Genomic DNA, 288,358 nt, shown 5'->3' on the forward strand with positions numbered 1-288,358 from the left:
TGATACCATTATGTGAAAATAAAAAATGCTAGGCATACTATGCATAATTATTTGAGGATATCATTGTAAAATCTATAAGGAGAGAGGAAATAACTGAAACAGGATGGTAAAATTAAATTTGATTAAAAGAATTTTTTGAACTTCTATAACATTTTTCTATTTCTTTTTTAATAAAACTAGTTTCATTGATTTAAGGTTTAGTATCAAAATTAGCATAGAACACATAGATATTTCTTTTGCCTTTTAGAATGCTTTCTGTTTTATCTCATTTTATTGCCAAAACATCCCAATGCAAATAGGCATTTTCTCTCCCACGTTAATGATAGGACAGTTACAGCCAAGAAAAAGTGAGCAAGTTGCTTGATGTAAACTAGCAGATGAATGGCAACCCTACACTAGAACCCTAGGCTTGCAAGCTCCCGTCTAAAGTCTCTGGCCTATAAAAGCACATTGATTCTCTCACAGAGAGGGCTGCAAAGCCCTGCTTAGACAATACAAACTGCCATTATTAAGACCCCAAACCATAACAGACAAACAGAGAGCCAAATCATGAGTGAACTCCCATTCACGATTGCTTCAAATAGAATAAAATACCTAGGACTCCAACTTACAAGGGATGTGAAGGACCTCTTCAAGGAGAACTACAAACCACTACTCAATAAATAAGAGAGGACACAAACAAATGGAAGAACATTCCATGCTCATGGATGGGAAGAATCAATATCATGAAAATGGCCCTACCGCCCAAAGTAATTTATACATTCAATGCCATCCCCATTAAGCTACCAATGACTTTCTTCATAGAATTGGAAAAAAATACTTTAAAGTTCATATGGAACCAAAAAACAGCCCGCATTGCCAAGACAATCTTAAGCCAAAAGAACAAAGCTGGAGGCATCACGCTACCTGACTTCAAACTACACTACAAGGCTACAGTAACTAAAACAGCATGGTACTGGTACCAAAACAGAGATATAGACCAATGAAACAGAACAGAGCCCTCAGAAATAATACCACACATCTACAACCATCTGATCTTTGATAAAAACAAGAAATGGGGAAAGGATTCCCTATTTAATAAATGGTGCTGGGAAAACTGGCTAACCATATGTAGAAAGCTGAAACTGGATCCCTTCCTTACGCCTTATACAAAAATTAATTCAAGATGGATTATGGACTTAAATGTTAGACCTAAAACAATAAAAACTCTAGAAGAAAACCTAGGTAATACCACTCAGGACATAGGCATGGGCAAGGAATTCATGTCTAAAACACCAAAAGCAATGGCAACAAAAGCCAAAATTGAAAAATGGGATCTAATTAAACTAAAGAGCTTCTGCACAGCAAAAGAAACTACCATCAGAGTGAACAGGCAACCTACAGAATGGGAAAAAAATTTTGCAATCTACTCATCTGACAAAGGGCTAATATCCAGAACCTACAAAGAACTCAAACAAATTTTCAAGGAAAAAAAACAACCCCATCAAAAATTGGGCAAAGGATATGAACAGACACTTCTCAAAAGAAGACATTTATGCAGCCAACAGACACATGAAAAAATGCTCATCATCACTTGCCATCAGAGAAATGCAAATCAAAACCACAATGAGATACCATCTCACACTAGTTAGAATGGCAATCATTAAAAAGTCAGGAGAAGCAACAGGTGCTGGAGAGGATGTGGAGAAATAGGAAAACTTTTACACTGTTGATGGGACTGCAAACTTGTTCAACCATTGTGGAAGACAGTGTGGCGATTCCTTAAGGATCTAGCACTGGAAATACCATTTGACCCAGCCATCCCATTATTGGGTATATACCAAAGGATTATAAATCATGCTGCTATAAAGACACATGCACACGTATGTTTATTGTGGCACTATTCACAATAGCAAAGACTTGGAACCAACCCAAATGTCCATCAATGACAGACTGAATTAAGAAAATGTGGCACATATACACCATGGAATACTATGCAGCCATAAAAAAGGATGAGTTCTTGTCCTTTGTAGGGACATGGATGCAGCTGGAAACCATCATTCTGAGCAAACTATCACAAGGACAGAAAACCAAACACTGCATGTTCTCACTCATAGGTGGGAATTGAACAATGAGAACACTTGGACACAGGAAGGGGAACATCACACACTGGGGCCTGTCATAGGGTGGGGGGAGGAGGGAGAGATAACATTAGGAGATACACCTAATGTAAATGACAAGTTAATGGGTACAGCACACGAACATGGCACATGTATACATATGTAACAAACCTGCAGGTTGTGCACATGTACCCTAGAACTTAAAGTGTAATAAAAAATAAAGAAATAAAAAATAAAGAAAAGCTATAATCATAAAAAAAAAAAAGACCCCAAACCCAAGATCCAAGTGTAGCTTCTCTCTAGAGGGTAAGCCTGGAGGCAGGAAACATGCCTATTAATGCTCTTTGTCTTCAGAGTGGGAAGTCAAAGGCGTAAAGCATTCTCCTGCACTCTCCATACTCATCCACACACCCACTTCCCCCCAACCGTACACACGCAGCCACCCTTGCCCCCAAAAGCAGTCTCCCTGGGAACATGCTCTGCCCTTGGATGGAGAGAGAGGCCAGTAGATTTGTAGTTTATCCTCTTCTTGCAGTTTAAGGCACAACCTTGCCCACAACCCCTGTAAGAGAAGCAAGGATCCCCGAGGCCAGAATGTGCCAAAGACCAGTTGCAAACCAGGCTGGTATCAATGAAATAAACCTGGAAAGAGAGATGAGAAGAGGTCAAGGATCAGTGACAGCTGGTGAAGCCAGCACTGGGGTGGGGATTGGGGGCATGGAGAGCCCCAGGAAAGTTGCTTATGGGCTCCTGGTCCCTCACTTAATAGAGATGTGACTTGCCAGGGTCACACAACAGCTAGAGAAAACGGAGAGTGAGTCCAATCTAAAGCTCAAAGGAATCCATCAAAGACAGGGCCACAATTCCACAAAGCCAGGCTCTATTCATTCATTCAACATATACCCAGTACCCTTCTTGCTTACCATATCTTTCTGATTTTTATGGGGCCAGAGCCAGTACCCTAGCCCTCACCCTACTCCCCAGTCCCTTGGTGGGGCTGGTGAACCTCATGGCTCAAAGTGGGAAAAATCTGGGAAGTCACAGGTAAAGGGGTGGTCATCTCTCCAGGGCAACAAACCCAAACTCCAAAGAACATGAAACAAACCAGTGGGCTGAGAGTCCAAGAGATGTCCGAGTCTGAGGATTCCACAGCACAGTGGGAACGTTTCTGGAAGGTAGAAGGAGGCAGGAAGAGGTGCCTCTCAACTCAAGTAGTCCAGACATTTAAGCATACTTTAAAGAACTAAGAGAAAACAGAAAGGTATGGAGGTGTGGTAATGGCACAAAAATTTAGAAGGGGGAGCTAAGCCTAGGTTTAGCAGTCCTGCTGGCAGATGAGCATCCCCAGTAAGGAGAAAGGGAGGTGACAGTGTGTGGATCAGGTGATGCTTCCTCAGCTGGCCTGAAGGATTTCTGTAAATAGTATGTGTGTTTGTTCCTGCCTTGGGGTGGGATTATCATAATGTTAGTCATTTCTGCTACTAAAGACATAGGTGAAGCAAATGGTACTCTTTGCGAGGAAAAGGGATATCATTGGCCCCAAAGGCTATTTACAGGGGGCTTTCCAGAAAAAAAAGTTTGAAGTGTGCATTGGTCGGAGCTGGCTGACGACAGGGCGTTGGCTTTCCTACTTCTGTGGAGTTGTTGAGAGTTATTTTGAGCAAGGAAGGGGAGAGACAAGTGCAAGAATCGGCACGCCATAAAATGAGGCCGTGCCCCTTCCATACATACTTTGGAGCTCCCAGTGGCTTCCCACTCTAGTTAGGATAAATCCAAATTCCTTAAATGCCACCCACAAGACCCACAAAAGCCCTATCCTTTCTCTTTCTCCTCCACACACAGTGAAGCCCCATTGGTCTCCTTCCTGCTCCTTACACCAGCAGAGCTGTTTTCGCCTTGATGCCCCTATGGTTCAAGTGTTGCTATGGTCTGCATGTCGATGTCCCCCTAAAATTCATATGTTGACACTTAATCCCCAATGTGATAGTGTCAAGAAGTGGGGCCTCTGGGAGGTGATTTAGACCAGGAGGGCTCTGCTCCTCATGAATGAGATTAGGTGCCTTGATCTTGGACTTCCCAGCCTCCAGACTGTGAGCAATGAATTTGTCTTGTTTATAAATTGCCCAGTCTAAGGTATTTTCTTATAACAGCCCAAACAATCCAAGACAGATATGACGCGCTTGCCGTTCCCTCTGCTTAGAATGAATGCCCTTTCTATCTCCCCAGTTCCCTCCTCCCCTTCTTCTGTTTTTGTGGCTGGCTCCTTCCCTTCCTTTAGGTGCAAGGTAGATTTAGGAAGAGGCCTTCCTTGAGCCGGGGTCATGGAAGGCCATGCTGCCCATAATCCTTTACTTTTCATTAACACTTAAACCAATCCCAAGTCATCGCCTGCTGACTTGTTTAGGGTTTACCTGACCCCTCCCACTGTACCTACCCCGCCCCATTTCATTCACATTAGAATGTTCCTTTGTGAAGGCTGGGCCTTAACTGTCTTGTTCATTGCAAGGGATGCAGTGCCTGGCAGAGTGCCTGACACTTGGTAACTACTCAATAAATATTTGTCAAATGAATGAATGAATAAGAGGTCTACTGATTTGAATTTAACTGAATGAAAACCCAGGGTTCAATTTCCAAACAAGCAAAGAAAAAAATCTTCAAACCCTCCCTATTGTTCTCCTTCTACCAGTTGAACCCCAACCCATTTTGTTTCTACTCCCTCCCCTCTGCTTCCTTCCCTCTCTCCCTTCCTTTCTTTCTTCCTTCCAGTCTTTCCCTGGGCCCCTCAAGTCACATCCCTTGTGTAGTCACCCACAGGCACCCCTTCTCTGTGGGCCTTCATTTTCACTGAGCCCTGAGGTCACAATACCCTGGGAAGGAGAAATGAAGGATTTTCCAAGGACCCAGCTGTGGCCATGCACTTTCTGTCCTCTCTGTCCTGCTGGAAGCCAAAGTTCTTAAGCTTCTGTACAGCAAGTTTTTTGTAAAATGAATGATGACAACTTAGTCTTTTCAGGCTTTCTGTTTGCAGTCCCAGGAGGCTTCTTAGCTGGTGATGACCCTGGACTACTTCCTGGCTTCTTCTGGGCTTTGGATTCAGACAAACATTTGGCTCTCAAGATCCCTTCATGCTCTAAACCTTCTGTAATCTCCAGGACATGAATCCACTCAGGTTTGGTAGGAACTAGGGTGAGTCAAACATCACCCTCTAAAGGCTCATTTTCCAGAGATGAAAGCATGTGCTGGGTGCCCTCACTCCAAGGATGTGCTGGAGGGTGTGGAGAACCGGGCTCAGGGCCTATCTGGACTGATCCCCTTTTGCTGCATCCACAGCGGGAAGCAGAGTAACTCAACTCCCAATGAAAGGAGTTAAGAAAAGAAACTTTATCTGAGGAATACAAGTCCTTTTAATGATCAGGCCCAGAGAGACACTAAAACGAGACAGCAATCATGTCCAACTGCCCCGCTCTGAACAATGTGTTTGTCTCTTGAAGCTGCTTGCTATCACCACAGTAGCTATAGATCAACCTAATAATGCCCTACCAGGCACTATAACCCACGCTCTATAGCTTAACAATGTACAGCCAATCAAATCAATGTTATTTATGTAAACCAATGAGATTTCCCGACAAACAACTTTACATCAACCCATGCCCTATGTTCTGCTTTTGCCTTTAAAAATCTGCTTGTAACTTCAGCTAATCAGAGTATATATTTAGGGCAACTTGAATCTATGCTCACAGGTTGCAATCCTCAAACTTGACCCAAATAAACTCTCTACTTATATTAATTTTGTCTCTGCTTCTACCTTTTAGGTTGACATATTGCTGTTCTGTAAGGCAAGACCACCGGGTGAGCTGTGTGATTGTGCAGGAAAGCAGGGGGTGCCAGGAAAGGTGAGGGTTAATCGTGCTTTAGGACTGCGCATAGGAAGGTGTGGGTGGGAGGTGAGACTAGAGTCCTTTCCCAGTGCCGTCAGTACCAGGTGTGATTTCAGAGATGAACTCGTTAATTGGAAGAGGTGTCTGGGTGGACTGGGGAGAGCATAGGATGGGGGCAAAGACTTGAGCAATGTCCCTGGGGAGCCCAGGAAGGGGCTGCAGTTGCTCCCTAGAGGTGGTGGGGGGTGTGTGTGGTTGGGCCCAGAGCTGATCTGCGGACCCACTTCCAGGGCCCCTATGAGCCCAGGGTCAGAGATGAAGCCCTGCAGCATTTTCTGTTGGTTCCACTGCCTTCTCTGAGGTCCTGCCACACAGTCAAAGCATCCCTTCCATCCCTGGCTCTCCAGGCAGCTCAGGATCAGAACCAAATCCACACTCTCCCTTCACCAAGTTACTCTGCCTACCATCCTCAGGAGGCAGCTGGCCTCCTAGCATGTGGGGCAGGGCCTCCTTGCTGTGTGTTCAGTTCCTCCAGCTCTTCCCCAGCAGGGAGTGAGTCTACAGCAGTCCCATCACCACAAGCAAAGCCTCTGCATCAGTAGCAGACAGCTTCTGTTGCGCCTGGGAAGGAAGTGTTAATGAGGAGAGGTGTGGGGAAGGGTTGTGCCTGCCTGCCATTTTAACAGTTTGCTCCTTTTGGCTCACGGGACCAAGGAGCTTACACAAGGAACATGCCTTCTAGAGGGGAGGATGTTAATGCCAATAAAGGATGCATATTAGTTTGTACCATTCACTCAACTAAGAGAATGCACCCAGTGCAAACCTTTCTAAGGTAAAGACCTCTACAGGGCCATAGTTGTCGGAGCTCAACAGGATAGTGACAGGCAGCCCACCCCAAAGGTCAAGTCTAGCCTTGATGACCACATAGACATGAAGGCTAAGATGTGCCTCTCCCACGGCTGAGGCCTCCATGGAGGACACAGACCAGGCCCAGTCCCTCCAGAACCTCCTGCCTCTGCACCCGGGTCCAAAGCAAAGCCCCTTCCATCTGTTTCCCATGGAGGGATGGGACTCAATAAACCCTCAGGCAAGCCCAGGAGTAACCAATCACTGGACTGAAGTGAGGCAGGGGGCACATCCTGCCTGAGTTTCAGGATGTTCCCATCCACAGTCTTTCCCTGGGACCAATAGGGTATTTTCTTGTCCAGAAAGATCCTTGGAATACAATGCACCACCTTTCCCCTGACCACCATCTCACATCCTTGCCCTTTTTTTTATGGCCAAATCTATGGACTAGGAGAGGAGAGAGGCTCTGGAGTCCTCCATCCATAACCCAGAGCTAGGCCTGGAGAGAAGAATGTAACAATGATCAACACTTGTTCAGAACCTACTGTGTTAGGCACTGAAGTAACGCAGTAGCAGGGGATGCAAAAAAGAGAAAAGACACAGTCTCTGTCCATAAGAAGGTGTGTCTAAAAAGATGAGACACAGTAGATAAAGTTGCTGACAGTAAAGAAAAGCAGTGTGTGAAAAGTCCTCAATGAGAGACACAGTCCCTACATCCAGAGACTGCGGGAGGCCAAGGTTTTTGTGTTGCTGAGGGGACATGGTGAGGAAAAGGCTGGAACCCATGGGGTTGAGGGAGAATGCTGGGGGAGAAAGAGCTAATGTGTGGCAGCTCCAGCAGAGAGAAAAGCTGGAAAACATAGAGATGCTTAATTAAATGCGACTTAGGGGAAAGTTTGTCCCATAGGTACGATGCAATGCTCTCCTCAACTTCCCACAAAACCTTTCATAAAACCTACGACTGCCCATTTTTGGGGGAGGTGAATTGATGTTGGGGGCAGCTAACAGATTGAGGGTGGCTCAGGGGGCCAGAGCTAGGATAGGCCGAGTGGGTTCAGACACTCCAGGGTTACAGCAGGAAGTGGGGGCTGACTTCCCGGAAGGGGAGGGGCTGGGGGCTTGATGAGCTGGGAAGTGGGTGCTTTGCTGGGCCTGGAATGATGGTGAGGAGAGAGTGGGGAAAGCTCAGAGGGTAGGGAGACTCTCATAAGAAAAAACTGTAAGATGATATGAAACTGTAATAAAGCCTCAGCCTGGACAAGTGAAAAAAATTTATTGGGGTGGGGGAAGGGAGGAGGCATAAGACAGAAGTCACTGATTCTAATCTCTTCCACCTTTGTATCATGAAGTTCACCTGCCTCACGAAAGAGCGGGTAAGGTTATTTATCACCTCTCAGGCTGATAAATAGCCCCCGTGCTCTCATGAGGAGCCCCCTGCCTCCAGTCTCTCCCCTGCATTAATGTGTCCTCCACCCACAGCGACACTGGAATAATCTTTCTGAAAGTCCTGCTCTCATTGTTTCATTCACTCTTAAAGTCCCTCAATGACCTCCTTATCACTCACCCACCAGAATTAAGTCAAAACTCCTGAGCAGGCCAGGTGTAGTGGCTCGCGCCTGTAATTCTAACACTTTGGGAGGCCAAGGCAGGAGGATTGCCTGAGCCTAGGAGGTCAAGACCAGCCTGGCCAACAGAGTGAGACCTGTCTCTACAAAGAATAAAAAAAATTGGCCAGGTGCGGTGGTGCATGCCTCTAGTCCCAGCTACTCAGGGCTGGGGACCAAGCCCCCAGTCTATCCCCTTCTGGAAATTTGGCTCCCACTTCCTGCTGTAACCTGCTGAGGTGGGAGGAGCACTTGAGCCTAGGAGCTTGAGGTTGCAGTGAGCCAAGATCACACCACTGCACTTCAGTCTGGGTAACAGCAAGACCTTGTCTCAAAAACAAAACAAAACAAACACACACACAGAAACAAAAACAAACAAACAAAAAACCCCACCAACCTCCAGAGCAACACCCTGTAATGAGGCCCATCTTTCCACCTTCATCCATGGTCTCTTCCTCCTCACCCCTCACATTCCATCACCCCGAACTACACAAAGCTCCTCTAATGCACCCTGCATTTTCACACCTCAGGGCCTTGGCACATGCTTTCCTTCCTTTGCCTGGAGGGATTTCCCCAGCTCAACTGCCAGCGCCCAGGAACCCTTCTGTTACCCTCCCTTCCTGCCACCGTCTTCCCACAGGGTTTCACATCAGCACTAGGCTGGCACTTGCCACATTGTATCATTATCATGATCATTATCTGTTTATGTGTCTATGACTCCTTAAAGAACAGAACCAGATCATATTCTTCTTTGCAGCCCAGCACCCAGCACAGTGCCTGGCTCATCACTGGCATTTAGAAAATGTTCACTGAGGCTGGGTGCAGTGGCTTGCATCTGTAATCCCAGCACTTTGGGAGGCCGAGGCGGACAGATCATGAGGTCACGAGTTCGAGACCAGCCTGACCAATATGGTAAAACCCCATCTCTACTAAAAATACAAAAATTAGCCAGGTGTGGTGGCACACGCCTGCAGTCCCAGCTACTTGGGAGGCTGAGGCAGAAGAATCGCTTAAACCCAGAAGGCAGAGGTTGCAGTGAGCCAGGATTGCGGCATTACACTACAGCCTGGGCGACAGAGCTAGACTCCATCTCAAAAAAAAAAAAAAAAAAAAAAAAAATTCTCATTGAATGACTAAATTTGAAACTCAAAAGGGCCCACATAGAAGACACCCTGTGGGGAGTCTGTCCAGCTGACAAAGACCCTTCTCTCTGGGAACTGCCCCAGACACCAACTGGACCATAGATAGACACCTGACCCCAGTTTGGCCAAATAGATTCCCTCTGGGAAAGTGGAATGGACTTCAAGAGAAGCAAGTTTGTTTCTGGAACTATAACATGTCAACTTTGGAATTGTGGGGCATGCATACTCTACCATTTAAACTGGGCAACAGAGAAAGTCACTCCTTAAAGAAAGAAAAATGACCACATAAAGGATTTCAGATGGCTTTCTGAGTCCCAATTCCAGCCCTCTCCTGAGATCATGAAGGATTCCTGTTCTGGGTTCTGTGAGACACCCCCACGTACTAGTAGCCTGTCCCTTACTTTGTGTTTGAGTTTCATGAAGTTTCTGTTCCTTACAGAGTCCTAACCACACAGGCCAACCTTTGCCCTCAGCAGAGCATCTTGGGATTTTTTTTCTTCAAAAAAATTCTATTTTAACAAATAAAGCAACATCAGGTATGGACTAGACCTTAAATCACACATATGTGTGCAGAACCCGCTATGTAATCTGCAGAGCCCAGTGCAAAATGAAAATGTGAGATCTGGCCAGGCACGGTGGCTTACGCCTGTAATTCCACACTTTGGGAGGCTGAGGCGGGTGGATCACCTGAGGTCAGGAGTTTGAGACCAGCCTGGCCAATATAGTGAAACCCCGTGTCTATTGAAAATACAAAATTAGCCGGGTATAGTGGCATGAGCCTATAAGGCTGAGGCAGGAGAATCACTTGAACCCGGGAGGCGGAGTTTGCAGTGAGCCACTATTGTGCCATTGCACTCTAGCCTGGGCAACAGGAGAGAAACTCCATCTCAAAAAAGAAGAAGAAGAAGGAGAAAGAGAAGGAGAAGGAGAAGGAGAAGGAGACAGAAGAAGAAAGGAAGAAAGAAGAAGAAGAAGAAAGAAGGAAGAAGGAAAAAGGAAGAAGGAAGAAGAAAGAAGGAAGAAGGAAAAAGGAAGAAGGAAGAAGAAAGAAGAAAGAAAAGGTGAGATTCTTTGTTCAAAAAGCAGGAAAGAAGTGCCATGAACGGCACTAAAGTATAAAGCTTTTTTCTTTCTTCTGTAGTCTCTTCTTGACTTTTCATAGTGTTTATTTGCTATTTAATGTCTTTTTAAGTGAAGAAAATTTAAATTATTAGCATGAATTCTACCATTTCAAGTTTAAATTATGAGCATGAATTCTACCATTTACTTTTCTATTGTGCAATGCCTACATGCCAAGTCACAAAAATTATATAATCTGTATTTCTTGGCTACTCCCAGAAAGTGCCTCACACTGGCCAGAAAAGATGCATCCAAGTTCCCCCAGGCACTGAACTGTCCAAGGGAGGACGCTGCCAGGCACAGGGATACTTTGCAGGCCAAGTGCAGACATTTACAAGCTCCTGAGGGTCCTGCCCTAAGACTCTGGTGCGGCAAGTTTGGCAGTTGTTGGCTCCCCCTTCCCACTAGCCACAAGTGTGGGCCTGGGCCAGGATCAGGGAAGCTGAGCTGGCATCTCTCCTTCCAGTGGGCAGGCTGCCCTATAGCGGACAGTAACTCCTAGGGCCTTTAAACCTCTACACCAGGACAGGCTCAGTATCTGGTGGGTAAGAGACTCACCCCTTCCCCCAAGTTGTCTACTGAATATGCCACGGAGCTGCCAGCCTTGGGCAGGGATTTCTAGCCCTGAAACTCCACAGAGCATGAAATCCCACTCTGACCCTCCCTGCATGTACACCAGGCCCCCGCCAGGGGCAGAGGGAAGCAATGCTCACTGGGTGAGGTGGAGGAAGGCTGGGCCTCAGGGCACCAGAGGACTGGGAAATGGTTAGCCAACAACCCATCCAAAGAAGGTAGGTAGACTTTGGGAGTCAGTACCATGCGTGAGCCAAGGCTCCAAACCCCTGGCACATGCCCCAATGTTCCATCAATGTCACTTACAAAATACACATTCAAAGATGAAATTAGGAATTTCAGGGCAGCAAATACAGTTCACGAAACCCCAGGTGCTGGGCCCTTCAGAGCATGGGTCCCTGTGTGACTGTGCTGGTTGGATGCCCATTAAGTTGATTCTGGACATGTGAGGAAAACCTCTAGACCTCATTAAATAACATCAGTTTGGGTACTGAAGCTGAAACAAAGGAAGAAAAACACACTTCATATGCATATTAAACTAGAGCACCCAGATCCACAGGTCAAGAACACTATTCACATCTCACACATTCACCACCTGAGGCCAAGCTGAAGAGCAGATGTCATCACTCCCCACATCCCAGACTGCAGAATGAACCAGAAGCTGTGGCATGTATGGATGAATTGGAATTTGAATTCTGAGCATTAATTTGGGCTTTATTTCAAAGTTAACACTTTAGCCATCCAAGGGGTATTTCATGAAGAAAAACAGAACAATATCAGAGCATCAAAGAGGAGGAAATACTACTAGTTTCCTTTCCCCCCAAAACTTAAACTTTCATGGTTTAGTGGTTCAACACTAGCTTCACTTCCCAGAGGCTTATATAAAGAACTTTCTGTTGGCGTTAGCACCAAACAAGGCCATTCGTATTTCTGGCATCTTTTCCTTGGCTGAGAGATCCAGTCGGCTTTCCAAGGTATTTGAAACCTTTATTCTCTGATTGCCACTGTAGACCTCCACACCTCCAGCTGCATTCACAGCCAGGTATGCCTCTTGATCAATATGGACCTCCACATGTTTTTGGGAAATTGTCATATATTCGGGGATGGCTTTTTGCACAGCAGCCTCCACCAGGAGGAGGTCCTGTGGCCGGCAGCGCACAATCATCACAGGTTCCAGCAGTCGGAGCAGACCCTGGAGCACCAGTTTATCCAGAAGCCCCTGGTAGACCTCTGGGTTCTCCACAATCCGGCTGAGTCTCAGCTTCGCCTCACTGAGCAAATCTGAGATGAGGTCATCTCGGGCTCTCAGGACTTTCAGCCTTGCCTGATTCCTCATGGTGGACATCTGGATTTTCTTCTGCTGCTCTATCTGCTTCTCCTTTTTCTCATAATACTCCATAATCTTCAGTCGTTGGGTTTGCACAAGGCGTCCTTTCTCAATGTTAAACTCTTCCTCAGCCTTGGCATCGATTTCCTCTGCTTTCTCATTGGCTTCCTGCTCAATGAAAGCCATCATGTGCTTAATCTGCTTTTTCACATCGACATCACTCAGGGCCATGGCTGCTCTCAGAGGCGATGGCAGAGAGGGAGGTGGCACACTGTTCGGCTCCTTTAACTTAGGACAATTTCAGGAGTGTCTCTGGAATTCCACTTTCTCAGCTATACCAGTGAACAAGAGGACGAAAGAGAAAGTCAGAGGCTTTAGAGGAGGATTGCAGAGACTGTATATATACTCCTCACTTCACAGATGAGGAAACTGAGGTTCAGAGAGGGGACACAATTTATCCAAGTTTATACTCTAGAAGAACAGAGACTTGAACCTGGGTCTCCAGAATCCCATCCCTGCTACACTCACTATCATTGTCATCAAATAATAATGAGGCAGTTAGGGCAGACCTAATCCAGAAGCTCTCTACGGAGCAGTGGCCTGAGACTCAGATAGCAAGCCAACAGAATGGAAACACCAAATTAATACATAAATGGAAAGCATATCCACATTTTGGGGTCAGAAGGGTTGGGGAAAGTCTTCAGAAACTCGTGGTCAGCCAGGATTTAATCCAGAAAGGCTGCCTGGAGGTAGGAGGATTGTAAGAACCTTCAAATGATACAGAGAAAAGGAATACTACTAAGCAGAAAATGGCATCTTGGAGAGATGAGATTTGCTTTGTAACCTAGCATGAGATCCATCCTAAAGAATGTTGCATGTGCACTTGAGGAGAATGTGTATTGTGTTGCCGTTGGGTGGAATGTTCTACATATATGTCTGTAAGGTCCATTTGGTCTATAGTGTTGTTCAAGTTCTCTGTTTCTTTACTGATTTTCTGTCTGCATATTCTATCCATTATCTATTCACTTCCCAGAAGCTTATATTTAAAAACTTTATGGCTGGGCACAGTGGCTCATGCCTGTGATCCCAGCACTTTGGGAGGCCAAGGCAGGTGGATCATGAGGTCAGGAGATAGAGACCATCCTGGCCAACATGGTGAAACCCCATCTCTACTAAAATACAAAAAAATTAGCCAGGCATGGTGGCACGTGCCTGTAGTCCCAGCTACTCAGGAGGCTGAGGGAGGGGAATTGCTTGAACTCAGGAGGCAGAGGTTGCAGTGAGCTGAGATCGCACCACTGCACTCCAGCCTAGTGACAGAGAAAGACTCCGTTTCAAAAAACAAAACAAAACAAAACAAAACTTTATATACTTTATATAAGTCTAGACCTCCCCACTTCCCTAGAGCTCATATAAGGGAAGGGGGAGGGATTGAAGGTGGTCTTTTTACTGGAAGTGATTTCCAAACCTGGATGTATATCTGAACCACTTGGAGGATCTTTAAGAAACATAGCTTTTAGCGTGGTGACTCACACCTGTAATCCCAGCACTTTGGGAGGCCGAGCTGGGTGGATCACCTGAGGCCAATAGTTCAAGACCAACCTGGCCAACATGGTGAAATCCCATCTCTAATAAAAATACAAAAATTAGCTGGGCGTGGTGATGGCTGCCTGTAATCCCAGCTACTCAGGGAGCTGAGGCAGGAGAATCACTTGAACCTGGGAGGTGGAAGTTCCAGTGAGCTGAGCTTGCGCTATTGCAGTCCAGCCTGGGCGACAAGACTGAGATTCTGTCTCAATAAATGAATAAATAAATAAAAAGATAAAGAAAATATAGCTTTTAAGGCCCCAATACTATACCTACTGAATGAGAATCTCTGCCAGTAAGGTCTGGGAATCCATATCTTTGAAAGGCTCCTGGGATGTTCAACAAGCCCAAGAAAAGGATGTATGAACAAAATGAGAATATCAAAAAAGATATAGAAAATATGAAAAAGAACCAAACAAATTTTGGAGCTGAAGAATACAATAACTGAACTGAAAAAACTCACTAGAGGAGTTCAACAGGAAAAGATCAGTGAGCTTGAAGATACAACATTTGAAATTATCCAGTCAAAGGAGAAAAAAAAAAAAAAGAATGAGAGAGAGTAAAGAAAGCCTAACAGACTTATGGGACACCATCAAGCAGACCAATATATGCATTATGGGAGTCTCAAAAGAAGGCTGGGAAAAAAGGATAGAAAGTTTTTAAAGAAATAATGGCCAAAAACTTCTCAAATGTAGGGAGGGAAATGTCTATCCACATTCAAGAAGTCTAATGGACTTGAACTAAGATAAACCCAAAAAAGTCCTTATCAAGACACATTATAATCAAATTGTCAAAAGTCAAAGACAGAGATAATTTTGAAAGCAGAAAGAGAAAAGAGTCTCATCACATATAAGGGAGCTTCCATAGACTACCAGTAGATTTCTCAGTAGATATCTTGTAGTACAGGAAAGAGTAAGATGATATATTCAAAGGGCTGGAAAAAAAAACCCCTGCTAATCAAGAACACTGTATTTGGAAAAACTGTCCTTCGAAAATGAAAGAAAACTAAAGATTTTGCTAGATAAACAAAAGCTGAGGAAGTTCATCACCACTAGACCCACCTTACAAGATATACTAAAGGGAACCCTTCTATTTGAAATGAAAGGCCACTAGACAGCATATGAAAGTATAAAGCTCACTAGTAAAGATAAAGATATTGGCAAATACGGAACACTGTAATACTGTAATGGTGGTATGTAAATCACTTTTAATTCCGGTATAGAAGTTAAAAGGTGGGGGGGCACCCAAGATGGCCGAATAGGAACAGCTCCAGCCTCCAGCTCCCAGTGTGAGTGACACAGAAGACGGGCGATTTCTGCATTTTCAACTGAGGTACTGGGTTCATCTCACTGGGGTGTGTCGGACAGTCGGTGCTAGTCAATGGGTGCAGCCCAACCAGCGAGAGCTGAAGCAGGGCGAAGCATTGCCTCACCTGGGAAGCACAACGGGGAAGGGAGTTCCTTTTCCTAGCCAAGGGAAACTGAGACACACAACATCTGGAAAATCGGGTAACTCCCACCCTAATACTGTGCTTTACCAAGGGTCTTAGCAAATGGCACACCAGGAGATTATATCCCACGCCTGGCCCGGAGGGTCCCATGCCCACGGAGCCTCCCTCATTGCTATCACAGCAGTCTGAGATCTAACTGCAAGGTGGCAGCAAGGCTGGGGGAGGGGCACCTGCCATTGCTGAGGCTTAAGTAGGTAAACAAAACCACTGGGAAGCTCGAATTGGGTGGAGCCCACCACAGCTCAAGGAGGCCTGCCTGCCTCTGTAGACTCCACCTCTGGGGACAGGGCATAGCTAAACAAAAAGCAGCAGAAACCTCTTTAGATGTAAATGTCCCTGTCTGACAGCTTTGAAGAGAGCAGTGGTTCTCCCAGCACAGAGATTTAGATCTGAGAAAGGACAGACTGCCTGCTCAAGTGGGTCCCTGACCCCTGAGTAGCCTAACTGGGAGACATCCCCCACTAGGTGCAGACTGACACCTCACACCTCACATGGCTGGGTACTCCTCTAAGACAAAGCTTCCAGAGCAAGAATCAGACAGCAGCACTTGCTGTTCAGCAATATTCTATCTTCTGAAGCCTCTGCTGCTGATACCCAGGCAAACAGGGTCTGGAGTGGACCTCAAGCAAACTCCAACAGACCTGCACCTGAGGGTCCTGACTGTTAGAAGGAAAACTAACAAAGAGAAAGGACACCCACACCAAAACCCCATCAGTAAGTCACCATCATCAAAGACCAAAGGCAGATAAAACCACAAAGATGGGGAAAAAGCAATGCAGAAAAGCTGGAAATTCAAAAAACGAGAGCGCATCTCCCCCTCCAAAGGAACACAGCTCATCGCCAGCAACAGAACAAAGCTAGACGCAAAATGACTTTGACAAGCTGAGCAAAGAAGGCTTCAGTCGATCAAACTTCTCAGAGCTAAAGGAAGAACTACGTACCCAGTGCAAAGAAACTAAAAACCTTGAAAAAAGAATGGAAGAATGGATAACAAGAATAACCAATGCAGAAAAGTCCATAAACGAACTGATAGAGATGAAAACCATGACACAAGAACTACGTGACAAATGCACAAGCTTCAGTAACCAACTCGATCAACTGGAAGAAAGAGTATCAATGACTGAAGATCAAATGAATGAAATGAAGTGAGAAGTTTAGAGAAAAAAGAGTAAAAAGAAATGAACAAAGCCTCCAAGAAATATGGGATTATGTGAAAAGACCAAATCTACGTCTGATTGGTGTGCCTGAAAGTGACAGGGAGAATGGAACCAAGTTGGAAAACACTCTGCAGGATATTATGCAGGAGAACTTCCCCAACCTAGCAAGGCAGGCCAACATTCAAATTCAGGAAATACGGAGAACACCACAAATATACTCCTCGAGAAGAGCAACTCCAAGACACATAATTGTCAGATTCACCAAAGTTGAAATGAAGGAAAAAATGTTAAGGGCAGTCAGAGAGAAAGGTCGGGTTACCCACAAAGGGAAGCCCTTCACACTAACAGCAGATCTCTCAGCAGAAACTCTACAAGCCAGAAGAGAGTGGTGGCCAATATTCAACATTCTTAAAGAAGAGAATTTTCAGCCCAGAATAGCATATCCAGCCAAACTAAGTTTCATAAGTGAAGGAGAAATAAAATTCTTTACAGACAAGCAAATGCTGAGAGATTTTGTCACCAACAGGCCTGCCCTACAAGAGATCCTGAAGGAAGCATGGAAAGGAACAACCGGTACCAGTCATTGCGAAAATATGCCAAAATGGAAAGGAACAACTGGTACCAGCCATTGCAAAAATATGCCAAAATGTAAAGACCATCAATGCTAGGAAGAAACTGCATCAACTAACAAGCAAAACAACAAGCTAATATCATAATGACAGGATCAAATTCACACATAACAATATTAACAATATGGACTAAATGGTCCAATTAAAAGACAAAGACTGACAAACTGGATAAAGAGTCAAGACCCGGAGTCTCCAACTCCCAGCGCGAGCGACACAGAAGACCGGTGATTTCTGCATTTTCAACTGAGGTACTGGGTTCATCTCACTGGGGCGTGCCAGATGATCGGTGCTGGTCAGCTGCTGCAGCCCGACCAGCGAGAGCTGAAGCAGGGCGAGGCATTGCCTCACCTGGAAAGCGCAAGGGGGAAGGGAATCCCTTTTCCTAGCCAGAGGAACTGAGACACACAACACCTGGAAAATCGGGTAACTCCCACCCCAAAACTGCGCTTTAAGCAAACAGGAACACCAGGAGATCATATCCCACACCTGGCCGGGAGTGTCCCACACCCACGGAGCCTCCCTCATTGCTAGCACAGCAGTCTGTGATCTAGCGGCAAGGCAGCAGCGAGGCTGGGGGAGGGGCGCCCGCCATTGCTGAGGCTTAAGTAGGTAAACAAAGCTGCTGGGAAGCTCGAACTGGGTGGAGCTCACAGCAGCTCAAGGAAACCTGCCTGTCTCTGTAGACTCCACCTCTGGGGACAGGGCACAGTAAATAATAACAAACGCAGCAGCTCTGCAGACACAAACGACTCTGTCTGACAGCTTTGAAGAGAGCAGTGGATCTCCCAACACGGAGGTTGAGATCTGAGAAGGGACAGACTCCCTGCTCAAGTGGGTCCCTGACCCCTGAGTAGCCTAACTGGGAGACATCCCCCACTAGGGGCAGTCTGACACCCCACACCTCACAGGGTGGAGTACACCCCTGAGAGGAAGCTTCCAAAGCAAGAATCAGACAGGTACACTCGCTGTTCAGAAATATTCTATCTTCTGCAGCCTCTGCTGCTGATACCCAGGCAAACAGGGTCTGGAGTGGACCTCAAGCAATCTCCTACAGCTACAACGTACAGCTGAGGATCCTGACTGTTAGAAGGAAAGCTATCAAACAGGAAGGACACCTACACCAAAACCCCATCAGTACATCACCATCATCAAAGACCAGAGGCAGATAAAACCACAAAGATGGGGAAAAAGCAGGGCAGAAAAGCTGGGAATTCAAAAAATAAGAGCGCATCTCCCCCGGCAAAGGAGCGCAGCTCATCGCCAGCAACGGATCAAAGCTGGACGGAGAATGACTTCAACGAGATGAGAGAAGAAGGCTTCAGTCCATCAAATTTCTCAGAGCTAAAGGAGGAATTACGTACCCAGCGCAAAGAAACTAAAAATCTTGAAAAAAAAGTGGAAGAATTGATGGCTAGAGTAATTAATGCAGAGAAGCTCACAAACGAAATGAAAGAGACGAAAACCATGGCACGAGAAATACGTGACAAATGCACAAGCTTCAGTAACCGACTCGATCAACTGGAAGAAAGAATGTCAGCGATGGAGGATCAAATGAATGAAATGAAGCGAGAAGAGAAACCAAAAGAAAAAAGAAGGAAAAGAAATGAACAAAGCCTGCAAGAAGTATGGGATTATGTAAAAAGACCAAATCTACGTCTGATTGGGGTGCCTGAAAGTGAGGGGGAAAATGGAACCACGTTGGAAAACACTCTTCAGGATATCATCCAGGAGAACTTCCCCAACCTAGTAGGGCAGGCCAACATTCAAATCCAGGAAATACAGAGAACGCCACAAAGATACTCCTCGAGAAGAGCAACTCCAAGACACATAATTGCCAGATTCACCAAAGTTAAAATGAAGGAAAAAATCTTAAGGGCAGCCAGAGAGAAAGGTCGGGTTACCCACAAAGGGAAGCCCATCAGACTAACAGCAGATCTCTCGGCAGAAACTCTTCAAGCCAGAAGAGAGTGGGGGCCAATATTCAACATTCTTAAAGAAAAGAATTTTAAACCCAGGATTTTATATCCAGCCAAACTAAGTTTCATAAGTGAAGGAGAAATAAAATCCTTTACAGATAAGCAAATGCTTAGGGATTTTGTCACCACTAGGCCTGCCTTACAAGAGACCCTGAAGGAAGCACTAAACATGGAAAGGAACAACTGGTACCAGCCATTGCAAAAACATGCCAAAATGTAAAGACCATCAAGGCTAGGAAGAAACTACATCAACTAACGAGCAAAATAACCAGTTAATATCATAATGGCAGGATCAAGTTCACACATAACAATCTTAACCTTAAATGTAAATGGACTAAATGCTCCAATTAAAAGACACAGACTGGCAAACTGGATAAAGAGTCAAGACCCATCAGTCTGCTGTATTCAGGAGACCCATCTCACGCGCAGAGACATACATAGGCTCAAAATAAAGGGATGGAGGAAGATTTACCAAGCAAATGGAGAACAAAAAAAAGCGGGGGTTGCAATACTAGTCTCTGATAAAACAGACTTTAAACCATCAAAGATCAAAAGAGACAAAGAAGGCCATTACATAATGGTAAAGGGATCAATTCAACAGGAAGAGCTAACTATCCTAAATATATATGCACCCAATACAGGAGCACCCAGATTCATAAAGCAAGTCCTTAGAGACTTACAAAGAGACTTAGACTCCCATACAATAATAATGGGAGACTTCAACACTCCACTGTCAACATTAGACAGATCAACGAGACAGAAAGTTAACAAGGATATCCAGGAATTGAACTCATCTCTGCAGCAAGCAGACCTAATAGACATCTATAGAACTCTCCACCCCAAATCAACAGAATATACATTCTTCTCAGCACCACATCGTACTTACTCCAAAATTGACCACGTAATTGGAAGTAAAGCACTCCTCAGCAAATGTACAAGAACAGAAATTATAACAAACTGTCTCTCAGACCACAGTGCAATCAAATTAGAACTCAGGACTAAGAAACTCAATCAAAACCGCTCAACTACATGGAAACTGAACAACCTGCTCCTGAATGACTACTGGGTACATAACGAAATGAAGGCAGAAATAAAGATGTTCTTTGAAACCAATGAGAACAAAGATACAACATACCAGAATCTCTGGGACACATTTAAAGCAGTGTGTAGAGGGAAATTTATAGCACTAAATGCCCACAAGAGAAAGCAGGAAAGATCTAAAATTGACACTCTAACATCGCAATTAAAAGAACTAGAGAAGCAAGAGCAAACACATTCGAAAGCTAGCAGAAGGCAAGAAATAACTAAGATCAGAGCAGAACTGAAGGAGATAGAGACACAAAAAACCCTCCAAAAAATCAATGAATCCAGGAGTTGGTTTTTTGAAAAGATCAACAAAATTGACAGACCACTAGCAAGACTAATAAAGAAGAAAAGAGAGAAGAATCAAATCGACGCAATTACAAATGATAAAGGGGATATCACCACCGACCCCACAGAAATACAAACTACCATCAGAGAATACTATAAACACCTCTACGCAAATAAACTGGAAAATCTAGAAGAAATGGATAATTTCCTGGACACTTACACTCTTCCAAGACTAAACCAGGAAGAAGTTGAATCCCTGAATAGACCAATAGTAGGCTCTGAAATTGAGGCAATAATTAATAGCCTACCAACCAAAAAAAGTCCAGGACCAGATGGATTCACAGCTGAATTCTACCAGAGGTACAAGGAGGAGCTGGTACCATTCCTTCTGAAACTATTCCAATCAATCGAAAAAGAGGGAATCCTCCCTAACTCATTTTATGAGGCCAACATCATCCTGATACCAAAGCCTGGCAGAGACACAACAAAAAAAGAGAATTTTAGACCAATATCCCTGATGAACATCGATGCAAAAATCCTCAATAAAATACTGGCAAACCGGATTCAGCAGCACATCAAAAAGCTTATCCACCATGATCAAGTGGGCTTCATCCCTGGGATGCAAGGCTGGTTCAACATTCGCAAATCAATAAACATAATCCAGCATATAAACAGAACCAAAGACAAGAACCACATCATTATCTCAATAGATGCAGAAAAGGCTTTTGACAAAATTCAACAGCCCTTCATGCTAAAAACGCTCAATAAATTCGGTATTGATGGAACGTACCTCAAAATCATAAGAGCTATTTATGACAAACCCACAGCCAATATCATACTGAATGGGCAAAAACTGGAAAAATTCCCTTTGAAAACTGGCACAAGACAGGGATGCCCTCTCTCACCACTCCTATTCAACATAGTGTTGGAAGTTCTGGCTAGGGCAATCAGGCAAGAGAAAGAAATCAAGGGGATTCAGTTAGGAAAAGAAGAAGTCAAATTGTCCCTGTTTGCAGATGACATGATTGTATATTTAGAAAACCCCATTGTCTCAGCCCAAAATCTCCTTAAGCTGATAAGCAACTTCAGCAAAGTCTCAGGATACAAAATTAATGTGCAAAAATCACAAGCATTCTTATACACCAGTGACAGTCAAACAGAGAGCCAAATCAGGAATGAACTTCCATTCACAATTGCTTCAAAGAGAATAAAATACCTAGGAATCCAACTTACAAGGGATGTAAAGGACCTCTTCAAGGAGAACTACAAACCACTGCTCAGTGAAATCAAAGAGGACACAAACAAATGGAAGAACATACCATGCTCATGGATAGGAAGAATCAATATCGTGAAAATGGCCATACTGCCCAAGGTAATTTATAGATTCAATGCCATCCCCATCAAGCAACCAATGAGCTTCTTCACAGAATTGGAAAAAACTGCTTTAAAGTTCATATGGAACCAAAAAAGAGCCCGCATCTCCAAGACAATCCTAAGTCAAAAGAACAAAGCTGGAGGCATCACGCTACCTGACTTCAAACTATACTACAAGGCTACAGTAACCAAAACAGCATGGTACTGGTACCAAAACAGAGATATAGACCAATGGAACAGAACAGAGTCCTCAGAAATAATACCACACATCTATAGCCATCTGATCTTTGACAAACCTGAGAGAAACAAGAAATGGGGAAAGGATTCCCTATTTAATAAATGGTGCTGGGAAAATTGGCTAGCCATAAGTAGAAAGCTGAAACTGGATCCTTTCCTTACTCCTTATACGAAAATTAATTCAAGATGGATTAGAGACTTAAATGTTAGACCTAATACCATAAAAATCCTAGAGGAAAACCTAGGTAGTACCATTCAGGACATAGGCATGGGCAAAGACTTCATGTCTAAAACACCAAAAGCAACGGCAGCAAAAGCCAAAATTGACAAATGGGATCTCATTAAACTAAAGAGCTTCTGCACAGCAAAAGAAACTACCATCAGAGTGAACAGGCAACCTACAGAATGGGAGAAAATTTTTGCAATCTACTCATCTGACAAAGGGCTAATATCCAGAACCTACAAAGAACTCAAACAAATTTACAAGAAAAAAACAAACAACCCCATCAAAAAGTGGGCAAAGGATATGAACAGACATTTCTCAAAAGAAGACATTCATACAGCCAACAGACACATGAAAAAATGCTCATCATCACTGGCCATCAGAGAAATGCAAATCAAAACCACAATGAGATACCATCTCACACCAGTTAGAATGGCGATCATTCAAAAGTCAGGAAACAACAGGTGCTGGAGAGGATGTGGAGAAATAGGAACACTTTTACACTGTTGGTGGGATTGTAAACTAGTTCAACCATTATGGAAAACAGTATGGCGATTCCTCAAGGATCTAGAACTAGATGTACCATATGACCCAGCCATCCCATTACTAGGTATATACCCAAAGGATTATAAATTATGCTGCTATAAAGACACATGCACACGTATGTTTATTGCAGCACTATTCACAATAGCAAAGACTTGGAATCAACCCAAATGTCCATCAGTGACAGATTGGATTAAGAAAATGTGGCACATATACACCATGGAATACTATGCAGCCATAAAAAAGGATGAGTTTGTGTCCTTTGTAGGGACATGGATGCAGCTGGAAACCATCATTCTTAGCAAACTATCACAAGAACAGAAAACCAAACACCGCATGTTCTCACTCATAGGTGGGAACTGAACAATGAGATCACTTGGACTCGGGAAGGGGAACCTCACACACCGGGGCCTATCATGGGGAGGGGGGAGGGGGGAGGGATTGCATTGGGAGTTATACCTTATGTAAATGACGGGTTGATGGGTGCAGCACACCAACATGGCACAAGTATACATATGTAAAAAACCTGCACATTGTGCACATGTACCCTACAACTTGAAGTTTAATAATAATAAATAAATTAAAAAAAAAAAAAAAAAAAGAGTCAAGACCCATCAGTTTGCTGTATTCAGGAGACCCATCTCACGTGCAGAGACACACATAGGCTCAAAATAAAGGGATGGAGGAAGATCTACCAAGCAAATGGAAAACAAAAAAATGCAGGGGTTGCAATCCTAGTCTCTGATAAAACAGACTTTAAACCAACAAAGATCAAAAGAGACAAAGAAGGCCATTACATAATGGTAAAGGGATCAATTCAACAAGAAGAGCTAACTATCCTAAATATATATGCACCCAATACAGGAGCACCCAGATTCATAAAGCAAGTCCTTAGAGACTTACAAAGAGACTTAGACTCCCATACAATAATAACGGGAAACTTTAACACTCCACTGTCAACATTAGAAAGAACAATGAGACAGAAAGTTAACAAGGATATCCAGGAATTGAACTCAACTCTGTACCAAGTGGACCTATTCGACATCTACAGAACTCTCCACCTCAAATCAACAGAATATACATTATTCTCAGCACCACATCGCACTTATTCCAAAATTGACCACATAGTTGGAAGTAAAGCAAAAGCAAAAGAACATAAATTAGCAAGAACATAAATTATAACAAACTGTCTCTCAGACCACAGTGCAATCAAACTAGAACTCAGGACTAAGAAACTCAGTCAAAACCACTCAACTACATGGAAACTGAACAACCTGCTCCTGAATGACTACTGGGTACATAACAAAATGAAGGCAGAAATAAAGATGTTCTTTGAAACCAATGAGAACAAAGATACAACATACCAGAATCTCTGGGACACATTTAAAGCAGCGTGTAGAGGGAAATTTATAGAACTAAATGCCCACAAGAGAAAGCAGGAAAGATCTAAAATTGACACCCTAACATCACAATTAAAAGAACTAGAGAAGCAAGAGCAAACGCATTCAAAAGCTAGCAGAAGGCAAGAAATAACTAATATCAGAGCAGATCTGAAGGAGATAGACACATAAAAAACCCTTCAAAAAATTAATGAATCCAGGAGCTGGTTTTTTTAAAAGATCAACAAAATTGGTAGACCACTAGCAAGACTAATAAAGAAGAAAAGAGAGAGGAATCAAATAGACACAATAAAAAATGATAAAGGGAATATCACCACTGACCCCACAGAAATACAAACTACCATCAGAGAAAACTATAAACACCTCTATGCAAATAAACTAGAAAACCTAGAAGAAATGGATAAATTCCTGGACATATACACTCTCCCAAGACTAAACCAGGAAGAAGTTGAATCCCTGAATAGACCAATAGCAGGCTCTGAAATTGAGGCAATAATCAATAGCCTACCAACCAAAAAAAGCCCAGGACCAGAGAGATTGACAGTCGAATTCTACCAGAGGTACAAGAAGGAGCTGGTACCATTCCTTCTAAAACTATTCCAATCAATAGAAAAAGAGGGAATCCTCCCTAACTCATTTTATGAGGCCAACATCATCCCGATACCAAAGCCTGGCAGAGACACAACAAAAAAAGAGAATTTTAGACCAACATCCCTGATGAACATTGATGCAAAAATCCTCAATAAAATACTGGCAAACCAAATCCAGCAGAACATCAAAAAGCTTATCCACCATGATCAAGTGGGCTTCATCCCTGGGATGCAAGGCTGGTTCAACATATACAAATCAATAAACGTAATCCAGCATATAAACAGAACCAAAGACAAAAACGACATGATTATATCAATAGATCCAGAAAAGGCCATTGACAAAATTCAACAGCTCTTCATGCTAAAAACTCTCAATAAATTTGGTATTGATGGAACGTATCTCAAAATAATAAGAGCCATTTATGACAAACCCACAGCCAACATCATACTGAATGGGAAAAAACTAGAAGCATTCCCTTTGAAAACTGGCACAAGACAGGGATGCCCTCTCTCACCACTCCTATTCAACATAGATAGTGTTGGAAGTTCTGGCTAGGGCGTATTCAGTTAGGAAAAGAAGAAGTCAAATTGTCCCTATTTGCAGATGACATGATTGTATATTTAGAAAACCTCATCATCTCAGCCCAAAATCTCCTTAAGCTGATAAGCAACTTCAGCAAAGTCTCAGGATACAAAATCAATGTGCAAAAATCACAAGCATTCTTATACACCAATTACAGACAGAGAGCCAAATCATGAGTGAAATCCCATTCACAATTGCTTCAAAGATAATAAAATACCTAGGAATCCAACTTACAAGGGATGAGAAGGACCTCTTCAAGGAGAACTACAAAGGACTGCTCAGTGAAATAAAAGAGGACACAAACAAATGGAAGAACATACCATGCTCATGGATAGGAAGAATCAATATTGTGAAAATGGCCATACTGCCCAAGGTAATTTATAGATTCAATGCCATCCCCATCAAGCTACCAATGAGTTTCTTCACAGAATTGGAAAAAACTGCTTTAAAGTTCATATGGAACCAAAAAAGAGCCTGCATTGCCAAGACAATACTAAGCCAAAAGAACAAAGCTGGAGGCATCATGCTACCTGACTTCAAACTATATGACAAGGCTATAGTAACCAAAACAGCATGGTACTGGTACCAAAACAGAGATATAGACCAATGGAACAGCACAGAGCCCTCAGAAATAATACCACACATCTACAACCATCTGATCTTTGACAAACCTGACAAAAACAAGAAATGGGGAAAGGATTCCCTATTTAATAAATGGTACTGGGAAAATTGGCTAGCCATAAGTAGAAAGCTGAAACTGGATCTTTTCCTTACTCCTCATACGAAAATTAATTCAAGATGGATTAAAGACTTAAATGTTAGACCTAAAACCATAAAAACCCTAGAAGAAAACCTAGGTAATACCATTCAGGACATAGGCATGGGCAAGGACTTCATGTCTAAAACACCAAAAGCAATGGCAACAAAAGCCAAAATTGACAAATGGGATCTAATTAAACTAAAGAGCTTCTGCACAGCAAAAGAAACTACCATCAGAGTGAACAGGCGACCTACAGAATGGGAGAAAATTTTTGCAATCTAGTCATCTGACAAAGGGCTAATATCCAGAACCTACAAAGAACTCAAACAAATTTACAAGAAAAAAACAACCCCATCAAAAATTGGGCAAAGGATATGAACAGACACTTCTCAAAAGAAGACATTTATACAGCCAACAGACACATGAAAAAATGCTCATCATCACTCGCCATCAGAGAAATGCAAATCAAAACCACAATGAGATACCATCTCACACCAGTTAGAATGGCAATCATTAAAAAGTCAGGAAACAACAGGTGCTGGAGAGGATGTGGAGAAATAGGAACACTTTTACACTGTTGGTGGGACTGTAAACTAGTTCAACCATTGTGCAAAACAGTGTGGCGATTCCTCGAGGATCTAGAACTAGAAATACCATTTGACCCAGCCATCCCATTACTGGTTATATACCAAAGGATTATAAATCATGCTGCTATAAGGACACATGCACACATATGTTTATTGTGGCACTATTCACAATAGCAAAGACTTGGAATCAACCCAAATGTCCATCAGTGACAGACTGGATTAAGAAAATGTGGCACATATACACCATGGAATACTATGCAGCCATAAAAAGATGAGTTCATGTCCTTTGTAGGACATGGATGTAGCTGGAAACCATCATTCTCAGCAAACTATCGCAAGAAAACCAAACACCGCATGTTCTCACTCATAGGTGGGAATTGAACAATGAGATCACTTGGACACAGGAAGGGGAACATCACACACCGGGGCCTGTTGTGGGGAAGGGGGAGGAGGGAGGGTTAGCATTAGGAGATATACCTAATGTAAATGACAAGTTAATGGGTGCAGCACACCAACATGGCACCTGTATACATATGTAACAAACCTGCATATTGTGCACATGTACTCTAGAACTTAAAGTATAGTAATAAAAAAAAAGAATGCTGTTTTCTTAGCTTGTGCTAAAGTTGTATCAAACAGCTATTCATAATTAATTTTTTTGTAAAATAGATATAGGCCTTTCATGTGACTCATATTAAATGTAAAATGCTCTTATTAGATAGCTATAGCACTGGCAACAGTTACCATTCATAAAAATAAAATTTTAAAAAGGCAAAATTAATTAATTAATTAATACTTTTTTGTTAAAAAAAGTTAAAAGGCAAAACTATAAAAAGTAACTATAACTATAAAAATTTGTTAGTGGATACATAATATAAAAAGATGTAATTTGTGATATCAATAACAATGTTGGGGGGTAAAAAAAGAGTTTTTGCTTGTGATTGAAGTTAATTCATCAGCTTAAAATAGACGGTTAAAATTATAACATGTTTCATGTTAGCCCACAGCTACCACAAAGAAAATACTTATGGAAGTTACACAAAATAAAATGTGAAAAGAATTGAAGCATGTTACCACCGGGGGTTGGGGGCAGGTGTGGGAGAGTCAAACACAAGGAAGATAGCAAGAGAGGAAAAGAGAGTCAAAAAGCCATGAGACAAAAAAACAGTTAACAAATGGCAACAGTCAGTCTTTCTCTATCAGTAATTACTTTAAATATAAATGGATTAAATGTCCCAATCAAAAGATATAGAGTGGCTGAATGGATTAACAAAATAAACAAGAGCTTACTATTTGCTGTCTACACGAGACTAATTTTAGAAATTAAGGACACACAGACCGGGCGTGGTGGCTCATGCCTGTAATCCCAGCACTTTGGGAGGCCAAGGTGGGCAGATCATGAGGTCAGGAGATTGAGACCATCCTGACTAACACTAAAAATACAGAAAAATTAGCCAGGCATGGTGGTGGGTACCTGTAGTCCCAGCTATTCAGGAGGCTGAGGCAGGAGAATGGTGTGAACCGGGGAGGCAGAGCTTGCAGTGAGCCAAGATCGTGCCACTGCACTCCAGCCTGGGCGACAGAGTGAGACTCCATCTCAAGAAAAAAAAAGAAATTAAGGACACATACAGGCTGAAGGTGAAAGATGGAAAAATATATTCCATGCAAAAGTAACAAGAGAGGGCAGGGGTGGCCATACTTAGGTCAGACAAAATAGACTTTAAGTCAAGAACTGTCAAAAGAGACAAAGACATTATATAATGATAAAAGGGTCAATTTACCTGGAAGATAGAACATTTATATATGTATCCAACATCAGAGCACCCAAATATATGAAGCAAGCATTGCCAGAACCAAAGGAAGAAATAGACAGCAATACAATAATAGTAGGATATTTCAATACCCTACTGTCAAAATGGAGAGAATATCCAGACAGAAAATCAGTAAAGAAACAGAGAACTTGAACAACACCATAGACCAAATGGACCTTAAAGACATATATACAGAGCATTCCACCCAACAGAAGCACAATACACATTCTTCTCAAGTGCACATGGAACAGTCTTTAGGACGGATCATGTTAGGTTATAAAACAAATCTCAATAAATTTAAGAAGATTGAAATCACACCAGGTATCTTTTCCAACTGTATGGAATGAAACTGGAAATCAATAGCCAAAGGAAAATTAGAAAACTCCCACATATGTGGAAATCAAACAACACATTTTTGAACAACCAAGGGTTAAAGAATAAGTCAGACCACGTGCAGTGGCTCATGCCTATAATCCCAACACTTTGGGAGGCTGAGGCAGGAATCGCTTGAACCTGGGAGTGCGAGGCTGTAATAAGCTAATGAAGTGCCACTGCACTCCAGTCTGGGCAACAGAATGAGACCCTGTCTCTAAAAAAATTTTTTTTAAAAGAATAAGTCAAAAAGAAAACTAGAACATATCTTGAGAACAAATGAAAATGAAAATACAACATACCAAAGCTTGTGAGATGCAGCAAAAGCAATTCTAAGAGGAATGTTTATAGTAGTAACATCTATATTAAAAAAAAAAAAAAACTCTCAAATAAGTTACCTAACTTCACACCTCAAGGAACTAGAATACTTGTTTACTGAAAACTATAAAACATTGCTTAAAGAAGTTAAAAACACAAATAAATGGAAAGACATCCCATGTTCATATGTTGGAAGAATTAATATTGTTAAAATGTCCATACTAATCAAAATGATCTACAGATTCTGTGCAATCCCTATCAAAATCCTGATGGTATTTGTTGCAGAAATAGGGTGGGAGAATTCTAAAATTCATACGGAATCACAAAGGACCCCAAATAGCCAAAAACAATCTTGAGAAAGAACAACAAAGCTAGAGGTCTCACACTTCCTGACTTCAAAATATACTACAAAGTTAAAGTAATTAAAACAGTATGGTACTGGCATAAAGCTAGATATATAGACCAATGGAAAAGAATGAAGAGCCCAGAAATAAACCCCACATTTACAATCAAATGATCATCAATAAGGGTGCCAAGACTACATAATGGGGGAAGGATAGTCTCTTCAATAAATGATGTTGGGAAAACTAGATGTCCATATGCAAAAGAATGAAATGGGACCCTTATTTTAAGCATACACAAAAATCAACTAAAAACTGATTGAAGACTTAAACATAAGGCCTGAAACAGTAAAATTCCTAGAAAGAAACATGCGGGAAAAGCTTCATAACATTGGTCTTGATGATGATTTCTTACATATGACACAGCACAGACAACAAAAGCAAAAATAGACAAATGAGATTGTGTAACATTTAAAAGTGTCTGTGCAGCAAATCAAACAATCCACAGAGTGAAAAGGTAACCAATGGAATGGGAAAAATATTTGCAAACCGTACATCTCATAAGAAGTTAATATCCAGAATACATAAGGAACTCTTACAACTCAAAGCAAAAGCAACAACAACAAACTTGATTTTAAAATGGGCAAAACACCTGAGTAGACATTTCTCCAAAGAAGACATACAAAGGCCAACAGGCATAGGAAAACACATGCTCAACATCAATCATCAAGGAAATGCCAAGCAAAAGCACAATGAGATATAACTTTACTCCTGATAGGATGGTCATTATTTTTTGAAAAAGAAGAAAAAGAAAATAACAAGTGTTGGCAAGGATGTGCAGAAACTGGAACTCCTGTGCACTGGGTTGGTGGGAATGTAAAATGATGCAGCTGCTATGGAACACAGTATAGTGGTTATTCAACAAGTTAAAAATAGAATTACCATATAATCCAGCAATCCCACTTCTGGGTATTTATTCAAAAGAACTGAAAATAGAATCTTGAAGAAATGTTTGCACACCAATGTTCAGGGAAGCATTATACAAAATAACCAAGAGTGGAAACAATCTACATGCTTATTGATGGATGGATAAAGAAAATGTGGTATACACATAAAGTGGAATATTATAAAGCCTTAAAAAGGAAGAAAATCCTGTCACATGTCACAACATAGATGGACTTTGAGGACATAATTCTAAGTAAAATAAACCCATCATAGAAGATTAAATGCTGCATGATTCCACTTATGGGATATTTAAAGTAGTCAAACTCATGGAAACAGGAAATATTAATTGAATGACAGTTTCCAGGGGTGGGGGTAGGGGAAATGGGGTTCTGTTCAATGGATGTAGTTTTTGTGATGCAAGATGAAAAAGTTCTAGAAACCTGCTGTATGGTAATGTGCATACAGTTAACAGTACTGTACCATACTCTTAAACATTTGTTATACAAACACACACACACACACACACACACACACACACGTTATCCCAGAAAGCTGTACCACTTACCGAGCTTGGTGGAAAAACCACCCAGTGTTTGTGACAAAGACCGAGCCCTTGGGTTCAACCTTACAAAACGTTATTGGAAGTCAGAAAGAAAATTTATTGAGCCCATCCACTCCATTCATTACTTTAGGATTCACTTTTTAAAAACAAAAACCCTGCATTTTTGTAACTGTAGCAAAAGTATTTTCTGTGCCTAAATAAGACAAGTCAATTGTGTGTGTGTGTGTGTGTGTGTGTGTGTGTGTGTGTTTTAAGGCTCCCTGGGTAACCCTGATGCTGACCAGCTTTAGGAACCACTGTCAATGAAAGCAGAGAGAGTACAAGGCCCAGGAAGCCCCAAGTTACGTGTATATAGGAAGAAATACACTAGGTGAAGCCTTACAAGTCTCCTGCCAGGGGCCTGCCTTTGCTCTGGCGCTGGGAGTCTGCACACAGAATGTGGAACTTGGAATGCACACTGGAACCTGGCACTGTTGATTCCTTCTTCACACAGATGACCCTTGCAGTCTGACCAGGCAGCTTGAATCCAAACAGCCAGGCTGTCACTGGGGAAGGCTGGCCAAGTTTGCTAAGAGGAGGCTAAAAGGGATTTCCTTGGCACCCGGGGCTATGACTGGGGTTATCCTTGCACACTCAGAATCTCAGTTAAGTTGGCACATGGTAGCCTTTAGCTCTGGGGTGGGCTCACCTTAACAGGTACGCATGGGGACCCAGGCAGCCAGTTTGCTAATTTACTCATGAAAAATACAGCTGTCATGTTGGTGGATCATGGCCTCCTTTCCTTCTATGTGAGTTGCACGTGAAGCCAAATCTGAGGGTTGTTGAATAAGAAACCAGCGCAAGCAAAATTCACCAGATGGTCTTTAAGAGAGCCACACCCACAACAGGGGATGCTGTGTTCCAGCTCATGAGGGAGGACATCCTCTTCATGCCCAGATAGGGCCTAATGGGCATCGCCAACTTCCACAGCGTCAGCGTGGCCTCTGCAGTCAGACTGCCAGAATTCAGATCCTGATTCTGCACTTGCCATTTGTATGACTTTGGCAAAGCAGTATACCCCTCAAGGCCTCAGTTTCCTCATCTGTATAATAAAAATAATAGCAGCCACATCATTGGATTATTGTAAGGATTAAATGAAAGAAGCGAGATGTTTAGCACAATGCTAGGCATGGTTAATCTTCATGTCTGGTAGTTATTATTATCATCATGACCACTACTACTACTATTATTGTCCTCGTCTCCTCTGATTTAGGCCTCACTCTTCATCACAGTTGTTCTGTGTGTACAGGAGACTTATGAATGATTAGGTTTCCACCCACTAAAGTGGAAACATATTCTAGTCTTGCCTCTTTGTAACAAACTTAGCAGCCCTGCCTGGAGTTACTGACCCTCCTCTCCACAACACTTCATGGTACCTTTGCCCACAGTCTCAGGTGGCCAGCCATATCCTTTGTGATGGTGGGGGAAGTTCCTGAATTCCAGGGGATGAGGTGGAAGTCATCTCACAGTCTGTCACACATCTTTGCGCCTGAATCTGCAGTCCTGAGTTCTTGTGTCCCCTCCCTGCACCCCCACTTCTAAACAGCTCATTAGTGCTGGGACTTGAAGGCAGCTGCAGGGTGGGGCAGAGTTAAAAAGCAGGGATTGAGCAAGTGCCTCTGCAGGAACACGTGTGCCCATGTAATGTGTCTGGCAGATGTAACTTCCGGTCTGTCTGGGATAGAGATGATGAGCCCACATGGGCCTGTGACTTAAGCAAAACAACAAAACAAACCAAGAAATGTGAAACACACATGTCTGTTCTTGCACGAGGGCTCAGACACTTCTACACCGCTGAAGCAGGCGGATACTGTAAGTGGCACCCACTCTGCCTGTGCTGGGGACAGCAGAAAGGGCCCTGCAAGCCACACTTGGCTCTCGTGAACCCTCCACTACTGGGGCCTCCCCCTAAACACAGCCTCAGTCCCACTTAACAGCTTTGGCTTATGCTGCTGTCTTGGCTATGTTTCCCTCCACTTAATAAATCCTATCCATATATGCAGGCCCGGTTTAAGCCCCACCACTCCTTGATCTCTGGACTCCTCCAAGTGACAGCATGGTCTGTTCTCCAGATACAATTCAGAGCTGGATTCAGTGTTTGTTTTGCCAGTTATTTTTGCTTCCTTTAGGAAACTTCTTTGAAAATGAGAATCTCCTTCCCTAGCAGGGACTGAGTGCAGATACATGCTCCTTTAACATGGATTGATTGGATTAAAGGCTTGGGGATGGGAGGATTTTTTTTTTTTTTTCCTGCCTTTTTAAAAATTGCGAAATACAAAATGCAGTCAGACAAGTACATAAAACAGCAATGTCTGGCTTAATGAGTATTACGAGGCAAATATCCTTTAACCGCCATCCAGATCAAGAGAACATTGCCAGCATCCCAGAAGCCTCTCCATATGACCTTTGGGAAGCAGACATTTCCAAACTGGTGATTGCATATTCGTGGGCGTGGGAAAGGTCTTTATTTCATTTTTAGAAATGGGTCTCACCATTATGCTGAGGCTGATATCAAATTCTTGGGCTCAAGCAATCCTCCCACCTCGGCCTCCCAAAGTGCTAAGATTATGGCCATGGGCTACCTTGCCTGGCCTCGGAAGGATCTTTAGAGGAAGTGTGAGCTGGGAACTCTCTTCTCAGGCCCATGCCTGCATAAGCTTGTGAGCATCTTGGGGAAGTGCCAAATCCACAGTACCATGAGATGGAGGCGGCAACTGCAGGGAGTGTCAACCTGGAGCCCTGCTCAGACCCTGAAGCAACTGCTCTTCATTCCAGCTGGGATTTGTAAGCAAATCTGAGGTCAGATGTGACTGGGTTGTGCTTCCTACCCCTAGGCAAAAGGGAAGCAGGACCAAACGTGGGCCTCCAGACACTTAGAGATTGCAGACTGAGGAAGGAGGAGAAGGGGCTTTCCAGAGCTTGGAGCACAGGGCAACTTACAGGGCCCAGGAAGTGGGTGAGAAAATGTAGAGGAGTAATGACTCCTTTGGGGAGATTTTAAATATTAAGTATGTGGGAAGTGGGGCATCCCCTCTTCTGTCTTTCTTTCTTTTATTATTTATTTATTTATTTATTTATTTATTTATTTATTTACTTACTTACTTATTTTTGAGAGAGTCTCACTCTGTCGCCCAGACTGGAGTGCAGTGGTGCGATCCTGGCTCACTGCAACCTCCGCCTCCTGGGTTCAAGCAATTCTCTTGCCTCAGCCTCCCAAGTATCTGGGACTCCAGGCGCGTACCACCACGCCTGGCTAATTTTTTGTAGTTTTAGTAGAGGCGGAGTTTCACTGTGCTAGCCAGGATGATTCGATCTCCTGACCTCGTGATCCACCCGCCTCGGCCTCCCCAAGTGCTGGGATTACAGGTGTGAGCCACTGTGCCCAGCCCTGTCTTTCAAAAAGTATTTTTTGGCCGAGTGAGGTGACTCATGCCTGTAATTCCAACACTTTGGGAGGCAGAGGTAGAGGACTGCTTGAGCTCAGGAGTTCAAAACCAGCCTGGGCATCATAGTGGGCCCCCATCTCTACAATTTTTTTTTTGTTTTTTTTTTTTTTAATTAGCCAGGAATGATGATGTGTGCCTAGCTACTTAGGAGGCTGTCCTAGCTACTTGGGAGGCTGAAGTGGGAGGATTGCTTGAGAGGTCGAGGCTGCAGTGAGCTGGGATTGTGCCTACTGCACTCCAACCTGGGCAACAGAGTGAGATCCTGTCTCAAAAAAAAAAAAAGTACTTACTGAATACCTACTATGTGTCAAGCACTGGGCAGACACCAGAGAGAGAGCAGAGAACACGACAGACACCAGCTCTGCCTCCCAAGCCCATGAGGAATGGGGGACGGGAACCGTGGGCAGGTAATCACACTAAAGTAGGGTGTTTAGGAACTGACATTTCCAAGAAAGCCGAGAATGAAGGAATCCCATTCCTAAGCCTTCCTTCCAAGCTCATCATGGGCTCTTTTTTTTTTTTTTTTTTTTTTTTTTTCTTTACTTCTGCTAAAAACAAAAACAAAAACAGGGCCAGGCACAGAGGCTCATGCCTATAATCCTAGCACTTTGGGAGGCCGAGGCAGGTGGATCAGGAGTGACCTCAGATTTGAGGTCAGGAGTTCAAGACCAGCCTGACCATCATGGCAAAACCCCATCTCTACTAAAAATACAAAAATTAGCTGAGCATGGTGGTGGGCAGCTGTAGTCCCAGCTACTTAGGAGGCTGAGGTAGGAGAATGTCTTGAACTCGGGAAGCGGAGGTTGCAGTGCACCAAGATTGCACCATTGCACTCCAGCCTGGGTGACAGACCGAGACTCTAACTCAAATAAATAAATAAATAAATAAATAAATAAATAAATAAATAAATAACAGGATAATGGCAGAACGTGCAGGTTTGTTACATAGGATATGTGTGCCATGGTGGTCTGCTGCACTTATTGACCCATCCTCTAAGTTTCCTCCCCTCACCCCCAACCCCCAAAAGGCCCTGGTGTGTGATGTTCCCCTTCCTGTGTCCATGTGTTCTCAATGTTCAACTCCCACTTATGAGTGAGAACATGCAGTGTTTGGTTTTCTATTTCTGCATTACTATGCTGAAGATGATGGCTTCCAGCTTCATCCATGTCCCTGCAAAGGACATGATCTCATTCCTTTTTATGGCTGCAGAGTATTCCATGGTGTGTATGTACTACATTTTCTTTATCCAATCTATCATTGATGGGCATTTGGATTGGTTCCAAGTCTTTGCTTTATAAATAGTGCTGCAATAAACATGCTTGTGCATGTGTCTTTATAGTAGAATGATTTATAATATTTTGGGTATATACCTAGTAATTGGATTGCTGGGTCAAATGCTATTTCTGATTCTAGATCCTTGAGGAATTGCCACACTGTCTTCTTACAATGGTTGAACTAATTGACATTCCCACCAACAGCGTAAAAGTGTTCCTATTTCTCTATGGCCTCACCAGCATCTATTGTTTCCTGACTTTTTAATAATTGCCATTCTGACTGGCATGAGATGGTATCTCATTGTGGTTTTGATTTGCACTTCTTTGAAGATCAGTGATATTGAGCTTTATTTATATGTTCGTTGGCCACGTAAATGTCTTCTTTTGAGAAATGTCTGTTCATATCTTTTCCCCACTTTTTGATGGTTTTTTTTTATTATTGTAAATATGTTTAAGTTCCTCGTAAATTCTGGATATTAGGCATTTGTCAGATGAGTAGATTGCAAAAATTTTCTCCCATTCTGTAGGTTGCCTGTTCACTCTGATGATAGTTTCTTTGCTGTGCAGAAGCTCTTTAGTTTAGATCCCATTCGTGAATTTTGGCTTTTGTTGTAATTGCTTTTGGCATTTTTCTCATGAAGTCTTTGCCCATTCCTATGTCCTAAATTGTATTGCCTAGGTTTCTTCTAGGGTTTTTATGGTTTGGGGTTTTACATTTAAGTCTTTAATCCATCTCAAGTTAATTTTTACATAAGGTGTAAGGAAAGGGTTCAGTTTCAGTTTTCTGCATATGGCTAGTCAGTTTTCCCAGTATCACTTACTGAATAGGAGATCCTTTCCCCATTGCTTGTTTTTGTCAGGTTTTTCAAAGATCAGATAGTTGTAGATGTGTGATGTTATTTCTGAGGTCTCTGCTCCATTGCCCTATATGTCTGTTTTGGTACCAGTACCATGCTGTTTTGGTTACTGTAGCCTTGTAGTATAGTTTGAAGTCAGGTAGCGTGATGCCTCCAGCTTGGTTCTTTTTGTTTAGGATTGTCTTGGCTATATGGGGTCTTCTTTGATTCCATATGAAATTTAAAGTAGGGTTTTTTTTTTAATTCTGTGAAGAATGTCAATGGTAGTTTAATGGGAATGCATTGAATCTATAAATTACTTTGGGCAGTATGGCTATTTTCATGATATTGGTTCTTCCTATCCATGAGGATGGAATGTTTTTCCATTTGTTTGTGTCCTCTCTTATTTCCTTGAGCAGTGGTTTGTAGTTCTCCTTGAAGAGGTCCTTCACATCCCTTGTTAGCTGTGTTCCTAGGTATTTTATTCTCTTTGTAGCAATTGTTCATTCATGATTTGGCTCTCTGCTTGCCTATTGTTGGTGTAAAGGAATCCTTGTGATTTTTGCACATTGATTTTGTGTCCTGAGACTCTGCTGAAGTTGCTTATCAGTTCAAGAAGATTTTGGGCTGAGATGATGGAGTTTTGTAAATATAAAATCATGTCATCTGCAAACAGAGGCAACTTGACTTCCTCTCTTCCTATGTGAATACCCTTTATAATGTATAGTTGACCTGAAGATGTTTAAACAAGGTAGGGGATGGTTTGAGACCTTCCATGGGTAACAACAGAACACCAATAGGGAGGGAAGGAGATGAAGATAAATGAAAGAACATAAGCCAATTTAGGAAAACTCAGACAAGAAAATGAGGTTTCAGGGCACATCAACGTAGTGCCTTAACTTGGAGGCAAGTCACCTGGAAAATGTAGAAAGTTGTATTATTTATTAAGGAGAATTTATCCAAATAAATAAAAATCTATCACATCTTTATGGAGACCCAACTTCAAGCAATGCCTTGTGGTTTCAGAGAGGGCCCTGGTTTAAAACAGCATAAAAATATCTGGCACTCAAAATGGGATGGGATAAGGGGCAGGAAAGGACACAGCCAGAGTGACTGCAGACTACAGCTGAGGGAGCAGCCCTGTGGGCAAGGCGCCAGTCAGGGAGGGAGTAGTAATGATGGGTACTGAGAGATGGACTGTCATCATAAGCAGAAAGAAAGTAAGACATTCTGGATGGGGAGAACACTGCGGGCAAAGGCCTGCTGGTGGAAAGGGGTCTGAGGTCTGGGTGTGGAGAGCAGATGGGTTTGGCAGTAGCCAAGAGACTTGCAGAGGACAATGTCTAGAAAGACACTGGGGTGCGGCTGGGGAAGGGTGGAAATGTCCACCTGAGAGTTGGGGCATTATGCAAAAGAGCCCATCAAAGGCTTCTTAGCATGGCTGTACCTTCACCAAACCTGGGCTCAGGAAGATCAGCCTGGGGGTGGTGGGGGCAGGAGTCTTGGACTCTATGCCAAAAGCCAGAGGGAGCCTGTACACAGTGAGGGCCAGGACACAAGACAAGGCATCGCGAGTAGAAGGAAGAGATATGGCCCATGGGCTGTTGGGTGTCAGGTCTGAGGATTCGGCCTCTGGCCACACAGAACAGAGCAGCTCAGCTTGAGGTGAGGGTGTGAGAAAGCAGGGACAGGCACTCTGCTCCCTCGCGAGCAAGCTTGGGAGAGAAGGCAAGCGCGAGAGAGTTCATTTGCTCTGGAAGTAACAGGAGACACCTGGAGAGGAAATCAGAAGGGCCTGAAAAGCTTCATCTCTGCTTCAGTTGCTGACAAGTAAGGGGCCACATAGAGTTTTGTTCCAAGAACTCCACTCACACTGGCAAAGCAGGCTTTGGTCAGGACTGGAGAAAGCTAATGCCTACAGGCAGGGGAAGAAACCTTTCTCCCAAAATAATTTACGTGAAGAATTCACAGCCGAATTTCTCCTTCTAAAACATCTGCAGGCAGGTTACTTCAAAGCAGACAGGTTCTCCCCAAGAGTCATTTGCTTCAAAGCTGCATATCTAGAAGTTTCCAGTGGCAGTTTCTCCAAAAAGAAAAGCCCTTCATTTCCAACCCCGTCTAAAGGGGCAAGTACTTCCCTGGTCTGCTGCCTTAGAAAATGTGGACTAGGATGTCATAAGATCTGATTTTTTAGAGAAGTTGGAAATCCTATTTTAAAAGTGAAACCTATCTTTTTTGTTCTATTGTGGTAAAATGTACATAACAAATTTTGCCATTTAACCATTTTTAAGTGTACATTATTTATTATTATTATTATTTTGAGACAGAGTTTCACTCTTGTTGCCCAGGCTGGAGTGCGGTGGTGCGATCTCGGCTCACTACAACCTCCGCCTCCTGGGTTCAAGTAATTCTTGTGCCTCAACCTTCCGAGTAGCTGGGACTACAGGCGTGCATCACCACGCCTGCCTAATTATGTATTTTTAGTAGAGACGGGTTTTCACCATGTTGGCCAGACTGGTCTCGAACTCCTGACCACCAGTGATCCACCTGGCTCAGCCTCCCAAAGTGCTGAGATTACAGGTGCGAGCCACCACACTCTGCCTTTTTAAGTGTACATTTATGTAGCATTAAGAATATTCACATGGTTTTGCAACTATCACCACCATCCATCTCCAGAACCTTTTCATCTTCCCAAATTTAAACTGTGTATCCATTAAACACTAACCCCACATACTCTTCCCCAAGTAACTGTTGGCAACCACCATTCTACTTCCTGTCTCTATGAATTTGACTACTCCAGGTACCTCCTATAAATAGAATCATAATATTTGTCCTTCCTTGGCTGACTTGTTTCACATAGTATGATGTCTTCAGGATTCCCCATATTGTAGCACCAGTCAGAATTTCCTTCCTTTTTGTGGCTGAATATTTTCACTGTGTGTATATACCACATTTTGTCTACTCATCCATTCACAGAGACTTGGGTTGCTCTCCCTTCTCGGCCATTGTGAATAATGCTGCTATGAACATGGGTATATAAATATCTGTTCAAAGACCTGCTTTCTCTTCTTTGGGGTATATGCCTAGAAGTGGAATTGCTGGATCACATAGTAGTTCTAAGCTCAGTGTTTTGAGGAATGTCCACACCCTTTTCCCCAGCAGCGGCACTATTTTACAGTTCACAGCAATGCACATGGGTTCCAATGTTTCCACAACTTTGCCAATACTTGCTATTTTCTGGTTTTGTTTTTGTTTTTTTATTTCTTTTGTGTCTTGGCTCTGTTGCCCAGGTTGGAGTGTAGTGGCATGATCACAGCTCACTGCAGCCTCAAACTCCTGGCTCAAGCAATCTTCCCACTTCAGCCTCCTGAGTAGCTGGGACTACAGGTGCACACCACCATGTCCAACTAATTTTTTTTTTTTTGAGACGGAGTCTCGCTTTGTCGCCCAGGCTGGAGTGCAGTGGCGCGATCTCGGCTCACTGCAAGCTCCGCCTCCCAGATTCACACCATTCTCCTGCCTCAGCCTCCCGAGTAGCTGGGACTACAGGCGCCTGCCACCATGCCCAGCTAATTTTTTGTATTTTTAGTAGAGACATGGTTTCACCGTGTTAGCCAGGATGGTCGTGATCTCCTGACCTTGTGATCCACCCGCCTTGGCCTCCCAAAGTGCTGGGATTACAAGCGTGAGCCACTGTGCCCAGCCAGTCCAACTAATTTTTAAATTATTTTGTAGAGGAAGGAGTCTCACTTTGTTGCCCAGGCTGGTCTTGAACTCTTGGCCTCAAGTGATCCTCCCCCTTAGCCTCCCGAAGTGCTGGGATTATAGGTGTGAGCCACCATGTCTGGTCCTGGGTTTGTTGTTGTTGTTGTTGTTGTTGTTTTAAATAACAGCCATCCTAATGGATATGAAATTACCCATTGTGGTATCATTGTGGTTTTGATTTGCATTTCCCTAATGACAAGTGATATTAAGCATCTTTTCATGTGCTTTTGGCCATTTGCTTATTTTCTTTGGAAACTGTCTACTCAAGTTCTTTGCCCATTTTTAAAATCAGGTTGTTTGTTTTTTTGTTGTTGTTAAGTTATAGAGGTTCCATCCCTCTGTGGTCCTGAGCACTCACCTCCAGCCACAAGCCAGTGCACTCAGCCAGCATAGACCTGCATTGGAGTGTCTCCAGGTGTGGACTGTGACCCTCTGGTGGACTGTGAAATCATTTAGTAGGTCATCACTGAATTAAAAAAAATGAAACCAAATGGAATAAAAAATCCAGAATTCATTACAGGTGGTAAGGTTAAGTATTGTTATATCAAACCTTTTGTTATATATGTAGATACATGTGCACACACACAAACATAATATATGTATGTGAATGTATTCCAGTTCACAATGAAAAATGTATTTGTTACTGCAATTTGCAGGACAAGATTTTTGAGAAACACTGCACTACAAGTTAAATAAATTCACCCTTCTTAGAAAGCAGTGAAGCAATTATCTGTTGTTACTTAAGACGATCTTGGAAGGTCTCATGTACCCATTCAATCCACTTGTCAAAGTATTTATCCCCTGAAATAGCCCTCTTTGAAGGTGGGAACGGGCTGGTGGCAGTGATCTGACAGTCTGGCTGCATGGCATATAAGTAGTCTATATGGCTAATAGTGGGCATGCCCCACGTGCTGTGTAGACACGGGGCATCATAGGATGGTGACTCCTCCGGGGCAAGACTCCCTTCTCCCACTTCATGAGGGTGGAAACCAGGCTGACCCTGGAACAGGAGGTCTCCCTCTGCCTTGGAGGCTCCATGGGCAGCATCTTGGTGTCAGAAGATGCATCCAGGACTGGGCATCAGAGGTTCAGACCCCAGTCCTGATGCCACTCACAGGCTGGGCAATCTGGATAAAGGCTGACAATCTGCTTGAATTCACCCAGAGACACAAAACTACTTCTGTAAAACCAGGATGTTGATGAGGAGTCCTGTTGCCCTCACGGTGGAGCTGAGAAGGCCAAATAGTGGAAGAAGCAAACAAGCTTTGTAAAGTGAGGGAGAAATATCAGATGCTGTCATTTACAAATCACCACTTCCCTGCCCATGGGCTCCCAGAGCTCCTCATTCTGCCCTTCCTTGAACCATACTTCTAGAGCTGCCTATGGAGAAGTTGACCCAGGCTGGAGGTCAGAGCCCTAGGAAGCCTCCAGAGGGGCCGAGGGTAGGTATGAAGTCAGCAAGGAACCCTGGGAAATAGCCCTTCAAAGGCAGCTGGCTGCCCAGGCCTCTAACCTGGAAGCTGTGGGTAGGGACAGCCCCAAGAGGGAGGGCAGGAACATCAGAAGCAGTTTCTACTAGTCCTCAGCCTCGAGTTACACATTCAGATGCCCAACACTGCTTTGATACTGACTTGATTCTCACCATGACAAGTCCTGGCTAGCCTCACGATTGCTGTTAGACACAGCTCAACCTAATGCAGGGAAGGTACTGGTTTGCAAGGAAGAGACTGTACCCATTCAGTGCTGTCCCTCACGATGCCTGGGGCTTCCTCAGTGATCTTCTTGGGAAGAGGACTATTTCTGACCCACTCTGCACTCATCTCAACACTGCCCACAGAGTCTAGTACATAGCAGTAGCTTAATAATAATGATTTGACTGGGTGTGGTGGCTCATGCCTATGATCCCAGTGCTTTGGAAGGCCAAGGCAAGAGGACTGCTTGAGGCCAGGAGTTTGAGACCAGCCTGGGAAACATAGTAAGACCCTATCTCTACAAAAAATTTTTAAAATGAGCTAGGGGGTGGTGTGCACCTATGGTCTCAGCTACTCAGGAGGCTGAGGCGGGAGGGTCACTAGAGCCCAGGTGTTTGAGGCTGCAGTGAGCCGTGATTGTGCCACTGCACTCCAGCCTGGGCAACAGAGTGACACCTGTCTTTAATAATGATGATGATAATAATAATAATTTATTGAACCCACGGATGAATGGGTGGGTGGTGAGGAATCAGTCTCCCCAATAGACTCTCAACAATCTTAGGAATTTGCAACCTTCTTTGAGTTGAAGGAGAGAGGGGTACAAAGATGATGAACATGAGGGTGATGCAGTGGCCTGATCAGGGCTCTCAGGGAGCTCAGGGCAGGAAATGTTTTTAAACCAGAAAGAAATTATTTCAATATATTTATAACCTGTCCTGTTATATTGTTGCAAAGGGGGTTGGAAGATATCCCTGACTGTATGGCATCTGCTGGAAATTCCCACCTTTAACTGAAGGTCTCAGGATCACTCAGTTCAGGCCACAGCTGCACCTCTCCAGAATGCAGCTCGGTCTCCTACCACCTACATACAGAGCCCTCTCCTCTTCCAGCCCCAGGATTCCCTGGTCCCTACAGCATGTGAGAGATCAGGGTGGCTCCAGGAGAGAAGCACTGGGCTGAACAGAAGCCAAGAAGAGGTTCAGGCCTGTGCACAGTAAAGGGATGGTGCTGGTGGGTGGGGTGGTTATGCCCCCAACTCTGCCACTATCTCAGGGTGGGTCAGGCAATCCAACTTTCAGGAACCAAGAACCATCACCCTCCTCCTTTCTCTAATACTCATTTCAGAGGTCAAACAGTTTGTCATTTACGTCTTCAAACACAAAGATTCTCATTATTACCTGCTTTCCCTGGCCACCTTCCCTGCACTCTCCCCAAGTGTTATTATATATGATATAATTATCAGTATGGTTGGATTTAAGTCTTTTATCTTGCTGTTTATTTTCCATTTTAAACAGCTATTCTTTCTTCCTTTTTTCCTCTTTTCCTGATGTATCAGTTTGTTCTCACATTGCTAATAAAGACATACCCAGGACTGGGTAATATATAAAGGAAAAACTCACAGTTCAGCATGCCTGGGGAGGCCTTACAATCATGGCAGAAAGCAAAGGGGAAGCAAGACACGTCTTACATGGCAGCAGGCAAGAGAAAGCTTGTACAGGGAACTCCCCATTGTAAAACCATCAGATTTCATGAGAATTATTCACTAGCACAAGAACAGCACAGGAAAGACCCGAGCCCATGATTCAATTACTTCCTACCGGGCCCCTCCCATGGCACGTGGGAACTATGGGAGCTACAATTCAAGATGAGATTTGGGTGAGGACACAGCCAAACCATATTCCTTTTTTTTTCTCTTGGTTGGTGGATACATATTTTTTAATTGAGGTGAATTTAAAGTGAATATTTCAGTAGCATTTATTACATTCATAAAGTTGTACAACTATTGCCTCTATCTAGTTTCAAAACACTTTTATCACTCCAGAAAGAAACCTCATACACATTAAGCAGTTGCTCCTCATTTTCCCTTCAAACCCTACCATCCCCAGCCCATAGCAACCACCAACCTACATTCTGTCTATGAATTTACCTGTTCTGGATATTTCACGTAAATGGAAACATACAACATATAGCGTTTTGTGTCTGGCTACTTTCACTTAGCATAATGTTTTTGAGGTTCATCCACATTGTAGCAGGTATCAGCACTTCATTACTTTTTATGGCTTAATAATATTCCACTGTATCAATACACCACAATTTATCCATTCACCAATTGATAAACATTTGAGCTGTCTTCACCTTTTGGCTACTGGGAATAGTGCCACTGTGAACATGGTATGCACATGTATTTATTTGAGGACCTGTTTTCAATTCTTTTGGATATATACCTAGCTCTAGAATTGCTGGGTCTTATTGTAATTCTATAATTAACTTTTTCAAGAACTTTTGAACTGTTTTCCAGAGGTTGAACCATTTTACGTTCCCACTAGCAATGAACAGGGTTCCAATTTCTTCACATCTTCACCAACACTTATTTTCCTTCCCCTACCCCTAATTATAGCCATCCTAGTGGGTGTAAAGGGGTACCTCATTGAGGTTTTTATTTACATTTACCTAATGACTAACTACTAATGATGTTGCATACCTTTTCATGTGCTTGTTGGTGATTTATATCTTGTTTGGAGAAATGTCTGTTCAAGTCTTTGGCCCCTTTAAAAAATAAATTATTTGTCATTTTATTGTTGAATGATAAGATAACTTTATACATTCTGGATGCTAGAGTCTTATGAGGTATTTGATTTTTAAGTATTTTCTCTCATTATGTATGTTGTCTTTTTACTTTCTTGATAATGTCCTTTGATGCAGAAAAGTTTTGTTAATTTTTATGAAGTCCAGTTTTGGTTTTGCTTTTGTTGTTATGCTTTTGACATCATATATAAGAAACTGTTGATCTATCCCTAGGTTTTCTCCTAAAAGTTTATGGTCTTAGCTCATATCTTTTGGTTGTCAATTCATTTTGAGTAAATGTTTGTATATGTTGAGAGGGAAGGATCCAGATTCATTCTTTTGCATGTGGATATCTAGTTTGTCTAATCACCATTTATTGAAGAGACTAGTCTTTTCCTAAGACCATTGAATGATCTTGGCATCCTCCTGACTTTGTTTTTGATTTTTTTTTTTTGGGGGGGTATTCCACTTTGTCTTTACTGTTGGCTTATTAGAAATACCTCTTTGTTTTATTTATTTATTTATTTATTTATTTATTTATTGGGATTACTCTAGGTTTTACGACATGCATCTTTAATTTTTCTTAGTCTACCTTTGTTATAGTTTGAATGTATGTATCCTTCCAAAATTTATGTTGGAACTTAAACCCCAAGGTGATGGTATTAAGAGGCGGAAACTTTGGGAGGTAATTTGGAAGTGGAGAGCCCTCATGGATGGGATTAGTGCCCTTGTAAAAGGGCCTAAGAGAGTTTTTTGTTGTTTGTTTTAACCCCCTTTTCCCTTCTACCACGTGAGGTCATAGTGTTTGTTCCTTTCCCTCTGGAGCATGCGGCAACAAAATGCCATCTTGGAAGCAGAGAGTGAGCCCTCACCAGATGCCAAATCTGCTGACTCCTTGATCTTAGGCTTCCCAGCCTCTAGAACTATGAGAAATGAATTTTTATTATTTATGAATGACCCAGTCTATGGTAGATTGCTATGACAGCAGGAAGAGACTAAGACAAACTTCAGATGATACTCTACCACTTAATGTGCAATGTAAGGATTTTATATTTCTGTTTTTCTATCCCTTTTGTTATTATTTTTATAGGTTTTATTTCTACATGTTATAAACCATGTAAATACTGCTATTAGTTTTGCTTTAGATGGTCAATTGTGTTTTTTATTTTTAATTATATATATCTCTAATGTTATATATGTAACATTATAGATCTAATGTCATATATCTAACATATTATATATCTAACATTATATATAATGTTATATCATATATATAGTATGTGTGTATATATATGCATATATACATATAAAAAATAGTTTGGGTTTTGTTCTTTTTTTTTTTTGAGACATGGTCTGGCTCTGTCACCCCGACTGGTGTGCAGTGGCATGATCTCAGCTCATGCAGCCTTGACCTTCTGGGCTCAAGTGATCATTCCACCTCAGCCACCTGAGTAGCTGGGACACACCCAGCTATATTTTTGTATTTTTTGTAGAGATAGGGTTTTGCCATGTTGCCTAGGCTGGTCTTAAACTCTCGGGCTCAAGCAATATACCTGCCTCAGCCTCCAGAAGCGCTGGGATTACAGGTGTGAGCCATCATACCCGGCCAAGATCAATTATGTTTTAAAGGCATTTTTTAACAGAGAAAGAAATGTCTCATATTTACCCATATATTTACCATTTCTTGTGCTCTTCATTTCTTTGTGTAGGCCAGTGGTTTCATCTGGTACCATGTTCTTTCTGCCTCAGGAACTTTATTTCGTATTTCTTGTATTGAAGATCTTCTGGTTTAAAAAAGAACTTTAAGCCTTTTATTGTCTGACAAACATTTATCTTACCTTCAATTTTAAAGAATATTTCTGGTGGATATAGAATTCTAGATTGACAGTGCTTTCTTTTTCTTTTATCGCTTTAAAGACGCGATTTCATTAAGTTCTAGTTTGCATTATTTCTGAAGAGAAGTCTGCAATTATATCTGTCTTTGTTCCCTGTATAAAATGTGTCTTTTTTTCTCTCTGCTGTTAATTTTTTCCTACTTATTACTGGTCTTCAGTGATTTAATTACGAAGTGCCTCGCTTGATATGGTTTGCTTTGTTCTTATCCTACTTCGGATTTGTTGAGCTTCTTGGATCTATATGTTTAGAGTTTCCATTAAATTTGGGACTTTTTGGCCGTATGTCTTCAAATCACCACCCTTAATCCCTTTCGAGGACTCCAGTTATGCGTGTACATTAAATCATTTAATATCATCTTAAGGTGATTGAGGCTCTGTGTTTCCATGTTTCTTTTGTTTCCTTGTTCTCTGCTTTAGTTTGGATAGTTTCTACTGCTATGTCTTCAGTGTCACAGATACTTCATTCCACAATGTCTAATCTACTGTTAAGCTCAGCCACTGAATTATTCATTACAAGTGTTGTATTTTTTAGCTCCACAAGTTCCATTTGGTTATTTTCTATATCTTCCAGGTTTTTCTTCACTATGTTCATGTTCTCCTTTAAATCGTTGTGTTTATTTTAATTTTTAAAGTCCTTGTCTGCTAACGTTATTATCTCTGTCATTTTGGGGTTTGTTTCTATTACATGATTTTTCTCCTGATTTGGGGTTCTATTTCCCTACTTATTTGCATAAATAGTATTTTTAACATTCTGAATTTAATGTTGTTAAATGTCTGTATTTTGTTGTGGCTTTAAAAATGGTAAAATTTGTTTTGGCTGGCAGTTATGGTAGTAGTGGATGAACTTCCTCTTTTTGAGGCTGCTTTCTAAACCTTATTGGAGGGTCTAGAGTTACCTCTACTTTTCGGCTTAGTTAGCCCTTCTACTAATGCCTTCCCCTTTCGGGATTTCTACTGAATTCCCTGGACAGTCAGCAAGGTTTGTTCACATTGGCGAGTTGAAACTCAAACATTGCCCAGTGAGGTCTGGGAACCAATCAGCTCACAGCTCCGTGGTAGTTCTTTGCCTAGCACTGTGAAGTTTCACCTTACGCATATGCAGCTTAGTATTCAGCAACGGATTCAAAGGGATCCCAGGAGACTTTTTGGCTGTTATATTCTCTCCTCTCTGATACTCTGCCTTGAAAAGTTTGCTCAACTATCTCCTCAACTTGGCAAGACCACTATGCTCTGTTTGGGCTCCCCCTCATTGTGCTACAATCCAGAGAGCAAATCCAGAGAGAAAGTTAGAGTGATAGTAGGGTTTGCCCCATTTGTTCGCTACTTTCAGGAATCACAGTCCTGTGCTACATGCTGTTCAATGTTTGAAAAGAGAGGTTTCATATATTCTGTTCAATTTTAAAGTTGCTCACATTAGAAAGGTACGTCTAGTACCAGCTATTTGGGTATGGTGGAGGTGGAAATCTCTACTCTCTCTACCTGAAGCACATCAATAAAGTGATCTGCTTCTCCAGTCCCTTCTCAGGAGCCTGGGTTGCAAGCAACAGAAGCTGTTTGTGGCCGATGAAACAGAAAAGAAATCTTAAAAGGATCACAGGCAGGTCACAGGATTGTAGAAAGGCTAGAGAAGCTGCTCAAGATAGAAACAGTGTCCAACACATGACTCAGGAACTAATTTGATGAGAAAACCACTTTCAATACCATTGCTTTCACCAAACCCTAGACATCCTATGTGTACAGTTGTCACTTCTGAACCAGGAACTCAATTATACCACAACCAACATCACTGCCTGCCCTAATGTGCCACTTCCTGGGTCAGGAACTGAATTGTGTACCCACCACTAAAGCTGCAGTCTCCAGAGACAATGTGCCCTGTATTTAACTCCAGCTACACTAGCTTTTAAGTCTGACAAGGAAAGCAAGAGTCTGTAATTTCAGCTTCTATAAGGAAGGGATATTCTTTTCTTCCCACCAAGGCTCACCATGTAGAAGATTCTTCAAACTCAAAATGTGGTTCTGATGTCCAGTGGCCAAAACATCCACTATGAGGAACAACCCTATGTGAGTCTTGGGATGGTTTTCTGGCACTCTCGATACTGAAACACAAAATAAAATCATTAATTTCATTTTTGGAGGAGGGATCTGTGATCTAGCCTCCTTTGGAGCCTATGAGAGGAGACCACTCATAAATCATATGAGTATTCCATACCAGCAACCTGTAAGGAAATGTCCTTTGCTATAGTTCAGCAATGGGTGGTGATGCCATCAGTAATAATGACTAGTCTCCTGAACTTAGGTTTTGGCAGGAAACAGTTAGAAATGAAAATGGCAAAACATTAACAGTGCTTGAGCCGAAGTTCTCAGAGGCTGGGCCATACTTCTGAGTTTCTGGTATATAATGAACTAGAAAAAGAGATCTATGTACATTCTAACTGGGAATGAAAACCAGGCAAACCAATCCTACTGGGTTTATTTATCAGCCCGATCATTAGGAACCAGTGACCTTTAAGAAATTGCTGTGGTGTTTAAGTCATTAATACCTTAGCTCAGAATATTGTGCAGTGTACATACACTGGAGCACTAAAAGAAGAGGGTGCCAATGGGAGGTTTTAGTGGCAGGGAGAAAAATAGGGATAGGGATAGGTAGGGCATGTGGCAGCATGCTGTAGGGAAGGCCAATAGGCACCCTGGGGAGTGAAGAGGCTGCATTGTGAGGATTCTGGGCATTGTGGTGGGAAGAAGTGTTAAAGAATGACCATCATTTTATCTCCTTACCAGTGACTTCTAAGAAGATGGTTCAGAGAGGAAGAAGAATACAGGCCAAAATTAGGGATTCAGAGTCAGTATGGATTCCTGTATTGACAATCCACCTGAAATTTGGAACAAATCACAGATTTTATTTGGAGCCTTCTCACCTTCCTCTCCTCTTAACATTTGCCTCTCTCCTAAACTTTTTTTTTTTTTTTTTTTTTTTTTTTTTTTTGAGACAGAGTCTTGCTCTGGCTCCCAGGCTGGCATGCAGTGGCACCATCTCAGCCCATTGCAACCTCTGTCTCCCATTTCAAGCCTCCCGAGTAGCTGGGATTACAGGCGCCCGCCACCACGCCTGGCTAATGTTTCTATTTTTAGTGGAGACGGGGTTTCACCATGTTGCCCAGGCTGGTCTTGAACTCCTGACCTCAACTGATCCTCCCACCTCGGCCTTCCAAAGTGCTGGGATTACAGGTATAAGCCACTGTGCCTGGCCTCTCCTAAAATTCTTTATTTCCAGTGTAGCCAGGGGAAGGCCTAGGAACTTTGACCCTTAAGCAACAATGTAGATGTATATTGCTGGTTGCCTTCTCAGCATGCATTCCCCCAAACTTGTCACCCACTGTGCAGAAACCATAGAACCTGGGTAGGTGTGAAACCCCAGCCCCTGTGGGGGCAGGGCTGATAGGCCCAATTAGGATAGTCCCAACTCCTTGCCACAGTGATGGTTTTAGGGATGGACAGTAGCCCAGGCCTAAGGCAACAGTCACCTGACAGTTTACTATGCACCATGATTGGTTTAGGGATGAACTAAGTTGAGCTAATCAGAAGAAGTCCAAGACTTTGTTTAATGAGTGGGTCAAGAGAAACTCTCTTTCCTTCTGGGAAACATGGTATGTGGATGGTGATGCCTGGACTTGGTGCAACCATTTTGCTTCCAGGAAAGAAGGTATGCTAAGTAGAAAGTTGACCCATAGAGAAGAAGAAAAACTGAGAGACGTGCAGGAAAAAAAAAGAGAGAGAGTTCTGATCAATTCATTCCTGAAGGTTGGACTACTTATGGATTTTTCCATAACAGAAGTCCATATATTTCCCTCGTTGCTGAAGCTGGTTCGAGTTGAATTTTCTATGACTTGCAACCTAAAGCATCCTAGCCACAACACCAAATGATCCCTTGGAGTCCATTTTTCCATTTCCTAAGCAGACATGAGGGAACACACAAAATGATGCAAATGAATGTGTTTTAGAACATACTGTCCTCTAGAGTTCTAATCTCAGCTTGATTTAGACAGTCAGTTGCGTGGTTAGGAAACAATTGGAGATGGAAAGGCTTAAAAAATGAGGAAGAAGTCCAAAGAAGAAGTGGGAAGATAACAACAGAGGACATTAAAAAGAAAAAAAAAAAAAAGAAAGTAGATGAAATCATAATGTAGATGCCTCAGAGTTATCGTAAAAACCTTGTTCTCTCTCGCCTCCTCTGTCATCCCCACACTGCTAACAAGCCCTGTGATTCCATCATCCGAATCTCGCTGAAACCCACTGCCTCCTCTTCATGTTTACTCCCATGCTTGGGTCAGGCTGTTGTGATCTGTCTCCTCCTGGCTCTTTCTACCTTCACCCTTATCCTTTCCAAATCCACTTTCTATGAGTCCCAGAGTGACCTTCTCAAATGATAAGTCTAAGCTTGTCATATTTTTACTCAAAAACGTTTGATACCTTGTCAATATGAAATATGGCAAACGCATGAGCTCTGAAGACAGATGATTTTGAAACCTAGCTCTGCCACTTACCAGCTGTGTGATTTGGGGCAAGCTTCTTAATCTCATCATCTATCTGAACTATAGTTATAATATTGTAATAGGATTCCTTTGGTTACCAGTTACAGAAAACTAACCCCTACTCACTGGGTAAAAAAAAGGGGAAGATTTATTAACTCAACTGACCAACTGGAGAACAGTTGTGCAACAGGATCTCGGGGATAATACAAATCAGTCACTCACACATGGCCTGTTTCCTCTCTGCCCTTTTTGATGGGGGAGTAGTGGTGGTGGTGATGGTAATGGTGGTGGTGTTCTCTCTCTATCTTTGCTTCTCTCTGCACTTTAGCTACATCTCCTTGTATTGACTACTTTGTGAATGGCTGAAACATGAATGGCCTACAGCTTCCAGCCTCACATTGCCCAGTTCAGTTAGCAAAAGAGGAGAAACTCCTGCTGTGAATCCCAAATTCAAAATTCTCAGGCAAGGCGTGGTGGCTCATGCCTATGATCCCAACTTCTTGGGAGGCTGAGGTGAGAGGACTGCTTGAACCTGGAAGGTTGATGCTACAGTGAGCCAAGACTGCATCGCTGCATTCTAGCCTGGGAGACAGAGTGAGACTCTGTCTCAAAAAAAAAAAAAAAAAAAAAAAAAAAAAAAAAAAAAATTCAGGAAACAGTTCTAATTTCTAATTGTCCCATCTTGAATCAGGTGTCCACCTAGGGCTCAACAGGTACCAGGGTCAGGATGTATAAGAAGATGGCAGCTTCCATTTAAACCACATGATTACAGAGATTACATTATAAAAACATTTAGCAGAAGCAAATGGTGCTGTTCTGGATAGACAAACCAATAGATGCTCTCTACAAAGTTTACAAGGTTGTTTGGGAGATGAAATAAGATGTCCTATATCAATGAGCACCAAATACCTGGGACCGTAAGTGGATAAAGTATACAGCAGATGCTCTAGAAATTTGTGTTTATTCCCTTCATTACATCCTTGCTCCCAGAACCACTGCTTGCCTAGACAGTGCCTTCATCTTTTGCTACACAGACCAAGGTTCCCCTCTGAGTGGATACACCCCTATGGGCACAGGGTTTGACAAACAGAAGTCATATTTGTGACAAGAAAAAAGTGCCCTTCTTGCAATGAACACAGCTTTGAGCTGGGGCCATGCCTTTGTAGTAAGCGTGTCGACCATATTTCTTCCTCAGTGGCCCCGTTGGTCCTGGCCTTTGGACAGTGGAGACTGCCCAACCCATGCCAGACCCTGCATTCTTCTTCATATGTCTTTTCAGAAGCTCATGGACTGCCTGCATTATATGGTTCCCAATTAAATACAAACCAGTTCCCCAGCACCACTAATCATGCACTCTGTCCACCTTACACGCGTCACCATTCCCAGAAAGTTGTGTACTGTTCCTTCTTGCTTTGATGCAGGGCTCTTGGCCTTTCCCAGGCATTCTTACCTCACTCCCATTAGACTCTTAAGTCCCAGGTCAATGACATCACTTCTGCAAATCCTTGCTCAGCACACCCGGAGCTGTGTACTAACTGCCTCCTCTGCACCTCCAGAAGCCTATTCTCTATTCTCTAGCACAGCACTGCTCACACTATTATATAGAGTGCTTGCCTGTTTGCTAATAAGTTCCTTGAATGCTTTAGCTAGAAGTGACTGTGGCTTTCCAGCTCTTTGTCCCCTGCCCAGGAATAAAATCTGGCATCTAACAGACCTCAATAAATGCTTGTTAATTGAAATATGGAATGAATTAAGTAGGGGAGGAAGGAGGGAGTAAAGGAAAAAGAGTAAGAGAAGGCTAATTAGGAATTTCACTGTTCTCAGCCAGGTGCAGTGACCTGTAAGCCCAGAACTTTGGGAGGCTGAGGCAGGCGGATCACCTTGAGCTCAGGAGCTCGAGACTAGCCTGAGCAACATGGCGAAACCCCGCTCTACAAAAAAATACAAAAATTAGCCGAGCGTGGTGGCACATGCCTGTAATCCCAGTTACTTGGAGGCTGAGGCTGGAGAATCACTTGAACCAGGGAGGCAGAGGTTGCAGTGAGCCAAGATCAAGCCTTTGCACTCCAGACTCCAGCCTGAGCAACAGAGCGAGACCCTGTCTCAAAAAAAAAAAAAAAAAAAAAAGAAAAAAAAAAAGAAGAAGAAGAAAAAAAGAAAGAAAAAAGAAATTTCGCTGTTCTCACACAGACCTGTGTCTGTTTCAACATTTGCACAAATAAAAGGAGAGAAGCAAGCAGACAGCCTATGGGACATTCAGAAACAAAGTGCTTTCTGTCTCCAATCCCTGAAATTTGAGAGCTTTTTCTTTAACCTCTTTTTTATTTTTTATTATTTATTTATTTATTTATTTATTTATTTATTTTTTACCACTTGGACATTATCTTCTTTGCTCATGGGAAAATGAGGTTTCTGTTGAGGTCTGATTGGTGCTTCCAGCTAAGGCATTCATGGGCTGACAGGGGAGCATTCTGGATAGCCCCCCTCCCCATCCCACATACACACCAAGTGGGATCAGCCCCAGAGCTCTAAGTATTCCTGGCAGTCAGTTTCGGCATCTCTGTGGGCCAAAAGAATGAGGTCACTGTCACCAATGAAGTCACCACTGCATGATTCATCGGACATCAGTTCCCCACTTGGAGTGCTATGACATTCCCAGAGCTTCTCCTACTCTTAGTTCACATTTATAGATGAGAAAACGGAGGCCCAGAGAAAGGAAGTGACATGCTCAAGGTAACACTGCTAACCAGGGTCAGAGCTGGGACCAAACTCACCTCTCCTGGCTGAGTGCTCTCCTTCTCAAGCTCCTGGATAGACCTTCCTTTCGGAATACGAGTCCCTGCAAATGCTGTCTGAACAAATGGTCCTGCAAGTGAAGAACGGGGCAGGCCCTGCTCTCTTTACCTCTAAGAGCAAGTGGCAGAGGCCGGTCTTGAACCAGGAACTGACCTGAAGGCACTGTTCTGCCTTCCTCAACCTGTTATTCAGTCCATACAAAATATCTTCCAGGTTCATTGCATCGAAAGTAGCTAGCAATGCGCATTCCTACTCGCAGACACACAGGGCCAAAGGGTGGGGACTGGGGAGAGGCTCAGTGAAAATCTGCAAGGAACTTTCCGTTATTTCCGTAGCCCTCCTGGGAGAGTGGAAATCAGATTTGGAGTTTGAGAGTTCAGGCCTCCTGAAAAGTGAGGAATGGGAATACAACAGTGAGAATCTCCCCAAGTGTGCTCCAAGTCCTTGAGTACTGGGAGCAGCTGGAAGCCTTTGGGACAACTGCTTCATCTTTCTAGGTCTCAGTTTTCTTTCCTGCAACCTAAGGATGATGGTCCAGTTGACCTCCGCGCTGCCTCTCAACGCTGCATTTTTCTAACGCTGTGAATCGATGAAAGGAAGCGATTATCCCTGGTCAGCAAGTTAAGGGGTGGAGTGTGGTGTCAGCGTGGAGTGCACCCCTGCCCCAGTGCCCCATGTTCAATGCTACACTCTTGGCCAGTGAACGGGACCTGGCCAGACGGGTGTGTTCAAGCGTCGCCAGGCAGAGGGGCAGGGGTTTCCGCCTCGAGCACAGGCCAAGTTTCAGAGCACTAGGGTGTATCAGTTCTCCGGGATTACAACGGAATACCTGAGGGACACTGGGGACCGAAAGGGGACCTCGGAGAATGTGGCCTCCAGGGGGAGCCCAGGTACATTTGCCAGGTTCAGAGCCGACGGGGTATCCCTTTTCTGGCTGGTGTGTGTGGGGGGGGCGTGCTTCAGTGGTTCAACACGCTGTATCTCCCTTAGTCACCGGTTTCATAGTAAATGATTCAAGCTCGTGCTACGGAAAGCGTGGGGGGGGTGGTGGTGGTGGTGGTGGTGAGGGAACCACGCAATAAGCCAGGGTCTCTGCTTTCCAGCTCAAGGACCCCCACCACCCCAAGCGCCTTAAATTTTTTTTTTTTTTTTTTACCCTTTTGGTCTCTCTTCCTTGATTTCTAGTTCCGTTGTGCACTTAGAGGCGGAGAGGATGGCTCTGGCCTGCCGGGTGGAGGTGAAATACACATGTATAATTTGGCATGACTATTGCGTCATCGTGGAAGTGGTCCTGGTTCCCCGAGAGGCCTCCACATCTTCTCCCAGCATCGGGGCCTGTGGACGCTTCCGGGCGCTGCGGGCACTTGCGCGAGGAGCCCTCGGCTTCCCAGCGCGGCTCCCCTACTCCCCTCCTCCCCTCCGCGGTCCTCGGCTCCTCCTCCTCCTGCGCGCCCCTCCGCGCGGCCCTCGCGGGGAGTGAGGCTCGGGTGCGCCGGCTGGGCCGCCCGGAGGTGGCGGGCGGGGGCGCGGGGCGAGGGCCGCGCTCCGGGAGGCGCCTGGGCCCGCCCTCCTCCGGGGCGCCGCGGGAGGGGCCCGGGCCGGCGCGGGGCGGAGAGAGCCTCCTGGCCCCTCCCCTCCGCCGCCCTCCCCAAAGTTGCCGTCTCCCCCGGGGCCGGCCGGTCTTATGATCCGGCGGATCCTCCTGGGGAGACCGGGCCGGGGAGAGGGCGCGGGCGCCGAGTGGCGGGGGCAGCGGGCGGGCGCGGCGACAGGGGCCGGGGCGGGGATCCGGGCGGCGACCGCGGCGGCGGCAGCGCCCCGGGCCCGCCGCCGCCTCCCCTCCGGCAAGGGGAGCCGCTGCATGGGGCCGGGGGGGCGGCCCTGCGGCGCCGAGCGGCGGCGACGGCGGCGGACCCCCCAGGCGGGCTGGGGCTGAGCCCGGGGCCGGGGTGGGGGCTCCGGGGGGATCATGCCCGGAGGGCGGCCGGCCGCAGCATGGCTCACGGGCCCGGCGCGCTGATGCTCAAGTGCGTGGTGGTCGGCGACGGGGCGGTGGGCAAGACGTGCCTACTCATGAGCTATGCCAACGACGCCTTCCCGGAGGAGTACGTGCCCACCGTCTTCGACCACTACGCAGGTAAGCCTCGGAACTGCTGACTAAGGGGCCGCTCCCCGGGCCGGGAACTTTGGAGCAACTTTGGCGGAGCCCCCTCGCCGCCTCCCCCGAGCGCGCTCCTCTCCCCTCCCCCGCCGCACCCTCTGCCAGGCGGCCGGCCCCACCCCCGAAGCTTCGCTCCTGGCAACCCCTCGCCCGCTGATCCACCCCCTCTCCCACCCGCCCCCCAAGCGGCCCCTGCTTCCCGCACTTCCTACCCCTCGGCGCCCCGGGCCGTCCTCCTTGACCTTCCCACATCCCCTTTCTTACTGCCCGGAGGCCCCAGGGGAAATATTCGAGGGGACCGGGCGAGACGTGTCTACGGGACTTGGGAGAAGGGGTGGACGCCTGGGGACCACATCACACCCCGGCCCCTTGCCGGTTCTCAGTGAGCCGGGCGCACGGAAAAAGGGGGTGACATCTCGCGGGGAGCGCCCCCACGCCTCTAGCTGGGTTGGGAGAGGAGGGTCCGGGTGGGGAGCGAAATTGCCCCAGAGCCCAGGTCATTGTGAGCTTCTCTCCCCGCCCCCACTTCTGTCCTTGCAGTCAGCGTCACCGTGGGGGGCAAGCAGTACCTCCTAGGACTCTATGACACGGCCGGACAGGTGAGTGTCTTGGCCTCTGGCCGACGCCCCCATCCTGTTCCCCAGTTCTTTGTAGCTGCGAAGGGCCTTTGGAAACCGAGGTGTCTAGGTGGGAGGGTGTGTCTGCGAGGGGCTCCCCCTGAATTAGGTCTTTATTTATTGTATCAAGTCAGCAAATTAGGAAAACAAACAAAACAAACAGACCCGGATCAGCCCACCCATGTGAGCCCCTGGGCTGTGAAAGTTTTTGCCTGTGTGGGTCGTTCTGTGTGGCGCCTGGTGTGTGGGTCCCAACTCCTGTTGCAAAGTGGCAGCAGCCAATCATGAAGCGCCCTTATTTTTAGTTGCAGATGACCAGGTCTCCCCCCCACAGCCTCTGTCTGGTCCCTCATTGGTGAGTGGTCTGCCTGCCCAAGGAGCCTGATTGGTGGGAAATGGCATCATCTAATATGATGGGAAGGCATTTGGTCCTGGTTATGTTTATTACAACATCATTGCACTCTGGGACTCCAGTCCCTGAAAACGTAATTTGTGGTGTTACCGAAGGACCACAGGGAAAAAAGAAAAGAAACAACAGCCATCTAGCCACTCCCTGGGGCGGGGACGAAGGGATAGTTCAGTGTGAATCTTGGAGGAGGAGGGGTTCCCCCCGGCCCTACTTCAGAAGGGCCAGGTGACTTTGTCTGGGTTTTCTTTGGGAGAGATTAATTGTGTAGAAAGAAGATGCACACTTTGCCCTGCAGCCTCTGGCCAGTGTTTGCAAATCAGAGGTGGCCAGGCTGTGCTTCTCTAAAGGACTAAGGTCTTCTCTCTCTCTCCCTGTCCCAGCTTCAGCCTCTTCTCAAACCCACTTTTGCTCTGGGGCTAAGCTGATTGTGTGTGATGAATTTTGTAGAATCCAGCACTATCATTAGAGTTGAAGACTCTGGCAGAAGTTTCCACATGTCATACAGACTTACGTCCTTGAGAACATAGGAGCAGCTGAAAGTCTTAGAGAATGTCTTTGGGGGAAGTCCAGTAGTAGAATTTCCTTATCTGCAAAATGGGGTTAAAAAAGTAAGATGATCCCCTTGTGCAGCTATTGTATGGCAGATGTTTAGCATTGAACCTGGCACACACTGTGTGCTCAATAGTGCTGTTCTTTGAAGCTTGTCTAGATTTGGATTTCAGAACTGTAATTAGAGTTTGGGTTAGATTCTGAAACATGCCTTGTTGAGGGGAGTGCCTTCATGTGACCTCTCATTTCTAAACTGTTAGAGGAAGGTCTGAAGATAGAGAACTGCTGGCAGTTCAAGGTGCCTGAGGCCACCCCCTTTCACCAAAATGGCCCAGGTCAGTACAGCCAGTTCTCAGCTCTCCTGGGCCCCCTTTGGTTGCCTGCCCTGTAGTCGTTATTCCTTCTACCTTCATTGAAGGATGTGGAGGGCAAGGGGCAGAGCTTGCTCAATCAACTAAGACTGACTTTTAAGTCGTGTTATTGATAAACAAGCGGTTGACTTTATTGGTTGAAAAGAGGAAGGTTTTTTAAAAATCGCCTCTAATTTGAACTTCTCACTACCTTCCTTTCTCTTATCTCCTTTACTTGTGACCATGATAATTTTTGACCGCACTCCCTGTTCAACAGGATGTGTGTAGTTAGAGCTGTTCTAAGCACATTTAAACCCTACTAGTATTTCCTGAGTTTTTTCCTACATAACGGGCCAGGGGCAGCCACATGCAAATATTACTTTATTTAGTCTATAAAACAGCCCCATGAGATAGGTGGTATTCCATTTTTGCGGTGAGGAGACAGGCTCAGAGAAGGTAGGTTGCTTGCCTGAGGTCACACAGCTACTGAGGGGTGTTGCTAGGATTGGGAAGGGGTCTGAATCTGCTCCAATTTGAAGTAGTTATACACACAGGACACCATGGGAATGCTGAGATGCCACAGGGTTGATTGGGTTGTTTGCGCATCCATAGATGTGGTACCTGTAATCTTCACAGCCATTCTCTGAGTGGGTGATGGATGGCACCTCTATAGAGGAGAAAACTTAGATCCAGAGTCACTTGAAGTTGACCCCACTTACAAAACCAGGGCTTTCCATATATTGCCATAATTACTCTTTCCAGTGGAGGATCATAAGATATAGACCAAACAGGATGAACGTATTAGTAAGGCTCAAATACTACTGTTTTCACCCAGTGGTGGGACACCTACTCTGTTGGCCAAGATGTGTGTTAGGCCCCATTGGTGTTTCTCCCAGTGTCTAGACTTTTGTTTTTGCATCAAAGCTAGTAATATTTCATCTCCCAGCATTTGAGGGTTTATTACTAAGAAGCAACTTAGCAATGATGAGACCACATGGCAAGTGCCTGCTGTGTACCTGGTACTATGTCCAGGTACTTTTGCACCTGAGGAGTTCAAAGGAATGAATTTAAAATGGGGATCTACCACGGCTGATGTCAGCATAGGGAGAAATGTCTGTCTCAGGTCTCTGTTCATGTGTTAGGTAGGAGATTTCTACATTGTACTTGGCCATTAAGACCTCAGGCTTCTAGGAATGCATATCAGATTCATCTTACAATAATAATAATAAATAAACATATAAATAAAAAATAAAAACATTAAGGATTTGTATATATATGTATCCATATATATATATACACAAATTCTTAAGCCTAGTGAGCAGCAGAAAAAGGTCCATGGGCTTTGGAACAAAACAGGCTTGGGCTCAGATCTCCACCTTAGCTAGTCATGTGATTCTAGCTAAATTATTTACCTTTGTGATCTAGTAAAAACGTGGATAATTAGAATCTGCATTGCAAGGTTATAGGCTGGCTTTAACTCTTTAACATATTTAAAAGCAACTGATACTTTGTACATAGTGGGTGAGTGACAAATAGTACAGGAAATTATTGTATTCTACTATGGCAGTTTTGTGGGGTAAATGTTCACAGAATGGAAGAGAACAGTGTATTGTGCCTGGAGTTGATAGAAATTCCACTAGAATGCCAGATCCTAGAACCTTTTCAACAGAGGTGTGGAACAGCTTTGCACGTTATCACTCCTATAGTCCCTATTATGGGATCCATGGTTCCAAGCCCAGTGCTCCCTGCCATAGATGCCCTGTTGTATCAGATGGTTTTCTATCTTAAGCAGAGCCCGTATCCCCATTGATGGAAGAGAAATAGCTTAGAGTTCTGTGCAGAATTTGACAAACAAGTAGGGTATGTAGCCTTCAGCTGGTTCTACTTTCAGAGAGTTAAGATGGAATGAGGCAGCTCATGGCACTACAGGTCAGTTGCCTTCTCTCCAAAATGTTCACTCATGCATGTGGGCACTCATTGTATTTGAATAACAGCAACAGTGCCTCCCTCAGTTTGGAACCTCTAGTCCACTTGCTCACTCATGGTCCCTGCCTTAACCCCAGTCAAGTTCAAATCAAGCATCATTTGCCCGATTGACATATTAGGGAATCTACCAGTCAAAGGGTGATTGTTGTAGATGACCTTTGGCCTTCTAGAGCAGGCTGCTTTCCACTTGACCTCTGCTGCTATTAGCAGACAGAGAGAGAGAACGGGAGAGAGAGTGTATTGGACTTCAGTCCCCATCATGTGCTCTGCCTGGGGACATCTCAGCACACTCAGAGCATCACTGCCAAAGGGAAGGTTTCCCTTCTGTTGGCCAAGCCCATGGGTGGTCTAGGAGCAGCTGTGACATTTTGACTGCCAAGCATTTTGGAGTGGAAGTTGACCGAGGCATTTTCCTTCTCACTGGGGGCCTTGCGTGTGTGTTGGGGGTGAGGGGTTGGCTTCCTGCCTGGACCTCTGTGGAGCTTCTCCTTTCCTGACCAGCCTTCAGGACTTCAGTGTAGGCTCTGTAGCAACCCCAGTGTCTGCTCAGGGAGGGACTGGAGAGATGGGATTTTCCCTCCTGCCAGTGCACTGTTTGGAGCAATGGGAAGTGGAAGGAGCTCTCGCTCTCTGTCCAGACAGGCCAGTGGGGAGTGCCTGGCAAGCTGCTCTGTAGCTGTGGGCTCCAGGCTGATCTCTTAATCCTTGGCAGGAAGTCAGAACTTGATACTCTGGAGAGGGAAGGACTGAAGCCCAGTTTATTCAGGTCCCAGAATATCCACACCCAGGAGGATGTGTGTTGAGGGTGAGTTTGGGATCCCTAGAGTTCCAGATTTAGCCACTGTCTCAGTGTGTGGAAGTCCATTTGTGTGCTTTGGGATGTATTGTTTCTATGTCTGTTAACTTCAACACACAAGTTCAGGGATGTGTCCATGACAGCTATAAATATCTTTTACTCTGTGTCCCCTGGTGTTGCTTTTTCAATGACAAGTGAGATTTGTTTTCACTTGACATAACCCAGCAGCTGTGACTGCCCTGCATGCCCTCTGGGTGCCCACAAGGCACTTCCCCTACAGAAGGGAATCTCCACCGGAGGCAGGCTTGGCATGCCCCACCTTCTGCATTTCAGCAGAAGGGCCTGGCATGATGAGAAAGGGGAAGGAGAAACGGCCATGGGATCACCACTCACCAGGCTCCTCCTACTTCCAGGCAGGGCATCCTCACAACACCCTTCAAGGTAGACTTCTGCCAGGTGAGGAAACTGGGAACAAGTGGGCTTATGGGAAGCAGACAGAGATGTGATTAGGAAAAAGGTTTTCCTACTTTGGAGAAGGCCTGCAGGGAACATGAGTAGGGTTTAGGAAATGCCACTCACAACACCAGACTCTGGGTCCTTGTAGCCCCGTGTTCCATCCTTGCTCAGCCCGGTGAGCAGAGCCTGGGTGGAACCCCAGGGTTCCTTCCAGGCATCAGCTGCAACAGGTGAGATGCTGGCACTGAGCATCCTGGTTTCCCTTAGTAACCTACTGTAGATTTGTCATCTGTGCATTTTGCTAACCTTTTTAGAAGCTATTTATAGCTCCAGCCCGCACCGCATCACATGGGAGTGCTGGCTTCCTCCTCTGCGTTGGGAAGGTGGATAGCCTTTGTTGACTCCAAAGCCTTTGCCGTTTCTGAATGCCCTGTGTTCCCCTCCTTGGGACTCTGATGTGGGTTTGGGTTATGCCAGCTTAGACTGTGGGCTGGCAGGCAAGGACCTTAGGGTGGGGGCAGACCCCACCAGCTCTGGTTGGTCTCCGATTATGCCTCATAATCGGGCACATAATCTGTGCCCTATCCCCATGCTGGACCTTTGATCTGTTTGGCTCTATCATGATTCTCCTGAGGTTTGGTGACTTTCCCACGCTTTAAACGAAAGCTTCCCCGCAGGTATCTCAGGCATGAGTGTTACAGGTGTGCTGAGATGCCAAGCTCTCATCTTTGAGGGGCCGGGGGAGTGACAGCCTAAGGGGGTTGAGCATGTATTGTCAGTTGCTGTGGGTGCTGTGATGTGAAAAAGGTGGGAAGCATTGCTTTAAGCCCCTCAGGGTCAGAGACCTCATGGAGAATTGGGCTTTTGCGATTTTGTTGTGGAATTTGGGGTTTCAAGAGATGAGATGTAATGGTATGAAAACAAAGCCAACAAAGCAGCTCTCCATGGGGTGTCGGTTTCCAGAAAGGGCACATGTATTGGCAGCTGTGGGTGCTCCAGAGGCCTCAGACACAACAGCAATGCTTCAGGAGGAGAGGGACGCAGTTCCAAAGAAACAAGATGGAAGACCACGTGTGGCTCTTAGAAATTAAAATTCCTGACTCTCAGCTGAATTTCCTTTCTCTCTGACAGACTTGGCTTTGCCCTAATTTGGCACACTTGGGTCAGAGAGCGGCTTTCCTTGCCCTCAGCAATTTGCCATTCCTCTTTTAGTTTCTGACCACAGCTGCTTTGCATGTACAGAGGCCGGGCTGTCTGAGCTCTCAGGAGTCCCCCAGCTCCCTGGGTAGAACCCTCTCCGGCCCGCTGCCTGCCAGGACCTCCTGGATGCGTTCTTGGTCTCTTCAAGGACAGTGTCTTTCTCTACCACGTTGCAGTGCTCAGCCCGGTGCCTGGTACTTTGTAGGCATGCAACAAATACATCTTAAAATAAGGCGATTCTTGGCCAGGCAGGGTGGCATGTTCTTGTCTGTAATCTCAGTACTTTGGGAGGCCAAGGTGGGAGGATCATTTGAGGTCAGGAGTTCAAGACCAGCCTGGACAACACAGCAAGACTCCCACCTCTACTAATTTTTTTTTTTTTTTTTAAATTAACCAGATGTAGTGGTGCTTGCCTCTGTAGTCCCAGCTACTTAGGAGGCTGAGGTGGGAGGATCACTTGAGTGCGGGAATTCAAAGCTGCAGTGAGCTACGATACAAAGCTCCATTGCACTCCAGCCTAGGCAACAGAGCGAGACTGTGTTTATTAAAAAAAAAAAAAAAAAGAAGAAGAATTGATTCTCATTTGACTGTCAGCTTGTTCCTGCTAAAAGGTTAACCAAGGACTAAAGTCGTACCTGCTAAATAATAGCATCAGCACAACCACTTTCCTAGGAAAGCTTTGCTAATACAGTAGAAGTCTCCAAGGTTCAAAGGAGAAACAGGCACGTAGGTATGGGACAGGCCACCAGTTTTGTCTTTCCACAGGCCCCGGGGCCTTAGTGATCACCAGTAGGGCTGTCTGTCCTCCAGCACTTTCTCAGACTGCAGCCTTTGCATATTTCCTGAGACGTCTTGCTCCCAGATCCCCTGAGGAGGAGACAGGTTGGCAGTGGAAAGAGTGTGGGTTTTGGAGCCTCCAGATGAACTTCGAATCCTAGCTCTACCTCTTTGTAGCTGTGAGACCGTTGGCTAGCCGGCTCGCTTCTGTGAGCCTCTCTTCCTTCTGTGTGAAGTGAGGAGATAATTTCTACCCTGCAGCATAACTGTAAGGATTAGAAATGATGTATGTAGTTACCCCACAGGGCTTGGTGCTGAGAGTGCGGGCCCAGCTAGCTTTGGGGGCTCCACACTGGCTCAGTTCGGTTGATGTTGATTCAGTGCCTGGTGTGTGCTCCCACCTTCCATGGGAGAAGGTGGGGGATCGGGCCACAGAAAGGTCCACTACACAGCTGGGCAAGTTCATCGTGTGAAATTGAGTGCTGCAGGCTCCCACACAGGAAGAGGTGACAGGGAGGAGCTTTTTGGAAGATCTAGGCTTATAGGAAGAGATGAAGGCCAGTAGAGTACTGGTTGCCCATGTGGACCCCCACATCGGAGTGCCAGGACCAACTTCAGCTCTGCCGCTTCCCAGCAAGGGGCTTAACCTTCGGAAACCTGTTTCCTTATCTGTAAAATGGAGATTATAATAGTACCTCCTTGTGGGATTGTTAGATATGTCGGAGCTTCCCAGCTCCCAGATAAGGGATTTCCTCAGCCCTCAGGGCAGCTGGGTAGGGCCTGGGACAAGCCAGGGCTCAGGTTGTCCTACCTTGAGCAGTCTCACCTCAGGCACGCAGCAGTGGCTCTCCTACCCCACCCGATGTGTGCTGAACACATCATCTCATTTTCTCTGTGTGCCATGAAGTGAAGATTTGGGAAACATTGACCTAAATGAGTTCCAGCAGGCAGAGGGGTGTGGAGAGCTCATATTCTGAGTGGGAAGAGCAGTGCAGGGAGGAACAGCAGAGGGGGTGACCCTAACGCGTCTTTTTATGGACCCCAGATCCCTGCTATCAGTGTCAACATGTGGAGCAGAGTTGATAACTAAATTATGGTTTTTCACCTGGTGACTGACAACTTGGTAATTAAAGAGATACTAATCTGGTGCTGTGTTGCTTGTTGATTTTAATAGAAAGAAAAGAAAGTGGGGGAAGGGGTCTTTATTGCTGTCACTGTTCCTTTTTGAGTGAATGGTGGGAGCACTGAAGCAGCCCCCTCTCCAGATCCCTAGATTTTCGTGCTCTACCCAGGCTCAGGGTAGACTGAATGGCTTAAAAGTGGCAGACTCATCATCAAATGACATTTTTACAGCACATAAAGCATGTTGCACCTGGTACCACCTTGAGTTCCCTCACCTGCTCTGTGAGTAAAGGAAGCCAGTGGTGGCTGTCTCACTTTGCAGGTTTGGGGAGGTTAAATGACTCGCTCCAGGCCACACAGTTGGTAAAAGGCAAAGCCAAGATCACCAAGCAGGCTATCGGACTTTAAGCCCTAGGTTCTTGATGTTAAGTTACTCTCCCTAATCATCTGGCCCACGTTAAAGGCCTCTTTTTTAATCACATGCTCTCTGTTGTTCGGCGTTTCATGTAAAAGGTACATTCCAAGCATATCGCTTTTCTAGATAGAAGAGTTGGTGGAACATTGTGTATAGATGGAACACGTAAGGATTGCTGCTAAAACGGCTCCTACAAAAACTTCTGCCCCATGTGATGTTACGGGTGTTTAGTCAGTTTGTCCCTAAACCACCATGCTTCCTCAAAAAGGAGCAGGCCTGAGGTGGCGTCAATGGCCCCACTGCTGATGCATGTGTGGAAGAAGCTCATGCCATTTGCCTAAAGCTGTGGCCCCTTCCCAGAAGAGAGGAACAGGGGAATGCTGTCTGGGGGGCTGTCAGGAGGCCAGCTTTAGCCTGCAAATGACAGGTGTCATTTCTGTCCCATGGGGGCTACCTCAGGCCTTTCTTTTCTCCCTTCAAGGATTTCCTTATTCAGGGGAAGCCTACCTCTTCAAATCTGTTTGTCCCTCTTTTATCTGAATAGTCTCTGAATATGGCACAAAACTTCCTCTGCCACCTGCTGCTCATATTGTTTGCCCTCTTGGGCCATCCCCATTGCCACCACCTCTGCATGGGCTCCCAGATCCTGCCTGGCTGTTTCCTGTGGTGGCTGGCAAGCCTAAAAGAGAACGTTCATCCAGTCAGTCAACATATATTTACTAAGCACCAAATCTGGGCCAGGGGCAGGTGTTAGAAGATCCGTCAGGCACAGGCCCAGCCCCCAGAGGCACAGTGCTTTGAAGGGTAGGTCAACCATGAGTGATGGGAGGGCAGTGGGGCCTATTTACTGGGGGCACAGAGGAGCAAGGCTTATCCTTCCAAGAAGGTGCAATGCTAGTAAGAGTTAAGTTGAGTAAGGTTGTTTCCACGAAAGTTGTTTTTTAGCTGGAGAACGTGATCAGTTTGGATTCTTACATGTACTAGATGGCCTTGAATGGTGGCACTGGTTCTCAAAGTGTGATCCTCAAACCAACATGGATTTCCTGGGAACTTGTTAGACATCCAAATTCTTAGGCTTTACCCCAAACCCTCTGACTGAAAAACTCTAAGAAATCTCTTTTTTAAAAGCCCTGCAGGTGATTCTTATGCAGGCTAAAATGTCAGAGCCACTGAATTAATGACTGTACGCTTCTGTACCTGCTCTTTGCAACCGCCTCCACCCCCTGCCCCCTGCCCTCCGTACCACATCCACCCCTGTCTTACATACACACTGTCCCTGGAGTGCAGGGAACGTGAGTTATTTTATTCTTTTTTTTTATTTTTTCAATTTTTAAAAAAATGTTGTGGGTGTATAGTAAGTGTACACATTTGTGGGCCACGTGAGATGTTTTGATACCGGCATGCAATGGGAAATCAGCACCTCCTGCAGAATGGGGGATCCATCCCCTCAAGCAGTTATCCTTTGTGCTACAAACAATCCAATTACACTCTTTGAGTTATTTTTTAAATGTACAATTGCGTTATTATTGACTATAGACACCCTGTTATGCCATCAAATAGTGTCATGTTTTTTTCTAACTTTTTTTTTTTTTTTTTTTTGAGATGGAGTCTTGTTCTGTCACCCAGGCTGGAGTGCAGTGGCATGGTCTTGGATCACTGCAACCTGCACCTCCTGGGTTCAAGCAATTCTCCTGCCTCAGCCTTCCAAATAGCTGGGACTACAGGTGCCTGCTGCCATGCCCAGCTAATTTTGGTATTTTTGGTAGAGACAGGGTTTCACCATATTGGTCAGGCTGTTGCCGAACTTCTGACCTTGTGATCTGCCCACCTCAGCCTCCCAAAGTGCTGGGATTACAGGCGTGAGCCACCATGCCTGGCCCTACCTATTTTTTTGTACCCATTAACCATCCCCACCTCCCACCAAGCCCCCAGCTTCACATCCCAGCCTCTGTACCCATCCTTCTACTCCCTATGTCCATGAGTTCAATTGTTTTGATTTTTAAGATCCTACAAATAAGTGAGAACACGCGATGTTTGTCTTTCTGTTGCTGGCTTGTTTTACTTAACAAAATGATCTCCAGTTCTATCCATGTTATTGCAAATGACAGGCTCTCATTGTGTTTTTTTTTTTAATTTATGAATTTTTAAACCCCCACCCCCACAAAACACACCCTGATACACCCTCATTTCTAGTTCTTTACACATGGTTGAGATTCTCCGTAGTTACTGGAATGAATTGAATGATTCAGCCATGGGTGCTGCCTCCCCAGTTCACCTGGTGGAGAAGGGCCGCAGTGCTATCAGGAGAAAAAAAAAATGGAAGCAGAATTTTGTGGGGTACCTTGGCTCCATTAGTGTGCTGTGTGGCCTAGGGGTGTGTGCCCAGTAGGCTCTGCAGGTATTTCTTGATGAGGTCTAAACACCAAGCTATTTCTCTCCCGCATATTAAGGGACTCGATAGACAGGACGCCTGGACAGGGCTCTGTTCATTGTGGCTGAGGTTAGCACTCCTCTGGGTGGTGACAGACCCTGTCCCTTAGAAGGATGGCAGCTTGGTCTGTGCTAAATTAGTTCCAAAGCATCAGATGGGCAATGACGTCCTTTTTGTGTTAACACTCCCCAGGCGGGTCACAAGGAGTGGCTGGAGGGAGAGGAAGGGCTGTGTTACTCAAACACCCATCTTGCCAGTAATTACTTCTTTCCTGGCTGACCTCTGCTTTCTGTGCAAGTGTCCTCCCCTCCCGTTATTCTCCTGCTCCCCTCTTTCACATTTTTTTCCTTCCTTCCTTCCTTCCTTCCTGCCTGCCTGCCTGCCTTCTTTCTTTTCTTTTCTTTTCTTTTCTTTTCTTTTCTTTTCTTTTCTTTTCTTTTCTTTTCTTTCTTTTCCAATTTGTTCCGATCTAGAAAACCCATCCTCTTTCAAATGACATAATGATTGGGATTATAAATGACTTGGCTCAAAGTGTGCCCCCTCTAGGAGCTGCCACTGAGAGAGCATTTCATTTTGAGCGTCCAGTTCAATTAAAATTCCATTTGATCCAGCTTACTTTTCACAGGGTTGTCTTCCCCAGTGAGCTGATTACCCGGAGGTGTTTCTAGCAGCCTCCTCAGCCCTGGAGGAATGGGGAAGGGACTGGACACAAGGAGGGACAGAGCAGGGAAATGGGGGCTCTGCTTCCTTCGGACAGGGACTTCGTCCAACAGGCGAGAGCTTTGGTTATTCATCCACTGCGGAAAGTGAGAAGTCCAACTGAGGCTGAGGCACCCTGTGACCTCCTCACCTCTGACTCCAGCCCTCTAGAGGTGAGTCCCTCCTTAGAATTTCTACTAAGTGAATTGTCTCCAGGCTGCACTCTAGCATTTGGTTTTATTCATGTGTAAATCTTTGCTCCCCATGCAGATTGTAAACTCTTCCCCTTCCCCCCTGCAGGACTGCATGTAGCACATAGCACTTTGCACAAGTGTTGGGGGCCCCAGTAAGAACTAGGTGTGTGTTAAATTTAGGGGGGGTCTGGTGGTAAGATTATATGGAAAGAACCTTTTCCATGACTTTATATCATCTCCATATGGGCTTTCCTATCAGCTCATTTGAGAGGGGGTTCTGACCTGTCCGGACATTACTCAGTGGCTTTAAAGCAGGTTATAGGTGGCGATTTGAATGCATTGACCATTTAAGGAAAGCGGGACTCATTTCTGGACTCACAAAGCTCATTAGCAGACAGGCTGCCAGGTCTGTTTGGATGAAGTACTGGCCATGGGCATGTACTGTTCTCCAGCAAGTCCAGACCTGTAGGAGTCCTTCACTGGGTTTTATGTCAGGTGTGCTTCCACAGTGGCCTGTGGCCCTCTGTGACAAGTTGGAGGAGGGGGACACGGTGAGGATGCTGACCTGCTCACTTGTGTCTTGACCGGAAGGGAGACCCAGATGCCTCCTGTTGTCTGAACAAGGTAGTATGGAAGTATCAGCATCTAAGCAAGCTGGTATTAAAAAGAAAGTAATTACTCAGAGAAATTGCTCTTGTATCAAACTGCTTCATATGTAAGCTTCCTCCTCTTTCCTTTGTTTTATTTTTTGAGACACAATTCAGAGAACACTTTCAATACCCTAGAACAAAACCCCATACCCATCGACAGTCGCTCCCCACTATTCCTCCTCCCCCATCTCCTGGCAACCACTAATCTGTCTTTCTGTTTCTATGGATTTACCTATTCTGGACATTTCATATTAATGGAATCCTGCAATGTTTGCCCTTTGTGTCTGACTTCTTTCACTTAGCATAACGTTTTCTAAGGTTCCTCCATGTTGTAGAAGGTATCAACATTCCATTCCTTTTTATGGCTCTTTGATCCTTCTCTTTACATTTTGTTCCTTTTTTCAGTCGTTCTTCCATGGCCATTCTTTCCCAGGCTGTGGGGACTATTTTCAGGGTTTCAAGGTAAAAAGTGAAGTTCTGCTAGTTGTGCACTTGTGGTGCTGCCTTCGCCCCTAGGCTCAGGTAGAGGCAAGGGCTGATCTCTTCTCTACCCTTGTGATATTCTTTTTCTTAAAAATTTTTTTTTAATTTACTTTTTTGTTCCTTTTAATGCTTGGGTCTGGAGCTTCCGGTGTTCTTGTTTTCTCTGTGCCTCTGTTCATATTCTCTCCCACCCCAACCACACCCTAATAGCTTTACTTATCAAATATATGAGTATCCATTAAACGTAAGAGTGAGGTGAGGAACACAAAATTCCATCAGATCGGGTTCTTCCCCCGTAGGAGTTTACAGTCCAGTTGGAAGAGAAGATGAATAGAGCTGGCCAGAATGCAAGTAGCAAATGGGACGTGCATATAAATCATGAAATGTGAGTGAGGAGTGTTAGAAAGGTGCCTGACTACCGGGCTGTTTGACCTGAGCCTCCCAGAAAGGCAAGGTTTCTGTGGGGCCATTTAGATTCAGAAACGATTTTATTGGGGCTTTCAAGGATCATCAGGTACCTGGGTCTGATTTATGTTAACTCATAAGAGATCAGCGTATAAATGAGGTTGCCAAAGAGTTAATCTACCATGTATCCCCAGCGGAGAAATGGACAAGACATAAACCAATAGCTCACAAGAGAAGAAAAACAAATAGCCAATGAAAATACACTTTTAAAGACATGTGAATAAAAACTTTGTTTTTCAACCTATCAAGTTGAAAAGGAGAAAGGAAAGTAAATACTCTCTGCCCCATTTTTTGGGAATGAAAACTGAAACAACCAGTTTGGAAGTTAATTTGCCAAAGACTCTTTAATTTGCAGTGATCTGATTTTATGAATTTATGCCTAGAAAACATTCAGCATACCCAGAGAGTTACATAAAATGATATTCTTCACAGAGTTATTTATAATAATGATAAATTATAAACACATTGATGCGTAGTAAAAAGGGAGTTGCTAAATCACAGAATGATTTATATTGGAATAATCACAGCCATTAAAAACTGCCTTCAACAGACATTTAAAGAAATGTGAAAAGGCTAATGATGTGTTAAGTGTGAAAAAGCAGGAATCAAAACCATATATAAATATATTATAGTATGATTAAAGAAAATGCACATGTATAATATGCAGAGGAAAAATCAGAACAAAATCGTCAAAATGTTAAAGTGATTGGTTCTAGGTGGTGATAATGAATAATTTTAGAAATTTACTTCTTTATACTTTATTGTGTTCCCCAATTTTTTAAAAAAAGTCATTTTATTTTTATCAAACTTATATATGCAGATGGTTTAAAGAGTCAGCAGTTCTGGAAGGACTTATTACGAAGAAATAAAATATTCCTTTTTACTTCTCCTACGGAAAAGACATTTCCCACTACCCTGAGACAACCACTTTCAACTCTCTACTGTTTATTTTGATAACCATTATTCTCTATTGAATTCACATGATGACCGATGAGGCCTTAGCTCCCTTTCACACGTATCTTCCACTTCTTATCCACCTTTCTCCAGGAGCTATATTGTAATTTCAGTTTGACTACTGATCAATGTTTATATTTTTATGACTAGTCACAGCTGAGCCATGTAGTGTACTATGACTATATTTTTCTTCTTGTACCACTTTCTGTTTCTCAAGTGAACAATTATCTTGTCGCTTCCCTTACTTGGTTTTCACTGTATGTCTCAGCTATTTCATGCAAAACTCACCCTCCCATGCAGTCAGATATATCAAGTTTTCTGTCAGTTTCTTCTTTTGCAGCCATTCCTCCTGAGTCTTCTAACCTGCTCTAGCTGGGCTGGTGCCTCTTGCCTGCTGCACAGCTGTTATCCTGGGATTTCCCTTCATGTTTATTAGGATTCTCTTTGCTTCTATCTCTTGTATTAGATCCCTGTTTCCAGGATCTTAGGTCTTAGTGGTTTATTTCCTCACTTTGGTGGAATGTATATTTTATTAGTTTCCTGAGAAAAGAGTCATTGTAGGCAACTTTTGGGATACCAGTATGTTTGAAAATATTTTTATTTCCTTTATACCTGATTGATACTTTGAAAATAGACTATATATTTTTTCCCTCTTTGGAATTTTTAAGGCATTGTTCCATTGTCTTTCAGCTTCTATTTAAGTTGTTTAGAAGTCCCATGCCAACCTGATCCCTGATCCATTGTCAGGAACCCATTTTTCCTTTCTGAAAGTTAGGATGTGCCATTTTAACCTCCTGAAATTTCACAATCATAGGCTTTGAGGTAGGGCCTGACTGGCTACCCACAATCTAGAAACTCATATCTTCCAGTTCTAACAAATTTTCTTGGATTATTTCTTTGGTTTCTTCAGTTTCAGTCAGTCTCCTCTGTTACCCTGGGATTTCTACTATTTAGATGCTGGAGTTGCAGGAATGATCCTCTAATTGTCTTATGTTTCCTTTCTGTCTTTTTTCTTTATTTTGGGGAGAAATAGAAACTTCCTCATCTACCCCTTCTATTGTGTTTTTGAAATGTGATTCTATTTTTAATTTTAAAGTGCCTTTTCCTGTTCTCTGGATGTTCTTCTTTTTTCCTTTAGCATCTTCTAAGTGGTTTGGGGTTGTTGTTGTTGTTGTTGTGTGTGTGTGTGTGTGTGTGTGTGTTTGACAGGCTGTCACTCTATTGCCCAGGCTGGAATGCAGTGGTATGATCTCGGCTTATTGCAACCTCTGCCTCCCAGGTTCAAGTGATCCTCCCACCTCAGCCTCCTGAGTAGCTGGGACTACAGGTGCATGCCACCACTTCTGGCTAGTTTTTTGTTTGTTTCTTTTTTTTTTTTTTTTTTTTTTATGGTAGAGAGGAAGTTTTGGCATGTTGTCCAAGCTGGTCTTGAACTCCTGTGCTCAAGTGATCCACCTGCCTTGGCCTCTCAAAGTTTTGGAATTACAGGCATGAGCCACTGCGCCTGGCTAGTTTGTTTTTGATGGTATATCATCTTTAATTTATCTGAGGATATTAATGATAGTATTTCAAAGTTTTTGTCTCTCTGTGTAGTCTCTAATTTTGATCTCTTTCAGGTAGTTCTCAAATGTCTATTTGTGTTTACAAGAGTGGCACTGAGCACATGAGAAACCATTTACGGGCAGGGCTGGTTGACTCTGAGCTTCCCTGTAGGTCAGGGTTTCTCAGCTTCAGTACTGTTGACATTGGGGGCTGGATTGTTTGTTGTGGGGGGCTGTCTTGTGCACTGTGTGTTGTTTAGCAGCATCCCCAGCCTCTTCCCCCTACATGCCAGCAGCATCCCTCCTCCATTGATGGCAATCAGAAATGTCTCCAGATATTGCCAAATGTTCTCCTGGGGCAACACCAGTCCTCACTCACCCCACCCCCAGTTGAGAACCACTGTTGTAGGGTGATCTGTTGGGGCCTTTTATTGGGGAACGTATAGTGTTAGCAGGTGTTGGTCTTCCCCCTTGGGCTAGTCATATAAACCAGGAAAGAATCTTCTACTCTTCTGCCTGAGGGGTTCATCCTGGGAGGCAAGTGAAAGAAGCAGGGTGTTGGAGGGGGGTCTCAATTTTCTTTGTGTACCACCATGGCCTTGTGTGCTTCACCTGGGCTTTGTATCTTCCATTCGGGGAGCCCTAGTTCTGCCCTTACCAGAGGATAAGTATCATCTGCCTTTCACCAGGGTTTGGGAGCATTTACCATGACAGGGAAGGGGATAAGGTATTAAAAAGCAAACTTGTTCTACCCTCTTGCTTGTGGCTCCGCGTTCAGTCAAGCTGCAGAAGCAGGCGCTCTTCCAGTTCCCATACCTTCAGACCCTCAGGGAGGTCTGCCGTGCAGTCCGGTGTTTCTTAACTGGCATCTCATTGCTGGCTCCAAATTTGGCTCCCTGGACCCGTTAAGTCAGTTCCACTTGTTGTTGTTGTTTTTTTTTTTTTTTTTTTTTTTTTTTGCCTTTTAGCTTCTAAATTTTGTTGCTGTTATTTCTTTTCCTATTTGTTTTGTCCTTGTGGCTTTATGTTTTTTAAAATAATTACTGTACATGTTAAAGGATTTTAGAGAGCGATCCAAGATAAATGCATGTGTTTAGTTGGCTGGGATTTAACTGAAGTCTTCTCTTTTTTTATAGTTAGAAACATAAATATGAAGAACAAAGTTACAGTGGTGGATATTCTGTTCAGGGCCAGGCTCCTGATGAATTCATAAAGAAGTTGCTTGGCCTACAGGCTTTGGAGCAAAACGAGTTGTATTTCTGGGAGGAGATTTCTGTTTCATCCAGGTCCAGGGGCCATGTGATCACGTTTTCTTTCCACACGAGAGCATGACTTTCTAGCGGCCAGGATCTGTTGTGTCCACTAGCTCCAGCATCTGCTATCTTACTGTTGGACAGAGGTGGATGGACACTAATATTATCATTATGCAATTTCTACTTTGCTAGACTCTGTGTAGAGTCTGTATAGACCATGGCTTTTCAGTTAACATATTTTTCAGATAGGCCAAAACATACTCTATTAGATTATAGCTTTCTTTAGTTACATTGCAGTCACCTTGATTAGATTTGGGTGTTTTCAAGTGTCTCAGTCATCTGAATATAAACCATATTACAGATGACTAATAACTATTACAAATTGATTTTCATTAACTTACTTTTCAAAATGTAGCCCTATCTCAAATGAGTAGAGTGTCCTACTATAGACCCCATACACACACACAGACACACACAAAAAAACCCTATATATATATCTAATATATAATATGTATTATTATAGATATATTAGATATATATATGTATATACAGCTATGTGTGTGCGCACACATTTATATGTATGTGTATATATATACATATGTGTGTGTATATATACACCTTTGATATGTGTGTGTATATATATGTGTATATGTACATATGTATATATACCTTTGATACAGGTATCAAAGACATTGAACAGGCAGGAAAGAGTACGTCCAGCTCTGGGGATGGTGGGGGAGGGTCTAGACAGTTTTCCTAAGTGAATAGCTGGTATGTGTGTATGTTTTGGGGTGGGAAGGGGACCCAGGCAAGACAGAGTATTCGAGGCCAAGAAAAGAGCACAGAAAGCGGCACGTGGGAGAGGCTGGGGTGGACTGGGAGGTGCGGGAGCAGCCTATGTTCATTCCGGCTACAGATTAGTCGTTCATTGGAGAAGCTATTAAATCTAAGGTGGGAAGAGGAGTTTGATGACTGCATGGCCAGTCTTGAACTCTGAGCTAAATAGTTTGAACTTCTAAAGGGCATAGTCTTCTGAAGATGGGTGCCTTGTTGGAGAGATTAACAGAGAATATCCAGTAATACCTATTTCTCCATGTAGCCTTTTCTGTTAGTCAAGGGCAGATGTATTCTCTCCACTCTGAATCCCTGTGGCACTTAGCATCAATGGCTCTTGGCTCTTGTATTCATCTGTGCCTACATTTGAGGCTTCCTTGGACCCATTTATCCTATTTGACCGTAACAATGACATTAAAGAGGTAGGTCATACTGTCTACTCCTCCCTCTGCACCCCCCTTTTTTAGTGGATGAGGAAATAGGGTCAGAGACAGGGAAATGACTTGAACGAGATTACATACATGACCAGTGAGAGGCCGCCCTGGACCTCGGGCCAGGCCCTCTGACTCCAGATCTGCATTCTGCTGTTCTCGTGACATCCCCTTGCTGCCAGCGTTTCACTGGTTGCTTAACTAAGCCAGTGACTCTTTGAAGGGAGACTCACACGATTTGATTTTCCAGGCAGCACATAACACATGCCCAAGCAATGGAGCACAGGCTCTGACAAGACTCACTTACTGGCCACACAGGGTAGGGATAAGAAGAGGGACCTAGCAGGTTCCTGTTGCAATTTCACCAGACTGTAGGGTCCACACCTCTTACGTTTGAAACTCCCTGACTCCCACCGCTGCCAGCCCAACTGCTCCAGTGATAGTTCCCACCACTTCACCTAGAGCCTGGGCTCAGCTGCTGCCCTCACTGCCCTGGAGAAAGAGAGAAATGATACCACCTGTCGCATTGCTGACTCTAAGGCTTTTATGAGAATACACAAAGGAGAATAGATACTTGAAACCACTGAATGATAGTTTATCTGGTGATTTTCTTATAAAGTTTTATTGTTGCTCGTTTCCTCCTCTATCTGTACTGTTGCTTCTCTTTGATTTTGTCTCACTGGCTCTTGCTTTGCTTCAGAAATGGCACACTTCCCTAGCTGGGTCCTTTAGAGTAGGAAATCAAGAAGTTGAGCTGCTAGATTGTCTGAACTTCTTGAAACCCAGAGGATGCTAGTGTAGACATGTGTGCATTATTGTACAGGGAGCCACTGAAACCTGCCTGCTGTGTGCAAAATGGGCTGAGAGGACTCCATGGCCACATCAAAGTCCATGTGCGTTTGACTCTTTTCCCTTCCCAGGTCTTAGTAGCCATTGATTTTTTTTGAAAAACGTATTTGAGATATATCAGTTGAGCTATTTTCTCAGTATTTTCATAAAATATCCAACTTTAGTCCTTGCCTGCCATGTAAACATACACATTTATTTAAACCAGCAAAACTTCTCAGTGTGTTTGTTCTGAAGTTAATTTCACATTCAGTTCTCATTTTCTGCCTGTTTATTACTCTGCCCCAAATCTGCTGAAACTGAACGGAAAAGGAACACTACTCGGTGGACATGGTTATAAATTAGCAGCCAGCACATGTATTAAGTGCCTTTCATACCTTAGCTCATTTCTTTTCCCAGCATTTAAGAGAAGGCTCCATTAGTAGTCCATTTTATAGATAAAAGAAACAGAAAAGGAAAGTAACTTGCCCAGGGCCAGACAGCGAGGAAGCCTGACTCAGAGACTCCGGAGGTCTGTGTCTGAAACCCATGATAGACTACCTGGTTGAAACAAAGAGGGGGTGTGTGGGAGAGGGTCCTACACTCGTTGTTAGGAGAATTGCATTCCCGCTTCATTCCTACCCCCCTCTCTGTGTGACTCTGGACGGGTGGTGAGCTTCTTTGATCCTATTTCCTCATCAGTGTGGTGGCAGCTGACCTATCTCCTGGGCTGGCGGTGAAGACCCAGTGGGTAGCCTGGGTTGCTGTGAAAGCATGAGCAGGCAGTCTTCTGGGCTGGGAAGTTACATAGGCTGTAGTAATGTGGTGAGGCTATTTGTTTTGTGATAGGCTGGGAAGAGCTCCACGGGGAACCGTCTGTAGTATAAAAGGGCCAGAGCTAGTGGGAAGAAGATAAAGGGAAGTAATACAGAACAGGCAGGGGGAGGGGAGGGCATCAAACCCGTGCAAGGAGGATAAGCTGTGCTCAGTGGTGATGAATGCATATTGTGAAGAGTTGATGTCAACACATCAACTCTTGGCCTCCAGGGACTTCTTGCAGGGTAATTCTGCAAGAATTTTCTGAATTTTCAAAGAAATCTAGGTGAGTGTATATGTGTGCATACACACGCATGTGTGTGTGGGTACCTGCAAGGCAAGATCATATCGTTGCACACTTGTGGACCTGTGTGTATTTCTTTCCTCTTGTTTTTCTCTTTTTCTTAATAGAGACAGGGTCTCCCTATGTTGCCCAGGCTGGTCTCACACTCCTGGGCTCAAGGAATCCTCCTGCCTTGGCTTCCCAAAGTGCTAGGATTGTAGGCGTTAGCCGCCGCACCCAGCCCCTGTGTGGATGTTTTTAAAATTGAGGTGAAATTTACACAACATAAATTTAACCATTTTTAAGTATATAATCAGGCTGGATGTGGTAGCTCATGCCTATAATCCTAGCACTTTGAGAGGCCAAGGCAGGAGGATTGCTTAAGCTCAGGAGTTCAAGACCAGCCTAGGCAACACAGTGAGACACCCATCTCTACAAAAAATAAACAATTGGCCAGATGTGGTGGCACGTACCTGTAGTCCCAGCTACTTGGAAGACTGAGACAGGAAGATTGCCTAAGCCCAGAAGTTTGACGCGGTAGTGAGCCATGATTGCACCACTGCACTCCAGCCTGGGTGACAGAGTGAGATCCTGTCTCCTGTGTCTAAAGAAACGTTAAAAAATAAAGTATACAGTCCAGGGGCATTTAGTACATTCACAGTGTTGTACAACCACCCGCTCTGCCAGTTCCGAAACATTTTCATCTACGCCTCAGAAAGCGTGTGTGGTTTTGCAAGGGCCTGTTCTGTTCATGCGTGTCTGGGAGGGCATCCTGATTTCTCCTGCTGAGAAGCCATCCTCGTCCTCAGATGGCAGATTGCACTGTATGCGTTTCTTTGGCCAGCAGAGTGGGGCTCACGTATTCACATTCCACATGGGTTTGCTGGTCACGGCTTAACTCCTCTGTGCACTCTGGCTGCCTCATCTGGACAGGGGAAAGCAGCACTGCAGCCTTCATCTGAGTGTAGTTACCGGGGTCTTCTCTTTGCTGCTTGGCTGCTTGTCGCCTTTGTCTATTAAAAGAATGTGTGCAAGTATGTATGTCAGCGGGGGACTTCAGCCTCTGTAGGCCAAGTGTTGAAAAGGGTGAGAGGGCCGCACTGGTAGAGGTGTCAGACCTGGGATGTCTGTACGCCTCCCTCTCCATAGCTAGTCCTGGAGATAAGTAAGTGGGGTTCTGGGACTGAGCTGTCGCATAAACCCTGGTGGTGATAACAGAAAACACGGTAATGGCCTGTGTAGAGGGGGCCCTGAATAATCTCCATGAGCTGTAGAGATACGGCCAGTGAGTGGTAAATCCTTTTACACTGTGGGCGAGAGGAGGTGGGGAGCAGCTGCAGAAGCAGAAGGCAGGGCAGGAGCTACGTTGGACAAGCCAGTGAATACTTTGCTCTGATTGGACAACCCAGGTCATGTGCCCTCCAAAACCCAGTACTTAGTGGGAGGGGCAGGAGTGGGAAATGAAACTCAATGATTGGCTTAATCCAACCAGGGACTCTCGATATGGCTAAGTATGGGGCCAGGGTCCCCAGGGGCATGTGTCTGAGTGGAGAAGGGATGGGGGGGTCCTGAACTGAATCAGAGTTTTGGAAAGAAGGAGGAAGTAGAAGAATGCTGGATAGACAGTCAGCTGTATTCTCCATACCTAGATAAGACAAATGTCGAGACAATGCAGAAAAAGTTGTGGTGAAAAGCAGCAGCAGGAACTAAAATGCTTAAAGCATCACTCAGACTAAGGCTCTTCTATTAAGAGCTCACATTATTCAGGGAGGTGGATTGGACCCATTGGTGTGCCACAGAAAAATGGCCCTGCTCACGGGAGGCAATTTGATATCTGGCCGAAACTGACGTCAGCAGCCAGATAAATTAATCTGTTACTGGAGAGAGTTCAGGTATTTGATCCACTTTCTCAAGCTTTGTAGCTGGTGAAGGAGGTGCAGCTAGCACTGTGCAAGCTACCTGCACCATGACTGCAGCTGACTTTTCTCACTTCACCTTCCCATGAGTTACCATCATTCATTCAGCAGGAATGTAATAAGCTGCTACCTTAAGCCAGGTCTTGAGCAATAGTCCCCTGCCCTCAGGGAGTCCTGATGCAGAAGGGGAAGATGCAGATCAGAAAAGAGGCAATTGTATTACAGTGTAAACAAACAGGATGACAGGAGAAGCTCCTGGTGCCACAGAAGTGTGGAGCGTGGGGATGCTTAAGCTGAATTGGGGGTTCAGAGAAGATCTGCTGGACGAAGTGATTTCCAGACTCAAGCCTAGAAGACGAGTAGGAACTCCCAGGTGAAGAAATACGGAGAGAGAAGAAACAGGGAGACTCGCTGGGCAGGTGACTGCTTTGGTGTGTGTGTTTGTGTTAGGGATTGATCCTGAGAACTTTCAGGTTTGTGGCTTGTGCACCCTGATTGAGTGGTGATATCTTTTAGTGAGATGGTGAACACAGGAGGAGTTGCAGTTTTGACTGGTAAGAAGTGAATTTAGTTCAGAAATGTTGAATTTGAGATGCTTCTGGTTCAGCTAAAAGGAGGTACATAATCATAAGCTAGTTCTGGAACTCAGAGGCAGAGACCTCCTCCGACCACCTGCTTGACATCTCAAGCTTAACACATCCCAAACTGTCCCCTTGAGTTCTCCCCCTATGGTGCTTCTCTACCCTCAGTCTTCCTCGTCCCTCTAAAAGATGCCACATCATCCAGATATATCCAGAATATATCTAGAATCCACCATTTCTCCAGCCGTCAACTGCTATCCCTTAGTCTAAGCTTCCATCTTCTCTCAGCTGAATTACTATAATAATCTCTCCCCTTGTAAGCCTGCCTGCCTCCAATTCATTCTCCTTGAAGTAGCCTGGATTGTCTTTTTCAAATTTTGTGACTTTTTTGCAGGGGTTGCAGGGGAGATTGGGGGGGACTCACCTTTTAATGACTTTCCATTGCAGGTGGGCCCTGGTGGTCCAAGCTGACTCCCTCTCTCCAGCCCCACCTGTCACCCCGGCCTTTCCCTGTGGTCCTCGGTATGTCAGGGCTTTTCTGCCTTGGGACGTTTGCATACACTGTCTTGTTGTCTGTCTCCTTAAGCGGTCCCTCAGGTCTCAGGTTCAGTGTCACCCCTGCAGAGAGGTCTTTCTTGCCTGCCCAGACTGAAACTCATCTTCCTGGTTATTCTCTCTCCCAGAACCTGGCTCTCTTCCTTCATAGCACCTGCCCCAATTTGCATTTATAGTCATTTTTGTCTCAGTTTGTTAAATGTCTGATTTGATACCTCAATTTTATCAGATCCATCTCCCATTTTTATAACAAATACTTCCTTTTTACTTATCCTCAAAGGAAATCTGTAGATAATATAACCTCCCTATACATGTAATTTTAAATCAGTATAACGTCCTGGCAGTGATATGGAGGAGAACTAAAAAGGAAAGTAATTCATCATAAAACTATTTATTTCAGTATTAAATTCCTAAACTCCCAAGGCTGACTACTCCAGACATCATAATGAAGTAATCAGGCCTGCACCTATTAGGTAAAATGACCATGAATGCAACAGTTAAAAATATTGGCTGACGTAGTTAGGTTTTATTGGTGACTCAGATGCTAAGAGCAATGTTGCCAGTGGCATGTGATTTTCTGTGATGGTAAGTAACTCCTGTGATGTTTGTTTTTTCTTTTTCTTCTTCTTCTTCTTTTTTTTTTTTCTTTGAGACAGGGTCTTATTCCATCACCCAGGCTGGAGTGCAGTGGCATGATCTCAGCTCACTGCAACCTCGGTGTCCCAGGCTCAAGTGATCCTCCCACCTCAGCCTGCCAAGTAGCTAGGACTATAGGCACACACCACCACACCTGGCTCATGTTTGTATTTTTGTAGAGATGGGGTTTTGCCATGTTGCCCACACTGGTCTTGAACTCCTGGACTCAAGCCATCCACCTGTCTCAGCCTCCCAGAGTGCTGTGATTACAGGTATAAGCCGCTGCACCCAGCCTCCTGTGATGTTTCAAATAAAATAAAGTACAATCTTTCTCCTTCAATGTGGACTGAAATTACCTTCCTAGAAAATTCATTAAAGTCTGAGGGCCATGGCTCATGCCTGTAATCCCAACATTTTAGGGGGCTGAGGCAGGATAATTGCTTGAGCCCAGGAGTTCGATACTAGCCCAGGCAACAGAGCAAGACCCCAGTCTTTACAAAAAAATAAAAAACAAAAAATATTTCTGACTAGCTGGGCATGGTGGCACACGCCTGTAGTATCGACTACTCAGGAGGCTTAGGTGGAGGCTAGAGCCCAGGAGGTCAAGGCTGTAGCAATCTGTGATCACGCCGCTGCACTCTAGCCTGGGTGACAGAGTAAAACCCTCCCCCCCCCCAAAAAAAAAAGAAAAGAAAAAGTTTAAAAAATGCACTAAAGTTATGCCAAAAAACTTTATTTTTATATCTGCAGCAGAATCAGGTCGTAGATTCATGCAATTATAAAAGGTGTTTCATGGCGAGCAGGTCTACGCAAACCTGCCTTCAAAGGCCGAGGGAGCTGAGAGGCTGAAGAAAGAGGCTGACAAATCCAGTTTCTCAGAAAGAAATATTTGATACAGACTTAGAAACAGAAATGATGTCTAGGTAGGCCAAGAGATGGTGGATTCTCACAACCAACCTCTAGAAAGTATCCTTTATATACTATGCTTTTAGGGTAAAGACACAGGAAGCTCATCATCCCTCAGACTTCCTTTAGACACTCATGACCACTGGGGAGGCTATGAGGGCTTATCTATGCTACTGGAACACCTTGAATTGTAGGCATCAAACATTGATCATCATGGCAGTTTTACTTCAAGATGGCCTCACTCTTGCTATGCAACAGGCTGTTTTCCCACAAAGGAGTTTTTCATATTTATGAATGTCTAGCAGTACACTCACCACTCATGCGGGCCTGGGGCTGGTTTTCCTCATACAGGTCATGTAGCACCACGGCTCCCACCCTTAAATGCTAGCAGAGCTTCCTCATTCATTTTGACAATTGGCAGCGCCTCCCAAATGTCCGAAATGCCCCCCCGCCAGACATAGGGTGGTACTGCCCTAGCTGAGAGCCCTGTGCCTACTCCTCTGCCGTACTCTACACGGCATGAGGGCAGGGTCTGTGTTGTGTTCATTCGTCTATACACAGCACTCAGCACCTACTTGCCAGATATTTGTGGAGTGAATGAATGAATATTCTATCAACATGAAATGTGTGCCAAAAAGTTAGGAAAGGAGTATACCACATGGAAATGTGACCAGACATTTACCTTCTTTCTGCATGCTTTAGGCCAGCTGACCTCTGTTTTAGTGCAAGAGACTTGTAATTATAGCTCCAGACAATATGGAATTTCAGCTCTAAATCCTCTACAACTGGGGAAGTCACCTCACCATGCACAGAAGAAATAGCACTGGCTCCGAAGTTGTGGTTTGTCTTTTTTTGGAAAGTCAGGCTTGTCTGCCGAAGAGCTCGAAACACTTGACCGGCTCTCTCATTTATCTTAACATGTGTATGCTATATTTATTCTCCCTTCACAGATGGGGAAGTGAAGCTTGCCTGAGGGCCATATTTAGCTTAAGTCTTGATCCTCTGCCTTGTGGTGGTCAGCTTAGATAAAATGGAATCCTAAAACTTGATTTTTATCCCGTAGTGTGAACCTCCTCCCACATTAAATCTGCTACTAGGGCTGCTCACAAGGGTAAGAAGTGTTCAGTTGGAGTGTTTTTTTTTTCATCATGTGACGTGGCGATCTGCTAGTTCAGTGCCCCGCTTTTAGAGATGAGGAAGTGCCATTTCATCACAACACAGTTAGATAATGACAAGGCCAGTCCTCTAGCTGGTTTCTTTCTGCCCCACCAGATGTAAATTTTCTCTCCGTTTCCTCCAGCCAACCTGAACAGGAGTTACGATCAGTCAGGTGGCCAAAAGGAAAGCACAATGGAAAAGAAGCCCAAGATCTGGTTCCCTAGCTTCTAAATAATTGGTACATTAATTAGGAGGCTGACTTAGTATAAATCAAAATATATGAAGATGACAGTAGCTAAAAGTAAAAAGCTAAACCTTTAATTTCAAGGATTCTTTTAGTAAGTGCTAATCAGGCCAGTGACATATAAATACCATTTCACAACTGAACCGAAAATTAAAAAAGAAAACACCAAATGTTTGCAAAGTTTTTGAAAAACAGTGACCTCTTAAGAATTTATAGCACCTAAAAAAAACCTTTCTCTTCCCCAAATTTTCTTTAGTCCAAGAGTGCTGGGAGGTAGTAGGAAGCAGTAGGCAAATTCAGTAAACTCATCACTGGTAAGTTTTGAACCAAACTTACCAAAGTGTTTTCAAAAGGGACCCAACCCAGCTTCCTTGAAAAACAGAGTTATTTTTAAGGAGGTAAAAACTGATATTTTCATTTCACAAAGTTAAAATGAACTCAAAAGTATCAAAATGACTACACAATAGAAATGAGGTTTCAGGCCAGGCGCGGTGGCTCATGCCTGTAATCCCAGCACTTTGGGAGGCCGAGGTGGGCGGATCACGCAGTCAGGAGATTGAGACCATCCTGGCTAACACAGTGAACACCCATCTCTACTAAAAGTACAAAAAATTAGCCGGGCGTGGTAGCAGGCACCTGTAATCCCAGCTACTCAGGAGGCTGAAGCAGGAGAATTGCTTGAACCCAGGAGGTGGAGGTTGCAGTGAGCCAAGATTGTGCCATTGCACTCCAGCCTGGGCTACAAGAGTGAGACTCCGTCTCTCAAAAAAAAAAAAAAAAAGACAAGAAAAGAAATGAGGTTTCATAGGCTACTCTGACCAAGCATTACCATAGACACATGATATATAAGTTAAATAGAGGAGAAAACAGTTTGCATTCTCAGAAGCTGGCTTCATGACATGTGTCCTCTGGGCTTCTGTGTAGCACCCTTTGAAGGGTTGAGGGTTTCAAGAGCCCGATGCCTGTTTTGGACTTCTTGCTAGAAACAGATGTTGTATATGAAGATTACTACTGTGTGCCTTGGAAGTGACACAGAGAATTGCTACTGCACGGACCACAAAGCCACCACTTTTCAGGGATGTTCTTACTTAGTTGTCATACGTTTTATATCTTTCTTCAAGTAGTTAGAAGCTGCTTTAGATTTTGGAAGGCTGGGACTTACCATTCTAGGTTGTTTCTCATTCTAGGTTGTTACAGAGGAAAACTCTAGTAGGTTTTGATAAATGACTATTCCCTACATCACAGTACTATCCTGCATTATTTGGGATTGTAATACATTCCTATAGTACTTTATGGTCTTCAAAGCATTTGTCGCTGACAGTCTCCCATTTTTCAGACAGAGAAACTAAGGCCCTAAGGAATAAGGGACTGGGCCAAAGTCGCATTGCTAGCACATTGGATACGTTCAAGTTCTCTCTCTTCTGTAAGGACCAACTCAAGTACCTCTTCCAAGAAGTCTTTAGTGTCCTCTCATTACTATTCTAACTTGTACTATCATGTTCATATACATCTTGTCTACCTTACCATGACCTTCCTAAGAGCGAAAGCCGTTATGCGTTTGTGTGTATCTCCTCACCTATCAGAATTATTCCTCTTGGGTGCTAACCTGACGCATGTTGCCACACCAGCCTACAGTTTCCTTTTCTGGGCTGTGGCTTTGAGGTCTGCAAGGCGCTGGAGTGGTGTCCAGGCACATTGTGGGCACTGCTGCACATTCGAGTGCATCGCCTTATTTTTAACATACAGATACTTAATGAGAGAGCTTTGTAAATGTGTATAAGGTGTTTTGCAAATAGATGTTATTTGAATCTCGTCCTTCCCTCCTTTATTTATTGCAGTTAGCACTGTTCTGGGCACATAGTAGGTGCTTAGTAATGTTTCTTAAATTAAGCATTTCTATATTCACTTGCTCCAGCTTACATTTTTATTCCGTCCTATTGTTGTATATGGCTGTCTTTTTATATGTTTATGTCTTGAATTCCCAACTAAACTGTAAGCTCCAGAGGGCTAGAGTCTCAGTTGCTTTTAAATGACACATGATAGCATTCTAGCTAACAAAGCATGACACCAGGTAAATCATCCAATGTGAGTGTTTTTATTTAAAATATGTTTTGGATATGTATTTTAAAATAGACATACCCATCCTAAAAGCATGCATTTTAAACAGAGATCACTAAGGTAGGAGGGAACACCCAGGTCCACATGAAGGGGACAAAGAACGGTGCAGAAGTGAGAGGCTCATGGGCACTGCTGGCTGAGCTGCACACAGAAAGGGGTCTCCAGCTGATGGTCGTTGGCTACATTTCTCTGTGGCATTGGAAGAGCTTTTGTTTCCTCTCAGAACACATTTCTTTCGTTTTTTGTTTGCAGATTCCTGTCAGGTGGTAAGTGTGTGATTTCTTTTCTTTTCTTTTTTTTTTTTTTGAGACAGGGTCTCACTGTGTCACCCAGGCATGTTCATGGCTCACTGCAGGCCCAACCTCTTGAGCTCAAGTGATCCACCCACCTCAGCTTCCTGAGTAGTTGGGACTAGAGGCATGTGCCACCATGCCCAGCTAATTTTTGTATTTTTAGTAGAGACAGGATTTCACCACATTGGGAAGACTGGTCTCAAACTCCTGAACTCAAGCAATCTTCTCACCTCAGCCTCCCAAAGTTTGCTGGGATTACAGGTGTGAGCCACTGCGCCTGGCCGTGTGTGATATTTTTGAAGTAAGGTTGTCATTATCACATATCGAGGACTCTTCAGTGAGGGAGAGCCTGATCACTAAACTGCCAGAACACACTTAAAAACTTGATACTTCTGGTACTTAGCCAGTTGGTAAGAAGCTAAAGAGTCTGCCATGTAGTCCAACAGCCATGTTGACTAAACTCACCAGTTCTTTCACTGTTTTGATGTTGAACAGTTGTCTTCAATACACTTTTCTCTACTCCTGAGAATGTTCTAGTTACCATGCTGAAATGTTTAAATACCTACATTTTAAAATTAGAACTAAAATATAATTGGTTTGTTAATTAGGAAGACACTGGAGAGTTGGCTGTGAGAAGTTGTGACTTTGATAAGTTGATCTTTTAAAAGTAAGGGCAGTTGCTCTACATTTGACTTCTTTGTGTTCTCAAATATAAAATACATGGCTTGAGATGAAAGATTCTGCACACTTCCACTTATTCATTCCCAAATCCCACATTTCATATTAAATTCACTCAGGATACTGTGTGATGGATATAAACCATTTTATATGATGCAGGGTACAGTATGCACAGGGGATCATTTATTTTCTAAATTTGCTATCTATTATTAGACTTCTAATTACTCAGCTGGATAGAAGTAGAAAGGTCTCATTCTTGTATTAACTGCCTTTTTTTTTTTTTTTTTTTGAGATGGTGTCTAGCTCTGTTGCCCATGCTGTAGTGCAGTGGCACAATCTGTGCTCACTGCAACCTCTGCCTCCTGGGTTCAAGTGATTCTCCTGCCTCAGCCTCCCGAACAGCTGGGATTACAGGTGTGCACCACCATGCCCAGATAATTTTTGTATTTTTAGTAAAGATGGTGTTTCACCATATTGGCCAGGCTGGTCTCAGACTTCTGACCTCAAGAGTCCCACCTTGGCCTCCCAAAGTGCTAGGATTACAGGCACGAGCCACCACGCCCAGCCACTAACTGCCAATTATTTAGCCAGAGATGACAGGCAGAAGAAATTCATTTTAGATAGTTCAGACTTAAGAAGTAAATTTCTCTCCGAGGAGGTCTAAACATACGTGTGTGTTTTATTTTGTAATAGCCCCAGTTTTTCACATTTTAATTATTCAAACGAAACCTGCAATTTAAGAAATATCTAGAAATGATTGGTCGAATTGTCCTCCTTTGTGCCCACATGTCTCTCACGGAGGAAAGTCAGGATTCACTGTGGTTATGAAAGGAATCTGTACAATATGTTTACCCTCTGTAAAATACTTGGATTAATATTGTGAAGCATCTCTAGAGAACATGGCATTCAATTAGTTTTTATTTCTTGTCATCTCTCACTAGAGAAAGAGTGCACACTTCTGTTTCCCTGAGGAGGTAAACTTGCTTGAAAAGTACAATTTCCATTAAAATCTCTAATTTGGCTTTCTTAAATATAAATCCATTTTTGTTACATTTTAAATAGTCTTAAGGCTAAGTGACTAATTAGTATAGTAATAATATATCATTCTCTTTTATTCATCTGAAAATTATACTATCTCAAGAGACCTGAGTTTTGTGTGTTTTGATTTTATTTCTTACTAAAAGACTTCTTTGTGATTGGAGGGAGCTGCAAAGCTGAGGCAAGTGGGGCACTCAGGGGACCCTGCGTGGATTTGCAGAGGAATAAGAGACTCGGTTTCCCATGGGATAAAGAACTTATGTTTAAGCATTGAAAGAGTTCTTTGATGTGCCAGGTGCTATGCGGAGTGCTTTAGTTGCATTATTTCATTTATTCCTTATGATCCTATGGGATCGTTTCCCCATTCCTATGTCTGTGAAAATTGGAAATCTAAATATGGATGAGGAGTGCTTTTTAATGAGAACACCCCATTACCCGGCCATGCCAACTGCAGGTTTGCTCCGAAGTGTGGAGTTGCTGGGTGGGATGCTAAGATGAAATACTGCTTCTTTCTTTTTTTTTTTTTTTCTTTTATGGACTTGCAGTTTGAAACAGGCAGTAGAGCCCAGAAACTTCATATAAGGCACCCAGTTGTACTGTTTAACACAAACTGATTTTAAACACGTTAAAATTTCAAGAAGTCTTCCTCTAGTGACTGTCTGGGGGTGTAACATGTTTCACACCCGCCCTATTTGATTTCTTCGTTGTGAATTTCTTAACGCCAGAGCACGGCTTTAATCAAAACCATTTAGAGGCATCCACTTTAAAAAATAAAAGTTGCAGAAGACTGGGGGTGGCGTTTCCCCTCTCATCCTGTGATAGCCAACACCTGAGCAATCTTTTCATGCCCACAGCTCCAGATTATAGGTGTGCTCTCCAAAAGCATCCCAAAAAAACAAAAGGGTTACCCACCAGTCAAGGGTTTGAGACATTAACATACTTGAGTTGAAAGTTATATTATGAAAAATGTCAGAAAATTGCATGAAAGGAAAATTGTTCCACGAGGAAATACTACTGCTGAAACTGCAAGTGGAAGATGATGTTTTTAATATTCCCTTAGTTCCACATTTGTGTAGTTCTGTAGTGAAGCGAGTCATTTAAGAGGGGAGGTGGCCCAGGCTAAAAATAAAGTTTCTTTGAAACCAGATGAGAGTCTAGCTGTGCCAAAAATGGAATCCGGACTCTGTTCACTCTCGAGAATGTAAATAAGTAGAATTTTGTGTCACATAAAATAGTCTATGCAAAAAAGGATATTCACTGCCTTTTGTGATAGAGACTAAAATAACCATCAGGAGTATAGCTGTTCTGGGGACTCTGAAGCAACAGTGTAAAATGATATGGTAGTCTAACGTATTCTAATTTAGAAAGATGTCCAACACAAAGAAAGTGCAGAACAACAAGTACTACATGATTTCATTTTATATACAGACGTACGAATATGTACAGTTATTGGTATACTCATGCATAGAAAATGAATTGGAAGAATAAACATGAAAATATTAGGTAGAGGGAATGGAAGTTGGAGAGTAAAGGAGGATTTTGGTGGATTTACTGTATATGTTTCTCTTTTAAGTTTTCTCTCACACACACACACACACAAAATTAATAAAACTATAGAAACAAGGAAAGCAAAGCTTGAAGGTCTCAGTGAAGCTGTATAGTGGTTAAGAGTATAGACTCTGGAGTAAACACTGGCAAGATTTACATCTCAGCTCCTTGACTTACTGGCTGTACATCCTTATACAAGTAATTTAACTTCTGTGCTTCAGTTTACTCAAATGAAAGTCAGGATTAAGGGTACTTGTGTCATATTGTTGTTATAAGGATTAAATAAGTAATCCATGAGAGAGCATATAGACTAGTGCCTGACACATAGTAAATATTCAGCATGTATTAGTTATTATAAATTATAATACTTAGGCAATGTCTAGCTATATTCAATTCTTTGTGCAAACTTTTTAGTTCAAAATGTTTTTAGTGACAGCATTAGTGATCATAATGTATTTTTCCAAAGTTTTCATTGTCATTGTTAATGATACTGTCTTTTTTTTTTTTTTTACCTCATGGGTGTTCAGAACTTCACAAGGAAGAATAACAAAAACAGAGTTATCTGATTTTACATAGACTGCCATACATTCCACTAGTGGAGTAGTCCTGAATTTGCATCTTTGACCATGTAATCTAATATACATATTATTAGTAAACAACAGAAATGTAAATACATAATGAGGCTTTTCTTTGTTCCTTAGGAAGACTATGACCGTCTGAGGCCTTTATCTTACCCAATGACCGATGTCTTCCTTATATGCTTCTCGGTGGTAAATCCAGCCTCATTTCAAAATGTGAAAGAGGAGTGGGTACCGGAACTTAAGGAATACGCACCAAATGTACCCTTTTTATTAATAGGAACTCAGGTATGTCTAGTTTGATTTTCCTCATTTTAGGATAAGCTCTTTGGCCTGTCTTAGAGGTTGCTCTCAGATAAACAGTCCCAAAGCTGAGCAAATGATATAAGTGTTTAATCTCAACTGCAAGTTAATGAGTTCTATCATATTTTTGGAAAAAATTGTGCCAAAAGAAAGCAATTCTATTCCCGGATTTTAAAAATTAAGTTATTTTATTTTATCTTTTTTTGGTATGTGGGGATTAAGTGGGATTACATGCTTTGATTTTTCTTTAAAGATTTGTAATATTATCGGACATTATTGACCTTTCTTAATTAGATTGATCTCCGAGATGACCCCAAAACTTTAGCAAGACTGAATGATATGAAAGAAAAACCTATATGTGTGGAACAAGGACAGAAACTAGCAAAAGAGGTAATGGAACACTTACAGAATTTAAGCATGAATGTAAAAGACGCTAAGATAACAATAGAAGCTAACATTTATTGTGCATTTACTGTATGCCAGGCACTCTGCTGAGTGCTTTACATGCATTATCTCATTTAATCCTTGCATGAACTCAGTGAGGTAGGTCTGTTTCCCCTGTTATACAGAAGAGAGAGTGGAGGCTTGGAGATGTCAGATAATTAGCCCAAGATCCTGCAGGTAATGAATGGCAGAGTTGGGTTTCAGTCCAAAGCCTGACTCCTGGGCTGAGGCTCTTACACCTGTACTACATTGCCAGTGATATTTTCCTAAAACGTCACATATGGAAAAAAGCATCGGAAATACATGTCTCTACTTTCAGTCCTTCTTCATTACTTAAACATTTGCACTGTGCCAAATCAGCTCTGTCTTAAGACTCATTGAGTTAGACAGTGGAGCCACCTAGGATGACAGTTTAAATTTGTGGTTAAAACCAAAAAGGTGATGACTAGGTTTGCAAAGAAATGTGTTGAAATTTCTCCAATCCTTTTATGAAAAAAGGATAGAAATACGAAAGTTCTAAAAGTATATATAAAACAGTGATGCATGTAGTACCTTGTAGCTTATCTTCCTTTGTGCCCCAAAGCTAGGTTTACTTTTTCCCCTTTTTTCCCATTTGGCCTTAACATTATTGGATTCTATTTTTTACATGTTGTGATTTCAGTAGGACTTTTGTGGAACCAGAATCCATATATGGTCTTTTTTGTTTGTTTGTTTGTTTGAGACGAAGTCTCGCTGTGTCGCCCAGGCTGGCATGTAGTGGCCGGATGTCAGCTCACTGCAAGTTCCGCCTCCCGTGTTCACGCCATTCTCCTGCCTCAGCCTCCCGAGTAGCTGGGACTACAGGCACCCGCCACCACGCCCAGCTAATTTTTTTTTTTTGTTTCATTTTTAGTAGAGACGGGGTTTCACCGTGTTAGCCAGGATGGTCTCCATCTCCTGACCTCATGATCCGCCTGCCTCGTCCTCCCAAAGTGTTGGGATTACAGGTGTGAGCCACCGTGCCCAGCCCATAGATAGTCTTTTAAAATGTAATATCAGGACACAAAAGAAAGCGAGAAAACTTTTGGAGGACAGTTTTTCCTAAAGCAAAAAATAAATGGCTTTACTAACAAATCACTTCAGAAATTCCATGTATTCAATTTTGTAATCTTGGGGAGAGAAGGAATTTCTAAATGTTATAAAGATAAAAGTCATAAATGAAAATATTAATGATTTAACTGCATAAAAACTTAATACCACATCAAATGCCAGAAATAAAATGAAAAGTCATATAAACTGAGATGGATGGCAGAAAAATGGGTTAACATCGTTAGTATACAGGAACCTCTTGCATATGAGTTAATCAGAAGACACAGATTCCAATAGAAAAATGGGCTAACAATGAAAAATTTACCCCCCAAAATGCAGATTGCCATTGAAGATAGAAAATATGTTCAAACTTATTAGCAGTCAAATGTAAGCTCAATTTGCACCTATAAAATTGGCAAAAAATGAGAAATTAATTATAATACCTGCTATTCCAAGGGTGTAGTAAAATGGACACTCTGTTGTACTGGTCGTTGAATCAAAGCAGTCTTGACAATATGCAAAATCCTTAAAATCATGGACACTTTTGATCAAGCAATTCCATATGTAAGAGTTTATCCTAAGCAAATCATTAGGATGTTGGTCAAAGGGTACAGTGTTAGACAGGAGGAATATGTCTTTTTTGAGATACACTGCATAGCATGCTAACTATAGTTAATAATGGTGGTGCTGGGTGCAGTGGCTCACACCTGTAATCCCAGCACTTTGGAAGGCCAAGGTGGGTGGATCATTTGAACCCAGGAATTGGAGACCTGCCTGGACAACATGGTGAAACCCCATCTCCACCAAAAAAAAAAAAAAAGCCGGGCATGGTGGCGCATGCCTGTAGTCCCAGCTACTTGGGGGCTGAGGCAGGAGGATCACTTGAGCCCAGGGGGTGGAGGTTGCAATGAGCCAAGATAGTGCCATTGCACTCCAGCCTGGATGACAGAGTGAGACCCTTTCTCAAAAAAAAAAAAAAAAAAAAGGGGGGACTGCATATTTCAAAATTGCTAAAAGAGTAAATTTTAAATGTTCTCACCACACAAAATGGTATTTAAGGTGATAGATGTTAATTATGTTGATTTAATCATTTCACTTGTGTGTGTGTGTATATGTATATATAGAGAAGATATTGCTTTGTACCTCATATATAAAATTATAATTTGCCCATTTATATTTAATAATAAAAGTAAATTATTAGGGGTGTGCTTAAAGAGAGCTACAAAGATGCTGAATTGTTTATAATGGCAGAAATTCCAATCCATTAAAACTTCATACTAAAATATCTGTTAAGATTTCATATTTGTTATATAGTTAAAGGGAAAAAAGTAGTTGCAAGACAATATGATCTCATTTTTAGACTCATCAGCATTTGGCACAGTTGCATCCTTCTTGAAACTTTCTTCACTTGGCCTCTCTTGGTTTTTCTCCCCTCTCATTGGACTCTGCTCCATCTCTTTACCTCCTTAGTCCCTGGTTGGAGGGCCCCAGGGATGAGCACTCAGCTTTGTGGATGTCTTCTTCTATAGCTACACTCCCTAGGCCTAAATGGGCTGCTGTCAGTCTTGTGGCTCGCACAGTCTACAACCAAAGATTCCTAGACTTCCATCTCCAGCCTGGACCTCTTTCCTAAATTCTCAATTTGGTTATCCAGCTGTTTACTCACCAAGTCCATCTAGGTGGTTGAGTATCTCAAAATTAACATGTCTAAGATATGATTCTTCTTTCTCCGAGGCTGTCCTCCCAGTTACTCGGGTCAAAAGCCCTCAGCTGGGCGCGGTGGCTCACGCCTGTAATCCCCAGCACTTTGGGAGCCTGAGGTGGGCAGATCACCTGAGGTTGGGAGTTGGAGACTAGCCTGACCAACATGGAAAAACGCCATCTCTACTAATACAAAATTAGCTGGGCGTGGTGGCGCATGCCTAATAATTCCAGCTAGTCGGGAAGCTGAGGCAGGAGAATCGCTTGAACCTAGAAGGTGAAGGTTGTGGTGAGCCGGTATCAAACCATTGTGCTCCAGCCTGGGCAACAAGAGTGAAACTGTCTCAAAAAAAAGAAAAAAGGCCTGAGGTCATACTTGCCCTTGCTCTTTCTCTCATACCACACATCTAGCCTTTAGCACAACATATCTTCAGAACATATCCAGAATCCAGACACTTTTTTCTATCTCTTCCCTGTATCACTTGGTTCAGGCCTCCTCCATCTCTGGCCTGCTTTACTGGAATAGCTTCCAACTCACCTTTCTGCTTCTGCCTATGCCCCATGGTCATCTGTTCTCAACACAGCAGCCAGGGTAAGTCTTAAAAATGTAAGCCCAATCATGTCACCGCTGTGCTCAGAATCCTCCGGTCCCCAGCTCAGATTAAACGCCAAAGTTCGCACTGTGGCCTACAAGCCTCTGTTCCCTCTCTGCCTTACTCATTGTTCCCCAGGCCTCCTGGTCTCCTTGCTGTTCCCTCAAAGTTCTGAGAACCTTTGTACTTTTGCTGCTCCCTCTGCCTGGAATGTTCTTCCCTATGGATATGATTCATTCTTTCACTCTTTTCAGGTCTCTGCTCAAATACCACTTTCTCAGTGTGATCCTGTTCCTTGACTACTCCAGGCATGCTCCTGCATCAGGATCTATCTGCCTGGAGCTCTTCCCCTAGGTATCCCTCACTGCTCAAACTTCCCCATTGAGAAGCCTCCCCCGACCCCCACTACCACTGTCCTCAGCACTCCCTGCCTCCCTCACTCTGCTTTTTCCCCACAGCATTTGCCACCATCTGCTCTGTATTCCCTCCCGTGTGCCTCTCACCCAGCAGATGTCAGCACATGTGGACGCCACACAGCAGGGACTCTGCTCTTTCGTTCAGTTCACTGACATATCCCCAGGACCTAAACAGTGCTTGACATATAGTAGATACCCAGTAAATATGTGGTGAATGAAATAATTTTTCATAGAAAGTCTGGAAGGACATATACTAGTATTTTAAAATCCCCTCTCGGGGGTTATGAACATGGACGATGAATGTATTCTTTTTGCATAGCTGTATAACTTTCTTTATAATGATGTGTTTATGTCATGCCAATTGTATAAACATGATTTTATATATTTGTGATTTTTTTCTCCCTCCCAGATAGGAGCATGCTGCTATGTGGAATGTTCAGCTTTAACCCAGAAGGGATTGAAGACTGTTTTTGATGAGGCTATCATAGCCATTTTAACTCCAAAGAAACACACTGTAAAAAAAAGAATAGGATCAAGATGTATAAACTGTTGTTTAATTACGTGAGAAACATCTTCAGTGGCCAAGGAAATTGTCCATTTCTCTCAGAAAGCAAATGAAATGCTACAGCTATACCCAGACCTTTTATAGGTAATGAAGCAGTTCAAAACTTGAAAGAAAACAAAACCTGTCCTCAGAATTCTATAAAGGTTATTAAGAATGTTCCTTAAAGGTTTAAGAAGCAGTAAGCAGCATCTGAAGCCACAATCTATTATAAATACTTTATTTCAACTAGAAGGTACAATCTCTCAGGGGTTTCATAGTTTAAAAAGCTACAATCACATCATGTTGTAACTACATAAAAAACAGTGCTGTAAATGGAACTGCTTGGCTTTGACCATACACATTTCTGCACAGCCCTTACAGAATCTGCACAAAGAAGTATCTCCCTTTGCTCCAGTTAATTGTTCTTGTATGTAAGTTGCTTTCTATTCCAGTATATCCAGAGTGGTGAAATAACAAGGCCAGCCACGTAGCCAAAGGTCGCTCCAAGCGTACAGGAGATGGGCCATACCTGAGGAGAGAATGTATGAGATCAAAAAAGAACAAATGTTTTTATTATTACTTGAGCACAAGTGTAACCTAAATATTTCTATATTAAAGCTTAATGTGCTTTCTTAAAGAATGCCAAAAGTGTAATAAGGTCATAATTGCATTTATCATGAACACTAAAAATGTACACATTTTAGTTAATGTGCATTAAACTGTAACAAGGCTCTGGCAATTGTAGATTTAGTTTGACGCTCCCCAAAGTGCATGAGACACATGCTAAAATTACAAATTAAAATTTTGGGTCAGACTTTGCCATAATGCTGGACTCAATTTAGCTCTCTGAACTAGTTGGTAATTTTTTTTTTGTAATTCCCACTTTGGCTGTGTACATCAAATGAAATGAGAATTGTGTATGTTGACCAAACCACAAGAAACTTTAAGTTGTGTTAAAGAGGGAAGACCTAGAATCCAAGCATGTTACGTGAAAATTGTAACAGAACAGCTGCTTCCACCTTTCAGATATAGATGTTGGAACCACAGCAGAAGTTATAGAATGACAACTACATCTAGAATGTAAGTTAAACAAAATACTGGCTTCCAGAGACCCATTTTCTCCAGCCATATTACATTAGGCTAGAAGTAATTTTGAATTATTTAATCTACAAGCAGTGCATGTGTTGGTCCCTAAGTGAAAGGCTCTGCTTAAAAAAAAAAAAAAGTTGGAGAAAAATTTTCATGTTCTTCTGTGAAGCTTATTTGGTACACTGGAGCCATTTCTAATCTTTCTCTGGGGGGAACAGGCCACAGAACTGTGTTAGAGGTGAACCATCTTAATTACTAGTTCTATTACCTAATTCAGCTTCCTTGTTTGGTCTGCTGTGGATCTGCCTTATTGCATATGCCATGCATCAGATAATGGTGTTAGACAAAGCTTCATTGTGAACAACCTAATGCATTTTAGAGAAACAATCTCATCTACACATTTTTTTTCTAGCCTTTCCTACATTTAAACTTGCTGTTGCCTAAATTATAATTTTTTAAATGTCTTTGGTGGGCTTCTGTTAATTCACATGACTTAAGCTTATAGCTATGTCTACTGCACAGATTGGGTAATGGAACACTAAACTTTTATACTTGAAAATGACAGCCTTAAATGCTCATATCAGTCACAAATCTAGGATGTACTGTCTTGTTGTATGTGAGCTTTGTAGAGATTTTTAAAAATATAAGCATCACCTTTCCATTGAAGAGTGGAGAGAGTCTACTGGATGACTGGCCAGGAACTTTCTCTCTGCATCAGACATTTGGATGTCTTCTTTCTTCCAAGAAATGGTGGTTCACATTAAGTATCATGGCCTTATGTATGCTCAAATGGAATCTTATGTAACTTTCTTATTTAATTTTGGTCTGCTATTTTTAGATAAAATTGAAAGGAATTGTATAAATCAATTAACATATTAGCTAAGTTGTCCAACACATGGTATAAAGGAATTACAACAGTAAACTATTATACATTTCGAACTTGCCTTTGGGGATTTATGAGGATTTTTTTGGGGGGGCTCCAATTCATATCTCTGAAACCCTTCACACTTGGTTTACTAGCCATTCAAAGTTAAAAGTCTAGAATTTGTCCTCCCCTAACAGAAACAGATTAGGAATTTGTCGACACAAACTGGTGTCACCTGTTTCGTGACTGGGCTTTGGTTTCCTCATTATAAATATGGGAGGTAGAACAGAGGTCTCCAACGTCTCTCCCATTTATCACAATAATTTTCTTATTCACAGTAATCATTGTTGGACGTTACTTTTTCAGTTTCATATTCTCGAGATGGTAAAAATCATGTATATAGATTATCAGAACTCTAAGCAAAGATGACTGTCGCATCTGAAGCTGAGGTGCCTTAGGTACTCTACTGACCTTGATGGGTTTGGAGTTCCCTACTGCTTATCAAGAGCTTTTTAATTGCTTTGGTTCCTTAGTCTTTTTGCAAAAATCCTTCCTGTCACTTCAACTAAAAACCAAAGATTTTTTTTCTATTAATAAGCAGACTAGAGAAAAACTGCCTTATTTTCAGATGCATGTCTTCATTAAAAGCTTAGGTTTCAATAGAAAATCAGATTAATCACTGAAATGACTATTTTAAACTAGTGAAATATCTGGGAAATAAACTGCCTCAAAAATATTTTATTGACATGAATTTTGCTAGTGAATACAAACACACTGCCTCAAACAAGGCCATGTATGAATGCACTTATAAGAAATTTGAGTTAATCAGTGTTTGCATACAGAGAATCAGTTCTAAAGTTCTTAAAAATAAATTTAGGGGCTCCCTGAAATCTTATTTAATACTTTGCTAACTTACACTCTTGTTTTATCTCCACAGGTACATTTTAGGTTAGCTCATGGTGAATTCTATTTACAATAAGTAGAGCTTGGATTAATGGGTTTTGTTATGAATTATCTTAGTTACTTTAGACAGTGTTTCCATTTGATTTTTAACTATTTAAAATACCAAATTAAATACTAGTTTGTTGGTTGTTACTTTTAAATGATTGTTGCTTTAACAGTGTCCCTTCTTAACACATGGGGTTACAAATAAAATACTATGCATAGTTTACTATCTACGTAAAGCACTGAACTTTTTACCTTAGTAGTTTTCATTTACTACCCTATGTAAACATTTGGGATAATATTCTTTCCTCTGTTTACGCTGAGAGTCTACTAGTCATTGGCAAAGTATGAGTCCCTATACTCTGTTAAAACAGCTACCTGTTAAAGTATGGGGAGAATAGTAATCCCTCATGAATCCCAGCTAGATTCCAATTTGGGTTACTAAATTGTACTTTAATCATTTTGTAATTTCAGTATGGCTCTTTGTTCTCAAACACATACATACCACCACACGCATTCTTTAAACAGCTGCCACACTTCACCGCCAACAGAATGCCAAAAATGAAATGTTAAAAAATTTTGTCTAATGAAGGGTTACAGCTTGGTACGCTTGGTTATTCATGTTATGTAAATCAAGAAATGCATGCCATCAGCAAACTAAAATGTGGACTGGCTTTGAGGACTGGTAATTTCTTAATTTTAACACTGTCATTTTTTAAAAGAGAATTTCTGGGGGCTGGGTGTGGTGGCTCATGCCTGTAATCCCAGCACTTTGGGAGGCCGAGGCAGGTGGATCACGAGGTCAGATCAAGACCATCCTGGCTAACACAGTGAAACCCCATCTCTACTAAAAGTACAAAAAATTAGCCGGGTGTAGTGGCGGGCGCCTGTCGTCCCAGCTACTTGGGAGGCTGAGGCAGAAGAATGGCCTGAACCCAGGAGGCGGAGCTTGCAGTGAACAGAGATCATGCCACTGCACTCCAGCCTGGGCGACAGAGAGAGACTCCGACTCAAGAATTTCTTTAAGGGCAGTTTTCATGATTTTTGAAAATCAAAACAGATTATCAAAATAGGGAACAGCAAAAGGAGGGAGGCTGCCCACTAAGAACTATTCCTCAAGCAATTTCTTACTGATTTTCTTATAATTATTCTAAAAATTTTAAAACTACACTATGGCAACAGAATTCATTTGTAAATCCTAGCTTAATCATGTATTTTCATAATTAGATCCTAAGGTTTTCCTTTAAAACTATTTCCTTGGCCGGGCGCGGTGGCTCAAGCCTGTAATCCCAGCACTTTGGGAGGCCGAGACGGGTGGATCACGAGGTCAGGAGATCGAGACCATCCTGGCTAACACGATGAAACCCCGTCTCTACTAAAAAATACAAAAAACTAGCCGGGCGATGTGGCGGACGCCTGTAGTCCCAGCTACTCGGGAGGCTGAGGCGGGAGAATGGCGCGAACCCGGGAGGCGGAGCTTGCAGTGAGCTGAGATCCGGCCACTGCACTCCAGCCTGGGCGACAGAGCGAGACTCCGTCTCAAAAAAAAAAAAAAAAAAAAAAAACTATTTCCTTATCTCACATATAGAAATGTTTCTATTCAACGTTCTTCATGCCACAAACAGGATTTTTTTAAAAAGTGGTATCTATTAAACACATAATTCAGCTGCACTGCTATAAAGATTTCTCTAAATTATGGTAATCTGAGATGGCTTTATACAATTATTTTGTTTCAAGAAAATAGAAAACTTAGAACAAAGGCATTCATGTAAAGGAAGTCATTCACAAGTGTTTGCCACCAAAATGACAAGGGCCCAAGCACTGGAGGCCAGCCTGGGCAATATAGTGAGAGTTTTTTATAAATTTAAATTTTTTTTAGCCAGTAAATAGAAGAAACAACCTATGGTGTATAATCAAATATATTACAACTCAAGTGGGTAAAATTATTAAAATTACCACGAAGAAGAAAAATCTATTTAAAAAATAAGTGGTACGTCAGATGTTAAGTGACCTTGGTCAGCTTATTTTAACATCTGAGCCTCCATTTCCCAATCTGCAAAACAAGGACAGAAGTACCTACTATACTTAAAATGCAAGGCTGAAGTAATCTCTTAAAATTTGTCATGAAAGCTATAAAGTACCATGTATCAGTATTCTGTATATTACATGTTTTAACTTGAAAAAATTAAACTTACACGAACAGTATTTCTTCGGTCACTGTCACTACTATGTAATAAGTAGAATTGGCAGTTTAGAACAAATAGTTCATGAGTAATATGTTATACTGTGTGGTAGGAAGTGGTAGGAACTATTCCCTTACCCTTATAAAGCAATCATCTTTTTTTTTTTTTTTTTTTGAGACGGAGTCTCACTCTGTCACCCAGGCTGGAGCGCAGTGGCACAATCTTGGCTCACTGCAAGCTCCACCTCCCGGATTCATGCCATTCTCCTGCCTCAGCCTCCCGAGTAGCTGGGACTGCAGGTGCCTGTCACCACGCCTGGCTAATTTTTTTATATTTTTAGTAGAGACAGGGTTTCAATGTGTTAGCTAGGATGGTCTCAATGTCCTGACCTTGTGATCCACCTGCCTCGGACTCCCAAAGTGCTGGGATTACAGGCGTGAGCCACCACGCCCAGCCGTAAAGCAATCATCTTTAATACATGCTGCTCTTCATGTGAAATGTCTGTTACAAGAGCAAATTCAGGAGCTATACAACATACTGGCATTATGTTAACCATCTGTAGCCTCACCTCAGGAGGAGGAATGATTCCCTGCTGCTAGCTGTCATTTTTCATAAATTTCAAGAAACAAAATAAGTACAGACAGTGGTTTTAAACTCATCATTGGTAGGCATTTGTGTTAATTTCTAAAGGCTCATATGAATGACTCCATTCATTCAAAACTATTTATTGAGCTCCTACCTTAACCCAGCTCCTACCTTTAATTTGGGATACATTTTAGTATAAATTCTTAAAAATGTGTTCCAATATAATAAATATTACTTATAATTTTGGGGGAGATTTACATTGTCACAGATAACATGGAGAAACTGACCTATCTGCAAATCAGAACACCTACAGACATTTAGAACAACTCACGACTGTTAGGATTACTGTCTCTCTCTCCAGATAAAAAAGAAGATAAAATCCAGTTCTCAATCTCTCATGAGCTACTTTTCAATGTTTTGTTGATTGTGCTTATCACAAATTTGCATTTGCATGACTGAGAGAGTTCATCTTTCGAAGCCAGCTGACCTACTGGTTATAAATAATCATTTATATTCTCCTCCAAAATTGGTCTTGAACGGTATGTTGTTCCAGGTATTCCTAAAGTAAATGTCATTGATACAGGAATACATGCACAAATGAATCTACTCATCATGATACATTTCTCTAGTTAAAAACCTGCACTCATCCATGTACACACTCTTCTGTAACTAAGAATACTACTTTAGGAAGAGTTATTTGCAAAGGGGTGTGTAGTTCCTGGTCTGGAATTCTTGTTAAAATGACACTAAAAGGTCCTGGTCACAACTCATGCAAACGAGTTAACTTGGCCAGCATTATTCTCTCACATGAAAGTCCTGTTAGCAGAGCATTATCAACATGATTACCCTACAATGAACATGCCTTTTAAATCCAAAATCATTTCATGCCAGTTAAGTGTTAACACATTTTTCTCATGCTTGAAATATAAACCACATTCATATAAATGAGTATTTTATTTTGGTCTAAAACACAGTATCATCCCTTTGGTAATGGAAATACCAATTAATGTAAAAACCTGCAGCTCTTCAAGCAATCAAATCCATAATCTTAGTTTTAATCTACCTCCAGCATTTTGCAGTAATTCATGTAGTTATAATCCTATGATTTCTAGTTTCAACTTATGAAAGAATTATCTGTGGCATCTGTGACTTTAGGAAATGAATATACATGTTTCACAAATATTAAATTTCTAACCTGGTAAAACTGAAAAAAAAAAAAAAAAACACCCCAAAATTGTTAAATACAACAATTCCTCATTTATCTGGTATCTGATGGGAATAAGTAAAAATATTTTAGAACAACTTTAAATTGTTTCAAAGACAATCTCAGGTGTCTAAAATTCAAAATCTCCAAATTCAGTTATTTAAAATACTTTATATCAATTTTCCTTTTTACCTTCATAAGAAATAAGCATCCTAGAAGAGACTTGATTATTTAGTTCAAATCTTTTTAAAGATTGTAGCACTGAAGTCCATAGTTTAAAGGCATGTGTGGATTTGTTAGGGACAAAAGCATTGCATATTAGCTTTAAATATTCTCCTACAAATAAATTATGGCCTAAAATACAGACACCACCACAATGGTCAAGGCATTTAATTAAAACAATGTGGGGAAAGAAATGAAATATAACTACTTTAGCTATTCCAAAGAGACCTAAGCTATGACCATTTTTTAAAAAGAAAAGCTATGTTTTAGTCTCCAGCAAAGAAAAGAACATGGTGCCGTGGGGCTCTCACGTGAATCTGAAGTCTTCCTCTTCCCACCTGAGTAATGCTAAGCAAGATATGTATTCCTCCCCCTCACACTTTGACTTTCTAGTGTATAAAATGGGAGTGAAGCCTACCTTGCACTATGGCTGTGAGGATTAAGTTACTCGTATGACAGTGCCAAGCCCCATGCAGGGTACATGGAGAGATCTACAAATGCTACATTTTCTTTCTACTGTCATCTGAAATGTCAGACAGGATTGAAAATTATGTGAAATCCAAATACCCTAAATTGGTATAACGAAATACCAGAGAAACAGATAAATTAATAGTCCACTCCACCAACTGAAAGACTGCTGGACAGAAAAAATAAAACAAACTGAGACAATTAGCATATTCTCTAATATATGAGAACTCAAATAAATAATGGAATTTGCACTATTGAAGGCTAAAAATATAGTCATTAAACTATTTCTTTATAGTCACTAAACTATTTCTTTTCTAATGTTACAGGCTCACAAATGCCTGTAACATTAATTAAGTAATAACCACATGTCAGGTGCTGAGCTAGATATTTTAGAGGGATTTTATTATTTCATCCTCACTAGCAAGTGACAGAGCCAGGATTTCAACCCAGTAATCTGATGTCAGAACTCCTAATCATCATGTTACCTGTCTACCCATTAATAAAACATGTGAGTTTAAAAACCTCATGGTCAATTTCCTGTGCTCAGAATAACTAACAATATTTGTTAACCTTCCACTAATTTTTTTAAAACATGAAATACTAGCTATGTTTTGATAAGACGTTTTCCAGATAAAAACCTCATAGCTATATATTCTATGAAATATTTACAGTGTATTAAATCTAAATCGCAGTCCAAATCTAAATTATTAAATAATTAAATTCCAGTCCTGGGTGTATTTAAGTGTCTGTTGTACTTACTCACACAGAACATATGCCTTGCATACAGTAATAACAACGAATACTTACTGATTACCTATTTAGTTACAGCAGATAAAGAATCAAATTATAAAATACAAAGGTTTTCTGTAGTCCAAATATTTATTTTGTCAGCAACTATAAGCTTTCTCCAGAAGTTGAAAAAGGCTATCTGGATTATGGGAAATTCAAATATTTGTTTTCTTGCTGAGATTTTAAGGCAAATAATTAAGGGAGAGGCAAGAAGGTACTGTCAAATATTAAAACAACAACAAAGATGACCAACAGTATAATGGGTAGCTACCCTACCATATTCTCTTTAACCATATCCCCTTGGTGCCTTCTACAGAAGAAAGGCTTCCTCCAACTATAAAGATGCCTAATCTTTCATCACTTGCCATTATTTAAAATCATGTAAGATTTATATTAAGTTAAAAAACTTTTTCATTGAGATCACATATTGTCAGTGGGCCTTTCCCATCATTTAATTAAGAAATTATTTTAAACATAAAAATATGCTTGAAACAGCTCATTACAGAATCCACATCACTGTAATCTTATGGTTGGCCTCACGAATGTTATACAATGATTTGAGTTCAAAGTAAAGAAAACTGAAGTAAAACATGTAGTAGATTTTGTGGGGTTTTGTGTGTGTGTGCATGTGTGCGTTTTTAAAGGTATAATTGCTTAACCAGACATTCCTGTTTCGCTGACTGGAATATAAATAAAACCAGAACACAATCCAGAAAAGCTTGCTTTACCACAAACAGATCAAATCTGTATTGGGCTACAAGGAACACAGAACAAGAATCTCTTCTTAATACATGTTCTATTTTAGATAATAAAGTGTATTACTGTATTGTCTTCTCATGAAATTTTGCTCTAACAACATCTCCACTTTTAGGAAATGCCATATTCCCTTATCTGATTTATTGCTTCTCTGGGAGTTTCTGTTCTGTGAGGTTAGAATTATTAAAAAATAACAATAACAAAAAACAAGCAACCTTGTTTGCTGGAAATAAAAAGTGAAAAAAAAAAGAAACCTCATTTCTTTAGTTTATTAGTAAATAACTGCAAAAAGGGCAAGGGGCAGATGAGTGCTATGTGAATAAAAGATTTTTAATTATACATCAATTCTATCATTCCCTTAACAATACATTTCATAATTTAAAAGGTTTACAGTGAATATGTGGGTCATTAACTTGGAATATTCTAAAAACCATCCAGTAGTAAAGATAATTACACAGCCAGTAATATTCCAGCTGAATGAAACGCTCTTAATGGAAACCAACACTTGTTATGTATTTAAATTAGTTTTAAAATTAAATTAGATTTCCAGCTAGCTAGAAAATCTTTTTAAAAAGTCAGTAATTCAAATGGAAACTTTATATTAATTTAAAAAGTAATACCATCAATTTGGATCTAGTTCATCCTTATTGTTAACAAGCACTGAGGCAGAAAAATGAGTCATCAGCTAAAAGTCTGAACAATCCCAAAATGGGTGATTGAACTGTAAATAACTAAGATATATATTTTCTAAGCAAACCTAAACACATATTTTATAAAGCATACATATTCCCCTTAGTTCAGTTTCTACTTCTGCACTGTCTTGTAAACAGAAAAGACTTAAATTACCGGTAATATATCAAACCTTTACACTCTAAAGTATTGCATCTATATACAAAATGATACATTTATTACATATTATCTTACCAACTCATTAAAGCTGATGTCCCATAGTGCTTTATCAATATTTTCTATTTAGATTTAATTGCATTACTTGAAAGGAATCTACCCACTTTCAAACAATTTTCTGTGTATACGTTTCAATGATTTTGATTGTCCTCCAATTTAGAAATCACTGACACTCTGTTGAATGATATTAAGTATGGATGACTTCTACAAGATGTCAACAACTTAAGAAACCTTTACTAGCACCAAAAACTTGGGATAAGTATCTGTGATGATACACACCCCAAACCTCCAAGGATTTCTCTAATACAGTGATGAAGAGTTAAAACAGGCAAGGGCAAACCTACCAGACTTACTAAACATGAAAGAACAATTTGACTTTCAGGGAGACACACATCTAACTGAAAGCACAAAGAATGGAGTTAAGGTAGGCAGTTATGTGCAAGGCACACAATCTGGATCCCACATTTGGCAAATGAGGTATGTATCAAAGATTTACTTCATCAATTCATTACCTAGGACTTTACACTACAGAGAAAATTGGACAAATATTCAAAGATGTATGTTTAATATGATAACCATATTTGATAAAATATTAATAATAATGAAATAGGAAATAACCTAAATGTTCTTTAATTAAAAACTGGTACAGTATTTTACACAAATAATCGAATATTACATATATGTAAGTTTTCATTGACATAGAATGAGCTCCATAATATACTGCTGAGGGGAAAAAGCAGATTAAAAATAACATGAATATTATAGTTACAGGCATGGACAGAGACAGCTGCAAAAATTATCACCAAAAGCAAATGGAGGTTTCCTCTGGGTGGTTGGGGAGGAAAGTAATTTTTACTTTCTTCCTTAGAATTACTAATATTGCTTAAATTTTCTAAATAAATATACATTATCTTTGTGATCAGAAAAAAATTCTCTTCATGTTGGAAAAAGAAAGCACATTTATTTTTTAACACCATAATTCTTTTTGGGAGTAATTACTCTATGGAAATAATTAGAAAAATTCATGAAGCTATAGATTCAAAGATTTTATCACAGCAGTGTTTATTATCATAAAATACTGGCAATAATCTAAATGATCAATAGTGTATTTGTTAAATAAGTTATAAAGTAACTATATAATGGCATACTACAAGTTCATTAATATTAAGATAAGGATACAGTCATCACTGTAAGTTCAGTGACCTTGGGAATGTTACATACCCTCTAGGTGTCAGTTTCCTCATCTGTAAAATGGGTATAAAAAGAGCGCTTACCTTACAGTGCTTTACCTAGCATATCAGCTTTATCTTATTGTGATACAAGATGAAAAATTTGATGTTTGTGAGCTGTCTTGATAACATAGGCCGCTGCTGCAAAAATTACCTTGTTATCTGCTTCTAAAAATTTCAAGATGAACATTCAATTTGGCCATCGAAAATGTGAATATAAGACCACAAGGGCAATAAATACCAAAGTTGAAAATAGGACATTTCTGCAACTATTAACCTAATTTTTAAAAATTCCTATACTGGCTGGGCTCAGTGGCACACACCTGTAGTCCCAGCCACTTGGGAGGCTGAGGCAGGAGGCTCGTTTAGGCCCAAGCACTGGAGGCCAGCCTGGGCAAGAGAGTGAGAACCTGTTTATTTTTAAAAACAATAAACTGTCTATATACAATCACAAAATAAGCTTGTTTATTCATCTATACATGTGCAAAAAATAGTGCTAGAAGATAAAACCAGGGCTACCTAGACGCCTTTGGCACTGGGACATTTCCCTATTAAGAAGTTGCCCAGATTACGATGACTGATAGAATTGGTATCCCTACTTAATTGAACAACAGAACAATTTACATATACATACTAGTTTGCTTCATCAGTTTTACTATCATTGTACAAACATTTATTTTGTTGCTTTAAGTAACTGAAACCAACCTGCCATGGTCTTTCCCAATCCAGCGGAATAGGAAGTGCTCCAAGCCATGCTCCTACAAAACTAGAAATTGTAGTCATCTGGAGACTATTCTCCCATATGGATGAAACTCTGTGAAGCACAAATTGGTATATCATTGATGGTACATACATTAGCTGCTGCAGAATCCAACAAGCACTAGCACACATTATCAGTATACATATATTTTCTGTAATTTAAAATGAAAATCTCAAACTGACATATAAATATTTACCATGAACTATTAATAGTTAATTGGTAAGAAGATATAAATGTTTTCCATCGTAAAGGTAATATACAGATCTGTAGTAGGAGTCAAACCATGCTAAAGAGCATTTGTAGAAACAGCTAAGTCCTCCACCCCTATCAACTCCTGGTTCCTTTCCCTACAGGCAACTGCTATTACCAAATTATTACATATTCTTCCAGAAATATTTTATACATGCACAAATACACACATAATTTTGTTTTGAAGGATATATGTATATTTGCATAAATACACATGTACATATGTATATTTCTTCAAAACAAAACTCAGATGCATCATGTTACAAACCGAATTTTGCTTGTTTTTCCTTGGTAACAGTTGTAATAGTATTCCATTGTATGGATGGTGCATCATTTATTCAACCAGTCTTTCTTTTTTTTTTTTTTTTGAGATGGAATCTCTGTTGCCCAGGCTGGAGTGTAATGGAGTGATCTCAGCTCACTGCAACCTCCGCCTCCCGGGTTCAAGCAATTCTCCTGCCTCAGACTCCTGAGTAGCTGGGATTACAGGTGTGCACCACCACGCCCGGCTAATTTTTGTATTTTTGGTAGAGATGGGGATTCATTATGTTGGTCAGGCTGGTCTCGAACTCCTAACTTTGTGATCCGCCCACCTCAGCCTCCCAAAGTGTTGGGATTACAGGCATGAGCCACTGCACCCGGCCTCAGCTAGTCTTTCTTACATCACATTTCATTTATACAAACCAATTCAATTTACTTGGCAAGAAACAGGCAGAGAACAAGAACAAAATATTTCAAAAGATCTGGTGATTTTGCCTACCATTCCTATATACTAAGTGCACATCGGAGAGTGTAAAGGTGGAAAGACTTAATTCTGCCATTCTCTTAGTAGGTGTTAGTTTCAGGCTGGCCCTCATAGTGTGAACACTTCATTGTAGAACAGGAGTCTGGTTACAGTCAGGTAAAAGCCCACTGCAATGCAATAAGTAGGGTCCAAATATTCAATTGTTTAAATTGCAAGGTGAAGCTACTGTGAAGTTAATGAAAAGTAGCCTCTTCTAGATAGTATGGGGGAAAACATTTGTTTTGTTAGATGATTTATTTAATTAGAAACAGGCCAATTATTACACGCAAAATGTACACTGAATTTTAAAAGTCACAAATGATGACAAGTCAGTTCACAAACCAATCCCTCTACCATCCATCCATCTCATACTCCCCAACTACACAAGATAAGAACCCTAGCTTGTTTCCATTGAAGCAGGGCTAAGAACAGGCTGGAGCCAATCACATATATCCAGATTTGTACTATTTTTAGGGCTTTATTGTTCTTTTTTATTTCATATAACACCTGTAAGTCAGCTTTTTCAACTAGCATTCAACAGAACAGAGATCTGTTCCAATGTTGGAAGGAAAAACTGGCCAAGTTCCATGTAAAGAGAACTGTACTGTTCAAGCAATTTAAAGGATTTTCAAAGGCAATTTTTGACTACATGTGGCTGACAATGTTGACTAAGCTCCAACTTAACACACACCTCCTCTATACTGTAATACATAAAGTGGAGACACAAGGTGTGGTAGAGGTTAAGAGCAGAGATTACTTTCTGTTGGGAAGAATTCACTTTTTCTATTTTATGGAACAGGAGGAAGTTAAGCTGGATTGGAAAGAATAGGTAGCGTTAGGTCTTAAACTGGAAGACTGGAGAAGGAGCTGCACTGCAGACAAAAGAACATAAATCAGATTGCTAGAGGCCAAGAGAAGTACGAGAAATAAGGCTGGAAAAGTAGGGCAGAGTTAGGATTTTTTGTTTGTTTTTTGTTGTTGTTGTTGTTGTTTTGAGACGGAGTTTCGCTCTTGTTGCCCTGGCTGGAGTGCAATGGAGTGATCTCGGCTCACCGCAACCTCCACCTCCCGGGTTCAGGCCATTCTCCTGCCTCAGACTCCTGAGTAGCTGGGATTACAGGTGTGCACCACCACGCCTGGCTGATTTTTGTAGTTTTAGTAGAGACCGGGTTTCATCCATGTTGTAGCATGTATCAATATTTCAGTCCTTTTTATGGCTCAATCATATTCCTTTCTATTGATATTCCACATTTTATCTATTCAACAGCTGATGGATATTTGGGTTGCTTCTGCTTTTTGGTTATTATGAATAATGTTGCTATGAACATTTATGCACAAGTTTCTGTGTGAGCGTATGTTTTCATCTCTCTTGGGATTACACTTAGGAGTGGAATTGTTGGGTCATATGGAAACTCTATGTTTAATCACTTGAGGAACTACCAGACTCTTCCAAAGTGGCTGAACCATTTTATATTCCTACCAGCAGTGTTTGAGGATTCCAATTTTTGCACACCCTCCATCATGACACTTGTCATTATCTTTTTTTTATTACAGTCATCGTAATTGGTGTGAAATGGTATCATGGTGATAGATTTAGGGTTAGGATTTTAGAAAATTCTTAAATGTCAAACTAGGGAACCATGAAGGTTTTTAATCAAGACAACTATATGATCAGAGATAATTCAGTAAGATTTATGTGGCTGGGCGCAGTGGTTCACGCCTGTAATCCCAGCACTTTGGGAGGCCGACGCAGGCGGACCACAAGGTCAGGAGTTCGAGACCAGCCTGGCCAACATGGTGAAACCCCATCTCTACTAAAAATGCAAAAAATTAGCTGGGCACGGTGGCAGGCGCCTGTAATCCCAGCTACTCAGGAGGCTGAGACCGGAGAATCGCTTGAACCTGGGAGGCGAAGGTTGCCGTGAGCCAAGACCGCGCCATTATACTCCAGCCTGGCGACAGAGTGAGACCCTGTCTCAAAAAAAAAAAAAAAAGAAAAGATTTGTGTATGTATCTTTCTAACCTCTAAGCTCTAAGTTCCTTGGGCTAAGAGGTGAGATCCATGCCTTCACATTTTTCATGGTTCCAGCACACTTGTGGCCATCTTACGTTTATTAAAATAAAAAGTATGATCATCCGAGAGGTTGCCCTCTATTTTGCTGTAGCCAAGTGTTTATGATCCTACATATAATAAATGTAGAAAAAAGGGAACCAAGACCTATTGTTAAAAATAGAAAAACTCTGTGCCCTGTCTTTTTAAAGTAAAAATTATATATTTATCAAAATAATATATGTGACATCTTTAAAGTAAAGGAGTACAATTAAACTATTATTAAAATAGTAGTCTCCTCTTCCATCCCTCCCCACTCCTGATGTTTGCTCCAAGGCAGATCTTTTTTTTTTTTTTTTTTTGAGACGGAGTTTCACTCGTGTTTCCCAGGCTGGAGTGCAAAGGCACAATCTCAGCCCACTGCAACCTCCGCCTCCCAGGTTCAAGCAATTCTCCTGCCTCAGCGTCCCGAGTAGCTGGGATTATAGGCATGCACCACCACGCCCGGCTAATTTTGTATTTTTAGTAGAGACAGGGTTTCTCCATGTTGAGGCTGGTCTCGAACTCCTGACTCAGGTGATCCGCCTGCCTCAGCCTCCCAAAGTGCTGGGATTACAGGCGTGAGCCACCGCGCCCAGCCTTGAGGCAGATTTTTTCAGCCTTTTTGCTATTTCTTCTATTTACCTCAAATGAAAAAAAAAAAAAAAGAAAAAAAGAAAAAAAAAAAACCCACACACATTAAGTATAGATTTTTCAAGATTAACTTACTTTCTGCCTTCTTCTATGGGAGAAGAGGATTCAGCACCTTTTACCTACAAGCTGCCTACCTCCACATACACATTTCTCCCTGACTCATGTCCCTTCTACAATGGTAACATCTCCTCCTTTCAACCGAATCAATAGGAATGTTCTACACTATGATGATTATAAAACTGCTAATCACAGTGAACCACACAGTAAACCACAATCATACATTTCTTTTCTCACAGTAAATATAATCTTTAATTGTCCATGGATGTTAAGAACTGCCTCTTTTTCACCCCTCAGTTTGCTTATGTACCTGTCATTAAATAATCTTCAAATATTCCAAAGAAGCTAAGTAGCACCTCCAAATGCTTGATCTCTTCTCCCTGCTCCTTCCATCTTTTTGGAGCCACCTAGGACTGCTGCACAACTGCTGTGTTTGCGAATTCCCTTTGCCTCTTTTAGTTCTTTTGGATCTGCTCTTTCCTAAATTCCAAGACTTCCTCCATCTATGTTCCTTTTTCTTTTCTTTTCTTTTCTTTTTAAGCACCTCCTTCAATAGATTCCTGAGAAAGGAATTTTCTTTTTCAGCACCTCCTTCCATAGATTCCTGAGAAAGGGTACACGGAAAATAGATTCTTAGAGATGTTTGAAGGCTGAAAATGAATTTACTGTAATTTTTGGGAATCATTCTGCCTCGGGATTTGTAGGGGGAGGGTTGTTAATTTTTGGTTTGTTTTTTGAGATGGAGTCTCACTCTGTTGTCCAGGCTGGAGTGCAGTGGTACAATCTTGGCTTACTGCAACGTCCGCCTCCTGGGCTCAAGTGATTCTCCTGCCTCAGCCTGCGGAGTAGCTGGGATTACAGGCGCCCACCACCATGCCCAGCTAATTTTTGTATTTTTAGTAGAGACAGGGTTTCACCTTGTTGGCCAGGCTGGTCTCGAACTCCTGACCTCAAGTGATCCGCCCACCTCGGCCTCCCAAAGTGCTGGAATTATAGGCGTGAGCCACAGCGCCTGGCCCTGCCTCAGAATTTGGAAGGCATTGCTCCAGTTTTCTGATTCCCACTTGAAAAGTTCAGTGCCATTCTGGTTTCCCGTCCTCTGTAGGTATCACGTTTCTCTCATTCTCTAGAAACTTTTATAATAATCAATCTCTTTATTCCTGGTTATCAAAAATTTCCCGAAAATGTGTTTTAAAGTGTTTTTTCATCCACTGTGCTGAAAATATATGGGCCTTCTTAATCTAAAAGCTCAGGTCTTCTGGTTCTTAAAATTGTCTTCTATTTAAAGACCTTGTTTATCAGATCACTTAAGAATTTTTTCCTTACTCTTCTGCTAGGAATATTATTATTTTGAACTAATTTCTGCTTTTCTTATCTTTTAACTCATTTTGCAATCTTTGCCTTTTTGTTTGACTTGGGAATCTTTTCAACTTTTGTCTCTACTTCTGCTGAGTTTAATAGTGTGCTTATTTCCCAAAAGTTTTCTTGTTCTCTGAATATTCATTTTGACTGCCTCCTGTTCACCTTTTATGGTAAAGTTTTAAAAAAGTAAATTTTTAAGTTATCTTCTGTCTTTGTATATTGCCTCTATTTCCCCTGAGTTTCTTTTTTGTTTTTTTCATTTCTGGATTTTATGTGAGGATTCCTCAAATATCTGATGATTCTTTACTTCTCATTCTACTTAAAACATGATGTATGAAATGTCTAGACGAGGCAAATCTACAGAGATAGGAAATATATTAGTGTAAGCTTGTCTAACCCATGGCCCATGGGCCACATGGCAGCCCAGGATGGCTTTGAATGTGGCCCAACACGAATTCATAAACCTTCTTAAAACATTATGAGATTTTTTAAAAATTATTTATTTATTTATTTATTTATTTTTTAGCTCATCAGTTATACCGTGAGTGTTAATGTATTGCATGTGTGGCTCAAGACAATTCTTATCCTTCCAATGTGGCCCAGAGAAGCCAAAAGACTGGACACTCCTGTAGTGGTTGCCTGGGCCATGGAGAGAGGAGTGGCAATAGGGGAAGACTGCTAATAGTCATAGTTTCTTTTTAATGTGGTGAAATGTCCCAAAATTAGATTGTGGCAATGGCTGTACAACTGTGCCTATACTAAAAACCACTGAATTATACACTTTATGAGTGAATTCTGTGGTATGCAGTTATATTTCAATAACACTAACAACAGCAACAACAAAGTGAAACATTAAATAGTTGACTGGATGTTTACAATGCATAAGTCAGATAATTCAAGCAGGGGGATGCACAGAACTAGGGACTGGGTAGGAACCCTGACTTTCCCTTAGAGAATCCCAAAATGTCAATATCTGTAAGTTTTTCTTTTGTACCATTTTCCCTCGAAAGAAATATTTCAATATTCTGCCTAGATGGTATAAGCCTGGCTCCCAGTACTTTGGGCCAACCAGGGAAAAGGGGCTAGCTGTAACGTGGGGACTCATGGTTTGAGATGTAGGATTTCATTTAAAACTTATTCCTTGAAGAGGTTGTACCAAACAGGCTCAGTATCTGGGGACAGCCAGAATAGCTGGGGATATGACGGGTACAATTATATTTTCTTCACTGCTCCTCCCTGTACTGTTTAACTTCCATTGCTTGTATTAGTTTTTATTTATATTGTTCTGCAACTCTAATTCAGTTATTTTCTTGATATAGTGAGTCCTTTTAATGTACAAATTGGAGAATCCCCTCATTTGTGGAAACTGTCTTCTATCATATCTTTGAATCATTTTTTATTGGGTAATTTAGAGACACTAACTAGTCTTACGTTTGCATCTCTTTTGTTTCTCCTCTATATTTATCACATCTTCTCTAAATGCTTTATTCTTCCCAACCCCCCCAACCCCTCATTCATTTTGATTAACTCAAACCTTTCTTCCATGCTAAAACCTGACTTTCTAATTTGTCGGTTTCTTGATATTTCTAACTTATGACCTGTAATAGTGACCTTTGCATTCTCAATTTATTTCACTAATTCTGCAGTCTTCTTCTCCACGTCATTTTGTTTCATGATCTCCTCTTTGCTCTTAATTTATTCAATTCATATCCTTAGTACTATTTTTCACGATAAACTGCGTGGAGGCTTTTTTGTTTGTTTTTGCTTCTAGGGTAGCATTTTCTTTCAGGCCAGATTCTTCATCTTCTGCATGCCCTTTTTCCTTCTTCTATAGTGCATTTTTAGGGTTGTCATGCTGTTTCTTTTCTCTTGCTTACACTTCACATGGGCACACTTCCTATCTTAACTAGCCCCAATTCTCCCTGTGTTGAAGCTGCCTTTTGAGGATTGGATGTTATTTTCTACTGAGTTTTCTGTAACATGAGTCAGGAAAGAGAATGGAGGCAGGGAGGCTGGGTAAGATAAAAGTTCTCTCTGTGATTCAGTTAGTAATATTCCACTGAAATTTAGTAAATGGTGGTTCTATAAATCAGACTTAAAAATTCATGGCCAAGGCTTATGCCTCCTCTTAGAAATCAGATGAAGCTACTATAGTGCACAGTCTGCCCCCTTTGGCAGACCCCTGTAGGTAGCAGCCCTGGTAGATTGGTAAGAGGTAAAGAGCCCTGATGGGGAGTCAGGGAAACCTACACTCTATTGGTAGGAATATGTATGCGGGTATACACATATTCTTCAAATTAGAACTTTAGTTTGACAGTGTCTGTCAACTTCCTTTGATCTAGGAAAGTTACTCCAGTAATCTAGTCTACAAAAACCTTTGCACAAGAATAAAAAGTTATATGGTACAAAGATATACCTAACAACATTATTTATAATCATGAAAATTTGATAATAAACCTTAATAGGAAATTAGTTAAATAAATCATGGTACATGGAATACTTGTAATGATGATTAATTGCTGAACATTCATCTCAACCCTGATGATTAGACTAATTAATTAAATACTGATAATCCCATTCTGTCTCCCAATGATTAGGAAAACTCAAGGAAGAGAAGCTGCTGCCATCCCACTACCAGCCTGAGGATAATAACAAGGAGAATCAGTAAGAAGCACAGCCATACCATAACTATCTGTATCTAGAACCATCCAACCTCCGTTATGTGACATAATCAGTTTTCTTATTATTCAATCCAGTATAAGCTGGTTTTATGTTACTTACAGAGATATACTAGCTAAGAATGCCATGCAAGAAGAGGTAGATTACATACACACACAGATAAGGATGTTCATAATACATTAGTGGGAAAAAAGTTATAAAGCCATGACTAGTTTAACTATTTTGTTTTAAAATTTTGTATATATATAAAAAATACAAAATTCGAAGAACATATAAAATCTGCTAGCAGTTGTTCATTACTTCTTTGATAGCATCACTAGGATCTTTAACTTTCTATGTTTTTCTATTTGAATTTTTACTACAAACATATATATACATTATTTTGTAATAAATAAGATAAAAAGAATAAAATAGGTAAATTCCTTTCTATTAACTAATTTCTAGCATCACTGACATTGATGTACTCTCATTTTATAAGTTTCCATAATAAAGCTATTTGAATTCTACGGTTATTGGCTAACTTTTTCAAAGTTAAGGAATATATGCACAGTCAACAGGGCTCAGAATAAATAAATGGCCCCCCTGTGAATGAACTTTAAAAAGTGACTAAAGCAATGTTACAGACCAATCTTCATGACACTGTGCTCCAAGTACTTGTCCAAAAATTTGACTCCACTGGAATTCATTACATCAAATATTAATTGAAGTAAACAGGCCATTTTGAGTGCCTACTACATGCCAGACACTGTATCAGGCACCTGGGGGTAGTTCATAGTAAACACTCATGATTTAAATATCCTGTCATCAGAATAGTATTTGTTTAAATAGATTTAATTTTTTGAACTGCTAGTCTCTTCAACTAAAAAAGAGACACTATACAACTCCTCCTAGTGGCTAAAGGTATTTTATAAAATTCTAATATAAATGTTTTCCTTCCCCACTGAATATTAAAACAAATGCCTCTTTACCACTAAATTTTTTGCCCACATTTATACTAAATTACCTAATTTTTATGTGAATAAATCTTTGGTCACTCACTATATTTTCACTCTTAGTGTCCACAGTGGTTGCTTCAATATAAAATCTATTTCAATACGAAGATGACAAAAAGAGGCCTGTTGTCTTTGTCTACACAAACAGGTCTTATTGAATGTTTTCACCTTGGCAAGATCACCACTCTTGGCAAGATTTTTGTTTAGTACTATTCAGGAATCTATTTAGTTCACCAAAAGTGATCAGATTCTAACTTAAACATTCAAATAATAGCATAAAAGAACTGATAAGTCAAAAAGCAAGTTTCAATGAACTATACAGGTGTATAGTAGTCAGATTATTACTTTCCTTTATAAGGAAGTCTGCAAATGAAAAAAAATAATTTTAATGCCAATGCAATAACTGAATTAAATTGGTACAAACTGAGTATATTATTTAATAAGTATACCAATAAGAAGTTGGCAGAATATTTTAAGAAACCAAATGACTTTTCTACTTCCAAGTTTCTTTATAATAGCATTCTTTTGTTTTGTTTTCCCGGGGTAACTTAACATTTACTGTAAGGAGAAATCCTGTTAAAATGGTGTCTTTTAGTTATGTATAAAATCCCAATAATATCAGAATTGATCCTTAACTCGTAGGATGTAGTTCCTACACAGTTCACAGGCTCAAAGCTTTGGTGTTCTCTGTCTTCACATGATTATCATCTGTTCAACATAAGTTTTCTATAGACATGCAAATAAATACATTAAAAACTAGTATATAAAGTTATTTCACTTAAAAATATTATAAAACATTTATATTGATTCAACACTAATTGAGATATCATGCCAACTCAAAATTAGCCTGTTCACACTGAACATCTGAATTATTCGTATTTCAGTAATACTAAAAGGGCTGTCTTTAAGTTAAAAAAATACACACAAAACTCTACTATGTTTTACATATTAAAACACAGGATGAATGATAAAAATATTTAAAGCTTTAAAATCTTCAGTTGATACTTCAAGGTATTTTAAATCCTTTTTATTAATTAGAACTACAGCATAAGAACTTCAAGCTGAAATTTTAATTTGTGTTCTAAATTATTATTAAGTAGGAAAAAGCATGTATTAGTCATGTATTTTGTACAACCTCCTTAAATAATTAAATACAGTTCTTTGAAATTAAAGTAGTGACTCAGGAAGTCCTAGCTAGAGCAATCAGATGAGAGAAAAAAAATAAAGGGCATCCAAATTGGAAAGGAAGAAGTCAAATTATCCTCGTTTGCAGATGATATAATCGTATATTTGGAAAAACCTAAAAACTACCAAGAACTATTAGAACTGATAAACAAATTGAGTAAAGTTGCAGGATACAAAGCCAACATACAAAAATCAGTAGCATTTCTGTATGCCAACAACAAATAATCTGAAAAAGAAATACAAAAGTAGTCCCATTTGAAACAGCTACAAATAAAATTAAATATCTATGAATTAACTTCACCAAAGAAGTGAAAGATATCTACAATGAAAACTATAAAACACTGATGAAAGAAATTGAAGAGGACACAAAAAAATAGAAAAATATTTTGTGTTCATGAATTGGAAGAATCAATATTGTTAAAATGTCCATACTACCCAAAGCAATCTACAGATTGCAATCCCTCTCAAAATACCAATAATAATCTTCACATAAATAGAAGAAACAATCCTAAAATTTATATGGAACCACAAAGACCCAGAATAGCCAAAGCTATCCTGAGCAAAAAGAACAAAACTGCAGGAATCACATTACTTGACTCAAATTATACTACAGAGCTATTGTAACCAAAACAGCATAGTACTGGCATAAAAACAGACACATAGACCAAGAGAACAAATAGAGAACCCAGAAGTAAAACCATACATCTACAGTGAGCTCATTTCATCAGAGATGCCAAGAACATACAATGGGGAAAAAGCAGTCTCTTCCATAAGTGGTGGCAGAAAAACTGGATATCCATATGCAGAAGAATGAAACTAGACCCCTAACTCTTGCCATATACAAAAATCAAACCAAGATGGATTAAAGACTTAAATTTAAGACCACAAACTATGAAACTACTAAAAGAAAACACTGGAGAAACTTTCCAGGACACTGGATTGGGCTAAGATTTCTTGAATAACACCCCACAAGCACAGGCAAACAAAGCAAAAATGGACAAATGGAATCACATCAAGTTAAAAAGCTTCTGCACAGCAAGAGAAACAATCAAGAAAGTGAAGAAACCCACAAAATGGAAGAAAATATTTCCTATCTATCTATCTAATAAAGGGTTAATAACCAGACTATATAGGGAGCTCAAACTACAGGGGAAAAAAAAATCTAATAATCCAATTTAAAAAATGGGCAAAATATCTGAATAGACATTTCTCAAAAAAAGACATACAAGTGGTAAACAGGTATATGAAAAGGTGTTCAATATCACTGGTCATCAGAGAAATGCAAATCAATACCACAATGAGGTATCATCTTACCCCAGTTAAAATGGCTTTTATCCAAAAGGCAGGCAATAACAAATGCTGTCGAGGATGTGGAGAAAGGGAACTCTCATATACTGTTGGTGGGAATGTAAATTAGTACAGCCATTATGGAGATCAGTTCTCAAAAAAACAAAAACAGATCTACCATATGATCCAGCAATCACATTGCTAGGTATATACCCAAAAGAAAGGAAATCAGTATATTGAAGAGATAGCTGGACTCCCATGTTTATCGCATCACTAATCACAATGGCCAACATTTGGAAGCAACCTAAGTGTCCATCAACAGACTAATGGATTTTTTAAAATGTGGTACATACATGCAGTACTACTTGGCTATTAAAAATAATGAGATCCTGCCATTTGCAACAATGTGGACAGAACTGGAGGTCATTATGTTAAATTAAATAAGCCAGGCACAGAAAGGCAAACTTTGCATGTCTCACTTATTTGTGGCAGCTAAAAATTAAAACAATTGAACTCCTCGAGATAGAGAGTAGAAGGATGGTTGTTACCACAGGCTGGAAAGGGTCGTAGTGGGGATAGAGGATGAAGAGAATGTGATTAATGGGCACAAAAAAAGTTAGAATGAATAAGATCTAGTATTTGATAGCAAAGCAGAGTGACTATAGTCAATAATAATTTAACTGTACATTTAAAAATCAGTAAGAGTATAATTGGATTGCTTGTACAACCATACATACAAAAGATAATGCTTGATGTGAATACCTTGATGTGATTATTATGCATTGTGTGTATCAAAATAGCTCATATACTCCAGAAATGTACATATCTACTATGTACACACAAAAATTAAAATTAAAAAATAAAGTTGTGATTCGATATAAATAATGCTAACTATATATTGGAGCAATTTCAGTATAACCAGTAATTTTTTGTGAATATTTCATATTATCACTGCAAAACTATCAGATCTTTAAATTTTTAAATATTTTTGCTTAAAAGTGAACATTTAAGAAGGCAAACTCTAATGTTCAACAAGTCAATCTATCCAATTATTTCCTAGCTTATTCAAAATTTGACATCCTTTCCATAGTAAAATTTGGAAGTATAATAAAAGTACTAAGAAGAAAGTGAACTAACTCTAGTGTATGGTGGAAACATACAGACTTAGATTCTTCTTTTATGTCAAAGTTCAAATTAACTTCACATTATATTAAATGAGAAACCAGCCCTCCTCCATAGTTATCTACGCACTGCGCTCCTTGGTCTGTCACCTAAACGAGGAAGAAATACTGAGACAAACTGCAGTAAGGATTGAAAATATGATATATAAAATGTTCCCTGACATTTTTTAATCCATTCAACAAAGATTTCTTGAGCACCTACTATTTGATTTCATTCATTTCACTCAGTTCTGATATAGCCCTGCGAAGTACATATTACTTTTATTCTAATCATATTACATATAAGGATATGTGAAGTTAAGTAGCTTGTCTAAGATCACTCGGCCACTAAGTAGTAAAAACAGGGCAAGAACCTGTTTTCTGATCCTCAATTACTGGAGTCATCTAATTTCTATACCATCTAATGATCTAGATTCCAATCCCAGCTCTACTACTTCCTGGCTACAGAACTTGGGCAAATCACTTAACCTGTCAGCCTTCTAGGTTCTTCAACTAGAAAATGGTGAAAGTGAGTATCTCACTAGATTGCTCTGAGAAATGCTATAACAAAAATGCTTTAAAAGTTATTAAAATACTTTTGCATTACTATTTCATATCATGTGCTATGTGATATTATATAAAATGTTTTATATTACAAATTGATAATTTTTAGCCATAGTCCTCTGGCGACTAGGCTGTTCTCCAGTACGTTGGAGATTTTAGCACAACTTTTGCAGTCTACTGAAGTTTAGGTGACATCAGAGAAATCTAGCAACTTCCTGATATAGGCCTACTTTCCATAAGCAAGAAGTTAAGTACTGGCAAAATCTAACTCATTATAACTTTTATTTTGACTAGGTAGTATATTAATGTGGTTCAAATTTCAAAAGATAGCAAAGGATATTCAGTGGAAAGTCTCCTTACTTTGTCCTCTAGCTTCTCAGATCCCCTTGCAAGAGACAACCTGTTTTATCAGTTTCTCATGTGTCCTTCCAGAAATATACGTGTATCTATGCCCTCTGACAACTTTTGACATAAATGGTAGCATCCTGTACACATTTCTTCACCTTGCTTTTTTCCACTAGTATATCAGTAAATAAAGAGTTTTGTTTTGGGTTTTTTTCCTGTTTTTATGTGTTTAGTTTTTACAAATGCATAGTACTTCACAGGGTGGGTTAAGTTTATCCTAACCCTATCCCTTACTAAAGGATATTTAGGTAATTTTCAATGCTGAAATGAGTAATCTTATATATTTAACATTTTGTAAGTGTGCAAGTATATCTACTGGATAAAGTCCAAAAAGTAGAATTGCTGGGTCGAAGAAGTGTACTTGTAATTTTTACAGATACTACTAAACTGTGCTTTATAGAGTTTGAACACTGGAGCTTGCTTCTCAAACCCTTAACACTACCATGTGACCCAGCAATCCCACTCCTAGGCATACCCAAGAGAAATAAACACATATGTCCATAAAAAACCTATACACAAATGTTTGATGCAGCTTATTCACAACAGCCCAAATGTGGAAAGAACCTAGATGTCCATCAACTGATAAATGGGTAAACAAAATTTGATACATATCCATACAATGGAATATTATTCAGCCACAAAAAGGAACGAAGTACTGAAGCATGCTACAACATAGATAAACCTTCAAAACATTATGCTAAGTAAAAGAAGGCAGTCACAAAAGATCACATATTATCAGACCCAATTTATAACAAATTTCCAGGATAGGCAAATCTATAGAGATAGTAAGTAGATTAGTGGTTGCAAAAAACCACTGAATTGTATATTTTAAATAGGTGATGTGTACCGTATGTGAATTATATCTCAATACCGTTTTAACAAATACCCACCTCCCAGCTACCCCAGTTTACTATATGTCATGAGCCACACACACCCACATCTGGTGTTAATTTTCCCTCAGATTTCCAACAACCATCTCACCACTTCGCAATAACTCACAATAGGCAACCCTTCTCACGTCTACTTCCAGAAGCAAACCTTTACCAAGGAAACCTTTTCCAAGGAAAAGTGCCATGTTTATTGTAATATTTGGGTGCAGGCACACCTTGTAGATACTGCAGATTTGGTTCCAGACCACCAGAATAAAGCAAATTATACAATAAAGTGAGTCATATGAATTTTCTGGTTTCCCAGTGTATATAAAAGTTATATTTCTACTATATCATAGTCTATTAAGTGGGCAATAGCATTATGTTTTTTAAATGCACGTAATTTAAAAATACTTTATTACTAAATAATGTTAATAATTATCTGAGCCTTCAGCAAGTTGTAATCTTTTTGCTGGTGGAAGGTGTGGTCTTCAAGTTGATGGCTGCTGACTGATTAGGTTGATGTTTGGGGAGGCTGTGGAGATTTCTTTTTTTTTTTTAAGGCTGAGTCTTGCTCTATTGCCCAGGCAGGAGTGCAGTGGCGCAATCTCAACTCACTGCAACCTCTGCCTCCTGGCTTCAAGCAATTCTTGTGCCTCAGCCTCCCAAGTAGCTGGGATTACAGGCACCTACCAGCACGCCCAGCTAATTTTTCTTGTATTTTTAGTAGAGACAGAGTTTCACCATGTTGGCCAGGCTGGTCTCAAACTCCTGACCTCAAGTGATCTGCCTGCCTCAGCCTCCCAAAGTGCTGAGATTCATGAGCCACCGCGCCCAGCCAGCAATTTCTTAAAATGAAATTTTAATCATGCAGTTGGTTGCATCAATTGACTCTTCCTTCCAGAAAAGATTTATCTGTAGCATGCCATGCTGTTTGATAGCATTTTACCCACAATAGACCTTCTTTCAAAATTGGAGTCAACCCTCTCAAACCCTGCCATTGTTTTATTAACTAAGTTTATGCAATATCATAAATCCTTTTTTGTCATTTCAACAATATTCATGGCATCTTCACTAGTAGATTCCATCTCAGGAGACCATTTTCTTTCTCATCCAGAAGTAATTCCTCATCTGTTCAAGTTTTATCATAATGTTGCAGCAATTCAGTCACATCTTCAGGATACTGTTCTAATTCTAGTTCTCTGGCTATTTCCACCACATCTGTGGTGGTTTCCTCCACTGAAGTCCTGAACCTCTCAACATCATTCATGAGGAATAGAATCAGCTTCTCGTCAATGTTGATATTTTTATCTCCTCCCATGAATCACAAATGTCCTCAATAGCATCCATCTACAATGGTGAATCCTTTCCAGAAGGTTTTCAATTTACTTTTCCCAAATCCATCAGAGGAATCATTACCTATGGCAGCTATAGCCTTACAAAATGCGTTTCTTAAGTAATAAGACTTGAAAATCAAAATTATTCCTTGATCCATGGGTTACAGAATGGATCTTGTGTTGTAGGCATGAAAAAAACATTAATATTCTTGTACATCTCCAACAGAGCTGACTAGGTACATTGTCAATGAGCAGCAATATTTTGAAAGTGTATATATATATATATATATTTTTTTTTTTTCCCCCGAGCACTAGGTCTCAAAAGTGAGCGTAAAATATTCAGTAAACCATGCTATAAACAGATGTGTTGTCATCCAGACTTTGTTGTTCCATTGACAGTATACAGGCAAACTAGATTTAGCATAATTCTTAAGGGCCTTAGGATTTGCAAAATGGTAAATTAGCACTGACTTCAACTTAAATTCTCTAGCTGCACCGGCCCCTAACAAGACAGTCAGCCTGTCAAGCATTGAAAGTGGCCACTGACTTCTCCTCTCTAACTTTAAAAGTCCCAGATGGCATCTTCTTTCAATAGAAGGCTGTTTGGTCTACATTAAAAATCTGTTATTTAGCCACTTTCACCAATGAGCTTGGCTAGATCTTCTGGATAACTTGCTCCAGCTTCTACATCAGCACTTGTTGCTTTACTTTGCACTTTTATGTGATGGCGATGGCTTCTTTCCTTAAGCCTCAAGAATCAACCACTGCTAGTTTCAAACTTTTCTTCTGTAACTTTCTCACCTCTCTCAGCCTTCACAGAATTGAAGAGAATTAGAGCCTTATTCTGGATTAGGATTTGGCTTAGAATGTTGTACCTGGTTTGACCTTCTGTCCAGACCATAAAACTTTCTCCCCATTAGCAATAAGGCTGTTCCACTTCCTTGTCACTCACGTGTTCACTAGAGTAGACTTTAAATTTCCTTTAAGAACTTTTCCTTTGCATTCACAACTTGGCTATTTGGCACAAGGGGCTTCACTTTTAGTCTATCTCAGTTCTTGACAACCTAACTTTTTCATTAAGCTTAATCACTTCTGGCTTTTGATTTAAAGTGAGAGACATGTAAACTTTTTCCTTTCACTTGAACACTTGAGAGGCCATAGTAGGGCTATTAACTGACCTAAATTTGATATTTTTGTATCTCAGGGAACAGGGAGGGGAGAGAGAGGGAGGGTGAGAGAGACAGAGAGAGAGAGAGTGAGAGAGAGAGAGAGAGAACGTCGGTAGGTGAAGCAGTCAGAATACATACAACAATTATTAAGATCGCCATCTTATATGGGCATGAGCCATGGTCCTGCAAAACAATTACAAAAAGTAACAGCAAAGATCACAGATTACCATAAAAGATATAATAACAATGAAAAAGCTTGAAATATTGTGAGAGTTTCCAATGAAGAGAACACCTGCTGTTGGAAAAATGGCGCTGATACATTTGCTTGATGCAGGGTTGCCACAAACCTTCAATTTATAAAAAACAGTATTCGAGCAATATCTGAGAAGTCCAATAAAGTGAGGAACAATAAAATCAGGTATGCCTGTATTTCGTAACCATTTTACATGTGTAAAACTGTGCTACCATTTTTATTAAGGTCCCATCTTCTCTTTACATGTTGCTGAGGAATTGTTTTAGAGTTACGCCCTAACTCCACCTTTCCCATAAGCTCTGTGGTTTTTATTGCCCATTTTGTACAATGTAGTGATTTTTAGGAACACACAGGCCACATTACAGCAGAACTAACTGTAAAATCACATGACAGTATCTCCCCCAGATACACTCATTATTAGACATATATTTGAAAACTGGAGAAATCACTAATCCAAAGTAATTAGATTTCAATCCAATTTCACTATTTAAAAATTTCAAACTAAAAGGTTAAAAGTAATTAATACCATTTGGGATATTATGATAATAATGTAGAAAATGCTTTTCACTTCTGTTTTCTAGAGACTTTATGAATATTAGAAGACGGTTCCAAGGGAAAACAAACAGTACTAATTCCTTTTTTTTTTTTTTGAGACAGAGTCTCACTATGTTGCCCAGGCTGGGTGCAGTGGTACGATCTCGGCTCACTGCAACCCCTCCGCCTCTGGGTTCAAGGAATTCTCCGGCCTCAGCTTCCCAAGCAGCTGGGGCTACAGGCGCCCACCACCACGCCCAGCTAATTTTAGTATTTTTAGTAAAGATGGGGTTTCACCATGTTGGCCAGGCTGGCCTTGAACTCCTGACCTCAGGTGATCCATCCACCTTGGCCTCCCAAGGTGCTGAGATTACAGGCGTGAGCCACCACACCTGTCCCAAACAGTACTGATTTCAAAGGGAGTAAGTCGGTAATTTATGAAGCCAAGCTATTCAGCATGCATCTTTTGCTCTCATTGGGCTGTAACCTTTCAAATCACACAAAAATACCCTGTTAATTTCAGTTTCAATGCTTTTATCCATTCTCCTTGCACGAGGTGGCTTTCTCTTTCTTCTTGGTCTCACCAAATCATACACTCTTGACTTAAGTCCATCATAGATCATTCCCATCTCCCCCTCCATTCTTTACTGATGCTCTGTCCCTCTGAGTTCCTACAACACTTATTGCTGGATTTCCACATTTGTAATCTTACGTTATTTGCTCATTTCATTTTTGCCCCTTGAACACATAAGCTCCTTAGCAAAAGAAACCTCCTAATAAGGCCGGGTGCGGTGGCTCACACCTGTAATCCCAGCACTTTGGGAGGCAAGGGGGCGGATCATGAGGTCAAGATCAAGATCATCCTGGCCAAAGTGGTGAAACCCCCCATCTCTACTAAAAATACAAAAATTAGCTGGGCGTGGTAGCGTGCGCCTGCAGTCCCAGCTACTTGGGAGGCTGAGGCAGGAGAATCACTTGAACCTGGGAGGTGGAGGTTGCAGTGAACCAAAATCACGCCACTGCACTCCAGCCTGGGGACACAGCGAGGTTCCGTCTCTAAAAAAAAAAAAAAAAAAAAAAGAATCCTCCTAATACTTCAGAATCCACACAGCCTAGCATAACACAGAGCACAGAGTCAGTGCTTAAGAAGTTTTTGCTGCTGGGTGATAAATAGGACAGAATCAAATAACCGTCTGGCTTTATTAGCTAGATCTCCACTATTTCTGGTGCATATCAGTTCAATGACTTTCAAGAAGCTAAAATTTTAACTTAGTCATGCTGAAGATATATACGGCCGCCAAGGAAATGAAATCCCATAAAACTTGCGCTCTGGTATCTTATCACGAAAAAGGCTAAACAAGAAATCATCACTGTTACACAACACATTTTTAGATTGTGGACCCCATTTCTACCTTATAAAATGTATGTAAGCAATTTTATTTACAGCAGTTTTATCACAGTGCCAAATGATCCCAGAACCACGGTTTGAAAGCTTTCTTTTAATATTTCTTCTTCTTCTTTTTAAACAAACAAAAGGCTAGGTGGAATTCTACCATATAGAAAAAAGCACAGCTGATCTTGCTAATGTGGAGGGAGGGGCTTGTAGTTCTGCCTGCCCTGTCCCCAGTCCCCAGTTGCAAGTGACCCCTTAAGGCATCTCTGAGCACCATCAGCAATGAGAAGCACTCAGAAAAATCAGCAAACTGCCATGAACAGAAAAATACTTCATTACTTTTTTAAAAATTTCAGTATCATTGTAATATAAAATTAAAACTTACCCATTTCTACTGAAAACCCTTAGCCATGCTTTGAGGTTTGGTCCTAACAAACACAAGCAAGGCACAGTAGTAAAAGTAGACAAAATAACTGCAAATAAAAATGTTTCCAATGCCAACCTGGAAAAAAAAAAGATGAATTTTTTAAAAAGTATTAAAGGTACACATACACATACATAATCATTATTATATAAATAAAATATAAAATATCTTCCTCTGCTTTACTTTGAAAGGTAACATAAGTGCCACCAAAATGATGACTATAAATCATTTTACTACCAACATGCAGCTTTAAAAAAACAATCTAGCAAATATTTCACTTTAATGATAGATTTCAGAACTGTTAAAGACCCTAGGATCCATGCTGAGACTTTCATTGCAAAAACAAACAAAAAACAGAATCCATTTCTAGATAGTTAGTTTTCTCCTCAATAGTCTCTGGAACTTTCTCTACAACTAATGGTTCAATGTTAACATCTATTGGAACCACCTGGAGAGCTGGATAAACTAAAGATTGGGGGGGGGCTCTACCCCTAGAGTTCCTGACTGAAGCTTGAGTATCTGTATTTTGATAAAATGCTAATGCTGCTGGTTTGAAAACCACATGTTGAGAACCACTGTGCCAGACACATTCATTCTACTTTAAAATGGATTAGACAGGAATCACCATTTCCCATTACAAAGGTCTTGTTCTCTCCCATCTAGAAAAGAATAACCTGTCGGTTTAGTGTGTGTATGTAAAACTATGTATAAACATATATATATATATATATATATATATATATATAAAAAACGGTATACTTAGCAACACATATATGTGTGTATATGTATATGCATCTCATCACTTATTTCACCATGATCATTAATCACTGCTAAACTGAAGCTTCTCAAACTGTGATAAACATTTTGTAAGAAACATTCATGAATTTAGTTTTTAAGAATTTGAAATTTGTCAGTTCAGAAAAAGTGTTAAACTTTATCTTTAAACTATAAACACCACCACCAGTTTATTTTGTATACACTTAATATACAAAAATATTAAGTATTTGAATACAGGAATCTATTGACTTTTGTTAAGAAAAACTCCATTCAAGTACTTTAGAATCACATTCATAAGAACTGATATGCTAATTGTAACTAACTTACACATATAATCACAGTAAGTTCTCTCAGAGGTTCTAAGGGCCAAATATTTATTGGTATAGTATAGTTTCTCTACTCTCCCTTCTCCCAACATGTAATTGGATAATAGAAGGCTAGGTAACAAGAGTATTTAATAAATTAAGTTATTCTGCTGTTTTTTAAAAAAGAATAACACTGCTAATGATGTTGGTGCCCTTACTTGATCCATTAATGATGCACATCATGGTTTTTCTAGTTGCTAAGAATGAGCACAGTTTGGTAAATGAATGTTTTAAAATATAAATTTAGGGTAAAAGTTTCAAACTTACTCTATTAGTGGTGCTCCATATAGAACAAAAATTACATGAAAGGAGAAACAAGACATAAGAAAGTAGATACAGCATTTCAAAAATCTGGTTACCTAAAAGAGAAATGAATAACCTGAAGACTCAAGATAATGCCTAAAGGAAAATAAATTCTTCCATTTTATCTACAAACACAACTTGTTTCCATAATATGTAAAACAGTTCAAATGTTCTTGGGTATACTCAAATCAGATCACATGTCCTGTACCCAGTCACATACACAGCCCTCAATACAGACTAAAAAAGCCTAAAAGGCAAATATCACCCCCAGCCCGTATTCCACCCATCCGACCTACATGAGTCTAAAAGAGGTTCTGTTTCCATGATAACATACAGAGCTATATCATTAATCAGTATTCATTATTGATTGATATCAGAGCTAGTATACAAAAAATACAGTATTATGTGATGACAGAGGAAATATCTGCAGAAAATAACAGTTTTTTTCATTTTAAAACAAAATTCCTGGGAAAATTGCACTAAAAAACCAAAATACTAAATAATTCTTGAAATTACACTCATATTACACGACCCATATGAAAAAAGACCTGAACATCTACAAAGAAACATGAGACCTTCTTGATTTGGAGCTTAAGAATATATAAACATAACACATACATTCAGCTTTTCCAATCATAGGCAGTAAATGACCTAACAGACCTTACAACACAGTAGAAAATAATGTTAAGTATGGACACTATTAGTAATAGCCAAGTGAATATCTACTGCAGTGAATATTCTGGAAAATTGATTCTAACATCTGAAAATTATTTAGTCAAGGAAGGCCATGTTGGAAACAAGCATTACCACAGGCTTATATTGCAGTTTCTGAAAAACCCATTAAGTGGCTTTCAAAAATGCAAAAATAAATAAACTACAATGTCTTATTGAATAAGGTTTAAAGACAGACTGTCACATGTATTTATTTTCAATGGTGACATAAAACAATGACTATACAGGCTCACAATATTATCATAAGCTCTGAAGAAGTCATAATTCCACAATTAATGCAAGGCAGGGATTAATCAAACATTATGGGCAGCCTTCCAGCAAGTAACAGGCTACCAATTTGGTGGGAAAAAATCAGGTTCCCTTTACTCACTGTAAATAACCTAATGAAGACTTGACGAATACTTTATTCTTCCATTAAAAGAAGCACTAGCTCCATCCAAAAACCAGTTATTGAGACATAAGCCTTACCTTGTGTGATAATGAACTTCTTTTAGAGGATGTATTTGGTTTCACTGCTAAATATAGTACTAGATTGACAGCAGTTACAAAACCAGAACAGATGCACAACCATGTCAAGTGTGTTTCCAATATTGAGAAGTTCTCCAAGAAGAGTGATGGAATGAAGACACTTAGGATAATCGAAAATATGCATAAAAGATGGGTATACAGTAGTCTCTTGATATCGGTGTCTTTCATGGTGTTTTCTCGGGTGGCTAGCTAACGAAAAACAAGAAAGGAAGAGCATATGCAATAATGACTTTTTCCATTGTCTTAAATGTTTCAACCCCTAAAAATAAGTCATAAAGTCAATTTGCTATGAGCAATGTATTTGTTTCAAAACACAGAAGATGCAGATGTGTAGATGCACATATGGACTTTTTATTCTACCTTTGATTTTCTTAATATGGTACAAACATCTCTCAGAGTCTTAAAAAAACAAATTTACTAATTTCTTAAATATTGTGATTGGTTTCTGCAAAAGGGTCATGTCCTAGGACCAATAAAACAATTCATTTAAACTTTTTTGGCCAATATCACAGAGATGAAATCAACTGTGTGGATTAAATTATCTACTGCCTGTTGGAATTATAACCAAAGTTTATTTATGAGGTTTCCAGAATGCATAGGTTATAATTCCAACAACCCCAAATATATACTTAGGCTAAATTGCTGGGTTTTTTTTTACTCTTGTCTAACATTACAGTAGTTCACATCTTCTAGCAAATGCCAAATGACACCAAGGGCACACTCGAATACTCAAATGGTGGCCAGTGGAATCAAGAGTTCAAAGAGCACCACACTAAACTAAGGGATCCCGATGCTTCAGAAATACCAAGATGACAACGTCTGTTACAGGTGTTAAATTCCAACCAAAAGTAGAGCACGAATGGAAGGAGGGAAAACAAATTACTCATCTCTAAAATACACGTATTTAAATTACCTGAGAGTTAATTGTACTGTTAAACAAGGACTTTATTAATTTAAAGTAACAGTCAATATGTTACACTATGGAGAATATTCCAGAAAATAGAAATATCTCAGAAAAAAAATACTATACATACACACACACACACATCCACGCGAGCGCGCGGAGGGGCGCCCACTAGTGCGAAAAGCAGAAGGGCGAACCTGGGCCTTATCCTAATAGCTCTCATTTAATTCACCCAGTGCTTTTCAAAGGCAGATATTTTACTGATAAGGAAACAAGCCAAACAGGTGAGGTGGTCCAAGGTCCCACACGCTACAGCTATCTCTCTGGTATAAGGAAATACACTAGGCATGAAGAAGCAAACGGATGGCAAGAAGGGACAAAGGTAAACTTTCCCATAGATTCTCTTAAGCTGATTGAGGGAGGGCAAGGGGATCAGGAATCCATTCTCTCAACAGATAGCCCTTCAGCCATTTTTCTGAGCCACCCTCAGAATCGCAGCTGCCATCAGATGTGAATGTAATACAGTGAGCAGGTACCAAACTCAACCGTTTGCTGAATGAATGAAGGAACCAGAGTAGGCAAAGTGGGAAACCAACTCTCCTGGGAAACCAGCACCGTGTTAGGCCCTGGTGTGCCTCCAGGGCGCCTGCAGGGGTGCCACGGGCATGACGCGGCCCACCTCGCCAGGCACCGCAGCGGAGAGAAGGCTCTTCAGAGCGGCCCGCAGAGGAGCCTTCAACGGGCATCGCCGCACCTCCACCGGCAGCTCCACCCCAACCCTGGTCGCTGGGAATTCTGCCCGACCCTAGGCCGGCGCGAGCGTGGGCAGCGAGGAACCAGCTGAGAAGCAGGATCAAAGAGCTCGGGAGTTGGAGACAGAAAAACTGGGGGACAGAGGCAAAAACTCGGATCCGAAAGGGGGTCTGTCCATCAGCGCACGCCGGAAGAGTGGCGCTCGAGCTGACGGCGAGAGCGGGCGGGCCGGGGCGCCGAGGCTCAGGGCTGCTTCGGCAATTCGCGGGGGTGGCTTGAACCCCAGGAGGCGAGAGCGCCTGGGAAGTCCAGCGGGGCTTACCTAACTCTCCCGCCCGCGGAAGGGAAGCGGGGAACTACTGCCTCCCACCATCAGGTACGACAGGCGGCCCAGGCCCACGCGCAGACGCAGGGTTGTGGGGCGGAGACCCACTGCCGAACAGCCAGTCGCAGAAAGGGAGGGGCGGGCAAATGGGGCAGCCCCACCTAGTCGCTCGCGTCCATTCCTCCCGCGGCTTTCCAGGTTTGGGGTAGGCGGGAGCGGTGGGCTTAGAAGCCGGAAGTGGGTTGTCGTAGCCCGGAAGGGGAATACTTCCCAGTTACAGTGTTGATGTTTTCAGGCTGCTGCTGCTGCTGTTGCGGCTAGGGGAACTGTCGTGGGGAAGGATGGTGTGCGAAAAATGTGAGTTAAGGGGCCGCTTCTGCGGGAGGAGGAGGCTGGGATAATCTAACTGAGCTCTCCCGGGAACTTTGCCTTCTCTTTGTTTTCATCGCCCACAGGTCTCTGATTCTAGCCGCTGTCTTTCTACCCTACCCTTTGACCATTTTTGCACCTCCCCAACGACCATACAGTCCTATGTATTTTGTACTCAGAGTGGTCTCAGTTCTGCACCTCCCTCTCTATTTCCATTGCCTTCCCCCAGCCCCAGATCTCATCGGCTCCCCTCCCATATAAAAATGTTCAGTCAAACCCCAGCGACACCTTTCCCCCTTGGCAATTCCTGACCTTTCCTTTTTATTCGTGTAACAAGTATTGTACTCCTGCCAAATGTTAGACACTGGAACCAAAGACTTAGGACTTTGCCTTATTCATTCTCATTAGTCATTATGCCAGGATATGGCTTAGAGTAAACCCAGAGATGTTTGAATTGAACGTCAACGTAAGTGCAAATTATTATTTCCCTAATTTAAATCCTTTAATAAACTCTCAGTGTGCAGAGAATAATTTGGGGATTCTATATTTGGAGCCTGGCGTTCAGTACCCTTCACACTAAGGCGCCAACTTATTTTTCCAGCTTCATTTTCACTGACCCTCATCCTCTTCACACTTTGACCAAACAAAATACTCTTTGTGCCCATGTGTACTCTAAGCTTTCTATGCCTTTCCTCAGAATGTGCCCTTTATCTAGTTTGCCTTCACCCTCTTTACTCCTTTTTGTTCACAGTCCTGTTGCCACATATTCAAATCCTCTCTCTTGCCTTCTCTCCAAACTTTCTTTTCTTGGATTTCCTTAGCCAGGGTTATTTTTTCCTGCCTGGAATTTCTCCTAGTACTTTAGTTCTCAATTATTATATCTTTTATTTTTTAGCTTACATTTTGGTTGAATGGTTCTTTTTTGGGGGACGGTCTCTGATCCCTGTGAGAATCTGATGAAAACTGTAGACTCTTGCCAGGAAAAAAAACCTGAAAATATAAAAGGTTTGTGTACAACTCCACCTTATTCACATACCTCTTAAGATCCACCTGGGGAACCCAGGTTACAGATTGCCGTTAAAGAAATTAGTATACTATAATCTCATTAAAATTTTGTCTGATTCATCACTTTTTCTCAGCACTTTGTATAGTTTATACATCACAGATGCTTAGTAAGTATTTATGGAACAAATAGACTTACCGGATTTGTATAAAGTATAAACAAACAGTGAAAACTTGTTATAAGCCTTCTTGTTATCCTACGAATTTTACTGACGGTCAGTCATTCATTGCCCACAGTTAATATGAGTCTCAGTTGACTGGCTGCTTTCCCAGCATTAACAGGCTCCTACGGTAATAGCATTGATAGTCGATACCATTGTGAGCCTTAGGCACAATGTAATGCACTTATGAAATAGTAAATTTTAATTTTCCTTTTACTATCTTGTTCTAACAGGTGAAAAGAAACTTGGTACTGTTATCACTCCAGATACGTGGAAAGATGGCGCTCGGAATACCACAGGTATTTCTTCTTTTAGAAAATAGGAATTTAACCAAATACTTACTGTGAATAATATTTTAGCTTTTTCATTATTTGTACAATGAAATGTTGTATGTTCAAAGTATTTTATCTATTAAATATTAAAGAATACTGGGTCCCCAAATGATTTAATATCTTCTATTTAGTTCTCAGTTACTTGTACAGGTTCTTAATATCAGGAGATAGCAAAATTATTAAATGATTGTCAAGTGGTGACAATATCACGGTATTTGATTATCACAGTATTTTATTTGATTCAGCTTATTTAGAGTCTGCATTTAATTTCCCCACTCTTCTGAGGAGAAATTTTTTTAAATCTTCTGATTTTTATATTCTTGAATAAATAAATGCTTTAACCCATTTTACCTTCATTATCATTAAATCTTTATAATGAAGTATTTACCTTCATTATTATTAAATACATATAGTAAAGTATGTTTTCAAAGCGTAGACAAATAAACATTTTCATTATATTCAAGATTTATGACACTGAAGTAGTGGCTTCTAGATTTTACACTATATAGAGTAAATATAGACCCATTCCTAAAGTACTCCCTTGAGTCTGAGAAATAAAATGATTGTATTTTATACAAATTTTTACTGTTTCCCTAATAAATGTTTTCTTTTTAAGCAGTGTCTTAATAGCTTATTAAATGAGGATTTAAAAATTAGATATAGGCTGCTATTTTGGTAGAAAGTCAAAGAATGAACTTCTTAATGTTTTATGTTAAATGTACAGAAATAACCCACTAAAATATCTTTTATTCTGATACAGAAAGTGGTGGGAGAAAGCTGAATGAAAATAAAGCTTTGACTTCAAAAAAAGCAAGGTGGGTAAGAGCATTCATAGACGGATCTTATAAATTTCCTTTCTTTTAGTATTAAGTCTGCTGGAGTGAATTTGATGTGCATCATTCCATTTGCAATAAAACATAAAGGTAGGTGGTTCCTAGCACTCAGAACCAAGCTATCTGTTATAATCCTGCTGGTTTTACCTTATTCCTCCTTGCTGTATCAATATATGAAGATATTAGTGTTATTCTCTTACAGTTTCACCAGAAAACATGACTTGTATTTTATCTCCTTCTTAATTATCCTATGAATCAGAGACAGCAGGGAAATGTGGAAAGATGGTAAGCTTTGGAGTCAGACCTGAATTTGAGTCTAGACCCACTGTCTAGCCTTATGACCTTAAGCAAGTTAAGCAAGTTTCTTGACCTTTCTAAACTTTACTTTTTCCTGAGAATTGGGGTAAAAATTCTCCCATCTTAAAAACAAGTTTTTGATACCACACTTTATTAGATCCAGCCTTAAAAATTCTGCTGGGTATGGTGACTCACACTTGTAATCTCAGCACTTTGGGAAGCCAAGGCAGAAAGATTACTTGAGCCCAGGAGTTTGAGACCAGCCTGGGCAACATGGTGAAACCCTGTCCTTACAAAAAATGGAAAAATTAGGTGGGTGTGGCAGCACGCGCTTGTAGTCCCAGCTACTCAGGAGGCTGACATGGGAGGATCACTTGAGCCCAGGGAGGTGGAGGCTGCACTGAGCCAGGATCACACTACTGATCTCCAGCCTGGATGACAGAGCGAGACTCTTTCAGAAAAAAATTCCGTGAACTCTTTCATCTGCCATCCGATTTCTTTGCTCCCCTTCACGTCAGAGGTTTTCCAAAATCTTATCTAGACACTTTCTCAGTGTCCTTAAGTTCCTTTCCCTCTTTTAGCCCCTCCAGTCATATGTTATCCCCACAAAAGCCCTGAAACTGTTCTTGTTGAGATCACAAACAACCTTTAAAACTGATTCTGTTCTTTTTTAGCCTCTTCATAATTCTCTCATGTTTTTCTCTTGGCTCCTGGGACACCACACTCTCCTGGTTTTCCTCCCAACTCACTAGCTATTCCTTCTCAATTGAGAACTTCAGGACTCAGTCCTAGGCTTTAAAAACTATTATAAATGCATAAACTCTCCTAAAGTGACTTTAATCTACTGGCTTTAAATTCAAGCTATATGTTTATACACACACACACACAATATTATTATATATATAAAATAGCTCCCAAATTTATACCTCTGGCCTGAGTTCTCTGAGCTCCAAACATGTATCTAGCAGCTTATCTGACATAGCTCATTTAATGTCTTAACAGGCCACTTCTTTTTCCTTCCATCTTCTCATCATAGTAGCACCACTGTCTAATCCAGTTGTTCAAGGCTAAAAGCTACAATTCCTCACTGAGTCCTCCCTTTCCCCTGCTTCCCCTATCCATCAACAAGTTCTTTGGATCTACCTCCAAAATGTAAAATGTAACCTGAAACCACCTGCTTCTGTCCGTCTTGCTGCTATTATCCTGTTCCAAACTACTGTTATTTCTTACTTGGAACTGTAATAACTATTGAACTATCTTCCTGCTTCTCTAGTTTCCCCCAGTTGTCTCATAGTAACAAGAGCGATCCTTTACAAAGTTCCTTTGCTTAAAACCCGCCACTGGTTTTCTTTTTCACATAGCATAAAATCTAAGCCCCCTACCATATTCTTACAAGGTCCTCCTTGATAGAACCCCTCGCACCTCTCTGGCTTCGTATTGTACTACACTGCTCCTCACTCATCATACGCCATCCTCATTAGTTCCGCCAAGGCCACTCCCATCCAAAGAGATTTCTACTTGCTGCTGTCCCCTAGGAGTCTTCTGTTAGAGCTTATGTGTCTGGCTCCTTCTTGTTGTTTGGGTCTCAGCTGATGGGTCACTTCCTCAGAGAAGGTTCCCTAATCAGAATCTAAACTAATCTCTTTCCTTTTCCTCATCTCTGCCTTAGTATCCTGTTAGAATTTTCTCTATAATGCTACTATTTGACAAGCTTGCTTGTTTTATTAGATTCTCTGTTTCCTTACTTACTGTTTACCTCTTCTCACTAGAATATCATCTGATGAGGGCAAGGGCTTTGCCTATCATGTTCATCTTTGGTATTTAGAACAGTACTTGGTACTTAATAAGCACTCAGTATATATTTGCTGAATGAATAAATACCTGTTTTATGATGTCATCCTGAGGATTAGAAATAGCAACAATAAAGCCTTAACTACATACAGTGCCTGGCACATAATGGGATCTTTAATGCAGAGTCACACTATATGTTGTTGACTGACTTATTGATGTCTTTGAGGACCATTCAGATTTTATTGACTGAGCTATTATTTGTACAGATTTTATAGTTTTATATACTTCCAGTTCCTTTATGCTCTCAAACTTACTCTGATGTCATTAAAAAGTAGCTGTTACTCTTGGGTACTGTCTCACTTTGGAAAATGTACTACAGTATTGCTTTGAATCTATGGTACTGTTATTTATAAGATGCATTGTTACTTTAAAAAAAAACTCTGCCAGTTTTGAGATTTCCAAGGTTAAAATGTGTGTTTTTAAATAATAAAATATGGTTTTAAGAAAAAATAGCCTCTAGAAATACGTGTCCAAGCAAATTGAACTTATTGAAAGGAAGAAGAGTACCTATCTTCATTTGTGGGGAATAAAGTGATATTCTCAGCCGGGTGCGATGGCTCACACCCTGTAATCCCAGCACTTTGGGAGGCCAACGCAGGCGGATCACCTGAGGTCAGGAGTTTGAGACCAGCCTGCCCAACATGGAGAAACCCCGTCTCTACTAAAAATACAAAATTAGCTGGGCGTGTTGGTGCATGCCTGTAATGCCAGCTACTTGGGAGGCCGAGACAGGAGAATCGCTTGCACCCAGGAGGCAGAGGTTGCGGTGAACCAAGATCACGCCATTGCCCTGCAGCCTGGGTGATAGAGTGAGATTCTGTCTCAAAAAAAAAAAAAAAAAAAGTGATATTCTCTGTGGTTTGGAAAAATCTTTGTAAATGGGCTGTTATGCTATACCCAAGAGGAGACACTAGGTCTAGGACAGTGTTTCGTATCTGGTATATGAGGATCCTTACAAAAACTCATTTTGTAGTTAGGGAAGCACAGTTAAAGCAGAGTATTATTGCCATTTTAGGGGGAAGTATTTCTTTTTTTCACTCCAGTTACTGTAAGATGGCATTTTTATATAGTAGAAGCCCTTTTATCTAAAAGGATTGAGTCAGTTAATTAAAAATGTCAGCTAATGTAAGCAGTCATTAAAAGATACACATACCTTATTTTAAATTAAAGCATATAACTGTAGATGTATTAATCATATGGTATTGAAACAAAGCCTTTTGAGCATAAATCAACTGATGAGTGCTCTACATGATTGTCGTCACAAAAATCACAATCAGAATATGTTCAGTATCTTTAAAGTGGAGCAAAAATTGATGCTTGAGGTATGGAGTCCTTTCCTAGTGATTTTCCCCCTGTTGTCAACAGTTGTCTTACCCATACCTAATTCAATAGCAATTCCGATTATTCCTAGTCGTCCTAAAGTAGTCACTTAGGTTTTATGGAATCAGTCACTCTTTTTGCACCCACATTTCATCAGTTTCCATAATATTTTTGTCACACAAATAGAATGACAGATACAATTGATACAAACACGTCAAGAATAAATACTGTACAACTGACTATAAGTATATATCTCACATGGACGGAGCAGAGCAGAGATGTACAGGCATATCAGACAGTAGTCATCTGGAATAGGCTAAACCCATCAATTGTAGAGGTTGATGGAGGGATGAAGAGCATGGATTAATCCTGTGTGTTGCGTAAGTGGGGTTATTTAAGAGTGTGTTTCTAGTGTAATATACAATTTTCTCTCATTAAAAAAAATTTCTAGATTTGATCCATATGGAAAGAATAAGTTCTCCACTTGCAGAATTTGTAAAAGTTCTGTGCACCAACCAGGTTCTCATTACTGCCAGGGCTGTGCCTACAAAAAAGGTAAGTTTCTTTTAATACCTTTTTTCTCTTCATAAAACCTACTTCATTTGCTGCTAATTTGGTTAACAGAAACGATGTAGCCTGTCATAAATTCTGTTAACCAAACACTCTTTATCCTAAGGCAAAATGGAACCTAAAACCTGTTTATAATTAAAAGTATATATATATATTTTTTTTTCTTTTCTTTTCTTTTCTGATGCTGTTAAATTATATTTTAAGCTTCAGGATTGACTTAAACCAAACAGTTGGTATTATGATTTGATTGATCACGTATCTTCTTTTGTTTCAGGCATCTGTGCGATGTGTGGAAAAAAGGTTTTGGATACCAAAAACTACAAGCAAACATCTGTCTAGATGTATTGATGGAATTTCTGACTTTCTAAATGATTTTACTTTCTGCCTTGAATTTTCAAGGCATAGATGTCAACTTACAGAATAACGTGTTTTAAGACAATTACGTTTAAACCAGAGAATTTGATTGTTATTCATTGTGCTCTCATGCTCTAAACAGCAACAGTGTAACTAGTCTTTTGCCGTAAATGGTTTTTCCTTATGAGCATTTTATTGAACTAAGTGGCAAATTCCATGAAAAATTTCTCAGTTCTGTATGCACTTTTAACATTGTTCATGTAATTCTCCCCCCCGACACACTTTATTTATAGATACTGCAAAAGTGAGAAGGAGATAATAGATATTTTGCTCTGAATTTGGCATCCAGAGTTAACAGTTCTCCCCTAACTCCCTTACTCGTGTCATAGTTATTAGGATCAGCAGCCTCTTAACTAATTGCAGTTTCATAGGATATATAAATGTTTCAAGCCATTATTGCTGAATGGTTCTTTAGTTATTAACCTAGACCCAAATCAAAGACCAGTTTTTATTTGTTCTTGCTGCCAAAGTGCCAGTTCCTTTAATATGTGACCAGGAACACAAGGAATATCCATATGTCCAAATAAACACACTGAATTTTAGAAAAACTTATTACTTTGAATTCAAATTGTCATGAAAACCAGAACAGTGTTTGTCCATGTTGCATGTAATGAACATAAATCCCCGCTCTTTGAGAAAAGCTCTTTGAAGCAAAAACCAAACTTTTTTTTTTTTTACCTCCTGTCTCGCTCCCTAAAAGAAATAAATAAAGCAAACATCTTGATTCTCCCTTTTTAAAATTTGTTTGTTGGTTTGTTTGATACAGGATCTCACTCTGTTGACCAGGCTGGAGTGCAGAGGTATCATCAAGCTCTCTGCAGCCTCCATCTGCTGGGCTCAAGCAATCCTTCCACCTTACCCTCCTAAGTAGCTGGGGCCTACAGGTGTGTGCCACTGTGCTCAGCTAGTTTTTATTTTTAGTAGAGACGAGGACTCGCTATGTTGCCCAAGCTGTTCTCGAACTCCTGATCTCAAGCAATCCTCTGGCCTCAGCCTTCCAAAGTGCTGGGATACAGGTGTGAGCCACAGCACTCGGCCTCTCGCGCTCTCTTTTTTTTTTTTTTTTTTTTTTTGATACTACAGGTTTCAAATGAGTACTTTTCTTATGTTGCCTTCAGAGGTTCAGGACTTCTGCTTTTAAAATCTGCAGGCTACCATGGGAGACCAAAAAAGCATTCCCCATTTCCAACTGCAGTATGTATAAATACGTATCACTATAAAATGTGTAGAATAGATAGTGTGATAAGATATATGAATGGCATTTGTGTTGGTCATAAAATTTTGATGAAAAGCATTTAAAGTTCTAACTTTATAAGGCTTTTCAAAATGTGTTTTTCTGAGATACCTTGTTATTTATTCATATCCACAAAAATTACAAGGATAATGCAAAATATAATAAATAATTTCTCTGAGAGCAGGAAGTATCCTCTCATGCTTGATCAGTTTGAGGTTTTTAATTAAAATTATAACACAGGGAACTCATAACAGGACCTGGTCAGAGAGTATCCCAGAGCCATTAAAGATTGGATTTGTTGACTTGAAGAAAAGTACATTTCTCAGGGATCAACTGGAATCTGGACTTGCCTAACTCCCATTTGATTTTTTTTTTTTAATAATTTCAGTTTTTATTTTAGATGTAGGGAGTACATGTGCAGGTTAGTTATATGGGTATATTTTGTGATGCTGAGGTTTGGCGTACAAATGATCCCGTCACCCAGGTAGTGAACATAGTGTCCAACAGTTGGTTTTTCACCCCTTCCCTCCCCTCTTGCCTCCGGTAGTCCCCAGCGTCTGTTCTCATCTTTATGTCCGTGTGTACCCATTGCTTAGTTCCCACTGATAAGTGAGAACATGCGGTCTTTGGTTTTCTATTCCTGTGTTTATTCACTTATGATAATGACTTCCAGCTGCATCCATGTTGCTGCAAAAGACATGATTTTCATTCTTTTTTATGGCTGCATAGTATTCTATGGTATATATGTACCAGACTTTCTTTATCCAGTCCACTATTGATGGGCATCTAGGTTGATTCTGTGTCTTTGCTGTTGTGAATAGTGCTGTGATGAAAGTGTAAGTGTATGTGTCTTTTTGGTAGAAAAGACACCCAGTCATGGGATTGCTGGTTCGAATGGTAGTTCTGTTTTAACTTCTTTGAGAAATCTCCAAACTGCTTTCACAGTGACTGAACTAATTTGCATTTCCATCAGTGTAGGCGCATTCTACATTGCACTGGCTTCTACAGTGTAGAAGCATTCCCCTTTTCCCACAGCCTCACCAGCATCTGTTATTTTTTTGACTTTTTGATAATAGCCATTCTGACTGGCGTGAGATGGTAAGTCATTGTGGTTTTGATTTGCATTTATCTAATTAATAATGAGCATTTTTTCATGTTTGTTAACCAGTTGTATGTCGTCTTTTGAGAAGTGTCTGTTCATATCTTTTGGCATTTTTTAATGGTTTTTTGTTTGTGTGTGTGTATTTTTGTTTTTGTTTTTGTTTTGAGATGGAGTTTCGCTGTTGTCACCCAGGCTAGAGTGCAATGGCACCACTTCAGCTCACTGCAGCGTCCACTTCCCGGGTTCAAGCGATTCTCCTGCCCCAGCCTCCTGAGTAGCTGGGATTACAGGTGCCTGCCACCATGTGCGGCTAATTTTTGTACTTTTAGTAGAGACAAGGTTTCACCATGTTGGCCAGACTGGTCTGGAATTCCTGACCTTAGGTGATCCACCCATCTCAGCCTCCCAAAGTGCTGGGATTACAGGAGTGAGCCACCATACCTGGCCATGAGTTACTTGGTTTTTGTTTTCTGAATTGTTTTAGTTCCTTACAGATTGTGGACATTAGACCTTTTTCAGATGCACAGTTTGTGAATATTTTCTCCCATTCTGTAGGTTGTCTGTTTACTGTATTGATAGTTCCTTTTGTGGTGCAGAAGCTCTTTAGTTTAATTAGGTTCCACTTGTCAATTTTTGTTTTTGTTGCAATTGCTTTTGAGGACTTAGCCATAGGTCTTTCCCATAGCTGATATCCAGATGTTATTTCATAGGTTTTCTTCTAGGACTCTTATAGCTTGAAGTCTTACATTTAAATCTTTTATTTTTATTTTATTTTTTTAGACAGAGTCTCCCTCTGTTGCCCAGGCTAGAGTACAGTAGTGCAATCTTGGCTCACCACAACCTCCATCTCCTGGGCTCAAGCGATTCTCATGCCTCAGCCTCCTGAGTAGCTGGGTTACAGGTGCCCACCAACTATGCCTGGCTAATTTATGTAATTTTAGTAGAGATGGGGTTTCATCATCTTAGGCAGGCTGGTGTTGAACTCCTGACCTTGTGATCCACCCACCTCAGCCTCCCAAAGTGCTGGGATTACAGGCATGAGCTACTGGGCCCGGCCGGATTTTTCTAATTCTGTGAAAAATGAATTAGAAATTATAGTTTGATAGGAATAGCATTGAATCTGTAGATTGCTTTGGGCAGTATGGTCATTTTAATAATATCGATTCTTCTAGCTCATGAGCTTGGAATGTTTTTCCATTTGTTTGTGTCATCTCTGATTTCTTTCATTGTGTTTTGTAGTTCTTGTCCAGCTCACATTTTATCTTCATACTTTGAGTAGCCTCCTTCCATGAATGGATCATCCAGTGGCCACACTTAGGTTCTCCTATGGAGATTTTTGTTGTGTTGTGCCTCAGAACCATCTCCATATTCTCTAAATAATAATAATGATGGTCATAAATTGAGTAGAAGTATTTACTAGATGAGGAGGAAAACCCTAAAACAAAACATGAACATAAAATATTTTTAAAAGGAAGGCATACAAACAGACACTATAACAAAATAAGATGACAGAATTAAGGCCTTATGCCACAGCCAAAGTTGAAAAATAAAAAGCAGAAAAAGAAGGTTAAAAACATGAAAGAATTAAAGCCAAACAACTTTTATCAAAATAAATGTAAAAGTGATGCAACAACTTAGTTGTTATCAGATTGTAATATAAAAGATGCTAGAAACAAATGCCAATAGAACACTTAAATACATTTTATATATTCATCCATTAGAATATATAGCTGTCAGAACGACAGAAGAATTACATGTGTGTGCAGAAGTTTATGTATCCATATGGAAAACACAGGAAGCTAATAGTACTGTTTTTCTCCGGAGTGGGTGTAAGGGTAGAGACTTAACCCTTTACATCCTTATGGCAGCCTTCAGATACCTTATAACTCCCAGTTCCCTTACCTGGGGGTGTGCATCCTAGAATCCTTGACCCATTAGAAAATATACTGTAGACATCATACTGTTTACCCTTTAATAGTACGTATGTACTTCATAAGAACAAGCATGGTATCTTACCCAAGTACAGCTATCAAGTTTAGAATAATTTAACTTTGACATAATACTTTACGTCCATATTTCAATTTCATATGCTGTTTTATTGGTAATTTTTTTTCAGCTCGACAGTCCAGCCTAGGATCATACGTTGTATTGCCATAACTCTCTAATCTGGAGCAGTTCCCCAGCTTTTCTTTGTTTTTTGTAATAGTAATACGTTTGAAAAATACAGGACAGCTAAAGGATGGAGTGTCCTTCAATTTGGGTTTTTCTGATGTTTCCTCATGGTTAGATTCGGGTTGTGCAGTGTGGGTTGAAATACTGTAAGTGATATTATTGCAGGTATACATCCAGATGCACAGAATGTCCATTTGCCCCTTATTGGTGATACTAATTTTGATCACTTGGGTAAGATGTTGTCCAGTTTCTCCACTGTACCGTTAATTGTTTTCCCTTTTGCATTAGTGGGTAATTTGTGAGGAGAAACTTTGAGACCTGGTTGACAATTCTGTTCCTCATCAAATCTACCCCTCCTAGATTTAGCATCCTTTGACGATTCTTGTCTGAATAAATTTTTACTAGGATGTTTCCAAAATTGTGATTGTTCTAACTCCATTATTATTTCTGTATTAATTAGTTGTCATTCTACTGTAAGGAAGAGGTTTCCCTTTATCATCAACTTCGAGTAAGTACTTTTTTCTGAGCCATTTGAATATTCCTTACAGATGTGATACCTCTTTACCCCAATTACTTAAGTTTGTATTTCCAAAGAACAAGGGTGTTTTCCTGCATAGCCGTAGCACCGTTACCAAAATCAGAAAATTAACATTAATACATCACTATTGTCAAATCTTTTTCATATTTTGCTACTTGTTTCAGTAATGTGAAAGAAAATCTGTTCTGGGATCCAGTCTGTAGTAATATTACATTTAGTTGTCATGTCTGTAGTCTCCTTTATTCTGGAACAGTTCTTCAGCCGATCTTTCAAAATGCCAAGGTCATGGGCCAGTTGTACTTTAAAAAAAAAAAAAAAAAAATTCAACTTTTATTTTAGACTTGGGGTATATGTGCAAGTTTGTTTCTTGCCTTTCCCTATTCCTATTATATTGCGTGATGCTGAGGTTTGGGGCACCATTGATCCCGACACCCAGGTAGTGAGCATAGTACCCAATAGGTAGTTTTTCAACCCTTGCATCCTCCCTCCCTCCCTCCTCTAGTAGTTCCCAGTGTCTATTGTTGCCATCCCATAGACTTTTTATAGAGTAACTCTTCATCTGGGTATTTCAGATGTTTCTTGATAATTAGACTGAGCTTATACATTTTTGGCAGGGATACCACAGAAGTGGCATTGTTCTTTTCAGTGCACCGTATCATGGTGTCAGTTGTCTCATTACAAGGATGTTAATTTTGATCACTTGTTTTAGGTGATATCTGCCGTATTACTCTACTGTAAAGTTTGATTTTTTCCATTAAGCTAATAAGCATTTTGTGGGGAAATACTTTCAGATGATAACTATTTTGTTTCTCGGCAAACGTTCACACACTCATTTTAGCATCCAGTGATATTTCTTGGTGGAATTAATTGTTACTCCGCTTTGCCAAGTGGGGATTCTTCCAATTTTATTATTATTACTACGTTTATTCTGTGGCGTTCTACTATAAGGAAAATCTTCTACTGAAGCCTTGGAATTAGCCATTTCTCCAAAGATCCTTAGTTTCTTTAAGTGGAGAAAGATTTTTAGAAACTATGATCTGAGCCTCCTGGGTTGTCATTGCTTTTAGGCCCCTTGGACAGAAAGAGCTAGGAAACATATATTAGAAATCACAAGTTTTACTGGTGTCTCCAGTTCTAGTCCAACCCTACAGGGTTCTTCCTTGCCTTTCCCTATTCCTTCTTTTTATCTTCTTCCACAGTGAAAACCCTGGCAGTCAGCATTATCAGTGTATTTGTTCATTCACAAAACTGAATTTTTTAAGTTAGGTATGTATGCCTTTTGTAATTAAAAATAATTTTAAGTTTAAAAAGAAAAAAACTGGGTAAGCCCACAGGAGTATTACACATGTGAATGTCATTCATTAATATGTTATTACAGCAAACAGCTTGGGAATTTCAGTGCATTTACTGCTTCCTAGATAAATTAGGCAAATGAGCAAATGGTGCCACTTCTTCAATTCAGCCAACATTTATTGGACTTCTACATTGTTCTCATCTCTAGCCAGACTGCTGTGATTGGTTCCACAGTTTTTGCTCATAAGCAAGAACTTGATACAGAACCCATCAAACTAAGGCCGGGTGCAGTGGCTCACACCTGTAATCCCAGCACTTGGGAGGCTGAGGTGGATGGATCACCTGGGGTTAGGAGTTCAAGACCAGCCTGGTTAACATGGTGAAACCGAGTCTGTACTAAAAATACAAAATTAGCTGGGCGTGGTGGAACACACCTGTAATCCCACCTACTTGGGAGATTGAGGCAGGAGAATCACTTGAACCCAGGAGGTGGAGGTTGCAGTGAGCCCAGATAGCACCACTGCACTCCAGCCTGGGCAACAGAGTGAGACTCTGTCTCAAAAAACAAAACAAAACAAAAAACATCAAATTAATGTGGAAGTGTAAAAATAAGATTGACAATAGGAAAAAGGAAAATTTATTGAAAGAATAGTAACTAAAGGGAGAGAAGCGAAGTGCAGTGGCTTATGCCTATAATCCCAGCACTTTGGGAGGCTGAGGTGAGAGGATCACTTGAGCCCAAGATTTGAAGACCAGTCTAAGCAAGATGGTGAGACCTCATCTCTACAAAAAATTTAAAAATTAGCCGGGTACAGTGGCATGTCCCAGCTATTCTGAAGGTTGAAGTGGGAGAGCTCCCATGAGCCTAGGAATTCAAGGTGGCAGTAAGCTATGATCATGCCATTCCACTCCAGCCTAGGTGACAAAGGGAGACCCCTTTTCTTTAGGAAAAAAAAAAAAAAGAAAGGAGGAGGAGACCAATTCAAAAGCAATGATTTTAGCAAAAAAAAAAAAAAAAAAAAGAAACTGGACTAAGGTACTGGGAGAATGGAAGTCAACGGGACAGATTTGAAAGACCTAATAGTTAAAGATTTGGCAGGACTCAGTTACTAAATGTGGGAGGAATGAGAAGTCCTTGCATGAATCATTGGGTCTCATTTAGATTGGTGATAGTAGGTCTCTCCACCAGATGGCAATGATGCTCTTTCTTAGTTTTTAATTTACCATGCTAAAAGATTTGCAATTACAGCCCTTTAAAGATCAAATAGATAGATTTAAGTTTCTGACAACTGCCAGAGAAACTTGCTATACAACAATAAAAAGCCTGAAAAAATATATATATAAACACACATGTGCATATACATATGGAAATATATATATATAATTTTAAAACATGAGTATGATTGAACTATCAAGAAGTAATGATTATCTTCAGAGGCTAGAAAAAAAGGGAAAGTACAAATTCAAAAAAAGTGCTAATGCTTGCCCTAGGAATATCCACCATTCCCTCAGGGTCTAAAGCCTATGCTTTAAAGGGCATCATATGCATGGAAGACAAAGCCCAGGACTTGAGCAAGGTGAGGAGGTTAGATCAGAGATACGTGCGCAAAGCATGGAGCCCTGAAAAGCAGCAGTTTTAGTGTGTTTACTGGAATATCCCCTCACATATGCCAAGAAAGACAGTGGGAATACTTTTGTAGCTTGGCCTTAGCCCCAGGAAGAGTGGGAAAGAAAAAAGTTGGAAACCTCTCCAAAAACTTAAGCACAAAGATCCAACGATAGAAAATATGACAAATAGACCCGGCGTGGTGGTTCATGCCAGTAATCCTAGCACTTTGGGAAGCTCAAGCAGGAAGATTGTTTCAGCCCAGGAGCTCAAGAGCAGCCTGGGCAACATGAGATCCTGTCTTTGCAAAAAAAAAAAAAAAAAATTGTAATTAGCCAGATGTAGTGGTGTGCATCTGTAGTCCCAGCTACTCAGGAGGCTAAGATGAGAGGACTGCTTGAACTCAAGATGTTGAGGTTGCAGTGAGCCAGGGTCACACCACGGCACTCCAGCCTGGGCAACAGAGTAAGACCCTGCCTCAAAAAAAAAAGCCAAGCTCAGTGGCTCATGCCTATGGTGGCGCACACCTGTAGTTCCAGCTACTCGGGTGCCTGAGGTGGGAGAATCACTTGTGCCTAGGAGGTGGAGGTTGCAGTGAGCCATGATGACACTACTGCACTTCAGCCTGGGCAACAGAGTGAGACTCTGTCTCAAAAAATATATATATATAGATGTAAGATAGCTCATAACAGTCTTTGTGATCTTTGCTGCATCTATATTTGAAAAAATAGAAGAAATGGATAGTTTCCTTAAAAAAATAATAATTGAAACATCAGAATGAAGTGGTTTTATAGGCAAGTTATACCAAAATTCTAATAACAGCTAATTCCAAGCTTGCACAACTTTTTCAAACAATGAAAAAACGAGAATACTCACAACTCATTTAAAAGGCTAGTTACCAAAACCAAGCAAGTATTATAAAGAAAGGAAAATGATGGACTGGGCACAGTGGCTCATGCCTATAATCCCAGCATTTTGGGAGGCCAAGGCAGGTGGATCACCTGAGATCAGGAGTTCAAGACCATCTTGGCCAATATGGTGAAACCCCATCTCTACTAAAAATAAATAAATTAGCCGGGTGTGGTGGCACACGCCTGTAATCCCAGCTACTCGGGAGGCTGAGGCAGAATTGCTTGAACCCGGATAACAGAGGTTGCAGTGAGCTGAGGTTGTGCCACTTAACTCCAGCCTTGGCAAGAAAGCAAAATTCCATCTCAAAAAAACAAAATGACGGGTAATTATCACTGATGAGCAAAGACATTAGAAAAAAAATATGAAATAGAAATTGAGACATGAACAATAGAAGGAAAAGTTCTGACATATACCCCAAGTTCTAGAAGAACTTATTCTCTCTACCTTTATATATATTTAAAATTTTTCTTTTTTTTCTTTTTTTCTTTTTTTTTTTTTTTTTTTTTGAGATGGAATCTCGCTCTGTCGCCCAGGCTGGAGTGCAGTGGTGCGATCTCAGCTCACTGCAATCTCTGCCTCCTGGGTTCAAGCGATTCTCCTGCCTCAGCCTCTTGAGTAGCTGGGATTACAGGCACCTGCCACCATGCCCAGCTAATCTTTGTATTTTTAGTAGAGATGGGGTTTCACCATATTGGCCAAGCTGGTCTTGAACTCCTGACCTTGTGATCCACCCGCCTCAGCCTCCCAAAGTACTGGGATTACAGGCGTGAGCCACCACTCCCGGCCTAAAATTTTTCATAACATACCTGCTCTACCACATGTCAAAGTGTATTTTAAAGCTGAAATATTGAGACAATATGCACCAACACAAAAACAGACCAGGAGTAGGAAACTACATAGATGTAAAAGTGACATATGAAACAGGTAGTATTGTAGATCACTGGGGAAATTCGTCAGTAAGTTCAAACTGGATTCCTATCTCTTAACCATACATGCACGCACAAAAAAATCAAACCCACACAAAAAAAGACAAAACCATTAGACAACAACTATGAATGAGGTTCCATGTTTCAAAATTAATTTAACTTTTTTTGTGGTTTCGACTTTGTTTTTGCTTCCACATCATTCACTTGAAGAACCAACTTCCTTCAGTAACATTCTTTCAGCGTCATTTTTGATGAGATTAATATTTGCCAGACACTTTCAAATGCCAAGGATACAATAGTGAGCAAGACAAGCTGTCTGCCTGCACAGAGCTTGTGGTGACTATGCGAAGGTACATAGTAACGAAATAAACAAGATGCACTTTCAAACGCCAAGGATACAATAGTGAGCAAGACAAGCTGTCTGCCTGCACAGAGCTTGTGGTGACTATGCGAAGGTACATAGTAACGAAATAAACAAGATGCTTACAGAGTGTGAAAAGTGACAGAGAGTAACTGAGTGAGGAGTGTGGTCAGAGTAGGCCTCGCTAAAGCAGAGACATTAGAGCTGACACTTAAAAGATCAGACAGAATTGGACATTTCAAGAGGGAAGGGTGTGCATAAGAACAGAGTGAGAAATGTCTTTGTGGGGAGATGTGAAGTGTGTGTTGTGTGCCTTGAAAACTTCCTCGGGTCTTGTAATACCCCCGGCATTTTTCAGGCCCTTCCTTACTGCCTGCTGCCACCTCTGTGGAGGTAACTGGCGTAGCCTACTTCATATTATTGTTTTTTACTGTCACCAAATCTATCAATCATATGGTTAATATTTTCTGCAATTTTTATATATAAATTAGCATGAAAGTTTTAACATGAAAGCGTAGGAGCAAGCACAAACCTATCTGTGCCGAAAGAGGGCAAAACAAAATAAAAGTTCCTAAGAGAAGATAAGCTACACAAAGTCATAGATTTGACTTCAGCGTTTTGGAAAGTATACAAGAATGCCTTTCTAGAAAGTTAGCAGGCAAAGTAACGAATGAGTATTGGGGAGCATAGCACTTGCTATAGTCTAGACATGCGGCTAGCCGGTACTGTAGGCTATGTACTGACCATTCACTGGTCATGTACCATGGACCATGTACAGCAGCAGGAATTTGGCTTCTAAACTCAATCTTAACTACCCCCAGCTCTGAGGAATGGGTCAGAGAAAACATGTCTATAGGATGAAATGAGTATCTTCAGCTGATCCAAGCTGTAAGGTGTGGAGGAGAACACATGAATTTTATCAGGACATGATCTAGGCAAGGCGAATACAGATAATCTTGGTCAGGTTCAGATTTAAAAATGAAAAAGGATAATGGCAGCAAGCATGTTGGTGATGATAGCCCCCAGTGTACCTGTCTCTTAAGACTCACTCTAATATGAACTGATTGTATGTACACCTGGTGCACAGCTGTCACCTTTGAATTTCCCTACACCTCTCTTCCATGTTGAATGTCCTGTTTCTTTATCACTATGTCTTTTTCTTAGTTTGCTTAGTTTGGTTGGTTTGTTTTGAGGCAGTGTCTTGCTCTGTCGCCCAGACTGGAGTGCAGCGGTGCGATCACAGCTCACTGCAGCCTTGACTTCCCAGGGCTCAAGCATTCCTCCTGCCTCAGCCTTCCAAGTAGCTGGAACAACAGACATGCGCCACCACACTCGAGTAATTTTTTCATTTTTTTTTAGAGACAGGATCTCACTATGTTGCCCAGTACAGTCTTGAACTCCTGGGCTCAAGTGATCCTCCCACCTCAGCTTCCCAAACAGTCCATTGTTTTCCTGGAGCACATCCTCCAGTAAATTCCTGATCGAGGATACATGGAGGGTAAAATTTTGAGACCTTGGATTTCTAGAATTTGTTTTTATTCTACCTTCATGTTTGATCGATAGTTTGGTAAGGTATCAAATTCAAATTAAAAAGCACTTGCCTTCAGAATCTTGAAGGCATTGCTCTATTATCTTTTAGATCCCAGTGTCGCTGTTGAAAGAAGCCATTGTGATTTCAGATCCTTTATTGCTCCCCACCCCCATGCAAACTTGTAGCGTCTTTCATTCATCCTCAGTATTTCATGATGACTTGTTTTACGGTGAGTCTATTTTTGTCCAATATACTAGATACTCAATAGGCCCTTTTAATCTAGACACCAATGTCCTTTAAGAAAATTTTCTTAAAGTAGTATGTGTCCATTTTCTCCCCTTCGAATTTTCTGTTCTTTCCAAAACTCCTTTTATTGAGATGTCACACAAATTTTAATCTTTTCTCTACCATTCCCCTTTGTGTGCATGTGTGTTTGCAGTTTGCTCTACTTTATAGGAGATTTCCTCACTTTATCTTGTCACATGTCTATAGTTTTTCATTTCTTCTATCTTGTGTATTTATAATTTCTAAGATTTTGCTGTTATTGTTCTATGATTTTTTAGAGTATTTTTGTTCCATGGGTATACTAGCTTTTCTTCTGCTTATGAGTATAGTGACAGTTTTTTTTTTAATGGAGCTTTATGGCCCAGCATATGATTTATCTTGGTGAATGTTCCATGTGCTTGAAAAAAATACCAATCTTGCTCTTGTTGGATCAGTGTTCTAGAAATGTCAATAGGTCAGATTAGTCGATACTGTTATTTAGTTCTGTGGCTTTACTGATTTTTTTTTCCCACTTGTTCTATCAGTTACTGAGACAGGCAGATTAAGTCTTCAACTATAATAGATTTTTCTGTTTCTCCTTGCAGTTCTTTCAGTTTTCATTTCATATATTTTGAGGGTCTTTTTAAAAATGCATACACATTTAAGATTTTTATGTCCTCTTGGCTGGGCGCAGTGGCTCAAGCCTGTAATCCCAGCACTTTGGGAGGCCGAGACGGGCGGATCACGAGGTCAGGAGATCGAGACCATCCTGGCTAACACAGTGAAACCCCGTCTCTACTAAAAAATGCAAAAAACTAGCCGGCCGAGGTGGCAGGTGCCTGTAGTCCCAGCTACTCGGGAGGCTGAGGCAGGAGAATGGCGGGAACCTGGGAGGCAGAGCTTGCAGTGAGCTGAGATCTGGCCACTGCACTCCAGCCTGGGCAACAGAGCGAGACTCTGTCTCAAAAAAAAAAAAAAAAAAAAGATTTTATGTCCTCTTTGTGAATTAATCCTTCATCATTATTAAATATCCCTCATTATCCCTGGTAATATTTTTTGTATTGAAGTCTACTTTGTCTGATATTAATATAACCATTCTGGCTTTCTTATAATCAGTGTTTTTATGACATATATTTTTACATGATTTTACTTTTAATCTACCTATGCCTTTATGTTTAAAGTGGGCTTCTTGTATACAGCATATATTTGGGTATTATTTTTTATCCAGTCTGACTTTTAGAAAAAATTCAGCCTGTCTGTGAAGTGTTTAGATTATTTTCATTTAGTGTAACTATTCAGTGGTTAGATTGAAAGGTTGAAATCTAATAACTTGCTACTTGTTTATTTGTCCTACCTGTTCTTTGTGCCTGTTTTCCTCTTTTTGTGCTTTCTTTTGGGTTGAGTTTTTTTTTTTTTTTTTTTTTTTTTTTATGATGGTGTCTCGCTCTGCTGCCCAGGCTGAAATGCAGTGGCATGATCTCAGCTCACTGCAAACTCTGCCTCCTGGGTTCAAGTGATTCTCCTGCGTCAGCCTCCCAAATAGCTGGGATTATGGGCATGTGCCACCATGCCCAGCTAATTTTTTTTTTTTGTATATTTAGTAGAGATGGGGTTTCACCATCTTTATTGGCCAGACTGGTCTTGAACTCCTTACCTTGTGATCCACCCACTTTCACCTCCCAAAGTGCTGGGATTACAGACGTGAGCTACCACGCCCGAGCCACCACGCCTGGCCTAATCTGTGTTTCTTCACTCAGTAAGATTAACAATATCTGCTTGGGTGTGGAATGTGTCTTCAGGACTCACCCCTCTCAGGAATCACAGTCCTGTGCAGCCTGCTACTCAATATTAGAAGATACTTTCTAAATATCCCAGTTTTCTAGTTGCTTAGGGCAAGAAGGTAAATCTGGTCCCTCACAGTCAGTCATGGCCATAAGTGGAAATAGATTATAGTTTTTTAAAGTTTTCATCTTCCTGTAGAGTCTCCAAGTTGCTGTTTTCTTTTTGTTTAGATCTGTTTGTTGTTAGAGGTTTTCCTCAGATGTCTGGTCATTTCTTGTTGTCTGCTCTTTCTTTCTTTCTTTCTTTTTCAGGTCTTACTCTCTCACCCAGGCTGGAGTGCAGTGGCACACTCATGGCTCACTGCGGCCTCAACTTCCCCAGCTCAGGTGATCCTCCCACCTCAGCCTCCCAGGTAGCTGGGATCACAGGTGCATGCCACCACGTCCAGCTAATTTTTGTATTTTTGCATTTTTGTAGAGATGGGATTTCACCATGTTGCCCAAGCTGGTCTCAAACTCCTGGGTTCAAGCAGTCTGCCCACCTCGGCCTCCCAAAGTGCTGGGATTACAGGCGTGAGCCACTGCACCTGGCAGCTTGCTCACTCTTAATTGAGTGGGAGGACTATTGGGTTGTTTGAAAACTGTGCTTGTATTTGTGGTCCAATTGACCATGAGTTTAACATAAGGCAGAGTTTATCAACAGTGACACTAATGATATTTTGGACTGGATAATTCTTTGTTGTGGGAGGCATTTGTTGTGCATTATAGGATATTTAGCAGCATCCTTGGGCTCTATCAACTAGATGCCAGTAGCACACCTCTACTCCTACCCCCAGTTTTATGGCAATCAAAAATGTCTTCGGGATGGGTGCAGTGGCTCATGCCTATAATCCCAAGACTTTGGGAGGCCGAGGCAGGCGGATCACCTGAGATCACGAGTTCGAGACCAGCATGGTGAAACCCCATCTCTACTAAAAATACAAAAATTAGCCGGGTGTGGTGGCACACACCTATAGTCCCAGCTACTCGGGAGGCTGAGGCAGGAGAATTGCTTGAACCCGGGAGGCAGAGGTTGCAGTGAGCCAAGATCGCACCACTGCACTCTGGCCTGGGTGGCAGAGTGAGACTCTGTCTCAAAAAAAAAAAAAAAAGTCTCCAGACATTGCCATATACCTCCAATTGAGAAACACTAATAGAAGAGTATCTATCTAGGATGTTTGTGAGGAAACTCTTGAAGTCGGTGTGTTTAAGTGGTTCATATTGAGATAGTCATATTCTCCAGAAAATAGCCCTGTCATTTCTGTTGCCTGAAGAATAAAGTGCGGGAAGAGAGCAGGGAGCTCAACTAGTCAATACATATACCTTCACTTATTCTCCCTACTTTAAGTACTTCGTGCTCGCCCTCAACTGTGCCTGGTGTTCCTTCACCCAGAAACCATCTGTTTTCCCCTCTCTGGAACCTAAACCTGGAGACATTGGCCAGAGTGTGGGAGGAACAATCAACCAGTGGTACAGAGTGGGGGAAAGGAGAAATCCAGGAACTCACCTGACTCTCAGCCTTCATTCAACCAGTCTTCCTTAATCCAACATCCCAGTTCACCCCACTTCTAGAGGTCTCATCAACTCTTGAGCATTTTGACAATACTGGAGTGCATATTGAATTTGTTCTTATATTTACTTAATGTCCATTTACAATGTGGTTTTTCAAGCCTGCCAAGTAGATTACCACTTATCTCTCTGCTTTCCACCCTCCAAAATTTGGCTCCTTTGATATATTTTTTCACATCGTTATCCTTAGGGTTTATGCTAGCCCCACCGCCCCCACCCATACTTTTTGTATAGTTTTAGTGGAAACACTTGGGAAGGATCAAAATTAAATGTGTTTCGGCCAAGCGCTATGATTCACGCCTGTAATCCCAACACTTTGGGAGGCTGAAGCAGGCAGATCACTTGAGATCGGGAGTTTGAGACCAGCCTGGCCAACATGGCGAAACCCCGTCTCTGCGAAAAATACAGAATTAACGGGGCATGGTGTTGCACACCTGTAGTCCCAGCTACTCGGGAAGCTGAGGCAGAATTGCTTGAACCTGGGAGACAGAGGTTGCAGTGAACTGAAATCGTGCCACTACATTCCAGCCTGAGCAACAGAATGAGACTCTTGTCTCAAAAAATAAAAAAAAAAAATAGGCCAGTCACAGTAGCTCATGCTTGTAGTCCGAGCACCATTGGGAGGCTGAAGTGGGCAGATCACTTGAGGTCAGGAGTTCAAAACCAGCGTGACCAACATGGTGAAACCCTGTCTCTACTAAAAATACATAAATTAGCCAGGTATGGTGGCGCACCCCTGTAATCTCAGTTACTCAGGAGGCTGAGGCAGGAGAATCGCTTGAACCCAGGAACCCAGGAGGCAGAGGTTTCAGTGAGCCGAGATGGCACCACTGTACTCCAGCCTGGGCAACAGAGTGAGAGTCCATCTCAAATAAATAAATAAATAAATAAAATAAAGGGTGTAGGCATATATCAGTTCAAAAAAAAAAAGCCTGTTTCATTCTCTTTTCCAAAAGTGTGAATTTCATATGCTTTTGAGACTTTTGTCACATTTCTAATGGTTGCCAGACGTTGACCGTTGCTTTGGAATGTGGGTTGTCTGGTGGAAGGTGATAGATATAACCTTCCTTCATTTTCTTCCCGTCCTTCCTAATGTGTGGCCTATAGATAACATTATAATTAGATTTTGACACAGAAAGGATACTCTAATTAGTAGAAGTAGTGGGGACAAAGACAAGCAAAGGCATGGAGGTGGGAATAAAGAGCGAGATATAACAGAGGATGTGGGAGATGAACCTGATTGAAGTTGAAGTTCATGTTGAGGGATCATGGGAGATATGAATACAATAAATAGATTAGGTGGGACCAGATTACAACACCTAAAATACTGGATTGAAGAACTCAGATTGGATCCAGGAAATAATAGGAAAGTACTATGGACTTTTTTTGTTGTTATTTTTTTTTAATGGAAACTTGCTCTTTTGCTGGGCTGGAGCGCAGTGGCATGATCTCAGCTCACTGCAACTTCCGCCTCCTGGGTTCAAGCAATTCTCCTGCCTCAGCCTCCCGAGTAGCTGGGACTACAGGCACCCACCACCAGCTAGTTTTTGTATTTTTAGAAGAAACGGAGTTTCACCATGTCGGCCAGGATGGTCTCAATCTCTTGACCTCGTGATCTGCCCACCTCAGCCTCCCAAAGTGCTGGGATTATAGACGTGAGCCACTGCGCCCAGCCGGACTTTTCATCTGAGAAATAATCTGATGCAAGTAGGTTTAATCTAATAGCTCTGACAACAGATGGACAAGAATAGGGAGACAGTAAAGTCAAAGGAATTTTATAGGCGACTATGGGTGAAATCCAGATAGGAGTGATCAAGTACTAGGCCATAGTGGAGGAGATGGGCATGGAAAGGACAGATCAAAAAGTCATTGATGGCAGGTGGAGTGTTTTGGGCCTATAATCCCAGCATTTTGGGAGGCTGAGGCAGGAGGATTGCTTGAGCCCAGGAGTTTGAGGCCAGCCTGGGCAACATAGGGAGACCCCATTTATACAAAAAATTTAAAAAATTAGCCCAGCATGATGGCATGCTCCTGTGGTCCCAGCTACTCAGGAGGCTCAGGTGAGAGGTGCTTGAGCACAGGAGGTTAAGGCTGCAGTAAGCCATGATTGCACTCCAGCCTGGGAGACACTGCAAGATCCTGTCTCAAGGAAAAAAAAGAAAAAGGAAAAGTCATTGATAGCCAGGCCTGGTGACTCACGCCTGCAATTCCAGTACTTTGGGAAGCCAAGGTAGGAGGATCACTTGAGCCCAGTGACCAGCCTGGGCAACATAGTGAGACCTAATCTTTATTTTTTTGTTTGTTTGTTTTAAAGCCATTGACAAGGAAATTTCTATTGGATTTGTTATCTACAGCCAATATAGAAGTTAAATAGATGTCAGTCAAGCCTATGGAAGCTTGTGTTCTTGGATGACTAATCTAAAAAACATGAAATAAAATGTTTCATGGCATGTTTCTGTGGCAACCAACCAATGTTACATGTGGCAAGACTTGTGCCCAGTAGAGCATCACATGATTCTGGAGTGCATATTAGAGAGTCAGTTATTCGTTACTGAGAGAGGCCCACTCAAGGCAACTCAAGAAAAGAGAAAGAAAAGCTTTTGTACATCCACAGAGTGATCTTTCTGGAATGTAAGGATTCCTGAATAGGAACAACTGGCCTGGATTATAGAACTGGAAACACTTTAATAATATTGCTTGTGCCTTTTCATTGAACACATCTTGTACAAGGCCTCCCTAGAGGCTATTCCAGGCCTTGAAGCCACATGACCCTTCTGACTGCCTCTCTGCCTGCATTTCCCCACTTGCTTTCAGTTCAGATGACTGAAAGAGAACTAGGGCCCAGCTCCACTTTTCAAGACAGGGTGCAAGTTACACATAACTGAGTGGCCAACAATGGCAGGGGATAGGTTGTGGAGAGTGGCAGGGTGGGGGGCTTACAAAGCAATGTTTATTCAGCAGGGACCATGCATATGGCAGGAAAATGGACCTACCCGGCCCCAAATGAAACATTTGCTGAGTTAGAAAGAGAACTGGAACTTTCTGGTGTACAACCTTAACTTGTGAAATTGGTATCAGGTGCAGAATCCCCATGTTACTCCACAAAGCCACAGTCAAGGTGAAAGCGTGAAAAGACTGTGGGATTGGCTCACTGTGGTTATTCCTGTGGTTTATTCTAACTAACAATTCTCCCTGAATCCCACATCAAGTCTGCTGCCTGCTGAGTCATCTGGCCTCTTTGACGGCACCCGTCAGTCTGTCTACAAGCTTCCTTATATAATGTTTATAAAGAAAGGGGCTGGGCGCGGTGGCTCACACGTGTAATCCCAGCACTTTGGGAGGCCGAGGTGGGTGGATCACGAGGTCAGGAGATCGAGACCATCCTGGCTAACACGGTGAAACCCCATCTCTACTAAAAATACAAACAAATTAGCCGGGTGTGGTGGCAGGCATCTGTATGTAGTCACAGCTACTTGGGAGGCTGAGGCAGGAGAATGGCGTGAACCCTGGAGGCAAACTTGCAGTGAGCCAAGATTGTGCCACTGCACTCCAGCCTGGGTGACAGAGCAAGACTCCGTCTCAAAAAAAAAAGGGCGCAGTTTGCAGGCCAGTGAACTAATGCACCCTCACCATATAGCCCCACAAAAATTGATCTGCCGTGGAGCTCTAAAGAACTCATAATTTCTCCAAAAGGACCATCTTTCTGCACCTATGCAGTCGTTCAAGATCAAGGGTCAGCAAACTGTGGTCCACAGGCCAGTTGCATATTTTTGCACATAAAGTTTTATTGGAACATAGCCATAGCCATTTATTCACATAGTGTGTATGGCTGCTTTTGTGTACAATGGCAGAGTTGCAAAGCCTAAAATATTTACTATTTGGCCCTTTAAGAAAACGTTTCCTGACCCCTGTTTTAGTTAGTTCTGGAATGATCAGCATGTGTGGAAAATCCTCAGGTTGATGCAGAAGCTTAGTGGCTGCACAGTAGTGATACATTGTTTTCCCAGGCTATTTTATTGTTTCTTCATTCCGTAATCACTTTGTGGATTAAATTCAGGGCCAGAAGTCACTCAGACATCTCTAAGGATTGTCTTACTGGCATAAGCTAAAGCACATATTATTCTACATTCATGGATTAAAATATTAAGTAATTTGATCTAGATGATTGTTTATAGTTGAACAAACGCACTTAGTCTGTTCTGATTATTTACTCAACGATTATATTTTCTTACTACATTCACTCAAGAATAATAGTATGTAATCATTTCCTGTGGGATCTGCAATGTTCAGGCCCTCCTTCAAAGTTAGTTCTCTGATTTGATTCCATGACATGGAGTTGGCCTTTAGGTTATGTGGTTGAGGTTCCTCAAACAGGATGCTAATTTTTCACTCTTCGTGGCAGGAGAAATATAGTCTAATCTCATGATTTAGTGAACCAAAGAGCTGTCTCCCTTTTCACACTATCCTTCTTTTAAAAAATAAATGTTAATTTTGTTTCTTTGTGCATCTTTTGGAACAAACTTGTATTTTCAAAGTGCTCACCCCATGCTCAGGTGAGCATACTCTCTAAGGCAGCCCATTTGGAACAAACGAGCTTTAGCCAAGAGTTTAGTGATAAAAATACATTGCTTGCAAAGCTCTAATTTAGCACTCTGGTGCCTCCTACATGGTTTTGCCAACAAACTCATCTTTGCCTGAAATATAGGCTCTTAGAAGGCAGCTGCCACTCTCTCTTCAAGATGCGAGGGGGAAGAGAGTTTGAGGCTTTTCATTGTGAAGGACCCTCCACCCCCGTGTTCCTCCCACAGCCTCCTGATTCACACAGCACAAGTTAAGAAACAGGGAAATGGAATCTTCTTGCTGAGGCACGCAGCAGCTAGCTCCTTTGAATCAGAAAAATGTGTGTTCGTAATCGCCAAGTTTGAAATGCAGAACCATCACTGCTGCTGGAAATTTGAGGCTGGTTCAGAGCCAGACCAGCCGCTCCTGGGGCCCTTTTCTATATAAGAGGCAGTCTAGCCTGTTTAAGGTTGCTCTGTCCCCAGATCCCTGGCACTCCCTCTGACAAGTTTCCACTTACTCCTTTCTGGCCTACCCAGGAACCCTTCTCTGAGTTTTCAAGGACTGGCTAGGTGTCCTGCTTCAGAGTCACCTACCACCTGCATTTTCCCCATCATACATTTGAAATTGCTACTTTGCCTATCTTTGCATGGGCTCTTCCTCCAGCTACACTGTGAGAGCCTTAAATCCAGAAACCATGTCTTTTTTTTTTTTTTCCCAAAAAGACTCTTAGATGAATTTGCCAGGACTAAAATACAGTTCCCTGTTTCCCATATATAGCCCACTATAGAAATTCAATGGTTTTTGAATGAAAGGATGAATGAGTGAATGAAGGGACTTCAGATCTGACTGGGGCAGAGACTGTGGAGCTAGAAACTTAGGTTGCTTTCCCTTCCTTCCCTTCCCATTCCTCCTCTTCCAATACCCAAGTCTGACAGGCTGTGAAGCACCTCTATATATGGCTGATGGAGCTTTAATTGTTCACCCTATCTTTTTTAATTTAGCACTGTACCCGAAGTCCAGGCACTTAGCTCTGGATGCCCGACTGCAGAAAATACCAAGAGCCAGTAGAAAAACTGCACCAATGCTGGGGGTCCTATTTTAATTATTCTAGAAAATCACTTTTTGCTCAGTGTTTGGTTTCATTTGGGGCTGACTTCCTTTCTTGCAGGCCCTAGATTCGTGAAATCTATATTAATCAGCAGAATAATTTTAGCCAATTCCTTACCCTCGTTTTTCCTTCCCCTCATTTGGACAGCTAGCCTTGTTTGTACTCTTTATCTCAGAGATGAGATGTGATAAGAGGCAGAGAAATGAAAGTATGTTCCTGGCTTTTGGATTCAGAAGTTGCCTTTATGGGAGGGAAAAAACAAAACAAACAAATGTGGCATAGATAAAATATTTGGAAGAAAAGATAACAAGAGTAGAAAAGAGTTTCTTATTCTTAGTGGGAGGAGGTGAACTCATGGGAAGGTACAGAGGGCAAAGATGTTTCTGGGTCCTGTGTGCTACTTCACCCTGAGAAGGTGACACAATCACAGATGTTTCTGTGAGAGTTGGAAGCAGAACAGACACATTCTTTGCCTCCTCAGTGGAGCCTCGGGGAATAAATGGGTGCATAGTGGGTGCCCACTGAAGAGAACATAGGCAGATGTGCAAAGTTTTCCATGCCCCAGTGAGAAAGAAGCATGTCTCTTCATGCCCAAGAGCACATCAGAGAAATGGAGAGTGCTCCTGAATCCGAAAAGGTCACACAGTTAAGAGTGAGGAATGTCTCAATAAATACCAGTGTGGAAGGATGATCTTGAGGACCACATCCCTCACTCTCTCTCCTTCCCCTCCCCTTTCTGCACATCTTGCATCTCAGAAGCCCCTCCCAGAAACTAGATACAACCCCAGGGGAAGGCGAGGTTGAAATCCACAAGTTCACTGAGATGGTTTCTGACAATGCAAAGAAAGCGAGACTTGAAATCAAAATTAGGTTCTGTTTCTCACATAAATGTCTGGACTAGAATTGTGTCCACTGCTCACATCTTATATTCAGGGATGACATATCTCATGGAAGAACAGGGCTCAGCTGGCCATTTAAATGTCTTCCTAACAAATGTTAAGGTTCTAGAAAGCAAATGGTGGGTATACTATCCAACATATGCCGTGAAAGCAGAGCCAATCCTGGGGGAAAGTTTCTCTCCTAATGGTAAGGTGTCCATATTCTCTGCCCCAAGAACCAAGATGAGTGATCTGACAAGTGTGAAGACTGCATTTCAACATGAAAAGGATTTTTCTTAAACTCAAGCATGATATTAGCTCTACTTTGAATACCAGTTACGAAAATTCATAACAAGCTGAGGTATCTTCACTAACATTGCAAATTAATTTCCTGTATTCATCACAATGACATTTATGCATATTTGAAAAGTAGTCCATATGGATGAGCATATTTTTCATTCACTCTACAGACGGAACATGCACACTGGTTTGCAGATCCCTTGCAGTGACTCTACATCTCCCAGGAATCTGAGGTTCACAAGGTGAAACCCACCAGGCCAAACAATTTAAAATTGGTTTTGTTTTGAAAGTCCAATAAGTATGATGGCAATGTCTTGCAGAAATTCCTCTTTTAGTATTCCAGTCTGTGGGCTCTGGCAGAAGTAATAGTCTGCTGCAAACAGATCACTCTTTTTTGTTTGCAAAGTCTTCATACCAGCTGAATCACAGCTTGCTTTTCACTTTTCGTAACACCTTGCAACATCGCAAAATATTTGCTGGAGTTTGTGAAGGGCGGCTGCAGAATTAGTAAACTGAAAGGAGGCCTTCCTTTACTCCCACCCCTGTCAGCACCTTCTGTTCTAGCAGACCGAAAGGCAGCTTGAGAACTCTGATTGCTTCTCCAGATTATGACAATTCTTGGCACCATCACCCGGGGCAAGAATGGAAGCAAAGGAAACATTATGGAGTTTTGCAGGTGCCAGTACATAATATTGTCACTTTACAAACTTGAATGTATAAATGACTTCATGAAGGTAAGTTGCTATGGTAACCAGCCTTCTCAACTTTTATATCTGGAAGTAAGGATCATATGGCCCCTTCTGTTTGGGACTATGTATTCTGGATTTAATGAATAACTACCCGTGCTCTAACTTCTAGTTAACAAGGCTCATAGGATGCTAGACCGGGAAGCAACATCAGCAACCATCTCATTCTACCTGCTTCATTCATAGATGGGAACTGAGATGCAGAGAAGTGGCGCTGTACAGCTAACACGTGTCAGCCCTGAGCCTGTGGTTTCTCACTTAGTTTTCTTTTTTCTTTTTTTCAAAAGGAGTGATTTTTGCCAGGCAGTTTACTTATATATTGTTATTTTTAAACATTTTAGATTCAGGGTCCATATGCATATTTGTTACATCGTGTGCTGATGGGGACTGGGCTTTGTGTTAGTCAGGGTCCTCCAGAGGAATGTTTTCTTGCTTAGTTTTCTAGTGCTCTTTTCTTTCTACCACACTGCCTTTCTGAAGGGACGCACCCAGCTTCCACGAGTGGATAAGAGACATGGAACCACAGTTAGACATAGGGCCGCTGTCACTTCTTACTGAGATGTTAAAACAAGTCCTCTCCATGTGCTGGTGTGTGAAACGTCTAATTTTCTCTATCAGAGTTATTACAAATTCCACATGACAACAACTTTCATTAATGCAAAATGATGTGTGAGGGGACAGTGTGGGGAGGTGGGGAATGACCTGAAGAAACATGATCTAGTATTGTGGTTCCATAGTCTACCATACGTAGATTAGCAATCTGCAAAGAATTAGACTGTACCTGAATTGTAGTGAACATAACATAAACTTCCTTTAGTAACTCAAAAAAATGTATCTTTGGCTTTTTAAAGCCTAATTTCTTGAACAATAATTTCTGTTGCATAAATACATGAAAAGGTGCTTCTGATAAAGAGCTTTCCTTCCAGTTAAGAAATCACCAGGCCACAGAAGATTTAGCTGTTAGGATTTTCCATAGATTCTTGGAGTGAAGAATGGCAGAAGCTTAGAGTATTTAGTACATTCTTCTAAAAGCAAATCAAAATGCAAAATTAAAGCTAAACAGTGAAATTAGAGTGTTCGTTCATTTTAAAGAGAGATGAATACAAACGCTGGATCCTCAACAGTCTTTAAACATCGCAGATCAGCTGGATATGTTGTTAAAATGCAGATTCTGGTTCAGGAGGTCAGGGAAGAGACCCAAGATTCTGCATTGCTAACAAGCCCTCGGGTGCTATCAGTGCTGCTTGTCCTTGGTCTACACCTTGCGTAGAAAGGGACTAGTTAACGTGCTGTCTCCTTGAATGCGTTTTCTGTGAGGGTCAGCCCTGACCACCCCCGTCACAGGAATCTTTCTGGCCTCCGGATTCCTAGTGCTCATTTTGTATATATCATCCACAAGGTACTTAGGTACTGCCGTATATTGGTATGTCCCATATGTGCATGTCTTCTGTCCCCAACCAGATTGTAAGCCCATCTGTGTTTGCTCAGCCCTGTGTGTGCAACAGAGGTGCTGAATGAAGAACTATCGATGATTGATTGATACGTTAAAGACTACTTCCTCCTTCCTCGGAATGGTACATTTCGCTCATCAATGGAGCTTAAGACGTAAAAGTCTGGTTTAAGAGACGTTGAATCTATTCTGCCTTTTATTTTCCCTTTCTTGTAAGTTGACTTTTAAGAAATCAATGACTGTGTGGAGAGTTCTAATTGGGTATGTAATACAATAACTGTGGGGGTGGGAGGGGGGCCCTATCACACCAGGAAGCGTGTTTATTGGTTGCATTAGACCACTCAAGTGGAAGCACTGAGATATTCTGGAAAGAACACAGACTTGGGGGCCAACAGATCTGGGTTCAGAGCCTTACTCTATCACCTACAAGTTGTGTCTCTTTAGAAAATTTACTTAAAATTACTGGGAATTTATTTCATCATCTGTACAATGGGCTACTTTTTTCTGTGATTGTTGTTAAGAATTGTAGTAGCTGGTAAGTTGCCTAGCGCGGTGCTCAGTACAAGATGTTACACTCTCAGCAGAATCACTTCCAAGTCAAACTGAAAACTGAGTGTTAGCCACCCATCATGATGGTTTGAGAAAGCTGGTGGGATAGTTTACATGCATGGCATTAGCGCCATCTAGTGGTGTACTACTGCCTACGCGTCCTTACAGAATTCTGTCTTCTTTCATTACCTTTGAATGGCCACTTGATTTATTCATTGTATTCAACAGGCATTTATTGAATGCCTACTGTATGCCAGACACTGATTTGGCAGCTGATGTTACAACAGTGAACAAGATAGACATGGTCCCTGCCTTTAGGGAGTTTGTGGTCAGATGGGAAGATAGAAATAAAATAATTACTGAAATAGAATTTGAATTCAACTTACAAAAAGCACTATGAAAGAGGACAGTGTGTGAGTCTATAATAAGGCTTCCCTAGGGAAGTGACATTAGAGGTAAGAAGTGTAGAATCCAGCCAGGAGACCACATCAGGCATGTATCAGCCGCCCAGTAGCACCTCCCTGGACACATTTACCCCATCCAGGATCAGGATCCTGCCAGTCTGTCAGGAACTCCTATCTTGAACTGTGGCCTGTTTCGTCAATCATCTAATGTCTATCACATCCCACTCTGTGCAAGTCACTTTACATACACCGCTGCTGACTGTCTCATGTTATCCTTTTACAGGCGATGTGCAGTGAGGTTAAGTAACTTGTACAAAGACATAAAATGACATGTCAGAGTCAAGATTCACACCCAGGTCTTTCTGCTGACAGCGCCCATGCTCTTTCCTCTACTGAAGCTGTCTCCCAGATGCCAAGCCCAGATCTCTTTATTCTGCATTATGCTGCTTGCCTTGGCAGAAAGGAAACCATTAAGAGAAGTGCTTGGGGAAAACTAAAATGCAAAGGGAGGGAGGGAAAATGAAATAACAGCTCAGTGGGTCATGTGTGAAGGGCAGAGAGGAAACTGCTGACTTGGCTAGTTATGTTCCTCTGGTGTGATTTTAGGAAAGTAAACCCAAGAGATCTCTTTCATCAGGAAAGAAAGTATCCCTAATAATGTTACTTATACTCTTGTGGTTTAAAATGTGTTGCAGCTGCTGCTAAATTAAAATGATTTGGAGGATCATTTGGAGAAGAGAGGTTATCCTCTGGAAATCTATAGGAAGTTGCAAGGATTAATAACCGCTAAGGAGCAAAACATCACTGGGTCAGAAAATAGCTGCAGGACTTAGAGGTTTTCTGAAACACAGGACTTTCAGCTTCAAAACTGGGACATTCTCATGACAAACTTATGACAGTTGGTCGCCTGGCAGTGAGCCAGACTGGGAGGATCTGATGTACCCGTGGAAGTTAGGCCGAAACACTTACTGAAATCTGGGGTCATTTTGAGGCCTTGGCCACAGACCAATGCAGAAAAGGTGGACAAAGGGTGGTACAGGTTCCTCAGTACGAGTACCTTGGTACTCAGTCCCTAGATTACCAACCCAGAGCACCTGCTCTAGGTCTTGCATGCAGAATTAGTTGGCCCCAGTTCTGAGGGAGGGCTCAGGCGGAGGACAAGTATGGCCGCAGAATCAGGCCACTCTGTGCTTCAGCCTCCTCATCTGCAAAATGGGATAAATAACAGCACTTTGTGCCTAAAACTGCATGTAAGCTCTGTTAGTTAATATGTATAAAGTGCTCAGAATGGTGACTGGTCCATATGAATATAGGAAGTAGCACCATGGAATTCTCAGGAAGAGAAACAGGTTTGTGGCCCCGGCTGGATCATGTCTATGATAGCTCAGTTTTCCCATCTGTAAAATGATGAAGTCCCTGCCAAAGCTTTCAGAAGAAACAGAACAAGACACAGTCAACAAGGAAAGAAGTCACAGATAGTAGGTAGGAACTTGTGCTCTGAAGTCAAACCCCCTAGATTACATCCAGCTCTGCCTCTTAGATGTTCATGTATTTATCTGCCATACCCCAGCCACCACCCCAAGACCCAAGAAACCAGGGTTGAAATGCCAGGCACCAAAGCTGCTGCAGCCATCATCCAAATCCCCCACACAGACCAGGGGCCCCCAGTCACTGGCCCAAGGCAGGGTGTAGCATCCAGACAAAGCGGGGAATGGAATTTGCCAGATAATGGATGCCAATGTTTTGAGGAAGACAGCAGCCAAGGGAGAAATGGAAGTGCAAACCAGGTACAAACACCAATGGGCCAGGCGCTGTCCTGAGCACTTTATGCACTAGTTCATCTAATTCTCCTAGCAATCTTATGAAGTAGGCACTGTTATTCACCCCATTTTACAGATGAAGAGACTGGGGCACACAGTGGCTATAACTTGCTAAATTCACACAGTGAGCCAGAACTTTAGGCAGGTTTGTTGACGTTTCTAGTCCCTAGTTCCTCTCAAAAGAATGAGGATAATAAATTATGACCTCTACCTCATAGATTTGTTATGGAGATTAGATGGGATAGTCTATATACAGCACTTAGCAAAGGATCGGAAACATTTTAAGCACTCAAACCTAGTCACTCACTAGGTAATTGGTGTGATAAGATACATAGGCTACAATTACCAAAAATATAGCTGATAGTTTAAGAAAATGGCCAAATGTGCAAGGCAGTAAAAGTCTGGGGTGGGGCAAGGGACATAAAATACCACAGGAACTGAGGAACAGGGGGTCAGGTCTGAAGAATCTGTTTTGCATGAGACACTTTGTAGGCCTTTGGAGAGAAATGGTGAAGAGGACTTTAAGCATGGACAGTTGGCCTCCAAACTCCAGGCTTTCATTCCCTGAACTAAGAGGGACCATGAGCAAGCCCTCACCTCTGGGAAGAAGCCCTCAGCAGCCCAGATAGGAGAGCTGAGGTGTCTGGAAAAGCCCACACCAAGACCCAGGGCTGGGCCAGCTGTGGAGGGCCAGCAGTGCAGCCCCATCTTGACTCCTGCTGCAGAAGGCCTGGGCTGGGCTGCAGCTCTAGCCGACGTTCCAGATTTCTGCCATGACCAGCCTCCTGCTTGCCAGCTTGAAACCACTGTTTGTTGACATGATCTCCCTGACTTCATCCATTTAGACCATCTTTGGCTCACTGACCTCAGTCCACTCACTTCGCCTGCTGTATTTTTTTTATTGTGCCCCCCTGATTCCAGGCAAGACATTCCATTCACTCCAGCCCTAATCTGGGAACCTTGTCAGCAAAGAGGATTGGCCAGGGATGAGGAATTGTGGTGAGGTGAAAGGAACACCTCTGATAAGAGATGTAGCAATGCTACTCACTAATAGCTCTAGATTCTTGGCAAAGTCCTGGGAACTCACCCCACATTTTTCATCAGAGGGTGTATTAGTTGCACTTTGGAAACCTATTAAGAGTTGTAATTAGCAGCAGGGAGAGAACAAGAACTCTTCTCCAGGGCAAGTGATAAGAGCAGTAAGCATTGAGTGGACAGTGATCATCCAGCCAAGTCATGATCACTTTCCTCCTCTTCCATCTCTTAAAAAGAGACTGTGCTCTCAGGCTCGGGGAATTCTACCTGACTGTACTGCTTTGCGTTCAGATGGATTCCCTCTCTCTCCTGAGCCCTTTTGGGTACACGGCTGCTTTGGACAGTACCTGGTTTGCATTTCAATTTCTCCCTTCTGCCTTCCTCAAATCACTGGCCTCTGTTATGTGGCAAATTCCATTCCACCCTTGTCTGGATGCTACCCCCTGCCTTGGGCCAGTGCCTAGCAGCCCCTGGCCTGTGTGGAGGATTTAAATGATGGCTGCAACAGCCTTGGTGCCTTGCATTTCAACCCTGGTTTCTTGGGTCTTGAGGTTGTGGCTGGGATGTGGCTGGTGGAGCCCAACAAGGAGATTTACCTCCAACATCTAGGAGGGGTTTCTGTGAGAGAAAATGAGCACCTGGGAACCCAGGCGGCTAGAGGTGACGGAATTGTTCCACACAAACTGGGTTCCCCTCAGGGCTGATATGGCCTGGAGAGACACCACCAGAGTCATCATGTGCCTCTAAGATTTTGCTAGGAAAGTCTCCAAGAAAAGGCTAGACTTTCATTGGGCTTGAAAAGTGGGCCACCCACACCGGGCACTCAGGTCTGCGTTTCTGCCCCAGTGTTCCCTCAGTCCAATTTTACACAGCAGTAACACCCTCTTCCACCCATGTTCTGTTTTGTTCTGCAGATCCTATAGGGGAACATCCTGATAATGAAACCTTTGTATTTTCCATTGCTGTGACAAAAAGACCAGATTAAACATTTTATGACACTTTTGTTTTTGTTTTTTCTGTACGCTACATGTGAAAATATCTATTACACAAATCAAGTACTCTGCTTTCCATTGCCAAGCATCTTTGGCACAGGAGCTGTAATAAGAAGTGTAATGAACATAAAACAGTTTTTAGAATCACTCATTTGGTAGCTGGTATATGAAACTGACAAGGCCCCCTCTGCCAAAGCTGCAGAAGGTCGGGCATATCCTTCCCTTAGCTCATATGGCTGCAGAGGAAGGAGGTGTCTTTCTTTGGACTTCATCCCCAGGCAGCCCACACACTTTGATGCTCACCTGTCTGCCTTGGGGGACTGTAGTTGAATGACTGCTTGTTTTGTTCCTGGGATCTGTGGGCTTCTACAGTCGTCCCAGGCCTCCTTGCCTAATCGGACTCCCACCCATGCCTTCTGAGTAGTTCCTCTTCTGGTCCTGTCACTATCATGTCCCTTTCTCTCTCTCGAGGCCTGTCCTTCTGTAGTACATCTTTTTAATAACTGGGAAGAGTCTCCTCCAACCTTCCCTTTGGAGACCTTTTCTCCTCAGTCAATCCCCGCCCCATCCAGTCCCATCCCTTGTTCCCAGCATCCTGTTCACCATCCCTTTCACTATGCCACTGACTTACCCAGACTGGCTAGGACATCTCTATTTGCATTGCATTGCAATATGGACTGAGGTGAGCTTGCCTATGAAATCAGCTGTGAACTTATTTTTCGTTTACTGTGATTTTAAAGGGCAGGGAGGAGAAAATGAATACTGAAGGAAGGAAAGGAGACCTAACATTTATTGGGTCCTTGGAGTTCTTCAGATAGATGCCTCATACATGTTAACTTATGCATCTTCACAATGATCTTGGGAGGTATTATTTACTCCATTTTACAGAGGAGGAAATGGAGGTTAAATCACTTACACAGGCTGGGCACGGTGACTCACGCCTGTAATCCCAGCACTCTGGGAAGCCAAGGCTGGAGGATTGCTTGAGCCTAGGAGTTTGAGACCAGCCTGTCTCTACAAAAAAATAATAATTTTTAAATAATCACTGCACAAAGTTCCAACAGTAGTCAACAAAGAAGCCAGTTATAAATTTGTTCTTCATTTAGTGTAAAAATCAATGAAACTTTTCTGAATGTTTCAGTCTTTAAAAAAAAAAATCATGAAGCATGCCATCCGATGAGCTGTGTGACCTGGGGCAAGTCAGTGAACCTCTCTGGGCTATAGTTTGAACATCTTTAATGTTAGGAGCCTGTCCTAGAAGGTTCTAGCTCCTACGAGCTTTTAACCCAGGTTTTAATTGCCCTTGTTCTCAAAAAGGACTTCTTCATGTCCCGTCCAAATCTTTAAAGAACCCAAGTCATGCTAACAAGAAATAAATAACTAACACTCCGGGAGCGCTAATAAGGAGCACATCAGGAATTCCCTTCCTTTTTCCTGCCAGGCAGCCGTTTCACAGCCATGCTCCAGCTCTCCTAAATCAGGATCTGTGGGTGGACAGGAGGGTGAGAAACACAGTGCTAAAGAGGCCTGGGTTTCTATGTCACCACCTCTGCCCACCCTCTGCCCCAGCCACTGTAGCCAGCATGCCTCCATCTGGCTGTCCTTCCCTACGCAGCCCGCATACCCCCCATAGCTGGCTGCACTATGGGAAGGACTGATCCCCACCAGACAAGCTGGACTTTCCTGGCCTCCCTCGCACCCTGGGAGATCCTTGTCCATGCGGGGGAAATAAGATTATATTTATTAAAAACAGTATAATCTACAGCAGCCAGGTGCACACCTTCAAATTCCTGGGGCCATAACCTGGAAGGGCATTTCTTTAATCCCTGCAATTTACGGTCTTTACTCACCTGGCTTAGGTGGGGGAAGAATCACACACATGCATACCTGTTCACACATACATATGTATATGCACGTGTGTATACGGACTGTCTCCTTGGGATTTGCTAAGCCTCTCACAAGAAGCCTCAACAGCCCTAGGAAATTGTGTTCAGGACTCTGATTCCACTGGAGCTTGCCAGCATTCCAGGGCCACGTCAAGACTTTTGTAAATTGCTGAGAACTGAATTCTGACCCGGGAGCAAAGAGTGGACAAAGAATGCACGGAGATGCCAAGGAAGCTGAGTTCAGGAGGGAAAGTGAAACCTGCCCCACTCACCATCCTTATCTTTCTCTTCTCCCCAGCCTCCCAAACCCCAGCCCCTACACACACACTTGAAAAGAGGATTCAGCAACTGAATATGAGAGGAATTTCAAGGTGTGCACCTGGCTGCTGTAGGTTATACTGTTTTTAATAAATATAATCTTATTTCCCCCACATGGACAAGGATCTCCCAGGGTGCAAGGCTTTGGTACCTGTGAAACTACGCCCAGTAATTGATCTAGAGATTGACCACCAGAGGCAGTGTTATCATTTAAGACAAGTTTCCTTTGGCACTCACCACATCTTACAGCTTCTCCTATTTTGTTCTTGTCCCAATCCTCTTCCGGCCTCCATCCAAGAAGCTCTGTGCAATTCAACTAGATTTATAGGACACTACTCCAGCTAGCACTGTGCTTAGGAATACAGAGTCCTTCTGGTACCAGGTCTGTTCCAAGCTCTTGCACTTCTCAGGGTCACAGACTTGACAAGAACACTTGACTATGTTCTTGCTCCAACTTACAGAAACTGGAATGATGCAAGAAAGATGAAGACAAGCTCATGCTCAAATAAAATACCTGGGTCTTTCATCAAAACAGTGGCAAAGAAGCACGTATCTGTACATTTTAAGTTAAAATAAGATGTTGAAGGCTGGTGTGTTTCATTGTGTTAGTGATTATCCTGTTCTAACTACTTTTTTCTATTAACTGGCCAACAACAGTCCCAACTGCCTTTTTTTTTTTTTTTTTTTTTTTTTTTTTTTTTTTTTTTTTTTTGGACAGAGTTTTGCTCTTGTCGCCCAGGCTGGAGTGCAATGGTGCGATCTCAGCTCACTGCAACCTCTGCCTCCCAGGTTCAAGCAATTCTGCCTCAGCCTCCCCAGTAGCTGGGATTATAGGCATGCATCACTATGCCCGGCTAATTGTATTTTTAGTAGAGACCACCTTTCACCTTGTTGGCCAGGCTAGCCTCAAACTCCTGACCTCAGGTGATCCACCCACCTTCGGCCTCCCAAAGTGCTGGGATTACCGGCATGAGCCACTGTGTCCGGCCCCAGCTGCATTCAATGAGAGCATGTGTGATGATACCTTAACTCCTATATTTATTAACATCTAGTTTGTAAAGGACTACGGAGACACTGCGCTGAGCACACTGGAAGTGGGGGGCCTGAGCCAGGCTGATGGACATATGGGAGGACCAGGCTGGGGAAGGACTCGGGGCATGGACTTCTGTCTGGATACAGCACCAAGTGGGACAGGGCCGGGGTCAGGGAGATCGTATTGGCCAGAGCACAGGAACTTGCAAAGAAATACACAACAGGACATAGGTAGGATAGAGAAGAGGCAAAAATATATTAGTAGACACCAGTTAGTGTAGCACATGATTTCATATCCTGTATATAATTTAATCATAGCAACCATGTGAGAAGAGTACTATCTCTTGACTTTCAGTTGAGGATTAGGCCCCCAAAAGGCTGCTGATACAATAGCACTTAACTTCAGATGGGGCTAGGGACGGTGGTTCCCCAGTCTCTGACAGGGTTCATCAGAGATTATTTATTTGCTTCATCTGAGCTACTTAGCAGTAAAGCCTAGATTCCATCCACCTTTTGTCTCCAGGCCTAGTGAATGCTTGTTTCATTTTACCTTGCCTACCTAGTTACTACCATATTAACTTGTTAAAAATATTCTATGAAATGAATTATATCTGCAAATAAGTGTAAATAATTTATGTCTTGCTGAAGAATAATAAAATAAGCACTTGTGACCCCACCACCCAATTTAAGGCATAGAATATTACCACTGCCATCGAAACCCTTCAGAGGCGACCGCAATGCTGAAATGTCCGCTGATGACTCCTTTACCCTTTACAATGTTGCCGCATATGTCTGCTGTGTAATTTCCATTTGCCCCTCCAGATCCATCTCCAGGCTTCTCCGTACTGCCGTGTGTCCCGTGAGGCTGGCCCATCTGGACCGCACCAGGGAGCTCCCTTGATGCTTGGCTTCCTGGTGGGTTTGGCCGAAGTGAAACACTGACAGGAAGGCAGAGGATGAGAATGAGGCCAGGGTGTCTGCTCCCCTGCTCCCTCTCTGCTGGGGCACCCACCTTGAACTGGTTACGTTCATCTACCGAGGTCACTCTTGGCTCTGGCAGGTAGCCCTCTCTACCCTGCAGCCCCTTCCCTGCCCTTCCCGGCTACTTCAGGTCTAGTGATGGTAAAGCTTCCTGACTGCTGTGCCAGCCCTAGAGTGCTGAACCATTCCCTGTTGGTTTCCCAACCCTAGTGTTTCTTAATCATTTTTAAAAATCACGACTCCCCTAAATACCCTTTTCAGACTTTTCCCCCGTCATCTCCCTGCCATGAAATTTTAATACCACACATATACTGTTGATCTATTTATGTACTGTAGATATCTTCGTGTTTTATATATGACAAGAATACTACCTTTCGCTCACCAAGAAGCAATTTTCACCCCCTCGAGGGTGATACTGACCTTATTAGGAATGTATACCCTAACCCAACTCATATTTTTGTAGTTCCCTCTAACACATTCTCTTTAGTCGCCCATTTCACGTGTGCTATCTCTTTCTTGCCAAGACACTAACATATATATGTTATGCAACATATTGTTATAGTATATGGATTAGTTAAACATATAATAATATAACAATATACTGTGTCCATAAATAATATTTTAGTTCAGTCAGGTTTTGATCTTTAAGTGAAGGAACACAGTATGTTTTTCTTTTTCTTGGCCTTTGTCAATAATTGTGAGATTCACCCATATTGATGCGTGCAGTTATTGTTCATTTTTACTGCCATATGGTATTGCACTGGATGAACATATACAAATTTACAAGTTTGCTTAGTGGTGGAGATGGATATTTGGGTTGGTTATTTTGAACACACGTCACAAAACATTCTTGTACGTATCTTTTGGTAAAGACCTAGATATACATATACATAATATACACATATATATACAGAGTCTCTAGGGTACAAACCTGGGAGTAAAATTGCTGTATTGTAGGGTTTGCCTATTTTTCTCCTTACTAGGAAATGCCAAATTGTTTTCCTGTAATGATACCAATTTATTTTCATACCAATAGTATTTGAGAGTTCTGGTTGCTCCACATTCTTTCCAGCATTTGTTATTGCTGGACTTTTTAAATGTCTGCCTGTCTGGTAGGTATGAAAAAGGTATTTCATTGTAGATTTGAGTTTCATTTTGCTTATTACTGATAGGTTGAGCATCTTTCCCCTTCTTCATTGCCCATTTGGTTTTCTTTTCTGTGAATGCCAGTTTGTGTCTTTTGTCCACTTTCCTATTGCAGTGTTTCATTTCTTCTTATTGATTCATCGGTTTCCTTCATGTATGCTAGATGCTAACCCTTTGCCAGTTAGATAAACTGCAAATATTTTTTCCCAGATTGTGGCATGTCTTTTCACTATTTTAATAATGAGTTGTGATGAATATACATTTAAAATTTTAATGGAGAAAATGTATTAACCATTTTCTTTCTGGTTTGTGTCTTTTGTGACTTATCAGAGACATTCTTTCCTATGCTGAATTCATAATGTTTTTCTGTAGTTTCTTTTAAAAGACATTTAAAATTGTACCCTTTACATTTAAGTTTCATTTTTTTGTATATAGCAGGGATTTATTTTTTTTTCATATTAATGGAAACCAAGTTTCCAGCGTCATTCATTGAATAGACTATCAGCCCCCTTGCCCATCTTTCTTTTTATTTCTTTTTTTTTTTTTTTTTTTTTTTTGAGTCTCACCCTGTTGCCCAGGCTGGAGTGCAGTGGCATGAACATGGCTCGCTGCAGCCTCAACCTCCCCAGGCTCAGGTGATCCTCCCACCTCAGCCTCCCAAGAAGCTGGAACTACTGGCGCCCACCACCACACCTACCTAATTTTTGTATTTTTTGTAGAGACCAGGTTTCACCATGTTGCCCAGGCTGGTCTTGAACTCCTGGGCTCAAGCGATCCACCCCCACCTCAGCCTCACAAAGTGCTGGGATTACAGGTGTGAGCCACCACGCCCAGCCCCCCTTGCCCATCTTGACTGCCTCCTCTGCCCCGTGTTTATAAACATGTGGGTCTGTTTCTAGGCTCTCTTTTCTCTTTTCTATTCCACTGGTGTATTATTATGTCCCTGCACCAATAACACAGTTCCCATTTCTTTTTTTTTTTTTTCTTTTTTGTTTTTGAGATGGAATCTCGCTCTGTCGCCCAGGCTGGAGTGCAGTGGTATGATCTCGGCTCACTGCAACCTCTGCCTCCTGTGTGCAAGCAATTCTCATGCCTCAGCCCCCTGAGTAGCTGGGACCACAGGCGCCCGCCACCACGCCCAGCTAATTTTTTGTATTTTTAGTAGAGGCGGGGTTTTACCGTGTTTGCCAGGATGGTCTTGATTTCCTGACCTCATGATCCACCTGTCTTGGCCTCCCAAAGTGCTGGGATTACAGGCGTGAGCCACCGTACCTGGCCCACAGTTCCCATTTCTATAGCTTAGTAATAAGTCTTGATATCTGTCAGGATAAGTCCTTTTTTCTTCTTTAGAAGTATCTTGTATATTCTTTGCCCTTGACTCTTCCCTGTGAAAATTTTTAAATGGTTTATCAGATTCCAAAAAGAGCCTGAGCAGGCAGTGTCAAGGGTAAACAGCAAGGGCGGGGATGAGCATCTACGTGCAGTTCAATAATGCCGGTGCAGCAGTGCTGGGGCAGAGTCGGGGCCAGATCATGCAAAGCCGTGTCAGAGACCACAGCCCGTCTGCAGTCCAGGGCAAGGCCACCCCATGTAGGTAGGGTCAGCCAATGTCAAAACATGATGGGTGACTATCTCTGCTTACTATTATCCCAGTTGCCCAAGGACATCACAAAGGTACTAAACCTTTATCATAAGCCTCCTTTGGGAGGTTTATTAAGGAAATGGAATTATTTATTCTGAAAGAGGAAAAAAGCTAGGAAGAACTTAATTGTTAAATATGACTCTAGGCTAAGAACATAAGTGAAGATGGAAAAGAGGCCAGAGTTGGGATTCAGACTCACCGGGATCAATGAGTATCACAAAGAGACAAACCTAGCTGAATCCATAGCTCCAGCCTGCTTTTTTCCAAAGGGAATTTAGATGGTTTCAGTACAAATCCGTGTTCATTACTGGGGTTTATTTTAGTTGTTTGGTTTTGTTATTCATTTAAGATAATGCTTATTGAGCTTTTACTCTGGGCTGGGCTTTCTTCTAAGCATTTAATATGTATTCACTTATTTCCATGCTCCCTGCCCGCTCAAATCAACTCAGAGTATGTATCCAATAGATGATTGATCCGTTAGCATATTTCCCATCAGGAATGAATCACTGAGGAAAGATGAAGAATTCCCTTTATGTATAGACCTTTGACAACCACTCCTCAAACTGGGCTTTTGAACATTTTCCTTGCGGATCTTGTTTATTTGGCCTGAATGGAAAAAATGTAAAGCCAGGAGTCAGGTTATATCATTTAAAAACAAAAACCAGACAGGATCATGGTGACTACATCTTCTCTGAGGGGAGGCAGGCAGAAGGAAGGGGATGAGCAGGAAGATAAATATTCTAGAACAGACTGGGAGGAGTAGCCATTCTCTCCTCCACAGAGGTTTCTTAAATGAGGAAGACTTGACCCCTTGCTGCGGGCCAGGAAGTCCATGGTATCAGATGCCAAGTGTTGGTATCAAGGAATTCCCAACAAGAAGGCAGCCGCCTCAAATCCTTTGTGGAACAGGGCAGGTTATAAATAGATCTATAAATTTTTTTAACCAGAAGGCAACAGGCTTAGCACAGCTATTCTTCCCTTTCGGTTCTCCTCCCTGCATCGCTTTGCCTATTAAATCCCTGCTACCAGGCAGAGCCATCTGCGTATCAGCCAATCCGCTGCCGCAGCCTCGGGAGAGCCAGGATGGAAACTGGCTTCTATTACGATTTCAGGTTGTGACCTTGCTTGTGGGAAAAAGTAAATCTTCCTATCTTACCTCTGGCTAATTGGGCAGGAGGTAGAAGAGACAAGAATTTATTGTACAATTTGCCTCCTGCTGACTAGAACGCTAATGTAGCCCTTGCAGAGGCAGGCTCTGGTTTTAGGGACAGGCTGAGGAGAGAGAAGCTGTGGGTTGGGTCTCTGGTACAAGCAGCCAAGACCTGCTCGTGGGGCTTTTAACTGCAAGATTTTAGAAGAAGGGTTGTCTTCCTGGCCAAGTTATATGTGGCGTGTGTGTGTGTGTGTGTGTGTGTGTGTGTGTGTGAAAAGAGAGAGAGAAGACATAGAGAAACAGAGAGGTTGATTTCATCTCTCCTAATAGATGATGACTTAGAAATTATTTAGCCTATTGAATCTGCAACCTTGTTGTAGATCAGCAGCCCCGGAGACATGTTAAAGCACAGGTTACTGGGTTCCACCGGCAGAGTTGCTGATTCAGTTGGTCTGGGGCAGGGCCTGATCATTTGCATTTCCCATGTGCTCCCTGGTGATACTAGTGCTGCCAGTCTGAGGATCACATTTTGAAAACCAGTGATTTAGTCTAACCTCCTGATTTCACAAATGAGGAAACTGAAGCCCAAAAGCCCAACAGTTAATGAAAATACATGCTCAGGCACCCACAACTGGTTATTGGCTAAGGCCAGACTAGAACAGGGATTCCTGGACTCCTAATCTGGTGCTTTCTCCACCACATCAGGCTGGTACCTGGCCAGGATGCCAGGGAGTTGCTATTCTAATAATAAACATGTTATCCTTCATGGTTGAAGATTACCAGTCCCTGCATGGTTTCTTCTTCCTTTGCCTTCCCCAGTCCAGCGGAGTCTGCCCTGCTGGCTCAGTACAGAAATAGCCTAGCCCAGCCCACTCACCCACCAACCAGTGGGGCTTAGAATCAGGTCATGCCCCACAGCCAGGTGCCTAAGCACCTGGTGTCTATGTTACTGTCCAAGGGTTATTGCTGGTAAATGAATTGGAGATCTGAGGCCTTTGCAGTGACTACTGGGTGTACATATTGGCCCTGAGTTATATATAGCTCTTTCTACATTCTCCATGCTCTCCTGAGGCTTTGACCTTGATGCCGGACATTTCAGCTCATTATTCTGCCTAGCACCTAAATCCTCTGCTGAGGCTACAGCTCCACTCTGAATGATGATCCCATGATGGGAGACTCTACTTCTGTTGGTCCTCATTCCTGAACTAGAGTGTTGGTCTGTGCCCAAATTTGGTTGCTGAGTCCTGCAGCCCACAGGTCAACCGCCCATGTGGTATCTGCCCACCCAGAGGCTTTCTGAGCTCCGACTGCCTCTCGAATTCCCTGGGCTGTGCTCTGCCTGCCAGATTAGAAACCTCAGGCTCAACCTGATATGAAATAAAAGCTGAGATTGACCTTGAGATGCTTGTCTACCTGTGACTGGCACTTCCAGGGCCAGCTTCTGCACTGGATCAGTTCCCCAGCCCCACCTCACCCTGGCCACATGCCTTCATCTGCCAGTGAGATCCGGCACAAAGATGTCCTACAGAGGACAAGTGCTTCAAGTGATTTTTTTCCAGCATGGGGAAGGAGTACACTAACCTGTCTATAGTAATAGTTTGCAGGTCTCTTTTGATATGGGAGGTGGTCATCTGGAAGGAGGCAAAGGGATGGCTCAATTGTTCTGCATAAAGAATTGGTAGATACTGAAGGTAATGGAGAAAATACAACAGAGAATCTTGGAGGAGATGGGAGCAATCTGAGTGATGCAGGAGGCTGGAACATAGATGGGGAAAGCAGAAAAATTCCCTGTGTGGAATAGCCATAGGACTTTCGCCACTCAATTTTAATGTGTCCACTATAGGACAATATGACCACCTTCTTGCTCCAAATCTTGATACATTTGTATAGCTTTTGTGGTGGTGGCAGGGGTTGGGGGGGAAGGTGAAAGAGCAGGTACATATATAGAAGTGTGACCTACTGAGACCTACGTGTAGCTAGCAGCATTGTAACTTGGTTCTAGGTTGCACTCTCTTAGTTCTAGGTGGTGAACCTGGAGGAGTGAGCAGTGGCTGGAAATGGGGCTGGAAGAAGAAACAAGGAGAGCTTAATGCAACTGGCAACTGGCAGATGGGTGACTTGAGTAGAGGCATGAAACATACACCTAGTTTACTCTAGTATGTTTGCCAAACATACTAGAGGCTTCAAAGGCAACTCTTAGATGATGGTACTGGATAATTCTGTAATTTATTGTCAGCACACACTAGCCATTTGAGAGAACTAGCCTGATGTGAGACACAGTCGATTTTCTTTCTTTCTTTCTTTCTTTTTTTTTTTTTTTTTTTTTTGAGACAGAATCTTCTTCTGTTGCCCAGGCTGGAGTGCAGTGCTTACTGCAACCTCCACCTCCCAGGTCCAAGCGATTCTCCTGCCTCAGCCTCCCGAGTAGCTGGGATTACAGGCACCCACCACCACGCCCAGGTAATTTTTGTATTTTTAGTAGTGATGGGGTTTCACCATGTTGCCCAGGCTGATCTCAAACTCTGACTTCAAGTGATCCGCCCACCTCAGCCTCCCAAAGTGCTGGGATTACAGGCGTGAGCCACCACGCCCAACTGGTAGATTCTCTTTCATTTAGATTCAACTAACTTGGAATCTGTGTTTCCTTGGTCAGAAGTTTGGGGGAAATAATCGTTTGTCTTGTCTATGAAGAAACAAATCAGAAGTAGAAACAAAGTGATAGGGAGAGGGTTTAGATTTTGTAAAGGAACAAGTCAGTACTTTTCACATGCTAACAAAGTGTTTATTGCCCTAAAAAAATAATTTGTAATAAATCCATCAGTAGCTTACAGGAATTTTTTAAATTTTAAAATGTGACACCCTCAATCCTTTTTTGCAATTTGGTTTGAGGACAGTTCTAAACTTCTTCCTAACCCCTTTCTCTCCCATAACTTTCATCCCTTTATTTCTCCCAACCAGGCCTTCCATGATGTGGAAATGACACGGAAAGCCAGGTTGCCATTTTTTGTAAGGCATAGTATCCTGGCCAAATTTTCTTTCTCCTCTCCAAATACGCGTCGATCATCGCACTGAAGTGGATGGTTGAGATGTTGCAGTGGGAGTAAAAGGAGGTGGTGAGAAGGTTCCTGCCTAAACCATTCCCCTTACTTTGTTCCCAGCCCAAGGGCTGCTGGACAGTGTCTCTCAGAGTACACCTTGGTCCTTTTCCTAAGAAAGCCAAACTTGGAAGTGACTAGCAGGTCTAATTGTGCCTCTGTGGAATCCAAATTCTGGAAGGAGACAAAGAGAAGTCTGGAGGCCTCCGACTGGAGAGAGAGCCTGATGGATTAAATCCAAGCTTTGCACAGTCCCAAAAAGCTGTCAGGGTGCCTGGGCAGCGTGGAGCCGATCTGGACGATGCATTCCAGATGGCCCGCCTTCCTTCTTTGGGTTTGGGGCCAGTTGGAGCTCCCGGGCAGTTTCCCAAGGTAGCCCCCCAGAGAGCTCAGGGCAGCTGTCCAGATGGGAGGAACCAAAGTAAGGATCACTGTGGCAGGCTTGGAGTTGGAGGAAAGCCCCCACCCCCCAACTTTGTGTTGAACATCTGGATATCGTTTTTCAGACTTTTAAAAACACTAACTCTACTCTGCTAAATACAGCCAATTCATTTCTTTTAAAAAAATAAAAATAAAAAAGCCCTTGGGGGACATTCTAGGCCAATAGGTTGCCCCAAAGTGGAGCCAAATAATTTTGGGCTACATGATATAGTGGAGCTCAGAGAAGCAGAGAAGAGCCTCCAAAACTAACAGACATCTGATCATCACCCCACTCCCCACCTCCCCAATTCACCAGCTGGCAATAATGCCACCCGCTACAGGGACTCCAGGGCAATGCCAGGGGTCTGCAATATATTTTACTGTTTGGTTTTGTTTTATTTTAGCTTACGCAAAATGTACAAGTCAGATGTGGAAGATTGTCTCTTATATTCAAGGATTTCAGGCTAAGTTACAGCAAATAAGCATGAGACAGAGAGAAGGGACAGAGAGAGTGTGTGAGAGAGAGAGATAGGGGAGAAGGAAAAGACCCACTGAGTCACTTGAAAATTCCACGGTCTGTGAACCTGCTCTGGCCATGACAGAATTCTTTATTGTGAAGACAGGTCTATTAGCCTGCAGGTCCCTTGCAACCACGTGACTGACTGGTAACCTGAACTGAGTCAACCAACCGAAGGACCTGAGGGGAGGCGAGAGGCAGGAGCCTCTACCCCAAGAGTGCCCATGGTCAAAAGGGAAAGTTCTGGTCTTAGGAAATCCCAACTTATGAGGCATAGGTAGGTCCTAGTGCTGGCGAGCTTTTGGCTTACCAGAAAAGAATAGTCATGGAGCACCATGTGCTAGACAGTTCCAAGGGAAAGGAGTCTAAAAATATTGAGCGGACACAGTGAAGGAGTGAACAGAATAGGTTGGGGTTATTTGGAAGGAAAAAGGTTGCTGAAAGAGAAAACCATTTCCAATCCAATAGTCATACACAAAGGAAGCCCAGGTACAGATCTTGCCCAGCCATTCCAATTTCAATTCTGTGACTGTTAGAATTGTACTTCAGTGAAGCTATGCGGACACATATCTAGAAAGTGTGTGTCACAAAATGAAAATCTGACACATCCAGTCAATTCTCCAAGTGTGCCTTGATTGAGGAATAGAAAATCTTTTGCCTAGTGTACATTGGCAGAAAATAATAACACCCAATACACAAATATCTACTGTAACTACATATCATTGTACGAAAACAAGTCATGAATAATCACATATGTAAGTCTATAGGCTGCAAACATGTGGTGATACATCGTTATGCAGCATATCCACGCATTCCCAACTGCCCAATCTCACTGTGTCCTCAGGAGTCATGACAGCATCGTTATCCCTATCACTCAGAGACCTAATTCGACCCTGGTTCTCCTGGATGGTTCAGCATGCAGATCTACAGCCTTAAGGCTTAGACCTTTGCCTGTCTTGACAAGGGCTTTTCTGAGCTGCCAAACAATTCCCTGCTGTATGCCAACGTATTATTAATTAATGTTGATCCTGCTCATGGCAGCTCTGCTGTGAAATGCCAGCCCTGTTAATAGCTCAACGTTGGGCTCATGTCGACTTGGAGTTATAACTCTGTCCTAACCTTTATCTCCTTTTACGATAATAGAACACTGAAAGACTCTCAAATGCCATAAACGATACTCTTCTGAAACTCATCCACCTCGTGGTAGTAGAAGCACGCCATGAGCACCAACCACTCTTCCTGAAATTATGTTGTGACAGGCACACAAGGAAATGACAGGTATTTTTTACTTCCAGATACAAAGGAGAGTTTTTGGTATTCTGTTCCAGACCAGGAAACTTACATGGTGGAGAATTTTCCTGGACTGGATGTTTCTTGCTCACTTGAATTTTAAGAGAAACTTTCCCAAGGGGTCCAGACAAGTGCTGTTTTGCTCTAAGTCTCTGTATGCAGCAACATTGGTTGTTCTCCTCGTACTGATACCTGGTAAGTGGCAGCATTGCCCTTCTGCACGATATTAGTACTTTCCCACTGTGGTTGGACTTCTCCCATTGCGACTCCTGCTTCTCCACGATGTGACCCAGGTTGAATGAAGGAGCATGGGGATCTCCCAATCAGAGACACCTGAGATTGGCCCCAACCACCTTGCTCAGAGAACAGAAGCAGCAGACGCATACGGTGTGGAGCAAGGCCCCACATTTCTGCCCAATTCCAAATTCCATGGCCACCCATTCTTCATTTCTTTTCCTGAAACTGCCTGTGAGCTCTAAGTAAGATGCAAACTCCAAACTTAGAAAGCAGATGCCTGGGGAGCTACTCTGTGCAGAAACTGGAGTCCCTGAGGCTCTGCCTCCTAGGGGTTTGGCCTGGATTTTCTAGGACAACTCACTGCACCGGGGAAAATGAGCTCATCCGGTCACTGATCAGACAGATGGCAGTGACTGATCAGGAGTGTCAAGGACAATTCCCCAGAAAATGGCTGCTCCTCCCTGTGGCTTTGGTGGCAGTGCCACACAGATGGGTCAGTCTACCTGGTAGCCTTCTCAAATCCACAGAATGTAAACACCAAAAGAAGCCACAGTCCCTGGGACCTGCATAGGAAATGTCTTAGCAGGCATCTGACCAGACTGGAGTCCGCAGGGGAGAATCTGTCAAAACAAATCCTGTTTTGGAAATGCAGGGCTGTTCTGGTAGGATCCATCCCGGGACCTAAGAGCTGAGGAAAATTGGCTAAAAAGGGCAAGACTCATCCAAGAAGCTGCGATGGAGGCACACCCATGCTGCCCCGATGGCTGGCTGGCACTGTAGATGAGTTCCAGATAGGTTACTGGTAAAGAAAACAGCACTTCTTCCTGCCTTGCATCGGCAACCTGTGCCTGGATTATGAGCTGCTGGAGCAAGGGTAGACTGGAAGGACACCAGGAGGTTTCTGCTGTCTAATAACATGCCTGGGGCTCAAGGAATTCTTCCATCCAGTCTCCTACTTCCAGGAGGCTTCCGCCCCTGGCTTCTCCCCCAGGTACCATGATGGGCCTTTCATTTGACATTGAGCAGCTATTTCCACACTGTCTCTGTCCATGCCTCCATCTGTGAGACTTTGTTGTATTCTTGGTTGACTCAGGTGATCACAAGCGCCTGTTACTGACAAAGTGGATTACCATGCAACAAGTGCTCTAGGAAGAAGGTGCATATGTTTGTTGTTACCAAGAACGTCTAACTTAACTTTAATCCGTAACAACTCATGTTAGGGGAAATGGCACACCAGTTTTCCTTTTCAGAGAGTTTTCCTTATCATGGTTCATTTGTCCTTGTACCTCTTTGGACCATGTAGAGATTAGTCAAATTACCTGCATTTGACAAATGAGAACAAAGCAGCCCCATAGTGACTTGTCTGAAGAAGCCCAGAGAATTGGTGACAAAGCTGACATCTGGTCTCCTGATTTCCATTCTGGGATTCTTTCTACTGCTCTTTCTTTTTCATTTATTTAGTGTACCAACTCAAATGAAAACGTGCCTACTACATGGCATGGAAGAAACAGGCTTCTTGTCTTATCTCTCACAGTCCGCCCACGCAGACCATCTGTCCAGCCAAACGAAAATAGCACTGTGCTTCCAGCCTCTGCACCCTGGCTCCTGCCCTGTCGCTGGCTTGAACCACCCCCCCCAACTCTCTGCTTAATGAAACTTAATCATCCTTTAATCCCAAGCTCAACCGTCCTGTCTTCTATATTGCCTTCCTGATTATTACAGCAGGAAGTAATTTCTCTTGCTCGAAATGCAGTTAATTAAAAAAAAAAAAAGGGCAACTTTGGTGCCATCGTACTCTGCCTTGGATTATAGTGTTTCGTTGGTGAATTTTATCTCCCCAAGTAAACTGTGGGCCTGAAGAAGGCAGCAACTGTATTTCACACATCTTAGTATTCTTCACAGTCTTGCGTGTGATATAAGCTAAATATTTATTGAATGAGTCAATGAAAGTGATTTTCAATGTTGAGAGCTGAATTCAGAACCCCAGAATCTGGTCTCCATGTTTCTTCTATCAAGTCATCCTGAAAGCAATGCAGTTTCTATGATTTGCCTCGTTGTGGGCCAATCACAGTTGAAAATAGACTGTTTCATATGGTGCAGTCTAACCCAATGCATACTGAACTATTTGGACAGAATAAAGTAGTTTAAATGGCTGAGCTTGAAAACTGAACTTCGTGTGCTGTTGTTGGCTAGCATTAAATGAGTAGCCCCTCCCAAGAAGGCCTCCTTCTTTCATAAACTTGTATCAGTTCTCACCATGTGTAGTGTAAGAATAAAGTATAGTGGTCATTGGGGTGTCTCCATGGACCAAATGAAGAGGAGAATGAGGGAGTGACCTGGTGTTGTGTCTTCCATCAGTCATCCATTCATTATTTCCATAAGGATTGGCTAAGCGTTTTCTGTCACTGGCCTAGATGATGTGAATATAGAAATAACACAAATCTCTACCCTCATAGAGTCCCAATCTACTGATCATCTGTGGCCACTGCAAACAATTTAAGTAAAATTCTCAAATTTACTGGATAATCGTTCTTACTCTTCTTTTTGTTTTAGCTGAAGAGCTGAACTAAAGGTAGAGCTCCAGACACCATTCTGTAAATGAAACATATACTGAAAATGGAAACAGTATCCTGGATCGATCTGTATACTGATATGTAATGAAACAGATAATATGCTTTCTAGCAGCCTCTCAGGAAGTTGTTTGGGGTGGCAATGGAACGCTGAAACTTCCAAGGGCCTGCTCAAGTAACAACAGACATTCCCTTCACCTACCTGCCTTCACAGAGGGCTGGGGGTGTTGGTTACTGCTATTGTCACATTCTGCTGAGCAGAGGGTACAAGTTTGAGTCAGAACTGAATTGTTCAAGCCAGTGAAGAAGAGGCCTATCCTATCCTCTTTTCTTTGTGCTTATCAGGCTGTCTTTAAATAAATAATAAGCACATATTTAAAGAATATGAACTTGAAGCAATACTAAATTGGCCTACACAGACAGCTGTCTGTCTTGGTCTAGCTTTGCTTATCTGTATCCATTTACTTCAAAGGGAATGAACCATTCCCTGGGCAGTAGCAGAAGCCACAGAGAAACTCAGGAGTCTTAACCCAGTCTGGCATCCTATGCATAATATCCCATTGCTAATAGTAATCATCCCATTTGTTTATTTATTTATTTACTTATTTAATTTTATTTATTTTATTTTATTTTATTTTATTTTGAGGCAGAGTCTCGCTCTGTCGCCCAGGCTGGAGTGCAGTGGCGCAATCTCGGCTCACTGCAACCTCCGCCTCCCGGGTTCACACCATTCTCCTGCCTCAGCCTCCAGAGTAGCTGGGACTACAGGCGCCCGCCACCGCGCCCGGCTAATTTTTTGTATTGTTAGTAGAGACGGGGTTTCACCATGTTAGCCAGGATGGTCTCGATCTCCTGACCTCGTGATCCACCCGCCTTGGCCTCCCAAAGTGCTGGGATTACAGGCGTGAGCCACCGCGCCCGGCCCCCATTTGTTTATTTATTAATGACCGTTATATGCATTGCTCAAATAACTTCCTCATCATTAAATATTAGCATATTAGGTCAACAACATCAGTCTTCTGAAGGTGATATCTCTCTGAAGTCCAAAAGGGATTCAACAAATCAAGCAAAGACCTGTAGCCTACTTCCTGCCAGGCATTGTCCTGGGTACTGTGACACTCAGTTCATTAAGAAGACTACTGTGTTAGACAAGCTAAGAAATGTCTTTGTGGAAGAACAAAAATCATCTTCAGTACATCATCTTTACAAAAGTATAGACATATCCTAAACAGCTCCGTCTCCCTTTAACAACTCATTGTGAGTACTTTATCCATGCGGTTATCTGAATCCCTTCAGCATGTATTCTCTTCATGTCTCTAGTACTGCTTGGCATGATGAATGTATAACTCAAAGAGTAGAGTAGAATTTTCTTCTGTATGTTCTAAAATTACTTCTTTCAACACGCAAGTGCTCCTTCTCCCCTTCAGTTTCAGTGCTGCAGAATCTGGTGAACCATTCCTGATTACACAGTATATAAACTTCATATTTTCATGAAATGTAATCAAGTTCCTATTCGGTCTTCCTTCCAAAATGCTTTATCCCCTGCAGTAAGCCATCAGTCCCTAAGTCATTTCTGAGGTCATCCTGAAAATTTTCTAGCTCTTCATGTTTTTATTGATGTGTGTGGTTGACAAAAGAGTAGGCAATAAACACACAAATGTAGATGGTGTGATTCTATATATATTTAGGTTGATGTCTCCATGATTACTTAATAATACATAGGTCAGTATGTCATACAATCATTTATCATTAATTCATGTTTCTGATCCAGACATGTTTTTGCTATATGAACTTCTTTACTGCAAAAACAAACAAACAAACAAACAAAATAACCCTAATGTAATAGATACCTGTTTAGCACATTCCTTTAAAACTCCTTGTCTGCTGCTGCATTCTCTTCCCTGATTTTGGTTTTCTGTGTACACTTAAGCACTCATCTATGTACTTAACACAAACAAGCAAAACAGAACAAAACATAATATATCCCTCCTTTCTTCCTGCAAGACACCAAACAACAAACCTTCTCCTTATTCCCTCTATACCCCTTATTTTCTGTTTAACCTATTTCTACTCCCTCCCTAAACTCCGTTTTCTCTTCTGGCCTGTAGGGGTTCTTTCCAATTTTTTTTTTTCATGGTGTATGTTAAAAGCATAACAAAAGGAAAAGACTGCTTATTCCCCAGCTAATGCATAGCTAATGCAATGAGGAGTGAATAGGTCTCTTAAGCCAAATAAATTTTTAGCAATCAACAGTATCTTCTGTGCATGGAACTTAAAAATATAGTTTTTAGCTGGGCGTGGTGGCTCATGCCTGTAATCCCAGCACTTTGGGAGGCTGAGGCGGATGGATTACTTGAGGTCAGGAGTTTGAGACCAGCCTAGCCAACATGGTGAAACTCTGTCTCTACTAAAAATACAAAAATTAGCCTGGCATAGTGGTGGGCCCCTGTAATCCCAACTACTTGGGAGGCTGAGGCAGGAGAATCACTTGAACCCGGGAAGCAGAGGTTGCAGAGAACCGAGATTGTGCCACCGCACTCCAGCCTGGGTGACAGAGAGAGACTCTGTCTCAAAAAACAAAACAAACAAACAAAAAAAACCTCTTGACATTTCATATTTTACGAATGCCAATTGTAAACGTGTATTTAGGTAACAATTGACTGCTTTAAAACTAGACTCTACAACATTGAATATGATTTATGATGGTGCCTTGGGTGTAAGAAATATATATTAAATACTCGATCGGTCTTTATTCTGATGACTACATGAAAAATATCCCACTGTCTTGTAGGTTGTACTTTTTAATGCAGATATCTGGTGGAAGTTTAGTAAGCCCTGTGAATGTTTTGGATGAATGGATGGAAATCATGTGGTGGCCTGGTGAAGAATGGAATGGAGTATTAGGGTTTTCCCTTTTTAGGAGGTAATAGTCCTTTGGTACCATATAGATGGTCTGTGAGCTAGTGTTCTGTAGAATTCGTGCAAATATGGGAGCAATATACATTTAAATAAATTAATGAGTTCTAGAAACTGATGCTTTTTAATGTTTCACTGGCATGTCCTCAAAAAGGTTTCATTCACTGTTGTACCCATTCACTGGAGAAGCTTAAAAAAAGCACATGAAACTTGATAGTAATGGGACTCCAGGGGTCTTAAACCTTTTATTAAACTGGTCCACTCTAAGTACTTTTAGCCTAGTCTACAGAACCATCATTGGCCTAGAACTCCCCAAAGAAAGCCTCTACTGAGTTTTCTTCCTGAATTTTCCAGCGACAGGTTCAATGCCACAGGGCTGCACGGAGACGTAGGTGGGATCCTCACCTCTAGGTAATCAGGCCACTGAGTAAGTAGGTGGAATTATATTTCAGTGAATTTGAACTAAACGTGAAATTCACAGGAATAATGTTGACCCAAGCATAAGGAAGAAGATTGTTAAATCTAATATTCTAAAATATATAATTTGTCAACAACTAAGAACCCATCCACATATCAGTCTGGAAAGATAAGTCACATACAGAATATTTTATTTTTGTAACTTAAATATCTGCACTAGTTGACTAGACAATACTGTCAGTTCCTAATTTTAGAGGCCTTGGAATCATTTTTACAGTATAGGCATAAACTAAATGTGAGGTTCAAAAAAGCTAGCTTTTTTGAGAACATAACTAAAAGTCCCTGTCAGAAGCTGCTTGTTGTTAATGAAAAGCCTGTTGGAATAGAATATAATAAAAACCAACTGTCCTTCTCAGCTGACTTAATTTTTGAAGAAAGCTGAAGAAACACTGACATGTGACCTGTGGTTTGAGAGATTCCCAAATAAACTCCTTGAATGTATTTAGATACAAACTTGACCCTGCGGAGATTTGCAATTTCTGTTTCATAGATATGATGGCTCATGGAAGGATTTATATACATTTTCCTCTGACTGGGACTCTGGAAGTCAGCATGTTTCCCTGTCCTCTAGCTGCATTAATCATCTCAGAGCAGCCCAAAAAGATTCTGTAAAGATTCCACAGAATTTACAATCCTACCAACCCTTTTTTGCAAAGCTCTTTGATACTATTCACAGACTTTGGGTTCAGAATGAGAAGGCATAGGACATATGGCTTCTTCCTGGAATGTTCATAGTTTTCCTTTTGCTGTTTAGGAATAGGAAACCTTTATTAATTTAAAGCAAATGTCCATAAGAAGCATATCATCCTCTAAGAAGTTTGGTAATACCTATCGAATTTTTAAATCAGGAGAGGATTCTTGGAAGATGGCAGAGGAGGAAACATCAAGGTAAATTTCCCCAGATCCCTTTCCAAAAAGAGTAACTAAATAGCAAAGCCCAAAACTGTTGGAAATATATATGATAAAGCTAAGTGACAGAGTATCTCCATAAACTTCAAAACACTAGCAATAGGGGATGGCCACAAGACCTGCATGCTGTTAACACCCGTGCAGGAAGAAGCAGAGGGAAGGAATAGTATATCTAAAAGATCTGGGAGCAGGAAAGCTATGAATATGAAACGTATTAATTGGAAGGCACAGTGGGCCAGTGTGATAACAGCGGCTGAATCTGGAGGAATTTCACCCTTTTCAATAGTGGATGAGTGCACAGAATCCACAGTGAGAAGAACTGAAGGGGGTTGAAGTAATGTAACCCTTACGAACTCTTGAGACTGAAAAGCCAGAGCATCTTTCCAGGGCAGGGCCCCACATTGAGGAGTAACTTTTGAGAGTAGAACCAAAATTGTGGTTCTACTTTTGGAATAGAACCAAAAATTGGATTAGGATAATAGAGACAAAGGAAGATACATTTCTGATTAAGAAAGGGGAGAACACAGCCAGACATCTCAGAAAGCTGGCCACTGTGTTTTTGTACACCTCGCAAAGGTTACAAAACAGGGACCTCTGTGAAGTTAGCTTTTCTAACTTCTGAGCCATGACACTTTTTTTAAGAGATGGGATCTCACTATGTTGCCCAGGTTGGTCTCGAACTTCTGGATTCAAGTGATTTGATTTTCCTGCCTTGGACTCCCAAAGTGCTGGGATTACAGGTAAGACACTGCACCCATCCTGATCCATGTCTTTTAACTAAACATGCCCCTGATAAAAATTTAGGAAAACTAATTTTACATAGAAATGAACAACAGAAAAGGATCCAGGTTAAATCCCATACAAGTTTTGTTAGAAAAAAGAGAATAAGGAACTTAATAAGGCAAGTCCTAAAGTATTAAATAAGATCAAAACTGTAACCTACCATTTCAAAATGAAATGAAAGACACTAGGAAAGTTATATAACACATGAAAGGATAACACAAATCAAAATTAGAAAAGTTCAGAAATGAGGAGTCAGAACTCAGGAAAGACTTAGAAGTAAAAGAAAAATTTATTTCAAAAATACTACTAAATAAGAAGGAACAAAAGACCAAATAAATACAACAAATAATACTTTAAAATATATATAAGGTAAAAAGGAGGAAAATCTTTAAAATCCATATGAAATGAAGAAAGAAGTAAAAAGTTCCAAGATAAAGTGACAAGTATCATGGTAGGCAAAGAAGACACAACATACAATAATAGGAGTCCCTGAAGAAGAAACTCAAAGCATGAGAACAGAACAAATATTTTTAAAAGGAATATTCAAGAAACTTTCTTGAAATTAAAAAGATATCTATCTATCATCTATCTATCTATCTAAAACTATGTGTAGAAAGAGCACACCATGTACGTGAGAATTGACTTAGAGTGATGAACCAAGATATATTCTAATAAAATTACTGAATATTTAAAAAAAGGAAAAAGTCATTTGGTATATAGTTCTAAAAGACAGTGACTTGTAAGGGAAAGAAAATTAAGTTAGCATCAGATGTTTCAACAAGAACACTTATGTCTAAAAAAATGGAGTAACATATTTAAGATTCATAAGAAAATATGATCTGAGGATTTTATATGTGGAAAAACTGACTTTCCATTACAAATAATACAAACTGCTATCAATATGCAAGGATTCAGGAAATATTGTTCCTGTGAACCATTCTTGTGTATCTACTGGAAAACAAACTTCAGAATGACCAGAGACATATCAATATAAAGACTCCTGGTGAGCATTAAATATGTAACTACTTGTAGAATTAAGATTAAGGCCAGGTACGGTGGCTCACGCCTGTAATCCCAGCACTTTGGAGCCCGAAGCGGGCAGATCCCATGAGCCCAGGGGTTTGAGACCAGCCTAGGCAGCATGGCGAAACCCCATTTCTTAAAACAAAAAAAAGATTAAGTGAGCGATAAAAGAGATCAAGTATCGTGTGTAATGGCTACATACTCTGACAATGTAGATACAGTAAAAGTTACTTTTAGAAAATAGAGGCAAATACAAAGAGCAAGTGAAAAAATGTGTATCTTAATAACTAAAAAAATTTTATTATAATTTTATTAAAATAGAGACAGGGTCTCATTATGTTGCCCAGGCTGGTCTCAAACTCCTGGGTTCAAGCAGTCCTCTCAACTTGCCTTCCTATAGTTCTGGGATTACAGGCATGAGCCACCACACCTGGGCATAACTCTTAGTAATCATATTGGTTGAGGTACTGCAGCATTGTTGTTTTCAGCCTGTTGCATGTATAAACACAAATGGGACTAAATTTGAATTGGAATATCAAAATAAATTCAAAAGGTATTTTATATTTTAAAAATATATAGATATTTTTGGGCTGGGCATGGTAGCTCACGTCTGTAATCCCAGCACTTTGAAAGGCCAAGGCAGGCAGATCACGAGGTCAGGAGATCGTGATCATTCTGGCTAATATGGTGAAACCCCGTCTCTACTAAAAATACAAAAAATTAGCCGGGTGTGGTGGCAAGCGCCTGTAGTCCCAGCTACTCACGAGGTTGAAGCAGGAAAATCTCTTGATCCCAGGAGGCGGAGCTTGCAATGAGATGAGATCACGCCACTGCACTCCAGCCTGTTGAAAGAGCGAGACTCCATCTCAAAAAAAAAAAAAAAAAAAAAAAAAAAAAAAAAAAATATATATATATATATATATATAGAGAGAGAGAGAGAGAGAGAGAGAGAGAGAGAGAGAAATTTTCTAGCTGTGACCACTGAAAAGGTTTACAAACTATAACTAACACGGTAATGATGAACATGTTTAGTGCCTGCATTTTGGTTTTGAAATACTATGTCCCATCAAAAGAAATCAGGGTTTGTTGGAGAAATGACAGATTCCAGGTCTGGGGTGTGAGATGTACAAGATGAGCCTAGAATATCTGGTCATGTCAGATAGCCAGGCAGCTATCAAAGGCTACTACTGTCAAATCAAAAGGATTCAAGTGCCAATGGGAGAGGCTCTCACTATCCAAAGATAGGTCAAATTGAGCTGCAATAAAGATAATGATCGCAATGGCTTAAAACCCATAAAATATGTTGAATGCATGTGTGAATACATACATACATGAGATCAGGAAAACGAAAATGAAAGGTCACCTTTGTAGGATGATAGGAAAAATTCATTGTCTTGAAAACTGGTAAATAAAATCAAGCTTTTACTTTGCCTTTCCCATCTGAATTGTGCCACTGATTAAATAAATGATAGATGAAGGGAAGTATCTTTTTATAGAACTATTCTAACTAGTAAGTGAAAAAGAAATAACAGAATTGGAATATTCAATAGCCCACAATAAATTAATAGATCCAGACATTGAGCATCGATGTCTGCTAATGTCATGAAGAGAGACAACCAGATGTTGTGTGCCCTTAGATGTACCACCCATCACTGTCTTGCCAAAGGAATCAAACCTGAGTCTGGTTAAGCCTTCAAATCCAGCTGGCACGTTGCAGGAAATATGTAAAAGACAAAAGAATGTGTTGAACTGCATCAGGAGTAAGCAACCAGCGCCATCCAGACTGCGGGAAACTCTAGGGAAAATGCTCTGGGTACTTCAACAGATAAATTGCATGGAAAAGAAAAGTTTGAAGAGGAAAACTGTAGGTTTAAGAGATGTTAAAGACATATCAAAGTTTTCAAAAATGGACAAAACTAAACTATAGTGTTTAGGGATGCCAATTGGGTGATAAACCACACACACACACACACAAAAATAGAACACACACAAAAATAGAAGGAAGTGATTTCTGTAGATGTCAGTATAGTAGTTACTTATCGGGGAGGGAGAGAGTCGTGTTCACAGCAGAGCACTTGGAGAACTTCTGGCCTCTTACGTGGCAGACAAAACTACTGTTTATGGCTAGATGCGGTGGTTCACACCTGTAATCCCAGCACTTGGAAGGCTGAAGTGGGCAGATCACTTGAGGTCAGGAGTTTGAGACCAGCCTGGCCTGCATGGTGAAACCGTCTCTACTAAAAATACAAAAATTAGCTGGGTGTGGTGGTGGGCGCCTGTAATCCCAGCTACCTGGGAGGCTGAGGCAGGAGAATCCCTTGGACCCAGGAGGCGGAGGTTGCAGTGAGCTGAGATTGTGCCACTGCACTCCAGTTGGTTGGGTGCCATGACTCATGCCTGTAATCCCAGCACTTTGGGAGGTGGAGGCAGGTGGATTACCTGAGGTCAGGAGTTCAAGACTAGCCTGGCCAATATGGTGAAACCCTGTCTCTACTAAAAATACAAAAATTAGCCAGGTGTGGTGGTGCATGCCTGTAATCCCAGCTACTTGGGAGGCTGAGGCACAAGAATTGCTTGAAACCTGGAGGCAGAGGTTGCAGTGAGCTGAGATGGTGCCAGTGTGCTCCAGCCTGGGTGACAGAGTGAGACTCTGTCTCAAAAATAAAATGAAATAAAATAAAATAAAGTAAAATAAAATAAAACAAAATAAAATAGAATAAAATAAATTGATGTTATCTTTCCCGGCAATGAGTTTTTTTAATCTCATGTTTTATTTGAAAACTTTGAGAGTAATTTAAGAAGCACCTCAGACTCTGCTTTATGAATTTATGCACTTGTTAGTGATTTTCTGTACTCCTCTGCTTTTCTCCATTGTTCACATTCTTCTACCTTGCTTTAGAGGTTTTCTTGATTCTTCTAGCATTTGGTTGGAGTATAAGGATCTACTTGAGTATGATCTCACACTGTTTCCATTTTCAACATTTTTTTTCTGACCAGAACTACATTTTTTAATATTATACTCATTGCTCTGAAAGCTTGTGCATGACTTCCTTTTATTTCTCATTTAATTAAGAAAGAAGGAATACACTCTACTTTGAGAGGTAGGCCATGTGACTATTTTAGTAGTTTCTATTGGGAGAAGACTATTTGTATTATTATTTTTTTTTTGTAGAAATTTTAGATTACTTAGTTCCTTGAACAACATAAAAAAATCTAGATTTAGAAGGCCTTAAATTAGAGAGAGGCTTCCTTCCACCCCCAAGAATGGCAACTCCTTGGCTATATGGGAGAATTTCGAGGATAAGAGGAAAGAGAAGATTTGGGGTACCATTTTACTTTGTTTTCCAAGTTCTGAGAAAGCCTATTTGGCAAGAAATACAAATTGATCCAAAGCTTATTTTGACTGAATCAACAACATAGGCTCTCTAAATTACAAAAAAAAAAAAAAAAAAAAAAAAGAATAATAACAAAACCAACAAAAAACACATTACTTTTCCTCCTGAAAATATTTAAAGAGAGAAGCAAGGAACAGTAGGAAAATGTTCTTAGAAGAACATGGCAATTATGTCTTCCACCCAGAAAAAGATACAAGAGATAATGTCAAATAAGTGCTTTCAGAGTCAAAAAACCTGGCAGCCTGGGACCTGCATTTTCACTTCTGCTAAGTATTTTCTCCCTTTCCAACTGCAACACAGTCTTGAAACTACAAAAGTACTTTTCTTTTTCTTTTTCTTTTTTCTTTTTTTTTTTTTTGAGACAGAGTCTCATTCTGTCACCCGGGCTGGAATGCAGTGGTGCAGTCTTGGCTCACTGCAACCTCTGTCTCCCGGGTTCAAGCCATTCTCTTGCCTCAGCCTGGGATTACAGACACACGCCATCACACCCGGCTAATTTTTGTATTTTTCGTAGAGACGGGGTTTTGCCATGTTGGCCAGGCTGGTCTCAAACTCCTGACCTCAGGTGACCTGCCCTCCTTGGCCTCCCAAAGTACTGGGATTACAGGTGTGAGCCACCACTCCCAGCCTACAAAAATACTTTTCACCAATCAAACCATAACAGCAACAACAAAAACAACTGTATAAGATATGTTTTATTTTAAGTTTGTATTTTGCTTTGTATTGTCTGTTTTATTAGCAACTCCAAAAACACACGTGGCCCCAGAGAATAAGAGGACCACAGACATGAGTTGCTTTTCAGACATCAGATAGCTGTCCTTGTGGTTGAAAGAAACTCCTTTCCAACTTTGAAGAAAATGTCTGGGGATTTGGGAGCAGGCACGTGATATTCTTCAAGGTGCCACCAGTCTTTCTCAATAAAACATCTCCAATGGGAAAATATGGAACCCAGAAAGGGCTGGTGTGGGAAAAATATGACAAGGACGGCCGGCAAAGTAAACCCGTGGTGAATTCAACCCTGAGAAAGCAGATTTCGTAGAGTGTGCAAGCTTTGCTTAGGCTTAGTTTTAATAAATAATAAAGAGACACAAATTAAATAAAATAAAGGTGATCTTGCCCCACAAGATCCTAAGGACAAGGCTCCTTAGGATCTTTAGAACATGGTGATTCAGTTTAGAGACCCTACCCTGCTGGACTGACAGGAAATTGAACTGTCCGGGTCATGACTCCAGTGTATGAAGTGCAGCTGTCCAGGTCACTCCCGGAACATCTTTCACACACCTGCTGCGGGCCCTGGTAGGAACTAGGCATCCTAAGAAGCACTAGGTCATCCGGAGGTCCCTCCCATCATTAGTTCACATGAGCATGACCCAGTCTGCATGGTATCCTTGGGGTATTAAATATTTTCTAGAAAAAAAAAAGAAGAAGAAGACTCTTTGGCAAAGACCCAGCCTCCCTGAGGCACATACAGCAAGGGGGTACCGCCAAGAAGCAGGGTGACATCCTTGATGCTTCTGGATTCACAGATCTTTTTAGTTTAGGAAAACACAGCCCTCCTCAAACCCTATTCTTCTCAGCAGATTTATTCCGAATGAAAGCCTGGAAGTCCAGCCACAAGTCTCTCCTGAGACTGAGTCACAGAGCCAGTCAGAATGAAAAAGGGAAAGGGGAAAATACAGAGAGAGAAATTAAATCAGTATTTCAAAGGTTTTCCTCTTAAGTGTTTTCTAAAATGAAATTCCTTTCATTTTAGTGTTTACTTTAGAGTTGAGGCAACTGAGACATGGGCATAATGACCAAAGGCACACAACTAGCTATGCACAGTGACACAACCAGTTATTGACAGCTACTAGTTACTGACAGATACTAACAGCCAACAATAGCTGGTTCTATTATATCATGGTGCCTCTTCATTTTTTCTAATTTCCAATCTCTGTTCTATTTTAAATCTGCCTTTGTTAATAGGCACTTAAGTCTCTGCACCTAGAGTCTTAGACATATTTGGAAACCTCTCTTAAGCCGGTTGATCCATTGAGGGCTGAATTATCTGTGATCGAAAGAATTACTCCACCCTGGGGCATATCCAATAGGATGAAAGATTCAGAAATAAATTACATTGTGCTGAATTCTTCTTGGGTCTCAATATCTTCCCACATGAGAAATCAGTTTCCTGAGAGTCTCCAGGCTCCAAAAGGCCATTCTAAGGGATGAAGGCAAAGTCTCACGGGTCCAGCCACCCACCATAGACATCTTTAGGATGACTTTTGGGGACTTGATTGTTCCTGTTGCAATGATGCATTTGGCCTGAGAGTTTTGGGAAAGGCAGGTTCATGAGCTATTTTTGTGTAGTTAAATGTTTGGTCTTTCTCCGCACTAGCTGGCAAGGCCTTGTCCTCTTCCCACTGCCTCTGAGAGTCACTGCTTAGCTGTGTCTAAGCAAGGAGGGGAAGAGGGGGTGATATTGTGTCTAACTTCGAGAGTAATTATCACTGTGTCAGTGTGCAAATGACAAGTGCCAGTGGGTAGTGTAGGAGGTTTTCTAATTATTTTGTCTATTATAGGCATAGTCCAATTCTTCCTCTTCCTCTTTCTTTTAATAAAGGACTGAGAAAGAACAGGATGTACTGTTATGCTTTATAATTCAGGCAGACAATACAGGTATTGGCTAACTTGATTTGCCATGATCAGCTACTTTTTTTTTTTTTAAAGCCAATCTGGCAGAAAAGAGTTGGGCTGTTGTGAGAGTTGCATCGGCCCTTCCATTGCTTTTCTGTCCAATCCATTCATCAGCAGCAGACTAGTCAAGGGACCACATTACTTTGCTGTAGCACAGAGAGGTCTGTGGTTGTGACTGGATTGACTGGGAACAAAGTTCTATCATTCCAATTCTGATTCTGGATTCTGAAGTCATTGCTAAGTTATTACCAGTCCCCATCTCCACAAATCACTTGGTGGACAATTAAAACTAAGTTAAACAAAGTTGAGCCTACTGAACACAATTTTTTCTTGCAGTCGGGGGCAGAGGCATAGTGGGAAGAGGGGCCAAAACTAGACCTAACAAAATAAGTGAAGAGCAAACAGCCACAGTGGAGGTTCTCATGGTGGCTCGGGTACTTCCTCATGCCCCGCCTCTGCACCTGCCATCTCTCTGCAACCAGAGTCCCTCTGAATGCTACTGCCACAGCCACTCTCTTCTGTCACCCTTGGCTCCCTCCTCACAGATTCCCAGGACTCGCCAGAGTTATTGCCTTCTCAAATGATTTAAACCTCCTCTCTTGAGGCTTTCCTCCCTAAATTCTCCACCTCCCCTCAATTCCTCTCACTCCCTGGTACATTCCATATTGTTCTCTTTGTCTCTTTCTTTCTCTCTTTTTTACCACTCCCATATCCAGGTATGCTCGTGTGTGGAGAGACAACATTCTACTTGGGTTAGATGATCGCCTTTTCAAACATGTGGAGTGTATTTCCATGAATCTCAGACACTGAGTAGGTAGGATATTAGAGTTGCAAGAATGTTTGGACAGTAGCAACTTTAAATATTGCTTTTCTGTTTGTGGTTCTTTGAGACATATCCAAACAACTAATGGAAACAATTTTTTTTTCTAAGTTTTAAGTAAGCTCTGGTTGCTTTGGTGTCAGCAGCCTCTACTGCTGCCTCTTGCCAGCTTTCCACTTGGTAGAAGATGCTTTCTAAAGATGCACTTTGTGAAGTCTCCGCAGAACCAGCATAGACCAAGCCAAATCATAATGAAAATTCTTGCTGTCTGCTCCTTCTGCCAGTGCAGTCCTGTGTTTCCACTTGTTGGAAATACATCTGCCTGTCAATGTTTGAAAACGCCAGCACCTTTTTGATGTTATAAACTCACAGTGCACCTCTTCCAGAATGCCAGCACTCATAATTTTTAAGCCTCAAATTTTCAAGAAATGGAAGCAATTGAATTTCACTGCATTTAAAAGTAGAAATGGTGCTATTACGTTGAGCTAGAAATTTCTATCAGGTATGTATTGGCAGTAACATTATTTATGCTTTAAAAAATGAGTCCTTCTAAATTTACGTTTATGTTTCTAGAACGTTCTTTAGCTTCAAACAACTTTCTTTTGGTCCCAGAAATTCTGGCTGCTGTGATACAGAAATTTACAGAAGTTTAAATTGAAACAAAAAGTTTCAAAACTCAGCTGGACATAAATTATATTCATTACTGTGAGGAAAACACTTAGTTGTAACATCTCTTACAGGAAAGTTTTTGAATTTTTTAGATATGACTAATAAAGATTTATGAGGTACAACTTCACAAGGAGAAAAAGGATTTGAGTGAAAACTTTTTTTGGAGGTAAAATAGAAAATCACAAGTGTAACTACAGATGAACTCCTATAGAAATCATCTACTAACTTAATTGAGCAAACGAAATCCATTAAACTTTTGAAAATCGAACATGCATGATTGAGTTCTTTTTATTTACCTGCAGAGTTGTTTGTGGAATCTACTATTTTCAAAGCATGCTATTGTAACATGGGTTTCAATAACTTGGTTCTAGTAATATGGTAGAAAGAGCATTGAATTAAGAACCAGGTAACCTGGGTTTTATTTTCACCCTGCTATTTACCAGGTTTGTGACTATGGTCATGTCTCTTCAATACTTTGGATCTCTGCCTTCTCATCTGTTCAACAGAGATAATAAATACCCTACCTCCTTGCCTCTTAATGTTGTTGTGAGGATCAAATAAGGTCCTAGTTGTTAAATCACTTTGAAACTATAAAGTGCTATACAATATAACACATTCTGCTCATTATTACCTCAGAATTCCTCTCAGATTACATTGCCTCAAATGCATTATTTAGGAAAAGTACAAACTTGAATGCCATATGGAGTCCTTGTTGACACTGCAGATGTTGGTTAATTTTAGATTCTAAAAGAACAAAAGAACAGAAGCACTACCAAGCAAATTAGCCTCTCTTTAGCTTTTTCTTCGAAATCTCATATTATACGAATACCAAACTAAAAATGGCAGGCTAAATATTATAGACAATTACATCATTTGAAGCATTGAAATTCTGTATATCCAAGCCCTTTTGCAGAACATGAGTTTATTCCCTCCAAAGCAGATTGCCAATGAATTTAATGCTATAAGATTAATTATGGTTACTCTTTTGAGGGCCAAGTAAAAGAATTTAAATCTCAAACTTTAACTGTAAATAATACAAAACCAAGGAACACATAAGACAAAAAGACATGCAATCCACTTTGGTAGCCATAGTCTCTCTTAAGCCAATGGGAAAGTGAACTAAGCTTAGCTAACCTTGGGCCCATCTGAAAATCTGCTTATATTTACAAGAGGGTATTTCTTTGCAGAAGAACAGGTGTGACAGACATCCACATATTCATGACAACTGCTTTGATGGCTCCATCAGTTTGGGAAGACCTGTCCTTCTCACATGTACCATCTGTAAGACATCTTTTTGCATCTTGTCAAATCCAAATTCTGCTTACACATGCATAAGCAAGAGGTGTTTTTGTAAAATATATAGATGGCATCTGTCATTCTATCTTTTGTTTGCATGCCACCCACTCACAAAATATATGCTGGAACAAGCTGAGCATTTTGTAAGTGTCTTGAAATTTTAAAAAAATTATGGAAGCAATGGAACAAATGATACTGCATATGAGAGCATATTCAGTAGATTACCTGAAGTAGTTTAAAATGGTCTATTTGATATTCTGAGTCTATGTTTTTAATGACATTTTCCAGCGAATAATTCTGTCCCAAGACTGCTCACTAGGTCTTAAGGCCTTAAGATACTGACAAAATATCACTCTAACTAGAAATAATTTTCAAATACAGGCTATAAATGTTTCACCTATAAAAATCTTGTTCCTCTAAAAGAGGCAAAAATGACAAAAGATGTTTTAATCTACATTTTAGTAACTTAGTGGCCACTATAGGATATATTTCAAAGTATGCTCTCATGTGGATTAGAAATATTGAAAGTAAATCCAAAGGGTAGGCTTTATGACACTGCTTATTTTGGATGCAGTCTAGACTCACTTTTTAAAGTGTTAACTATATTATCAATGTCCCTCTACCCTGCTCATATGCTACCTCTTTCAGTACTAAAGACCTGGTAAGACAGGTGCTACCTGATTCCATGTTTCATAGTTCTCTCAAATTGGAATAACATTTTAACCCTCCAAATATTTGTCCCACGTGAAGAATTTTGGATCCATCCAGATGATTACAGGCCTGAACCAGAAACAGATTCAAACAACTTCATTCACTGCTGAATGTGAACTGCAACTGACCCCTAAAGTAAATTGGCTTAATTCCCTCAGATTACCATCTGTTCCCTTCCTTCTTTAACTTCACCAGTGGGCTGAGCTTAATCATAGACCTGAAGGAGTCCTTCGGGGAAGGGGAGGGAATTCTGGCCTGGATTGATGTTCAGTCCTTGGGTAGGGCTGCAATAGTAGCATTATTCCTACCATGAAAAGCAGACTCTGGGAATTAACTAGATAAATCATTTGTCAAACCATGGGAACACCATGAGTTTAATTTGTCTAATTTTGCTTGAAGATATTACATCAACTAAAAATCCTCTGCCAGAGATTTAAAAACGTAATCCAAACTAACTTAATGAAAAAGGTGAATTTGGTCGGGCACAGTGGCTTGTGCCTATAATCCTAGCACTTTGGGAGGTCAAGAAGCGGGGAATCACGAGCTCAGGTGCTCAAGACCAGCCAGGACCACATAGCAAGATGCCCATCTCAAATAAATAAATAAATAAATAAAAATTTAAAAAGGAAGAGAAGTTCAAAAAGGTTAATTTATTGGCTCATGTAACTGAACAATTTAGGGTATCTCATTCAGGTGAAGCTTGATCTAGGGCTCCAACAGTGTGACCCAGGACCTGATTTTTCTCTCTCCATTCTTAATTCAGCATCTTCAATATTGATTCCATCCTTGGGCAAGTTCACCCTTTGTACGCTCAATATGGATGCAAGCTACTCCAGGGACTACTTGCACCTAGGCTCAGATCCAAGTTGACTTTTTCTTGTGAGTCCAGAATGAATTATTGTGGCCAGGGGAATAGGACATACTAGATGGTATAGGCCAAGGTCATATGTTTCACCCCTAAGGCAGGCAGGGAGGGATTAGAGGTGGGGACATCACTCCCCTTGTTAATCCTGTGGACTGAGAGTAAGGGAGGACCATAGTTCCCTGAAGACCATGAGAGTGTGGTCAGTAGAACTGATGTTCTTGACAGACTTTGGGACTATATGCACAAATAATTTCAGAAAATAGTATTTTTCACGTAAGAAGGAATTCTGGATAGATAGAGTCCAAGTCTTACCAGCTAAGGAAAAAAAGAAAGGTAATAGCTAAAGCATAGACTGTACCATTTTAAAAATGGAAGATAGTTTCAACTAGAGTTGGGACTACATACTCTTCAGAGAGTTTGGACAGTTCTACAACTTGTAGATTTTATGATTCCTGAAGTGCACTGGAGCTAAGAAAAACTTTCTGGATGGTTATTTGCTGTATCTTGTTAACCTCATGTTCTATTTTTACACACATTCTCTTATGTTATAATTAAACAAGAAAAAAACAAAAACAAAAAAACCTCCATACACGTGAAACAGAACCAAAGAGAGATTCTATGTGGAAAGATAATTTTATTTTCTAATAATGATAGTGGCCAGGTGTGGTGGCTCACACCTGTAATCCCAGTACTTTGGGAGGCCAAAGTGAGCGGATCACTTGAGCCCAGGAGTTCAAGACTAGCCTGCGCAACATGGTGAAACCCTGTCTCTACCAAAAATACAAAAATTTAGCCAGGTGTGGAGGCATCTGTCATTCTAGATATCTAAAGTCCCAGCTATTGGGAGGCTGAGGAGGGAGGGAATCTCCTGAGCAGTAAGCCATGATTGCACCACGGCACTCTAGCTGTGGTGATAGAGTGAGACCCTGTCTCAAAAAAATAGAAAATAAAAAATAAAAATCATAGTGATGTGTCTGGGCTAGCTTCTTAAGATGTATATATTTTTTTAAATGGCAGCTCACACTGCCACCTCACTCATACACATTTCTACATCTGTATATATTCTCACAAAGAACTCATGTAAGTTTAGGATCCTTCTATCCTCATCTTGTATATCTAGAATCTGATAAATAAGAAAAGGTCTTTTGAGAGTAGTGGGGGAGCTAATGTAAAGATAGAATACCTGCTCTACATGGCCCAGTTATAAAGCACATTTACAAAAGTCTACTCACTTCACCAAGCCCTAAAATCTATTTTCCAAAAGCAACTAAGGGAAAGTGAAACATTACTAAGGGAAATGAGAAGGGACACTAATGAAAAATGGTCAAAGGGTATTTGGCCCTGGGGCTAGGGTAGCACTAGAGCTGTTTGAGGCAGGGAATACCTTACAAGTTTTCAATTCCAAACCCATCAATCCTATTTGAGACTTCGTTCCAGAGATGCTTCTATATGTTGAATTAAGAAAATGCAAGTTTCTAGAGGATGCAATTCACTAGCTGGGGCATAATCAAATCAAATTTTATTCCCTCTGAGTTTTTTTTTCTTTCCTTTTAAAGCATCATTCCAACTATTATTGGTTGCAGGAGAGGCAGATTAAATATTTTTAAATGTTCCTTATTAGAAAAAATATGGCTGGGTGTGGTGGCTTACTCCTGTAATCCCAGCACTTTGGGAGGCCAAGGCGGGTGGATCACTTGAGGCCAGGAGGTTGAGACCAGCTTGGCCAACATGGCAAAACCCTGTGTCTGCTAAAAATTCAAAAATTAGCTGGGCATGGTAGTGGGTGCCTGTAATTGCAGCTACTTAGGAGGCTGAGGCACAAGAATCACTTTAACCTGGGAGACAGAGGTTGCAGTGAGCTGAGATGGTGCCACTGCACTCCAGCCTGGGTGACAGAGCAAGACTCTTGTCTCAGAAACAAAACCAAACAAAGCCAAAAGAAAACCCACAAAGAATGTACAGGTACTCTTTTTTTTTTTTTTCCTGAGACAGAGTCTCACTCTGTCACCCAGGCTGGAGTGCAGTGACGCGATCTCGGCTCATTGCAACCTCGCCTCCCGGGTTCAAGCAATTCTTCTGCCTCAGCCTCCCGAGAAGATGGGACTACAGGCACATGCCACCACCCTCGGCTATTTGTTGTATTTTTAGTAGAGATGGGGTTTCACCATATTGGCCAGGCTGATCTCGAACTCCTGACCTCACGATCCACCCGCCTCAGCCTCCCAAAGTGCTGGGATTACAGGCGTCAGCCACCGCGCCAACCTGTACAGGCTACTCTTAATGAAATGAGAAAGTAAATTCTTGGAAAACCGAGGTTCTAATTTGGAGTCCCAACATCTTAGAACATTCCTTTGGAAGACATTATCAGTTTATTAAACTTTCGGAGACTTCTGGGGATTTATCATAAGGATATATTTGCACAGAGATGTGCCAGGTTATTCACTACAGAATTGTTGTAAGAAATAGCAACGACTGGAAACAACCCAAGGGTTCGTCAAGAGGGGAACGATGAAATAAACTATGGTATATCCTGCAGTGTAACGCCACGCAGATGTTGAAAGAATGAGGTGGCTCTCTTAAAATATCCCCAAGGCACATTGTTAGAAAAGCAAGATACAGATCAGGGATGCAATATGCTACCTCCTATGTAAGAAGACGGGAAGAGAAGAAATGTAAGAATTGCTTGTACTTGTATGAAGAAACACCGAAACGATATACAGAGAAACCAATTAAATAGATAGCTTTACCTATGAGAGTGGGTTAAGGGAGAGAACAGAGTGAAAGGGCAGGGTAGGAGAGAGACTTTTTTTATTTTTCACGGTCAGCTCTTACAAAGAAGGAGAGAGACTTTCCACTTCACCTTTTTACAGTAGTCTCCCCTGATCTTTGGGGATGTGTTCCAAGATCCCCCGTAGATACCTGAAACTGCAAATGATACTGAACCCTATATATATACTATGTTTTTTCCTATAAATGTATACCTATGATAAAGTATAATATATAAAATAGGCACAGTAAAAGATTTGAACGACTAATAATAAAACAGGACAATTACAATATGCTGTAATACAAGTTATGTGAATGGTCTTTTTCTCTCAAAATACCTTATTGTACTGCAGATTTGAGCAACCTCAGCCTACTATTTTGTTTTCTTTCTTCGAGAACTTTCACCTTTTTACTTAAAGGGAGCATTTTTCAGCTTCTCGTTTGACGTATCTGAATTTCCAGCTTCCCTACTCTTATGCTTTGGGGCCATTTTTGAGTAAAATACGGGTTCTTTAAAGAAAAACACTGCAATACAGCAACGGTCAATCTGATAAGCAAGATGCTACTAAGTGACTAATGGGTGGGTAAGGGGATGATTCACATCCTGGGTGGGACAGAATGGGATGATGGGAAATTTCATCAGGCTACTCAGAATGACGTGAAATGTAAAACTTCTGAATTGTTTATTCCTGGAATTTTCCATCGAATGTTTTCAGACCACGATTGACTAGAGGTAACAAATCACAGAAAGCAAAACCATGGATGGGGTTTTGATTTGTAAAATGTGAATGTATCAGCTGGTTAAATATAAATAAATATTAAAAAAGAAAACGCTTGAGAGAAGTCATTCAGGAGTTAGAGGGAAACTTCACAAAAGCTGTAGTTGCTTTTAAAACCACAACAAAAACACTGAATCCACCCTCTACAATGAAAGGCATCCTGTCGGTAGGGGTAAAGTTGGGGGCTGCAACAAAAACCCAGACCATACAGATTCCTGTTCTCTGACTGTCCCATTCGCTGAGCACCTGGCCTGTCTAGTATCTTCAGTGTGCTTGGCTATCTTTTCATAGCTTTCTTTCCTCTAAGAAATCAGAGATTCTGGAAGATGCTGCTGACAATGATTATACTTTATTCATTAATAAAGAGTTAAGTTAAAGCTTTACTAAGAATGTGGATTATTGCATATATTCACAAATGCCAAGAAATTTCCCTAGTTATCTTCCCAAGAGGGTGAGACTCCGGGTTCACGTATCTGGACTGGGTTCCTTCTCGATGCCCTCATGGTCACCTGTGCATAGCTTTGGTATAGAGCTTAAAACATTCCATGGGAATCATTGTTATGAGGTAGTCTTTTCCACTAGACTGAGTTTTTTGAGGGCAAGCTATGTGTCTTATTCATTGAGTTTTGTATTCTCAGAGTCTATCACAGTGCCTGCCACAGATTGGCACTCTATAAACTAAGCTTTCATCCACCAAATTGCTTAGGCCAAAGTGCTAAGAGTCATATTGTCTTTCCCTCACTCACCCCATTAAATCCATCAATAAAACTTTTCAGTTCTACCTGCAAAACATACCTTAAAACCCACTTCTCTTCACCATTTTCAGTGTTACCACCCACTGACATCTGTAGTCTGAACCAAAACAACTAATCTTCCTTCTGATCCTCACTCCCAAAGACCCCAGGATGCATTCTCCATATGCATCTGGAGCAATCTTTATTGTTGTTGTTGTTGTTTTAGAGACAGGGTCTTGCTCCATCACCCAGGGCAGAGTGCAGTGGTTTGATCACAGCTTACTGCAGCCTCAAACTCCTGGGCTCAAGGGATCCTCCCATCTAGGCCTCCCAAAGTGTTGGAATTACAGGCGTGAGCCACTGCATCTAGCACAGAGCACTCTTTATCTGCTTAAAATCCTTCAATGGTTTCCTGTTGCAATTAGACTAAAGTTTAAACTATTCACCCTGACCTTCAAAGTTCTGCATGATCTGGCCCCACTTGCTTCTTTGATTTCAATTCCTACCACTACCCCTTGCTTCTGTCATGCCACAAAGATCTTTCAGTTTCTCAAATCTACTTTGCCTGCTCCTGGCTCAAGGTCTTTGCACTCCTCTTGATTTTCATGTAGTTACTTCCTTCTAGTCATTGATGCTCAAACACCACTTCCTTAGCGAAGTCCACCATGAAGTCCACCATGACCATTCCAGTTACATTATTGTTCTATGCTATTTGTAGCATCTTTAACTATATAGATGAAAATCTTGGTTTGTGTTTATTGCCCCCACTATATTGTAAGTTTGATGAAGACTCGTGTTCATCTCTCCATGCCTGATGCCCAGAATAGGACCGGGTATATAATGCTTTAAAAAGGTTTTGTTGAGTAAATAGAGGCCTTTAAAATTAAACATGGATAGAATATTTATTTCATTTCTGTAGAGACCTTTTTATGTGACTAATTATAAAGGCAATAAACAATTATTAAAATAAATGAGGATGTCATGATTGGTTTTGAAGAAACATTGTAGAAAGTAGGCTAAGAAGCTAGGCATGGTGGCTCATGCCTGTAATCCCAACACTTTTGGGAGGCTGAGGCGGGAGGATCACTTGAGTCCAGAGGTGGAGACCAGGTTGGGCAACATGGGGAGACCCTATCTCTATAAAAAATAACAAAATTAGCTGGGCATGATGGTATGTGCCTATCGTACCAGCTACTTGGGAGGCTGAGGCAGGAGGATTGCTTGAGCCTGGCAGGCTGAGGCTGCAGTGACCCATGACTGCACCACTGCACTCCAGCCTGGGTGACAGAGTGAGACCCTGTCTCAAAAAATAAAAAAAAGAAAGTAGGCTAAGAGAGTTAATTGAGGGACTAATTGGGAGAATGTGATTCTACAAAAATCAATAATTTATGCCATAAACCAATCGAGGGAGGCCCAGACACTATGTTAGGTAGAAGGCATACAAAGATGACTGGACAGGTCAGGCACAGTGGCTCACCCCTGTAATCCCAGCACTTTGGGAGGCCAAGGCAGGTGGACCACCTGAGGTCAGGAGTTCGAGACCAGCCTGGCCAATATGGTGAAAGCCCGTCTCTACTAAAAATACTAAAAATTAGCCAGGTGTGGTGGTGGGTGCCTGTAATCTCAGCTACTCGGGAGGCTGAGGCAGGAGAATCACCTAAACCTGGGAGGTGGAGATTGCAGTGAACTGAGATTGTGCCACTGTACTCCAGCCTGGGCAATAAGAGCAAAATGCCATCTCAAAAAAAAAAAAGTGGGGGAAAAAAAAAAAACCCAAAGATGATTGCACACTGGTTTTTTACTGAAGGCACTCAAAATCTATCAGGATATATAGTTCTGTAATTATAATATCTAATATCTGCATAGAGCAAATTATGTTCATATTTATAATTACTTTATTTGATCACCACAAGGGTCCCATGAGGTAAGGTATTCCTATGGTTTTATTATAATTTTATATGTGAAATAACCAAGGCTCAGAGAGGTTACGTGATTTGTCTTGGATGACACAGCAAATAACTGATATTTTAAATGTAAACCCAGATCTTCTGACTCAGGTCTCCTGTTCTACTTCACCACTGTGTCTATTTAGTGTGATAAATGTATGTGCAACCTGTTATAGGAGGTTAAGTGTGACTGCGAGGACTATTTTTATTGGAAAGGTCTGGAAAGACTTCACTGAGGAAAAGTCATTTAAATGGGGCTGTGAAGGACAGAGAGGAGTTTTCCAGGTAAAGAAGGAGTCACATTTTAAGCAAAGATTTGATGAAAAAGCACAGAAAGATGAAAATGAACAGCACATTCTATGTAGTGGGTAGCAGAGAGGTCCAGTAGGGAAGGTTGGGGCAATTTTGTGCCATTTTGTATGCAGTTGGGTAGTCCATGAAAGCAGGGGACTGAAACAGTCAGATGTGGCTTTCAAAAGAAAATTAGAGTGGCAGATTGGTAGATGAATTGGAGCATGAAGAAACAAGTTAGGAGATTTTGCGATCATGCAAGCAGGGTAAGTGTCTGAATGAGGATGGTGAAAATGGAAAATACTTACTAATAAATGCATGTGTGAGTTAGAGTCACTTATTGACCTTGAGAGGTAGAAGACAGGGAAGAGAAGATTATTTTAGACAGCTTCTAGCGTATGTGACTTTGATAATGATGATTAGCTCAACCAAATCGGAGAGTACAGAAAAAGTGGTCTGAGAAAGAAATGGTAGGTGGGGGATGGGAGTTTTCTTGTGGCTAAGATAAAGCATTTACCATTAGCCATGTTTGGTTTGAGATGCTTGTTTGTAATAGGTAAGTAGATATGTCGAGCACGTAGCTAAAAATATGGTTCTAGACTTCGCAAACAAGGTTGAAGCTGGAGATATGAATTTCAGAGTCATTAAAATACAAGTTGTATTCAAATTCCTACTGTAAACAGGCACAAGGAAACTTTTTAGGGTAATGCAAATGTTCTATTTCTTGATTATGGTAATAGTTACAGGGTTATGTATCTCTCAAAACGGATCAAACTGGTACACTTAGAACGCATGTATTTTACTGAAACTTAAATCCCACTAAAATTAGTAGAAGTAAACTGTCTTGTACAACATAGTAAGTACTGAATCGTTAAAAAATTGACAAACATTATACTATTTAAAGATGAAATTAATGACTTAAGTTAAATAGCTAAGTTTAAATTAATTATGTAACTAAGGGGAAATAGTTCTACACACATCAGTTAAAAACAAGTGATTGGCAGCAAAGAAAGTTGCCATGGTTTCATCTGTTTCAGAAGCCACTGCAAGATGTGCCAATTTATTGGCCATTGGGGGATCTCTCCATTCAAAGACCTATTCCCTCCCCAAACCACCTGCCTCCACCCTGAGCACACTCTCCCTCAGCCTATGCCTGCCAACCCAGTACCACATGGGTTGACTTCCCCATTTGGTGTGGCTGAGATAACAAAGGTACTTGAAGAATACAATGTGACTCATCGCTGAACAAGAAATCTTTCCTTATTGATTGATTTTAGGCTGATGGCCAATTTGGCCTCCTCGTTTGGCATAATTCCCCCAGCATCACTTCTGAACTGTCCTTTCAGTGCTCAGCTTAAAATCTATTTTGTACAAGAAACCATTTTTACTTTGATAGAAAGAGGTAACAGAAATCTGTTACCTCTATTCAGCTACCAGTATGAACAAATCCACTATCAGTATACAATCATCAAACTTATATAATTATGTTGGTATCTTGGTTCCATCACTTACTAAGTCTTTGTGATCTTGAAGAAAATGCGGATAATGAAACCTACCTTGCAGGGTGGTATGAATTAAGTCAGATCGTATATGTGAAAATGCCAATGGCAGCATTGAGTAGGTGCTCAATACATGGCAAATTTCTTGTCAAACCTGACTATCCTTTCCTAAATATTTAGTCTCTAAGTTTCTTGAACGTGAAAGCACTCTTTCCTGTGCTTTGTACTCTCACCCTAATACAGTGGGATATATTCTCAGGAGTCATTGTGGAATGATGTTTACAAAGCTAGCAGGTCAAGGACAAAATTGAAAAAGATTTATGCAATAAATAGGTGGATGAGGAGACAGCGTTCTTAGGGGATGGAAAAAAAGGAATTTGATTCAGAGGCGGTGGCAAAGGTCTTTCTTTACATTTCCTCTTTCCATTCATTTACAATTTTATTTTGCCAAAAAGAGGGGACAGAAAGTCTCATCTTGATGAGTGTGAAGCTGCAGGATGATGTGCCAATACACCTGGTATTGGTTCATGCCAGCTGGGAAAGGAGCTTGGCTTCTCAGTGTTTTACTACTGTGGTTTCCTGGGCTGGGCAGCTGGGTGCCTAATAATGATAAAAACCATAATAATACTTCATAATTACGTACTGCCCTTTGCCAGAACTTGGATTTAATTACAATGACTATGACAGAACTGGCAACATCTTGCTCCCTGTTGGGGTGCAATACCCAAGGGCCTGGAAATACAAAGTGAAGTGGCAACTGCAGCCTTCTCCTGCAGGGCCTATCCTGGCAGTTCACCCAGAGTTTTCTGGGTTTGAAGCTCATCATCAGAAACAAAGAGTACTTTTACATTGCTTGCATGTACTTGGCACTGCCAAGTAAAGTAGCGTTTATGAAGCAACTACTGCCACACATGGGGCACAGGATCATGGAGTCCCAGGCCCGGAAGGGACCAAAACAGGTGATATCATTCATAATTCTGTCCCTTGCCTTCAGGCATCACCACTGCTACATTCAAGCAGGCATGTTCACTGACCTTTTCTTTCTCATTTGGGCTGGAGATACTTACGTGGTAGCCTGCTTCAGGTGTCAGGGGACTCACCAATTCATTTAATACTCATTTTGCAAGCACCTATTCTGAGCTAAGGCACTGTGGGGGTACAAAGATGTGTAAGATATGAACCCTGACCTCAAATAGCTTATCATCCAGTTGAGGGATTTGCATTCAGGTAGCTGTAATATAAAAATATAAAGATAGAGGAAAGTCCTGGCTGATGAAAGGGCATGGAATCAACACACTAGGTGAAACGATCAAGGCAGTCTCTTCTTGGAGAGTAAGAAGAAAGCAGAAGGAAGGGGGAATGGACATCAGTGAATAGCTGAGCAACAACTTGGGAAGTTCTTAATCAGTTTCCCTGCTTTATTGTCTTCATAATATTTATCACTCCCTGAATTATCTCATGTTTTTACTAATTTTCTCTTGCCATTCGTCTTGTCCCACTCAGGAACTTTGTCAGTTTTGTTCACCACTATATCCTGAACATCTCTAACAATGCCTGGTGCATAGTAAGGTGCTCAGTTAAGTACTGGCCTAATAAATAAATGATGCAGGTGAGGCAGTGGCAGTAGAAGTGAACAGGAGAAAGCATTTAGTAAATATTACCAACACAATAAAGTTAGAAGAGGTGGGGAGATGTTAGAGCAGTGAAGAAGTGGCATGAAAGGTTACTCCCAGGTTCCTGGCTTGGGCAAGTAAGTGGATGGTTGTTATCAAAAAAAAGATAAGGAAAGGAGAAGGAGGAGCAGGTTTTGTGAACCTCAGAGGGTATATGAGGTCCCACCTGGAGACATCATGGCTTGCAAGTGCAGATGCCCAAGAGGCACTTATACCTGAAGATCTGGACGTCATTAAACATACATTCAGCTGTTGAGCCATCAGAATGGTCAGATCACCCAGTGGGCAGAGAAACGACTGCATGCCCACTAAGTAGAAGACTGAGGGTCAGATCCTTGGGCTTAAGAGTCAACAGAGCACAGATTTAGAAAAGCTAACTGAACAGAAAGACAATCTGAGGGTTTAGGGTGTTAGGAAAAGTGGGGTGAGGGGTGCATCAGGGAACAGAAAAAGGCTTCATGTAGTCCACAAAATCCACTGCAGGAGACCAAGCAGGATGACTAAAAATCGACCTTGAACCCGGTCATACGGGTGTCACTGGTAGCCTTAAGAGAAGCACTTTTCAGTGGATTAGTTGGGAGAATAACTTAGCCAGTACTTGAGGAATGAATTTAAATAAAGGATGAGAGTTAGACAGTCTCACAGGAAAGCTTTTCGGTTTATTAAGTTGAGGCGCTGGAATATTGTCAAGGTTAGGTCTAACACTTATGAAGTGACCGGTAAGTTTGTGAACGACGACAAGGTTTCTAAAAGGCTAGTGGGGCCGGGCACGGTGGTTCATGCCTGTAACCCCAGCACTTTGGCAGGCCGGGGTAGGAGGATCCTTGGAACCCAAGAGTTCGAGATTAGCTTGGTCAACACAGGAAGACACCGTCTACCAAAAAGAAGAAGAAGAAAAAAAAAAAGCCAGCGGGAACAGCCCTTGCAGGCGTGAACTATGCTTCTCTTCCTCTACCTTTTCAGACATTTCCAGGGAGGGGGCCCTTCCATATAAAATGCAGACAAAACGAGGGAGACCGACACCCCTCCCTCCGATTTGTGAGTCATTTTTGTGGCAGCTGGGGGCGGGGATGGGAATATTTGAATTGCAGGAGGTGCCCGGTTTCCCGTGGATCTTGTAACTTGTTAACTGGGTGGCTCCATGCTGAAGGGCGCTAGGGAGACTCATTCACATTTTCCTACCCGGCACTCACGCCCTCCATTCAGCACTTTCCTCTCCTTCTCCCTAAGACTTAAAACCAGGGACAAAGCTTTCCCCCAACTGCTACTTCAGGTTGACCTTCCACCCACAAGCCCACTGCTGGCCCTTCTCCGACCACGTGACATCCCCCCAACTCCCGAGACTCCCCGCCGTCGACCCCTCCCTTCGGGCCGCAGCCCGCTTTACCCCGCCTCTCAGGTCCACGTGACCGCCTCTCTCCCACCTGACTGGCTCCTCCCTTTCCCCGGCCGGACACGGCCGCCGTCGCAGCTGCCCGACTCCAAAATGGCAGCCGCGCACAGCGCGCACCCAAGCGGCCGGACCTCCCTGACTCCAGGGCCGCCCCACTCTCGCGCCCTGCCTCCCTCCTTCGGCCTTCACCTACCCGCCTCCGGATTGGCCGCTAGGAATCCCGCCCCTCTAAAGCCCCGCCTGCTATTGGTCACGGTAGGCTGCCCTTCAGAGAGGCGTGCCCCTCCCCGCCCCCCGCCCCCCGCCCCGGGAGGTATTTTCCATTCTGGTGGGGGTTGGGGGGAGGGGGGAGGGGAAACGGGTGAAGAGGGGGAGGCGGCAGGGAAGGGGGTGGGGGCCTGGCGGGGGCATCCGGCGGAGCTGGGGTCCCCGGGCTCCGTCCGGAGGAAGCGAGGCTGCGCTCGCTGGGCAGTCGGAGGGGACAGGACGCACCAGAGGGCAGGCGGACTCGCCCTGTCGGTGACTGCGCCGTCCAGGCCCGTCCTGCCTGGCCGCAGGTGCCCTGGATGAGGCCGCCCCGCGCGCCCCGAACGGTGAGTGTCCCTGCGGTCGCGCCCGGCCCGCCGCCTGGACCCCGGCCCCCGCGCCGTTGTCCGCGGCCGCCTCTCGGTGCCCCAGTGCCCGCGCCTGGCTCATTCCGCCCCCGGCTGTCGCCCCCGCACCCCGGCGGAGGCAGCGCCGGCCTCGGGCTGGGATGGGCTGGCCGGGAAAAGGACGGCGAGCCCGGGCCGCGAGCCCCGTGCAGACCATGCTGCGCACAGTGGGAGCTTGCGCTTAGTAGGCTCTCGATGCATTTCTGTGGAATTGTTTTTCTGGTTAGAGGAACGTGGGGTACCTAAGGGGAAGGGAGTCGTCCGGGGCCAGTAGGAAGGCATTCGTGATCAGGGTCGTGGGGGGTCGCGGGGAGGCCACTGGAGACTGAAGCAGTTACGCAGGCTGAAGGGAAGGGAGCACCGACCAAGTCACCTGGGGCTCCAAGAGCCCGATCTGGGGGTCTTCAAGGTCGAGGAGAAAAGATCCTCTGGGGGATGAGGGAGGGAACCGAGGAGTATAGATGTGGGAAATGAATTGAGTGCCCCGGGAGGTTTAACTAACCTAGGTGGGTAAGGGATGCGGAGGCGGGAGCTGGAAGACCCCTCTGCAACTACTTGGGCTCCTAAGAGTCTTTGATGTGGGGTTTGGGCATCCGAGTAGGAGAAGCGGAGTGGCTCTGTGGAGAGGGAATTGCATTTAAAGAAGGATGCTAAAAAACAGTGTAAGTACATCTTGATTTGGTTCTGAACTTTGAAAGGCTTGAGGGTTTGGAGTCACAAGGAAATTTTGACCGTTTCTTGTGGCATTCCAACTAAAGGGTGCCTGGCTGCTGGACTTTGTCAATTATCTTTTATTGAAAAATGTATGTGTATGTTTGATGATATTCTATCAGTTACAAGTTTTTCTGGAAATTCTCATAACTACACCTTGAAATTTTTGTAGCAACCTCTCTATCCATAGTGGTGGCTTACTTCTTCCCTATTTAACATTTAGAATGGATTGTGCTATTATGTACTACTGACTGTTATTCTAGAGGACTAATAAGTAATTCACATTCTTTTCCTTACTTTCGTTTCTCTACAAGATCATGCAAAATTGAACTACGGATTCTATAGAAGTTTTAAAATATTTTAACTTGCGTTGACTGGGAAGGAGGTGGTAAGCTAGCAACTCTATTAAGCAATACTAAAATCAGGTTGAGTTTCCTAACAATTGGTAATCTTAATGTCAGTTGTTTAGTTTAATTTTAATAATTTTTCATTTATATAGCACTCTTGAGAGTGGGTTGTTGGGAACACAGAAAATGCACACCGGGGTTAGGCAGTGGTGGTCCCCAGAATGCACCTCTGTTGCAGTCCGTGGCGGTTCTTCATTTCACTGAGAAGAGATCTTTAATCTTACGAATATTTTCTTAATTTTATATATGTTAGTAATGTTTTACATTTGTAGAGTACTTTACGGTTTACAAAATGAAAGCTGATTAGTTCTTGAACATCTTTTGGAAAAATTTGTAGATCATATTTTGGCCCTTTTATCCATCAGAGAAAACATTTCTGCAGAAAGGTGTTAATATTTTCAGTTGGCACCTTCTAAGTTCTTGAATAACTAGTGGATAATTATATATATTTTCTCCCTAGTGTCCTTGAATTTTACTATTCGTCCTCAGGGAGAATGTACTGGCATGCAAAACAGTAGCCTAAAATATTGAAACCTAACACCTTTTAACATTATAATAGCTTCTACATTATTCACCTTGAGAATCATCTATGGCAAACGAGTGGTCAGGAAAGCTTTCCCCTATCACCTTTGTTTAGTTAGACTGGGCTGTTTTCTCCTTTTGTGGAACTAAGGAAAAATAACACTTACTGGCTGTGAAGTTGTAGTAATAACTAAACAGAATGAGAATGGGAGGCTTGGAAAGAAGATGTATGTGTATGAGTCACATTTCTTCTAGAGCTGGAAGGGTAGACCATGGAGATGATGTTTTGCAGATTAGGAAACCAAGGCCCAGAGCAGTTGAAGGGATTAAATTGCTATTTAGTGGTGGGGCCAGGATTGGTGGGCAGGTCTATGGACTCCAGTACAGAGATTTTTCTACTGAACACTTTCACATTGTTTATTTCTAAAGCATTCTCGTGCCAACTATTAATGGTTTTTGGATTATTTGTGATATTGTTCCCTTCTAAGGATGAAGAAGTTTGAGTTGACTACTTTTATCCGTGACATTATGTAAAACTGGATGAGCTTTTATTTAAAAGTTTAAAACAATACACTGCATTGTTAGTGTTAGTGCTGATAGTTCCCTGTCATTGGAAAGAGACAAACTGTCATTTAGATGAAAATATTCAATGAATGTCTTAGACATTCTGTAATTTTTATGCTAAAAATTAATTGCTTAAAAGATTTTCAAAATTCAAAAGGCTTTTATATTTTGAAAGTAAATTATATGAAAATTATTATTTTCAGTTAGTGTGGGGTTTTGTTAAAATGAGTTTAGTACCTTTAAAAAGACAGTAGAATTACATGGTCATTATGAATACATCATTCCTATCATAGTTGTAATAGAGAAAGACAGGATTTGTATCCCAGCCCTTCACATATCTCAGGCAAGTGATTTAACCACTGTGTACCTGAGTTTACTCATTTGTAAGGGAGGGTGTTAAAAGTACCTACCTCACAGCATAGTGGTGAGGTTTAACCGTGCCTGCCTACTACAGATAAAGGGTACAGCAAATATTAGACATTATTCTCTGTGGTTCGTTAAGTGTAATTAGGCAGTTGTGTGCCCATTTATTTCCTTGCTGTACGCGCACTTTCAAGTTACAAAAATTCCTGGAAAAATGCATGATCAAATCATAGTCTTCGGTAAGGGGGTGCTTGGTGCAAAGGATGCTCTGATGTTTGCTATTGCTTTCCTTCCCTGCTTACCTTGGACCTTTAATTAGGTCTGCATATCAAATTAGAGTGAATGTGTTAGTGTTTCTGAATGTCATTGGGAGATCCTTGTTGCAGTTTCATTATTCTAGAACAAAAATATTAATAATTGAATTGCAGGTATTCTAGTGAAAATACAGTACTAGAGTACTAGAGACCTGCTGGGTATGCTTAGGTGAGGAAGTCAGGAATTATTAATGATTGATCGCAGCTCTTCTCTGCCAGTGGAACCATGGGAAAATCATTGAACCCTGTTTTCTATTAAGCGAATATTTTGATGACTTCATTCATTAAGCTGAGATTTTAGTGATAAAATTTGTGTGACTCCAATTTTATAACATATGGTTCTTTTTAATTTGCTGTAACCCAGGTCCAACTAGTGTCATGACCATGTGTTTTAGCAAATGTTTTTGATGGTGATAGTTTGAGTCATAAGTTATCTTAGAATCTTTGTTAATGGTATATCACCTAAAGAATGGTGAATTTCTCTTGGTGTTCAATGGTTCTGCCTTCTCAGGTTTTTCTGTTGCTTTTGTAACAGCCCTTCTTCCATCTGTAGTCCTTTTAACTTTGATTCTCATGCATCTTTGTGGTCTTTCCTTACAGCATCTTTGCCTTCTGTCACAATATGTAACTTCTTATCTGTTTTGCAAGAGCTCTTTTTTAATGACTATGTTTTAACATTAATTTTCATTATTTTTTAAATGTATCTCACATAATGTCTTTTAATTGCTCTTATTTTTAGAGTTTCATTGAAGTGAGTCTATTTCACAGGTGAAGGATTAAAATTAGAAACAAGCTATAGCTCAAAAGCATTGTTACTGTACTAGTAGTAGTCTTGCTATTGTTTCAGATCTCAGGCAGGCATGCTGTTGGTGGTACTTCAGTTGATAAATACCTGGGCCAACTCTTTAGTCCAAAGCGATGCTAGCAGGGCTAAGAAAGTCACATGTAGTCATCACAAGTTTCCACAGTTACTTATTTTTTTTCACTGATACAGAATTTTAGTGTGTGAAGGGTGACCAATTTCTAATAATCTTTTGGTTAAGGCTTATAATAAGGATTATGAAGTTACCACAATTTATTGGACATTTATTGCATTCATGACATACTTTTAGGAATTTCATAGGTACTTTCTTCAAGTCTATTACATAATCTAATCATGTGAATAAATTAGTTAAATATGGTTTTAGAAGGCATGTCATGTTAAAGTATAACCAACCATTGCTCATTTTTTCATTAGGTTGGAGTTTTCTTTATACATTTAAAGATAATTATGCCATTGTGAATGGGCTGTTATTCATATTTAAAATTCATGGGTATGTGAACTGAGTAGGTGTAGACTGTACAAATTACTTTCTTAGCTTCAGTGCAGTTGTTAGAGAATGAAAGAGGGAAAATATGAATTATTTGCCTTGTCCATCTTAACAAATTCTTCATCTGAGTTAGCCAGCTATCCTACTTTCAAGGGGAGGGGAGGGGGTGAGCTTTTGAATCTGGTTAGAGCAGAGGTAATCTTGAAAGGGTAATTAGGCTGGATTGTTGACTCATGTTAATATTGGATAAATTTGCATCTTAGTGACTTGAGAATTAGTTTCCTGCCTTTATATGTAGGTGAAAAATTGTAGGGAATGATTTCAGAGAGACCATACTGTATTATGAAATATAATATAGCAAGAATATATTTTCACAGGTTCATATGCTGTTTAACACCAAAATTAAATTTAACTTACTTTGATGAACTTTCATACAGTAATCTTTTTATTAAAGCTGGTAAGAGGAAGCAGTAATGAAGATAATTTTTTTTAAATTGTATTTGAAATGGGCTTGTGTGCTCTGGGATTGTCTTTAAATTAACTTCCTTATTTTATTTGAAGATGACCATAAACAGGAACAATGCCCAGTCTTCCTATTCTGAGCAGTATCCTTGAGTTAGAAGTATTTCAAGCAATTTAAAAGGATGGAAGCTTATTTAAATAATAGATATAGGGAAAATGGAACGATGAGAACTAGAATGGTGGAATGGATATGATATGGGAACTGCAGGTTAGACCTGTGTATATGGTAGGTAGTTGGAGGAAGGGGAGTTAGGATAAGAATTGGAGGTTGGATAGAGAAAAGTGTTGAGGTAAACTGGATTTTGTAGGAATTTAACCGTAGTGTAAATCCTGAATCCCACAGGTTGGCACGCCTTTGTATCAGGATGTAATATTATTATGTACTGTATACAGTTTGCTTTTCGGCTGTGGTTCCTGGCTCAACACAGCTCGTTATTTCCTAAGCACTAGAGCAATAAGAATATCTTTTGTTAAAGCAGTTGGCCTCTTATCCTTGGTTCCTGAAGCAGCTCTGAAACCGCTTCTGAGCAATAAAGGTGAAAGATAGTCTTTTGTTATTTACAACAAGCCCTTTCAAACACTCCTGAGCATATGTTAATGAAGCTATTTTTGGAAAGTCCCTAGGTAAACACTGGTTGGAGGTGTTGATCCTCCAGGGAAATCAGCCTTGGGCTCTGAGGGTTGGCACTTTCCACTCCACTTCCCAACCACTGGGGAGAAGAGAGGGCCAGACCTGTGGGGGCTTCCAGGAAGATGAACAGGAACCCATCCATGTGCTGGGAGGATGGCCCACTCCAACCCCATGGGGACAGAAGCTCCTGCACTCCAGACCTTGCTGTATTTATCACTACTTCTAGCTGTTTATTTGTATCCTTAAAATACCCTTTGTAATAACCAGCAAAAGTGTTGTAAAACACTATTACTTACTTTACAGTGTTTCCCTGAGTTCTGTGAACTGCTTTAGCAAATTAATCAAACTCAAGGAGAGGGTTGTAGGAAACCCAGTTTATAGCCGGTTGGTCAGAAAAGCACAGGTAAAATAATGGAGCTTGGGATTGGCATCAGAAGTGGAGCTCAGTCTTTTGGGACTGAGTCCTCAACCTGTGCAATCTCACGCTCTCTCTAGGTGTAGCTGGTGTCAGAATGGGTTTGAATTAGAGGACACCCAGTTGGTAGTCACTTTAGAATTGATTGCTTGCTTTTTGGTAGAGAGAAGTCCCTACATATATGTTTTGAGGTCACAAAAGTCTTCTGTGTTGATTGTTGAAGGACAGTGTGAAGAAACTGAGTTTGTTTTTTCCTACAGATTACCAGACAGGAAAGCATCTGAAATGTACTTAAAGCTAAAGGATAAACACACTGAATGTTAAATATAATCTTTTAAGGAGAAGCTCAAGCACTTTCTTACGGTTAAAATATGCGTATGGCCAAAGGGGAGCTCATTTATCTAATTATTTAGTTTTTGACATTGGCTATTTACATGAGAACAGCAGTCCAACCCCTTTATCCTTCAGGTGATCAGTACTAGGATGAGTTTTATTTCACATTTTTATAAATGATTTAAAAGACGGACTGGCAGTGACAGTTGCCAGATTTGCAGCCGACTCCATGTGCGTTCCAGGTAGTTAAACACCAAGCCAGCAAGGAGAAGCTACAGGGATATTCTCTGATGAGTTTTCATGTGGCGCAGAACAAGATAATGCACTTAGGGGAAGATATTCCAAATTACATTTATAGGACCTGAATTGTGACCCAGGAAGGGGATCCAGAAGTTATCTAGATGACTTCCTTGAAGGTATTTATTGTGGTTGTTGCTGGGCCAGAAAGTCCAAGGATATGTTAAACATGTTGGGCATGGTTCTGAAAATAAAAATGATGTTATATAAAAATAATAAAGGGGTTATCGTATTTTGACTGTTTATTATGTTCCAGGCTAAGTGATTTATTATGACCGTTCTTTCATTTAATTCTCTTAGTTCAGAAAGGTGGGTGGCATTATCCCATTTTATAGAAGAGCAGGTTTGACACGGGAAGGTTAAGTGACTTTCACAAGTCAGCGCATGTGTAGTAGAGTTGGGACTAATGTGCTAGTTTTTTGGTTGTTAATCCTAGACATTTCCCAGGATATCAGGAGGCAGCACTTAAAACTTGTAATAATTTAATTTAGGGTTTGTGAAGTGCTCTTTTACTGTTTGCTACGGTTGGCTTTGGATGTCATTTTACCACAAGGATGGTATCTAAATACTTTGAGAGGATTTAGAGACATTCCTTAAATTCTTGATTTTTAGGGAAAGCTAGGAATGTCTTGGTGTACCATTTTAGTCACCTCTGGTGACCCCTGACATTTCTCCCTTTGACTTTATAAAATACTGAATGGTTATATTAATAAAAGGAACATTAATTAACAAGGAAAATATTGTTTAATAGAAAAGTCACCAGAATAGGAGTCCAGAGACCTGGATTGTTCTAGTGGTATAAAGTAGTGATGTGAAAAACATTAGGATGGCACGGAAATAAGCATAACATTCTTTTTGCACTGGAGGTAGAGGAAAGCTTGAACTGTGTCTTGAGAGATCAGCCAGTCTGAAGAGGGGTTGTGGAGTTGCAGGCAGAGGGAATAGCAGTATATTAGATGAGTCACTGAACTTGTTTGAACTGCAGTTTCCTCAAAATTGAGATAAAATATAAGAAAGTACCCAGGGCAGCCTTTGATTTTGAAATCTCAAAAAGTAAGATTGTAAGGATCAAGTGAGTAAGTGTATGTAAAAATGCTTTACAGATTTTAAATGCTGTACAAATGAGGATAGAGGAATACTGATGTTCCTTTTGCAGAGTGGACAAAGAGGATGCAGTGAAAATTTAGGTGGCAGGACTAGCACAGAAGGCAGAGGAGGAGAAGTGGGGAATGGAGGTGTTAAAGATGAGAGGCAAAGGACAAATGTGGAGAAAGTTGAATTATAGTTCTCCTTGTGCCTGTCAATCAAAAGGTAGGTATTACATCTATAATGGAAGAATTTTAACAACAATTTACTGTAAAGTGGAAGCTCAGGAGATAGTTGAAACATTTTAATCACTTTTCATTTAGTCTATATTGGCCATAATAAGGCTATGAAAATAAGCTAATTGAGAATTAGTGTGTTGTCTGATTGTTTCTTCACTCATTACTTCTGTATAGGTTTAGCTAATGATTGTAAATATACAGCGCTCATAAAAATGAAATAAGCTGGACTGAAGTACTATTTATTGTAGATTATCGGACATGAAAGGACATAGAGTATTTAAGGAGGAAGATGCTATTTGATTTTTCTAAATTAGTGCAAAAGAAAATTAGGAAATCAGACTGGGACCGAAGCAGGAGGGGAACAAATTGTGAAGGGTTTTGTATGTAGTCATACTAGGAGTGTGGATTTTTATTTAGTTTTATAGATGGGAAGTGACACGAACAGTTTTGTGTTTTAGAAAATTGATCATAGCAGTAATAAAGAGAATATTCTGGAGGAGAAAAGATTGGACACATTACCAGATAATTACTGAGCAAATACAAATGCTCCTCAACTTACAATGGGGTTAGTCCTGATAAACCCATCCTAAGTTGAAAATATCACTAGGTCAGAAATGCATTTAATATGCCTAACCTACCAAACATCATAGCTTAGCCTATCCTACCTTAAACGTGCTCAGAGCACTTACATTAGCCTATAGTTGGGCAAAATAATCTAACACAAAGCCTATTTTATAATAAAGTGTTGAATATCTTATATAATTTAATGAATACTGTACTGAAAATGGAAAACAGAATGGTTGTGAGTTGAACCAAATTGTAAGTGAGGGACTGTCTGTAATACACATGGGCAAGGTGAGTGAATGAAGCAATTCTCTTTGGCTTGTGGTAGATGGATGACAGTCAAGGATGACATTTAAGGCTCTGCTGTAGTTCAGGATGGTCTGAATTAAGGAATTTGTAGTGGGGTTGGAAACAAGAGCACTGCTGATTTCAGAGATATTTAAAAGTTTGAGTCCTCCAGATTTTGTTAATGTTAGAAGGTGATAGAAGTTGTATATGAGTATAAGGTTCCTGCCTTGGCAATAGAATAATATATGCAAGTTTGGAAGAGAGAGAATACTGAGTTTAATTTCAGGTAAGTGATAATGCTTTTTAGGTAAGTAGTGATACTACTTCCAATGTCAGTTGGAAATACGGGTCTGGATCAGGAGCGTGGTCAGGTTTATAGATACGATTTTGAAGGCATATACTTTGTAGTTGAAAATAGATGAGTAATGCCCATAATATCTAAATGATAATGTGTTCAGAACAAAAAGTAACTGCCATTACTGGTACTTAGTTCAAGAGTGTAGACATTTCATAAAATTTACCTGTTACCCATTGCCACCCCAAACTCTGCTACCTAGCCTTACAAAAAATACAGTAAAATATTTGCTGCCAGAAAGCCAGAAACATTTGTGTGTCCTTGAAACACTGTGCCAGTTGGGATCTTTCTTCCTGCCTTCAGTATCCTGGCTAGCCATCCAGAACAATACAGGATTCTTAGACAAATGCACAAATGCACTTCCTTATCCCTCAACTAGAATTTCTTTTTGGAATCCCTGTTTGCTGCTTTGGACTGTGAAGTGGTCTGAACAGATACTGAATCCTGAAGTCTTTTTTTTTTTTTTTTGAGACGGAGTCTTGCTCTGTCGCCAGGCAGGAATGCAGTGGCACCATCTCAGCTCACTGCAACCTCCACCTCCCGGGTTCAAGCGATTCTCCTGCCTCAGCCTCCCAAGTAGTGGGGACTACAGGCATGCACCACCATGCCCAGCTAATTTTTGTATTTTTAGTAAAGACAGGGTTTCACCATGTTGGCCAGATGGTCTCAATCTCTTGACCTTCCGATCCGCCCGCCTTGGCCTCCCAAAGTGCGGGCATTACAGGCTTTCACTTTTTTGTGTGTCTATTTCAGAGCATCCCCAGGCAACTAGCACCTTGCCTCTTTCCCTCTTTGCCTGTTTACCTCTCCAGCCCCTTAGAGCAACTTAAAGAGGGAAAAATAAAAACAGCTTGAGAGAAGAGGCTGTAATCTTTTCAGTTCTCCCCCAAAGGTTCTAGTTTCTAAGCAAGAGATGGGGTTAATTTGTCATTAAGATGAGATGACCAATTTCAGTAAAATAAGTCTGTTAGGAGGAAGATCTTCAAGTGCTGAAGGGAATTTGGCAAGAATCTGACTTAGGTGGTGTTTAGCACTTAGTGGAAAAGATGAGTTTTGGATTCTGGTTTAAAGGGGGTAGAAAGACAAGGCTGTGCAGAGAAAAGTAGGAATAACACTATTAAGAGATGGGGAAAACAGTACCAAGAAAGTAATAGAACATTAAGGGTGGGGCAGCAGGGGGAAGCGAAGGACCTGGTAAACAAGAGTTCTTATCTAAAATGCACATTTTGAGTTAGGATTAATGAGAAATTCGGGTGGTTAGATGGTTGAAGACTAAAATTTGGAATTGCAACTCCCTAAAGCACTAAGTAGAAAATTGAACGAGAACAGAGGATACTGTAACATAATTTAAATAGCAATTTAGGGGCAGTGACCACTGTTACAGTTTAGGATGTTTGTAGCACTGATTACTTAATTTACATACTATTTTTAAACCCCTTGTATATTTTTGTTTTCTCCTTACATTCTGTAACAGCAGTTCTTAAACTTTCCTGGACATGAGAATTACCTGGGGCTCTTTTTTAAAATACAGATTTCCAGTCTCCCACGCCCGTGCTTGAATTCTGATTCATTAAAAGTTAAGGCAAGGGTTCAAGTGATTCTGATATATATGGTCCTCAAACCAAAGTGTAGGAGATACTGTTCTAGAGGGTGGGCAAAGAGTAAGAAGATAGAATTTCAGTTTTTGATTGTTGTTTTCCTTTAATTATGTATTTTTTTTTAATTGTTTTAGATAGAGTCTTGCTCTGTTGCCCAGGCTGGAGTGCAGTGGTGCAATATCGGCTCACTGCAACCTCCACCTCCTGAGTTCAAGCAGTTCTCCTGCCTAAGCCTCCTGAGTAGCTGGGATTACAGGTGTGTGCCACCACTGCCAGCGAATTTTTGTATTTTTAGTAGAGATGGGGTTTCCCCGTGTTGCTCAGGCTGGTCTTGACCTGCTGACCTTGTGATCCACCCGCCTCAGCCTCCCAAAGTGCTGTGATTACAGGTGTGAGCCACCGTACCTGGCCTCCTTTAATTTTTTTAAAAAGTGGAAGTATAATTTACATATAGTGAAATACACAGATATTAAGTGTATGTACAGTTCCATACACTAAATATCTTTAATAACCTTAAGTTAAACATCCACTTGTGAAAAAAAAACTCTAAGCAAACTAAATATAGGAGAGAACTTCTTCAGTCTGATAAAAGGCATCTATTAAAAACCTATAGCTAACATCATGTTCAGTGGTGAAAGACTGAGTTCTTTCTACACTAAAAAAGAAAATTTTAGGATGTAAATAGGGATATATACCAGGTTCAAGATACACCTAAGTTCAAGATTAGTTTGGACAATTAATACCTCTTTGTAATTTATGATTTCCGTCACCCAGAAAGAGCCCCGTGCTCCCTTCCCATTGAGTCCTTCCTGTTTCTCCTTTTCCGTGACTGCAGTCACTGTTCTGATTTATTTCACTGAAGATTAAGTTTGTTCTAGAATTCTATATAAATGGAGTCATACAGTATGTACTCTTTTGAGTCTGGCTTCTTTTTATCAGCATGTTTTTGAGGTTCATCCATGTTACATGTAATAATTGTTCCTTTTAGTTGTAGAGTAGTATTCCATTGTATGAATATTATTATTGTGGAAAAGATTGTTTATAGTTTTCAACTGTTGTGAATAAAGCTACCATGAACATTCTCGTGTAAGTCTTTCTGTGACACGTTTTCTTTTCTCTTGGGTCAATACATGAAGTGGAACTGCTGGGTTTTAAAGTAGGTCTGTGTTTAGCATTATGAGAAACTTGCAGAACAATTCAATTTCTGAGATAGTTTTACCATTTTACATTCCCACTAGCAATCCGTGACAGTTCTGTTTCTTATTATCATCAATATTTGATTTAGTCATCTTACTGGGTTATCTCATTGTGGTTTGAATTTGCATTTTCCCTGTGACTATTGATGTCATGCAGTTTGTCATGTGCTTATAGGCTATTTTGCTTATCATCCTTAGTGATATGTCTGTTCAAGACACTAGCCAGTTACCAATTTTATGTTATTTTACTGTTAAGTGTTAGGATTTGTATACTAATTGGATACAACTTCTTTGTCACATAAATGTATTACGGATTTTTCTCCTAGTTTGTGGCTTGACTGTTGATCGTCGTGGTGGCATCTTTCTATGAACAAAAGTTTTATATTTAGTGATCTATCAATATTTCCTCTTATGTTAGTGTTTTCTGGGTCCTGTCTAAGAATCCTTGCCACCCCCACAGTTGTGAAGATATTATCCTGTGTTTTCTTCCAGATGCTTTATGGTAGTAATTTTTGTGTATTGAGGCTGAGTTATCGATTAAGATTAGATTTTTGCCTCCATATGGATAGCTAATTGTTCCAACACAGTATACTTTCCTTTCCCCATTAATTGCTTCGGCACCTTGTTAAAGTTCAGTTAATGGAGTAAGTGTGGATCTGTCTCTAAACTCTATTCTGTTCATCTATTTGTCTTTCTGCCATTATCACACTGTCCTGATTTACCGTAGCATTAAGTCTTGAAATAAGGTAATAGAACTTCTCCAGTTTAGTTCTTTTTCAAGATTGTTTAGACTTTTTCTTTTTTTAGGTGGAAATTGTACCTTTCTACATACATTTGGTAATCAGCTTATCAATATCTACAAAAAAGCCTTTTGGAATTTTTATTAGGGTTGCATTTGAATGTATGAATTGGAGAGAATTACCATCTTAACATTAACATAATATAGCTCTATTTAGATCTTCTTTTTTAGTGTGGAAAGAACTCTTTTACCATTGTATATGTTAGCTATACATTTTTCATAGATGTCCTTTATCAGATTGAAGAAGTTCTTTTTGCTTAGAGGCTTTTTCCCCCCATAAGTGGATGTTTAGCTTTCTTAAAAAATGATTCTGCATCTATTGAGATGCTTATTGGTATTTCTTCTTTATTCTATTAAGATGGTGAATTACATTGATTAGTATTTGATTATTAAACCAACCTTGCATTCTTGAGATAAACTTGGTTGAGATGTATTGTTGTTTTTTGTTTTTGTTTTTGTTTTTTGTTTTGTTTCCTCTGGATTCAATGAGGGATTATTCTTGGTCTATAGTTTGTTTGTTTGTTTGTTTGTTTTTTAAGGCCTTTATCTTGTTTTGGTATCAGAGTTATGCTGACTTTATAAAATGAATTAGGAGGCGTTTTCTCTTATCTTGTGGAAGAATTTGGGTAAAATTGATGTTCTTTCTTAAATGTTTGATGGAATTTATCAATGAAGCCATCTGGACCTGTAGTTTTCTTTGTGGAAAGTTCTTAATTAAGGAATTTAATTTATAAAATAATGAATATAGGGCCTAGCATGGTGACTCACACCTGTAATCCCAGCATTTGGGGAGGCTGAGGTGGGAGAATCACTTGAGCCCAGAAGTTTGAGACCAGCTTAGGCGACATAGGCAGACCCCATCTCTACCAAAAATTTAAAAATTAGCCAGGCGTGGTGGTACACACCTGTAGTTCCAGCTACTCAGGAGGTTGAGGCAGGAAGATCCTTTGAACCTGGGAGATGGAGGCTGCAGTGAGCTGTGATCACGCCACTGCACTCCAGGGTGGGTGACACAATGAGTCTCTGGGTCTAAAACAAATATAAGACTACTCAGATTTTCTTTTTCTTTTTTATGTCTGTTTTGGTAATTTGTGTTTTAGAGAATCTGTTGAATTTATCAGCATGAAAATAAATTATAAATTTTATGAAACAGTATTTCCTTTTTATGTCAGTAGGATCTTTTCCTTCTTTCATTCTTGAGATTGAATGCCTTTTCTCCTTTTTTCCCCTTGATTAATCTAACTTGAGAAAAGAATATCAATTTCATAAATCCTTTCCAAGAACCAACTTTTGACATTGCTTTTTCTCTGTGGTTTATCTGTTTTCCGTTTCATGATTTGAGCTCTTTAATTCCTTCCCTCCTCCTTACTTTGGGTTTAATTTGCTCTTTTTTCCCTAGTTTTAAGTGAAAGCTTAGATCATTGATTTTCAAAACTCCTTTTAAAAAACAATTAACATTTAAAGCTGTAAGTTTCCCTGTAAGCATTCTTAAGCTGCATCCCACAGATATTGATGATTTAATTATTATTCCATTCAAAATATTTTTAAATTCCTCTTGTAATTTATTTGACCCATGGGTTGTTTGAAAAAATGTTTCCAAATAATTTTCAAATATTTGGTATTTTTCAGGTATCCTTTTGTTACTGTGTTTTCATTTAATGCCATGGTGATCAGAGAACATACATACTCTTAATAACTTCAACCAATATAAACTTTTTGATTGTTTTAGGGCCCAACATATGGTTTGTCTTGGTGAATGTTCAATGGGTACTTGAAAAGAATGTTTATTTTCCTGTTACTAGGTGGGGTGTTCTATAAATGCCAGTTAGGTTAGTCTGATTTTCTTATATCTTACATCTTTATTGATTTTCTGTCTATGGTTCTGTCAACTATTGTGAGAGGAGGGTTGAAGTTTCCAACTGCAGTTTTGGATTTGTCTGTTTCTTCTTTCAGTTAGTTCTATTAGGTTTTGTTTCCTATTTCAAGCATAGCTTACAGCACTGTTGAGTGCATGCACATTTAAGATTAAGTCTTACTGATGAATTGACCCCTCTGTTATCATGAAATGGCCCTCTTTATCCCAGGTAGTTTCTGTCGTTCTGAAGTCTCCGTCTGATACAAACTTTTCTTTTGATTAGTATTTACATGATATATCTTTTTCATCATTTTACTTTTAACCTATTTATATCATTATATTTAGAGTGGATTTCTTGTAGGGAATATGTAGTTGGGTCTCACTTTTTTTATCTAGTCTGATAATCTCTCCTTTAATTGATGTGTTTAGACCAGGATTGGCAAACTATGGCTGGCAGGTTAAATCTGGCCTGCCACCTGTTTATGTAAATAAAATTTTATTGGAACATAGCCATGCCCCCATGCCAACTGATGGCTTAGACCATTTGCACTTAATGTAATTTTGATACAGTTGAATGAAAATGTGCCATCTTACTATTTGTTTTCTGTTGGTCCGTGTTGTTTCGTTTTTCCTTGATTTTCTACCTGTTTTTGGATGGATTATTTTTTATGATTCTATTTTATCTTTCCTGTTGGTTTGTAACTTATATCTCTTTAAATTTTTTTATTGGCAGCCTTAATTAGTTAATCATGATTTGCCTTCAACTAATATTTTACCACTTAGTGTGTAGTTCAAGAATCGTCATAGTTACTTCCAGTTCTTCTTTTCCATATTTTGTGCTTTGTTGACATGCATTTTGAGTTTAAGTGTTCTTTTTGCTTTGTCAGGCAGTCACCTTTTCAAGCAACTAAAAGTGACAAAAATACTGTAATCCCAGCACTTTGGCAGGCTGAGGTGGGCGGATTGCTTGAACCCAGGAGTTTAAGACCAGCCTGAGCAACACAGTATCTACAAAAAATAACAAAAATTAGCTGGACATGGTGGCTCATACCTGTAATTCCAGCTACTCTGGAAGCTTAGGTGGGAGGATTGCTTGAGCTCTGGGCTGTTGAGGCTGCAGTGAGCCTAGATCATACCACTGTGCTTTGAGCCTGGGTGACAGAGAGTGAGACCTGTCAAGAAGAAAAAAATATGTCTTTAATATTTACTTCATTTAATCATTTTTTTTAGATCTTTATATCTTTGTATCCATCCAAGTTTGTATCTAGTATATTCCCTTTGCTTAAAAAAACTTGCTGTTACGTTTCCTGTAGTACAACATTCCTCTCGTTTTGTTTTCAGTTTTGAAAGTTGTTGGTGTGGGTATAGAATTCTAGGTTTTTAGGATCCCCCACTACCATCTTAAAGATGTTGTTCCACTGTCTTCTTGTTTGCATAGTTTCTGACAAGAAGTTTGTTGTAATTCTTGTATTTGTTTCTCTGTTTATAATATTTTTTTTCCTTTGGCTGCTTTTAAGATTTTGTATCACTGATTGACAGCAACTTTATTATGTTGTGCCTTGATGTGGCTTTTTGGAAGTTTATTGAGCTTCATGGATCTGTGGGTGTATTGTATTCATCAAATTTGTAACATTTTTAGCCATCTATATTGAAATTTTTTTCTTCTCAGGGGTCTTTCTCTTACAGATTCTAATCCCACATATGTTCAACCACTTAATATTAACCCGCAGGTTACTGAGGCCCTGTCCATTTTTTCTTCCAATCTGTGTCTTTTTCCTTTAGTTTGGAATTTTTCTGTTGCCCTGTGTTCAAGGTAACTGATTTTTCTGTAATAGTTTCTTTGTCTGATTTGATGTTATGCCTGTCCAGTTAGTTTTTCATATCAGATATCCCTTTTTTTTTAGTTCTAGAAGTCCCATGTGGTTCCTCTTACATATATATGGTTTCCACTTCTCTATGAGGTATTTCCTTTTTTCTTCATTGTGTTGATGTTTTTCTTTATGTCTTTAAATTCTTTTCTAATAGCTGTTATAAGGTCTTTTATTCAAATGTCCTTTACCTACCCCAGCCATTTCTTGGTCCTTATTATAGGTTATTATTTCTTTTTCATAGGTCTGGTAATTTTTTATGGATTTCATGATGTTGAATGTCTTGATTTTTTTTTTTTTTTTTTTTTTTTTTGGAGTATGGTGTTTCTTGATTGTTGAGTTTTGTCCTGGCAGGCAGTTTATTTATAGATCAACTTTTAAAAATTTTTATTTAGTTAACTAATACATTTAATTAAGACAGGGTCTCACTTTTTCATCCTGGCTGGAGTGCAGTGGTGCAAACATGGCTTCCTACAGCCTTGAATTCCTGGGCTCAAGAGATCCTCCTGCCATAGCCTGCTGTGTAGCTGGAACCATAGGTGCACACCACCACACCCAGCTAATATTTTGACTTTTTTGTACAGACAGGGCCTCTCTGTGTTGCTCAGGCTAGTCTTGAACTTCTATCAAGCAGTCCTTCTGCCCCAGCCTCCCCAAATGCTGGGATTACAGGCATGGGCTACTGCGCTTGGCCAATTTTATGGATCAGCTTGAACTTTCAAGTTTTGTTTTCAGGGTTTTTTGTTTAGGGAAGTTTTGTTTGTTTTTGGACAGGTGTGGAATAGCTTTTAGTTTAGTGCCTGTTTGGGCCCACCACTGAGATGTGCACTTTTTTGTGTCTCCTTTAATTTTCCCATGTATTCATCAAGGTTTATTCATCCCAGCTGGTTATTGATCCTGGCCTTGTGTGAACTCTAAATTGTTGGAGAGTGTCCCAGTATTTGTTATTTTCTTGCACGTTTTTCTTTGTGTAGCCTCATGGAGTTACACACCACATGTATGCAGATTGGTATTTGACCAGAAACTCAAGAAGACCCCTTTTGCATATTTTTGGAGCACTTTCTCTGTGTAACTTCTTCCTTTGTGGTTTGATGCTCTGCAAATTCTAGCTGCCTCAGACTCTACAAATTCTGAGCTCTGTCACCTCAACTTAGTGAGACTACTGACTCTATTTGGCTTCCTCTCCCGGTGTTTTGGTTCTAGGCAGAAAACTGGAGCAATCATAGGGCTCCCCTTATTTGTTTTCCTTCTTTAAGGGATCATGTTTTCGTATTTCTTCTTATCTTGTGTGAAAACTATTGTTTGATATTTTGTCTCGTTTTCTACTTGTTTATAACAGCAGGACAATTCTGGACTTTGCTTCTGGCTCATGACTAGAAGTAAGAAGTCTTCTGCCTTCATTTTTTAAGGATATTCATGCCAGATATACAATTTTGGGTTAACAGTTTTTTTTTTCTTTCAATATTTTAAGGTCATCATTTCATAATCTTCCAGCTTATATTATTTCTGATGAGAAGTTAGTGGTATTTCTTAGCATTGCTCACTTGATGCAGTATGTGTTTTTTTCTCTTCCCACTGCTCTAAAGATTTCTCTTTTTATCTTTAGTTTTACGCAATTTTTGTAAATTTTAGGGTTAGGTTACCTCTAATATAGAGGCATGCCTTTTCTGAGTCTGTGTTGAGAGCATGAGGAATTCAACAAGGTCTTTTCACTCGAGCTGCTAGAAATTTTAATGTCTTCCGGACCTGTGCTTACAAGCTCAGGTAGTTGTTTGGTTCACACTCTTCAGTTGCTCTTTTCCTGGATGTTATTCTTTCACTGGTCTGATGGAGTATTGCCTGCACATGTGCAGCTTAGTCTCTAGGCAAAGACTCAGGAGATCTCTCTAAAGATTTCTGAAGCTTTGTCTCCACAGCTCCCTTCTTCTAGTTTTGCTGCTCAAATTCCAGCAACCTCAGTAGCCTCAAACTTCAAGCTCTATTTCCTCAACTCAGTGAGATTCATGTGTTTTGTGTTTCCCCTCTATGGGGTATAAGCAGAAAGCCAGGGCATTTGTGAGTCTTTGAGTCTTTGTTTCTCTTTTCTCAGGAATCACAGCCCTGTGCTACCTATTGTCCGACATCTGAAAATAATATTTGATGTATATTGCCGAGTTTTATAGTTGTTTACAGAAGATCTAGCCCAATACAGTTTCCTCCATCATAATTGAAAGTGGAAATATAGGAGTTTACTTCTTCTTTTTAAAAACTTTACAGTTTTTGGTATATTATACTTTTTAGGCTATGGCCTTATTTTTAAAAATCATATCAGCTCATATTTTAATTTTCAAGTGATACAGAGAGTTACAGAAGAAATTTTTTTTTAAAAGGAGAAAAAACTCTATCTCCAAACCCAAAGTTTACCAGTTATCTGTACATCATTTTGGGCATCTTTTATTGCACATCTACTCATAAAAGGATAATTATTTTATTTTTAAAATGCCATTCATACTATTTCTGATATAAGGCATTTAAGTTTAACAGAGCTAAATTTGTTAAATAAAAGCAATACGGGAAAAACTACTCAACCACAGATAAATATTTACTACCAGAGATGATACTTTCTAAAAGATTTTTCTCTAGGCTTAAGGAATAAGATTACAGAAAAAGCCAAAGAGCTTAGAGTTATGATACTAATAATTGTGTGCTCCAATAGGTCTCTCACACAGAAAAGAATAAAGTATTGGCAAATGTCTGTTGCTGGTAGGAACATGCAGTAATACAGCTTTCTAAATGGCAGTTTGGCAATATTCAGAATCCTTAAAATGTTCATACCCTTTGCCCAAGTTTAATTTTTAGGAATTTATTATAAGGAAATAAGAGATGCACACAAATATGTATGTTACTTATTCATTACAGTGGTATTTATAATGTTAAAAAAATTAGAAGCCTCAAATGATTAGGTTATGCTCTAGTTGTGTAACCAAATACCATAAAACTATTACAAATCATGTTCTTTAAAATTTTTTAGTGTACTGTACTGATTGTAATAAAAATAACTGACAGGAGATGAAAAATTAAGAGCTTTTGATTTTGAGGGTTATAATAAACTGTTCACAATATAGTGAATGATAAAAGCAGGATGATATATGTCCAATCCTTTTTTCCGTTTTTGCAGATACTTTAACTTGAGCTTTATTGAGCTTTATAATTAGATTTAATGAAAGAAACACTTATTCTTACACTGTACATGTAATATGTATCCTGAACTTTTTCCAAACTAAGGCAGTCTCTCATGTGTCATAATTTAAAATTATGAGTTTCTATCAAACAGTTCTTTATGCAATTGAACAAATTTAATATCGCTATCTTTCCTTTTTTCTTATTTCTAGAGTTGGTTTTAAAGAAGTTTTGATCTTGCTTTCTCAGCCAATGTTCCTGCCCACTTCCTTGCAGGTGTGAATGTCCTTATGTTAAAGAAAGAATGGACGTCATAGTCTTTCATTTTCTCAATAAAATATTATGTTTGCTGTCTGTATCCCTGGCGTCTTAAGCATATGGACCTGGTGCTGTTCAGGAACTCACTGTAGTGACTCAACTCCACATATTTTGCTATATATAGAACATGTTGGAAATCCATAGCAGAAAGTTAGTAATTAAAAATCAAAGCATTATTGTGGTTAATGAACAAAGAAATAAGTGCGTCCTTCAGGGAAGCATCATTCATACCAGGCCTCAAAGAATGACCTTAACCTAAGGTCATTAATAGACTCTGGAGTCTATTCCTCGGCAGTCGCAGATCTAGAAACTCAGTTTGGTCAGGGAACTGATTCCATTCTAAGTAGATTTATGGAAAACTGGTAAAGAAAGCAAAACTAATTTTAAACATTTATATTGAGAAACAGTATCAAGCCATGATAGTCTGATGGCCCACCTTTTCATTGTAGGGTTATATCTGCTGAAAGGATGTGAGTGATTGGGTTCACTGATCAGAGCATGTAGTTCTGAAGTCTTATTATTTAACCTGAACCTCAATGTTCTCATCATTAAAATGGTGATAAAAACTTGCACCTCACAGGATTGTTGTGAGAACTAAAGATAATCGAAGTAAAGTGATTAGTACAATTCCTTGCACATCTTTGCTGTTCAGATAGTTTTCCTATACATCTGAATTTGAGGTCTTGCACTTGATCTTTTCTTGATTCCTGCAGACATTGCTGGGAACTGTACTGCTCTTGGTGTTGTAGGATACTAACATTACTTCATTTACAAGAATATTTTTGTTCTGAGTGGTAAAACTTAATCTAGTGACAAACTACGATGAGTTTTTGCACAGATTATGTCTTACCGTGAGATCTGGCTATTTTACTACTTTGTGTCTATGGTAAGAATCTCTTTTAAAGAATTCAGCAGTATTTGCTTTTCCAATTTGGCATTTCTAAAACAGCTTGATATTTCTTATAAAACCAGAAGTAAAATCCAGGTAGCAAATTTAATAAGCGGTTTTTACTAATAGCTGACAAATTTGTAAGATTAGTATTCTGTGGTTAGTGTTTCTAATTCATTGTATTTGTAGATTGTGGTATTGTAAGGGATCTGGTCCATTTCCCTGTTTTTCAGATGAGTTTACAGAGAACCAGAGTGAAACTAAGCCAGACAGCTGATGCATCATAGGGGGTCCCTGGGACTGTGAGGTGCCAGTGCAGCTGGGCCCAGAACAGTGAGGCCCTTAATATAAGTGTGTGTACTCTGAAGGACGCAGGGAGAGGCGCCAACTCCTCCTTTTGGGTGTCAGCATCCTTTCTTTCACACGGTTCTGAGAAAGCAGTATTGAATTAAGCAGCGAGCTTGCTGTCCCAAGGTGCAGACGTCCTGAGTGAGTCTGTTCTAGGAGGAACCCCTGCCTGCCCCTGCTTTCTTGATTAGCCAAATCCAAATCAGAGGTGAATGAACAAATGTCCTTTTTGTGTCAGGTGTCATGTCTACTACCTAGACACTGTACAGCAGTTGAGACTTATCTAAGAGCATTTTAATGGTAGAGCTGAGACTCCTTTGTATCACAGTGCCTCTCTACTTTAAATTAATTTATTTTCTCTTCCATGGAAGAGATTTATATGGGAGACTTGTTAAAGAATGTTTTGACATCTATTTAGATGTTATTCCCTAACTGTACTCCATAGTACTTTATTATGCACAGTCCTGGTGTCTAATTATCTCAGATCTGCATTGTCTCCTTAGCCAAGTCCCTGAGGCCCTGTATCATTTTGATCTCTTTTGTATGACCCTTAGGGCATGGGATATTTTAAGCATCCAATAATTAACTTGATTAATAGGTAAATATTTGTTATCAGTTTTTAAATTGCACCAAATTTTACATTTTAGCATAATGGAAAACCTATGAAGAGCTAGATTTGCTACTTAAAGTTCATATCCTCAGAAGGTTTAAGATAGAGAAGTTATCTACTGCTGTTGTCATTTAAGAGGAGCCTAGTGCTTCCACATAAGACTTATATTTAATATGTTAAGAATTAAAATTAGGAAGAGTGAGACAGGTCATTTATTTAAATAGTTTTTAGTCATCTGGTTAGTCTACTAACTTTTATGGCATCATCCCAAAATACATGTAGTTACAAATAATGAATAGCTGTCTTCTAATGAATTATAATCCTCTGTGTGTTTTGTTGTACTGATTTGCTGTGGGTTTATCTTGGAGGAAAAAGAAATATTTCATGACTTCTTAGGATGGTTTTACAGAGGGGTGCAACTGTGACCAGTCTTAGTACTTGATCCCAGTCAGCATTCAGAGTGCTGTTTTGGTGTCAGAGGGAATTAGGTGAAAAAAATATGGATAGATTAGTATAAATCTGTAACTGCTATTAGAAAAAAACAAGGCACATTCCATATTAATAATGGACAGTATTGTCATTTCTGTTTCAAGGACCCAATGAATATCGAGTATGAATATTTAACTTTAATTTATTTTATAAGTTTAATTTATTTAAACTTCTATTTGATTTGTATATACTCTTTACTTTGTCTTAAATTCTCTTTTTTACATGGTGATACTAAATATTTGTGGTTAGTTGATATTAACTATTAATAGCCTCTGTGGGTGGTTGAAGATACGCTTGTTTCTCAGTCTAGAGTTTATACCCATGTCATATCTTTGTAAGTCATTTTTTAAAGTCTCCTTCCAGCTATCTTCATTCTCCTGTTTCACTGATGCACATATACTCAAAAGATTTAAGACATTTTATATACATTTGCCAGTCAGGGGGGAGAAATCTGTCAACCACATCTCCAGAGTCTGCTTTTTCAATTAGTCTGTAATTCACATTTATCTTGAGGTGTATGTAGGCCAGTAGGTTAGATTAGTGGGTATATTCAAGCTTGCTTCTTTTATTCATCATAATGTCTTTGAAATTCAACCAGGTTGTTGCATGTATCAGTGGTTGATTCCATGTTGTTGCTCAATAGTATTCCTTTGTATAGCTGCACTAACAGTTTGTTTATCCATTCACCTGTTGAAGGACATATGGGTTATTTCCAATTTGGAGCGATTATGAATAAACATTTATATATGGGTTTTTGTGTGAACACAGTTTTCATTTCTCTAGGATAAATACCAAGGGTTGGGATTGCTGGGTCATATGGCATATGTACGTTTAACTTTATCAAAAGTTGCCAAACTCGTTTTCAAGAATAGCTGAAAACACCCCAACTCACAATGTTATGAGAGTTCTAGTTGCTTTGCATCCTTGCCAGCATTTTGTGTTGCCACCACTTTTTATCTTATTTGTTCTTATGTCATTTTGGCTTTAATTTGGATTTCTCTAATGTCTAATAATGTTGAATATTTTTATGTACTCAGTTGCATTCCATCTGTTCTTTTCAGTGAACTCTGTTCAAGTCTTTTGCCCATTTTTTAATGGCTATAGTTATATGCTTTCTTACTGTTGAATTTTGAGAGTTCCTTACATGTTCAGGATACAAATCCTGTGTCAGATATGTCATTTGCTAATATTTTCTCCCAGTCTATACTTTGCTTTTCATTCTCTTCACACTGTCTTTCATGGAACAAAAGTTTTTAATTTGATGAAGTCCAGTTCATAATTTTTTTTCTTTTATGGATGGTACTTTCAGTGTCCTGTCTAAAAATACTTTGCTTCACTCCGTGTCACAATTATTTTATCTCATGTTCTAAAAGTTCTATAGGTTTGCATTTTACAGAACATTAGATCTGTGATCCATTTTGAGTTATTATATAAGGTGTGAAGTTTAAGGTTCATATATTTTGGTTTATGGGTGTCTAATGGTTACAGCACCTATTGTTTAGGGAAAGACTGCCCTTTCTCCATTGAGTCATCTTGCACTGTTGTCAGAAATCAGTTGGTCACATTTGTGTGGATCTCTTTCTCAGTTCTATTCTGTTTCGTGTATCTGTCCTTTCCCTATACTACAGAATGTTTTAATTACTGTTGGTTTTTATTATGTTTTTAAACCAGGAAGTATGATTCTTTCAGTTTTATTCCTCTTCAAAATTTTTTGGCTATTCTAGTTCCTTTGCCTTTGGTTTCAGAATCAGTTTGTATTGAAAAATATCCTGGGGAGGGGTTGATTAGAATTGTGTTAAATCTGTAGATCAGATGGGAACAACTGACATCTTTACTGTGTTGAGTCTTGCAGCCCTTGAATGTGGTATCTCTCTGCTTATTTACATCTTTTCTTATTTCTTTCATAGTGTTATTAGTTTTAGCAAACAAGCTCTTGTACATGTTTTGTTAGATTTGATATTTCAGTATTTCAGAACTATTATGAATGGGTTTTAAAATTTTTAGTGTCTGACTGTTCATTGGTAATATATAAAAATATGATAGACTTTTGTGTGTTGACCTGTATCCTGTGACCTTGTCATCTTACTCTTTAGTTCTAAGAGGTTTGCTTGGTAGATTCTTTGAGATTTCTATGTAAATAAATATGTCTGCAAATGGAGATAGTTTTCTTTCTTTCTAATCTGTATGCTTTTTTTTCCCCCTACTTCCTTTCACTGGCTAGAACGTCAAATACAGTGTTGAATAGAAGTGACAAGAGTAAATATCATTGATTCCAATTATAGAGGGGAAAGCATTTTTCCCAATTATAGAGTGAAAGCATTCAGGCTTTCACCATTAAGCATGATGTTAGCTGTAGGCACGTCCTTTTACCTGATTTGGGTTTGTTTTGCTCTTTTTTTCTTCTAGCTTCTTAAGGTGGACAGTTAGATTACTGATTTGATAAGTTTCTTTTTTGTTAATATAAGCATTTAATGCTATACATTTTCCTCTGAGCATTGCTTAACTACATCATGCAAATGATGTATTTTTATTTCCTTTTCAGTTTGAGATATTTTCTAACTGCATTTGAGACTTCCTTTTTGACTTGTGGATTATTTATAAGTACATCACTTAATTTCTAAATTTTTGGAGATTATTTCTGTTATTTATTTGTAGATTAAGTTCATTATGGTGAAAGAACATATTTTATGTTGCTTCAGTTCTTTCAAATTTGTTAAGATTTGTTTTATGGCCTAGGATATGATCTGTCTTGGTGAACATTTTGCATGTGCTTGAAAAGTAAGTGTATTTTGTTTGCTCTTGCTGGGTAGAATGTTCTGTAGGTATCAATTAGATACAGTTGGTTGATGGTGTTCTGTCTTCTGGTTGATATTTTTGTCTATTAGATTTTTGTTGCATAGTTTTTGGAGAGGAGGGTGTTGAAATCTACAACTGTAATTGTAGATTTGTCTATTTCTCCTTCCATTTCTGTCTGTTTTTGCTTCATATATTTTGAAGTTCTGTTGTTAGGTGCCTACACGTTTAGGGTTATATTTTCTTGGTGAATTGGGCTTTTCGTTATTATGTTGTGGCTCTTTTTATTCCTGGTAATTTTCTTTGCTTTGAAATGTACCTATTTGATAATGATATAGCCAGGTCAGGTTTCTTTTTATTAATAGTTCTGTGGTATATCTTTTTTCATCCTTTTTATTTCTAACCTACTTATCATATTTGAAATAAATTTCTTGTAGGTGGCATACAGTTGGGTCATCCTTTTCAAAAAAATCTAATAATTTTGTCTTTTATTGGTATTTTAGGTTATTTACATTTAATATGATTACTGATATGTTTAGATTTAGCTCTGCTGTTTTATTATTTGCTTTCTGTTTGTTCTCTTTATTGTTCTTATTTTCCCCCTTCCTGCTGTCTTTTGAGTTATTTAAACAGTTTCTAGTATTCTATTTTAATTTTATTGTGGGTTTTTAAAAATTATTACATCTCATTATAGTGTGTGTTTGTAGTTGCTCTAAGATTATAACATATATATTTAAGTTTGTATAGTCTTATTTAGAATAAGTATTTTTCCATCTAAGTGGGTTGTAGAAATCTTAACACCATATATATTTCTCTGCCTTCTTCCTTGTTTGTTGTATTGTCTTTTTTATTACATCTACATACATATAAAACCCCATCAGATAATTATATAGTTTCTGCTTTCAACCTGATGGTTACTGTGTTTTTTTTTTTTTTTTTTTAAATCTTAGCATCCACTGGATGGTTACCATTTCTCTGATCTTCCTTAATTATAGATAATACATTTTTCCCTTGATGTCTTTTCTCTTCTATCCTTTAGTAACTCTTTCAGAGTGGGTCTGCTGGCAATGAATTCTCATAATTTTACCTTTATCCAAATGTGTCCTCATTTTGCTTACTTCCCTGGAGTCTGAGTTGACAGTTATTTCCTTTCAACCCTTTAAAAATGTGCTATTTCCTTTTGAACTGCATTGTTTCTGGTTAGAAATTTATAGGCAGTCAAGTTATAAAATGTATAATGTATATAAGTGGTGCATCACTTTTTTATTGTATGTATTTAATGTATATAATTTATAGGCAGTCACATAAAATGTATGTAAGTAATGCATCACTTTTTTTTTTCTTGCTACTGTCAAAATTTTTTGTTTTTATTTTTTATTTTTTACCAGTTTGACTGTCTGGGCATGGGTTTCTTTGGGTTAATCCTTTTTTTTTTTTTTTTGGAGGCGGAGTCTTGCTCTGTCACCCAGGCTGGGGTGCAGTGGCGCAATCTCAGCTCACTGCAACCTCTACCTCTCCGGTTCAAGTCATTTTTCTGCCTCAGCCTCCTGAGTAGTTGGGATTACAGGCGCACGCCACCATGCTCAGCTAATTTTTTGTATTTTTAGTAGAGACAGGATTTCACCATACTGGCCAGACTGATCTCAAACTCCTGACCTTGTGATCCGTCCACCTCGGCCTTCCAAAGTGCTGGGATTACAAGGCATGAACCACTGCGCCCGGCCCTCTTTGGGTTTGTTCTACTTGGTTTCTCTGTGCTTCTAGAATCTGATATACATTGTATCTTTTACCAAGTTTGTTAAAGCCATTATTTCCTCAGATATTTTTCTCCATTGCTCTCTTTCACTCTCCTTTCAGAATACCAATGACATGAATACCAGACCTTTTGATATCCCAAAAGTCCTTATGGCTCTGTTCACTGTTTTTCACTTGTTGTTCAAACTAGATCGTTTCTACCAGTCTATCTTCAAGTTCACTGACTTTCCTGTGTCATCTCCATTTTGCTTATTAAGCCCATCCAGTGATTAATTTCAGTTACGATATTTTTCAGTTCTAAATTTTTTTTTTGAGACGGAGTTTCACTCTTGTTGCCCAGGCTGGAGTACAATGGCACGATCTCGGCTCACCGTAACCTCTGCCGCCTGGGTTCAAGCTATTCTCCTGCCTCAGCCTACGGAGTAGCTGGGGTTACGGGCATACACCACCACGCCCAGCTAATTTTATGTTTTTATTAGAGACAGGGTTTCTCCATGTTGGTCAGGCTGGTCTCAAACTCCCGACCTCAGGTGATCTGCCTGCCTCAGCCTCCCGAAGTGCTGGGATTACAGGCATGAGCCACCGCGCCCAGCCTAAAATTTTCATTCTATTCTATTTCATGGCTTCTGTTTATTTGCTGAGACCTATTTGTTTCAAGAGTGTTTTCCCTTGTTGGAGCATTTTTATAATAGCTGCTTTAAAGTGTTTGTCAGATAATTCAAACACTGTATCATCTCAGTGTTGGTGTCTGTTTATTGTCCCATGCAAGTTGATATTTTCTGGGTCCTTCATATTCCAAGTAATTTTAGATTGCATCCTGGGCATTTTCAATATTACATTATAAGACTCTGGATCTTACTTAAATTCCATGGAGAATGTTGCTATTTGTGTTTTAGCAGTCAGTTGACTCTGTTAGGTTCAACCTTCAAGTTGCAGCCAGCTTTCTGTGGGTGGTGATTTCAATGACAGTTTGTTTTCAAAGCCTGTACTGCTTTGCTGTTTGGGTCTGTCCTGTGTGCAGTATCACTTTGATACTGTTCCAGTTTGAGATAGGTGGTAATCTCTCTTTTAGTTCAGTTCTCATAGTTTTTGGTATGCTGTTTAGGTTGAGATCCATGCCATGTTCAACTCTGGGATGAAGCCTGGAGTTTATAATCAACTTTATGGATTCACTTTTCTGTGAGTTCCTCCCTCTCAGCAATTTCCTTTATGCTGTCTGCTCCCAACCTGTTTTCAGTCCTTGAGAGGAAAAGCTGGGTCTTTTTCTACTCTGCTCACTTCCTGTGATTGCACCCACATCCAGGGCTAGGTGGTAGGAGTACAGAGAGGGAAAAAAAAGTCGATGGAAAGAGGTTGCCCACTCTCATGAAAACGACAGCTTCTGGGATTGTGGAGAAATGTTTCCCTCCCTCAGATTTTTAGGTACCTGTGGGCGCCCAACTATTAACTACCAGGATCCTTTTCCCAGCTTCTTAAGCCTGAACTGGAGGGCTTCTCCTGGATCTCTGCATTGATTTCCACTTCCAGGTTTTCCCCAAGTCCAGGTGGCAGGATACAAGAGGAGAAAGAAGTAAACTTAACACTGGTTCCATGTTACCATTGAATTTTGATATTTTGCCATCTACCTCCCACCATTTACTTTTCAGAGTCTTTAAATAGCTGCTCCAAGCATTCCGGGGTTTTGTAGCTATATTCAGTAGGAGAGACAGGATGGAGTGTTTTTACTCTATCTTGGTTTGCATTGGAGCAATGTGTACTGTTAACTATGACATTCATTTAGCTATCATTTGAGTGCTTACTATGTATTGGGCACTTATTACATATATTATTTGTTTAATTCTCCAATAATTTTCCTCATTTTAGACATGAGGAATTTTAAGGGTAAAACTGTTAACCTATGTCCGTAGATGTTAAATACAAGCAGGGATTTGTATTTCTTCCTTTTCGAGATAGAGTCTTGCTCTGTCGCCTAGGCTGGAGTGCAGTGCTGCTGTCTCAGTCACTGTGACCTCCACCTCCTGGGTTCAAACCATTCTCCTGCCTCAGCCTCCCGAATAGCTGGTACTACAAGTATGTGCCACCATGCCCAGCTAATTTTGTATTTTTAGTAGAGATGGAGCTTCTCCATGTTGGCCAGACTGGTCTTGAACTCCTGACCTCAAAGTGATTTGCCCAGCTCGGCCTCCCAGAGTGCTGGGATTATAGGCATGAGCCACCACACTGGCCAGGGATTTGTATTTCTGACCCCCAAAGCTTTGCCATTTGCCTCTATGCCAGTGGTTCTCAAAGTGTGGTACCAGGGCTAGCATCATCAGAATCAACCTGGGAACTTGTTAGACACACAAAATTTCTGGCTCTGCCTCAGATCTACTGAATCAGAAATTCTGGGACTGGGACCCAGTAATTAGTTTTGACAAGCCGTCTTGTTATCCTGATACATACTAAATTTGAGAACCATTTCTCTATGCTGTATAACTTCACAAGCACTATGTGTGGTTTAGTTTCTTAGCAAAACCTTAATATAAGAAACTGATTTTTCACTATTGTTTGAGACATATGCTAGTATGCTAAAATCTAATTTTTTACTAACATCACTGACATATAGCTTGAAATTCACACTTTTCTATGTTACTCAAGACAACAGTAGTTAAAATATAAATACTTTGACTTAAAAAATTTAAATGTATGCATATGATAGGGGCTCCAAAAGTAGTCATGTGTTGCTTAACAACAGGGATACGTTCTGGGAAATATATCGTCAAGCGATTTCATTGTTCGAACGTCATAGACAAGACTTACACAACCCTAGATGTTATAGCATACTATACACCTAGGCCATCTAGCGTAGCCTGTTGCTCCTGGCCTGCAAACCTGTGTAGCACGTTACTGTACTGAATACTCTAGACAGTTATAACACAATGGCAAGTATTTATGTATCTAAACATCTGTACATAGAAAGGATACAGTAAAAATACAGTATAAAATATTTTAAAATGGCACACCTGTACAGGGCACTTATTTTGCATGGAGCTTGCAGGACTGGAAGTTGCTCTGGGTGAGTCAGTGAGTGAGTGGTGTGTGAATGTGAAGGCCCTGAACATTACTGTATTGTAGACCTTATAAATACTGTACACTTAGTCTACATTAAATTTACTTAAAAATCTCTTTCTTCAATAACAAATTGACCTTTAGCTTCCTGTAACTGTTTTACTTTGTAGACTTTTTAATTCTTTATAACTTTCTGCCTGTTTTGTAGTAGTGCTTATTTTAAAACACAAACATACAGCTGTACAAAAGTGTTTTTTCTTTATATCCTTATTCTATAAGCTTTTTAATGTTTTTAAATTTTTGGCTTTTTTGTTAAAGACTAAGATACAAACACACATTTGTCCTGAGCATACACCTGGTTAGGATCATCTAGACATCACTAGAATAGGAGTTTTTCAGCTCTGTTATGATCTTAAGGGATCACCATCATATATGCCGTCTCTCATTGACACAAACGTCGTTATGCAGCACATGACTGTATATGTAAAGAAATCAATCTTAGATACAGTTTTCTGCCAACAAATCACCTCACGTCTGGTAACTACTATGCTATGTAATGCCCTGTATTTTAAATTTCAGGATATTAATACTGTTTGTCCTAGATTTCAGGGTAACTTTTGAGATTGGCTCAGATTAAGATTAGGTTGGCTGGGCATGGTGGCTCATGTCTGTAATCCCAGCACCTTGGGAGGCCGAGGTGGGTGGATTGCTTGAGGCCTGGAGTTTGAGACCAGCCTGGCCAACATGGTGAAACCCCATCTCTACTAAAAATACAAAATTAGCCATGCATGTTGGTGGGTGCCTGTAATCCTAGCCACTCTGGAGGCTGAGGCAGGAGAATCACTTGAACTCAGGAGGCGGAGGTTGCAGTGAGCCAAGATTGTGCCACTACACTCCAGCCTGGGTGACAGAGTGAGACTCTGTCTCCAAAAGATTAAATGGCCCATATTTGGAGAATGGGTCCTATTTCATAGAATTTTTTCCCACAAAATATTAAATGTATAACTACATTTAATTTGCATATTCCTATAAGACATTTTATATACACTTACCAACTGATGGGAAAAAATCTGTCAACCACATTTCCAAAGTCTGCTTTTTTAATTAGTCCATAATTCTCATTTACCTTGAAGTACATGTAGGCTAGTGTATTGGATTAGCAGGTATATTCAGATGTGAAGGTTAATTATGGACCATTGTCTCTTTTGTGATAAATTTTGGGGTCAGAAACACTTGTGTTTAAATCTGAGCTTTCCTTTTACTAATAAGGTTGGTGGGGGTTTGGAGCAGAGCAGATGTTATTAATTCTCCATTGTAGAAATAGGCTTTATAGCCATTCTTTTTGTATTCAATTTTAAGTTCATTACTCCAAGGTGTCTGCATTAGCAAGATGCATACTATCTGCTGGATACTCTTCAAGGAGTATCAGTACTAAGGTAGAAAGGGCTGCTCTAGACTGAATGTTTGTATTCCCCCCAAAATTCATATGTTGAAACCTAATCCCCAGTGCAGTTGTATAAGGAGGTGGAGCCTTTGATAGGTGATTAAGTTATGAGGGTGGTACCCCCATGAATGGGATTCGTGCCTTTATACGGAGCCGAAAAGATGAGAGTTCTCCTTCCACCGTGTGAGGTTACAGTGAGAAGATAACCATCTCTGAACCAGGAAGCAGGTCCTCACCAGACACCAAATCTGCCAGTGCTATGATGATCTTATACTTTCAGCTTCCAGAACTATGAGAAATACCTTTCTTTTGTGTATAAGCCACCCTGTTTATGGTGTTTTCGCTATGACAGCCAGAAAATATTAATACTAAGACAAGGACCCTGCCCTCAAGGAGTTTACTGTCTATGGAAATAAACAGGAAAGGACTTATGCCAAAAATGTGATTGCTATGATACAGATATGTACAAAGGGCTGTGGATGTGCTGTTGGTGGTACATATACCACAGAAACCAGCAAAATACTGCATCCAGTCAGTTCTGCTATAATGAGATGTATACATTCTTAAAAATCACCAAGTGTAGGGAAAAATAAGATTGGGGCACAACACATAAAAGTTTCATCAGTAACACATTTTTAAAAGAAGTAGGAACCTAATAAAAATGATAGCACCGTTTTAATGGTTTTACATGTTAAAATGGTTAAGAGAAACATAAAAACTACAATAAATATGGCACTTTACCTTTAAAAAGACCTGAAGTTTGCTTTTGAATATAGTCATGGGAAAAGATGCCTCTTGTGAGTTACTATGAAATGGTGGAAGGACAGTTGCCTGAAATCTGAGGAAAAGTTAACACCAGATGTGGATGGCTGTGGCTGGTAACATAAGAGATGTACTGAGGTAGCTGGGAGATGTTTGAGGTATATGTTTTATGTATTCCTATGTTCAGGCTCTGGCTGGATGCAGTTTTATTTCATCTCTCTAATGTTAAATGGCACATAAGCAAATGGGATTCATGTGCTCATGTTGTGCCCTAGTGTAACCAGCACATTGAAACAAATTGTAGTTTTCAAAACAAACATTACAGTAGAACTAACTGTATCAGGGCTTTTATTCCATTCCGAGAGCTGGCTTACCAGCACACCACTGGAAAGAGCTGTCCGTCAGCCTGGAGGAGTCTTGGATGCCTTTACAGGGAAGATGATGAGTGAACTGAGACTTGCTGAATGAGTGTAGTAATATTTTTGCCAGGTATAGTATAAGTAGAGGGAGGGCATTCCAGGTGGAGGGAACAGCAGCTTGTGGAATAGCATGCAGAAGGAAACCTGGTGTCTCCAGAAAACTCCTATGTAGTTTGAACTTGGAAAGAAAAAGAAACACTGTTAATGAAATTTAGCGGTTAGGCAGGAGCCAAATTCATCATGGCCCAATGTACCACTTGAAAGAATTTACATCTTATCCTTCGAGGGGGAGAGACCACTGAAGAATTTTGAACAGAAACTATGTCCCAGTGCTGATTTATGTGGCTCTCCTGGAGACAGCATGGAAGGTAGTTTGAAGCAGGGCCAGCTGGACTCAGAATCTGGAGGTAAGGAAGAACAAATGTGTGTCTTTAATAGGCTTGGCCCCTTTGAGAATATTGTAAAAGCTATAGATGCTCACTGGCAACTGTGTCCTTTCTTTGTTCCTAGAAATCATTATCACTGTAATTTCATCTCTTGGTATTAAGGGCCAGGGCCATGAGAGTTAGCCTTTTATATGGTGATGAGTCAGGTGAATTTATAACCAGCTTTCACAATAGCTAGTTTCACTGTTAGCTTTATTCTTACAATGTTTAAAAATCGTGTGGTGAATCATAATAGGAGAGATTTTAACATCTTAATGTGTATCCATTGGCAAATAATTACATGGGTCAAAGGCCTCTTTATGTACTAGATTCCTATTTTTGCCCAAATTATTTTTATTTTATTTATTTATTTTTTGAGGCAGAGTCTCGCACTGTTGCCCAGGCTGGAGTGCAGTGGCATGATGTCGGCTCACTGCCACCTCTGCCTCCCGGGTTCAAGTGATTCTCCTGCCTCAGCCTCCTGAGTAGCTGGGATTACAGGCGCGCGCCACCATGCCCAGCTAAGTTTTGTATTTTTAGTAGAGACGAGGTTTCACCATGTTGTCCATGTTGGTTTTGAATTCCTGGCCTCAGGTGATCCACCTGGCTCAGCCTCCCAAAGTGCTGGTATTACAGGCGTGAACTACCATGCCCAGTCCCAGATTATTTTATAATAAAGAATGACTAGCTGGGTGTGTTGGCTCATGCCTGTAATTCCAACACTTTGGGAAACTGAGGTAGGGGGGATCGCATGAGTTCAGGAGGTCGAGGCTGGCAGTGATCCTGGATTGCACTAGCCTAGGTGACAGAGTGAAACTGAGACTCTGTCGCAAAAAGAAAAAAAAAAGGAATAACCATTGTAAAGGATGAATAAATAATAAACAAGTAAAATTCAAGGTTAAAAAAAGCTATAACATTCTTTCAAGCAAAAGTTACAATTAGATATAAATGACTTGAATAACACATCTAAATGAAATAAGCCATATATCCCACTCTTTAAAAAATCAGTATTTTCCCACAGTGCTCCTTGGCAAGTGTTTTGGTGCCTGTTACAGAGTAAGGTGCTGAGAAAACTCATAATCTGGTTGAAGATACTAATGACACACTAAAAGTAGTTGAAAGCAGGAATATCAGGTTAAAACATAAAAACCATGTCCTACAGTTTTCTAGTTGATAAACTATGACATACTCTATTTAGGATGTAATCAGTATGCAGTAACTATTTATTAAAAGACTAAAATGTAGTACTTAAGGGAGAGTTAGGAAGAAATAATAGAAACATTGTGGGACTTTTGAATTTTCTGATCTTTGCAACTTTGGAGAGTATAATTAATGGATTATGGATTCACAGAGGCCATATACCCTTTCCGTAATTTGTCTCTGGTACTTCTGTAGAGCAATAGTTGGTGCTGTTTTTTTTTTTAGTAGAAAACTGATATAGAAAATTATATTATTTTAAAATTATATATATTATTAAACTAATAATATATTAAACTATATAATTAAATGAATATAGAAAAGTATATTATTAGAAAAATAATATACAATCATTGTGGAAAATAAAAGAATGCTACTTGTATAAATAAAAATTAAAGCTCTTAATAACCTTTAAAAGCACTGATTTTTCTTATAACTCTTTGATAGGGGCCAGATCATCAAATACCAAGTTTCTGCTACTAGTAAGATGCTGTTCAGCTATCACTTACTAACCTATGACAGCCATTTGTGAAAGGAAACCTACATACAGGTATAGGCATATAATAAAAAGGAATTTTATTATTGATAGATGGTTACAGTTATACCATAATTCGTTGGCCTTAGTTCACTTTAATAGGCAGATATTTGAATCTTTACTTAATCTAGACATTACCAAAGTATGCATTTATCCATATTCTTCTCCCTTAACTCTTAGAGTCATACATAATCTTTTCTTCATGTCATATAATATTTCTTCTAGTCCTCAGTATTTACTAAAATAATAGTGTACCCTTCTCTTATAGAAATAAGATTTTTTTTCTGAACCCCGTCCTCATCATACGTAATCCATACTGCTTTGTCTTCCAGCTGAGCCGTTTGGTTCTTCTAGCATATGCAGAGAAATTAAGTCTTAGTCATTTAATAAGACCACATCCAGGAATAAAATCGCCTTTTAAACATGGCATGGAAGACCCTTGAGAGTCTCTCTCTTCCCCACTTTTCAGGTTGCTTTGTCTTTTACTTGACACCATCCGCCCCGTGATCAGCCATCTGAATCACTTTCCGTCTTTTGGAGAGCCAGGCCCTTTCCTGAGTCCATGCCTTTGTGACTGCCTGATAATGCCATTGGCACGTAGCTATTCAGTCATTAAAACCTAGCTCATGATCACCTTTTCTGTGAAACCTTTCCTGACCCCCTGCACTGGTTAGGATTAGTTGTACGGTAGCAAGTAACAGAAACTCCAAAATAAGGATGACCTAAAAATGAGAATTTTTTTCCTATAAAAGTTCAGAGTTTGCAGTGTAGGGCTAAAATGACAGCTCTGCTCCACGAAGTAATTTTCAGCTCATGGCTTTGGAAGCTCTCAGATTTGACCCTTGTCCTCATGGGTCAAAATTGAGGTATCTTTGTTTTAAGCAGCAGTATGGAAGCAAAAAGAGACAAAGGGCATACGCCAGCTGTTTCTTAAAAAAGCTTCCCTAAAGCCTCCCACACCATGTATCTGGTTGCATCTCATTGGCCAGAACTTAGTCCATGGCCACAAGGAAGGTTATATTATTATGGAAGAAAAGAGAACAGGTATGGGGATAATTGGCAGTCTGCCACGTTATTCCAACTAGAGGTAGTTGCTTTGTGCTTTGTGTTCCCAGAGCATTCTAATTATTTCACATTTAGGCTATGTTGTCATCTGCCTTCTCTGCTGGATTCTGGACTTATCAGAGACTGTGTTTTTCATCTTTTTATCTCTAGCACTTTACATAAAGTTTAGCACATAGTCCATGCTCATACTTGTTGAATGAATGGATAAAGGCATTTGGGAAGAGTACAGCAAAAATATCAGACATAAGCAGATGGCGGTATTTAAATACCCATGTGTACAAAAGTAATTGCTTATGTAGACATTGATGTCTTTTCTTATACTTAATTTTTTTTCCTATTTTCTCTATTATGTGAAAAGAATAGACACAGTCAATAGTAGAGGGCATGCCTCAAAATTGACCACATAGAACATAGAGTTATTTAAAAGATAATATGATTCTCTGTGTTATACTTTTTTTATTATTGTAGTAAAATATACATAACAAAATTTGCCATTTTAACAATTTCTCTCTCCCCCCAACCCTTCCCTTCTCTCCCCTTCTCTAGCTCTCTTTCCCTCTCTCTCCCTCCCTCTTTTGAGACACAGTCTCTCTCTCTGGCTCAGGCTGAAGTGCAGTGGTGCCATCATTGCTCACTGCAGCCTCAGCTTCCTGGGCCCAATTTGTCCTCCTGCCTTGACTTCCCAAGTAGCTGGGATTGTAGGTGTGTGCCACCATGCCCAGCTAATTTTTACCTTTTTTTGTAAAAATAAGGCTTCACTATATTACCCGAACTGGCCTTGAACTCCTGGGCCCAAGTGATCCTCCTGCCTTGGCCTCCCAAAATGCTGGGATGACAGGTGTGAGTCACCATACCTGGCTCATTTTAACCATTTTTAAGGGTATAGTTCAGTGGCATTAAGCACATTCACATTCTTGTGCAACCGTCATCACCATCTATCGGCAGAACTTTTTCATCTTCCCCAACTGAGACTCTCTACTCATTAAAAACTAACCTCATTTCCTCCTCTCCCCAGCCCCTGGAAACTACCATTCTACTTTCTGTCTCTATGAATTTACTACTCTAGGAACCTCATGAGAAGAATCATCAGTATTTGCCCTTTTGTGACTGGTTTATTCCACTTAGCACAGCGTCTTCAAGGTTCATCCATGTTGTAGCATGTGTTAGAATATCCTCCCTATTTAAGGCTGAATAATATTCCATTACGTATGTACCACATTTGGTTTGTCCATGCATATGTTGATGGATGCTTGGGTTGTTGTGCTACCCCCAAACACCTATTACCCACCAACACAAGCCACATACAGGTTGATATCCCTTATCTGAAATGCTTGGGACCAGAAGTGTTTTGGATTTCAGATTTTTTTTTTAATATTTGCATTATGCTTACCAGTTGAGCATCCCTAATGTGGATATTTGAAATGTTCCAATGAACATTTCCTTTGAGCATTATGTAGGCACTCAAAAAGTTTCAGAGTTTGGGGCATTTTGAATTTCGGATTTTTGGATTTAGGGATGCTCAACCTGTACTCACATAGCTTCTTAAAAGGAAATTTAAGAAAAGTACGCTCACCTATATTAAGAACTTATTTTTCTAGCAAGTAATTTATCGCCTCTCCTAATCTTAGCTTCTGAAATGTAAACTAAGAAAGTTATGAAGAATGTTATCTAGGTGTCAAATCTTAAAATTAGATCCAAGAGTGGAATTAGAGAAATACAGTGGCCTTTCACAATAAAAGACTAAATTTTAAGAGTCTCTTAATTATTTGGTGAGAGACACAGGACAATATAATCTGTGAATTTCTATTCTTTTGAACTATGAAGATTTTATCATGACTGGAATGAGAAGAAATATTATAGCTGTAGCTTGTTGGTTTTGCTTTTATAAAATTCATCTGGTATTGAAGAGAAAAAGATTATTAATGGGTAGAGTAAGAAAAATTAACTCCATTCTTACTGCGTGACTTTTATTATCAGATAGCAATCTGATAACTGATTATTATCAGTTTGGTGACAATAATTATTTTTGAATGCTTGATTGCTAGTACTTTGCCTGATGCCTAGAAAATTCTGATTTGGGATCTGTATCCTAATGGGCACATAGCCCAAATTAGCAGTCAAATTCTTCTATTAAAATTATCTGATAAAGATTTCAAATAATTCATGCATTTACATGGAATACATATCCAGTGGTTTAAACAGAATTTCATAGAAGCTTTCCCATTGAAGCTGATTGTTTGGCAAAATGGTGAGTCATGCTTTACTGGCCAACTCACACACCAGCTGTTGGTATAATCAGTTACCTGAGCCAAGATCAAAGCAACAGAATAGAATATAGTACCTTGGCTCTGATACTTTCTGTCTTTTCTAAAAGAAAAAAAAAAACTGGGATGTAAATTTCCATCCCTCTCCTATGTGCTTTGGGTTTTAAGAAGCAATATAAGACCATTTTTTATATTTAGAATCTTACAGTTGTAGAGATAAAATTGATATGCTTGAAATGATCTGAAAAGATGAGAACAAATTGTGGTGTTAACTGTAAACCCTTTTAGAGAAATCAACAGGGAGACATTTGAACTTGATGTAGTTGTTAAAAATAGAATTGAATGGTAGAGGGCCAACTAAGGGAGGTATTTCAGAGTAAGGAGAAATTAGTTTGGATAACGCAGGGCCTGATTATGGGTGGTAATGAGTGAATGCGAGGCGCAAGATGCTCCAACTGTTGAATGTTCCTAAAAGAAATGGAATCTGGCAGTATTATGAGTCCAGGAAGACTGAGAGAGACTAAGGTGTTGTAGAAATCTAGGAATGGGACAAAAGAAATCTGGACAAAGTTTCTGGCGGTGAAAGTAGACAGAAAAGGTACATTGGAGGGACATCTTGAAAAAAGAAACTGTTGAACTAGGTAACATTAAATATGGTGGTATTAAGTGGAGGAAGAGTAAGATACTCTAAGATTTTCCCAAGAAACCTGGTAAATGACATTTCAAGTACAAACCTGGGGAGACATATTGTTAATTTTGGATATAGTTAATTTGAGGTGCAATGGAGAATAGCCAGATTGGAACAGACTTTTAGACTGTTAGTGGACTGAAGAGTGTGTTGAATGTATGGACTAGAAGTGTGTTTCCCATACACATCCAGTTGTATTTGAGGAGGTGAAAATTGGTCCTAGAGAATACTTGTTTATAACAGTAAAGGCAGGAACATATGTTCTCATAGCTTCTATGTATATGTTAAAAAATCTTTAAGTCAAATAAAATTTTTTCCCCATTAGCATCATTTCACTTGAAGGAACTAGGATGGTTAAACAGACGAAGTTCATCAATCACATCCAGGAAACTGAAGTTTTTTCCCCATACAGTGAAATAAGAAAGGTAGTAAGCTGCATCTTGCTAGCAGTAAGAAAGATGCAGAACCAGGATAAGAACTCAGATTCTTTAAGGAGCAACATCTTAGAATAAACATGTCCTTGGTATGACATTATATTCTTCATTATTGTAAATTATTGAATTATTTAACACGTTTAATTTTACAACATTTGAGGTAATGTACCAGTAGAAAGTGGATGCTTCATGTTTTTCCTTGGTGGAATATTTAGTTGGGTCGACTGTGCCAAATTTTATTTGTGGCTTTCTCTCTCAGAATGACTCTTTTTGTAAATAGCAAAACATATATAACCATATAGAGTCAAAGAGAAAAAAAAAACTTGGCAGAAGACTATATCCATTGTTGTTGGATTGTAAATTGTCCTAAGAAGTAATATCTTACAGGAATGATAATTAGAAAGGTAATGTAATTAGAAATAATAGTCTTGTGTAGGGGTGGACTATTATTGGGGTTTCACTGAAGGATACCTGAGGTGGTTGTTAGTAACACTTTGTGAGTGCCTCCAAGTACAAGTACAGTACTGCTTTCTGCTTTCTTTGTTGTCTCTCTTGTGTATGCTGCTTTTTGGTTATTCTCCTTTTCTGTAGTAAAATGTAACCCATATATAAAAGAATGAATACATTATAAAGGGGCAGTTTAATGAGTAATTATAAAGCATATTTGCTACCCAGATTAAGAAATAGAATATTGCCAGTGAACCAGAAGCCTGCTGTGTGCCCTTTCCCAGTCAAACTCCATCTGTCCCCACCGCATCCCATCCCCCAAAAGTAACTATGTTCTTTTGTGAACATCATTTTTTCTTTCTCTTTAAACTTTTACCATCTATGTGTGCATCCCTAAATGGTATAGTTTAGTTTTGCCTCTTTTGTACACATGTCTACACACATAGGTATACATGTCAGTATTCATGTGTATATTTTTATTTCTCTAATCCATTGTGCATATACTATTCCATTGTATCAATATACTATAATATATGTATTCTGCTCTACTTTATAACACTGAAAAACGCAGCTGTGACCAGTTGAAATAATGCCCAGGAGGATCACCTCTCTCAGAGAACGAAGGTATTAACGTATTCAAATGGATACCTTTATTTGTAGAATACTTCTTAATATCATGTGATATACTAGAATTCTAGGGAACATGAGTTATGAAATACTGGATAAGACCTTTTGTTATTACATTCTGTCACTGAGGAATTTCAGTGCCTGCTATTCCTACAGTCATGTCTAAGGAGAACATTCACTGAGGGAGTAAACCAAGGTAGCTGTGCTTTAGATCATGAAAGACCTTACCTTACCTGGCAATAGGTGATTGGACTGGCATGGGTATCCAAATTAAAGTCACCAGTGATTGGTCGGACACTGCCCAACCAGGTGGACTAGCACAGAAAGTTGTCTCCAAATAGGAATGAGCTTAACCAATCAGGTTCTGACAGGCCTTACAATTGGCTATATTTGGTTAAAGAACTATTGCTTTTGCTTTTAATTTTCTGTCTGGATGTACTCCAGATAAACAAGGTAGAGTGCTGGTTACTGTAAGGATACACATGATGCGTATCATAAAACTCACAAAAAGAAATAGAGATAGGCAGTTAAGTATTGGAAGCAGAATTTGAAAAATCAAGAGAAAGAGATAGGAGGGGCCTGTGATAGACCAAGAATTAGCAAAAGGTATGAGAAAGTGGCACCTATGAGGTAGAAGAATACAGAGTCTAGAAGCAGAGATACAGCTGGTGGCTGGAGGCAAATCACATATCTAAAGCTGATACCCAGGGAGTTGCTGGGTGCCAGTAAGAACCAAAGTTCTAGGATGAGGATCTGCCATTGCCTACTGCTCCTCTTGCTGCCTCCTAGGGCAGACCTGGAACCACACCCATTCTCAGTCCCAGTATCCTTGAGGCCCAGACCCACTTGTGTTACTGATTTTGTTCTTGGACTTCTGACTATCAAATCCATGCTTATTAATTAGGATCCTTCCTCAGCCATACACACCTACATTTGTCTACCCTTAGTGTGTCAGAACCTTGCAACCAGAAGAGGCTCATAAATGAGTTGAAATTCATTAGTTGTATTACTTACCACTAATTCCCAATACTGTTTGAGAAAGTCACACTGGCTTGAGTGGAGACCTGTATTTGTGATTCCTGTCTCCATTGATTGTGTTCTCTGCCCCTCTAACCCACCATTTATTTGTGTCTTTACTTCCTCACTGTTGCTTCATCTTTAAAAAGTTTTAAAAATATTTCATCATCCATTTCTTCTGCATTTTGCATGTATCTTTGAGTTTATAATATGAAATTAGATTGATCTTTTTCAAGATCGACTTCCTTTTTATTTATTTGAAATGGAGTCTTGCTCTGCCACCCAGGCTGGAGTGCAGTGGCATGATCTCAGCTCACTGCAACCTCTGCCTCCCAGGTTCAAGCAATTCTTTTACTCCAGTGTCCGAGTAGCTGGGATTACAGGTGTGCGCCACCATGCTGAGCTAATTTTTGTATTTTTGCAAATCCCAAAGTGCCGGAATTACAGGCGTGAGCCACCGCACCTGGCCCCAAGATCTATTTCCTTTTTAAATAGCATTTTTAAAATATTGGATTTAATATTTTGAAAGTACAAAAAAGAAAAAAAAATGAAATTACAATAAATAGGAACTATCCAGAGATAACCACAGTGTTATTTCCTAACTATATATTTTTTAAAAATGTTTGTGGTATATATGTGTGTTAAGGTCTATTTAGTTGTACTGTTTTATAACCATTTTTATTTAATATGAATGTTTCCAGAATATTAAATGCTCCAGAAACATGGTTTTTTATGTCTATTATTCCAGCATGTAAAGGCACCAGAATTTATTTAACCAGTCCTCTGTTCACTGAGCAATATGATTATTCCCAATTTTTTCCTAATATAACTAATGCTATGATGAATATTTCCTGCATATAAATCTGTATCCTTATCTGATTATGTTCTTGGAATAAATTTCTAATTGTGAAGCCTTGGATAGAAAGATGTGCATAGTTTTAAAGCTTTGGTACGTAATATACAGTTTCCTTTTTGAAATGTCATGTGGATCTATGCTCTCACATTAGTGTGTGACAGCGCTACTTTCTCAATACCCATGCTAGATAGTACCATTAAAATGTAAAAGAAATAAAAGGAGACTTTGCCAGTTTGGTTAGTGATAAATCTTGTATCACATTTTAATTTGGATGTCTTTGACAAATTCCAAGAATGACCTTTTTTCCATATATTTACTGGCCAAGTATACATCTGATTTGTGATTATTCTGGAGATATCCTTTGCTGTTTTTTAATTGAGTTGTTGTGTTTTACCATTTTCTTTGTCTTGTTTTCTTTTTTAAATAGAGACAGGTCTTGCTTTGTTGCCCAGGCTGGACTTTGAAGTCCTGGGCTTAAGCAAGCATCCTCTCCACACCCCCACCGCCACTCCCACCTTCTTAGTAGCTGGTCTATAGGCGCACACCACTGCGTCTGGCATATCTTTTTCTTATAAATTACATATATTAATTTTCAGCATATGACAACATATTGTCATATGTCATCTCCATATGTCATGTTGAAAATGTTTTATTCAGCTTATCACTTACCTTTGTTTATGACATTTTTGGTATACAGAAGTCTTAAATTTTATGTCATTTAGTCTTTTGATCATTGCCTTTTGGTTTATTGCTTCAGCATTTTGCTTAAATAGGTCTTCTCATCGCATATTTGAGAAATCATAAGTTTTTCTATGTTTACTACTTTTTTTTTTTTTTTTTTGAGACAGAGTCTCACTCTGTCACCCAGGCTGGAGTGCAGTGACGCGATCTCTGCTCACTGCATCCTCCGCCTCCCAGGTTTAAGTGATTCTCCTGCCTCAGCCTCCCGAGTGGTTCGCATTACAGGTGCACGTCACTACACCTGGCTAATTTTTGTATTTTTAGTAGAGACACGGGGTTTCACCATGATGGCCAGGCTAGTCTTGAACTCTTGACCTTGTGATCTGCCCACCTCGGCCTCCCAAAGTGCTGGGATTACAGGCATGAGCTGCCGCGCCCAGCCTGTTTACAATGTTTTAATGGTAGGTTTATGTTTTTGCAATCCGTTGAAATTCTTACCCATTCATCTTATGGGAACATTTGAGATTACTCAATTTTAGGCCCCAAAGTATAGTTTTTTAGTTTCAGAAAACTTGACTGTTCACTTTTTATAAGTTTTTCATCTACTTCCTCCCTCCCTCCACTATATATATATCTGCCCACCACCGTATAAAATTTGTATTTATTTTATATATATAGACACACACACACACATATATATATAATATATATAATATATTATACACACACACACATATATAATATATATATAGTATATTATATATATGTGTGTGTGTGTGTGTATAATCAACATGTTACAGGAAAGGGGTCCTGATCCAGACCCCCAAGAGAAGGTTCTTGGATCTCGTGCAAGAAAGAATTCAGGGTGGGTCCATAGAGTAAAGTGAAAGCAAGTTTATTAGGAAAGTAAAGGAATAAAAGAATAGCTATTCCATAGAGTGGCCCCGTGAGCTGCTGATTGCCCATTTTTATGGTTATTTCTTAATAATACGCTAAACAAGGGGTGGATTATTCATGCCTCCACTTTTTAGACCATATAGGGTAACTTCCTGACTTTACCATGGCATTTGTAAACTGTCATGGCGCTGATGGGAGTGTAACAGTGAGGATAACCAGAGGTCACTCTTGTGGCCTTCTTGGTTTCGGGGGTTTTGGCTGGCTTCTGTAATGCAGTCTGTTATCAGCAAGGTCTTTATGACCTGTATTTTGTGCTGACCTCCTATCTCATCCTGTGACTTAGAATGCCTTCACTGTCTAGGAATACAGCCCAGTAGGTCTCAGCCTCATTTTACCCAACCCCTACTCGAGATGGTTCATATGCTTCTGGCAAACATATGTATACTCGAATATTTAGTATAATGATGATTGATTAAAAGTCATACAAGGAACTGGGGGGCATCTCCAAATATATCAGAAATTTAAGCAAAGGCCTTCCATTTGTATTTTCTGTTGGTAATAGGAGAAAAAGGAGAAACACAATGAGTTGTATTTTTCTCAATTTTCTGCATAAAGGAAGCATATCAGTTTTTTAAAGAGAAACCTTAGCAGTAAAGTCAAAGAGGAAATTTTTGTGTAGGTGTTTATATCAGGGGTGATGTCTTTGATACTTTTTTTTTTTTTTTTTTTTGTGAAGGAGTCTCACTCTGTTGCCCAGGCTAGAGTGCAGTGGTGCAATCTCGGCTCACTGCAACCTCCTCCTTCCGGGATCAAGCGATTCTCCTCCCTCAGCCTCCGAGTAGCTGGGATTATAGGCGTGTGCCACCACACCCGGCTAATTTTTGTATTTTTAGTAGAGATGGGGTTTCACCATGTTGGTCAGGCTGGTCATGAACTCCTGACCTCAAGTGGTCCAGCCACCTCTGCCTCCCAACGTTCTGGGATTACAGGCATGAGCCACTGCACCCAGCCCTTTGATACCATTTTTATAGAACCTGGAATAATACAAGACCACTTATTTGATAAACTCTTAAGAAGTTGAGAGCATAACATTAAGTTGTAATTCTGGTATAGTATTTGTGTAGGGAGCCAAAATAATACCACATATATATATATTTCTGGTGAAGTAAGTTGATAACGGATAGAACACAGAAAATCAGTGTGGGTGGTGAGATAGTCCCAAACTAGTTATTTCAAAATAATAATCAAGATTTTTTTTTTTTTTTTTTTTTTTTTGAGAGGGAGTTTTGCTCTTGTTGCCCAAGCTGGAGTGCAATGGTGCAAGCTTGGCTTACTGCAACCTCCGCCTCCCAGGTTCAAGCGATTCTCCTGCCTCAGCCTCCCGAGTAGCTGGGATTACAGGCGTGCACCCTCATACCCACTAATTTTTTGTATTTTTAGTAGAAATGGGGTTTTACCATGTTAGTCAGGCTGGTCTTGAACTCATGACCTCAGGTGATCCACCCACCTCAGCCTCCCAAAGTGCAGGGATTACGTGCATGAGCCACCATCCCCTGCCGTAATCAAGATTTTTGACCTGATTTTATTTTACGTATATTTGTGTTTTCTATTTAGTACTTGGGAAATAGTTGTGGAATGGTTCATCCATACTAGATCTAAGTATTTCCCCTGGAAAGTTTTACATTTTATTGTGAAAATTAGAAAATCTATATAACAAGATGTAGAATCATCCCATTTAAGTGGATTTCCAGGAATGACTTGCAAGCAATAAGAAAGGGTTTTTACCCACTACACTTCAAACAATTATGATGCGAACTGTTTAAGTTAATAGTAAGTGTTAATTCATTTCACATCTCAGAGAATGTCTAAGAATTTTGGGGATATTAATGAAGCACTACATCCTTATCAAAGAATATTGAGAATTCTGCTTTAACTACTCAGTTTATCTTTGAGACTGTTTAAACCTCCTTTTCTTTATCTGCAAAAGAAGTCTCAATCTTAAGCCGTGTTTATGGGAAATGACTATACCTTAAACTGTGTAGGAAGTTATTTTAGGGGGAGACAGGAAAGGGAAAGTTTGTGTTGGAAGAACAGCATTTCTTTGATTACATATTTTTGTATCTGACACTGCATTTACATTGTTTAAATTGAACATAAATTTGTACCTGATCAAAAACATGTCCAGCTATGGAGTATGAGACTATTTAAATAACTCAGTATTATACATTAGGATTTTACTTTAATTTAATTGGAGAGTAGTATGATCAAAATTAGTTGTAACTGTTATGCTATGTTAGACCTTAAATAACTTGATTCCATCTGTGGAATACTCTGCTTATTTTAAAAATTCTGATATTAAAAGAAAAATCACAGATCTTTGAGGTTAGCTAATTGAGTTGCGTGTAGAGGAAGGACTACCTGGGCTGGCTAGAGACAGAGCATTGTTTATCCTCTTTAACATTTCCCGTGAAAGACTCTTCACAAATCTCTTTTGGTTGTTTGTTTACCTTTTTAATCATTTGAAATTTAATTTTTTCCTGAGAGTTTCTTTGTCTTTGGTCTTTAGAAGGATCGAAGAGTGGTCAGTCAGAATTCCTCTTTTTAAAGAAAGAGTCTCTGTATATGTAAAAACAACCATTTGATCACCTTCATTCTCCAGATGGCATAATTCCAGCTATATTATCTTAATATTCCTAAATTATAGTACCCTTAACTGTTGTTTTGCTGTACTTTTTCTTCCCAGTTTTTAAAGGGTGGAGGAAGTAGCCAGACACAGAGCACTTTGATTTTTTTTTTTTTCTTTGATGCTTGAAATCCTGGGATCAATATTATGAAGGATGCTCCAGAAGGGAGTGAGAGTGGAGAAAGGTAGACTATTCAGGCGTCTGATTCATCCATGCAAATGATGAAGACTGAACCTGTTAGGGGGCAGTGGAGATAGAGAGGAGGGATAGGCCTGATATGGCTGTGAAGTAGACTATAGACCCACATTCTTATTACTCACCACTCCCCAGAGTAAGTACAAAGACAGTGGTAACTCTAGGATATCTAGCATGTTTTCTCTCTTGCCATTTGAATCTTCTCCTTTGGAGTATAGAAATATTCCATCAGGGCCAGGCGCAGTGGTTCACGCCTGTAATCCCAGCACTTTGGGAGGCCAAGGCGAGTGGATCACGAGGTCAGGAGATCGAGACCATCCTGGCTAACACGGTGAAACCCCGTCTCTACTAAAAATACAAAACATTAGCTGGGCGTGGTGGCGGGCGCCTGTAGTCCCAGCTATTCGGGAGGCTGAGGCAGGAGAATGGCGTGAACCCGGGAGGCAGAGCTTGCAGTGAGCCGAGATCACGCCACTGCACTCCAGCCTGGGTGACAGAGCGAGATGCTGTCTCAAAAAAAAAAAAAAAGAAATATCCCATCAGCCTGTCTCCTTTACGTTTTTTTGTTGCATCTCTTTTAATTTTGGTTTCTACATGTTTGTTGTTAGTATGGCATATAGTTATGTAATTGATTTTTGTGTGTTGATCTTATATCCTGTGACCCTACTAAACTGCAAAATTTACTTTTCTTTCTTAAGATTCCTTAGGGTTTTCTGTGTAGACAATTGTGTCATCAGAAAATGGAGTTTTATTTTCTCTTCCAATTTACATGACTTTATTCCTTTTTCTTGCCTTATTGAGCTGGCTGTTGCATGTCTTTTGATCTCTTGTTCTGGCCATCAGTGATTACACATCAAGGTTGCTAGACAGATTTGTTTCTTCTGCCTAGAACACTTTGCATAGGCTGGCGTTTTCCTTCAGCAAGGATTTTAATTACTGTTTCAAAGTCTTTAACGGCTTTTGATTTTTAATTTCTTCTTGAGTCAGTTTTGGTAATTTATGTTTTTCTAAAAATCTAGTCATTTCTTCTTAGTTTTTAAATTTATTTGCTTAGTGGTCTTAGTCTCTTACTTTTTTTTTTTTTTTTTTTTTTTTTTTTTGAGACAGGGTTTTGCTCTGTTGGCCAGGCTGGAGTGCAGTGGTGCAGACACAACTCACTGCAGCCTTGACCTCCTGGGCTCAAGTGATCCTCCCACCTCAGCCTCCAGAGTAACTGGGACCACAGGCACAAACCACCACACCCAGCTAACTTTTGTATATAGAGGTAGGGTTTTGCCTTGTTGCCCAGGCTGGTCTCAAACTCCTGGGCTCAAGCAATCTGCCTGCCTTGGCCTCCCAAAGTGCTAAGAATTACAGGCATGAGCCACTGTGCCCAACTGGTCTTTTATCTTTTAAATCTTTATGTCTCCATGTGTTCCCTTTTTTATTCTTGCATAATGTGTCCATGTAGTCTGTGGCCCTGGACTGTTATACTTTTTAAAGTTTCTTTGGTCTTCTCTTGCTGTGGTCATTGTACTTACATGTAGTGCTCCTCTATTACCACATCCCCAACCCTTCTAATTTGCAGTTTCTGAGTATGCACTTGGTATCTAGCAAATAAAGTTGGCTTAAATCGAAGGTGAATTTAGAGTAAATAGGCATAGAGAGCCGGGCGCGGTGGCTCACGCCTGTAATCCCAGCACTTTGGGAGGCCGAGGCGGGCGGATCACAAGGTCAGGAGATCGAGACCATGGTGAAACCCCATCTCTACTAAAAAATAGAAAAAAAAAAAATTAGCCGGGCGCAGTGGCGGGCGCCTGTAGTCCCAGCTACTCGGGAGGCTGAGGCAGGAGAATGGCGTGAACCCGGGAGGCGGAGCTTGCAGTGAGCCGAGATTGCGCCACTGCACTCCAGCCTGGGCGACAGAGCGAGACTCCGTCTCAAAAAAAAAAAAAAAAAGGCATAGAGAAAGAGCTTTAAATATTCACATCTGAGAGCTTGAACTTTATCATCATGTTGACCATATGTGGTACTCAGCAAATGTTAAAATGAATATTTTAAAAATCTTTTCAGCTTCTCAGCTTTTGATAGGTTATGTTTAATTTTAGTTGTTAATAAACTAAAGATTTCTTGATTGTCCTACTTCTAAAAACTAAATTTGTATGTTACATGCGAATTGGTAAAACGAAAACTAAGCTGTATTACTTGAAGTTTCTAGTTGATTTTGTTCAACATGCTTCTCTTTACATTTGTTTTCTTACATGATTAAAAGTTATCCTTATTTGCCTTTACTTCTCCTGATACCCTTCTCAAATATCCTCCTAAAGACTTATTTTAAGATGTTTCCATTATTGTCTTTTCTCTTTTCTTTTCTTTTCTTTTTTTTTTTGAGACATAGTCTCACTCTGTCACCCAGGCTGTAGTGCAGTGGTGCGATCTTGGCTCACTGCAGCCTCAGCCTCCCAGGTTCCAGCAATCCTCCCACCTCAGCCTCCTGAGTTGCTGGGACCACAGATACGTGCCACCTGGCCTGGCTAATTTTAGAAAATTTTTTGTAGAAACCAGGTCTCCCTGTGTTGCTCAGGCTGATCTTAAACTCTTGGGCTTAAGTGATCCTTCTGCCTCGGCCTCCAAAAGTGTTGGGATTGTAAGCATGAGCCACTGTGTCCGGACAAATTTTCCTTTTTTTTAATGGTGTCAGGGAAGGTAGATCCAAAAAGGGGTGCACATTGTCCTGATTGGTTTCTTTCTTTTTTTTTCTTTCTTGGATTCATTACAAGTTATCAAATTATTTTCCATTAGTTTTTTTTAGAGCTAAAAGTTGGCATAGGAGACAGTAGTATCTTTAAGTTTGTTAAAGATTGGTAAATGTATTCTAAACAGTTTTAGATAAAAAGTAAAAAAGTTGTTATTATCAAAACATTATTTTATTTTAGTCCTTAGAGTCTTTGTATTTCTTGTGATACTTGATTTAAACTGCTGCGGTTATAAAATGGTTATCCTCCCTAGAGAAGGAAGTGGTGCAGATTCTATTTGCTCACTTACCATTGGTAACTGAATATTATTTGTAAATTATTAGCAGGATCATAATGAGCTCACTGTTAAGTAAATCCCCCAGTCAGAGACTCTTTGCTGGATTAAGCTATCTACTAAATTCCTCAACTGAGAGTTGTTTTACTTGTTGGATTTTTTGTTTATATTTAACTACCTTTTATATTAAGGGAGATTTGTAGGAAGCATTGATGCCCTGTGCTGTAGTAAGCATGATCAGTAGAGGCAGTGCTGACAGTACTAGTCACATTTGGTTATAAAGCTGAGTAAAATGTTATTTACTTTACCAAGTTGGTTTGCCTAACAGAAGTAGTCTCCCTGGAGGTGGGATATCAATGCAGAACTGACTCAGCAATAATCTTTCCCTAAGCATAAAATAGCCTTACTTTTTGCTGCTGTCACTAACATGAACTAACATGCTTTGGATTGGTTGTATATCAGAAGCTATCATTTTTGAGGCCCTATTATATATGCTTAATTGTTCTTACCTTATGTCATGTTATCCTGGAAAGGCCAAGACTTAGGTCTCTTACACAGCTAGCGAGAGCTTGAATTTGATTTTAGGTCCTGCTAAATCTAAGGCTTATGTTATTTGTGTTATACCAGTCTGCCAGTAATGCTGGCCAAATAAGAAACATTTCAATGAATGGTATATTTGTTAGTATATTATATAAGATATATTATATAAGAAAATGAAGCATAACTTATTAGGATTTTAGGCTTCTCTAGTGTATGGTATCTATAGAGCAAAATTTAAATTGTGGTAGCGTTTTATAGACTAAAAAGGAATCAGAAGCCCCTCCAAATGAATAAGGACTGCGTTCCTGGACCTTACCCAGTACTGCACAGATTAGCTATCATTAGTTTTTGTGGATGAGCTGTAGAGTCAGTGAAGAAACATTTCAATGAATGGTATATTTGTTAGTATATTATATAAGATATATAAGAAAATCTCCATAGCGTTTCTTAGGCTATGATATGAAAGTTGGAGTCATGGATAGAACTTTCACTGTGGCAGATACTGTACATAGGAAAATGACATTTGTGGCATGATCCAGAAGAACTGAAAGAAGTGTTTTTTAAAAGAGAGAAAAGCTGAAGATGCTAGATAATACTGGTAACATTTTTAAAACCTCTCTGTCTTTTGAGGGTCTCCTACGAGCCAAGCATTTTATGTATATTATTTCTATCGTCACATCCAAACCATAAGGTAGATGTTATCCTCATTGTACCAAGGGGCAAATTTAGGTTCAGAAATACGAAGAAAGACATTCAAGGTTCTAGCATTCTTAAATGGTAGTACTGGAATTCATCCTTTCTGCTCCTGCCTCCCAAGTGTTTGATTATTTCATTGTCTGTCCGCTTTTCATTCTGGTGCCCTAAGCAAAGCATAGGCAGTATCTTACAAGAGATTTGGGCTTAAGAATAGGATTTCTGCTAGGCCTGGCGCGTCCTCCTACATGATACTAGAAGTTAGAATTGTGTGGTTGGATAAAACTTAGGAACTGGAAATGTAAAATTAAATACTTTTGTTTTTTTAATTAGAAAAAGAAATAGCCCTAAAATTGTCTTTTTTGGAGAGTAGGATTGTAGGGACTATATAACACATGACTCTTAATTTGGTTCTGTGTCTTCTTTTTAAAGATGGACCACTATATTAATGTATAGAGAAAAATATAAGAACTTATTAAACTCCATCCCTTGAAATTAGGCATATGATTACAAAATACATTCTTAACTGACCATATAATTAAAAGTAGTATTCAGAAAAGCAGTAGAACTTATTAATATAGAACCATTTGTTACAATAGTACCAGAACATTTCTGAGTGGTATACAGGCCTACACAAAGGGTTGTGGGTTTAATAGTTGATAGGCATATAGAGTAGAGATACCAAAACGTTGGTAGGCCCATGAATATACTTGAGATTCTTTTGGTCAGAGTATTGTTTCATTACAATTAAAATGGAATAAGCTAGAAATTTTCTTTTGAGTCTGCATGTGCTACCTCTGTCAAATTTTCATGTTGGAGTGATGCTGAGTTTGTATAATAATTTGAGATATATTCCATCTTTTTATGCTCTCCAATAATTCAAAATATGGAAATGATGTATTCTCTGAAGTTTTAAACAACTTAATGACACTATAGTACTTGGACTTAGAAGAATTAATATACAATTTTAAAATTGACTAAAGAGGAGAGAAGCTGAATAGACTAAATAATAATAGAAGAAATTGAAGTCCAAGTTGTTATTAATCTCTCAGATGTATGGGTTTCTACATCTATAAAATTGAGATAATTATTACGCGTAGGGTTGTTGGGAGAAGTAAAATGCTTATGTCAGAGTCTGGTACACTGTTAGCCCCCAATAATGTAAATTGTCATCACAGCCATTACTATCATCATTATTACTCTCTTTTTTCAAGATTCAGCTTTTTTCCAGAGTTTTATTTCTTTGATTACTTACTTCAAAGACTCTTAGATTTACTGTTAAAAAATGTAATTGCCAGAGGTTTATCTCTTTTGCTAGCCTGATTCCATCTCTGACATAGTTTACTTAAAAACAAAATACACTTTATAAGAAATAAAAAGGAATGTAGACACAGACATGGAAGAGTTTTTTTTTTATTGTTATTGTAAGAGAAGATTATGTACAGGTTTTGCATAAAAGAGAACATGTGGAAAGATACGCACCAAAATATTAACAGTGATTATCTCTAGGTGGTGGGACTTAAAATGAGGGTTCGATTTTTAAAAGTATTTCTGGAGTATTTTAGTTATTCTGTGTGTGTACTATTTTTCTAAGAAAGTTTTCTATTTTATCACTTTATGCCCTACTGATCATCCATTTACTTTATGCACTTAAGATCATCTTCTTAGAGTACTGATCTTCAAACTGTTCCATAGAATGACTGTTAGATTTGGTAAACATAATCTTAAATGTTTTATGTAGTACATCAGGGGTTGGCAAACTATGGCAAATGGGCAAAATCTAGCCCACCACTTGTTTTTGTACAGCCCACCATGAACTAAGAATGGATTTTACATTTTTAAATGGTTAATGAAAATCAGAAGAATAATATTTTGTGACAAGGGAAAATTATATGAAATTTAAGTTTCACTGACCATAAGTAAAGTTATATTGACATGCAGCTATGCTTATTCACTTGCATGTCGCCTATGGCTGCATTCAGGCCACAGTGGCAGAGTTCAGTAGTTGCCATAGAGACTGTGTGGCCCACAAAGTCTAAAACATTTACTGGCTGGCCCTTTAGAGAAAATGTTTGCTGAGCCCCGCACCACATTATAGAAACCTATGTAGTTCAGTTTTTTGTTGTTGTTGTTTTTAAATCTATGTTTTTTTCCAGCAAGCGGGCATTACCACCTGAGCTCTACCTCCTTGTCCAATCAGCGGCAGCATTAGATGCTCATAGGATTCATCCCTGTTGTGAGCTGCGCACAGGGGATCTAGGTTGCATGTTCCTTATGAGAATCTTAACTAATGCCTGATGATACGAGGTGGAACAGTTTCATCCTGAAACCTTCTTCCATGAAACCAGTCCCTGGTGCCAAAAAGGTTGGGGACTGCTGTTTTAGAAGCCTCTGAGTGCCTCTTCTAATTCTCTACCTTTCCCCGTAATAGGCAACCATTATCCTAACTTTGCTGACATCCCCTTGCTTTTGTATCTTTATTATATATGTATGTATACCTAAACAATATATTTGGGGATTTGCTTGTTTAAAAGGTAAATTGTTTCATAATGGATATATTCATCTCTTATAATTTCTTCCTCTAAGCATTATGTTTTGAGTGTTACATTTTATATTGATGCAGGTAGCTGTAGTTGATCATTTCTGCTACCTAGTGCTCCATTATATGAATGTATACTAACGGACTAATTAGCATTTACTTACATATCTCCATGACAGTCACAACAGCAACATTTTAAAAATTCAATTTGTTGACTCTCTTCAAACCCCTACCTGACAAAACTGTTTTATTTCATGTTTTCTCTCTCTGAAACAGCATCTAAGCTAGACTCCTAGTGTCATTTGCGACATCAGTCTCTCCTCATTTCTCATTTTCAGTTGATCTTCAATCCTATAGATTTGACATCTGAACATCTCATAGCCATCTCTACTGTCACCATCCTAGTCGGGTGCTTACTTGGACTCCTGCGGTAGTCTTCAGTGCCATATCAGCATCCACCCTTGCTCTCTTATCACGGATTATGAGGCCTACCTCTCCGACTTCATCTTGACACACTCCCCCTCACTCACTGGGTTGTGTTAACTTCAGCCATTGTTCATGCCGTGCTCATTCCTGCTTCAGGGCCTTTGCAAATGCTGTTCCCTCTGCCTATAGAACATTGTCCTGATTCTTCTTATCCTTCAGGATAAAATTTTGAAATATCACCTCCTCAGAAAAGTCTTCCTTGCTCCCCAACCCTGAAACTAGGTCACGTTTCCCTGTTATCTTTGGGACTTTGTTGCTTGCTACTCAATCCTGGTACTACTACTATAAGTTTTAATTATGATTGTTGGAGAAGGCCTCTTATCTGGTTCAGTCAGAACTAGTTGTCTATAAAGTCTAATAAAGCAATAAATCATAGAAGAGATACATACCTTAGTTTATTCTAATTTTAAGAATATAATTATGTTCATTTGCCAGTCTTTTGATTAAGGAGCTGTTATTGGAAAGGGGTTTGATCCAGACCCCAAGAGAGGGTTCTTGGACCTTGCACAAGAAAGAATTCAGGGTGAGTCAATACAGAAAAGAGAAAGCAAGTTTATTAAGAAAGCAAAGGAATAAAATAATGGTTACTCCATAGGCAGAGCAGCAGCATGGGCTGCTTGACTGAGTATACTTATGGTATTTCTTGATTATATGCTAAACAGGGGTGGGTTATTCATGAGTTTTCCAGGAACAGGGTGGGCAATTCCTGGAACTGAGGGTTCCTCCCCTTTTTAGACCATGTAAGGTAACTTCCTGACATTGCCGTGGCATTTATAAACTGTCATGGTGCTGGTGGGAGTGTCTTTTAACATGCTAATGCATTATAATTAATGTATAATGAGCAGTGAGGGCAACCAGAGGTTACTTCGGTTGTCATCTTGTTTTGGTGGGTTTTAGCTGGTTTCTTTACCACAATCGTGTTTTATCAAGGGTCTTTGTGACCTGTATCTTGTGCCAGCCTCCTCTCTTATCCTGTGATTTAGAATGCCTAACCTCCTAGGAATGCAGCCCTGTAGATCTCAGCCTCATTTTACCCAGTCCCTATTCAAGATGGGGTTGCTCCAGTTCGAACACCTCTGAAGGAGCCAAGGCCTTTTCTTTCAGAGTAGGTCTACTTGTTGTAGATCCATATTATCTGTGTTGGGGAAGCCATGCCCATAATGTATCATGTAAGATTCCAGTTTGGGTTTTTTAAGTAGAACAAGAATTTAGGCTCTTCAGATGAATTCTTAGTTTAGAATCCTTATAGATCTTTGCAGTATTTTTTCCATTTCTTTGAACTATTTTCTTGGCCTATACCTAATTCAGCAGCGTTAAGTATTTCACTTTTATTGAATATTTCAGAGTCATTTATATAAAACTCCCCACTCTTCCATACTTCATTACGTTACTTAACATTTAATTAAATCACACAGTTACAATAATATAATGCTATGAACAAGTTTGGAACCAAACACAACTAAAAGTGTAACTCACTGCTAGGAACCCGAAGTGTCTGGGTATACTAGATTAGAGGGCTCGACCTTTTTTTTGAGTGTACATGGTCTACTGCATTAACGTATTATGTACACTGTAATAGTGTAACTCTGAGGTTGAATTATATGTTTATGTTTTACCCACAAAATAGCAATTTTATATAGTTCAACCTAATATTAAATAACAGTATAAAGGATAAATGGCCATCCAATTAGATAATAATTGATCATGTCACAATATGATGTGTAAATAACAATCAAAAATAAATCATGTTTAAAAAGCCAGGTGATTCTTAGATTCTTTTAAGAAGCTATAGCTATGACAGCCACACATTCCTGAAATTCTGGGTCAGTTTTACTGTCAAATGTATTATCTTTTTCTAAAAATTATCGAAATGCCACCAAAATATCAATCAGAACTTGTCTCCTGAACTGCCTCTTGTGCCTGAATTTGATACAGAAATACTTTTAATCAGTCTACCTGTCCCAATTTTTGTTACTGTAACTGAAGGACTTTCTAATGGAAAGGTGTTATGGCTAAGAAGTCTAGATAGACTGAAGAAGAGGAAGGATTTGAGTTGTCACATTCTTCCTCTTTATGGCATTCAACATTAAGAATATAACTGTTATGTTATAACTGTATATTTTAAGAATATAACTGTTATAATTATGTAAGTTTAATAGTTCTCTCTCAATGTATTCTTAAAACACATTCAACTTAATTTATTTCTCATAAAGCATGGGTTAAGTCCCATTGAAATAAACTCCTGGGAACTATTTCAATTATTTTGTTTTGTGTAAATTTTATAATAGATACTACTTGGCATTAAGAAGGGCCATTGACTGTACTATTTCATTTTTATATATGTAAATTTATGTAGTGATGGAATTTGACCTAATTTTCCATAATTCTAATTTGTAGCTTATCCAGTTAAATATAATTTTTCAACAAAAGCTATTTAACTTCCAAAAGCATTATAAAATCAGTTTTAAATTATTATTCTTTGGGGGAAAGAATAACTTTTTAGAAATTTGCTTTGGATAGTTTTCAGAATAGCTAAGCATGTGTAGAAATCTAAGAGATTGTAATGGATGATAAACTTTTATTCTAGAATCAGTGCAATTGAAATTTTACACTTTTTTTAGCCCTGTGTAATTTTATATAAAACCATAAAGTAATAGAGTTGTAATTTAGATCTCAAAGGGTTTCAGCTCTGTCCTAAACACATTTCTAAAAATTTAACAAAACAAACAAAAGAGCTTTGAATCTGACATTGTTAATACCAAGATAGTTGAAATGCCTTCCTGATTGTTAATGTCGACTAGTCTATGAATTACTGTCAGTATTTTTTCCTTCCTGATATTAAAACTGCCCACATCACATTTCACATGTCAAGAAAAATCAACTGTCTTTCTCCATGGAGTGAGACACAATCTGATAACATGCTCCAGAATAAGAATACAGAAGTAACTAAATTTCATGCTCTGTGAAACTGAACCGGAGGGTTCAGTGTTAGAAACTGCCTTTTGTGCCTTGGCAAGTACAGATGTTTTCTGCATATCATACTACATACAACTTATAAAGAGCTATATAAAGAGATGAGTGGTTTTAGGTTAGGTCACTTTTTAAAAGTTATTTTTTGGGTATAATTTGCCTGTCAGAGAAGTATCTTTAGATAGCTACAAAATTTATAAACACAGAGAAGAGAGTTAAATTCTTGAACTTCTTGAATACGGCTCTTCTAGTGTCTAGAGTGATGTGGTTTATCTCAAATAGGTAGAGTAGGGTCAGTAAACTTTTTCTGAAAGGGGCTAAATAGAAAATATTTTAGGCTTTGCAGACTATAGGTGGTCTCTGTCAAATGTTCTTTGTGTGTGTATGTTTTTTTAATCCCTTTAAAAATGTAAAAATTTTTCTGAGCTGGGATCCTTTCAAAAACAGGCCATGGGCCAGATTTGGCCTTCAGACTTTGGTTTGCCGGCCCTTGCTGTACATCAGTAATGTTCAATACAAATGTAACCTGAGTCACATATGTTACTTTTCAATTTTCTAGTAGTCACATGGTGGGTGGTGGTGCTATTTTTTGTTAAGAGTCTTGTAGTGGTATTTGACCTTCAAACTACAAATATGTGAATTAGGTAAAAATAAAAACTAACTTTAAAATAAATGAGAAGAAACCAGGATAGAAAGGGGCTAGGATATTGGAAGAGAACATCTACAAAGACAATGAAGTCACCAAGAATATGGCAGGAATTCGGCTGTATTAACAGGACTATGGGCAAGGAGCTGAAATCTTAATTTAAGAAGAAGAATAAATGATAACAAGGCACGTGAAGTTCAAATGGCATAAACCTCATAAAAAGGCTTACGAGAAAGATTTTTGCAAGACAGAGGAGGCCGTGTTCTAAAGTAGACTTTGCTGAGATGTAACAGTTCTGTCTAATACATTTTATTATAATATATGCCAACTACCATGCAAACTTCATATGTGCCTGACAGTGTGCTTTTAATAAAGAATTAAATCATCTGAAAGTACATTTATGATATCATGGACATTAATTTTCTATGTTGTGTTTCCATTAGTCCAAGAGCCCTTTCTGTGAGAAACTAATGGGAAGACCTACAGTTCATTCTAAGAAAGTTTATTCTCTGTTATTCTCTTATTCCTAGTCAACTTCTTGAAAATATAAGCGTTTATGACAAAAATAACTAGTCAAAGTTCAAGATCAGCCAAAGTTTTCTGCTATCATAATGTGACAAAACCAATTGAATTTTAAGTTTAGGTTCTTCCATTTCTTCTAATGTTGATTTGTAGTTACTGAACTAGACAGTGTGCCTGTTGATATTGTAGTCTTAAAAGAATTTATTTGTAAAGTATCATACACTGCTTTAGTGTTTTTTGTTTTTTTTTTTTTGAGACAGAGTCTCGCTCTGTCACCCAAGCTGGAGTGCAGTGGCGCGATCTCGGCTCAATGCAAACTCTGCTTCCCAGGTTCACGCCATTCTCCTGCCTCAGCCTCCCGAGTAGCTGGGACTACAGGTGCCCGCCACCACGCCTGGCTAATATTTTGTATTTTTAGTAGAGACAGAGTTTCACCGTGTTAGCCGGGATGGTCTCGATCTCCTGACCTCATGATCCACCTGCCTCGGCCTCCCAATGTGCTGGGATTACAGGTGTGAGCCATCATGCCCAGCCTAGATTTTTTTTAAGGAACAAGAATAAAGATGCCAAATTGTATGTGTTTGGTTTTTGTTTTTGTGATTACTATAGTACCATAGCCTTTCTTTCTATTACTCTATTATAATTTCCAAACTCTTCCAGTATTAAGAATTGGAAAACTTAAGACACCTTTCCTGGCCGGGCATGGTGGCTCACACCTGTAATCCCAGCACTTTGGAAGGCCAAAGCCAGTGGATCACCTGAGGTCAGGAGTTCGAGACCAGCCTGACCAACATGGTGAAATCCTGTCTCTACTAAAAATACAAAAATTAGCCAGGCGTGGTGGTGCATGCCTGTAATCCCAGCTACACGGGAGGCCGAGGCAGGAGAATCATTTGAATCTGGGAGATGGAGGTTGCAGTGAGCCGAGATCTCACCATTGCACTCCAGCCTGGACAACAGAGCAAGACGACTTCTCAAAAAAAAAAAGACACCTTTCCTAAATATTACATTATTTTTCTTTCTTTTCTACTCAAACTGCTTCTTCAAAATCATGGATAAATTTGATGCATTACAGGGTGGGAGGGAAGATACGGGTTTTTCACAAGTGATGAACCTGTAAACCTTAGAATTGCAAGGAACTGGTTAAGTGAAATTGGGAAGATTGCTACTAATGAAAGGTTTTTGAACTAATTTTAATGTGTTACAAAATGTGGTCCTGGTTATAACTTTTGAAAAGTTGAATACAAATGTGTTTCAACAATATGGAACATATTTTGCCTTTGTAATATTCAAATTAAGGAGACAGGTTGAAGCACGGGAAAAAGAAACCAGAGTTTAAGAGCGTTTATTTCCTTTCACCTGAGTTCAGAATATTCTGCCTGAAAGGAAATGGGAAGTAAGGACTGGCTTGAACAAGGTCAGTGCCTAAAAGGCCCAGTGACCTTCCTGCTGCCCAACAGAACACACGCCTCATCACTTCAGCAGGGCAGTGTAGATGAACTCTTGGCCAGTATCACTGAAATTCCGAATGGAAAGGGACGTGGGCACTGCCTTAGCTACCTTCACATGCTACTCTGATTAATTTATTTTTCTCTTTTTCCTGTTTTGTCTTTAGATTTTATAATCAATGGATAAAGTGGGGAAAATGTGGAATAACTTCAAATACAGGTGTCAGAATCTCTTCGGTCATGAGGGAGGAAGCCGTAGTGAAAATGTGGACATGAACTCCAACAGATGTTTGTCTGTCAGAGAGAAAAACATCAGCATAGGAGACTCAACTCCTCAGCAACAAAGCAGTCCCTTAAGAGAAAATGTTGCCTTACAACTGGGATTAAGCCCTTCAAAGAATTCTTCAAGGAGAAATCAAAATTGTGCCACAGAAATCCCTCAAATTGTTGAAATAAGCATCGAAAAGGATAATGATTCTTGTGTTACCCCAGGAACAAGACTTGCACGAAGAGATTCCTACTCTCGACATGCTCCATGGGGTGGGAAGAAAAAACATTCCTGTTCTACAAAGACCCAGAGTTCATTGGATGCTGATAAGAAGTTTGGTAGAACTCGAAGTGGACTTCAAAGGAGAGAGAGGCGCTACGGCGTAAGTTCTGTACACGACATGGACAGTGTTTCCAGCAGAACTGTAGGAAGTCGCTCTCTGAGACAGAGGTTGCAGGATACTGTGGGCTTGTGTTTTCCCATGAGAACTTACAGCAAGCAGTCAAAGCCTCTCTTTTCCAATAAAAGAAAAATCCATCTGTCTGAATTAATGCTTGAGAAATGCCCATTTCCTGCTGGCTCAGATTTAGCCCAAAAATGGCATTTGATTAAACAGCATACAGCTCCTGTGAGCCCACATTCAACATTTTTTGATACATTTGATCCATCTTTGGTTTCTACAGAAGATGAAGAAGATAGGCTTAGAGAGAGAAGGCGGCTTAGTATTGAAGAAGGGGTTGATCCCCCTCCCAATGCACAAATACATACATTTGAAGCTACTGCACAGGTTAATCCATTATATAAACTGGGACCAAAGTTAGCTCCTGGAATGACTGAAATAAGTGGGGACAGTTCTGCAATTCCACAAGCTAATTGTGACTCGGAAGAGGATACAACCACTCTGTGTTTGCAGTCACGGAGGCAGAAGCAGCGTCAGATATCTGGAGACAGCCATACCCATGTTAGCAGACAGGGAGCTTGGAAAGTCCACACACAGATTGATTACATACACTGCCTCGTGCCTGATTTGCTTCAAATTACAGGGAATCCCTGTTACTGGGGAGTGATGGACCGTTATGAAGCAGAAGCCCTTCTCGAAGGGAAACCCGAAGGCACGTTTTTGCTCAGGGACTCTGCGCAAGAGGACTACCTCTTCTCTGTGAGCTTCCGCCGCTACAACAGATCCCTGCATGCCCGAATTGAGCAGTGGAATCACAACTTTAGTTTCGATGCCCATGACCCCTGTGTATTTCACTCCTCCACTGTAACAGGACTTTTAGAACATTATAAAGATCCCAGTTCGTGCATGTTTTTTGAACCATTGCTTACTATATCACTAAATAGGACTTTTCCTTTTAGCCTGCAGTATATTTGTCGCGCGGTAATCTGCAGGTGCACTACGTATGATGGAATTGATGGGCTCCCTCTACCCTCCATGTTACAGGATTTTTTAAAAGAGTATCATTATAAACAGAAAGTTAGAGTTCGCTGGTTAGAACGAGAACCAGTCAAGGCAAAGTAAACTTTCCGGTCCCCAAAGGGTGTTAACTAGGTCCGCTTTCATGTGCATCAGACAGTACACCTATAGCAAGCACACGTAGCAGTGTTAGGCTTTTTCATACAGTATGTAAGCTTAGTGTTAGTATCTGTCAGATGCGACCTGCTGTTACTTATTCAGATAAACATGGTGCCTATTGGAACACCAGAGGATAGAGCTACAGGTGTTAAGTAAGACTACAAAAACATTTTGCCGATTTCGCTAACAGTTTGGTTTTTAATGGCTGTAGTGTTTGAGTGAGGCAACTCTGGGGCATTTGTTATGAAGAATTCTATTTCTTACTGAAGAACAAATTATTAATATTGGATGAGTATTTCAACAGTGTGACGAATGTTTGAAATTATTTTTTCTAAGAGTTTTTCTATAACCTTCCAAAAATAGTGATGTTTGTAGTTACTATAAATCAAGCTTTGGAAGTCCAAAAAGAATAAAAGACTGCCTTCCTTTTAGAAAATAATGCAATTTTCTGGCCACAAGGGCATAGTGCAGTTCACTTACGTGTTGATGTAGTTTATAATCAGACGCCTTTTCTCTTCTGCAAAAGGTACTGTTAAGTAAACCAGATTTTCTAAATAGTCATTCTTAAAATTTCAGACTTACAAAGCTAGTAGTAGAATTTTATTGAAAGGCCCTAGGTGTTAATTTTTTAAATGAGTGCTTTAACTTAAAACAGGCGTTTGGAATAGCTGCTGCAATGTAGTCTTGCGTGTGATTTTTTTTTTTTTAAGTTGATGTGCAGTCTAATTGTTGTTTCCTAAAAGTTGGATCTGTTCCTATGCCCAGGATGATTTTGTGAGCCATGAAGTACATGAGACTAGAAGATGCCCAAACAAGTCAGATAATAGTAACTACAGTGGTTGCTGATGTTGAGATATTGTTGAACTGTAATTAATAATTTGGATGGCAGAATTTGTCTCTTTTTTGTAAGCTCTCATAGCTGAATTGCTTAAGTATAATTTATAGAATTTCAGTGCAGTTAATTCTTAATGGAAAATCTGAAACCTAAATTGCAGATTTAAAAGGTACTGTACAACCATTATATCTGTAAATAACTTTACTTAGCACCTTTTTGTCACTTAGAATAATATGTACTACTACTTGAGTGAGCTCTTTTGGAAGTTATATCAAGTTCTAGTGTTTGCTTCTTAGTAACTGAACTGAATTTACAGTTCTGTCCTAGACATTTTGCACTACAGTAGCTGAATCCATTCTTGTGTCTTTTTGTTAATGTGCTCTGTACCACTGGTGAGTGCTCCATAGTTTCCTTACCTGCTGCTACAGAATGTTATTTTACATCCCTATGGCTATTGCCAAGGCTACAAAAAAGAAGAGCTATATTTGTATGCAACACTAACCCTTTGACTGCTAATGTATGTTTCTGCTTGCTGTGCCTTGTTATGGCTGCTTTTTTTGTGCTAATAAAGTATGTTTGGTGTTCTCCTTGTATATCTGCTGTTTTATACATTTGCAACAATTTCTCTTGTAAATGGAATGGTTTGGGGTTTTTAAATAAGCATTAACTAACAACCTTTTCATAGTTAATGCAGAGTTACTGTACAGTCTAATATTGACTTATCAAAATAAGCTAACTAAATTTAATGCTCTACATCTTATGAGTCATAATTATATATACTGTGGAGCAGTATAGTTACTGCAAATTACTGTACAGTTTAGGTTATAACAGAAAACTGACAGAGAAGTAATAAATCTATTGATTTCTCTGCTTATAAGTGAAAGATTGAAACTATCCAATGACATATTATAGTAAATGAGTATCTGTAACCTCCCACTGCATCAGAAGCAGGTTAAATGAAGTCTTGTGAATTTGTAATACATCAGTACCATTTATTGGTTTGGGGACCATCTCAATTAAAAATAAATGCCCAAAATGTAGAACTTTAACCAAAGACTTGTCCATTTTAAAGCAAAATGGGGATTGAAGGGACTTAGAATTTCTGTTGTTTCTAATTAAAGTCCCTGAAGATCATATACCAAAGTATTTGAGAACTTCATCCAAACCTACTTTAAAGCATTATGTGCAATTAAGTTGTTATGACATAATTATATCACATAATTGTTGGGTCTGTTTTCTTGAGCTTATAATGTACCTGGAAAATAAACCTCTTGAGAAACAAAAAGTTCATACTGATTATTGGAAAAGGACTATATATGTGAGCAAGATTGTGTTTTAGAGAGGAAACTTGAAACTCCAAGAAAGCACTTGATGTTTTTATATGCTTGTAGCAAATTGATGTTCTAACTGTAGTTTTATAGAAAGTATTAATGCTTTTATGTATTTCAAAACTTTCATATGTTAAATGGAAATTGTTTTAAATGTGTTTGAGTTTATGTAAGCATGTATACACTGTGCTAAAAGTCATTTATGTTTCAGTTTGTGTATAATATTAATATGCAATTTTTGGTTTAAATTTTTTTCTTAAAATATTAGTGGCTTACATTTTCAAAAACAAAAATCACCAGCATGAACTTGCACCTAAGTCTATATTCACTGTGTCCTTTTCTGAATCCCATTGTAGCCTGTCAACTAAATTTGAGTGTGTTATGGTCTTTTTAAAGTGCATTTAAATACAAACCAGGAATTTCTTTAGAAGTTGAGATACATCTTTATAGTTGAAATAATTAACCCAAGAAAAGGTTGCTTTGATTTGTACCCATTCTTATTCATTCTCTTCATTCTCTTCCACACACACACACACACACACACTCTCTCTCTCACACACACACCCCTCTCCCTTCGCCTATGTGTGTAAGTGTGTATGTATGCACATATATACATTTATGTTAATATTACCTTAGATGGCATTGCCACCTGATACAAAAACATTTAGAGATCTTATCCTATAGATACTACCTGAAGAGTATTCTTGTACTATTCAAATTTTATTATCTGCACTAAAAGTTTAGTCTTGCTACTTCAGCCTTGTTTATAATACAGTCACCTTACAAAGAGAAAGCGTTCATCTGTATTTTCTTTTCTGGCTAAACACAGTACAAAATATTTGAAGCAAAACAGCTTGGATTAAATAGTTACTAAGAGTTATCATTAAATTTATGTTTCTTAGACAAAACTTGAGCCCAAATAATCATTATAATCATTCCCCACACACCAATCTGTTTTTAGCTCTCATGTTTACATAAGATTTGTAATGGCTGGAACCATAAGAACTGATACTTGAATTTTAAGCTTCATTTGACAAAATCCAAAGCTTAAGAATTTTTTTATTTCACATTTTGATCTGGTTGCTATTTATGTTTATTTCAAATCTTTCTTTTCTCTCTGGCATTAAGCACTAATTTGGTAAGTTTTATTGAGACTGGTCTTAGATCTCCTATTTTTATAGCAAATACTGCTTTTTAGTCAAGCCAAAGAGCCTATGATTGAATCAAGACCTTCCTTTTTTTTTTTTTTTTTTTTTGGTGACAAGAGTCTCACTCTTGTCACCCAGGCTGGAGTGCAGTGGCCCGATCTTGGCTTACTGCAACCTCTGCCTTCTAGGTTCAAGTGATTCTCCTGCCTCAGCCTCCTGAGCAGCTGGGATTACAGGTGCCCACCACCACGGCTGGCTAATTTTTGTATTTTTAGTAGTGACGGGGTTTCACCATGTTGACCAGACTGGTCTTGAACTCCTGACCTCAGGGGATCTGCCTACCTCAGCCTCCCAAAGTGCTGGGATTACAGGTGTGAGCCACCGCGCCTGGCCATAGGACCCTCCTAAGAAGGATACAGAACCAGGTCCGCCTTTGACAGTGTTAACATAAAGCAAATAGCACTGATTTGTTTGCTTACCTGTACCCCAGCACATACAGTTTTACTTAGATGAAATTAGATAGAAATGCATACCAAGGGCTGACTTGAGGGTAAGAAAGTTCCAAAGAGGGCAGTGCTGCTTGGCCCATGTGCATAAAAGCTACCTATATTTGAGGCTCTGGTTTTGTTGTATAATTTTGCAACAGCTGATCCAGAACATAAGACTTTTAAAATAGTATATTCTAAAGAGGTTTGGGGTGGAAATTTTGTGGGAGGTAGCTGGTTATTTGTTGGGGATGGGAGGAGAGGTTGCTATTGCAAAGTATAGGTGAGTTGGAGCAACTGTTTTGTTTTCATGCCCTGGACGCTTTATTGAACATTAAGACTCTCTTCAGCCATGCAGTCAACAAATATTTATTGAAGACCCGTGTGCCACTCACTATTTTAAGTATTGGGTGTACATTGGGGTACAAGACCAAGCTTTACTGCCTTCCAGAGTTTATTGAATTATAGTAGATAAGACAGCAATGAAATGGTAATTTCCGAAGCTATGAGTAAAATGAGGCAGAATATGGTGGTGGAGGGACTGGGGCACAATTTTATAGGTTCGTAAGCTTGAATGATAAGAAAATTAGACCAAGATCAAAGAACAAACGTTTGAGATGAAGAGAACAATAAAACTAGTCCCCAAAGCACAAATGGAATTATTTGCTGAGAAATAAAGAATGCCGGTAAGGTAAGTCCATTGAGTGGAGGAGAATAGTGGGTGATGAAGTTCTAGAGATTGGCAAGAGCCTGACCATTTAGGGCTATACACCTACAGTGAGGGATTTAGGATGTTGTTTTGAGTGTGATGGGAAGCCACTGGAGAGTTTTAAGCAAAGGAGATGTGTGGTGTGTTGTAAATTTCACTGGTCAGTGGAGAAAAGACTAGAGGAACAAGGTAAGGAAGACTTTTATAGTCATCCAGGTGAGAGATGGTGGGACCTTGGACTGGGGTGATAGTCATGGGGAGAAGTCAGAATTGGGGTATGTTTTAGTGATAGAGCTGATAAGAGTTGGTGATGGATTAGATGTGAACAAGAAGAAAAAGATCAAAAGATGACTCCAATGTTTGGTGTGAGAGGGGTGGTGCTGCCATTACTGCGATTTAAGAAAACCAATGGAGGAGCAAATTGGAGGGTATAAATCAAATCCTGCCTTGAACATAATTGAGTTTTGAGATTCCTATTAATAATTCTAACAGACATTGTGTAGTAGGCAGTTGGACATATGAGTGTAGAGTTTAGGGGAGAAAATTAAAATGTGGAATCACTAGGCCAGGCATGGTGGCTGACACCTGTAACCCCAGCACTTTTGGGAGGCCAAGGCAGAAGAATCACTTGAGCCCCAGATTTTGAGACCAGCCTGGGCAATGTAGCAAGACCCCATCTCTACAAAATAAAAATTAGCTGGGTGGGTTGCCATGCGCCTGTAGTCTCAGCTACTTGAGAGGCTGAGGCAGGAGGATCACTTGAGACAGAGCCAGCTCCTGTCTCTAAAAAAAGTATTAAAAATGAAATGGGGAATCACTATATTGATAGTATTTGAAGCCACAGAACAGGATGCAACAGCTAGGTATTTTGCATGAGATTAAGAATTTCTTTGGAGGAAATAATTATGACAACATTTAGTTTGTCAATTCAAGATTCTGTATCATTAGATGTTTTTAAAAGCCATCTGCTTTCAATAGAGGACTTGTCTTCCAAAAAGTTTTAAGATACTGGGATCAAACCTTGCGCTGAATCTTAAAACTTGATCCATGTCAAATTTGGTTGTCATGCTTTCCATGTCAGATTTGCTTGTGTATCTTTTTTAGTGTGAGTTTTTTATGATAAATCCAAGTTCGTTATGGAATATTTAAGAAGTACTAAAGATTATAAACGAACTTACCAAAAAACATTCATACTGTTAACTGAACATTTAGACTCTGACCATTCATTCCACAAATATTAATTGAAGACCCATGTGCCAGTCACAATTTTAGGTAACGGGTATGTATTGAGGTACATTACTACGACCAACCCTACTCCTGCCCCTTCCAACTCCCATTTTGAAATTTTCCAGAGGTAACTGCTATTAATATTTGGTACATTCCGTTTCTTTTTTTTTTTTTTTTTCATGTATTTTTAACAGTTTAAAAAAATCACATAAAAGATAAAGTTGTACATCTTGAGTCAGTTACTGAAGGATTTTTTTGAAATAGGATTTCAGTAGAAGATTAAGACCCTTACTTTACTAAGTTTATAAACTGGTGGGGATGTAGGCAAATATATAAATGTATGGTTATGAGAATATATGGAAATAAAGTAATTAAGTAAAAACTGGTTTCATTGGTGATAAGGAGAAACAGAAAAGTGACCCAAGTGGAGTAGGGATGATTGGAAAGGTATTGGGTTTCTTTTATTACAAGAATGAGAATTTCATTTAGCAGAAGATGATGGAGAGGCCAGGTGCAGAAGTAAGAGTGGCAGGTAGCAAGAGAAGAGGGGCAGGATTGAGGTGGAGGAATCAGGTGCTTGTAGCATACGCTGGACTGAACAGTCTGAAATTATCTAGGCTCTGCAGCAAGGAAGAATTACAAATTATGGCAGCAGCTGTAAGACAGCCTATAACCGAGAGGGACTGGAGTTAGGAAGTCCTGTGAAATTTGCCTAGATCAGGTCGCTAGCACTGGAATCAAACAGGACCACATACAGAAGAAAAATCAGCATAATTTTCAGTAAGGAAAAGCAAGCAGTATGCGTGCCTAGGAGACTTCTAGTTAAATAAGTCATAGTTTCTCCAAATTTAAGCAAATCATAAGCCAACAGTAAAGATAATCATAAGTTTACAGTAAAGTAAGACATGTATATTGGATATTATGGATATCCAATTATGGATAACATTTTAAAAGACATTTTAATGCAAAAAGTAAATATTCGATCAAATAAGGAAAACATCACTACTAACTATGCTTACGTTAGAGAAAATAGGATAACTTTTCTATGGATAACATTTTAATTATGGATAACATTTTAAAAGGCATATTTTAATGCAAAACATATAAGATGTGATTAAATAAGGAAAACTGTCACTGCTAACTCTGCTTAAGTAGAGAAAATAGGAACATGAAAAAAAGTTAAAGCAACATCAAAAAAACTTTTACTTGACAAAAATGCTAAGAAAAGGTGGCACAACCTTAAATCTTAAGAGGGAGTTACTGAATTTAATCCCCAAAACACTATTATAATTGATGCAGTTTTTCTCATTTCTCAATTATACTAAGTATGAAAACTGCTTTGAATTTTTTAAATTTATTTTTATTTTTATGTTTTTGAAGACAGAGCCTCCCTCTGTCGCCCACCCTGGAGCGCAGTGGCATGATCTCGGCTCACTGCAACCTCTGCCTCCCAGGTTGAAGCAATTCTCGTGCCTCAGCCTCCAGGTAGCTGGGACTACAGGCGGGCACCACCATGCCCGGCTAATTTTTTGCATTTTAGTAGAGACGGGGTTTCACCATGTTGGCCAGGCTGGTCTCAAACTCCTGAGCTCAGGCAGTCCACCCATTTCGGCCTCCCAAAGTGCTAGGATTACAGGCGTGAGCCACTGCACCCGGCCTGCTTTGAACTTTTGTTGCTTAGTAGTAGTATATTTAGAAATATATAGCATTACTGCCTGACATTTCTTTTTCTGGGTATTTTTACTGAATATTCCTTCCCAGCTAGCAACCCAAGATTTTAGGGTTGTTTTTGTCTTTTACCTAATGTAAATCTATCATTACACTGAATGGTTTAATTTCTTCTTACCTGTCTTTAATATATAAATAATCATGCCCTTAATCCTACCTAACATTTTATTTCCTTTAATTTACAAAGGGTGAATTATTTTAAATTTATTGTGCTTTTCTTAACCCTTTAAGTCATTTTTTAAAATTGAACTTGAATACTTAATTTTTGTTGTTGTTGTTGTTGTTTTTTGAGACGGAGTCTCGCTCTGTCGCCCAGGCTGGAGTGCAATGGTGCTATCTCGGCTCACTGCAAGCTCCGCCTCCCGGGTTCACGCCATTCTCCTGCCTCAGCCTCCATTCTCCTGCCTCAGCCTCCCGAGTGACTGGGACTACAGGCGCCCGCCACCACGCCCGGCTAATGTTTTGTTTTTTTTAGTAGAGACGGGGTTTCACCGTGTTAGCCAGGATGGTCTCTATCTCCTGACCTCGTGATCTGCCCACCTTGGCCTCCCAGTGTGCTGGGATTACAGGCGTGAGCCACCGTGCCAGGCCGAACTTGAATACTTTAAAGCTTTGCACCTAATTTAAAAAGTATTTTTAAGTACCTTTGGGTGTAATTGCAACAGCATTAAATTTTAATGGCACTAAAGGAATAGAGAAATATTTGGGTATAGTAATTCCAACACTGAATGATATAAATTTACAAATTGTGTCTTTAAAATATTGTGTTAACTTTTAGCAATTTCTTTCCCAATGATGAGAACAGAACTGATAGGCTAAAATTAATTTCTAGAATTTAGCTATGCTAAGTTTCTCAATCCTTCAAACAGATAATTTGAGAGGCCGTATAGTTTATTGGTGATATAAGCAAAATAAATATAAGGGCCTACATGTGGTCTATAAACAATTCTGTCAGAGGCTGGGCAATGTACTTACAATAATCCTGGGGGAAAGCTGCCACAGTAGTTTCCCGATCACCAAACGAGCCACATATAACTTGATGCAACAGGCAGATTATTGTGTAATATAGAGGATTTAACTGAGCAGCCTGGGTCTCATCCTATACTTTTTTATTTTTTATTTTTATGTTTATTTTTATTTTTTGAGATGGAGTCTCGCTCCGTCATCCAGTCTGGAGTGCAGTGGTGTGATCTTGGCTCACTTGCAACCTCTGCCTCCCAGGTTCAAGAGATTCTTCCACCTCAGCCTCCCTAGTAATTGGGATTACAGGCACACACCACCATGCCCAGCTAATTTTCGTATTTTTAATAGAAATGTGGTTTCACTATGTCGGCCAGGCTGGTCTCGAACTCCTGACCTCAGGTGATCCGCCCACCTTGGCCCCCAAAGTGCTGGGATTACAGGTGTGAGCCACTGTGCCAGCCTTTATATTGTCTTGGATACCTGGCTTAGAGGGATTAGATAACTTGTCCAAGGCCATAGAGAGAATATTGGAGCTAGATTTCAAACACTGGTCTGAGACCAGAGCCTAAGCGCTGATCGATTATACTTTGCTCTTTGGATTCTAATTTTGTCAACCAAATTAACATTTCTTTCAATGCTTTGTTCTCTTTTATTGTATTTCAAAACAATCGGCTATACATAACTGATAAAAATGGATTCTAAACCATTGGTAAAAGAGTTGAAAGAACTGGCCACTAGAATCTCCTTCATTCATCTTCTCCAGTTTATTTGGGGAGTGCCACTGCCGATTTCTCCAACTTTAATCTAGTACAACTATCCCCCTTACTCGCCACTCTCCTGACACGCTGGCCGTCTTTCAAAGCTCCCTTATTGCAGTATCTTTCCCACCTCTGGGCTTTTGCACACGCTACCCCTCCTGAAACTGTCCTCTTCCCACTCTTCCTTGTAGCAAGGTAGATTCCTTTCATTCTTTACACCTGAGCTTAAGTACCTCCTCCTCAGAGAGACGTGCTCATGCTATTTAAAGGAGATTGCCCCCCCAACCATTCTCTTATCTCTGCCCTGCCTCTGTTTTCTTTATCGTCTGTATTACAAAAAACTTGCGCATATGTTATTTATTTGGGCTTTTGGGTCTTGACTGTCCCTCTTGAGAAACTGAGGACAGAGACCATATCTATCACTTGCTGTTTTATCCTCAATGCCTAGTATAGTGCTTAATACAGAGCGGGTATTTATTAGGTTGGTGCAACGTTGCAGTTTTCGCCATTACTTCTAATGTCAAAAACCACAGTTTTGCACCAACCCAATTATTTGTTAAATGAACAAATAATTAATTCATTTGTATTTATTTCTCCTGTCTACCCACAAAAAAGTCATGAAACCCTTATTGCTTGTCCTTCTAAAATCTAGATTGCTTCACATATTTCCACAATCTCCCACTTATTCTATGAAAAATAAGATAAGATTAATCTGACATGAATTATTCTTGGTGAACCCATGCTGGTTCTTGGAGATTACACTTTTTCCCCTAAATACTCACAGGCCCTACCTTTAATCATCCATCCCAGAATGCTGTCCAGGATGATGTCAAGTTCATCAGTCTGCAGGTTGTGGGACCACCTGACTCCCCTTGTTTAAAGATGAGAATCGCCTCTCTCTGGTCTTCTAGCCTGCCTTTCATTTGCCTCAGCGCCTCTGATGACAACCAGCAGAGACTTTATTTGGAGACTCTTAGTTCTCTAGAAGAAATTAATCCAGGCCAGGACATTGTAACATTTATAGTAACTATGTTTTTTTTCTAGAATCCCCTCACCCATTCAGACCATTGATTCCTTCTTGCCAGCTTTTCTGCCTTTTTCCAGAAAAAGTAGAAGTGTAATAGGAATTGGATAGCTGAGCTTTCCATCATTTATCAACGTTATATCATTTACCATTTCCTTGATAGTCTGTCTCAGACATAACTAAAACCGTGTGTGTGTGTGTGTGTGTGTGTTTGTAATCAAAATACTTTCCAAACGTAATAAGATCAGATATCTTTATAAATGCTTTTTAAAATGTGCCACGCTGTCTAGCAAAAACAGGTAATTCTAAAATAGCTCCTCTTGAAAAGTCTGCATTTTAAGATAAAATACACTTTTATAGCTGCTATAAGTACAACTAGATATTTAAAAGAATGCAGAGTGATATTTTTCACTAAAGTTAGAAAATTGAAAATTTGCCACATCTGAAACTTTAGAAAGTGTTTAGGAGTAGGCCGGGCACAGTGCCTCACGCCTGTAATCCCAGCACTTTGGGAGGCCAAGGCAGGTGGATCACCTGAGGTCAGGAGTTCAAGACCAGCTTGGCCAACATGGTAAAACCCTGTCTCTACTAAAAATACAAAAATTAGCTGGACATGGTGGTGGGCGCCCGTAATCCCAGCTACTCGGGGATCTGAGGCAGGAGAATTGCTTGAACCTGGGAGGCAGAGGCTGCTGTCAGCCGAGATTGCGCCACTGCACTCCAGCCTAGATGACAGAGTGAGACTCTGTCTCAAAAAAAAAAAAAAAAAAAAAAAAAGAAAAGAAAGAAAGAAAAAGAAAAGAAAGTGTTTAGGAGGAGATTTCTTATGAAAAAAAAAAAAAAATCTAGATTGTGTTCTCTACCTGAGTATCCAGAATACAGGGCCCGATGAGTGATAAAATTAAATGGACAAATCTGTTTTTCCTTCTTCACCTGTTTCCTCAATCTTGTTTTCACACTCAAATATTTTTCTCCTTTATACATTAAGAGATTTTTTATTTATACATATTCTTTTTCAAATTTCTTTGGGTAATTTTTTTGTGAATTCCAACACAAAGGGGTGTGTGTATTATAAATACAAAAATAAAAAGTGATTGCTTTTATACTAGCATCTTAAAACCATTTAGAACTTCAGTAAAACCATGAAAAAGTGCTGCTTTGGAAATGGAGAAATACTCGAAAGTGTGGTGTGATGTTTTCAAGTGGATTGTGATTACAGTCTCAATTTGCCGATCTTGACCTCTAGTGGACAGGTGCAGGCTTACTCTGTTCAACCTTAATAAATGAGGTTCAAGAGAACCCTACGTTCACATCTGAATGGACGAAATGTAGGCATGGGTACTGTGTCCTCTCTTGCAGTATGGGCACAAAACTGTCTTTAGAAAAGAGACAAGTAGATAACTAACATGTTGGTCTTCCTGTGATGAATGGAGAAGCCTGTGGATAATACAGAACAAATGAATGCTGGAAAACACTAAGGCTCATCTAATTAGAGGTAACTGTATCTGTGAAACTACAGGTCCTAAGTTATATGATACTGAAAGTCATTTATTTTTTAATGAAAAACAATGCCCTTGAATAAACATTGGATGAAGTTTTATGAGATCTTTGGGAGTCGAGATATGGTGGGGTTTGGCAAATTGTGCTCAAGGTTTGGGGGCTGTCACCCCATCATCTTGGTCAGATCACAGTTTCCAATGACCTTTGTTTCTTCCTCTCATGAAGAAAACAACACCTGCCTACACCAGTGAATTCTATTTGGAAATCATCTCAGATAAGAAATGACAGATAAAGTATCAGTGATTAGTTTTCAGAACTGTGGCACTTGGGAAGAATGGACATTTTGTAACATATGTATATGAATTAATATAAGACAGAGCAGATTTACTTAAAATACTTTTTGAGCTGAGAAGCTGTTCTTTCGGTAACATTTTTCTTCTGAAGAGCTCAGATTTCTTCCGTAGCTGTGGAACTGCTGTCAGACTGCCTGGCTTGTGCTCAGCCCAGCTACTTATTAACTGGTGGGTTTCTTAACTCTTCCCAGGCATGGATTCTTCATCACCTACCTCATCGTGGTGTGGAAATGTAAACTGAATAATCTTTGAGATATATAGCCCAGGGCCTGGCACAGCATATGTGCTTGGTAAATGTTGTTATCATTTTCTTTGTGCTTACATCCATCTATGCATGCTAGTCCATTTGTGGAAATGCAGTCCTGGAATCCAGGGGTCCTGATCAAAATTGCAGTCTTTCTTTTTTCTGCCTAAGGCTTGGCTAAAATGTATATTCAGCTGGTAATTCTCCTATATGCTATTGGTTTACTGTGGAGTTTTATTGAAGGACAGAGGCAAAATGTTGAAACATTATCTCCAAATCTTCATAGAAAAAAAAAAATCTATAAAACATCTTGCTCAGAAAATTACTAGGAAGCAGATAGTATAAAAGCAAACCATAATTCTATTCAAATTTTTATTTTAATACTCATAAATGTTTTAGTTTTCCATCAAGTGAAAGAATTTATCTTTGGAATCAATAGAAATATAGTCATTATAAATTTAGTTTATGCTTTCACATCCTGGTAGAAATGTAGCAATACACATAAAAATGAAAGATTCATTAATTTTTTTCTCCAAATGCACCATCCTATTTTGTAACCTTGGCTATGAGTATAGGACCAGGAAGCATACACACAGATACACACACACACACACACAGACACACACACACACGACATGACCTGGGACATGGCTACAGTAGCCATAAGAGTTCTTTTACCATCTTCTCCCACTAATGCTAATCATCACAAGTGTGTCATCTGTGAGAAATCTACATTGTCTTCAGCTGCTGCCTAAGACTTTGAAAACCACTGTGCTTCCTTTTACGACAGAAATTTCTGGGAAGTTCCCAAGTGTCCCTTTCATCTAATTTCTGCTGGTCCCTCCTTCCTTTTACACACTTGCTAGTTGTTCCTGGGAGCTCCTTGAAGGCAGGGACCTTACCATCTGGCCCTTGCTGCATCCTGAGAGCCCAGCGCAGTACTTGGCTTATGGTAGGCCCTCAGTAAATATTTGTTGAAAAATGAATTAATTTTCAAAAATATTTAATTATCTACTGTATAAATATTTTAAAAGCATAAAACATGGTCTTTTGCCCTAAAACTAAATCGCTTCAATTCAGAAGAATTGAAAGAATATTGTCTGCTAGTTTTACCTTGCCTTATGTCGAAAAGTTTAATTAAAAGTAACGCTTTGGCCGGGTGTGCTGGCTCACGCCTATAATCCCAGCACTTCGGGAGGCCAAGGTGGTCAAATCACTTGAGGTCAGGAGTTCAAGTCCAGCCTGGCCAACATAGCAAAACCCTGTCTCTACAAAAAATACAAAAATTAGCCGGGCATTGTGGTGCGCACCTGTAGCCGCAGCTACTTGGGAGGCTGAGGTGGGAGAATTGCTTGAACCTGGGAGGTGGAAGTTGCAGTGAGCCAAGATCGCACTACTGCACTCCAGCCCGGGTGACAAAGTGACACTCTGACTCAAAAACAAAAAAAGGCCGGGTGGGGTGACTCACGCCTGTAATCCCAGCACTTTGGGAGGCCTAGGTGGGCGGATTACCTGAGGTCAGGAGTTCAAGACCAGCCTGGTGAAACCCCGCCTCTGCTAAAAATACAAAAAGTAGCCAGGCATAGTGGTGTGCGCCTGTAATCCCAGCCACTTGGGAGGCTGAGGCAGGACAATCCCTTGAACCCAGGAGGCAGAGGTTGCAGAGAGCCGAGATCACACCCCTGCACTCCAGCCTGGGTGACAGACTGAGACTCCATCTCGAAACAACAACAACAAAAAAGAAAACCAATGTCATGTGAGTTACATAATCAAATCAGAAAAATTTTGAGGAAAGAAGTAAATGATCTTAATCTCTTTATCTCTGATTCTCTGGCTCTTTGGATGGCTAGTTCTTTTCGGTTTAAAAACTTTATGTAGTCTTCGATTCTGTGATTCTGTGGTAATTTTATTCTGCTATCCAATGAAAGGATAAAATCTAATGGCCCAAAATATACTTAATTTGCATTTTTTGGTTAAATATATTAAGTGGCTAAAAAAATATCATCCATCTGGAATTTCTGAACCTCACATCTCTGGAAAAGGATATCTCATGCTCACCACCTCTATGTCCAGTAAATGACTCCTCTAAGAAAGAACTTGGCCCAACCCTTGAAAACTCTGCTCTAGTCCCCACCAGTTGTAACAAGAAACACATTAAGGTGTGGTAGGTGTGTGGTCTTTGGCCTGTGCCTTTTTTTCTCTTGTCTGTTTCTGGAATTAGGTGGACTTGCTTCTTTCCTCTAACTGATGCACACCTCAAGTTACTTGAGCCCACTTCTCAACATACCCTAGGTTCCCATCAGTTTACAGCAGTGCTTCTCAAACGCTTTGGTTTCAAGACCCCATTACATGCCATAAAATTATTGATGACCACAAAATGCTTTTATTTGTGGATTTACCTACCAATATTTACCATATTAAAAATTAAAACACAAATTAGAAATATATATTTGGTTATAAATAACAATAAGCCCAATGTACATTAACATAAATAACATGTTTTTGGAAAATAACTATTTTGTAAAACAAATGAGAAAAACAGCATTGTTTTAATCTTTGCACATCTCTTTAATATCTGGCTTAGGCTGGGCACAGTGGCCCATTCCCGTAATCCCAGCACTTCGGGAAGCTGAAATGGGAGGATCCCTTGAGGCCAGAAGTTGGAGACCAGCCTGGGCAACATGGCGAGACCCAGTCTCTACAAAAAATTAAAAATTAGCTGGGCATGGTGGCATGAGGCTGTAGTCCCAGCTGCTACTTGGGGGGCTAAAGTGGGAGAATCGCTTGAGCCTGGGAAGTTGAGGCTGCAGTGAGCCATGACTGCACCACTGCACTCCAGCCTGGGCAACAGAGACCCTGTCTCTCTCACACACACACACGCACACACACACACGCACAAACACATCTGGCTCAATAGAAGACAGCTGGATATTCTTACCTGCCTCTGCATTCAATTTGTTCCAATACATTACTTTGGTTAAAGAATATGAAGAAAATCTGGCTTCACATAGATATGTAGTTGGAAAATGAGAGGCATATTTTGATAGCCTTTTCAAATAATTGTGGGTATTCTTTCAAATAATTGTGTGATATTAGAGCAAAACTTGACAAATCATAGTTTCTTAAAGACTGGTTACAAAGTAGAATCTGAAACCCAATCAGTGAACTGTGAAAATGTGTTACATTAAAATGCACTGGTCTATCTTGTTCTCAGAGTGGATTTTGTAGCATCATGCATTGCATTGGTCATTTGGAAAATACTGGTTCACTGAGTCACACAATTCTTCCAAATTTTTAGTCATTTCAGTATACAATATTTTTAAGTCCTTTTTAATAATAGCACCGCCGATCTCATCCTTAAGTACTGGGAAACTCATAATATTGGATACAAATTTCCCCCAAATTCCAATTTTTGGTTGAAAACTCAAATTTTATCACTAGCAACAAATACTGTCAGTTGTTTTTCTTGACATGGAGTGGCTGGAGTGCAGTAGCACGATCAGCTCAGTCTCCTGAGTAGCTGGGACTACAGGTGTGCGCCACCAAGCCCGGTTAATTTTTTAAATTTTTTGTAGAGACAGAGTCTCGCCATGTTGCCCACGTTGGTCTCAAACTCCTGGCCTCAAGCAGTCCTCCAGCCTTGGCCTCCCAAAGTGCTGGGTTTATAGGCATCAGCCACCATGC

General features: G+C 40.5%; 5 protein-coding genes across 12 annotated transcripts; 3 read left to right on the forward strand and 2 right to left on the reverse strand.

Moving 5' to 3' along the window:
- Positions 1 to 11,699: 11,699 nt before the first annotated feature.
- Positions 11,700 to 55,494, reverse strand: ATP6V1E2 (ATPase H+ transporting V1 subunit E2). Of its 3 annotated transcripts, XM_073022949.1 has the most exons (6): positions 54,279 to 55,494; positions 49,751 to 49,845; positions 48,958 to 49,071; positions 46,759 to 46,864; positions 41,183 to 41,290; positions 11,700 to 12,920 (listed from the first exon to the last, which is right to left on the reverse strand). In XM_073022949.1, exon 6 carries the CDS (start codon positions 12,817 to 12,819, stop codon positions 12,139 to 12,141), a length of 681 nt encoding a protein of 226 aa, XP_072879050.1. In that variant the 5' UTR covers positions 12,820 to 12,920; positions 41,183 to 41,290; positions 46,759 to 46,864; positions 48,958 to 49,071; positions 49,751 to 49,845; positions 54,279 to 55,494; the 3' UTR covers positions 11,700 to 12,138. The 3 variants fall into 3 exon arrangements, with proteins under 3 accessions (XP_072879050.1, XP_072879051.1, XP_037862816.1); XM_073022950.1 differs by lacking the exon at positions 49,751 to 49,845 and having other exon boundaries at positions 46,759 to 49,071; XM_038006888.2 differs by lacking the exons at positions 41,183 to 41,290; positions 46,759 to 46,864.
- Positions 55,495 to 55,737: 243 nt separating this feature from the next.
- Positions 55,738 to 96,348, forward strand: RHOQ (ras homolog family member Q). The gene is made up of 5 exons (XM_007970741.3): positions 55,738 to 56,437; positions 57,002 to 57,060; positions 89,370 to 89,534; positions 89,844 to 89,939; positions 94,181 to 96,348. The coding sequence occupies exons 1-5, from the start codon at positions 56,296 to 56,298 to the stop codon at positions 94,334 to 94,336; spliced, it is 618 nt and encodes a 205-aa protein (XP_007968932.1). The 5' UTR covers positions 55,738 to 56,295; the 3' UTR covers positions 94,337 to 96,348.
- On the reverse strand, positions 94,538 to 130,597 carry PIGF (phosphatidylinositol glycan anchor biosynthesis class F). 4 transcript variants are annotated; one of them, XM_038006893.2, is made up of 8 exons: positions 130,447 to 130,597; positions 128,408 to 128,656; positions 127,172 to 127,263; positions 125,724 to 125,840; positions 106,262 to 106,370; positions 105,549 to 105,571; positions 96,059 to 96,141; positions 94,538 to 94,844 (listed from the first exon to the last, which is right to left on the reverse strand). In XM_038006893.2, the coding sequence occupies exons 2-7, from the start codon at positions 128,633 to 128,635 to the stop codon at positions 96,084 to 96,086; spliced, it is 627 nt and encodes a 208-aa protein (XP_037862821.1). In that variant the 5' UTR covers positions 128,636 to 128,656; positions 130,447 to 130,597; the 3' UTR covers positions 94,538 to 94,844; positions 96,059 to 96,083. The 4 variants fall into 4 exon arrangements, with proteins under 4 accessions (XP_037862821.1, XP_072879049.1, XP_037862818.1 ...); XM_073022948.1 differs by lacking the exon at positions 105,549 to 105,571; XM_038006892.2 differs by lacking the exon at positions 94,538 to 94,844 and having other exon boundaries at positions 95,443 to 96,141.
- A 98-nt stretch (positions 130,598 to 130,695) lies between these two features.
- CRIPT (CXXC repeat containing interactor of PDZ3 domain) lies at positions 130,696 to 138,398 on the forward strand. Its single transcript, XM_007970743.3, has 5 exons — positions 130,696 to 130,806; positions 132,275 to 132,340; positions 133,134 to 133,188; positions 137,126 to 137,229; positions 137,519 to 138,398. Exons 1-5 carry the CDS (start codon positions 130,791 to 130,793, stop codon positions 137,581 to 137,583), a joined length of 306 nt encoding a protein of 101 aa, XP_007968934.1. The 5' UTR covers positions 130,696 to 130,790; the 3' UTR covers positions 137,584 to 138,398.
- Positions 138,399 to 210,824: 72,426 nt separating this feature from the next.
- On the forward strand, positions 210,825 to 273,800 carry SOCS5 (suppressor of cytokine signaling 5). 3 transcript variants are annotated; one of them, XM_007970739.3, is made up of 2 exons: positions 210,825 to 210,994; positions 270,696 to 273,800. In XM_007970739.3, the coding sequence occupies exon 2, from the start codon at positions 270,708 to 270,710 to the stop codon at positions 272,316 to 272,318; it is 1,611 nt and encodes a 536-aa protein (XP_007968930.1). In that variant the 5' UTR covers positions 210,825 to 210,994; positions 270,696 to 270,707; the 3' UTR covers positions 272,319 to 273,800. The 3 variants fall into 3 exon arrangements, with proteins under 3 accessions (XP_007968930.1, XP_007968927.1, XP_007968929.1); XM_007970736.3 differs by lacking the exon at positions 210,825 to 210,994 and adding an exon at positions 211,140 to 211,332; XM_007970738.3 differs by lacking the exon at positions 210,825 to 210,994 and adding an exon at positions 211,406 to 212,054.
- Positions 273,801 to 288,358: the final 14,558 nt, after the last annotated feature.

Source organism: Chlorocebus sabaeus, chromosome 14 (genome assembly GCF_047675955.1).
Source record: "Chlorocebus sabaeus isolate Y175 chromosome 14, mChlSab1.0.hap1, whole genome shotgun sequence".
Taxonomy (NCBI): domain Eukaryota; kingdom Metazoa; phylum Chordata; class Mammalia; order Primates; family Cercopithecidae; genus Chlorocebus; species Chlorocebus sabaeus.

Excerpts from the sequence above, each read along its gene's own strand:
- ATP6V1E2 (XM_073022950.1), bottom strand. The coding sequence starts at position 12,819 with ATGGCCCTGAGTGATGTCGATGTGAAAAAGCAGATTAAGCACATGATG.
- RHOQ (XM_007970741.3), top strand. The coding sequence starts at position 56,296 with ATGGCTCACGGGCCCGGCGCGCTGATGCTCAAGTGCGTGGTGGTCGGC. Across the intron at positions 89,535-89,843 it reads TTTTATTAATAGGAACTCAG|ATTGATCTCCGAGATGACCC; the intron begins GTATGTCTAGTT and ends TTTCTTAATTAG. Across the intron at positions 89,940-94,180 it reads GACAGAAACTAGCAAAAGAG|ATAGGAGCATGCTGCTATGT; the intron begins GTAATGGAACAC and ends TCTCCCTCCCAG.
- PIGF (XM_073022948.1), bottom strand. The coding sequence starts at position 128,635 with ATGAAAGACACCGATATCAAGAGACTACTGTATACCCATCTTTTATGC. Across the intron at positions 127,264-128,407 it reads GAAGTTCATTATCACACAAG|GTAACCAGATTTTTGAAATG; the intron begins GTAAGGCTTATG and ends TTTCTCTTTTAG. Across the intron at positions 106,371-125,723 it reads AGGGTTTTCAGTAGAAATGG|AGTTTCATCCATATGGGAGA; the intron begins GTAAGTTTTAAT and ends TGTGCTTCACAG.
- CRIPT (XM_007970743.3), top strand. Across the intron at positions 133,189-137,125 it reads TTGACTTCAAAAAAAGCAAG|ATTTGATCCATATGGAAAGA; the intron begins GTGGGTAAGAGC and ends AAAAATTTCTAG. Across the intron at positions 137,230-137,518 it reads GGGCTGTGCCTACAAAAAAG|GCATCTGTGCGATGTGTGGA; the intron begins GTAAGTTTCTTT and ends CTTTTGTTTCAG.
- SOCS5 (XM_007970739.3), top strand. The coding sequence starts at position 270,708 with ATGGATAAAGTGGGGAAAATGTGGAATAACTTCAAATACAGGTGTCAG.